The sequence below is a fragment of the Carcharhinus amblyrhynchos genome, chromosome 22, assembly GCF_965287045.1.
Source record: "Carcharhinus amblyrhynchos chromosome 22, sCarAmb.v2.hapA, whole genome shotgun sequence".
Lineage (NCBI taxonomy): Eukaryota > Metazoa > Chordata > Chondrichthyes > Carcharhiniformes > Carcharhinidae > Carcharhinus > Carcharhinus amblyrhynchos.
Genome location: NC_137345.1, coordinates 5,541,520 through 5,811,365, shown reverse-complemented (window position 1 = coordinate 5,811,365; position 269,846 = coordinate 5,541,520). Strand labels below are relative to the sequence as shown.

The 269,846-nt window shown below is 45.9% G+C and overlaps 1 protein-coding gene across 2 annotated transcripts; it reads left to right on the top strand.

The window, feature by feature from the left end:
• The first annotated feature begins 108,064 nt into the window (after positions 1-108,064).
• LOC145356827 (cyclin-dependent kinase 18-like) lies at positions 108,065-215,691 on the top strand. Of its 2 annotated transcripts, none has more exons than XM_080209736.1 (16): positions 108,065-108,175; positions 153,647-153,793; positions 164,183-164,307; positions 166,647-166,772; positions 172,146-172,202; positions 175,450-175,564; positions 185,532-185,626; positions 186,780-186,842; positions 194,964-195,087; positions 199,416-199,536; positions 201,433-201,530; positions 203,458-203,563; positions 206,326-206,368; positions 208,018-208,108; positions 209,780-209,857; positions 210,745-215,691. In XM_080209736.1, exons 2-16 carry the CDS (start codon positions 153,676-153,678, stop codon positions 210,780-210,782), a joined length of 1,398 nt encoding a protein of 465 aa, XP_080065862.1. In that variant the 5' UTR covers positions 108,065-108,175; positions 153,647-153,675; the 3' UTR covers positions 210,783-215,691. The 2 variants fall into 2 exon arrangements, with proteins under 2 accessions (XP_080065862.1, XP_080065863.1); XM_080209737.1 differs by lacking the exon at positions 108,065-108,175 and adding an exon at positions 108,223-108,272.
• Positions 215,692-269,846: the final 54,155 nt, after the last annotated feature.

Here is a 269,846-nt window from a genome sequence, read left to right as displayed (position 1 = left end):
ATTGGTGAGGCCGCAGCTGGAGTACTGTGTGCAGTTTTGGGCGCCGCACCTGTGCAAGGATATTTTGGCCCTGGAGGGAGTGCAGAGGAGGTTTACTAGGCTGATACCGGAGTTGAGGGGGTTGAGCTATGAGGAGAGGCTGAATAAACTAGGCTTGTACTCGCTAGAGTTTAGAAGAATGAGGGGAGATCTCATTGAGACGTATAAGATGATGAATGGGATGGATAGGATAGAGGTGGAGAGACTCTTCCCGCTCAAAAAAGACAGTAGGACTAGGGGGCACAGCCTCAAGATAAAGGGGAGGCGGTTTAGAACGGAGTTGAGGAGGAACTTCTTCACTCAAAGGGTGGTGAATCTCTGGAATTCTCTGCCCGTTGAAGTGGTGGAGGCTGCCTCGCTAAATATTTTTAAGAAGCGGGTTGATGGGTTTTTGATAAGAGAGGGGATTAAGGGTTATGGGGAGAGGGCGGGAAAGTGGAACTGAGCCACAACAGATCAGCCATGATCTTATTGAATGGCGGGGCAGGCTCGAAGGGCTAGATGGCCTACTCCTGCTCCTATTTCTTATGTTCTTATGTTCTTATATGGGGTTATGGGGATAGGGTCTGAGTGAGATTGTGGTCAGTGCAGACTCGATGGGCCGAATGGCCTCCTTCTGCACTATAGGGATTCTATGATTCTATGACCTGGCCTCCACAGCCTTCTGTGACAATAAATCCCAGAAAGTCACCACCCTCTGGCTGAAGAAATTCCTTCTCATCTTGGTTCTAAAGAGTGATTCCTTTGCTCTGAGGCTGTGCCCTTGAATCCTGGTGTAGGCGGGGACACTGTAATAAGGTTGGGACTGCAACACCTTATTGTCACACAGCATCAATGGAAACCCCCTGCGCCTGGGAGGGCTTCATTGATCAGGGACAGCTCAGAGGTTGGGACTGCAACACCTTATTGTCACACAGTATCAGTGGAAACCCCCTGCACCTGGGAGGGCTTCATTGATCAGGGACAGCTCAGAGGTTGGGAATTCTGCCATGGAATCAACTCCTGCCTCCTCAGAGCCTGTCCACCTTTGGAAAAGCATGGGTCATAAGTGTTTCGCCATTACTCGCTGGAGTTTAGAAGGCTGAGGGGAGATCTTATAGAGACATATAAGATAATGAAGGGGCTAGACAGGGTAAAGGCAGAGAGATTATTTCCACTTAGAATGGAAACCAGAACTGGAGGGCACAGCCTCAAAATAAGGGGGAGTCAATTTAGAACAGAGTTGAGGAGGAACTTCTCCCAGAGGATAGTGAATCTTTGGAATTCTCTGCCGGTTGAAGCAGTGGAGGCTACCTTGTTAAATGCGTTTAAGTCACAGATAGATAGATTTTTGACCAATAAGGGAATTAAGGGATATGGGGAGCAGGCGGGTAAGTGGAACTGAATAACTATCAGATCAGCCGTGATCTTATTGAATGGCGGGGCAGGCTCGAGGGGCTAGATGGCCTACTCCTGTTCCTATTTCTTATGTTCTTATGTGATGGAATGCTCTCCCCTTGTTTGGATGGGTGCAGCTCCAACAACACTCCAGGACAAGGCAGTCCTCTTGATTGGCACCCATCTACCATCTTAAAAAATAATCCACTCCTCCACCAACAGTGCAGCAATGCATCTCATTTACAAGATGCATCAACAAAGCTCCTTCCACAGCACTTTCTGAACCTACAGTCTCTATTATCAAGAAGGACTGTCTTCATGCCCTACTTCAAGTCACACACCATTCTGACTTGGAAATATATCGCCACTCCTTCAGTGTCGGTGGGTGAAAATCCTGGAACTCTCTCCCTAACAGCACTGTGGGTGTGCCTACATCACAGGGACTGCAGCGGTTCAAGTGCTTCATCTTCTCTCGGGTGTTTGGGTATAGTTAACAAATGATGTCCACATTCCACGAACAAACTTAAAGGCTGGAATTTTATTGCCTTGCCTGCCCCAAAATCGGGGCGGCTGAGACTCGCAGAACAGAATTCTCTGTTGGCCTCAGGCCAGCTTTTACGCCCAAGCGAGGTTGCAAAAGCCCACCCAAAATCTCTGTCCGGCACACTGTTACACCTGACTTAGGAATGCCTGGTGCTGACACTGGGTCCTAAAATGAAAAGCTCCCCATTTCAAAGCACAAACATCCCTGACTAGTTAGCACTAGTTTGTGGTTAGCACTGCTGCTTCACAGCACCAAGGACATGGGTTCGATTCCCGGCTTGGGTCACTGTTTGTGTGGAGTTTCTCCCCGTGTCTATGTGGGTTTCCTCCAGATGCTCCAGTTTCCTCCCACAGTCTGAAAGACGTGCTGGTTAGGTGCATTGGCCATGCTAAATTCTCCCTCAGTGTGCCCGAACAGGTGCAAGAGTGTGGCGACTAGGGGATTTTCACAGTAACTTCATTGCAGTGTTAATGTAAGCCTAATTGTGAAACTAATAAATATACTTTAAACTTATACTTCACGAGCAGAGGGAAATAAATATTGACTGGCATCAACCTTACTCCTTTTAGCAAATGACCCCGAGAATAACTCTAATTATACAAATGATGCTGATAGTAGTTTAATTTGTTGAGGGATCAATAATATTTCTCTCAGGTTTAACATTGTCAACAAATGGGTCAATTTTTATTTCTGCTCTTTAATGGGATGAGTTTGGGTGTTCCACTATAGGAAACCACTTCTGCAAAATAGAATATTTTCCCATCTTACTGTCTCCCTCTGATGCCAAGTAAGAATGGGTCACTGAAAAGCTGTTTCAGACAGGCTTCACAGAATGTGAGCTGACAGCTGCAACCAAAGAAAATATATCATTATGTTACAAAAGTGCACATCTTGTGTTAATATCAAGAGTAGTGATTCAGGTGCTGAATCTCACTAACAAGGAATTTGGGCATCTCCCACCATTGTAATTGTGCTTTCCGAGAGCGTCTGGAACAACTATATATTTGCTGTCTGTGTTTCCATTATATTTAGGTGATGTCTTTTACCAGTATTGCTGTAATGAGCGGGAACTCTGCGCCAGCAGAGACATTCTCCGTGTAGAATGATCTGAGGAAGTTCTTTTCAGGGACACGGAGACAGATTCTAAAAGTTCACTTCTGCTGTGGGGAGGGAGAATCTCCCAAAAGTGCTGAATTGGTGGGAAAACTGTTTTAGATCACGACTGTTTCTTCAGTGCAGTTTCTCGCTCTGTGCATTTCAGAGAGTCGTGAATATCATTAAAAACCCAGGGAGGCGGGGCCTATTCATACCGGAATCTGATGGTTCTGGAACTCTGCACACGCACAGTGGTCCCGATCTGTCAGACTCCCCGTTTGCTGGCCAGCTCGATCGCGGGCCAGCCCGGGAACCCCGCAGTCCTGCCCCTCCAGTACCACCTACGGCCTGATTGCGGCCCTCACAGCAATTCCCAGGCCAGCACTGACCCCCCCCCCTCCCATCCCCATCCTGGAGTGCCCCGATGTCCAGCCCATGCCGCCCCAGTAGAGGCGATACTCCCAACCATCTCACCCTGGCAGATACACCTGCCCTCCGCCTTGGAGGCACCCCCTGCACCTCCCCCCCCCCGACCCCCCCACCGACAGACCACCTTCCCACTCCCCCCAGCCTGTCCCAATCACTGGCTTTTCTCCAGCCCAGACCGATCCCCATGCAGAGTGGCAGCAGGACCTCCCCCACCCCCACCAATTGCCTCTAGGCCTCACCCACAATAGGCCCCATCCCCTGGGCACTGCCTGCTGCTCGATGGGCAGTGCCAAGGTGCTTCCTGGGCATAGACACTTTGCCCCTCAGGCAGTGCCGGGGGCACAGGTTGGCACTGCCAGGATCCCCATGCCCAGGGGCACCAACCTCTGCTGCCCAACCCCCTCAGGGGCCCCTGATTTCCCTCCTTTATTCCAGCAGGGTCTTCCGCTAGTTCCCAGAACGTGGGGAGCTACTCTAAACCCTGCCGGAATGAAGTACTCCTGGCGGGAGATGCTTTCGGGTCTGGCGAGTTACGTGCGGGAACTGATAATCACATGCAAAATATATTCAAAATACATTAAAAAAAAGATTCAAATGACTTACCTCTCTTCCTGTCAGTTTCCAACGTGGTCCCAACTCCGAATGTTGTCCGACACTGGGAGATGCGCATGCGTTCTCGGCACATGCGCGAATCCCGCTAAATGGCCAAGACATGATTCTCCTGATTGGACCCACCAAAAACGTTGCGGGTCACGATGGGAGAATTGGGCTCTATTACTATTCCAGAAGAGTGGAAGTGAGGCACTGAATTACTCTTATATCTCACCTGTATAACTTCCCACTTTACAATAAATACAACAACACTGAAGTTCCATTGGCCAGGCTTGAGTTTTCTAAGGCTGCCATGTAAATAGGCAAATGTTGTGAGGCCAATGGGTGCCCTTTGGGTACATTTCTAGAACCCAACAACTCCACCCAGCTGGAAATTGAGGGGTGCCAAGCTCTTCCTGAAGTTGAATTCCTCCTCAAGATCCCTGGAAGAAAAAGATCTAATTTTCTTTTATAAAACTTACCTTTGGAGTCCCGAGCTGCTACTTTGACCTGGACATGCCACTTAATGCCCCCAACAGGTGAGGCCCACTTGAACCCATCCAAAGGTTTCCTCTGTCCCAGAATACCAGCCTTCCATTGTACATTGAGTTCTCGGCTGCAAACTCTGGGAGTCAACACAGGATGAATTTTTTATTCGTTCAGGGGAAGTGGGCGTTGCTGGTTGGGCCAACATTTACTGCCAATCTCTAATTGCCCTTTAACTGAATGGTTTGCTGGGCCACTTCGGTTGGTGCTTTGCTGTGGGTCTGGAGTCACTGTGGGCCAGGCTGGCAGATTTCTTTCCCAAAAGGACATTAGTGAACCAGGTGGGTTTTTATGACAATCGACAATGGTTTCGTGGTCATGGTCATAATTCCCAGCTTGGGTCACTGTCTGTGAGGAGTTTGCACGTTCTCCCCGTGTCTGCGTGGGTTTCCTCCAGGTGCTCCGGTTTCCTCCCACAGTATGAAAGGCGTGCTGGTTAGACGCACTGGCCATGCTAAATTCTCCCTCAGTGTACCCAAAAAGGCGCTGGTGTGTGACCACTAAGGGATTTTTACAGTAACTTCATTGCAGTGTTAATGTAAGCCAACTTGTGACAAATAAATAAAGTAGCGTGATTTCTTAAATCATGCCTGAGTGTAATGCCAGCATGCTGCATTTGTTCAAACCTAACTCGTGGTTAGTAAAATTACTTAGTTTTCATTAAAACTCCTACTCCTCTTCCTTCCTACTTTGAGTGAGGGCAGCAGAGCAGCAAAGGTGATTGGCCGTTGCAGGTAAAGTGCAGCCACTGCAACCAGAAGGTGGGTTTATGGGAAATACTTCCTACTTCGAGTGAAGGCAAGTGTCCAGGTGAGGGCAGCAGAGCAGCGAAGGTGATTGGCCGTTGCAGGGTGGTAATAGTTGGAGATTTTAACTTTCCCAACATTGACTGGGACAGCCATAGTATTTAGAAGGTTGGATGGAGAGAATTTTGTTGAGCATACCCAGGAGGAAATTCTCAATCAGTATGTGGGTGGCCCAACTAGAGATGGGGCAAAACTTGACCTCCTCTTGGGAAATAAGGAAGGGCAGGTGACAGTTGTGTTAGTGAGGGATCACTTTGGGACCAGTGACCGCAATTTTATTAGTTTTAAGATAGCTATGGAGAATGATAGGCCTGGCCCATAAGTTAAAATTCTAAATTGGGGCAAGGCCAATTTTGATGGTATCAAATTGATCAAGATCCCATTGCAATTGGAGATAATTTTCTTCACTTTCCACAATGCCACCCATCTTAGTGTCATCCGCAAGCTAACTAACCATGCCTCCTATATTCTCATCCAAATCATTAATATGAATGACAAATAACAATGGACCCAGCATAGATCCCTGAGGCACACTGCTTGTCACAGGCCTCCATTTTGAAAACAATTCTCTACAACCACCCTCTGGCTCCTGTCCAGAGGGTGGAACTTTCAGAAGTTAATTGGGGGAGACTGTGGGATGTCTGGTAAGTGGCATGCTTTCAAAAGTGTGTTAACCAGGGTTCAGGGTAAACATGTTCCTCTTAGAGTGAAGGGCAAGGCTGGCAGAAATAGGGAACCCTGAACGGCTCAGGATATTGAGCCCCCGCTCAAGAAGAAGAAAGAGACACATGAAATACATAGGCAGCTGGGATCAAGCCAATCCCTGGAAGAGTATAGAGGGTGTAGGAGTAGAGTTAAGAGAGAAATCAGGAGGGCAAAAAACGGAAACAAAATTGTTTTGGCAGATAAGGCAAAGTAGAATCCAAAGAGCTTCTACAAATACATAAAGGGCAAAAGAATAACAAAGAAGAGAGTAGAGTCTCTTAAGGATCAAAAAGGTCATCTATGTGCGGATCCACAAGAGATGGGTGAGACCCTAAATGAATATTTCTCATCAGTATTTACTATTGAGAAAAACATTAATGTTAAGGAGCTTGGGGAAATAAATAGGGTTGTCTTGAAGAGTGTACATATTACAGAGAAGGGGGTGCTGGAAGTCTTAAAGCACATCAAGGTAGATCAATCTCCGGGGCCTGGTGAAGTGCATCTCAGGACATTGTGGGAGGCTAGGGAGGAAATTGTATGTCACCTAACCAAAATACTTGAATCATTGATAGTCACGGATGAGGTGCCTGAAGGTTGGAGAGTGGCAAATGTTGTGCCTTTGCTTAAAAAGGGCTGCAGGAAAAAGCCTGAGAACGACACGCCAGTGAGCATCACATCTGTGGTGGGTAAATTGTTGGAAGGTATTTTGAGAGACAGGATCTAAATACATTTAGAGATGCAAGGACTGACTAGGGATAGTCAACATGGCTTTGTGAGTGGAAAATCATATCTCACAAGTTTGACTGAGTTTTTTGAAGGGACAGCCAAGAAGATAGATGAGGGCAGTACAGTTGATGTTGTCTACATGGACTTTAGCAAGGCCTTTGACAAGGTACGGCATGGTACGTTGTTGCATAAGGTTAGACCTCACGGGATCCAAGGTGAGGTATCTAATTTGATACAAAATTGGCTTCTAGACAGGAGCCAGAGGGTGGTTAAGAACATAAGAACATAAGAACCCTTCGAGCCTGCCCTGCCATTCAATAAGATCATGGCTGATCTGTCGTGTCTCAGTTCCACATTCCCGCCCTCTCCCCATAACCCTTAATCCCCTCTCTTATCAAAAACCCATCAACCCGCGTCTTAAAAATATTTAGCGAGGCAGCCTCCACCACTTCAACGGGCAGAGAATTCCAGAGATTCACCACCCTTTGAGTGAAGAAGTTCCTCCTCAACTCCGTTCTAAACCGCCCCCCCTTTATCTTGAGGCTGTGCCCCCTAGTCCTACTGTCCTTCCTGAGCGGGAAGAGTCTCTCCACCTCTATCCTATCCATCCCATTCATCATCTTGTACGTCTCAATGAGATCTCCCCTCATTCTTCTAAACTCTAATGAGTACAAGCCTAGTTTAATGGGCCAGGAACTGGCAAATGGAATTTAATGTTGGCAAGTGCGAGGTGGTCCACTTTGGTAGGAATAATGGTAGGAAGGATTATTACTTACGTGGCGAAAAACTGCAGCAGGCGACGGTGCAGAGGGACCTCGGGGTCCTTGTGCATGAGTCGCAAAAACCCAGCCTGCAGGTGCAGCAGGTGGTCAGGAAGGCTAATGGGATGCTGGCCTTCATTGCGAGGGGGATTGAATATAAAAGTAGGGAGGTCTTGCTGCGGCTGTATAGGGCATTGGTGAGGCCGCAGCTGGAGTACTGTGTGCAGTTTTGGGCGCTGTACTTACGCAAGGATATTTTGGCCTTGGAGGGAGTGCAGAGGAGGTTTACTAGGCTGATGCCTAGTAAAGAGTTGAGGGGGTTGAACTATGGTTGTAGAGAATTGTTTTCAAAATGGAGGCCTGTGACAAGCAATGTGCCTCAGGGACCTATGCTGGGTTCATTGTTATTTGTCATGCATATTAATGATTTGGATGAGAATATAGGAGGCATCGTTAGTTAGTTTGCGGATGACACTAAGATTGGTGGCATTGTGGAAAGTGAAGAAAATTATCTCCAATTGCAATGGGATCTTGATCAATTGGGCCTGTGGGCTGACAAATGGCAGATAGAGCTTAATTTAGACAGATGCGACGTGATGCATTTTGGTAGACTGAACCAGGGCAGGACTTACTCGGTTGATGATAGGGCACTGGGGAGAGTTACAGAACAAAGAGATCTAGGGGTACATGTTCATAGCTCCTTGAAAGTGAAGTTACAGGTGGACAGAGTGGTGAAGAAGGCATCGGCGTGCTTGGTTTCATTCAACATTGAATACAGGAGTCGGAATGTATTATTGAAGTTATATAAGACATTGGTAAGGCCACACTTGGAACACTGTGTGCAATTCTGGTCACCCTATTACAGAAAGGAGATTATTAAACTAGAAAGAGTGCAGAAAAGATTTACTAGGATACAACTAGGATTAGGGACTAATGGATTGAGATATAAGGTGTGGCTGGATAGACTGGGACTTCTTTTCTCTGGAGTGCAGGAGGCTGAGGGGTGATCTTATAGAGGTCTATAAAATAATGAGGGGCACAGATCAGCTAGATAGTCAATATATTTTCTCAAAGGTAGGGGAGTCTAAAACTAGAGGGCATAGGTTTAAGATGAGAGGGGAGAGATACAAAAGTTTCCAGAAGGGCAGTTTTTTCACACAGAGGGTGGTGAGTGTCTGGAACAAGCTGCCAGGGGTAGTAGTAGAGGCAGGTACAATTTTGACTTTTAAAAAGCATTTAGATAGTTACATGGGTAAAATGGGTATAGAGGGATATGTGCCAAATGCGGGCAATTGGGATTAGCTTAAGAGTTAAAAAAAAAAGTTTGGCCGAAGGGCCTGTTTCCATGCTGTAAACCTCTATGACTCTAAAACTCAGATAAATTCCCTGTCACATCAAAGTTCTCGTCTAATGTGGCAAAGAAAACTTTACATAAGCCTGTCATAAAAAATAAATACTACATGTCTAGTAATAACCCAGGTTTTGTTTCAGCATTCAATCAAAACACTTAAGCTTGGCTTTCCTGGTTTATGAATATTACCTGAACTCTTTATATTACATTAGTCATTTATAATTTACTGCAAGCAATTATCTTCCATTCACATGGCTGAATGAATATAGCATTGACAACTTGTGTTTGTGTGTGTATATATTCTCTGAGTTATGATTTATTTAATAACAGTTTTTAATGCATTAAAGAGGTCCCATTTGTACCAGCATCTCTGTAATTGCTGAGCATATGCTGGAGACAATATTGTCCTTGACGTGCTGTTCTGATGCCCATTCAACTGCTGTAAATAGAAGTGTCCTGATGTCCGTCCCTTTGCCCTCCCACTCCCATTGCCCAGATGTATCTGACAATATTGATTTGGCATTTATTTTTTTCATAATCCTGCAAATATCTCACAGACCTCTTTAAAAGTTCCATCTGAGACATCTCTCTCTTTTTACTTAAGGGGATGGCGCAGTGGTTCACATTGCTGCCTCACAGCACCAGGGATCTGGGTTCAAATCGCAGCTCGGGTCACCATCTGTGTGGAGTTTGCACTTTGTCCCTGTGTGGGTGGGTTTCCTCCGCCAGTTCCGGTTTCCTCTCACAATCCAAAAGACGTACTAATTAGAGGCATTGGCCATGCGAAATTCTCCCCCAGTGTACCTGAATAGGTGCCAGACTGTGGCAACTAGGGATTTTCACAGTAACTTCATTGCAGTGTTAATTTAAGTCTACTTGTGACCAATAAATAAACTTTAATTTATGGGATGTGGGTGTTGTTGGCCGGTCTAGGGTTATTGTCCATCCCTAATTGTCCTTAGTGGTGCTGAGCCACCATCTTGAACCACTCAGGGCCGCATGGTGTAGGTATATCCACAGTGCTGTTAGGGAGGGAGTTGCAAGCTTTATACCTCGTGCCAGTGAAGGAACAGCAATATCTTTGCAAATCAGGATGGTGAGTAACTTGGAGGGGAACTTGCAGGTGATGGTTTTCCATGTGTCTGCTGCCCTTGTCTCTCTAGATGGTAGCAATTGTGGGTTTGAAAGGTCCTGTCTAAGGACCCTTGCTGAGTTCCTACTGTGCTCCTTTTCAAGTGGTTCCTGGTAGATGAACCATTTATCACTAATGCCAACTCATTACGTTGCCTTAGCCAGCACCTTCCAAACTCATGACCACAACCATCAACGAGGATCAGGGCAGCAAATAAACAAAGAACAACACAGCACGGGAAACAGGCCCTTTGGCTCAACGAATGCTTGGGAACACAATGACCTGGAAGTTCCCTTCCATGCTACTCACCATCCTGATTTGGAAGTATATCACCGTTCCTTCATTAGGTCAAAATCCTGGAATTCCCTCCTCAACAGCACTGTTGCTGTTTCTACACCACAGGGACTATGGTGGTTCAAGAAGGTGGTTCACCACCACCCTCTCAAGGGCAATCACTGATGGGCAATAAGCCAGCGACACCATCATCCCACAAGTGAATATTAAAAACAAGCCCTGCCTCCAAGATCTGGGCTGCTTCCTTGTATTGTGGCAAACAAAACTGCATGTAATATTTCAGATGTGACCTGACCATAATAACTCTGAGATTTGAGCAGATTCCATTGCCATGTGCCCCAAGCCCTCGCAAAGATTTTTGATCAGAAAACTGTGCATTGCATGCTGGATTTCCCATCCATAACCTGTAAAAGAGTAGCCATCAAAGTTCAGCAGAAGTTCCTCCACAACTTGTCCCATCTATCATGTGGGTTAGACCACAGTGAAATTAGACACTGGGACTCCTAGACATACATAGAATCATAGAATCCCTATGCTGCAGAAGAAGGCCATTTGGCCCATCAAGTCTGCACTGAACACAATCCCACAAAGGCCATATCCCCTTAACCCCATATATTTACCCTACCTCATCCTCCTTAAAATATGGGCAAGTTACCATGGCCAATCAATCTAACCTGCACATCTTTAGACTGTGGGAGGAAACCAAAGTACTTGGAGGAAACCCACGCAGACATGGGGAGAACATGCAGACTCTGCACAGACAATGACCTGAGGCAAGAATTGAACTCGGGTCTCTGGTGGTGTGAGGCAGCAGTGCTAACCACTGTGCCACTGTGCCAAACACTTACTGACTGGGATATATATTGTTCATTCCTTCATTGTTATACAAACAATGAAATAAAGTGGAACACACTGCCTGATAGCATTGTGGGAGTACCTTTGCCACAAGGCAAAACCACCTTCTTGAACCACCATAGTCCCTGTGGTGTAGAAACAGCAACAGTGCTGTTGAGGAGGGAATTCCAGGATTTTGACCCAATGAAGGAACGGTGATATACTTCCAAATCAGGATGGTGAGTAGCATGGAAGGGAACTTCCAGGTCATTGTGTTCCCAAGCATTCGTTGAACCGTAGGGCCTGTTTCCCGTGCTGTGTTGTTCTTTGTTCATTTGCTGCCCTGATCCACCAGCGTCTTCTCAATAAATGGCCGCCTTGCCAGCGACATCTGCATCTCGAGAATGGTTAAAATAAAAATCAGGCCTGTGATTTTCCAAACAACACTCGAGAAAGCTCTGCTCTTTGCTTAGGGAATCAGTCCTCAACTCACCTGTCAGCATGGCCTCTCCTTTTGTTTATTTACACCTCATACAGGTTGGTCAAATCAACTGACACCCACACACTTTTCAACTTTCCCAGGATAAATTCGATCCCATCCATGCAACCATCCTGATTGACACTCAGCGGATTTATGGCATCCTATCCCCCAGACTGCAAAACTGCAGAGCACCAACCCACCCCCACTGCTTGCAATATTCTTTTAAACTCCAAAGATATTCCATCATTGGTATCGAAAATTTCCATTTTCACTTGTCTTGCCTTCTATGTTATACCAGCTGCCACTGAGATTCCCAACAATACTGTGGTCACATCAAGATTCAATCAGGTGGCATAATGGTTAGCACTGCTGTCTCACAGCACCAGGGACCTGGGTTTGATTCCCAGCTTAGGCCACTGTCTGTGTGGACTCTGCACTTCCTCCCCCGCACCCCCCCCCCCCCCCCCCCCCCACCCCCCCGCCCCGCCGTGTCTGTGTGGGTTTCCTTCCACAGTCCGAAAGATGTGTGGGTTAGGTGCATTGGCCATGCTAAATTCTCCCTCAGCATACCCGAACAGGCGATGGAGTGTGGTGACTAAGGGATTTTCACAATAACTGCACTGCAGTGTTAATGTAAGCCTACTAATGAATAAAATTAATTTTAAACAATCTCTCCAACTCACTCCTTGATACCTCTCCAGCTCCATTGGAAATAAACTTGAACTTCTTCAAAACTGTGCTATCCACTACCTAATTTACCACCTACCAGACTGTCTTTAAGATCCTTATTGTGAGCTATGAGCTCCGCAGTGGCATTTCTTCAGCTTACTTTTGCAACCTCCTGAAGTTCTACACACCGTCTGTACCTTTGGCCCTTCTCATTCTAGATCCTTTTCTTATTTCCTAGATTTAGCGTCCTTGCTTTTTGCCATTATAGCCCTTGTTCTTTCAAACTCCTGTCACTAAGGGAAGTGATAAGGCCTGGTTTTATTATTGTTAGACTATTAATCCAGAAACTCAGTTAATGTTCTGGGGAACCCGGGTTTGAATCCTGCCAGGGCAGATGGTGGAATCTGAATTCAATAAAAATAATCTGGAGTTAAGAATCTACTGATGACCATCAAATCATTGTCGGTTGTTGGAAAAATCCATCTGGTTCACTAATGTCCTTTAGAGGAGGGAATCTGCTGTCCTTACCTGGTCTGGCCTACATGTGACTCCAGGGCCACAGCAATATGGTTGACTCTCAACTGCCCTCAGACAACTAAAGATGGGCAATAAATTTTGGACCAGCCAGTGGCGTCCATGTCCCACAAATAAATAAAAAGAAACAATTGTCAATTGTTGGAAAAACCCATCTAGTTCACTAACGTCCTTGCCTGATCTGGTTTATATGCGTCTCCAGAACCACAGCAACGTGGTTGACTCTCAACTGCCCTCCGAAAAGGCCTAGCAAGCCACTCAGTTCAAGGACAATTAGGGATGGCGATAAATGCTGTCCCATGAATGAATAAAAAAAGACTTCTCACCGTTTCATGTCACCCTTAACTCTACTCTCAAGCCTGGCTCAGTGTTCAGTTCTCCTATCTTGTGAAATGCTTTCAAACATTCTGCTGTGTTAAAGGGGCTGTATTTTTACCCCAGTATGTCATTGCATTGAACTTTTATTTGCCTTTAATCATGGCAGATGAAGCTTTGCCAGGCCTTTATTAGAAGATCTTGGCAGTGGCGTTTTGAGTTCCATTCCTAGGGATTTAAGTGCCTTGTGTTGAGACTGAACTCCCTGTTTATTTATAAATATTTGGAATAGGAGGCAGAACAGTACCTAGACACTCAATTTTCCCACTACTCCAGTCTTCTGTCTGAATCTCGTTTCCATCCTTCCCTACAGCCAGTAATCCGCGTCCATGTTTTACCTTTACGCTTTAGTTTGTAAAGGAGTTTCTCATGTGTACTTTATCAAAGGGTCTTTTAGAAGTCTCGGTACATTACACCATGTGGCTTTGATTTGGGGTGTCACTTCTTCAAAAGGGAACAATGGCCTTGAAATTAGACCGTGAGATCCTAGTGTAATGTACTTGCTTGATGTTCGTCTCTTCATTCTTGTAGCAGCCACGTTCAAAATAAATGGGTCAGCATCTTTGTACAAATAGTGCAGGGAGGGATTTCAGAAAGATGTGTTAAACGTTACAAGGCCAAAGATTATTTCAATGCCTCTGTGATTAGCCAAGCAAGAGCTACCTCTCCCTAAGACCTGTTTTCTTAGATTATTTTCATCTGGGTGCTTTTTGAATATGGGGACCAGGTGAAGGCTTCCAGCTATTCTTCCTGAATGTGTAAGTGCCATTTCAGTATTCCATTGGAACTTTGTCAGTGGCCTGATTAAAGAGGTTCAGGTGATGCCATTTGAGAATAAAAAGGAGAAAAAAAAATTTGCATTTGTCTAGCACCTTTCGCAGTCACCAGGCACCCCCGAAGCACTTTACAGCCAAGGACATATGTTTGAAGTGTAGTCATTGTCGTAACATAGGAAATGTGGTAGCCAATTCGCACACAGCAAGATCCCACAAACAACAAAGAGATAACTGTCTGATCATTTTTTTTTGTGATGTTGGTGGAGGGATAAATAATTGCCAGGATACTGTGGATAACTCCCTTTCCCCTCACTGTGTCATCTTTTTAATAATATATAAATATCTGCAGATACTAGTGGATGATAAAATTCCTACTGCAAAATTTCACTGAAAAACGAGGAATTTTCCAGTGACAATATCAAACTCCTTTGTTAACCAATAACACTAATTAATTAATCCTTCATAGGGCGAATAATAGAAACCCTACAGCACAGAAAGAGGCCATTCGGCCCATCAAGTCTGCACCGAACACAATTCCACCCATGCCCTACTCTCATATCCTTACATATTTTCCCCACTAAACCCTCTAACCTACACATCTCAGGACACTAAGGGGCAATTCTAGCAGGACCAATCAACCTAACCCACACATCTTTGGACTGTAGGAGGAAACCAGCACAGACACAAATATGCAAACTCCACACAGACAGTGACCCGAGCTAGGAATCGAACCCAGGTCCCTGGCTCTGGTGAATCAGCAGTGTTAATCGTTGTGCCACTGTGCCACCCTTTGGAGTGTGCGAGGGAACCGTAGTACCTGGAGGAAACCCACGCAGACACGGGGAGAACATGCAAACCGTGCACAGACAGTGACCCAAGGCTGGAGCTAAACCGGGGCCCCTGGCGCTGTGAGGTAGCATTGCCGACTACTTGCCACCATGCTAACCCTGTTGATTGGATCTTGCTGTGTGCAAATTGCTTTCTCTGCTTTCCTACAAAACAGCAGCGACTACGCTTGCAAGTAACTTGGGCGGTGCACCTTGTTTCTGAGAATTGCGATAAGATGCTGAGTGAATGCAAATCTTATTAACTCGCCAGAACGTGCCTTTATAATGTGGTGAAGCTGTGGAAACCTGTATCAGGCATTCTGCACGAACCACAATCGACCCTCTACCTACTTAAGTTTCCCCTGGAAGGATTCTCCAATATCTCTCAGAGATTCTTGTTTCCAATATTCAACTTGGGTGGTTCCTTACTCAGATGTCACACGTGATCCCCAGTAGGACAAGAGGCAAAGTGTTCTGTCGAGTATTTTCGATAGAAATGTGCGCAGTTCTTTTCAGTCGAGCTGTTTGGCGATTGTGTCACATGTGAGGTAATAGATAGGCTGAAGTGCACTGCAGGGTTGTAGCACAATTGAGAGATTCTAATGAAGTTGTAAACTGTCAAAAGTTTAACTCGAGTTCAGTCAGATATGGCTCAAGCGTACAGTGTGGGAATTAGTAATCTAACACTTGCAGTCAGAAATGCCCTATGGAGTGCGAGGAAAGGGCTTGTTGTCAGAGTAATAGAGAGGTGCCGTGAACTGTGTCTGACCCAAATTATACAAAAGAGCCTTTCTTTGCTAAATTGATCAATTTTTCTCGAATCTTTCCTGCCCTATGGATATTCTCGTTAACAAGACCAAGATGACTCACCTTCATTTGAATGCTTGATTATCCTAAAGATCAGCTCCAAGAGCTGTTTGCTGATCTCGCATCCTTAAAATGCTGAGGTACTGACATTGTCGGAAAAAATTAATAAAATTGTACTTTCGCAAAGGTTAGCCGGTTTTATAACTCACTATAAAGATGATGCACGTTGTCAGTTTGGCTCAGAGTCCCAGCTGTATGATATAGTATCTGGCCTCGGAGAGACTGGTGCTGACACTGAGTGCAGAATTGCATTGCCTCAGCAATATCGAGGAAGCTCTCAACTGCAGTGATGAGTAACATAGGAAAAGCTGAGCTTTGATTGCTCCTGACCTGTGTTGAGTACGAGCTGACCTGGGAGAGCTTGGTACAGTCATTGGCTTTGATGAGAAAGTTTAATTACCTCGGTACTTCAGTGAAAGTTCGCGTTGAAGATAAAGGAAGGCACAGAGGCAGTAAAGGTCTGGAGATAGTAATTTGGGCTCGCTGGTTCAGTGAGCTACAGAGCAGATGAATTTTAACTCAACCATAAGGCACTCTTTTCCCGATTTATTCACAGTCCAAAGAATTTGTTCAGTTTTGTTATAATTGCTACAATCTGGAAACAGGTGCTTGGATTTATTGTGTATGAAATGGATAATTCACTACCCTCAATAAAAATATAGGGGCCGGATCTCTACCCCCTCGCCCGCCACAGAATTGACACGGGTGGGTCTCCAACAATGGAAATCTCCGTTGGCCTCAGGCGGGATTTTTTCGAGCGAGGCCGTAAAAATGCCATCCAATTAATTTTTAAAATTTTTAAATCACTCACTCCAGATAGACAAATATGAGATTACAATCAGAAACTGTATAAAGTTTGTAAAACATATGAAAGGATCTGTTTATAATTAGACAAGACTTATTATGGACTGTTAGACTGTGGGGTGGCACAGTGGTTAGCATTGCTACCTCACACGCCAAGGACTCTGAGTCTCTCTCCTCAGAACCTACCAAATCTGCTGAGTCTTCCCAGCATCTTCTGGTTTGATTTCAGTCATTCCTTTGAATAGCGTGGGTTATTTTCTTGGCACTGATTTACATTTCGCATTCTCACTGTTGCTTTCACTCTTTATGGCTTCTCTGTTATCATACCTGCCGTTGCTAGGTTCCACTCTTAGTCACCAGGTTAATGTTATGAGTTGTTGTTATAAGAACATAAGAAAATAAGAAATAGGAGCAGGAGTAGGCCATCTAGCCCTTCGAGCCTGCCCTGCCATTCAATAAGATCATGGCTGATCTGTCGTGGCTCAGTTCCACATTCCCGCCCTCTCCCCATAACCCTTAATCCCCTCGCTTATCAAAAACCCATCAACCCGCGTCTTAAAAATATTTAGCGAGGCAGCCTCCACCACTTCAACGGGCAGAGAATTCCAGAGATTCACCATCCTTTGAGTGAAGAAGTTCCTCCTCAACTCCGTTCTAAACCGCTCCCCCTTTATCTTGAGGCTGTGCCCCCTAGTCCTACTGTCCTTTCTGAGCGGGAAGAGTCTCTCCACCTCTACCCTATCCATCCCATTCATCATCTTATATGTCTCAATGAGATCTCCCCTCATTCTTCTAAACTCTAATTCATTCCATGTTCTAAGTACTTTTTCCAAAATCATTGTTACTCCTCATACTGTTGCTGGAACCTTTCCAGAAACAGGCTGTAATACACGTACAGTATCACACATACAAGTAATCAGAACAAAGAACAGTATTGCACAAGAACAGGCCCTTTGGCCCATCAAGTCTGCGCTGATTCCTAATCCTTATTTAGACTTATTGCCCATTCGTGGTTTCTATCTCTCTGTTCACCTCCCGTTCATGTTTCTATCAAGATACGCCTTGAGCATTGATCACGTGCCTGCTTCCACCACCACCACTGGCAGTGTATTCCAGGCTCCCATCACCCCCTGCTTGAAAAACTTTCCCCGCATGTCTCCCCTAAACTTACCACATCTCACCTTAAACCTGTGCCCGCTTGTTGACCCTTCCACTCTGGGAAAAAGCCTCCGACAATCCACCCTATCTATGCTTCTCATAATTTTATAGACCTCTATCAGGTCTATTAGGAAGAGTCTCTGTCTTTTCTGTGAAAACAATCTGAGTTTATCCAGTCAGTAGTCTCACGATATCAGGTTAAAGTCCAACAGGTTTATTTGGTATCACCAGTTCCATTCTAAACAGCCATCTCATGATTGGTAACAGAATGTCAAAGGCCTTTTTATTCATGTGCTAAACTTTAATGAGGTTTGCATTCCATTTCAAAAACAAGTCTGCAGGAGATCTACTAGGCCCTGCCCCATCAGAGTGACATTGCAAATCTCACTCATTCATTTCCCTAGAGAAGCTTAAATTCTGGCAAAGCTGCCAAAAGGAAATAGTCGCAGTCCCATCACTTCAAATCTTCAAGATCCATCTTTAGATTATTTCCATTTAAAAGCTTTAGTTAATACAGACCGCCATCTCAGTAGCTCATGCCTGATTAACACGTTACCCAGATCAATGTTTGTAAACTATGAATGTTAGTCTGTGACACTGACACAACTGGAGCAGCAAACAGGGGTTAACAATCTTTCCCTCTCACCTCCTCCAACTCTGGCCAATAAAGACTGCCTAAAGATGGCTCTTCCAGCCTCTTCCCACATCTCTTTCCAATGTCCCTGTTACAGCCCCTCTCCACATCTCCCCCCAAAGCCCCTGTTGCAGGCCCTCTCCACATCTCCTTCCAATGTCCCTGTAACAGCCCTTCTCCACATCTCCCTCCAAAATACATGTTGGATGTCGACCCAGGTGTAACAGCGAAGGAGAAGTGGTTTTACCTACCACATGTTGCAATATTTAATTGAAACAGTTGAAGGTGTCTTTCTGATCTTGCCTATTCTGATCTTGGCTATGTGTCCGATTTTAGTCAGTTGTCTACATATACCAAGATCTATATTGTGCCTTTAATGTGGTAAATTGTTCCAAGATATTTCACTGCAGCATTACTAGACAAAATTGAGAAGTTGAGTGGGCTCATTTGGGACAACACCTGTCTCAGAGGTGGAGGTGTCAGTTCAATTCCTACTCCAGGCCATGGAAAGGCCATTCATTATGTACTTAATGGGTTGTTGTTCAGGAATCATCATTACATTCATGTCCCACCCACTGACTCTGTCTACACTTCTTGCTGCCTTGGAAAAGCTGCCAGCATAATCAAGGACCCCAGACATTCTCTCTTCCACCTTCTTCCGTTGGGAGAAAGATACAAAAGCCTGAGGTCACATACCAACCAACTCAAGAAGAGCTTCTTCCCTATTGCTGTCAGACTTTTGAATGGACTTGCCTTGCATTAAGTTGATCTTTCTCTACACCCTAGCTATGACTGTAACACTGCACTCAGCATGTTCTCCTTTCCTTCTGCTCTGCGTATTCTATGAATGGTATGCTTTGTCTGTACAGCACGTAAGAAGTAATGCTTTTCACTGTATCCCAGTACATGCGGCAATAATAAATTAAAATCTAATATAAGGTTAGGGCAGTTTGGCTGAAGGGGTTCTCTACATTACAAGGGAAACATTTGCTGGGGGAAAGTTGGAGGAGTGGTTCTAATTAAATAGCTCTTTCAGAGGGGCTAGTAGAGACACAATGGGCCGACCATCCTCCTCCTGTGCTGTACGAGTCTATTTAGACTTTGTTGCTCACAATTCCAGTCTGTGTTTGAACATTACAAAGATGATGAATGTAGGTGGGGGGAAGATACTTATTAAGAATGGAAGAAAAAGTAAGCAGAAAATAAATTCAGGTACACAAAGCGCCGTTAAACTATAACGAACTAGGTTGGTATGTTTTAGTGATGAGGTCAGTCCTTCTAGGTCCCATTACTCACTTTCTCTCTGGCTCACATTGAATTGGTGCCAGTCTATAATGACCCTTATCTCTGTATTTAATCTCCCACACTCTGGCTAGTTTGAGTAAATGAGCTGGACAAATGCCAATCTATTATGCAGCCTGCCTCAATAGACGCTGTCTACACTTAAGAGTTTGAAGACAGGAGCTGGGAAAGTGGCAGTCCGTAAATGAAACCAATCTCTGTTGGCCTCATCCACTCTCTCCTTCGCACACATGAGTTGCAGTAAATGAGTTGGAAGCCGTGTTCCTATTTCTGTGGGTCTAGTTATTTATTTCCTCCTGCTGCTGCTTAGAGAAAAGTTGAAGGTAACTGTTTCCCAGGGAGCTGCTTGTACTCTTCCACAACGGAAATCGTGGAAAGTGTATGATACATAAGGTGACCGTTCAGGATATCTGAGCCATTGGCCGATATTTTGTGACCTCGTATGGTAAATCTTGTAAGATCCTGCCGCAGGTCAATGGAGAATTCCGTTCTGCGAGCCTCATCCACCCCGATTCTGGGGCAAGCATGGCGGTAAAGTTCCAGCCATTGTATCCGAGAACGTTTTTCCAGCTTGGGTCACTGTCTGTGCGGAACATTTTCCTCGTGTCTGAGTGGGTTTCCTCAGGGTGCTCCGGTTTCCTCCCACAGTCCAAAGATGTGCCGGGTTAGGTGGATTGGCCGTGCTAAATTGCCCCTTAGTGTCCTGGGATGTGTAGCTTAGAGAGATTAGTAGGGTAAATATGTGGGGTTACGGGGATAGGGCCTAGGCGGGACTGTTGTCAGTGCAGACTCGATGGGCTGAATGGCCTCTTTCTGGGGATTCTATGTTTCTTTCAAACCACAAAGCGCAGACAGTGCTTCTGAAAGGAGTAAAGACCCGTCAACCTTTCAGGTGTGGGCCTCAGTGTTTGGCAAGTCTCCTGAAAATCCCACCCACTGAGACACAATGACATGGAAGGAGGAGATTTGGCCCATTGAGTCAATGCCAGCTCTCTGTACAACAATCCAGCCAGTTCCATCCCCACCCCCCCGCTCTATCCCTGCAAGTTTATCCGCCCTGAGTATCCATCCAGCTTCCTTCTGAAATCACCAATTGTCTCCACTTCCCTTCTGAGCTGCGAGTTCCAGATCATTACCATTGGCTGCATTGAAAACTTCTTCCTCACACCTCCGCCATTTCTCCTGACCAATACGCTAGGCTGCATTTTACGATTCCAACCCCCCTCTGCTGTGTGTGGTTTCAGTGAAGGGGGGGGGGAGGTGGGGTGGGGTAGGGCATGTAATATAAAGTGGATCTCTATCCCTTTTGACTGGGATTAAGTTGATCTTTCTCTACACCTCAGCTATGACTGTAACGCTACATTCTGCACTCTCTCCTTTCCTCCTCTATGAACGGTATGCTTTGCCTGTATAGTGCGCAAAAAACAATACTTTTCACTGTATGTTAGCACATGGGACAATAATGAATCAAATAATTTCTCCTCATCTCTCTTTTAAATCTCATCCAAAAACGATGACTTCTTGTTCTGTAGAAAGATAATTAGCGCCAGTAAAACGGCCGACTGAAGTCTAAATGCCCCAGGAATGCCTTGTCCTGTCGTGCAAAGCGAAGCTTTAATTTCCCAGTACTGTCACTTGTCATTATGAAGAGCACAAACACACAAAGCGAGGAAAAAAAACGGTTACGGGGCGAGAATTTTTTAATTTGCAACCACTGACTGCCGGAACATTGTTCTATGAGATATTGCATTCGCTTGGGATGAACCAGTTTAACCCAAGTTGACCTGCTGTCCATTGGTGCATGAAGCATCAGTGGACGGAGAAGAGTTTAACGCGAACGTTTAGAGTCTTACCCTCATCCCAGGGCACTTCCCGTCCCACCAATTAATGTCTTCCGGGTGAGAAAAATGGCCGCTGATTTGCGCACAGCAAGATCCCAAGTCGGCAAGCAGTCAATCCGCTTTCGTGCCATGGAGTTGGTGGTGGGAGTAGTTGGGGGAAGGGGGGTGGGTGGGAGAAACCGTGGGGAGGGGGGTGGGAGGGTGGATGGATGGGGGGGAGGGATATCGGGGGGGGGGGAATGGACGGATGGTGGGGGGGTGGTGGGGGGCACGTAGATATTGATTAGGACAGTTATATTAACCACTAGTTACATCTCCCTAATTTGGTGCTTTATTGTGTATTTGGCTGGTAAACAAAAAAACGAATCTTAAGACAGGGTGACACGGTGGTGCCACACTCTGGCGCCTGTTTGGGGACACTGAAGGAGAATTTACCATGGTCCAATCCACCTAACCAGTATGTCTTTCGGGACTGTGGGAGGAAATCAGAGTTCCCAGAGGAAACCCATGCAGACACGGGGAGAATGTGCAGATTTCACATAGACTGTGACCCAAGCTGGTAATCGAACCCAACTCCCTGGCGCTGTGAGGCAGCAGTGCTAACCACTGATAGGGGGTCCTTGTACGTATCACAGAGGGTCCCGGGAGCGTGTTCACTCTGTGCAGGGGTCCCGGGAGTGTGTCACTCTGTGCAGGGGGTCCCACGAATGTGTCGTTCTGCACAGGGGGTCCCAGGAGTGTGTCACTCTGTGCAAGGGGGCCCACCAAACAGGAAAGTATGAATCCCAGTGAGCAGGTAGCCTTCTGACTGGTGAGCAGGAGGGAAGACTCCTAACACATGGGAGACGGGATGCGCGTGTGGAGGGGAGGTTATGCAGAAGTGGGTGAGGGGGTTATGCAGGAGTGGGGGGTTATTGAGGGGTGAGAGATGGGGAGATGGGAGAGTTTGGGGAGATGGGTGGATATGGGGGGGTTATGCAGAGGGGTGAGGAGTGTTGCGGGGTTGGGGCTTTATGCGGGGGTGTGGTGAGGAGGGTTACGGGGTGAGGGAATTATGTGGGGGTGGGGTGAGGAGGGCTGCCAGGGCGGGGTGGTTATGCGGAGGTGGGGTGAGGGGGTTGCAGTGGTGGGGAGGTTATGTGGGGATGGGGTGAGGAGGGCTGTGGGGTGGGGCTGGTTATGCAGGGGTGGGATAAGGGGGTTTGCAGGGTTGGGGGGGGATGATCCGGGGTTGGGTGAGGGGGTGATTGCAGGAGTGGGAGGGTTTATGCGGGGATGGGGGAAGGGAGGATGGTGGAGTACGCGGAGGCGGGTGGGGTGGATGTTCAAACCAGCTTCCCAACAAATCAGAATGAGTCCAGTGTCAGACCCCCTAAACAAACCCGAGAAGACACACAGCTTTTGTCCTGGGCCCTCGCCCTCCTCTGGTCCTCCACCTCCCCTCAACCTCGCCCCACTCCGTCACCCTGCCCCCCCATCACCTCCTCCTTACTCCACCTCCCCAGACCCTCCACTCCCTCTCCCTGCATATCCTTCCCACTTCATCCTTCCTCCTCCTCCCTCCTCCTCTCTGTCTATCTCTTCACCTCCGTCCTTTTCCTCACTCCACATCCTCCCCTATCTCCCACCTCCACCTTCCCTTCCTCTGCCTCCTCCCTGCTACTTTCTCTCCCCGCCTCCACCCCACCAAGCCCTCTGCCCCACCCACCCCGTGCCCCCATTCCAAATGCGGCCTGCGGTCTGGCAGCTGTACACTGAGCTGTATAAACACACACAGCCACTCTGGTGCCAGGGTGAAGCTTTGATCACCCCGTCTTGTTGCCAGGCAACAGAGGATGCCAGCTGTGTGTGTGTTTGATGTCAGCATACCTGTTTCTCCTCGATTGGTGTCTGTGTGATTGGAATATCAATCTCCGCAGAGGTCACCTGCGATGAACCCACAGAGCAGAAGCCAATAGACATCTGTGTTTAACAACCCACAGACACCAGCTTCCATGTGGCTTTCCCCCGGCTCCTACACACTCCCTCACCTCATCCAGGCAAACTGGAGCCCAAAACCCCTGATGCATGTGTGTATGTTGTGCATGTGCACACATGTGTGTGCTTATGTGCATGCAAGTGTGTGTGTGTGCATGTGTCTGTGCGCATGTGTGTGTATGTGTGTCCATGTGTGTGCGCGTGTGTGTTTGTGCACGTGTGTGCACATGCATGTGTGTGCACATGTGTATGTATGTGCACACATAACTGTGTGTATATGTGTGTGCACATATGTGTGTATGTGTGTCTATGTGTGTATGTGTGTGAGCATATGTGTGTACATGTGTGTACAATGTGTGTACGTGTGTGTATATGTGTGTGTTGTATGTGTTTGTGTGTCTGTGTGTGAATATGTGTGTGTGCGTGCACGTGTGTGTGTATGTGTGAGCGTGTATGTGTCTGTGTATCTGTGCGTGTGTCTGTGTGCATGTGTGTGCCCTGGAATTAAAAACTAAAGATAACTGACTGGGAGAAATCTGCAGTGCAGAACACCTGAATCACAGGAGACCTGCAAACAAACTCAAAAGAAAATTCTCATGGGCAATAAAAGAAATTGTGTCTATTTTTAAAATGTTGAACACTTTGGTTATTGGTAATGAGCATCTGGGGTGGGAAAATGACTGCTGGTTGGCAGTCAATACACATTGAAGAAGTAATCAGATATTCACCTGCGCTGCCGTAATGTTCAGGGCTGCAGGCCCTGCATTAGAAAATGAGATTAGTGCAGTCTGATCTTTGTTGGCCAGTGTAGATACAATGGACTGACTGGCCTCCTTCAGCACTTGAACATCTATAAACCTATGAATCTACATCCAATCAGCTAATGAAGATTCTATTTACATAGATGCATAGAATAAAAACAGGCCACTCAGCCCATTTAGTCCATGAAGGTGTTAATGCTGTTCACAAGACTCTTGCAACTTCTTTTCGTCTCACCCTGGCTAGCTCCTCCATCAATCTATCTATGTTATTCACCTCAACCACTCCTTGTGGGAGCAAGTTCCATAAGAACATAAGAACATAAGAAATAGGAGCAGGAGTAGGCCAACTAGCCCTTCGAGCCTGCCCCGCCATTCAATAAGATCATGGCTGATCTGTCGTGGCTCAGTTCCACATTCCCGCCCTCTCCCCATAACCCTTAATCCCCTCTCCTATCAAAAACCCATCAACCCGCAACTTAAAAATATTTAGCGAGGTAGCCTCCACCACCTCAACGGGCAGAGAATTCCAGAGATTCACCACCCTTTGAGTGAAGAAGTTCCTCCTCAACTCCGTTCTAAACCGCCCCCCCTTTATCTTGAGGCTGTGCCCCCTAGTCCTACTATCCTTTCTGAGTGGGAAGAGTCTCTCCACCTCTATCCTATCCATCCCATTCATCATCTTATACGTCTCAATGAGATCTCCCCTCATTCTTCTAAACTCTAACGAGTACAAGCCTAATTTATTCAGCCTCTCCTCATAGCTCAACCTCCTCAACTCCGGCATCAGCCTAGTAAACCTCCTCTGCACTCCCTCCAAGGCCAAAATATCCTTGCGTAAGTACGGTGCCCAAAACTGCACACAGTACTCCAGCTGCGGCCTCACCAATGCCCTATACAGCCGCAGCAAGACCTCCCTACTTTTATATTCAATCCCCCTCGCTATGAAGGCCAGCATCCCATTCGCCTTCCTGACCACCTGCTGCACCTGCAAGCTGGGTTTTTGCGACTCATGCACAAGGACCCCGAGGTCCCTCTGCACCGTCGCCTGCTGCAGTTTTTTGCCACGTAAGTAATAATCCTTCCTACCATTATTCCTACCAAAGTGGACCACCTCGCACTTGCCGACATTAAATTCCATTTGCCATTTCCTGGCCCATTCGCCCAGCCTATCTAGATCCTTCTGTAGACTCTCCACACCCTCCGCACAATTTGCCTTTCCACCAATTTTGGTGTCATCAGCAAATTTCGACACCCTACACTCGGTTCCCTCCTCCAGATCATCTATATAAATGGTAAATAGCTGAGGCCCCAGCACCGACCCCTGGGGCACTCCACTAGTCACCATCCGCCAATCCGAATAGCACCCATTGACCCCCACTCTCTGCCTCCTATTTGACAACCAGTCCTCTATCCACGCTAACACCCTACTCCCAACTCCATGCCCCCTGACCTTCTGCAATAACCTCTTGTGAGGTACCTTATCAAACGCCTTCTGAAAATCAAGAAAGACCACATCCACCGGCTCTCCTCTATCCACCGCCCTAGACACATCCTCATAGAACTCCAGTAAATTTGTCAGACACGACTTCCCTTTAACGAAACCGTGCTGCGTCTGCTCTATCAAGCTCCATATTCTATCAAGTTCCATATTTTCACCATCTCTGGGTAAAGACATTTCTCACGAATATCCTTCTGGATATTAGTGCCTCTCTTGGTGGTACCTTGAGCCCCACGTTCGCCATCTGTGAAATTGCCAGTGGGGACTCAGTATCCAGAAGTTGCAGTTCTATCCAGCGGGAAAGCGATTTCAGATCTTCTCTGTACGGGTGTCAACCTGCCTTCATGTAGTTCCATCCATGTTAATATTTTTAACCTGCCCCCTTGCCAGATATTGACACCCCCCCAACCCCGCACCCTCCCCTCACCTCCACCATTCAGTCAAACCTTTTACAACAGGTTCACGGAGACGTGAGCCTGCGATGGGGGGGGTCTCTCCCCAGGTATCTAAAGCTAAGTACAACCCCTGGGCAAGAGGGACATGGTGACCAGGTCTGACAATGGCCTCTGGCACTGCCCCATGGCACAGATTGGCATTGCCAAGTTGGCACCGGGCCCATGCCGACTTGACAGTGCCCACTGGCAATGCCAACCTGTGCTAAGGAGCAAGCCCCAGTGGGGGCCTTGATGCATGGGAGGGAGGGGAGGCAAGATTCATTAAGATTTAGTTGTGGGCCGGCGGTGGACAGAGGAGCAGGGATGCCGACAGTGCCCGTTGAGAGGGTGGGGATGCCAGCTTTGCCAGTGTGGTGGCGGGGGGAGGTTGGGGGTATGACCAATGATCAGGAGTGAGGAGGGTGGATGCCAATGATCGGGTGGGGTGGGGGGCAGTAGGTAGAGAGGTGCCAACTCTGACTGAGGGTGGGGAGGGGGCACTAAGATGTCTGGGGCTAAGGTTCTGACCCTGGCGCAGTTTAAAGATGGTGCCCTGTTCTCAGTGCAGCCGGGTTTTTTGCTGGAATGTTTAGGTCCCTCCCCCACCCCCACCACCCCCTGCCTATATGACAGTATAGGCCCCTTTGATTTTTGTTTGGCAGCGCTGTCCTCCCCGCATTTTCCGGTGGTCTGGGAAACTACGATATATCGTCCATATGGACACATCAGAAGAATTGTGGCTTGGTCAATCAGGAGAACAAACCCTGCTGTACTTTATCATCTGCTTTAAATTTGGAGGCAGATCAATTCCTGAACTTTCACTGTTGACCTGAACGAGACCATCTAACAAGACACAGAACACTCAGAGCCCGAGGACATTGTGATCTCGACATCTCACACAATCTGGTGAAAAGCGAGGGTGAGTCACTGCTTCCTACATAAGGCAATGATCAGAATAACTAATGACGCTACCGCTGCTCTTGAGCACCTCCTACTGACTGTCAGAAGAATGACATTCACAGAAGGCTGTGAATCAGTTACCTGGCTTCCCTCACAATGCTAAGTAACACAGTGGCACAGTGGTTCGCATTGCTGTCTCACAGTGCCATGGACCCGTGTTCAATTCCCGACTTGGGTGACTATTTGTGCAGAGTCTGCACATTCTCCCCGTTTCTGTGTGGGCTTCCTCTGGATGCTCCCGTTTCCCCCCACAGTCTGAAGGATGTGCATTGGCCATGCTAAATTCTCCCTCAATGTACCCAAACAGGCGTTGGAGTGTGGGGGATGTTCATAGTAACTTCATTGCAGTGTTAATACAAGGTTACTTGTGACACTAATAAATGAACTTTAAAGTTAATGATGTGGAGATGCCGGCGTTGGACTGGGGTGGGCACAATAAGAAGTCTCACAACGCCAGGTTAAAGTCCAACAGGTTTATTTGGAATCACGAGCTTTCGGAGCGCTGCTCCTCCTTCAGGTGAGCGGAGAGATAACTTAAAGTTAACTTAAAGAGGGAGGAACAAAAAAGTGGAGAGGGAACCCCCTAGGAAAAGACAAAGATTTCTTTTATCCATAAAGCAGCTTGTGTCCCAGAAGGGACTGAAAAGATTATAGATTGGAGCACCGCCTTGGCATTTTGACTGACAGTCACAAAATACTCGAGTGTTCTCACAAAATATCACCTACCTCGTGTGATTGGTTTACCTCCCTCCCGGAAAGTTCAAAGACAAGAGTGAATTCAGAACTTTGCCATTGTGATTTAATCTGATAGCTTCACTCACTGAGGTGAACATCACACTGTGCAGGGATGATGCAGATACCTGCCTCTCTCTTCATGGCCAAACTCGCTGTCCACCTCTAATGATGAACACCGTATTTGGGCATCTTGCTGTTGTTTCCATAGCAATGTGTTGCTCTGGTTTAGAAAGCTGCAATTGGCTGCAATGGCTTATGACATCACTTATCTAAATTTCAATGGCATAATTTTCAAGATCAGAGTTTTATCTCTTATCACATCCTAGATACTTGCAGGGAGCTCTTGTGGAACTGCAGGAAGCGTCCCTGCCTCTGGGCCAGGAGCTCTGGGCTCAAGTCTCATTCCTGTCCTTGGTGGCCAAATAGTTCATTCTAATTTTCTTTCCATACCTAGTGGTTTGAACTAATAGATTCATGATCCACAGAATCCTACAGTGCAGAAGGAGGCCATTCAGCCCATCGAGTCTGCACCAATCACAATTCCACCCAGGACCTGTGCCCACAACACCAGACATTTACCCTAGCTAGTCCCCCTGACACTCAGGGACAATCGTGCATGGCCAATGCACCCATCTTTGGAGAGGAAACTGGAGCACCCGGAGGAAACCCACGCAGACACAGGGAGAATGTGCAGACTCCACACAGACAGTGACCCAAGCCGGGAATCGAACCCAGATCTGGCGCTGTGAGGCAGCAGTGCTGATCACTGTGCTATCATGCCACTGTTTGAAGTTTATTTATTAGTGTTACAAGTAGGCTTACATTAAGACTGCATTGAAGTTACTGTGAAAACCCCTGAGATAAAACTACAGATGGAGAGAATGTAACCTCACCAGCAGGCTGGCAATGTATATTGTTGTTTGTGGGAGCTAGCAATGTGCGAAATTGGCTTCACATTTCCTACTCTTCAACAATGACCACAATTCAAAAGACTTTCATTGGCTAGAAAGGACTTTGTTTTTATTCATTCATAGGGCCTGGGTGTCGCTGGCTGGGCAAGCATTTATTGCCCAACCCTAGTTGCCAAAGGGCAGTTGCGAGTCAACCACATTGCTGTGGCTCCGGAGTCACATGTAGGCCAGACCAGGTAAGGACAGCAGATTTCCTTCCTTAAAGGACATTAGCAACCCAGATGCTTTTTTTCTGACAATCAACAATAATTTCATGGTCATCAGGAGATCCTTAATTCCAGATTTGTTTTTAAACCAAAATCAATTCCACCAACTGCCGTGGCAGGATTGGAACCAGGATCCCCACAACATTAGCTCATCTTTTGGATTAATAGGGCACAATACCACTGGGACATCACCTCCCTTTGGGAATGTTTGTGAAAGTCGCTACATAAATACATGATCTCCTGTGACTCCAAGACAATCAATTAGGGGAATAAAGTCTGGAAAATATCTCGATGATCTCTTGCTCTGTGGGAAGGAGACTTCTGAGAAAAATGTAACTCGTTTGAAAGAAATTCCTGAAATGCAGTTTATTGTACACCAAAAGCAAATAATATTTTTCTGGTGCATTGGTGACTTCAAGCTCACAATAACGGAGAAACTAAGAAATGGTACCACATCTGGAAGTCACAGAACATCTCACAATGTCTCAGGGTTCTCTAATGTCCAAGCAGTGGTGACTGGGAGGGCTGATCACTTGGGGAATGAATCATTGGTCTGACCTGGACAATTAAGCATTGGTCCGATGATTGATCAGAGCGTTTCTGTCATAGAAACTAGAAGCAGGAGGAGGCCATTTGGCCCTTCGAGCCTGCTCCACCATTCATTATTTATTAGTCACAAGTAAGGCTTTCGTTAACGCTGCAGTGAAGTCACTGCGAAAATCCCCTAGTCACCATATTCTGGCACCTGCTCGGGTACATTGAGGGTGAATTTAGCATGGCCAATTCACCTAACTAGCACGCCGTTCACACTGTGGGAGGAAACTGGAGGAAACCCGCTCAGACATGAGGAGATCATGCAGACTCCACATAGATAGTGACTCAAGCCAGGAATCGAACCCCAGCCCCTGGCGCCGTGAGGCAGCAGTGCTAACCCACTGTGCCACCCACATGGTTACGATCATGACTGATCATCAGATTCAATAGTCTGATTCCCCCCTTCCTCCCATTTCCCTTGATCCCTTTTGCCACAAGAGCCAAATCTAATTTCTTCCCAAAATCACACAATGGCAGATGATCAGTCTGGAGCTGGATTCCGGGCTGTGGGCTTGTGATCCACCCACAGACTGATGGCCAGATGACCATCCCCATGGGAACCATACATCCCAGTTGCCAATCGCCCAATAGCCCATTATTCTGCAAACCCTGGCTGACGGGGTCTTGATCTGGGAGTGGGTGGTCAGTGTGAGGTGGAGAATGAGGCCAGGAGAGCGAAGCAATCTCACTTTTTTTAACTTGAGACTGAATCTCTCCTCTTGCTTAACACTACTGTGTTAAGTTCAGCCTCTGGTGAGAGTCTTGCTGGGACAATGGAAAATCAGAAATGGGGCTGGGAGCAAGTCCAATTTGAATGACATATCTGCTATTAGCAGAATATGACGGCACTTCAAATGCCAACGCATCTACCCACATCAATAAGGCAGACAGCAAGCCAACTTACAATCATAGAATCCCTATAGTACAAAAGGAGGTCATTCAGCCCATCAAGCCTGCACAGACAACAATCACACCCAGGCCCTATCCCCATTACCACACATACTGTGTCACCCCAACTCGTGTGATCCCTGCCAGTCCTACTGAAGTTTGGGATTTGAACCCGGGTCCCCACGGGGTGGTACAGTGGCACAGTGGTTAGCACTGCTGCCTCACAGTGCCTGGGACCCAGGTTCAATTCCAGCCTCAGGTCACTGTCTGTGTGGACTTTGCACATTTTCCCCGTGTCTGCATGGGTTTCCTCCGGGTGCTCTGGTTTCCTCTCACAGTCCAGAGATGTGCAGGTTTGGTGGATTGGCTGTGCTAAATTGCCTTTCGGTGTCATGAGACTAGTTAGGATAAAACAGGCAGCATGGTATCGGTTAATTTTTATCCCATTACACTTGGTCCAAATTTTCCAATAGCCAGGTACACAAACTCAGGCACGGGTTAGGTTGATTGGCCATGCTAAAACTTGCCCTTAGTGTCCTGAGATGCGTAGGTTAGAGGGATTAGTGGGTAAAATATGTAGAGATATGAGAGTAGGTCTGGGTGGGATTGTGGTCGGTTCAAGGCTCGATGGGCCGAATGGCCTCTTTCTGTACTGTAGGGTTTCTACAATTCTATAAAAACCTGGGGTTATGGGGATGGGGTCTGGGTGGGATTGTGGTCGGTGCAAACTAAATGGACTGAAATGCACTGTAGGGATTTTATGATTCTTTAAGTAGTTGAGCACCCAGAAAAGTAGGCCGTGGCTGGCTAAATTTCCCAGGTGCAATAAACCGGCCTTCCCCCTCCTCCAATACACGGCACCCACCCTGTGTCTGCCGACACAGACCGGCGAAAGGAGAAATGTTTTAGCTGGATGGAAAAGCCCAGGATATTGTGTGGAATTGTCCACCCAGCGAGGAGCATTACACCTTCAGAAGAGCAGGAAGAAGGATAGGAGAGAACATTGGGAGATGCTGCATTCCTGCACCTCAGTCACACAATCACTGTTAGAGAAACAAAGAACTCAAGAGTTTGCACATCTTACATATCACTGCGAGCTACACAAACATTATTGTAAATCATTAGTGCTGCATGAATTCACTTGGACTCTGTGCACCTGTGACAACACCTCACTGAAATAGCCGAGGATCAGAAAAGGGCAAAGAAGGGGCTTGGAGGAAGTGTCATGGCAGTGCTGCCTTTTTGATGGAGCGACGCAATTAATCCCCCTCCCTGCCCTTTCCACATGGACACGTGCATTTTCTTCCCTTCAGGGTGGCAGAGTGGCACAGTGGTTAGCACTGATGCCTCACAGCGCCAGCGACCCAGCTTCAATTCCGGCCTCGGGTCGCTGTCTGTGGGGAGTTTGCACATTCCCCCTGTGTCTGGATGGGTTTACTCCGGTTTCCTCCCACCCTCCAAAGATGTGCAGGTTAGGTGGATTGGCCATTCTAAATTGCCCCTTAGTGTCCCAAGATGTGTAGGTTAGCTGGATGGTAAATGTGTAAGGTTACAGGGATAGGGTGGGAGAGAGGGCCTAGGTAAGATACTCCACCGGAGAATTGGTGTAGACTCGATGGGCTGAATGGCCTCCTTCTACACCGTAGGGATTCTTTGAAACTCACTGTGTCTCCCCTCAGCCAATGCCTTAACCCTTTGTCTTTCGGTTACTGACCTTCCTGATGTTTTTTTTAAATTTACTCTATCAAGAGCCCTTACAGTAACTTCATTGCAGTGCTAATGTAAGCCTACTTGTCGCACCAATAAAATTAAAAAAAACTAAAACCTCACGATGTTGACACTCTCTACTCAAACTCCTCTGAACCTTTCCTGCTGTCAGGAGGACAGTTCTTGCTTCTCCAGGCTGTCTATATAACTGATGTTCCTCATCCCAGATAACATTCTAGTAAATCTCTTCAGCACCCTCTCCAAGGCCTTGGTGTTCTTCCGAGAGTGTGATGCCCTGTACTGAACATAATGCTTCAACTGGGGCTGAAGCTGTGTTTTATAATAGTTCCGTATGTTTTTGTAATTCACCAGTAAAGGCCATAAGACCAAAATGTGTAGAAACAGGTGTAGGCCATTTGGCCCCTCGAGCCCACTCCACCATTCAATAGGATCATGGCTGATCCAACATTCCTCTCATTCACTTCCTTGCCCTTTCGCCGTAACCCTCCATTCCCTCACTGTTCAAAAATCGATCTATCCCAGCCCTAAATATTCACAAGGATTCTGCCCCCACAGCTCCCTGTAGCAAGGAGTTCCAAAGACTCTCAAAACCTTCTGAGAGAAGAAATTCCTCCTCGTCTCCATCTTAAATTGGTGTCCCTTTATTCTGAGATGATGTCCTCTGGTCCTACACTCTCCTCTCAGCATTTACCCTGTCAAACCTTTTAAGGACCCTATATGCTTCAATAAAATCACCTCTCATTCCTCTAAATACCAATGAGTCCCATCCTGTTTAACCTTTCCTCATAAGGCAATCCCTCCACACCAGGGATCATCCCAGTGAACCTTCTCTGAACTGCCTCCAATAAAATAATATCTTTCCTTAAATAAAGGGACCAAAATTGCTCACGGTTCCAGATGTGGTCCCTCCAGCACTTTGTACAATTGCAGCAAGACTTCCCTTCTCTTATACTCCAATCTCCTTTAAATGAGGGTCATCATTCCATTAGCCTTCCTGATTACCTGCTGCCCCTCTGTGCTAGCTTTCTGTGTTTTGTGAACAAGTTCCTCCAAGTCTCTTTGTGCTGCAGCTTTCTGCAATTTTTCTCCATTTAAATAATTCTCTGTTCTTTGCCCATTGAAGTGGTGGAGGCTACCTCATTGAATATGTTTAAGTCACGGGTAGATAGATTTCTGGTCGATAAGGGAATTAAGGGTTATGGGGAGCAAGCGGGTAAGTGGAACTGATCCACTTCAGATCAGCCATGATCTTATTGAATGGCAGGGCAGGCTCGAAGGGCTAGATGGCCTACTCCTGCTCCAATTTCTTATGTTCTTATGTTCTCCTTTCCAAAATGAAAAACTTCACATTTTCCCGCATTATACGCCATTTGCCAACTTTTTGCTCACATATTTAACCTATCAACATCTCTTTGCAAACTGTTTGTATCCCCCTTGCAACTTACCTTTCCACTCAAAGCCAAGGATCCTGATGTACTTTGTGCCATTTTTCTAATTTCTCCTCCCAGCTTCAGAGATTTGTTGACAAACATTTCTGATTTTCTGGGTTCCTGAAACCGCTCCCCCCGTCTTAAAATTGTACCATCTAATTCACTCGCTCTGCCATGGATACAGATGAAAGGAAGAAGGATTTGCAATTCTATAGCACCTCTCACAATAGCATTATATCCTAAAACACTGTAAAGCCAATTACATGCTTCTGAAATGCCGTCTGTCACTGTTCCACTGTAGAAATCACAGCAGCTTTGTACACAGCAAGCTCCCACAAACAGTGATGTGACAATGATCAGATAATCTGCTTTAGTTTAAAGTTTATTTATCGGTGTCACAAACAGGCTTATATTAACACTGCAATGAAGTCATTGAGAAAATCCCGCAGTTGCCACACTCCAGCACCTATTTGGCTACACTGAGGGAGAAGTTAACATGGCCAATGCACTTAACCAGCACGTCTTTTCGACTGTGAGAGGAAACCCAAGCAGAAATGGGGAGAATGTGCAGACTGTTCATAGACTGTGACCCAAAGTGAGAATTGAACCTGGGTCCCTGGTGCTGTGAGGCAGCAGTGGCTATGCAATGGACAAGGCGCAATGGATAATTCCATTGCTCTTCCTCATTTGGCTGAGAGGGTAGACGATTTTAGCATTTCATCTGTAAGACCACCAGCAATCCCTCTAAGACAAGGACATTTCGACCCAGTTTTTATGCTCAAATCTCTGGGTGGGAGTCAAATCCGCCAACTCTGTCTTAGAGGTGAGAATGGTAACCACTACTGTCACATTGCAATCTCCAATTCTAACTCATGCTTTCCAATCCTCAGAACTTCGGAACTCCTTACCTCCTTCACTCTTTGCTATTGATAACCATCAGGCTTTCATAGTTTAGGCTTGACATCAACTGAGGGAAGCATCTACTTCTCCTTCTCTTCCTTCCCCCTTCAATCTTGATGGTTTCTTGTATCTGTATTGTTGATAATTCCAAAACACAATGCTCTATTGACCAGAAAAAAAGAAAGTAGAGAGAGAGAATTGGTCAGTAGATAGCCAATACAACACACAGTCTAATTCAGGGACATATGGACACAGTCTGTTTTGTTCAACTCATTGTGGAAAATTGCATATATTCTGGATGGCAAAACCTCCAAGGTAGCATTGTGGCACAGTGGTTAGCACTGCTGCCTCACAGCGCCAGGGACCCAGGTTCGTTTTCGGCGTCGGGTGATCGTCTGTGCAGAGTTTGCACATTCTTCCTGTGTTTGTGTGTGTTTCCTCAGGATGCTCTGGTTCTCTCCCACAGTCCTAAGATTTGGTGGATTGGCCATGCTAAATTCCTCCTTAGTGTCAGGGGATTGGCAGGGTAAATAGGTGGGGTTACAGGGATAGAATCTGGGTGGGTGTACAGTCCATTCATTCCTTTCAATAGACGAAGGCGGCACTGGCAGTATGGATTTCCTTTATTGAACAGAACTTAAAATTAAATCATTACAAAAGCAAACAGAAAGAGAGAAAGAAATTAAAGCGAGAGATAGAGAGAGAGAGAGAGAGACTGGCTTCTTCTGCCAGTCCTGTATTGATCAAAACAGACTGAATTATGCAAGGCTGAACTCTGCACACGGAGCTGAACCAACAATATGCGTAATTTGTTATCTTGTTATCAAAATTGTTTGGCACATGCAGTTTCTAACTTGGAGAAACAGGCCCCACAGATGTTGTTTATGAAAAGCTTTGATTTGATTTGATTTGATTTATTATTGTCACATGTATTAACATACAGTGAAAATTATTGTTTCTCGCGCGCTATACAGACAAAGCATACCGTTCATAGAGAAGGAAGCGAGAGAGTGCAGAATGTAGTGTTACAGTCATAGCTAGGGTGTAGAGAAAGATCAACTTAATGCAAGGTAAGTCCATTCAAAAGTCTGACAGCAGCAGGGAAGAAGCTGTTTTTGAGTCGGTTGGTATGTGACCTCAGACTTTTTTATCTTTTTCTTGATGGAAGAAGATAGAGGAGAGAATGTTCGGGGTGTGTGGCTGCTTTGCCGAGGCAGCGGGAAGTGTTGACAGAGTCAATGGATGGGAGGCTGGTTTATGTGATGGACTGGGCTACATTCACGACCTTTTGTAGTTCGTTGCGGTCTTGCGCAGAGCAGGAGCCCATACCGAGCTGTGATACAACCAGAGAGAATGCTTTCTATGGTGCATCTGTAAAAGTTGGTGAGAGTCGTAGCTGACATGCCAAATTTCCTTAGTCTTCTGAGAAACTTATGAAAAGCTTGTTTTGCTGGCATTGTAATTTTTAAAAATGCAGTCAATTTTCTAGCTAACCCAGCATGCCTTCTGAATTTTAAAATGTGGTCAAGTTAAAGCTGGGTCAGTTAATTTTTTAAGCTTAAGCATTTAATCAGCAGAAATATCTTAAAATGAAGACTTTGCATAAATGAAGCAAGCCATTCACAGGCTCTGTAGTGGGATTGTGATCAGTGCAGGCTCGATGGGCTGAATGGCCTCCTTCCGCACTATAGAGATTCTTTGACTCTATTCCACTCGAAGATTTTCCTGGAGTCTTCAAGAATTGAAGATTCATTCCCAAGATTCTGCGGTGAGCAAACATCATCAGGCCATTAAAAATGTTTTCTTTTCATTTTCTGTGAGCACTTCTGACAGTTAATTATAAAAAAAATTGGAGATGGTTAATGCAATAAAAAGAAAGGGCTCATGTTTATATAGTGGTTTCCTTGACTACCGCATGTCTGAAAGCCAGTGAAGTATTTCAAAATGTAATCACGCAGTAATTTCGGATTTGTGCATCGCAAACACCCGTACATCTATTTTTGTGATGTTGATTGAGGCTACATATTTATCAGAAACCCAGGAAAACTCCCCCATTTCTCTTTGAAATCCTGTCATGGGGTTTTTCACATTCACTGATGCAACATCTCCTCCTCCAAAGAGCAGCACTCCCTCAGTACCGCACTGGAGTGTCAGCCCTGACTTTTGAGCTCGGTTCCTGGAATGGGACTTGAACCCATAGACCTGCGATTGACAGAGTGCCACCACACTGCTGACACAATTGGCTAACAAAGGCTCTGTTCACTTTCCAATTGGTTGGGAAATAAAGTGTGTTTGGAAGATGGACCACTAGCAGAAAGATGGAATAATTCAAGGAAAAAGTCCATGTAATGAAACCTCCAGGATCTTGCGATAGTGTCTGGTACAAGGCATTGGTGGGATCTCATGCTCTAAGATCATGGAATCCCTATAGTGCAGAAAAGGCCATTCAGCCCATTGAGTCTGCACCTACTCTCTATCAGGGTATCTCCCCTACCCTACCCTCATGACCCGACACATTAATCCCCCTAACCTGCACATCTTGGCACACAAACAGGCAATTTAGCATGGCCAATCCACCTAACCCGCAGATCTTTGGACACTAAGGGGCAATTTAGTATGGCCAATCCACATAACCCACACATCTTTGGACACTAAATGACAATTTAGCATGGCCAATCCACCTAATCTGCACAGCTTTGGACACCAAGGGGCAATTTAGCATGGCCAATCCACCTAACCTGCACATCTTTGGACACTAAGGGGCTATTTAGCATGGCCAATCCATCTAACCTGGACTTTGGACACTAAAGGCCAATTTAGCATGGCCAATCCACCTAACCCGCATATCTTTGGACTGTGGGAGGAAACCAAAGCACCCAGAGAAAACCCATGCAGACACAAAAAAGAAAGTGCAAACTCTGCACAGTCACCCTAGGCCGGAATCAAACCTGGGTCTCTGTGCTGTGGAGCAGCAGTGCTAACCACTGTGCCACCGTGCCACCCCACCCTGTCCCACACGCAGAAGAAAAGCTGATTCTTGGTAACATGTTTAGTCTCTTACCTCTATGATCCTGTTAAAGTTTAACTGAAGGTAGCCGACCAGATCAAACCATACTCTGTCAAGACAGAAATCCTCTAAACTCTGAGAACTGCCACCCCACACACGGTGAGCAATCACTGCAAAAGCAATGACTAGATTTCTGCCGAGACCTCATCTTAATGTCTGACTCACAATCTAGCAGGTTGTGTCAGAGGATTGAGAGCAGTAGAAAGTTAACCATTTGTGTCCTGTGTCCTCATCTTACGCCTTTCTTTACTTTTATTGAACCTTCTCCATTTCGCTCCCCTCAGATTTTGAGGGACTGAGTGACTGCGGCACAAGTTCCACGCGAGCTGGTGAGACTTGGTCATCTCAGCCCAGTGATTGTAACACTCTGTGCGAGCCCACAGATAGTGAGTGAACTATTCTACAGACAGGGCATGGCAGGCAATCCAGTGACCAACTGGAGTCATCAGATAATGATCATGGGCAGGAAGTTCGCTCTGATGAATTCTATAAAATTTGAGGATTGGAAAACCCACAAAGCTTGGCGACATAAATAAATCATAGAAACTCTACAGTACAAAAGGAGGCCATTCAGCCCATTGAGCCTGCACTGATCACAATCCCATTCACCTGACGAAGGGGCTAACCCGAAAGCTAGTGAATTTGCTATCAAATAAATCGGTTGGACTGAAACTTGGTGTTGTCAGACTTTTTACTGTGTTTACGCCAGTCCAACGCCGGCATCTCCACATCACAATCCCACCCAGCCCCTATCCCTTTAACCCCATGTATTTACCCTGCTAATCCCCCTGACACTAAGGGATAATTTAGCGTGGCCAATCCACCTAACCCGCACATCTTTGGACTGTGGGAGGAAACAGGAGCACCCGGAGGAAACCCAACAGTCACCCAAGGCCAGGAATTGAATCTGGGTTCCTGGCACTGTGAGGCAGCAGTGCTAATTACAGTGTCACCGCGCCACCCCAAATCTTTCAGGATTATGAAGCAAATTGGTCGAAGCAAGTTGGTCTCACCAGCGAAAGTTATAATTATCAATGAATGTCAATGAATAATATCCATTTCTAAAGAGAGAACAGGCTGAGGGTCAGAGAACAGGTAGTTGGGTTGATGCATTGAGAAGGGATGATTGGCTTTTAAGTCCTTTTCTTGTTCCTAACTGTCTTTAAGGAAAGAAATCTGCTGTCCTTACCTGATCTGGCCTACACGTGACTCCAATGGTCTGGGGTCACTGTCTGTGTGAAGTTTGCACATTCTGCCCATATCTATGTGGGTTTCTTCCAGTGCTCCAGTTTCCTCCCATGCTCCAAAGATGTGCAGGTAAGGTTGATTGGCCATGCTAAATTGTTCCTAGTGTCAGGGGCACTAGCAGGGTAAATGTATGGGGTTACGGGAATAGGGCCTAGATGGGATTGTGATCGGTACAGAGCCACATGGCCTCCTTCTGTATTGTAGGGATTCTATGATTCTATGAGAAGATTATTGAATCAAGTCTTCTAAATAGACTCTGTCCACTGTTTGTTGGAGGACATTGCTTAATAGACTGTTGTTTCTTGGATGTAATTTCACTAATGCTCTTCAGGGAAGGAAATCTGGCATCCTGACCTGGTCTGGCCTACGTACTGACTCTAGACCCACAGCAGTGTGGTTGACTCTCAACTGCCCTCTGAAATGCCCCAGCAAACCATTCAGTTCTAGGGCGACTAGAGATGGGGAATGAATGCTGGCCAGCCCCTCACCTCCAACTCATTTGTGGACACAATGATATTAATAAGCACTTGACATTTTAATGAAGGAATTGCTGTTATTCCCTGTTGCTGAACTGTTAAAGGAACTAATCACTGATTTTAAATGTACAGTAGCTTGCCTTAGACATGGGGAGACACCGCAGGAGGTATACTCACTGTGACTTTAGAAATTGTAATATCTCAATATTTTCACTTCCATCTAAATAGACTGAATTGAAAATAATTTACTTTGAAGTTGCTGAAATTTAATTATTTGGAGGCAACAAACCATTTTCGACCCTGACATTGGTCACCATGGGTTATGAGGAATTATTAGATGTCAATTGAAACTCTCTGAGATGGGGCCCGAAACTCAGAAATTATACAGTAAATGGCAGAACCCTTAGGAGCATTGATTTACAGAGGGATCTGGGCGTACAGGTCCAAGAATCCCTGAAAGTGGCAACACAGGTGGAAAAGGTAGTCAAGAAAGCATGCTTGCCTTCATCGGCTGGGGAATCGAGCATAAAAGCTGAAAAGTTATGTTACAACCGCATAAAACTTTAGTTAGGCCACATTTGGAGTATTGCATGCAGTTCTGGTTGCGACACTACCAGAAGGACGTGAATGCTTTGAGGAGGGTGCAAAGAACATTTACCAGGATGTTGCCCGGTCTGGAGGGTTTTAGGTGTGAGGAGAAATGGAGACTGAGGGGTGACCTGATAGAGGTCTACAAAATAATGAGAGGCATAGATAGAGGAAAGAGGTTCATGTGGAACATGTTGGGCTGAATGGTCTGTTTCTGTGCTGTTCATGTTTTGTAATGTAATTTTTTTTATTCATCCATGGGACATGGGCATTGCTGGCTGGCCAGCATTTATTGCCCATCCCTAGTTAAGCAGTTTAACCACATCGTTAAAGTTATTAGTCACAAGTAAGGCTTACATTAACACTGCAATGAAGTTATATTGAAATTCCCCTAGTTGCCACAATCCGGTGCCTGTTTGGGTCAATGCACCTAAACCAGCATGTCTTTCAGAATGTGGGAGGAAACTGGAGCACTCAGAGGAAACCCATGCAGACACAGGGAGAACGTGCAAACTCCACACAAGCAGTGACCCAAGCCAGGAATTGAACCCAGATCCGGGCACTGTGAGGCAGCAGTGCTAACCTCTGTGCCGCTGGAGTCACACGTAGGCCAGACCAAGTGAGGGTGGCAGATTTCCTTCCCTCAAAGACATTTGTGAACCAGCTGGGTTTTTCCGACAATCGACAATGGTTTCATGGTCATCATTAGATTCTTAATTCCAGATTTGTTTTTAGTGAATTCAAATTTCATCATCTGATGTGGCGGGATTTGAACCCGGGTCCTCAGAACATTAGCTGAGTTTCTGGATTAATAATCTAGCGATAATACCATGAGGCCATCACCTCCCCATGTAAGACCCAATATGAAAAACCCTATCAAATCCTCCTTGCCTAATTCCCAATATTGAGATGCTTCAGAGCACAAGGCAAGAGCTGTAAACAATTGCTGAATTTGTCATTTGTTAAATTCGATTTGCATGACTACATTCAGAATAACAAAATCAGAGGCCTCACATCTGCAGCTTCCCGAGCCCCCATTCTCATAAGTACAGTGTTGACAATCCCTATCTATATCTATATCTCTTCATTAGGGGGTTGAAATATTGCTGACTGCAAAAGAAAAGGGAGCACAGCTATTGCAGAAATGAGCCGGTGTCACAGTGCCCGGTGATAACTCCCTTCCATTGGTGCAGCCTGGGGAGCAGTATGGAGAGAGGGGCAGCTGTAATCTATCTCCATTACCATCGCTGAAATAGGATCTGTCACTTTAACGTCTAGAGATAATCAATATTTCTGGCTGACCCTAAGGATCACCAGGCATGTTAATGCTTCCCAACTGAAATTTCAGCAAGCAACTTGTCACAGTCTTAAAGGGAGAATTTGCATCTGAAAGTAATCTTCCAAAAAGAAGACGCAGGAGCTTAAAGATTCAATAATTCCTTTCTTCCTTCTATTTCTTTATCTCTTTCTTTCTTTCTCCATCGTGTCGCTCTCTTTTAGCCAGTGTAATGTTGGACTGCGTACGGGGACAGGGAATCTAAAAGCCTGACATGATAGTGCTGGAGACGCATCTGTTTATTTTTCTCTATTTGAGTCACCCCGAGGATGGTGATTGCCATGGCAGCTAGGATAAAAATCCACAAATGCCTCTGACAAAGGGCTCCCAACCACTCTCCTCACACAAAAGTGATACTCTGCGCGATGGAGAATAATAATCAAATTCATTTCCAACTGCAATAATAATGCCCACAACTAACCTGACACTGGCTTCCACCCAGGAGGGGAAAGATACATACAAACATCGGAAAATTGGAATTAGGAGCGGATATCGACCTCAATAGGGAGGTTGGGGTGGGGGGGTGGGGGGGGGGGGGAGGAGGGAATCACCCCACACAATTTCTAAGTGTTTGCAGGACACCCGGAATAATCCATGCTGTTTTTTTTCAGTGGGGGCTCACACTACAATCTCCCACACTCTGTATAATGCAGAGGACACCAGCATAGTTATCATTCGATTTCATGGAGGGGGGGTCTATTCCTGCCTGGAAAGATGAAACTAGCAGGACTCTGCTTATATGCAGTGGCCCCGAACTGTCAGCCTCCTGTTTGTTGGCCATCTCGATCGCTGGCCAGCCCGGGACCCCCGTAGTGCTGTCCCCCTCCTGCCCAGCCCCTCCACAGCCCAATTGCAACACACCCGCCCATTCCCTGGTCAGACTCGACCACCTTTCCCCTAAATCCTGTCCCGATCTTCGGTCCCCACCCCCCCCTTCAGGCAGAATCGCACCTCCCCCTCAACGGCCACCGGCAGTCCCAAACCCCTCGGTCCCCGACCCACCCCCAGTGGCTGATCTCCCCAGCCCGCCCCGATCTCTGGCCTTCCTCCTGTCCCCATCGACCCCAATGGCAGAGTGGCAGCGGGACCACCCACCCACCCCCACTGATCGCCTCCATCAGCTCCCACCCTTGGCCAAGCCCACCTAGGCCCCTCCCCTTGGCACTGATCCATTTAGCGCAGAGGGTTGAGAGAATCACGGCCATCATTTCTATGTAAGGAGACCAAAGCTGCACACAGTATCCCAGATGTGGCCTCACCAATACTCTGTACAACTGTAACAAAACCTCTCTGTTTTGATATTCCATTCCCTGTACAATAAGCAACAACGTTCCATTTGACTTCCGAATCACTTGTTATACCTGCATGTGAACTGCCAAAGAGATCTACCTCCAATAAGGCCAATTCCAGCTCTCAGAATCATAGAATGGTTACAATGCTGAAGCAGGCCGTTCAGCCCATCTTTCCAATGCTGGCTCTCTACAACACCAACTCATAGAATCCCTAATGTGCAGAAAGAGGCCATTCAGCCCCTCAAGCCTGCGCCAACAACAATCCCACCAGGCCCTATCCCTGCAACTCGTGTATTTACCCTACTTCTCCTCACCCCCTAAGGGGCAATTTAGTATGGCCAATCCACCTAACCCACATATCTTTGGACTATGGAAGAAACCCAGCAGACATGGGGAGAAAGTACAAACTCCACACAGATAGTGACCCCAAGGCCAGAATTGAACCTGGGTCCCTGGTGTTGTGAGGCAGCAGTGCTAACCACTGTGCCACCTTCAGTGGGATTTCCACACCTTTTCCCAGTAGCCGTCAGAAATCAACAAGCCACAAACAAAAACAATCAGAAAAGGTTGAGGCATGATCTTTTTAAAAAGTGATTTCACGAGGTAAACATGTCTGTCGTGTTAAGGGGAGAGGAGAAGTAGGGTAAATACATGAATTGCAGGAATGGGGCCTGGCGGGTTTGTTGTTGGCGCAGGCACGATGGGCTGAATGGCTTCTTTCAGCACGTTAGGGATTCTATGAGTTGGTCTTGTAGACAGCCAGCACTAGCTAGATGGGCTGAATGGCCTGCTTCAGTGTTGTATCCATTCTATGATTCTGAGAGCTGGAACTGGCCTTATTGGAGGTAGATCTCTCTGGCAACGTATATCTCCAGCTTTGGGAAATAAAAGAGACATTAATGCATCCTGGAGGAATTGTCAAATCTGGTTTTCTAAACAATTTCTTTGACCCTTAACAGTTGGATTGCTTATAAGAACTGATGACTTGAGGATGATCATTCCTTTGGATTCTGGAGTAGGTTGAATGCTGTTATTTTTTCACAGTGGGTCCTACTTTCCTCCTTATTATTTACGGCCTAATCTTTTGCATTAAGAACTCACCACATGTCTGAGCAATATCAATCACTGGATTACGGTTGGATAATTGGACTAAGATCTTTAAAAATTGAACCTTACAATGTTCTTCTAATGGATCTACTTGGTTTATGTTTATTATTAATTTATTCATTTGTGGGACATGGGTGTCACTGGCTGGGCCAGCATTTATTGCCCGTCCCTAGTTGCCTGAAGGCAGTTGAGAGTCAAGCACATTGCTGTGGGTCTGGAGTCACATGTAGGCCAGACTGGATAAAGATGGCAGATTTCCTTCCTTAAAGGACATTAGTGGAGCAGATGGGTTTTTCTGATAATCGGCAATGGTTTCATGGTCATCAGTAGTTTCTTAATTCCAGATTTTTTATTTATTGAATTCGAATTCCACCAGCTGTTGTGGTGGGATTCGAACCTGGGTCCTCAGGACTTTAGCTGAATATCTGGATTCATAGTCTCCTGATAATACCAGAAGGCCATCACCAGCCCTTAACTGACACAAACTCACAATAAGCCACTTGCTGGGGAAAATGAAGGGTCCCCACCAGTGTCACTGAACCAATGTGAAATGTCCTAGATCCATAATTGTTAAAGTTTATTAGTCACAAGTAGGCTTACATTAACAGTGCAGTTACTGTGAAAATCCCCTAGTCAACACATTCCAGCGCCTGATTGTGTACACCAAGGGAGAATTTAACATAGCTAATGCACCTGACCAGCACGCCTTTCTGGGAGGAAACCAGAGCACCCAGAGGAAACCCAAGCAGACACAGGGAGAATGTGCAGACTCCACATAGACAGTGACCCAAGCCAGGAATTGAACACAGATCCCTCGCGCTGTGAGGCAGCAGTGCTAATCACTGTGCCACTGTGCTGCCCGACTACCAGCTCCTTGATCACTGAATTGTTTGACATACAGATGCCTGTCCATAGAGTTTCTGTTCACTGATCTTGATTGGTAGAAGACCAGTGAGCATGAGATGGTCTCTAAATTATCAGGATGTCCTTACTCTCATGTGAAAGCAGTTTCTTTGTAGTCTTTTTAAACTAACAGCAACTAATGCATTAATGGATGAAACTGACCTTCCACTAAATGGCAACACCATTGACTAGTCACATAAGCAGGGCCGGAGAGTAAAGCACGGTTCTTGGTGCTTTTCCTGGCTCTGAGCCCCTTATTCCACTCCCTCCACCCCCAACTTCAATCATGCATGATATTTCTTCCCCTGTTCAAGATTCACCAATCAATTCAGCAAACAATCACGGAGTAAAATGATCACGCCCATTGTTGCTATCTGCTTACAAGGAGCATCCGATATATATTCAGCATGGTTCATTAACATTAAGAGTAGCAACACTATGATGAAATGTTAGTCTGTGCGCCCTCAGTCCGACTATTAAACAAAGAGAAGAAATTTTACTTGTGCAACACTATGCAATATTGCTAATTTGACAGGAAAATATCCTTCAGACGATAAAGCTGGTTCGCAGTGACTGCCTCAGCTCTCATTAACACGGTCTGCACATTGCACCAGACAGACACAGTTACAGTAAACTCATATATGGGGAAAGATTCAATAATTGCAACCCAGATAAACATATTTTTCTTCAAGTTTATTTATTAGTGTCACAAATAAAGCTTACGTCAACACTGGAATGAAGTTACCTTGGGCAAATGCACATAACCAGCACGTCTTTCAGACTGTGGAGGGAAACCGGAGCACCCAGAGGAAACCCTTGCAGACATGGGGAGAACGTGCAAACTCTGCACAGAGAGTGGTGACCCAAACTGTGAGACAGCAGTGCTAACCACCGGGCCACCCATTCTGTTTCCCGGTCTCTAGAAGCAGAAGAGGGTTCTTTTGCCTGAGTGCATGATCATTTTTATTAATTTGCGAAATGAGGGCATTGCTGGCTAAGCTCCCCCCTCCCCCCGTCTTTAATCCTGTCTGCCATCCCACCCTATCATAGAATCATAGAATCCTGGCAGTGCAGAAGGAGGCCATTCAGCCCATCGAGCCTGCACCAAAAACAATCTTACCCTGGGCTATAGCCCTGTCACTATACATATTTACTCTAGCTAATCCCCTTCACACTAAGGGGCAATTTAGCATGGCCAATTCACCTAAACCTGCACATCTTTGGAGTGGGGGAGGAAACCAGAGCACCCGGAGGAAACTCACACATGGAGCTATCACGGACCTTTTGTTTGGTTCCTTTCTCCCTTCCCTTTTCTTGACCCTTATATTTGCTTAAAGCATGTTACATTTCTAAATATTTCCAGTTTTCATGGAAGGTTGACCCTAAAAGTTACTCCTGTTCCTCTCTTTCTACAGATGTTGCCTGACTTGCTGAATCTTTCCAGTATTTCCTGCTTTCATTCCTTTCCATGTCTGTTCACTCAGGTGACCTGGCAAGAGAGACGACTAGTATTTGTCATCTCCAATACTCCTGTGAAGCTCACTTCACTGTCGCCATTGGATATATTCATTGCGAGGAATACCTCAGGGTGTCAGCATATGGAATATGTCTTGCCTCCTTTTAAAGGCAATTGTAATTTGATTAATCCTAGATCAAGGTTTATGAGACCCCAGGGACAAATTAAATATCCCTGGGCAGTCATGCAGCTTCTTAGGATAACGCTATATATTTACTCCATATCACACTCTATATTTATCTATTGAATCCAGTAGAATATAATTATAGAAATTACAGAAACCCTACAGCACAGAAAGAGGCCACTCAGCCCATTGAGTCTGCACTGACCACAATCCCACCCAGGCCCCATACCTCTACATATTTACTCACCAAGCCTTCTAACCTACACATCTCAGGACACTAAGGCAATTGTAGCATGGCCAATCAACCCAACCTGCACATTTTTGGACTGTGGGAGGAAACCGGAGCACCTAGAGGAAACCCACGCAGACATGAGGAGAATGTGCAAACTCCACACACACACAGTGACCCAAGCCAGGGATCGAACCCAGGTCCCTGGAGCTGTGAAGCAGCAGTGCTAACCACTGTGCTACCGTGCCACCCATGGCCTGTGGCCTTTGACAGTGTATTTATTATAGATTGCCCATTGCACTATATTTTGTTCAACTCTTTTTTTTAATTCCTGAGACATGAGCATCACTGGCTGGCCAGCATTTATTGCCCATTTCTAGTTGCTCAAGGGCAGTTGAGAGTCAACCACATTGCTCTGGAGTCCCATGCAGGCCAGACCAGGAAGGGAACACAGATTATCTGTGCCATAAGCATAGATAAGGGTCATGGGTGGAGGGGGGACTGGTAATGTTAAAATGGTGGCGCGGGCTCATTGGGCCGAAGTGCCTGTTTCCTGGGCTGTTTTTGTTCTTTGTTCTTTATTTCCTTCCATAAAAGACATTAATGAACCAGATGGGTTTTTCTTATAACCAACAGTGATTTCACAGTCATCTGTAGATTCTTAATTATAAATATTTTATTTATTGAATTCAAATTCCACCATCTTCTGTGGTGGGATTCGAACCCAGGTCCCCAGAACATCAGCTGAGTTTCTGGTTTAATAGTTTAACGACAATACCACCAGGCCATCGCCTAGGTATTATTCATTATGACACATTGCATCTCTTTATTACACCTACTATTTTTTTCACTATTTTGTCTGGAGATTATCCAATATGATATATGTTCTTTACCTCCATTATATTTATAGTCTACTGTCGCACATGGAATTGGAGGTCTTTTGCCTCAGCCACATAAATATATTTACTACAGAATCTATTAATTCAATATAATACAATCACAGAGTGCAGAAGGAGACCATTTGGCCCACTGAGTTTGCAGCAACCACATCCCACCCAGGCCCTATTCACATAACCCCATACGTTTACCCTCGCTAGTCTCCCTGACCCTAAGGGGCGATTTAGCATGGCCAATCCACCTAACCTTTGGACTGTGGGAGAAAACCGGAGCACCCGGAGGAAACCCATGCAGACACGGGGAGAATGTGCAGACTCCACACAGACAGTGACACAAATTGGGAATCGAACCTGGGTCCCAGACACTGTGAGGCATGATGTGGAGATGCCAGCGTTGGACTAGGGTAAGGACAGTAAGAAGTCTCACAGCACCAGGTTAATGTTAAGGTTGCTGTGAGGCAGCAGTGCTAATCACTGTGCTGCCCCATGTACTCAGTATTATTTCCCACCCGACACTGCACTTACAATGAACCACACATCTGAATTACAGATCACTCTTTTGCAGTCCTAATGCTGCTGTATCAAGGAAATGGCTATAACTGCAATATAATAGATATTTACAGCACTGGCATATCCACCAGGGCACAGATTATGTTAAATTTGAGGATGTGCTCCATTATAAGGATGGGAAAATGATACAGTGTGAATGATAAAGGAGATGAAATTGGCCTTTGTCAACTGCGCAGCCTGAGCACTGGGGAAATGGGTTGCTGATTTTCCATCCTGTTCAATGTTCTTTCCATCGGAGTTCGTTCACTTCCTCGCCCCATTGTCATTTTAACTCGGCTTTAAAATTAAGAATCTCGGCGACATTTTCAAGCCCATGGAAAATGAAAAAAAACTGATGCAATGAAAAATCAGCTGCCAGTTCCCCATTGTCACAGTTTTATAATAAGGGGCAGCAAATTTAAAACAGGGTTGAGGAGAAACTACTTCTCCCAAAGGGTTGCGAATCTGTGCAATTCACTACCCCAAAGTGCGGTGGATACTGCGACAGTGAGTAAATTTAAGGAGGAGTTAGACAGATTTTTAAATGGGTAAGGGGTTGAAGGATTAAGGGGAGAAGGCAGGAAAATGGCCTTGAGGAGCATATCAGCCTTGATCGAATGGCGGAGCGGACTCGATGGGCTGAATGGCCTAATTCTGCTCCTATATGTTATGACCTTATGAGCTCAGCTTATGAAGCTGGTGAAGATGACTTTCCACCATGTTGAATATTTTTGCGGCTGGAATGTAGGTGCACATCCCTTTAAAACTGAAACATTACAATTGCTTAGCTCACTAACATGCCCTGGAACTAATTAAACTGATTCCTGGAATGGCAGGGCCGACATATAAAGAGAGGTGGGATCGACTGGGCTTGTACTCACTGGAATTGAGAAGAATGAAAAGGAATCTCATGGAAATGTATAAAATCCTGATGGGACTAGATGCGGGAAGAATGTTCCCGATGTTGGGGAAGTCCAGAACTAGGGGTCACAGTCTAAGAATAAGGGGTAAACCATTCAGGCCTAAGATGAGGAAGAACTTCTTCACTCAGAGAGTTGTGAACCTGTGGAATCCTCTACCACAGAAAACTGTTGGGGCCAGTTCGTTGTAGAAGGAGCTGAACGTGACTCTTTTGGCTAAAGAGATCAAGGGGTATGGAGAGAAAGTCGAAGTGGGATACTGAAAGAGCACAATCAGCCATAATCACATAGAATGGTGGTGCAGGCTTAAAGAGCTGAATGCCATACTCCTGTACCTATTTTCTAAGCTTCTGTGTTTAAACCCTGGCTTTAAGAGGTTGCAGATAGTCTGGCTGTGATATATAATGTGAAATAACAATTTGCATAGTGCCTGAAGTGTGACACCTGGAGTGTTGGCCATGGATTTTAATATACTTTAGCTTCCCTTCCCACACCCAACCCTGTGGTGTTTGTTGTTTATAGATAAATGGAAAAAAGATTCTTCATTACAGAGTCGCCCCTTTAGCCTCTCGAACCTGCTCCAATATTTCAGAATATTAGCCATCTATCAAGCCATTCCTCAGCCTTCCATTTTCTAGGGGAAGGAATCTCAGCCCCTTTAGTCTTTCCAAATACTTGCTTTCCCTTGTCAACTCCAATTCCCAAACTTTCTTTCCAACTCTTACAAAGTTAGGAAGAGAATTAATAAGCAGACCCTTGAGGGCAGTAATCTCAGGATTACTCCAGGTGCCACGTGCTAGCGAGTTTCTATTTTTCTCAGAATAGGAAGGTTGATGGCTCAGTGCATGGCTGGAGGATTGGGAATATAAAGGAGAGCTTTAGGTTTCTGAGGCATCGGGATCAGTTCTGAGGCAGGTAGGACCTGTACAAGAGCACATTACACCATAGTAGAGTGGGACTAATGTCGTCATGACGAGGATTTTCTACTGCTGTTGGGGAGGGTTTAAGTGAGATTGGCAGGGATGGCAATCTGAGGGGAAATTTAGAGTAGAGGGCAAAACAAAACGGCAATGGAAAGCAGAGAGGTATTAACTGATAAGGAGGATACATCAGAGAGTAGCATCGAGGTAAGTAGAATACTTGGAAAGTTTGATAGAATTAGAGCAGGCAGTAGTCAGGCATTAGATGAAAACAGGACAAGTAGGAAAGTGAAAAGCCTACCCCAGATCAGGTAAATGCCATCACAGCAACCCCTGGCCATTTGGTGTGAGCAAGAGCATTACTAAGAACACATGTTCCCTAAGTATTCCTATACTGTCACATAATGGGAGAAAGGGTGGCACGGTGGCACAGTGCTGCCTCACGGCGCCAGGGACCCGGGTTTGATTCCCAGCTTGGGTCACTGTCTGTGCAGAGTCTGCACGTTGTCCCCATGTCTGCACCAGTTTCCTCCAGGTGCCCCGGTTTTCTCCCACACTCCGAAAGACATGCTGGCTAGGTGCATTGGCCATGCTAAATTCTCCCTCAGTGTACCCAAACAGGCACCAGAGTGTGGTGACTGGGGGATTTTCACAGTAACTTCATTGCAGTGTTAATGTAAGCCTGCTTGTGATGAATAAATAAAAATGGAGATTTTTCCTGATTGGTTATCTGGTGGATGCTGAAGTAAAGGCCCAAAGAACAAAAGCAAGGAGGTTATAATCAACTCCCATAAAACTCTGCTTTGGTGCCCAATTCTGGGCGCCACACTATAGGAAGGACGTGAACGCGTTGGAAAGGGGGCAGAAGAGGTTTACAAGAATGGTTCCAGAGATGAAAAACTTCAGTTATGAGGATCGATTGGAGAGCATGGGACCGTTCTCCTTGGAAAGAAGGAGGCTGAGGGGACAGCTGATAGAAATGTTCAAAATCATGAAGGGGCTGGACAGAGTGCGTAGGGAGAAACTGTTTCATGCATATGGCCAAAAATGATTGACACTGGGCGATTATCAGAAATGTTACCTGTTGCTTCTGCAAACCAACTCCTTGTGATTCTTGCACAAGGACACCGAGGTCTCTCTGCACAGTAGCATGCTGCAATTTTTTACCATTTAAATAATAGTCCATTTTGCTGTTATTCCTACCTCATAATTAAAACATTGTACTCCATCTGCCAGAACCTCGCCCACTCACTTAGACTATCTATATCCCTTTGTAGGCTTTCAGCATTCTCTGCACTTTGCTCTGCCACTCATCTTAGTGTCATCCGTGAATTTTGACACACTGTACTTGGTCCCCAACTCCAAATCATCTATGTAAATCGTGAACAATTGCGGTCCCAACACCGATCCCTGAGACACAGTGACTACTAGTCACTGATCGCCAACCAGAAAAACACTCGTTTACCCCCACTGTTTGCTTTCTGTTAGTTAACCAATCCTCTATCCATGTGAATACATTACACGTAACACCATGCACCTATCTCTTATGTAGCAGTCTTTGGTATGGCATCTTGTCAAATACCTTCTGGAAATCCAGATACATCACATCCACAGGTTCCCCATTGTCCACTGCACATGTAATGTCCTATGTAGATCTTCAGCACCATCTCTGATGGTTCTTAGGGAATGTGATTGAGTTTCTCATTGGAGATAGCCTCTGTGACACTCAATATTTCCAAAATTCTTTGGACTCTGGAATGGTTCCTACAGATTAGAGGGTAGCTAATGTAAGCTCACTATTCAAAAAGGGAAGTAGAGAGAAAACAGGGAACTATAGACTAGTGAGCCTAACTGGGGAGTTGCTAGAATCTATTATAAAGGATTTCATAACTTGGCATTTGGAAGGCAGTGCTATAATCAGACAAAATCAGCATGGATTTATGAAAGGGAAATAATGCTTGACAAATGAATTGGAATTCTTTGAGGATGTAATTAGTAGAGTTGACCGAGGAGAACCAGTGGATGTGGTTTATTTAGACTTTCAGAAGGCTTTCAATAAGGTCTCACGTAACAGACTACTATATAAAGTTAAAGTACCTGGGATTGCAGGTAAGGTCTCGAGATGGATAGAAAGCTGGTTAGCTGATAGGGAACCAAGAGTTGGCATAAATGTGTCTTTTTCTGATTGGCAGGCAGTGTCTAGTGGGGTTCCGCATGGTTCTACATGAGGACCTCAACTGTTCACATTATATATTAATGATTTGGAAGAGGGAACTGGATGTATTATCTCCAAATTTGCAATTCATACGAAATTGAGTGGGAGGGTGAGCAGTGAGGAGGATGTGGAGATGCTTCAGTGTGATTTGAACAGGTTGAGTGTGTGGGCAGCTGCGTGGCAGATGCAGTAAAATGTGGATAAATGTGAGGTTATCCACTTTGGTAGCAATAATAGGAAGACAGATTGTTACTTGAATGGGTGTAAATTGAGAGAGATGTATACTCAACGAGACCTTGGAGTCCTCATGCATCAGTCACTGAACGTAAGCGCACAGGTAGAGCAGGCAGTAAAGAAGGCGAATGGTATGTTGGCCTTCATAGCGAGAGAATTTGAGTACAGTTATAGGGGGGATATTTTGCTGAAGTTGTATAGGGCGTTGGTGAGGCCACACCTGGAGTGTGCAATTTTGGTGTCCTTATCTAAGGAAGGATGTCTTTGCTATAGAGAGAGTACAGCGAAGGTTTACCAGGCTGATTCCTGGGATGGCAGGTCTGTCATAAGAGAAGAGACTAAGTTGGTTAGGATTGTGTTCACTGGAGTTTAGAAGAGTGAGGGGGGATCTCATAGAAATTTATAAAATTCTAACAGGGTTAGACAGGGCAAATTCAGAAAGAATGTTCCCAATGGCAGGGTCCAGAACCAGGGGTCGCAGTTTGAGGATAAGGGGTAAACCTTTTAAAACTGAGGTGAGGAGAAATTTCTTCACTCAGAGGGTGGTAAATGTGTGGAATTCACTGCCACAGGAAGTAGTTGAGGCCAAAACATTGTCTAATTTCAAGAAGAAATTAGATATAGCTCTTGGGACTAAAGGGATCATGGGATATGGGAGGAATGGGAATCAGGATATTGAATTCAATGATCAGCCATGATCAAAATGAATGGTGGAGCAGGCTCGAAGGGCCGAATGGCCTATTCCTGCTTCTAGTTTCTATGTTTCTATGAGTGCCTCAAACACGTTCCCATTGATCAGGGTCCTTATCTGCTGTATGCAATTGGTCCTGTCTTTAATGTTTCAATCGCTGTGCCCTCCCATTGAACCAGGCAACTGACACTGATGGTCTCAGCTCCCATTACCAACCTCAGTGCCTCCAGGACTGAGCATGACCACAACTGGCAAGGAGGACAAATCAAACACATAGCGCAGCAAAGTCTGAGCTGTGACAGTTCATTAGGTTCCCAGTAACCTGGCTTAATGATAAACACTTGAATATCTTTGTAATGAGATGAACATCAATATCGAATTACAACTCATTAAATAAACAGAACAATTACAGGCCTGAGTAGAGGACATTTGAAAGATTGACTATACAACAACTAATAGCGAACACTGATTATTACCCTGCACTGCTTCAGATTTTCACTGATGGTAATTGTGTGTCACTGTGCTTGAAAATCAAATCCATCTTGGTCCTGAACAAATAGGATTTGCGACATTTAATTCAGCAAAGGTTCTGCAACAAATGCAGTCAAAATAATCTCACAAGTTTGCTGCAGACTGCAGTTTCAAGTAGTTAACATATTTTAAAGTAAAGTTTATTTATTAGACACAAATAGCCTTACGTCAACACAGCATAAAGTTACTGTGAAAATCCACTAGTCGCCACACTCCGGCGCCTGTTCGGGTACACTGAGGGAGAATTTAGCACAGCCAATCCACCTAACCCACATACCTTTCAGACTGTGGGAGGAAACTGGAGCACCTGGAGGATACCCATGCAGACACGGGGAGAATGTGCAAACTCCACACAGACAGTTGTGATTTTTTTAAGGCTTGCTAGGTTTGGGATCACATTCAGAAGGGTGCTAGAATTAACTGCTGTGTTAGTGATCCAGCAACCTTCCCTCTGTGATACCACCCTCGCTAACCATAAACTCTGTGGTGTACACTCTAAAAAGTGTGCTGTTTGTAGACAAGGCTTTGCTCTGGAGCAGGTTATAACTCAACTCTCTCAAGGACATTATTCCTTGGAACGTAGGGGAATGAGGGATGAGCTTATTGAGGGGCATCGATGGGGGGGGAGGAGGATTTTCCTGTCTCACCCACCACAGGAATCATAGTGGGCGAGGGGCAAAGCTTGGGGCGAGTGCAGCCGGGAAGTCCCACCCATAGTCTTTTCCCAGGGAAGGGGAATTGAAAACTAGAGGACATAGGTTTAAAGTGAGAGGGGAAAGATTTAAAAGGGACCTGAGGGGCAACTTCTTCATGCAGAGGGTGGTACGTAGATGGAATGAGTTGCCAAAGAAAGTGGTTGAGGCAGTCACAAAGCATTTGGATAAGTGCATGGATGGGAAAGGATTAGAGGGAAATAGGCCAAATAGGCAATTGAGACTAGCTAGGAAGTCACCATGGTTGGCATGAACTAATGGGCCGAAGGGCCTGTCTCTGTGTTGTATTGTTCTATGATTCTATTTGAGATTCTTGGCCCGCTTACTCAGTAGACCAGCTGATATGATTTCCCATTGCCTTCTTCACGATTTTGCCTTTGGAGTTCCTTGTCTTAGTTGTGCCACAATGGGTTAAGGGGCCTTTAATGACAAGGACAGTGGCCATAAGTATCACCCTGGAGTATTTATATTAATGGCATTTGGAGTAGAGATGCTAATTACTGGACATTGGTTCTATCAAATCTGATTAACCTTACCAACAAGAACTGCCCAGGGCTTACCTGCATTAATACTCGTTTTGTGCCTCTCAGATGTCTTGGCAGCCACACAACCAGTTCAGAAACTATTAATGGATCCCATGAAAATGAGTAAGTATAGGTAATTAAGCAGAGAATCAAATTTGTCCCAATGAACCCATTGGTTGACACCACCATTTCTAGATTTTGAAAGTCTGAGTGATACAATAAAACTGCTTAAAAAGGTGAACATTAAACTGTCAAATTGTCCTAAATCCTTGAGGGAAGAAAACCATTCTTACTGACTGACCTGACATGTGACTCCAGTCCCACACAAACTTGATGAATTATCCTCTGAAGGATTAATCACTCTCACCTTCGCAGGCAACTGGGAGGACCAATAATTTCCCATAATGCCTGTGAGGTTCACAACACAAATTCAATATAAACGACTTAGGAATTTTGAAATCAGAAGCAAACAGTAAAGCACATGTCAAGTTGATTTCAAAATTATTTATTCAAATTCATATCTTGATTAGTTCTTTATATTTCTAATTTGTTTTCAAATGTCTGAACTTCGAGATTTGAAGTTTCCAATCAGGGTGAATAAATATTCAGTAATTTACAGCTTTTCAATAATTTACTGAGTGGTTTCACCCAATCTCGTGACTTCTGCTACTTTCAATGTTCACCCTTATCATCAGAATCATAAAACAGTAGAAAATACTTCCATAGCATCACTTACCTTGAATCTGCCCTGGATTCAGACCTTCCCCAAGGGGTATTGGTACAGCAGCTTCATTGCTTGGTTGTTAAGCTAGTGGAGTAGTTAACCTGGATGTCAGAGGAACCAATCTATTCCTTTTTTCCATTGATTTCAGTATCTTTTCACAAGCTGGTTGATCAGCCTTTCCCGAAATATCATTTCTAACTGTATCAGAACATCAAAAAATGTAATTCATTGACATCAAGAACTTTGAGATGCCTTGCTGATGCGACAAAGTTTTTTTAATGTATACAAATTCTTCCTAATCCCCTCCATCCCTCCCTTCCTCCTTCCCTCATTCCTCCTCCAGTCCGCTTTTCCTTCCCTTTCTCCCTCCCTCCATTCCTTCACCCTTCTTTCCTCCCTCCATTCCTTCCTTCTTCCCTCTCTCCCGCCATCCTTTCCTCCTCCCTCCCTCCTTCCCTCGCTCCACCCTTCCCTCCCTTCCGGTCATCCCTCCCTCCCTTCTTCCTCCATCCTTCTTCCTTTCCATGCTTCATCCCTCTTTTTCTTCTTCCCTCCCTCCTGCCTTTGTTCTATCTATCCATCGCCCAGTTTCCTCTCCAGTCTTTTCGCATTGGCTGCTGTTTAGCAAACCCTGTCTTATCGCCTTTCTATTTTTTACTATATAACTCCACATTAACACTGCTGTTCTTTCATTCATTGTGTGGCAATGATGAGCTTTCAGTGTATGCCAGAATGACAGCTATATCTAAAAATATCTCTCACACCTTTCCCCTTTCTTTCAACACAGCCTAGGTTTCATTATAGATTAATAATTATTAAAGCACAGGCTGCTTGGTTGCCATGGTTATGATTGAGACAGTCCCTTTCATCATCAAGATTTGCTGTCTTTTATGTCAGAAGCAAATATTTTAATAAAAAGCCTGATTACGAGAAATAGCAAGGAAGTCAACTCCCATCCCCATTTATTTTACAAATATTAGGTTGAAGCTCACATCGGTACAACACAATAGCACAGACCCCCTCATCTCAGCTCCCCCCTGACTGCTCAAACACTGTGCTGCTAGTGTGGGGATGCTTTCTGCGGCTTATTCCCCAGTAGAGCAACTGCAGGATATGGAGTTAGTTTTAATAAACCGTTATTGAGGCAGACAGTACAGACGAGACCTTCCGGCCTTGTGTCAGATGCCATTTTCATGGAATCGTAGAATCCCTACAGTGCAGAAGGACGCTGCTCGGCCCATCGAGACTGCACCATCAACAATCCCATCCAGGCCCTATCCTTGAAATCCCAAACATTCACTCCGCATGTCCTTCCAGCCATTTTGTTTCAGACAGATTTTTTTCCTACGTGTAGAGGAATCGAACTTTCAAAAATTGGGGGTATTTTTAACTTAACCCACCGAGGTGGAGAATGTCAGGTGCTGGAAATCGAAATAAGAATGGAACAGCTGGCAACTGTGGCACAGTGGTTAGCACTGCTGCCTCACAGCGCCAAGGACATAGGTTCCATTCCCAACTTGGGTATTGTCTGTGCAGAGTTTGCACATTCTCCCCATATCTGTGTGGGTTTCCTCTGAGTGCTCCGGTTTTCTCCCACAGTCAGAAAGATGTGCTGGTTAGACGCATTGGCTGTGCTAAATTCTCCCTCAGTGTACTCGAACAGGCGCTGGAGTGTGGCAACTAGGGGATTTTCGGAGTAACTTCATTACAGTCTTAATGTAAGCCTCCTTGTGACACTAATAAATAAACTTTAAACTTTAACACTGCTGCCTCACAGCTCCAGGGACCCAGGTTCAATTCCCAGCATGGATCATTGTCTGTGCAGAGTTTGCATGTTCTCCCCGTGTCTGCATGGGTTTCGTCAGGGTGCTCTGGTTTCTTCCCACACTCCAAAGATGTGCAGGTTAGATGAATTGGCCATGGTAAAATTGCCTCTTAATGTGCCAAGATATGTAGGTTAGATTAGCCATGGTAAATGTGTAGGATTATGGCATAGGGTTGGGGAGAGGACCTGGGTAAGATACTCTTGTAGAGACTCAGTGCAGACTTGATGTGCCAAATGTCTTCCTTCTGCACTGTAGGGATTCCATGATGACTGGGAATAATGGGGTTACTCGTTGAAAGGGTCAGCACAGAATGAATGGGCTGAATGGTACCTTTGTGTGCCGTGATTCTATGAATATTTTATCATTTAATGCATAGAGTTGACATTAAAATAGCCATAAATTTAATCAAGTGAAGCCCCATATAACCAGGTACTGTTCTAACTGTTGCCCTCTCTCCGTAGTGTACAGTCCCAGGGTATTAACCCTCTCCGGCCCTGGAATCTCAGAGTTCAGACATGATACATGTTGCTATGCTCATCACAATTCAAGTGTCACATTTGTACGCCGTAGACTGAAATTTGATATTCAGAAAACAGCTATTGCTAACCCTGTTGTGAAGCACACTGGAATGCTTAACTTTGTTAACGGTGCTATATAAATTCAAGCAGTTAATGCTGAATCAAAGAATTCAGCAATTCAGGGACGGGGTGAGGGGAGGGGGAGGGGGGAGGGGAAAGGAGGAGAGGGGAGGGGGAGGGGGAGGGGAAGGGAGAGGAGGGGAGGGGGGAACGGGTGAGGGGGGAAGGGGGCTGCAGAAAGGACTAAACTCATGCCATGAATTCCTTTTTTTAAGTCTGAAAAATCAAACTTTCAAGTCATCTAACCATCATTCAGGCATATTAGGCACAGCAGGTAAGAGTATGTGATTGTGGAAGCTTTTGCATTGTTAATGTGAATCCACTGATGCCATAAAAATACATTTCAGGGAAACAGGGAGTATTTATCAGTGAAGGAAAATTTTAAGGATGTCAGTTGAGAAAACTGGAAAAGCAGCAAATTCTGAATATAATTTTCCACCCAGTTTGTACCAGTGTGTGATAACAGGGTATTTGTGTGCACAACGTTTTAATCTCATGGGTGGGGAGCCATTGTAGCCAAGATCCGTTTGGGGGCACACATTAACAGACAGGGATACTGGGGCGACACGGTGGCACAGTGGTTCGCACTGCTGCCTCACAGAGGCGGAGACCTGGATTCGATTCCTGGCTTGGGTCAGTGTGTGGAGTTTGCACGTTCTCCCCGTGTCTGCGTGGGCTTCCTCTGGGTGCTGCAATTTCCTCCCACAATCGAAAGATGTATTGGTTAGGTGGATTGGCCATGCTAAATTGCCCCTTAGTGTCAGGGGGACTAACTAGGGTAAATGCATGGGGTTACGGGGATGGGTTTGGGTGGGATTGTTTTCGGTGCAGACTCGATGGGCTGAATGGCTCCCTTCTGCACTGTAGGATTCTATGACATGTGTAAGGAAATTTGGGGATAACATAAGAAGGTGTGTGACACACTTGCACCGACAAATCCTCTGCAAGTTGGCAATTTGCTCTGCACCTTGATTAAACTCATCTCACTTGTCCATCTCCTTTATTATCTCCTGTTTCTCAAATACAATTTATTCATGTTCTGAAAGCCTAACTATCTGGTCGTGCTCTGCATTGCCTGCCTGATGCTAATAACAAATGGAAGTGAAGATGTTTTGCAAATGAGGTGGTATGAAGCTAACCTCCTGCATGGGGGGAATGGATGGACAAGAAGAGCAGTGACAGCTCTGATTATCTGCCAGCCCATCTGACTAATGCACTGTCTCATCACATAACATGTGTACTGAAAATCCCTGGCAATGATCAGGGCCACAGGGAGCAGTCCACTTACAAAAAGTCTTTCTGCAACATTAGTTCAGTAACTCTGCAGAATCCTAGGCTTTCCAGGGGCCTTGTACAACAAAGTTGTTTGCCCATATTTTTACTTGGGTTTTTATTTCCCATCTACTCCCATTCATCTGCCTCCCCAGTCCGAATTGAATCATAGAGTCCCTATAGTGCAGAAGGAGGCCATTTGGCCCACCGAGTTTGTACTGACTCTCTGACACAGCACCTTACCCAGGTCCTATCCTCATGACCTCAAGTACTTGCTCTACGAATTTCCCTAACCTATACATCTTGGGACACAAAGGGGCCACTGAGCATGGCCAATCCCCCTAACCTACACATCTAGGGACACTAAGGGCCAATTTAGCATGGCCAATCCACCTAACCTGCACATCTTTGATCTGTGGGAGGAAACACAGGGAGAAAGTGCAAACTCTACACAGACAGTGACCCAAGGCCAGAACCTGGGTAGCTGGCACTGTGAAGCGGCAATGCTAACCACTGTGCCACCTCAATAGAGGCTTCTCTTCAAATCTCCTTGGCTATTACTGGGATGCAGTTTAATTCATTGTTCATTATGTGTGCAATTAGATATTAGGGATAAGTAACTGACCTTGCTGGATGTGCAATCCTACAGTCAAGAGGAATGCTAGTTTTCCATTACTGGCCAACACTAATCTCTCTTTATTAACTATTGTTATATACGTTGGATGGGGATTTTACAAGATTGTTTTAAATGTCTCTTGCAATTCAAGATAAAATGGAGTGATGGGAAGGGCCATGTGATTTCCTACTAACTTTGCCTGGCAACAGGTCAGGTGATCTGGTTACCTCGAGGACAGGGGGCCCAGGACAAGACTTACTGAGGGCAAGGTACAAAAGTTTCAGATCTGAAACTAAGGTAAAACCAGCTGTAAGTAAAATTTCAGACTCAGAGATTTTGCCAGTGAGAGAGAAAGGAAGGTCTCAGAGAAACAGCAGCTGCTCCAGTCAACAGAAGGAAAGAATGGTTAAGCTGTTAGCTACCAGGCAGAATGCTGGAGAAAGCTAATCCACTGGTCTAAGAGAAAGAATTGAGGACACTGGAAAATTTATCCTGGTGAGGCAAAGATAAGAAATTATCAGAGTGGGCTTTACAGCTGAAAGTTGGTCTGTGAATTCTAAGAGGACGGAGGGAGGTAAACCTTGACAACTGCAGGACATTACAATGTGGGAGAAGTAAAATTATTGGAAGCTGGAAGTGAGTGTAGACTCTTTCCTGAAAAAACTGTGATGTGAAAATGTGCTATAAAGTATAAATGCTACATGGAGTAATTAGTCATGTTAAAGTTAATATATTCTGTAAGATATCTCACAACACCAGGTTAAAGTCCAACAGGTTCATTTGGTATAAGGAGCTTTCGGAGCACTGCTCCTTCACCTGAATTCTTACTGTGCCCACCCCAGTCCAATGCCGGCATCTCCACATCAAGCTATTCTGTAGTTGAGCATTTTCATTTCCCACAAAGTAATATGTCATCATGTTGATTTTAACGTGTTTGTTACAGTAAAACTCTTAAAACTTGACATCTTGTCATGTGATTACTTTGAGTCAGTCACTGGGAACGCAAATTTCACTTTAAAAGTTATTAGTCTCTGTGGGGGTTGTAACAATAAAATAAGGCTACTGAGCAAGTGCTGGAAAATAGAATTAGAATAGATCGGTGCTTGATGGCTGGAGCAGACATGATGGGCCGAAGGGCCTCCTCCTGTGCTGTAAAACTCTATAGGTGAGGTTTTCTGCCTGTGCTCTCCCCAAGGCCACAAAATCCCACCCAAGCTCAATGAACCTTTGCAAATCTTTATCTCTGAGACCTCCTGCAGTCCCAGATGCCTTTGAGATCTCTGAGTTTCTCCAGTTATGACACCTTCTACCTTCTCGATTTTAATCCCTTCACGATTGTCGTTTGTGCTTTCAGCTGCTTTGACTCTAATCTCTGGAATTGCCTTAACTTCTGTCTTCTTTGAGGTTCTCCTTAAAGCTCACCTCTTTGACCAAGCTTTTGGTTACTGTCCTAATTTCCTTCTGTGGCTCCCCTGGCTAATTTTCAATGACACTGTGAAGCACCCTGGAACTCTTTTGTGTATTAAAGGTGCTCGGTAAATGCAAGTTTACGTTGTAACAGGGAGTCAAACCAAAGGTCCTTTCAGAGACCAATGGAATTCTATACCAAAATGGTAGGTTTGGTTAAAAAAAAACTTGTGAGCTCCACATTCCGGTAAGCACGTTCACAGTGGCACAGTGATTAGCACTGCTGCCTCAGAGCACCAGGGATCCAGGTTCAATTCCGGCCTTGGGTGACTGTGTGGAGTTTGCATGTTCTCCCTGTGTCTACATGGGTTTCTTCCGGGTGCTCTAGTTTCTTCCCACAGTCCAAAGATGTGCAGGTTAGGTGGATTGGCCATGCTAAATTGTGTCTGAAGATCTGTAGGTTAGATGGAAACGTGTGGGGTTACAGGGATAGGAGGGGCAGAGGGTCTAGTTAAGTTACTCTGCCTGAGAGTTGGTGAAGACTCGATGGGTTGAATGGCCTCTTCTACACTGCAGGGAAAGTCATGGTAATTTATTTAGTGTTACAAGTAGGCAGACATTAACACTGTAATGAAGTTACTGTGAAAATCCCCTAGTCACCACATTCTGGCAACTGTTCGGGTAGAGAGTGAGGGAGACTTTAGCTTGGCCAATGCACCTAACCTGCACATCTTTTAGACTGTTCAAGGTAATCGGAACGCCTGGAGGAAATCCACGCAGGCACGCAAGAATGTGCAGGCTCCGCATAGACAAGCCGGGAATCGAACCTGGGCCCCTGGGGCTGTGAGGCAGCAATGCTAACCACTGCGACACCATTTGATTTTAATAATGTTGGTAAATGCTTACCTGGCTGAGGAAGCAGAATGATTGAAGCACATCCGTCACTGAGAGGTGACTGTCTGTTATATTAGTCATGTAAGCCCCCATTAGCAGTAATTGTTGCAACACCAGTCACAGCTCAGTGTGTTTGTTGGGGCCAATAGAGAGAAATGTGGTTCTCAAGGGGAGAAGTGGGGGTACGTAATTACAGCACAATCAATAAAATCCCACACAGAGAATTAGCCTTTGAATCACATCTTCAGAGCAAGTTACACAATCAAAGTGAGTAACAATGAGGTTCTTTTCAAAACTGAGTAACAAAAACGAGACACATTATTAAACAATGTTGAAAAATAATAAAAGGAAAAAGGATGCATCTCAAATCATTCAAAATCTCTCACAAGTTGGAACATAATTCTCAGGGCAAATGATTTGTCAAGGCAAGAGTGGCTTCTCAGTTTGTTGAGACTGCTTCCAGCATGTTATCTTGGGTTGCTGACACTCCAGGACTGCCCGAGGGTCGCTGGCAACTAACGACTGACTCCCAGCTGAGTGCGACCCTGGAGAAAAATTATCAGGACGCTAAAAAAGATAGTTTAGAAAACAAAACTACTTTGGACCTCTTTCATCCTGCCATCCAATGGGTTTGTGTTGTGGAGATGCCGGCGTTGGACTGGGGTAGGCACAATAAGGAGTCTCACAACACCAGGTTAAAGCCCAACAGATTTATTGTTTTCGGAGCACTGCCCCTTCATCAGGTGAGTGGAGAATTGGATTCACAAACAGGGAATATATAGACACAGCCTCACAGCTCCAGAGTCCTGGGTGCTATTCCTGGCTCAGGTCACTGTCTGTGTGGAGTTTGCACATTCTCCTCGTGACTGCGAGGGTTTCGTCTGGGTGCTCCGGTTTCCTCCCACAGTCCAAAGATGTGCGGGTTAGGTTGATTGGCCATGCTAAGAAATTGCCCCTTCGTGTCCAGGGATGCGTAGGTTAGAGGGATTAGTGGGTATAATATGTAGGGATATGAGGGTAGGGCCTGGTGGGGGATTGTGTTCGGTGCAGACTCGATGGGCCAAAGGGCCTCTTTCTGCACTGTAGGATTCTACGATTCTGATTCTACAAGACAATAGTTGGAATGCGAGTCTTAACAGGTAATCAAATCTTTACAGGTACAGACAATGCAAGTGGAGAGAGGGTTAAGCACAGGTTAAAGAGGTGTGTATTGTTTCCAGCCAGGACAATTAGTGAGATTTTGCAAGCCTACGCAAGTTGTGGGGTTACAGATAGTGACATGAACCCAACATCCCGGTTGAGGCCATCCTCATTTGTGCAGAACTTGGCTATCAGTTTCTACCCAGCGATTCTGCGTTGTCGTGTATCGTGAAGGCCGCCTTGGAGAACAAGATCAGAGGCTGAATGCCCGTGACTGCTGAAGTGCTGAATGGGTTTATCATAGGGCTCAGACACGCAGGATGCGCGGTGCCAGCCCCACCCACGTCGGGGGCCCCTGGTGTTAGCATCCATCTTACAGTTGAGGTGGGCAGCACCTTGACGGTCCATGGCCTCGTGATCGCTAGGGAACGCTGTTAGATGTGAAACAGGTGGGTTTGGATGGAATAGTTCACCCTATTATGGATGGGGGTTGGGAGATGGGCTCCGGAGTGGGGGGTGGGGGAAGTATGCCAGCAACAGAGCCTCCTGACTGTGTTGCCATTCTCACACTCCACAGGGATGAGGTGCCAGGTGAGTGCGGTGGCTCCACCAAACTTGGTGGCATGAACAGACAGAGTGGAGACTCTGTGTAATGCTAAACATTCAAACTAAAATGCTGACCTACCTACACTGGTGCCAATAATCACCCAGGTCCACTAAGTGCCCATGGTTTCCTAATCTCCCTCACACTTCCACGATGTCTAGGTGTGTCCCCAGGATCCAGGTGAGGTGGCCTGCTGACTTCCGCATCCTTTGGCCTGAGATGACCTTAGTGGGTGTCACCGAGGGGATCACTTGAGGGTCCTGTCCTGCTTCTGGGCAGCATGGGTCTTTGACTGTTTCCCTCCTCGGTGCCAGGGGCTGGGGGTGTGTCACTCATGGGGAGGAGGTGTTTGATGGGCTGGAGACGCTCAGGGTCCCTTGGCTGGAGGGGCCTGCGTAATACCCCTCCTGATCCTCTTCCCTTCAGGTCCCTGGGGGCCCCTGTGCTCCTTCATGGCTTGGAGAGGCAGCTGGAGTGAGACCCAGAAGTCCTGTGATCCTCTGGTGCTCACACTCGTAGATTCTCAGCAGTTCCTGAACCACACAGCGAAACCTGCACCATGGTCCGGACATCTCCTGGTCTGGAGTGCACGTCTCCACTGCGGACACCGCCCTCGCAGTGTTGGCCTCGATGCACCATCTCATTGGGTAACTGGGGCTCCTCCAATTGGTCTTGCATTCGGGGGAGATCCCTCCCTGATACTCCTGACTCTGCCTTGGCAGCTCCAGCAGCTGTGGGACCACTGGGCCCAGGGGCATATCATTGGCAAGGCACTCGGCAGCGACCTGGGCTCTGGCATCCCTCCAAGTGCCGGTTCCCTGGGATCTCCCTGCCTCAGCCTGCTGTGGATCTCCAGCTGTGACGAGCTCACCAGGGAGTGACACAGAAGCCTGTCTACTTAGTAAGCCCACCAAGGTTTGAGTAGATGCGCTGTGCCGGGGGCGGGTGACAGTGTGACGCCTCGTCAGTGGTGAGATTGGAAACGTCCCTCTCTGAGCTGCTGGAGTCTGGTGGGTCGGGGAGACGCGAGGATGGTCCGACCTGTTCTGCTGGTTGGTCTGCAAGAGAAGGGAGATGGCATCAGGGGATACAGGGTCACATTGCTCTTGCACTGACCGTGCTGCATCCCAGGCAGGGGGTGGTGACCCTGCTGGTGCAGGGGTGCCCTGCCTCTGCTTCACTCCCTCCAGCGTCGCGGTGACACTTGGGGAATCTCAGTGTGCGGGTTAAGGATTCTCATGTCTCTCTGCTGCTCCCACTTTGCCAGCTACACAGGCTCACTGTTCCTCCTCCCCAGTCAGCTCGAGGTCTCACTCCTCGAATGGTGTGAGGGTTTAGGGTTTGGGCTTGACTCCAGCTGGCAGCGCCCGCTCACGCCCCATTGTGGTTGAGTTTCTCCTGCAATGCCACAGGGAGGTAGGTGGGAGTGTTGACATTGAAGATGGTGATGGGGTGTGGCAGGCAGGGGGTTTGGGTGGGAGCTGGAAAGTGAGGAGCACAGCAGCTTTGGGGGGGAACATGGTGATTGTGGGAGGGAGTTGGGGGGGGGGGGGGGGATCCTGGTGCCTGGTGCTGGCAAAGGCCAAGGTGTCTGAATGAGAGAAAGGGTTGGGGCTGCCAGGGATGTGCGAAGGGGTCCGGTGCGAGACTGGGTGTGGTCACTTCATCTTCCTCCGACACTGCTGCCCTGTACTAATCTTCGGGAGTGCGTTTGCATTGACCAGAGCTGCTGCTGCATTCCAGACGGTGGGTGGTGACCCTGGAAGGACATCTCTTGGAGCAGGGTAGAGTGTGTCTGACCTCTGCTCCACTCCATCCAGCTCCCTCTGGAAAGCGCTGTGCTGCCTTCTTGCTTGCCACTCCCTGCAGTCATTGTGGATCAAGTGCTGGGGAGCCACACAGAATCATTGAATTCCTACATTGCAGATGGAGACCATTTGGACCATTGAGTCTGCACCAACCACAATCCTACCCAGGCTCTATCCCCGCAACCCTACATATTTCCCCTGCTAATTCCCGTGACACCAAGGGGCAATTTTGTGATTGCCAGTTAACCTAACCCGCACATCTTTGGACTTTCCTCATGAAACCTTCCTCACAACAGTCCAAAGATGTGAAGATAAGGTGCGTTGGCTATAAATTGCCCTTTAGTGTCCCAGGATACATAGGTTAGAGGGATTAGTGGAGTAAATATATGGGGATAGGGCCTGGGTGGGATTGTTGTTGGTGCTGAATTGATGGGCTGAATGGGCTCCTTCTGCACTGTAGGATTCTATGATTTCTATAACTCTTCATCTCAGGAACCAGTCCAGCGTACATTCTCCGAGCTGCCTCAAATGCAATCTTGTCCATTTTTAGTTAGGCACCCTTAAGAATTAAGTTCCCTGAGACGCAAGGTAATAATTATGAGTTAGAAGGAAAGTCATGTGAATCAGTTTCAGCTGAAGAGCGGAAACCAGTGCATAATAAAAATGTGTTTGAGGGAAGCAGTGAGAGGGTGGCTCAGTAGGACTGGATCTGCCAAAAAGGATGAAATTATTGAGCCTCATTCTTTATTTGTATTCTGAATAATTCCAAAAGCCGTGATATGGAATTTAAAAATTCCAAAATTCATTAATGTGCACCTATTTTGCCCTCTCATTCCAATTAAAATGTCACCTATGTCAGCACAATAATGCTATATTTATATAATACGTTTAGCATAATAAAATGTCATAGTCATAGAGTCATAAGGACTACAGCACAGAAAAGACCCTTTGGCCCATTGGTCATCAGTCAAAGACAAACCATCTAACCAGGGGCAATGATGGCCAAGTGGTATTATCGCTAAGGTATTAATAGAGAAACTCAGTTAATGAGGACATGGGTTCAAATCCTGTCATGGTAGATGATGGAATTTGGAATTAACTTTAAAAAATCCAGAATTAAGAATCGACTGATGACCATGACACCGTTGTTGGAAAAACCCATCTAGTTCACTAATGTCCTTTAGGAAAGGAAATCTGCTGTCCTTACCTGGTCTGGCCTACATGTGACTCTAGTACCACAGTAATGTGGTTGACTCTCAACTGCCCTCTGAAATGGCTTAGCACTCGCTTGATTCCAGAGATGAGGAGTTTGTCGTATGAAGAGAGATTGAACAGTTTAGGCCGATACTCTCAGGAATTTAGAAGAACAAGGGGAGATCAAATTGGGCTACACAAGATGATAAGAGGTCTGGATAAAGTAGACGTGGAGCGGATGCTTCCTCTTGTGGGGCATTCTAGGACGAGGGGTCATAGTCTTAGGATAAGAGGTAGCAAGTTTAAAACAGAGTTGAGGAGAAATTACTTCGCTCAAAGAGTTGTGAATCTGTGGAATTTGCTATCCCAAAATGTAGTGGGTGCTGGGACAGTGAGTAAATTTAAGGAGGAGCTAAACAGATTTTTAATTGGTAAGGAGTTGAAGGGTTATGGGGAGAAAGGGAGAAGAACGGGGATGAGGAACATATCAGCCATGATTAAATGACGGAGTGGACTTGATGGGGCAAATGGTCTAATTCCACTTCTACATCTTATGAACTTACGAGACAGGGCCAATAGAATTTTGGATGACTTCAAACATAAAAATAAATCATTTTGGCATCTTCACAGAAAGCTGGCTGCTGGGATTTGGTTAATTAGCAATGCCATTACCCAGTTCAGTGAAATAGGAGACAGCACTCTATCTATCTGTCTATCTATTGCTCTCTCTCTCACTCCCACATGTGCTAAGAATACCAACCAAATTACTCACCCCTTCCAACAGCCATACTCGATTTTTACGACCACATAATGGGCCATATTATGCCTTAGTCAGAGAAGCCACTTTGCTTAAATGACTAGAACTTTCTTTCTATGTATTATTCAGTATTACATGAGCCATGTAGAACAGTTCCTCCACTGCAGGGGATAGTATTATGGAACATTAATGGGATAAAACCAATTGGGGTAATAATACCCGGGATAAATATGCGAATTTTAATCATGCACAGCTTCCTTCATGTTGTCAGCCACTTCAGGTCTTGAACAGCAGGTTAGGTGTAAGGATTCGCATTCTAATCAGTAATCTCTAAACTGTCTGTGCTTTATATGCTCTGTCTGAGGCCAGAACTCTCCATTCACCTGACGAAAGGACTAATCCGAAAGCTTGTGAGTATATTATCAAATAAATCGGTTGGACTAAAACCTGGTGTTAGACTTTTTACGATCTTCTCTTTGCCAGTAAACATGCTACAAGATATCAGAGCTAGATTAATGTGCACTGAGTCATTAAGGCAGCCTTGAATTGTGTATTTAGGTTGTTTATATTTCTACTAATCATTTCCCTGACTGAAATATTCACCATTTATGTGTTTGATCAAGTTGGTTCCTTTCCTTTGACATGCTTGCGTTGGTTGAGAGACTTGAGCATTTGAGTCAAGGAATGCTTATCGAAATGTCCTGTGGCTATTATACAAAACTCTGTTAAAACATTTATAAATCACTAGCTAAACCTCAGCAGCATTATCGTGCCCAGTTTCAGAGGAGGTGGCAGGGGTAAGTTTTTCACTCAGAGGGTGGTGGGTGCGTGGAATGGGCTGCCAGCGGTGGTGGTGGAGGCGGATTCGATGGGGTCTTTCAAGAGACTTCTGGATGAGTACATGGGACTTAGTAATATTGAGGGTTATAGGTAAGCCTAGTAGGTAGAGAGATGTTCGACGCAACTTGTGTTTTTCTATGTTCTATGTTCTAAGTGTGTCCAGGTGTTGGAAGTACTGCTCCCAGGGTTGAGGAACTCCAGTTAATGCTGAAACAGAGATCTTTAATAGCAATAACCTGCATTTATACAGCAATTTTTAAATTTATTCATTCATGAGACATGGCTGTCACTGACTGGGCCTACATTTATTACCCATCCCTAATTGCCCTTGAACTGAATTTGAGATGGCAGTGGAGACATTGCTGTGGGTCACATGTAGGCCAGACCAGGTAAGCAAAACAGATTTCCTTCCCAAAGCGACATTAGTGAACCAGATGGGTTTTTCCAAAAATCAACAATGGTCAACAGTAGATTCATTATTCCAGACTTTTTTTATTGAATTCAAATTCCACCATCTGCTGTGGCAGGATTTGAACCCGGGCCCCTGGAACATTAGCTGAGTTTACTGGGTTAGACGTCAGTGATAATACCACAAGGCCATCGCCTCTCCTAAACAGAGTAAAATTCTTTCTAACAGCACTGTGAATGCCTCAGGGACTGCAATGGTTCAAAAGACTGCTCACCACCACCTTCTCAAGGGCAATTAGGGAGATGTTTCTTCCTGCTTTCAGACTGGGAATCTTGCGCGCGTGAGGCGGACGTGGTAACCACTCCACTACAGAAACGTGTAAGGGCAATTAGGAATGGGCAACAAATGGCCACGTCCCATGAAAGAACAAAAAAATTGTTCTTCAAAGCACAGAAGGTTTGGAGACAATTAATAGTCACAATAATGAAGATTCTGATAAAATAGTGAAGCGGAAGGACTTACTCCTAGGGGGAGGGTCAGTAAGCAGAGGACTCAGAATTATGACTGGCAAAAGAAGCCATGAGCAGATGAGGAGAATTTGTTTCACTCCATGAATTGATATAATCAAGCATACACTGCCTGAAAATGGGGTAGATGCAGGATAGCAAATAACTTTCAAAAGGGAAACTTGCAGGGCTATGGAGGAAACCGGCAGGGCTATGGAGGAAACCGGCAGGGCTATGGAGGAAACCGGCAGGGCTATGGAGGAAACCGGCAGGGCTATGGGGGAGACTTGCAGGGCTATGGGGCAGACCTGCAGGGCTATGGGGCAGACCTGCAGGGCTACGGAAGAAAGAGCAGCTGAGTGGAGCTAATTGGATTTGATGGCTCTCTCAAAGAACTGGCACAGGCATGATGGGCTGAATGGACCCCTTCTGTGCTATAAGATTCTATAACTAAAGACCAGAAGGAGGATCTACAACTTGCCATGTTTATACAACTATGGTGTATTAGTTTATTTATTAGTGTCACAAATAGATTTACATTAACACTGCAATGAAGTCACTGTGACGATCCCCTACTCGCCATACTCTGGCGCCTGTTTGGGTACACTGAGGGAGAATGTAGCATGGCCAATGCACCTAACCAGCACATATTTCAGATTGTGGGAGAAAACCGGAGCACCTGGAGGAAACCCACACAGATATGGGGAGAATGTGCAAACTCCACACAGACAGTGACCCGAGCCAGGAATTGAACCTAGGTCCCTGGCACTCTGAGGCAGCAGTGTTTAAAGTTTATTTATGAGTTACAAGTAAGACCTGCATTAACACTGCAATGAAGTTATTGTGAAATTCACCACACTCTGGCAATTGTTTGGATCAATGCACCTAACCAGCACGTCTTTCAGACTGCGGGAGGAAACTGGAGTACCCAGAGGAAACCCACAGAGACATGGGGAGAACGTGCAGATTCCGCACGTTCAGTGACCCAAGCCAGAAATCGAACCTGGTACCTGACACCGTGAGGCAGCAGTGCTAATCACTGTACCACCCACCATACAAATATGGATGTAGGAATTTCTAATGGAATAAATGTCTGCAGGCGGACAATTGTTATTAAGTAATAACTGTCCTGAGAGAAAGTCCTGAGAGAAATAGCAAATAATATTAATGCAGCCTTGCTGGGTGAAGCAAGAACCTGTTCATAGTTTGTGAGACACTGAATGTAAAATAGCACTGCGGAAATAAACTGTGGGGATGCTGGAAATCTGAATTTAAAATAGAAAATGCTGGGAGAACTCAGCAGGTCTGTCAGCACCTGTGAGGAGAGAGAAAAACACAGTTAACGTTCTGAGTTCAATACGACTCTCCATCGGAACTGAGCTCTGAAGAAGAGTAATATGGATGCAAAACACTGCCTCTATTTCTCTCTCCAAGATGCTGCCAGGCCTGCTGAGTTCTTCCAGCATCTTCTCTTCTAGTTTCACAAATCAACCTGTTTCTAAAGCCAATTACTAGCCTTCACCCTGTCACCTCCCGACTGTGTGCGTATTACGCACAGCTCAATTGGTACCTGATAATGTTTTCGCATCATTGTGAGAGCCGGGGATTGTCACAAACAGCCTCACGTCATTTTACTTTAGAGGGAACTGGAGCTTCAATTTCCTTTAAAAATGAGAAGCTCAATCCGCTCTGGATTTCCGCAGGAAGAAGTGGACAGCCGAATTGGAGAAACCAACATGATTAGCCTCGCAATCAATTCCACTCAAGCTCTCGTAATTGCCAGGGCGAACTGAGAATCTTCGGCTTGATTAAACTAGTCCTGCCGCAGAGCTGAAGCAATTCTGAACAAGTGTGTTGTGTGATTGGATTGTGAATTATCAATGTGCTGTGAAGTAAGCTGGAGGGCTGATTGAAATATTAAGTTCACGCAGGCTGAGGCACTTGCTGCCTCTGTGTTTCATTATCACCTGTTGAAGTGTCCCTTCCACACACCTCCATCAGATTATGCTTTTTTTTAATTCATTCGTGGGACACAGGCGTCCTTGGCTGGACCACCATTTATTGGTCATCCCTAGTTGCCCTTGACTTTGTAGCTACCTTATATAACTGAGTGGCTTGCTAGGCCATCTCAGAGGGCAGTTGAGTCAACAGCATTGCTGTGGCCCTAGAGTTGTATGTAGGCCAGACCAAGTAAGGATGGCAGATTTCCTTCCCTAGTGAACCAGATGGATTTTTCGGACAATGGTTTTACAGTCATCAGTAGATTCTTAATTCCAGATTTTTTTGTATTCAATTCAAATTCCAACCATGTTGCTATGGCAGGATTCGAACCTCAATCCCCAGAACGTTAGTTGAGTTTCTTGATTAATAGTCTAGTGATGATACTTCTCGGTCATCACCTTCCCAATTGTGGAACAATCCTGTTCAATGCCACATCTTGCAAACCAACCTCTTAGTAAGACACAGAAGATCCTTTGGGCAGCAGCTCCAGAGAATATGAACCTACTATCCTGTCCCTCTATGGTAAGTAGTCTGACAACACCAGGTTAAAGTCCAACAGATTTATTTGGTGATTCAACTGATGAAGGAGCGATGCTCCGAAAGTGTGTGCTACCAAATAAACCTGTTGGACTTTAACCTGGTGTTGTCAGACTACTTACTGTACCACCCCAGTGCAATGTCGGCCACTCCACATCCTATCTGTGTGTGGTAATGTTAGTGATCCTTCTGATACGGAGAGATTACTTCAGTCAAAGAGCTGTGAACCTTTGGAATCTACCCCAGAAGGTGTGGATGTTCCATTGTTGAAGGCTGGCATCTTTGCACTCTCAGGGAATTATGGGATATGGGGAACGGGCACAAAAATGGGACTAAAGTCAAAGAGTAGCCATTGAATGGTGGAGCAGGCTCGATGGGCCATATGGCCTACTCCTGTACCTATTTTGTCTGTTCCTATCTCTTTTCTGTTTCACTCCAATTAGGTTTACAACAGCTCCCCACGAACAGGGAACTAGTGGCCCGGCCCACTGGTATGAAGGGGGCCAGTGATAAAAGAGGGTGCTCCCTGAGCACCCTGAAGGTGCCTGGACCCTGGCACTGCCCATGGGGCAAAGTGGCAATGCCCCAAGAGGCACCTTGGCACTGCCCATCCCAGACATCAGGCAGTGCCAAGGGGGTAGAGCCTAATGGGAAGTGTGGCCTATAATGACAAGGCCCCTGGAGGCGAGATCGGTGGAGTGGGGGGTGGGGTCCCACAGTTACTCTGCACTTGACGATGACAGAGAGAGGGAGAGAGGCCAGCAATTGGGGCTGGCCATTGGTTACAGAGGGCTTTGTCCTGCTGTGGGGCGGGGGAGGGAGTGGGGCTATGGTGGTGGGGTGTGGTGGGGATTGGGAGAATGGCATCAGGAATGCTGGTTTAGGTGGGGATGGGGGGGGGGGTTGGAATTGGGACTGCCAGGGTTGGGAGAGGGGAGATCAAGGTGGGGGGGGGGCGTTACGTCAAGGCTGGCCTGGGTATGTCCATGAACCCAGTGATCAGGGGCGTGGGGGTTTCAGAGGGGCAGTCTTGTGGGGTTATAGGCCTGACCAGTAATCAGGAAGCTGGCAGTGTGGGGCCATTGCGGTGCACCTATTTCGACACTTGACAGGTTGGCGCATGCGCAATGGCCCTCTCAGCACTATACTGCCAGCCTCTCCAGTGGGAATAGACCCTGCCCACTCATTTTTAACAAGAGTCCTGCTGGTGGCCTCTGCAGTGCACAGAGTATGGGAGATTCTCTTTGAAAATCCCATTGAAAAAACAATCGGGATTTATCCCAGTTTTTATGCAAATTCAACACTTAGAATTTTTTTTAGGAGAATCCCACCCATAGCATCTGGAGCAATCCATGCGCAAGGTTATGATTGGGCTATTTTGTGTGCTTAAGAAGTCTCACACAGCCAAATGCTGCCCCCACTCAATCTAATCTACCCGATCAAACCATTTAATAATCTTACAGATCACTTTCATGCTACCTCCAGCTTTCTCTTTAATGGAGAACGGAATCCTAGCTTGCTCACCAATTCCTAATGAGCACACCTTCTCAGATTTTGATATTCTATGAGTCACCAATGAGAAAATAGTGAGATAATCTTCTGACTGCAATTAACCTTGAAACTGCAGTATCTGGAGCTGGGTGATGCTGCAAGTCTGCTGTCAGGCACACGGCAAGTTTTGCTCCCCCATTACTGCCTCCCTGTAGCTCTGGCACGTAGACTAAATGAGGTCGTGTCACATCTAAGGTCATCTTCTGTTCATTCTTCCCTGAGAGTTCAAAAGTGTGGAACTCTTTACCCCTGACTGTACCACCCACCACCAGCCTCCCCCTCACCCCGCACAACCACCCAATGCCCCCCCCCCCAATCAAACCCCGTGTCAATTCCTCCATCAGTCTCTTCGTCATAGAATCATAGAACCCTACAGTGCAGAAAGAGGCCCTTCAGCCCATCGAGTCTGCACCGAACACAATCCCACCCAGACCCTACGCCCATATCCCTACATATTATACCCACTAGTCCCTCCAACCAGGACACTAAGGGGCAATTTCTTAGCATGGCCAATCAATCTAACCCACACATCTTTGGACTGTGGGAGGAAACTGGAGGACCTGGAGGAAACCCACGCAGACATATGGAGAATGTGCGAACTCCACACAGACAGTGACCCGAGCCGGGAATCGAACCCAGGACCCTGGAGCTGTGAAGCAACAGTGTTAACCACTGTGCTACCGTGCCACGCCATCAGCCTCTCTGTCATTCTCTCCGTCAGTCCCTCCGTCAGCCCTTCATTCATCTTACGACCTACAGGGTTTTAAAGCTTGAGTCATCTTGATTTGCCTCATCAGAAGTGACAGCCACCCCTCAGTGGGTAGCACTTTAATCTCTGAGTCAGATTGTTGTGGGTGCAAGTCCCACTGCAGGTACTTCAGCACAGAAATCTAGGTCAACACCCCGGTGCATTGCTGACGGAGTGCGATAGTGTAGGTGGAGCAGTATTTCTGATGAGACATTAAACCAAGGCCTCACCAGCTTTCTCAGGTGGATGTAAAGGATCTCACAAACATTATTTCAAAAGATAGGGGAGGGAATTCTCCTTGGTCAAAAGCGAAATACTGTGGAATCTGAGACAAAGACAGAAAACGCTGGAAAATTTCAGGTCTCACAGCATGTGTGGAGGGAGAATAGAGCCAATTGATTTGATCTGATTTGGTTTATTATTGTCACACGTATTAACATACTGCGAAAAGTATTGTTTCTTGCACGCTAGACAGACAAAGCATACCATTCATAGAGAAGGAAACAAGAGAGTGCAGAATGTAGTGTTACAGTCATAGAGAGGCTGTAGAGAAAGATCAACTTAAAGCGAGGTAGGTCCATTCAAAAGTCTGACAGCAGCAGGGAAGAGGCTGTTCTTGAGTCGGTTGGTACGTGACCTCAGACTTTTGTATCTTTTTCTCAAAGGAAGATGGTGGAAGAGAGAATGTGCCTGGGGTTCCTTAGTTATGCTGGCTGCTTTGCTGAGGCAGCGGGAAGTGTAGACAGAGTCAATGGATGGGAGGCTGGTTTCGAGTCTGGGCGACTCATCCTCCACTCTGACGAGGGGTCATCCAGACTCGAAACACTGACCCTATTCTCTCCCCACAGATGCTGTCAGACCTGCTGAGATTTTTCCAGCATTTTAGGATTCTTCTCGGCGTCCTGGTCAATATTTATCCCTCAGGTAGCACCATTAAAAATGCGGTTTGTCCCAGATCATCACATTACTGCTTTTGGGAACCATTCTGTCAGCTGCGTTATTTAAATTACTTCAGATGTTGGCTGCGAGATGTTCCGAGGCCACGAAAGGCGCTACACGAATGCAGGTGTTTGTTTTCCTCCCTTTGTATTCTCGGATTCGTCCGAAGCAGCCACGATCACCTCTGAAAGCAAGTCACATTTCTGCCCACCCCCCCCCCCCCCCCCCCCCCCCCCCACAACCCGCTGACCCCTCCGTCACTTCCCCAGTGAGGAACAAAGGATCTCTTAGCTACAGTTTAAAGTATTTTTATTGACCTACGCTGTTTCAGGAAAGCGGTATCTGCCCGGAGGTATTGGATTCCTGTTCGACACTCACTCAGGCAGCTGCAATTAGTGGGGGTCGCTATAGCAACTTGGAATTTGCTCTCCTAACTTGCACCTTCGAAGTTATTGCCATTCGGAAAGGACCTCACATGCCGCGCTGCACAAAAAAATCCATAAAGGTGGCCAGAGTAACCGTTGCCGGGGAAACCACTCATCGGGTTAAAGGGCACTGATAGACCTGGCGTCAAGGGATACTGGAGGTTGTGGGGGGGGCAGCGGTAAAGCTGGGGGTCGTTAGAAGAAGCTTGCCTGAAAACCGATTAACGCGCAATTTAATCTTTGAATCTTTGAAGGAGGGAAAAGTCTGACAGCTGATAGGTACCAATCCTTTGCCCAGTTAATCAATAATTGCAGAGAATCCTCTGACTTCATGAAGAATTGGTCACAGTCCCTTGGTACGGTGGGGGTGGGGGGTGGGGAGGCATTGTTGTTATTCTTGGGATAAAGGTCAACACTCTGAGATCAGTTGCATTTGCCGTAATGGGGTGGGTGTCTCAGTGTATCGTAGGGGCACTAATGAAACCTTGCTGAGTTTTATACATGGTTGACGGAATCCTCCTAATTTAGAGACGGTCAAATTTTTGCGCTTCACAAGTCTCCAGAGGCCCATCTGCATCGTTCGCCGAGTCTTATCTGATTCCCGGCTCGGGTCGCTGTCTGTGTGGCGTTTGCACGTTCTCCCCGTGCCTGCGTGGGTTTCCTTCGGAGGCTCCGGTTTCGTCCCACATTCCAAAGATGTGCATTGGTCAGGCTAAATTGCTCCTGAGTGTCAGGGGGACTAGCTAGGGTAAATGCAAGGGGTTAGGGGGATAGGGCCTAGATGGGATTGTTTTTGGTGCAGACTCAATGGGCAGAATGGCCTCCTTCTGCACTGTAGGACTCTATGATTAGTATGGCTGACAGTCCCAAATCGAATCCACTATAGAATCAAATACTACAATTCCAGCATGCCGGAATGCTGCTTAAGATTAATCTCTTCCTTGACTGCAGAAAATTAAGGGGCTGATCCAACTCAGCGGGTTTAAGCTGTTTTAAGGAGTCAATGGAATAGAGACAGAGAGAGGACATTTTTTGAGTGAGTAAGAAGCCCAAGACAAGGTGGCGTGAGCTTAAAATGAAAGGTGAATTGTTCATGGGTGATGTCAGAAATTACTTCTTCACACAATGAGATTTTTGGCACGCTCTCTCCCTGAGCCCGGGGGAGGGGGAGCGGGAAATGTCAGAACTGAGATTGATAAACTTTTGTGAGCTGGGCAAGGATGGACGCTTAATATACAGATGATCTAATCGAACGACAGAATAGGAGGCTAAATGGCATCCTCCTGTTCCTATGACAAACAGAGAACAAGCTTGAATTCAGCATCAAGTGAAACTGAGACAGTCCAATTCCAGGTCAGTTATAGTCCGCACTGAGATATATTAGGGGACTGAGTGTAGACAATCTTTGTCTCTCCTGGGCTAGTGAGAAATACAGAAACATCGTCATGTTTCTTTTTGCTACCCGGTGTCTCCTATTATCAGCTCCTCTGGTCAGAATGTTAACAACACATCATAGGTCGCACTGCACAGAGCAAAAACAAGGCGTCACCCTGCATGGTGAATGACAGGACCATGGAGCAGAGTTTTACAGAGAAACAAGTTGCAGGAGTAGGCCATTCAGCCCTTCGAACCTGTACCACCATTCATTGTGACCATAGCCGATCATCTTGACTACTTCCGAGAACATGATTGGGCCCGCTGTCCCATTCTGTTCGCTTCCTCTCTGCCTCTCTGAAATGCTAGCCCAATCAGAGGGCCAACACCTTGGCAGCCAGTGGGGATGATTCCTCCAGAGGCTGAGGGAGAAGGAAGGGGAGGGTTTCCATGTTGTGGCGCATTTAAAGGGGTGGTGAGGACATTTTTATTTTTATGAGAGCAGGCGATCAGGCCTTGGTGTTTGGAGGAGTTGTTTGGAGGAGGGCGAACCCTCCAGCAAGGGCATTGGTGCCATAGAGGCGCACATTGCTAGCAGAAAGGGTGCCTCCTTGGTTATCAAGCATGACTAAAAGAAGCCCACACCCTCACGAAGCCACGAGGGGACCATCTCAATGTGGTCTCCCCACACGGCGGGTTGGGAGTTGGGAAAGGGGGAGTATTCCGATGTTAGTGAAATGATAGCAGAGATGGCTGCTCACTAAAATACCTTGTGGTAAGTGGGAAGATGTACGTGGAGGAAACCCACACAGACACAGGGAGAATATGCAAACTCCACACAGACAGTCACCTGAGATAGGAATTGAACCTGGGTCCCTGGCGCTGTGAGGCAGCAGTGCTAACCACCGTGCCGCCACCGGCCTGTGAGTATGAACTACCTGATGAGTCTTACCTCCTTGTGAACCTGCTCCTGGGCCTAGCGATGCACGCCATGAACAGGTCCAGGCAGTGGGCGATTGATGGGGTCATCCACGCTGACTGTCTATCTCTCTACCGCAGCTATATCCCTGGCAGGCGGCCCTCCAGAGGAAGCATGTGGTGTCCATGGGCACAACTGATGCCTTCCGTGCCTGTTGGGCACCGCAGGGGCTGAGGTGCATTATCAACCCTGACAATCACATTTTGATTTGATGTTTTAAGCTTCCTTTGTCATTTGATTTTTGGTTCAGGCTGTTCTCCCTCCTTTTGGGGAGCTGCCCCTTTTAATTTGTCCCAAAGTTAATTTGAGTTGGTTTTACTCATTTGGCCCACGAAAAGAAATACTTGATGAGTCTTAATTGATGGTTAAATCAGGGAGCCTCACACTCCCTATTTAAAGCTCGTGTGTCAGCCTCCAAGTCTGCATTCAGCAGGGAGCAACTGGAGAGCTGGCTGTGTACAGATGTATGGTGTAAATAAAGTAACTTGGTGATGGAACTTTTGCCTCTGTGGAGTTACTACAAATTTAAAAAAAAATGAAAAGTTTTATTTCACAATAAATCAATCATTCTGAATTTATTGAAAGGGAGTAACATATTAGCATGACTAAAGGATTGGTTAGCTGCTAGAAGCAGAGAGTAGGGATGATTGGGGTTTTTTTTTTGGGGTTTGTGAGCTGTAACACAGGGATCAGTGCTTAGGTGTCTGCTTTTTACAATCTGTATCAATAGATAAAAGACCAAATGCATGGGAGCTAAATTTGCCAATATCACCAAAATGTGCAGGGAAGTAAATTGACAATAAATTGACAATTTATTGAACCCCCTGGTTCAAGTCCATTTAATTTTGGTTCTGGTAATAGCAGAAGGAAATAATTGGCCATTTTGGGGAGTGAATAAAACATTTGTACTTGAGGTTTATCCTGTGGAGCAGTGGGACCAGGAAAACACACTCCTCCCATTCTGATCATTACACTTGGATCAAGTCTCATTCATCTGTCACACCCTGTATTAGCTGGTCTGAATTAGCTTCTGCCCTGAAAATGTCTTATTTTATTTTTAATTATCTTTGTGCTTCAATGCCTTCATGACCTCACCTCTCCTTATTTATGTAACCTCCTTCCCCCTAACATGATTGTTCTGTAAGTTTATTAACTTCTTCTGCCATTTGCCCTCTTTGATATTAACTAGACAGCCAAACTGTAAATTTACATTAATAGCAATTAGTCATCAGTTTTAACAGAGACTAAAATATAACACACACACAGACACACAACAAAAGCATAAAATACTGGAAAATGTCAGTTCTGACAAACGGTCATTCAGACTCAAAACGTTGGCTCTATTCTCTCTTCACAGATACAGTCGGACCTGCTGAGATTTTCCAGCATTTTCTGTTTTTGATTCAGATTCCAGCATCTGCAGTATTTTGCTTTTATCTTAGAGCCAAAAATATAGTCGGTTTAAATCATGGACACGCCATGGAGTTGCCCTGAGAAAAATTGGGTCTTTTTTTGAGTATGAATTCCAGACATTATTGGGGCACACTTAATGAGAGTTGAACTCTGCATGTGGGTGATGTCAGTTCTGGGAGGGAGTGTTTGATGCTGGTGTCAGAGGTGACATCCTTCTTTCATCGGTAACGATTTCTCGCACAATGATCAGCGTGTAATCTGCCCCTCTCTCCTCTACTCAAAGGAGGAACTTAAAACTCGAGCACATTGTGGGACCATCAGACCAGATGCAATAAAACCCAGCCGCAAACCTGTAGCAGAAGGTGGGTTGTGTGATGTCCTGCCAGGCGATGTCCTTTCACAGCGCCAGGCGTACAACAAAAGCTCACAATGCAAACCTGTACAATGGCTTGAACTAAATCCAGGCCCCAGATTCAAACCAGAAAGGACAATTCATAACGCGAGGTCTCCGCATTCTGCACTGAACGCCTGCCAGATCTGACGGGCCGGTTAAAACAAAAGCCACTTATCTGAAAACTCTCCGACTGGCGAGGAAACTGAGCGAGCGGGAAACCCGACGAAGCGAAACAAGACGGAGTCAGAGAGAAAAGAATGAGTTGAAGAATGGACGAGTAAGTTAATGACTTGAGAAGGCGCAACACTTGCAAATTCATTCTCCTGCCTAAGCATAACCCCTCCACACTTACCCAGCATTTTAAAATGATGTTAAAATCGTCTGCCCTCGCAGGTGGAGGTTCCATGTCGAAGAGCATCAGTGGCGTGAAGCCAAGAATTACAGAGCCATCCTGTGCAAATTGACTCAACACAAAATAGGAATGAATAATAATTGGGGCTGGGTCCATTCAGTCGATAGATACTCAACAATCTCTCGCTCATGCAACTAAAGAGAGAATGTGCATTTCTATGGCACCCTTAACAACCTCTAGACCTTAAGGGCCAATTAAATACATCTGAACTATACCGATTGTTGTAATGCAGGAAATGCAGCAGCCAATTTGCACACAGCAAGCTCCCACAGACATGATCATGACCAGATCATCCTGTTTAGCTTTGACAAAGGGTCATCTGGACTCGAAACGTCGGCTCTTTTCCCTCCTTACAGATGCTGCCAGACCTGCCAAGATTTTCCAGAGTTTTCTCTTTTGATTTGAAGTTTATTTAAATAAACTGGGCGAGGAAGCCAATGACTTGAGAAGGCACAACACTTAGAAATTCATTCCCCTGCCTAAGCGTCACCCCTCATACTTACCCGGCATTTTAAAATGATGTTAAAATCGTCTGCCCTCACAAGTGGAGGCTCCATGTTGAAGAGCGTCAATGGCGTGATGCCAAGAATTACAGAGCCATCCTGAGCAAATTGACTCAACATAAGGGTAAGGCTTACATTAACACTGCAATGAAATTACTGTGAAATTCCCCAAGTCGCCACTCTTGGGCATCTGTTCAGGTCAATGCACCCTAACCACCATATCTTTCAGACTGTGGGAGGAAACAGGAGCACCCAGAGGAAACCCATGTAGACATGGGTAGAATGTGCAAACTCCACACAGACAGTGACCCAAGCCGGGAATCGAACCCAGGTCCTTGGCGTTGGGAGGCAGCAGTGCTAACCACTGTGCCACCGTGTCTAGTGGTGTTGATTATGTGGGATAAATATTGTTCAGGGTACTGGAGCTGCTGTTTCTTAAATAGGGCGGCATGGTGGCACAGTGGTTAGCACTGCTGCCTCACAACGCCCCATGTTCAATTCCCGGCTTGGATGACTGTCTGTGTGGAGTTTGCACATTCTCCCCATGTCTGCATGGGTTTCCTGAAGGGGGCTTCCAGTTTCCTCCCACAATCTGAAAAACGTGCTGGTTAAGGGTGCGTTGATCCGAACAGGTTCTGGAGTGTAGGGGAATTTCACAATAACTTCATTGCAATGTTAATGTAAGCCTTACTTGTGACTAACAAATAAACTTTAATATGTTGGGATCCTTTAGGTCCACCTAAGTGGCTGGTGGGGGCCTCCGTTTAACATTTCAAAGGAAAGCTTACAGTTCTGACAACTCTGCAGTCCCCCTTTGTGTGGTGTTAGAGCAGAATGTGTGAAGTGTCTAGTGCCAACCCCCAATTGTCTGACTCAGTGGCGGGAATGCCATCCACTGTTGTCACTTATAAAGTGTGGTCACTGTTACACTCAGAGGCCCGGCCTGACCGAGTGACCGGATGATGTGTCGGTTGGGCGTTGTTTGGGATAAATATTGAGCAGGACACAGGGGGAGAGCTCTCTAGCTCCAGGGTGGAATAATGCCAAGGGATGTGTAACATGAACATGTGAGGGCACGAACCTGGAGGTGAATGTGGCATCTCATCCAACTGGCGATCAATATTTAAAAAAACCTGTTTCCGTTTTACCTCTTTTATATTTTACAAGGGAACTACAAACTCCACATCCTTAAACCCAGACAAAACAGCGTGTCTAAAACTCGAACCTGATGAAGGGGAATTTAAAGCTACATTGTCCTCTGTTGGTCGCAGGTGGGAATGACAAATGATATTTTTTGAGAATCGCAGCGAGATGTTTGCCTGGGGTATATACAGGGTTTTCCAGACAACCCGTCGAGTGCTTCAGGTTGGCAGAGATGGCCTTCCCATTAGCCAGCCATGGGATCTTCAAGCTCCCGCCATTATCAACAGGGTTTCCTGTTGAACGTACCCCTCACCGCTGGTAAACCTGTGGTCGGGGGGCACTGCCGATGGGACTGGAAGAGATTGCCAGTGTGAATGGCTGGGAAATTCTGGCTATAGCCTGTTACATGTGTTAGTATAGACTTGGTGGGCCTAATGGCCTCTTTCTGTGCTGTAATGACTCAATCCATAAAACCCGTACAGTGCAGAAGGAGACCATTCGGCCCATTGGGTCTGCGCCGAACACAATCCCACCCGGACCTTATTCCCATAACCCCTCATAGATACCTTCAATGGGTGGGATTTTATAGCCACGCTCGCCCCAAAACTGGAAAATCCCACCAGAGATCAAATCCGCCCACTACGATTCCCCTGGCGGGCGGGACAGGAAAACTGCCCCCAATTATTTAGCTCAGTTCATATCTAGATTTGTATTTCCTCAGACTTCAATACTTCAGCACATGGCAGGGAGATGGTCCCGTTTCTTTGAGATGTTGGAAGTGGTGATTTTGGAGATGCTCCCCCTCACCCCTCTTACCTTACCCAGTGCTCATAGATGTGTGCACCTGAGTGGAAGTGAGATCTGGAGCGAAATTTTCCCTTCCAACTCACCACGGGAACAGTAGAGAACGGAGCACTGGCTATGGAAAGATGCGTTGACCTCAGGCTGGATTTTCCAGCATTGGTGTCAGCGCGACTGGAAAACCCCACCCATTGTTGGAAAAACCCACCGACATATCGTCCAATCCCCCGTAATGAGACAGCGGTTAAAATAAGATTTGACCTCCAAGGGTAAGAGTTCCTAACTAGTTTAAAGGTTAAGGAACGGTGTGCCCTGTTTTCTGGGTGTGCGGGAGTTACGACCTACGACCTGTGCCAATTCCAGTCGAGATGGCAGCACAGAGATTTGGAGCTGCCACCTCATTTGCATTTATCATTGGGCCAAGAGTTTCCCCCACTGGTAACTGCCCCTGCACTCAGCACAGGGCTCACGATGGTTGTCCTGTTCTTCTTCACTCAACACTCTTTTCTTCGCTCAACGCAAACTGGAGGAACAGCATCTCATCTTCCAGCTCGGCACGTTACAGCCTTCTGGTCTCAAATCCAATTCAACAACTTCAGATGATTTGCTCTACCCTATCTCGACCTGCTTTGTTTTCAATCTATTTTGTTTAATTTTTTTTACTGTTCTCAACCTTTTATTTCTTTATTGTCTTTCTTCATTTTTCTTCCCACTCTTTCCCCCCTACTTTATGCCCCTTCCCTTACCTTTTCTCCCGCTTTGTTTCTCCTCTTCTAAATCTTACCTCTGTCCCATCCATTTCACCCCCCCCAACCATCACCCCCACCCCCACCTCCACCACCCCCTCCCCCCAACAAAACCCCCCCACCCCACCCCCCAACCCCTTCCCCAACATCTTCATTTCACCTTCTCTGCCGTTTGGCCATTCACAGCCTTTACTCTCTCTGCGGACAGCTATTAGCTGGTTTCCCTGGTACCTGTGGCTATGATTCATCTCTCATTCCCTCCTCCTGCAGTATAAACATCTCCCACTCTCTCTGCCTTTTAGCTTTGACAAAGGGTCACCTGGACACGAAACATCAGCTCTTTTCTCTCCTTACAGATGCTGCCAGACCTGCTGAGATTTTCCAGCATTTTCTCTTTTGGTTGTTGTGCTGCTGCTGCCTCCCTTCCATTCTTAAAGACAGTCTGCCCCTCTTAAAGGGAAGCTGCACAGCATTAATTCTGTAGTTGCCGTCTCAACAAGGAAAATGGAACACAAGCGCAGAGAGAGGGCGCCAGCGTCACAAAAATGAAACTGGCAGCCTTATGGGAACAAGGAGGAGAGATACTCAGGGGTGTTTCCCCATCAATGCCTCCCCCAACTCCCCAGGTGTTTTCTGCCTGTGGCTGCCAACAGAATTCGGCCCAACTTGTACATGCCTCCATTCGGCCCTTCTTGTTCATGCTGACCCAAAGATATCCAGGTGCCCTTTCTAATCTCATCTTCCCATACACGCCTCATAGTCCTGTAGCTTACAGCACTTAGGGTGCAGATCCAGGGATTTTTTTAAAAAGCGTAGGGTCTCTGTCTCCACCACAACTTGGACAGCACATTCCAGACACCCAACACCCTCTGCGTAAAAAATGTTTCCCTCATCTTGCCTCTAATCCTTCTGCCACCTGGCTTGAATCTATGACCCCTGGTTTTTGAACTCACTGTCAAAGGAAATAGGTTCCTCCTGTCTAAGCTCTTCTTACCACTCACAATTTTGTACACATCAATCATGTCACCCCTTAGCCTTCTCTGTTCCAAGGAAAACATCTCCAATCTTTCCAATCTTTCCTCAGTTATAATTCTCCAGCCCTGGCAACAATTTACTCAGTCTTCTCTGCACTCTCGTCATGCCAATTACGCCCTTCCAGTCCTGCCGATATCTACAGTGTTTTCCATGGCACACCCATCCCATCACTGAGGAACCTACCATGGGGGTTCACCTGCAGCGAGACTGGAAAATCCTGCTGGCGGAAAGGGCCAGAAAATCCCACGTAGAGATACTAGGGGTGAAAAGTAGGGGAAAGGGATAGTGCTGGCAGAAGGTCATCAAGGGCCATCGATGGAAGGGATTAAGAAGAGGTGGCCGATGAGGTCAACTCCTGATGCCTGGTCCCTGACGATTTGGCAGGGTCACAAGAAATCTACCGATCTGGGGTGGCACGGTGGCACAGTGGTTAGCACTGCTGCCTCACAGCACTAGGGATCTGGGTTTAATTCCAGCCTTGGGTCACTGTCTGTGTGGAGTTTGCATGTTCTCTCCATGTCTGTGTGGGTTTCCTCTTGGTGCTCCAGTTTCCTTCCACAGTCCAAAGATGTGTGGCTTAAGTTGATTGGCCATGCTAAATTGACACTAGTATCAGGGGGACTAGGAGGGTAAATGTGTGGGGTTATAGGACTAGGACCTGGGTGGGATTGTGATTGGTGCAAACTCGATGGGCTGAATGGCATCCTTCTGCACTTTTGGGATTCTATGATCTCACATAGGTCTGTGAATGCATCTTCACAGGAGATCTCCTACCCTTCGCATCATCAGCCTCTCATGGTATTTGATGCACTGTTGCCCCATCGCTTATTCAGCTGGGGGAACCGTTGGCCTAGTGGTATTATTGCTAGACTATTAAACCAAAAATTCAGCTCATGTTCTGGGGACCCAGGTTCGAATCCCGCAGAGGGTGGAATTTGAATTCAATAAAAAATATCTGGAACTAAGAATCTACTGATGAGCATGAAACCATTCTTGGAAAAACCCATCTGGTTCACTAATGTCCTTTGGGGAAGGAAATCTGCCGTCCTTACCTGGTCTGGCCCACATGTGACTCCAGAGCCACAACAATTGGTTGACTCTCAACTGCCCTTGGACAACTACGGATGGGTAATAAACGCTGGCCCAGCCAGCGACACTGATGTCCCATGAATGTATAAAAAAACTCTCTGACACTCCTGATTCATACTTAACATCCAGATGATGCATCACATCTTCACACACCTGCCAGTCTCACACAATGTATCGCTGCCTCAAAGTTTCTCCAGCTACAGGGCGGCATGGTAGCACAGTGGTTAGCACTGCTGCTTCACAGCTCCAGGGACCTGGGTTCGATTCCCAGCTTGGGTCACTGTCTGTGTGGAGTTTGCACATTCTCCTCGTGTTTGCGTGGGTTTTCTCCGGGTGCTCCGGTTTCCTCCCACAGTCCACAAATGTGCGGGTTAGGTTGATTGGCCATGCTAAAAATTACCCTTAGTGTCCTGAAATGCATATATTAGAGGGATTAGTGGGTAAATTTGTAGGGATATGGGGGTAGGGCCTGGGTGGGATTGTGGTCAGTGCAGACTCAATGGGCCAAGTGGCCTCTTTCTGTACTGTAGGGGTTCTATGTTTCTATATTTCTATTATGCTGCAGTAGGTACATGACCCATAAAGAGCACTGACATTCTGCCCCTCTCTCAAAAGAGAAGTTGGTCTGCATTAGGAAAGAGCAGAATTTGTGGGAGATAAGGACTCCTGAGTCAAACAGAGGAGATGGCTGCCCATGTTATGGGACTGTCTGCAACAGAGCCTGTGGTATCCAGCATCACTGAGAACATCCTGGATGTTGGTAAGTTCCTGCATCATTGCCCCTTCTCGACTCTAGTTCACCTTCACCCTGTTATCTGGCATGATGAGGGAGTTGTTAATGGTTTGACCAGAAGCCTCCAGCTTTCCACCTCACTTGTCCAATCCCTCACTCCAATCTTCACCTTCTGATTTCCTGTTTTCAGACATCCAAGAACATTCCCTTTGCCCTGCCGAGCGACTTGGCAACAGGGGTGGGATAGCCTGTGTGTCATCTCCCTAGAGGGAGAGATCCCAGATGTTTCTTCAGAAGGAACTCTTCAAAATGCAGCTAATGAAAATACAACAAAACTTTTAAATTAAAGAAACAGTTTAATAAAGAAACATCATTACTCCAAACTCGGGGCCTCACTCTGGGCCACTCCAAGCTCTCCAGAATCCTACATCATTCCTTATTTAGAGTGAATCAGCTGGTCAGCTGACTATTACATCACTCTGTAATTGATTCCATGGTTTCCATCTTGCTCCCATTGGTCACATTACATCCAATGCAAAGTTGTCACCGGTTACATTCTAACACCAGAGAATCTCTCTTCTAAGGACACAGATGAGGATCTCAATGGGGGAATATACAGGGAAGTGTTGATGGGTATGACACCGGGATGCTGCGTGCATTGGTTGGCCTGACAGTGCCAAGCAGTCTCCTCTCACTGTCTTGGAGTCCAGTTCCAATTTGGCAGAGGGCTTTCCTTCTCTGCATCCTCTGCTCCAGCTCCCTGCTGCTCTGAAGAGCCAGAGGCACAGTAACTGCAGCTGCCAGACCTTCTACAGCCTTTGTGTGGCAGGTCACCAGATCCTCTGCCCTCCGTGTGAGAATGTGGCTGGAATTTTACCAACATGCCCACACCCGGAATTGGGGTGGGCCAGGTTGGCAGAATGGCATTCTTCATTGACCTTGGGCAGGAACTTTGGGCGGCGAGGTGGTAAAATTCCAGTATCCATGCTAAATCCAGCAACTCAGCACAACTCCAATGCCACAGTCACTCAGGGCACATTGTGATTTCAGAATCTCCTTACCTGCAAGTTAGCTGCCTGGCTCTGTCATCATTCAGATGTTGGGTTCCCCTTACAGTTAAATCCCTCAACATTTTGGGTGACTTGTGGTTGGAAATCGTCCTTGGGCGTTGAGTGGTATGCCCACCCGTAGGCTAGAGTGGCGTCAGGTTGGTGCTCGCTCCACTGCCTTGGGAACACACAGAGGATGCCCACTCAAGATAACACAAAGCACAGGCTATGTCAGAACACTGCTCCTTCATCAGGTGACCCGCCTAATGAAGGGGCAGTGCTCCGAAAGCTTGTGGCTTGTGCTACCAAATAAACCTGTTGGACTTTAACCTGGTGTTGTGAGACTTCTTACTGTGCCTAACCCAGCCCAACGCCGGCATCTCCACATTATGTCAGAACACGTATCCGTGCCAGGGGGGACATTGGCCTCCAGTGGTGCTGTGCTGATGAAATTCTATATTTTCAAAGGAGATTTTCTCCTGCCATTAGACTAATTGTCACACAACATGTTCTGCACTGGTATCCTGTAAAAGATCACAGAGACACTGCTGTATAACTGGGTCACGTCTCTGTATCCCTTCTGATTTATCTCCCTGTTTGCAGCGGTTCTGTTCTTCGTCCTCTCTCTCTTTTGCTTTAAAGTGTCTGTTACTGATTCCAATTTGTTTCCCTCCTTCTGTACCTCATCAGCCGCTTGCAAACACGTCACAGTTTCAATTGGGCTCCATCTCTCTCTCTCACTCTCTCACTCTCATTAATTTAGCAACCCTTTTGTTTTGTTGGTGTGCCCATTCTGGATCCAGTGAGCAGTCAGACTGAGGGACTTGCTGCTGCAAACAGTGGTTTTAGACGAATGGGGTAGTGGCTTTGAGGAGGATACTGTATAAGCGCAAGTGGGAGAAAGGAATAGAAGGTTTTGCTGAGAGGGTTAGATTTGGAGAGTGGCGGGGGGAGGCTGTATGGAGCAGAGAACTGACTTAATGGCTTGTAAAATTCAATGTAATTCCAAGCCTTTCTCCCACTCATTCTTTCTTTCTCGCATTCGCCTCTCCCTTTCTCTCTGTCTCTCAGTTGCGCTGCTTTGCTGGATTGTACCAGACAAAAAAAAACAAGCAGGAATGTGGCAAAACGAGCAACTTGCCCAGTCAAGAGCAGTAGCGGGATAGGCTCAGACTGGGAGCGGGGAGCGGGGAGAACAGGGAGTGATAAAGTTGTTTGTGTGTGTGCGTGCGTATTTTTTATATATGTAGGGAAAAAAAAACACCTTTCTCAAGCTCAGGAAGGCACAAAACATCTCGTGAAGTACTTTTAAATTGTGCTCATTCTTGTAATGTAGGAAACATGGTATTCAATTATGCACAGCAAGATCCCACATTCTGCAACACAATAAGGGGTGGGACTATTGGATAGAAGTATCGCCAGTGGCGTCCACATCCAGTGAAAGAATTTTTAAAAAGGTGATCTGATTTTATTTATTATTGTCACATATATTGTTTAGACAGTGAAAATTATTGTTTCTTGCTCATCGTACAGACAAAGCATACCATACATAGAGTACATAGGGGAGAAGGAAAGGAGAGAGTGCAGAATGTAGTGTCATAATCATTACTAGAGTGCAGAGAAAGGTCAACTTAGTGCAAGATAGGTTCATTCAAAAGTCTGACAGTAGCAGGGAAGAAGATGCTCTTGAGTCAGTTGGTACGTGGAGCGGCACGGTAGCACAGTAGTTAGCACTGCTGCTTCACAGCTCCAGGGTCCTGGCTTTGATTCCTGGCTCAGGTCACTGTCTGTGTGGAGTTTGCACATTCTCCTCGTGTCTGTGTGGGTTTCCTCCAGGTACTCCGGTTTCCTCCTACAGTCCAAAGATGTGTAGGTTAGGTTGATTGGCCATGCTAAGAAATTACCCCTTAGTGTCCAGGGATGTGTAGGTTAGAGGGATTAGTGGGTATAATATACGGGGATAGGGCCTGGATGGGATTGTGTTTGGTGCAGACCCGATGGGCCGAAGAGCCTCTTTCTGCACTGTAGGGTTCTATGATTCAATGCATACCATTCATAGAGAAGGAAAGGAGAGAGGGCAGAATGTAGTGTTATAGTCATAGCTAGGGTGCAGAGAAAGATCAACTTAATACAAGGTAGGTCCATTCAAAGGTCTGACAGCAGCAGGGAAAAAGCTGCTCTTGAGTCAGATGGTACATGACCTTAGACTTTTGTATCTTTTTTGTATCTAGGACGCATGGGGTCCTTGATTATGCTGCCTGCTTTTCCGAGGCAGCGGGAAATGTAGACACAATCTGTGGATGAGGGGCTGGTTTGTGTGATGGGCTGGGCTATGTTCAAACACTTTATTGTTTCTTGGGCAGAGCAGGAGCCATACCAAGCTGTGATACAACCAGAAAGAATGCTTTCTACGGTGCATCTGTAAAAGTTGGTCAGAGCTGTAGTGGACATGCCAAATTTCCTTAGCTTCCTGAGTAAGTAAAGGCATTGGTGGGCTTTCTTAGCTATAGAGTCAGCGTGGAGGGATCAGGATAGGTTGTTGGTGATCTGGACACCTAGAAACCTGATGTTGGTAATGTGAGTTGACGGACGCTGAGATTACCTTCCCTACTCTTTGCTGATCTTTTAGTCCATCTGAGAGAGTAGATGAGATCTTTGCATTTAACCTTGTGCAGGTTAGGAGGCATAATTAAGGACCCCATGCACCCAGGACATTCTCTCTTCCACCTTCTTCCATTGGTGAAAAGATATAAAAATCTGAGGTCACGTACCAACTTACTCAAGAACATCTTCTTCCCTGCTGCTATCAGACTTTTGAATGAACCTACCTCGCATTAAGTTGATCTTTCTCTGCACCCTGGTTATGACTGTGACACTGTATTCTGCACTCTCTCCTTTCCTTCTCCCCATATGCATGGTATGCTTTGTCTGTATGATGTGCAAGAAAAAATACCTTTAGGTCTGGATGAGGGGCAGTGATAAGGGAGGTTGGGAGTGATTGCCTTTCTTTGAAATCAAACCGTGGAAAATCATCACTGGCAACGAGGACATTTTTCAAAGCCGCACCTGACCCTGGTTGCTGTTCCCATCAGGTAGCCACCACTGCATCCCAGTTTAGGCCTTGGGCTAAGATAGCAGATCAGGTTCCAATGACATCAGTCTGATTTGAACAGGGTGAAAAGCCCCTCAGTTTAATTTAACTCCTGTCTATCATCCCCCTGTTGAGGGGCTTGGCATCTATGGGCACAAGTTCAGGCTGACCCCACTGTTAGCCAGAGCTCAGTGGGTAGCTCTCTCACTCTCGAATCAGAATCTTCTTCAGGATGGCACAGTGGTACTGTGGTTAGCACTGCTGTCTCACAGCACCAGGGACCCGGGTTCGATTCCCAGCTTGGGTCACTCACTATCTGTGTGAAGTCTGCACATTCTTCCTGTCTCTGTGTGGGTTTCCTCTGAGTACTCCGCTTTCCTCCCACACTCTGAAGATTTGCAGGTTAGGTGGATTGGCCATGCTGAATTACCCCTTAGTGTACCTGAACAGGCACCTGAGTGCAGGTTAGGTGGATTGGCCATGCTAAATTCTTTCTTAGTGTGCCAAGATGGGGGGATTAGTGGGGTGAATGTGTGGGGTTAGGGGGATAGGACAGATTGTGGGCAGGGTGCATTGCTCTTTTGGAGATACGGTGCAGACCCGATGGGCCGAATGGCCTCCTTCTGCACCATAGCGATTGTATGAATAGATGACCTGGCTTTTATCACACTCCTGTAGTGTGTAATTTGACTTTCTACTTTGCAAAAATGACTACGCTTAAAAATTACTTAATGGACCGTGAAGCCCTTGGGACATCCTGAGGTCAGAAAAGGTGCTATATAAATGTACATCATCTTTCTCATTCCTGTGTTATCTTGTTCCAACAACGTGAGTGCCACCTAGTGCCTGACTGAGGAACCATCTACTGACCTTGGTTGCCCTTTACCCTGAGGGCAGTGCTCTCTATGCTGTCACTTTATAGATGTCCCACTGTCTCTTATATCACATTGTGCATCTCCCTTCATTTCTGAAACCCTTGTCCCCTTCAGGATGTTCCTGAACTTAAATTAATCCCCATTTTTCCACATGTCTAAAAATTATATATTTTTTGTAGTATTTTCAGATTTATTTTCCAGGTTGTAATTTAATAACCGCTTTACCTGAAAAAATAAGTTTGGGCATTCAAAAATTTGAAATGAGTATATGTAAAATCATTTGCAGGCAGGGCGTAAGGCTTGCTCCACTAGAGGGAATCATAAGGTTGCAATTTCTTGTGTGTAGTCTGTGGTAAAATGGGGATTAATTTAAATTCACATTCTCGAATGGAACATTGTTCCCCTGCCCCCCTCCTTCTCTGAATCTTTAGACTTGCTGATTGGTTTTTCATCATCTAATCCCTCATGGGCCAATCAGATATGTATCATAGTGTTAAGGTGGCCATTAGGACCATATTGGAAGACATGCCCCTGTCTACATCAACAGGGATGAAATGGAAATGGTTGATAGTCTCATGTTTTTTAGGTTTCCAGATCACCAACAATCTGTGCTGGTCTCTTCACACCAATCCTACAGTTCAGAAAGCCTACCAATGCCTTTACTTTCTAAGGAGGCTAAGGAAATTTGACATGTCAGCCACAACTCTCACCAACTTCTACAGATGCACCCTAGAAAGCATTCTTTCTGGTTGTATCACAGCTCCTGCTCTGCCCAAGACTGCAAGGAACTACAAAAGGCCATGAATGTAGCCCAATCCATCATGCAAACCAGCCTCCCCCATCCATTGACTCTGTCTACACTTCCCGCTGACTTGGCAAAGCAGCCAGTATAATTGGAGACGTCACACACCCCAGACATTCTCTATTCCACCTTCTTCCGTCAGGAAAAAGAGGTCACGCACCAACCAACTCAAGAACAGTTTCTTCCCTGCTGTTGGACTTTTGAATAGACTTACCTTATCTTTCTCTGCACCCCTGCTATGACTGTAATACTACATTCTGCACTCTCCCCTTTCCTCCTCTATGAATGGTATGCTTTGCCTGTATAGCGCACAAGAAACAATACGTTTCACTGCATCGTGATACATGATAATAATAAATCAAATCATATTTTTCTATTTTAATTTTTAGCATTGTTTGCTGCTGCTTCGAGTTTTGTTCTCTTCTGGTATTTGGTATATTTCGATACTGCACCAGTCTGTCAGAGTGATGCATTATTGGAACGTAACAAGGCTTAGAAACTTAAAGTTCCTCATTACCCTTCTCTAAGTGTGATGCTCATCATAGAATCCTACAATGCAGAAAGAGGCTCTTCGGCTCATCTAGTCTGCACTGAACACAATCCCACCCAGGCCCTACCCCCATATCCCTACGCATTATAACCACTAATCCCTCTAACCTACACATTCCTGGACACTAAGGGGCAACTTCTTAGTATGGCCAACCAACCTAATCCACACATCTTTGGACTGTGGGAGGAAACCACGCTACCCGGAGGAAACCCACGCAGACACGAGGAGAATGTGCAAACTCCACACAGACAGTGACCCGAACTGGGAATTGAACCCAGGACCCTGGAGCTGTAAAGCAGCAGTGCTGACCACTGTGCTACCGTGCTACCCGATAAGGTTGTCAGACCCTTTGTCTTGCCAAATCCAATCTGATCTTTGACACTACCTCACTCCCTTTCTACAACAGCAACAATAGCTGAGCATGGGATCAAGCCTGAGATCAGGTACAATGCCTGTCCACTCGGATTTAGTAAGTCTCTTCTGTGGGGATCATGAATTGTGTCATGGTCAAGATGTAACAGAAAAAGAAGTATATATATTACATTCATCACTTGGACTATTTTATGAAGTCATTTTGTTTTGGTGTCCTTATCTGAGGAAGGATGTTCTTGTTATAGAGGCAGTATAGTGGAGGTTTACCAGGCTGATTCCTGGGATGGCAGGTCTGAGATATGAGGAGAGACTTGGATTATAATCACTGGAGTTTAGATGAGTGAGGGGGATCACATAGAAACCTGATTTGATTTGATTTATTATTGTCACATGTATTAACATACAGTGAAAGGTATTGTTTCTTGTGTGCTATATAGACAAAGCATACCATTCATAGAGAAGGGAAGGAGAGAGTGCAGAATGTAGTGTTACAGTCATAGCTAGGGTATAGAGAAAGATCAACTTGATGCAAGGTAAGTCCATTCAAAAGTCTGACAGCAGCAGAGAAGAAGCTGTTCTTGAGTTGGCTGGTATGTGACCTCAGACTTTTGTATCTTTTTTTCGGCGGACGAAGGTGGAAGACAGAATGTCTGGGGTGTGTGGGGTCCTTAATTATTCTGGCTGCTTTGCCAAGGCAGCGGGAAGTATAGACAGAGTCAATGGCTGGAAGGCTGGTTTGCCTGATGGATTGGACTTCATTCACAACCTTTTGTAGTTCATAATAAAATTCTAACAGGCTCCGACAGGGTAGATTCAGAAAGAATTTTCCCAATGTTGGGGGAGTCCAGAACTGGGGGTCATAGTTTGAAGGTAAGGGACTTTTAGAACTGAGATGAGGAGAAATTTCTTCACCCAGAGGCTGGTGGATGTGTAGAATTCACTACCACAGAATGTAGTTAAGCCAAAATGTTGTGTGATTTCAAGAAGAAATTGGATATAACTCTTGGGACTAAAGGGATCAAGGGATACGGGGGCGTGAGGGGGAAATCAGGATATTTAATTGGATATCAGCCATGATCAAAATGAATGGCAGAACAGGCTCGAAGGGCCAAATGGCCTCCTCCTGCTTCTAGTTTCTATGTTTTCTGTGCACCAGGAGAGAGTTGGTGAGCTAACAACACATCTCCACCTGATGCTCTGCAGCAGTACGAAGGTACCAGTGGCCAGTCAAGTGGTGAATCTGTTCCAGCTAGCTCCGAACAAAGGAAAACCCTTACATGTCTTAACTCTCTGACAATGGAGCTAATGGTCGAAGCATTAGCAGTCCCAATAGAACGATTTTGACAAAGAGAGCATCAGTTAATTAACCCAACACCAGTGTCTACGAAAACAAAAGAAATGCCAATTAAATTTCAGGATTCTAGTCATCCTATATCCACCACTGTGGAAGTATGTCACATGATCTCCCCAAGCTGCATTGTGATATTGATTGTTGGAACTGAATTCCAGCAGTTACTGTTTTGACCTCAACTGTGAACAGAGTTCCAGGCAATACCCCGTGCTGCCTGCGATCAAGCCGGTGGCAGCTGAAAACAAATCCCTGATGCTCTTCGGACCTGCCAATTGCTGGGGACCTTGGACTTTGCGCCTCCAAATTACAACCGGAAGGAAATAGTAAAAGTCTCACAACACCAGGTTACTGTGCCCTCCCTAGTCCAACACTGGCATCCCCACATTGGAAGGACAGATCACTCTCCAAGCAGCAAACTTCCCTCTGGGAAAAAAACATTCCAGTTGATTTCTTGTTCCAGACTTTGGACACATGTAACATGCACATTTCCATGAGAGAGAGTGTGTATGTGCGTGAGTGCATGTGAGTGTGTGAGTGTGTGTGTGTGTGTGTGTGTGAGTGAGTGTGTGTGTGTGTGAGTATGTGTAAGTTTGTGTGTGAGTGTATGTGTGTGAGTGTATTTGCATGTGTGTGTCTGTGTGTGTGTGTCGGTGAATGTGCAGGTGAATGTTTGAGTGTGTGCGTGCGCGCGCGAGTATGTGTGTGTGAGTGAGTGTGTGTGTGTGCATGTGCGTGTGTGTGTGAGTGTGTATGAGTGTACATGCGTGTGCATGTGTGAGTGCACATGCGCATGTGTGCGTATGTGGGTGCAAGTGTGTATGTGTGTGTGTCTATGAGAGTGTGTGTGTGTGTATGTGTGTGTGTCTATGAGAGTGTGTGTGTGTGTGTGTGTGTGTCTATGAGAGTGTGTGTGTGTGTATGTGTGTGTGTCTATGAGAGTGTGTGTGTGTGTGTGTGTGTGTCTATGAGAGTGTGTGTGTGTGTGTGTGTGCATCCCAAGGCAGGCGCCATTTTCAAGCACAATCTCACAAAAAGCCATATAAGGGCATCTGAGGTCTGGTGCCCAAAAGCTAAGTCACAGAGAAGAATAGAGAGAGAGAGAGAGAGAGAAAAGCTGAAAGTTGTAGGGAGGGATTCCTAGAATTTGAGGTCTAAGCAGCTGGAGGTATGGCTGCCAGGAGTGGATTGGTTAAAACTGTGGGTGTTCAAGAGGCCAGGTTTGTTTGGAGGAATGTAAATATCTTGAAGAAACAACTGAGAAGGCAAATGCTTTGTTAGACAATGCTACTACTGGGCTGGTGTAGAAGAATAAAGTCATCTCCCTGCAATTATAAAGAGCTCTGGTAAGGTCATGTCTGAAGTGTTGTGCAGGGTTGGTCTCCTTAACTTAAGAAAAGTTGTAAAGTTTATTTATTATTGTCAAAAGTAGGCTTGTATTAACACTGCAATGAGGTTACTGTGAAAATCTCCATGTTGCCACACTCTGGTGCCTGTTAGGGTACACTGAGGGAGAATTTAGCATGGCCAATCCACATAACCAGCACGCCTTTCAGAGTAAACCGCAGCATCTGGAGGAAACGCACACAGACACTGGGAGAACACTGACAGTGACCCAAGCCAGGAATCAAATCCGGGTCCCTGGCGCTGTGAGGCAGCAGTGCTAACCAACGTGCCACCCGAGGAATATACTTGCCTTATAGGGGAGCACAGCAATGAGTTGTTAGGCTGATCCCTGACAAAATTATCCTGAGGAGTGATTGGGTGGAATGGGCCTGTACATTCTGAAATTTAGAAAGATGATAAGTGATTTCATTGAAATGTATGAAATTCTTCCAGGAGTTGGCAGGATAGATGTTGCGAGAATGTTTCCCTTGGCTGGAGTGTCTGGAATTAGGGGTCATCGTCTCAGCTTAAGGGATTGGTTTGAGGTGATAAGGAGTTTTTCCCTCAGAAGATTTCAGTTATCAATCTTTGGAATTCTCCATCCCAGACGGCTGTGGACAGTCATTGAATATGTTTGAGACTGAGTTTGCCAGATTGTTGGATACTCAGGGAATTGAGGGGGTTGGGGAGGGGACAGCAAGGTTGCTGTAGAAATTGAGACATGATTGTGTAGAACAGAGGGGCAGCTTTAAAGGACTGTCTGGCTGTCTCCAGCTTCTGTTTCTTATGCTCTAATCTTCATTGCAAGCCAACTGATTGTCAACGTATCATTACTCTTCCAGTGTTGTGCTTTTGAAGAGTCTTTGTTCCCATGGCAACATGATGATGCTCGCACTTGGACACTGGTCTGATCATTTTATTGACACAGGGGAAACGCGGTGCATGAATGGCTGGAAGGAGATTTTAAGCAACTCACAAAGTGATAAAATGGGGAGGAATAAACGTGGGAGGAAATAGTCACTTCCTGTTATTGCTGTGCATCAAGTGGTAAGGTGCCTGTCAGGGTCACCGGAACCATCCAAAGGCCAAAAACCTCTCCCTGCACCAGCTGGGGTTTCGCTACTCGAGGACGACACAGCCATCAATCAATGCTGGAGAGAACTTTCTCTGCAACTCCTCAACTGTGAATGCAGAGAGACGTCTGATAGTCTCCAGACTATCTCCCAGTACTCTCTGTTGGAGAGTTCAGGTGGAAATCACCATCAATGGGAGAGCGGCAACTAATAATCAAACAGATGAAAAAAAATTACAAAGCTGTGGAGTTGCCGCTGTTGGGCAACAGTAAGTAGTCTCACAACACCAGGTTAAAGTCCAACAGGTTAATGATGAAGGAGCAGTGCTCCGAAAGCTCGTGCTACCAAACAAGCCTCTTAAAAATTACAAATCCTGTGGCCCTGTTGATATTCCAGCCGAGGTCTTCAATGCTGACAGCTGACATCAAGCTTTCATTACCTCACCCTATGGAATTTGGAAGGGAAAAGGAATGGCGGCAGCACAGTGGTTAGCACTGTTGCTTCACGGAATCCAGGTTCAATTCCGGCCTCGGGTCACCGTCTGTGTGGAGTTTGCACATTCTCCCCGTGTCTGCGTGGGTTTCCTCCGGGTGCTCCGGTTTCCTCCTGAATGATGTGCCGGTTAGATAAATTGGCCATGCTAAATTGCCCCTTAGTGTCAGGGGGATTAGTGGGGTAAACATATGAGGTTATGGAGTTAGGGTCTCAGAGGAATTGTTGCAGGCTTGATGGGCTGTTAGCCTCCTTCTGCACTGTGGAAATTCTATGATTCTATAAAAAGGACCTCCAAAACTAAACTAATTAACATAGCACAGAGGAGATTCATTAGGTTGATTCCAGACTTGAGAGGGTTGGCTTATGAGGAGAGATTGAGTAGACTTGGGCTATACTCAGTGGATTTCAGAAGAGTGAAGGGGGATCTTATAAAAACACATAAGCTTATGAAGGGAATAGTTAAGATAGAAGCAGGGAAGTTGTTTCCACTGGCGGGTGAAACTAGAACTAGGGGCCACAGCCTCAAAGTAAGGGGGAGCAGATTTAGGACTGAGTTGAGGAGGAACTTCTTCACACAAAGGGTTGTGAATCTGTGGAATTCCCTGCCCAGTGAAGCAGTTGAGGCTACCTCATTGAATGTTTTTAAGACAAAGATAGATAGATTTTTGAACAGTAAAGGAATTAAGGGTTATGGTGAGCGGGCGGGCAAGTGGAGCTGAGTCCACGAAAAGATCAACCATGATCTTATTGGATGGTGGAGCAGACTCGAGGGGCCAGATGGCTGACTCCTGCTCTTAGTTCTTATGTTCGTATGTAGACATACACGATACACAGTTTACAGATCACCACAGTGTCACTACCCACTCTGCACCAGATTTGCAAACTGCTCTCAAACCTCTTCAGTTCTGCGTACGGATGACATGGGGCTGGGTTTTATGACCTCGCTCGTCCTGAAACCATTAAATCCCACTGGACGTCAACGGATCTTCCCATGTTCTGCCCCTCGCCTGCTCTGATTCCCATGGTGGGCGGGATGGTAAAATTCACCTCATAGTCTGCCCTTCAATGTTGCCAAAGCAAGACTCACATGTTGTCTTGCAATGAAGACTAAAGCATAGGAAACAGGAGCTGGAATCAGCCAGACAGTCCTTTAAACCTGCTCCACTATTCAACAGTAAGAAGTCTCACAGCACCAGGTTAAAGTCCAACAGGTTTATTTGGTAACACGAGCTTTCCGAGCATCGCTCCTTCATCAGGTGAGTGAAGGTATGAAGAAAACTCATCTTCACTCACCTGATGAAGGGACAGTGTTTGAAAGCTCGTGATATCAAATAAACCTGTTGGACTTTAACCTGGCGTTGTGAGACTTCTTACTGTGCCCACCCCAGTCCAACGCCTGCAGGTCCACATCATCCAATATTCAGCACAACCATGTCTGAAATTCTATGGCAACTTTCCTGCCTTGTCCCCAGTTCTTGAATTCCCTTAGTATCCAAAAATCTAGGTCAGACACATTTTCCAGCTCTCATATATGTTAAAGAAGAGATTCTAGAATGTGTCGAGTGTTTCCCGTACCTTGGCAGCCGTCTCGCTCAGAAGATCACTGTTGACGGGATGATCTGACATCAGATCAGCTGCTCCTGCTCAACCTTCTAGAGCTATCACAATATTTGGTAACAAAGACCTCCACAACTCAACCAGAGCCTTCGGGTACAGATCATTTGTCATCACCTGTACGCCCCTGTCACCTGGATTGTGTATCAATGACAGGTAAGAGCACTGGAGAAAATCCATCAGCAACTCCCCCACCATATCCTCTGAATTCAATGGAAGCGCCGTTGAATAAGTGCTTGTTTCATTTTTGAAGCCAGCTCTCATAGAATCCTACAGTGTAGGAGGAGGCCATTTGGCCCATTGAGTCCGCACTGACCACAATCCCACCCAGGCCCCTATCCCCGTAGCCCCATGCATTTCCCCTAGCTGGACCTCCCGACACTAAGGGGCAATTTTAGCATGGCCAATCCACCTAACCCACACATCTTTGGAGTGTGGGAGGAAACCAGAGCACCCGGAGGAAACTCACGTGGACACGGGGAGAATGTGCAAATTCTACATAGACAGTGACCCAAGCCGGAAATCGAACCCGGGTCCCTGGCACTGTGAGGCAGCAGTGCTAACTACTGTGCCACCGTGCTGCCCCTTGTGTCACTACGCAGCCCCTACAAGCAATCAGACAAAACTTCTGCAAACTCAATTTCAATGGACTGCACCCTGAGTCTCAGTGGGTGAACTCCATCTCTGCTGCTACAATCCACTTCCCCATCTCTCTAATGGCTGGTGTTCCAGGGAGAGACAAAGAAAATACTTTAAAGACACTCTGAGGTCTCCTTGAAGCATGGTCACATTTTTAAATTTGGCCATATGATGCGGGCGTTGTAGGCTGGGTCAGCATTTATTGCCCATCCCTAGTTACCCTTGAGAAGGTGGTGGTGAGCTGCCTTTTTCAACCGCAGCAATCCATGTGGTGTAGGTACACCCACGGTGCTGTTAGGGAGGGAGTTCCAGGATTTTGATCCAGCCACAGTGACATTAATGAGTGGGAGGAACTTGCTACCAATCATTCAGTAAGTTGACAGTTCTCTATCTAGCTAGTTCACATTGTGAGTCACAACATCTTACTGATATGGCAGATGTCCAGAGAGTAGGAAAGAAAATCAGGCAAATCCTGTATTCTGGATTCTGCTACCTCATGGGACATTTTGGGCCATCTGCTCAAAGATCTGAGGGTTGGGAATCGACCTGTTTGAGTAACATGAAGACCCCGGCAGAAACCCTGAATAGCTGTCCTCCCCAAACTGGGGGAGAGCTGACGATGGCAGGAGGAGATTTAAGCAGGGATGATTGACCAAGTAGGTTTGATGTGAAGAAATAACCACTTACTGTTGTGTGTTGAAGGATCAGACACTGAATTTCCCTTCAAGCACATCCGTTCCTGAGGGAGAGTGTAGCCTTGTGTTCCCGGGACTGTGCCACTGAAATCAGTTGTTGCGAAGGATGGGAAGGCTCTGGGATGATCAGCTGATGTTCGCTGTCCTCCTTCGAGAGAGGCTGCCAGCCTCTGTGTGATATTGTGAGTCTAAGAATCACAGATGTGGAGATCATTCCCAGAGCTCCAGCTGCAGAGAATTTGGCGCAATGACGCACTGTGTCAACGGGCAAAGGGTTTCATTGGCACACTGTCAGAGGCACTGGCTTTTTGGATGAGAGGTTAAATTGGGATCACATCTGCCTTCTCATGTGGTTGGCATCATTCCAAGACAGCAAAAGAGCTCTCTTGATGTCCTGGTCAGTATTTAATACATCAAACAGATGATTTTAACGCTATTTGTGGGGTTTACTGTGAGAAAATTAATATTCACATTTTCTAAGTGACGATTGAAAAGTAGTGCATTGGCGCTAAAGTGGGATATCCTGAGGGATATCCTGAGGCCTTGAAAGGCACTAAAGCAAAATCCAAGACTGTTATTTCTTTCATTTCTTTTTGTCCCCGGTACTTTGTCCATTGTCCACAGGCAAGGTCAGACAGTCAATGGCAGCACACAATTGAATTTAGATATCTCCTTTCTCCTCCTTCTTCTTCGGTTCCTTGCCTGAAAGCAGGAGTGACCCATCATGGCCTCCGTCATGTGTAGCTCATGGAGGCAGTTCCTGAATCTGGAATGGGGATTGAACCCTGTGCCCTTGACACCAGTCTGATCCAAATCCACCTTCCAGCCACACTGCCACCCACCCCCTGTACACCAACAACACCCCCCCCTTTCCCACCCCTCCCCCGCCACCCTGACAAGAAGTCCAAGTTGCTATGGTAATGTTTACCAGCATGTTGTAGCCGTGGAGACCCCAACTTCCTTTTCACCACCTGGTTGACCAGGGATCTCTCCTGCCTTTGACGTAGGTTGGAAGGATTTACCGGGGGGATACTCAGCCTGTTTGGCCCAGCGATGGACACACCTTTTTTGGACATCCCCATAACTGTTTGACCTCCCTAATGCATTACCTTACACTTCTCTATGTTAAAATCCACCTGCCACCTTACCGCCCAATGCACCAACCCATCGATATCATTTTGTACATTATAGCAATCCTCTACACTCTCCACTACTCAGCCAATCATTGTGTCATCTGCAAATTCACCAATCGTGCTCCCCACATTCACTATTGATATATAACACAAACTGAATGGGTCCCAACACCGAACCCCGTGGAACATCATTTGAAATAACTTCCCATTCACAAGGGCATCAAGTGACCAATACTCTCTCCTTCCTGTTAATAAGTCAGCTTTTGATCCAGTTTGCCACATTGCTCTATGTCAAAGAACAAAGAACAAAGGAAATTATAGCACAGGAACAGGCCCTTCGGCCCTCTGAACCTGCGCCCATCATGATTCTTGCCTAAACGAAAACCGTATGCACTTACGGAGTCCATATCCTTCTATTCCCGACCTATTCATGTGTTTGTCTAGTTGCCTCTCAAATGTCACTATTGTACCTGCTCCCACCACCTCCCCAGCAGTACATTCCAGATATTCACCACCCTCTGTATAAAAGCCTGCCTTGTAAATCACGAAACTTTTCCCCACGCTCTTTAAATCTATGCCCAACAATACTTGACTTTTCTGTCCTAGCAAAGAGCTTCTGACTATCCACTCTGTCCATGCCACTCATAATCTTGTAAACCTCTATCACGTCACCCCTCAACCTCTGTTGTTCCAGTGAGAACAAACCGAGTTTATCCAACCTCTCCTCATAGCTAATACACTCCAGACCAGGCAACATCCTGGTAAACCTCTTCTGTACCCTCTCCAAAGCCTCCACATCCTTCTGGTACTGTGACAACCAGAAATGTACACAATATTCTAAATGAGGCCTAATGAGTGTCCCATAGGCTTGTACTTCTTTGACCATCTGCTGTGTGGGCCCTTGACAAATGCCTTTTTAAAATCCATGTACACAACATCTACTGCACTACCTTCATCAACTCTTCTTGTCACTCCCTCAAATAATTCAATCAGGTTTGTGAGGTGAGATCTTCCTTTAACACATCATCATCCAACTGGTTCTGAATTTATTTTTCAACATAACTTTTACAGCACACAGCCAGGCCCTTGGCCCCAATGTTGGTGTTTGTGTTCCACACAAGCCTCGTCCCAACCTACATCGTGAAGCTTATCGACACATCCTCCTGTTCCTTTATTCCTTGTGTTTATTTCGCATCTCCTCAAATGGGTGGGATTCTTCACATGACATGTTCTGTGGAGATGGAGGTGGCCCACCATTGACCTTAGAATCACAGAATCCTTACAATGCAGAAGAAGGCCATTCAGCCCATTGAGTCTGCACCGACCATAGTTCCACCCTGAAGAGAAAACGCTGGAAAATCTCAGCAGGTCTGGCAGCACCTGTAAGGAGAGAAAAGAGCTGACGTTTCGAGTCCAGATGACCCTTTGTCAAAGTTCAATCCCATCCAGACCTTATTCCCATAACTCCACATATTTACCCTGCTAATCCCCCTGTCACTAGGATCAATTTAGCATAGCCAATCAACCCAAACTGCACACCTTCTAGTCCCCCCATAGTCAATCAGTTTTCCTGTTGTTCTCACTCTCCACCTCCAGGGAACCTATGGCGTGGCGTCTCTCTTGATGAGACTAGAAGATCCCGCTGACGGGATCCAGTAACAACCAGGAAATTTCAGCCATTGGTCTCGACTCCTCTTTGTAGCAACGAGCTCCACATTCACACCTCTCTCTGGATAAATAAGGTTCTTCTGAATTCCCTCTGGAATTTATTGGTGATTATCTGAAATTTCTGGTGCCTATAAAGAAGAAAGAAAATTACAGAACAGGAACAGACCCTCCAAGCCTGTACTAACCACGCAAATAATTCAAAAAGTGCATCTAGAATCACATGTGGGCTAGACAAGCTAAGGATGTCTTTTCTAAAGGGCATTAATGAACTAGATTAGTTTTTCTTACCATCAATAACTGTTTCATGGTCATTAGACTTCTAATTCCAGATTTTCTAAAGACTGAATTCAAATTTCACCATCTGCCATGGTGGGATCCGAACCCAGGTCTCCAAAATAGATCCAGAAGCTTCCATACAAGCATGGTCTGTTTTTAAGTTATGAGTATCATGCCTCTCCTGGGCATGACAAGCTACTGAGCAGCAAGCTGCCACCTTAAACTACAAGAGATCAACCAATGCTGCACCATTCTTTAATGTTTCAGGATCAGCAAGCTGCTCTCACCTGTCACTGGTCAAATACTTTTCCTTTCTGTTTAATTTTGCATCATATCTACTTGTTTCTTTAAAAATTTAATAAACTACCTTGAAATCATTTTCATCTGTGACTCCCAAAATTTAAAACCTTACAAAAAGGGGAGGTGTTGGCCTAGTGGTATTAACACTGGACTATTAATCCAGAGGATGCGGCGGCGCGGGCTCGTTGGGCCGAAGGGCCTGTTTCCCATGCTGGGTTGTTCTTTGTTCTTTGATTTGTACCTGGGTCCCCAGAACATTAGCCTGGGTCATCTGCCCAGTGACCATACCACCACGCCACTACCTTCCAATGAAGCTTTGGACTCTCCCACAACAGGATTATCTTTCAACATTCCATGTGTCTTGTCTGGCTATTCAGTATCAAGAGCGACTATTCTATTGTCTAATCGTATATGGTGATGAATCAAAATTAGTTGAGGGGTTTCCTGTTAGGATTTGTTCGCTGATGTTGTAAGTTTCTGACAATCTGCATGAAATTTATGGGCATCATATTTGAAGAGAGGAATGTAACAATTAACAAGAGTTAATTACAGGTCATGTCATAGAGATCAGATAAATACAATGCAAACATTTCCTGTTTAACTGAACTCTATTGCTGAGATCCATCCTCAGGGTTACAGAGAACAAAATATTTCTGTTTGGGCTCCGGTTGTAATAGAGACTCGTGTAATTTAACTTTTACCCCTTACCTGGGGGAGTTGGGCCCACACCTCGTCCAGACAGCTGGAATGAAAGGAAAATCCTGCAGATGCTGGAAAGCTGAAACAAAAATAGAAAGTGCTGGAAATTCTCTCTTTTGTTTTCTTTTTGCTATTTATTTGTGTCACAGGTAAGGCTTACATTAACACTGCAATGAAGTTACTGTGAAAATCTCCTAGCTGCCACACTCTGGCATCTGTTTGGGTACACTGAGGGAGAATTTAGCCAATTCACCTAACTACATGTCTTTCAGACTGTGGGAGCGAATCGGAGCACCCAGAGGAAAGCCATGTAGGGAGAACTTGCAGGGTCCACACAGATGGTGACCAAAGACGGAAATCGATCCTGGGTCCCTGGTGCTGTGAGGTAGCAGTGCTAACCACTGTGCCACCGTGCCACCCATCTGGGTCCCTGGTGCTGTATGGCAACAGTGCCAACCACCATCTGGCAGCACATCTGGCAGCATCTGTGGAGAGAAACAGAGTAAACGGGTGGGATCTTCTCCCATTGTGACACTGGAATTTCCCGCCCAAAGCCAACGGATCTCTTGCTGGTCTGTCAAATTTTCCATCATGCCCTCAACGATTCCCGTTTCGGACAGGATGGGGAAAATCTGGCCAATGATTTTCCGTCGGAACATTTGAGATGCAGATGGGAGATTCCCGTCCAGAAATGTAAACCTTGAACCTTGATGCAATTATACAGGGCCATGTCTGGAATATTGTGTGCAGTTTTGATCTCCTTGTGTGAGAAAGGGTGTTCTTGCTCTAGAAGGGGTACAAAAAGGTTTACCAGATTGATTTCTGGGATGGTGGGACTGATGTATGAGGAGAGATTGAATTGTTTAGGATCGTATTCATTGGGGAATGTGAAACTAGAGAGCATGGGTTTAAGGTGAGAGGGGAGAGATACAATTTTTTCACACAGAGGGTGGTGAGTGTCTGGAACAAACTGCCAATTGTAGAGGCATGTACAATTTTGTCTTTTAAAAAACATTTAGTCAGTTACAAGGGTAAGATGGGCTTGGAAGGATATGGGCCAAATGCAGGCAATTGGGATTAATTTAGGATCAGCTTTTAAAAAAAGGCAGCATGGACAAGTTGTGCCGAAGGGCCTATTTCCATGTTGTAAACCTCTATGATTCTATGACTCCATGAGTTGAGAAGATTGAGGGGGAATCTCTTAGAAACCAATAAAATTCTAACAGGACTTGACAGGGTAGATACAAGAAAGATGTTCCCGATTGTAGGGGTGTCCAGAACCAGGGGTCAAGTGTGAGGATGCAGGATAGACAGTTTAGGATTGAGATAAGGAGAGGTTTCCTCACTCAGTGAGTGGTCAGCTAATGGCATTTGTACCACGGAAAGTCGTTGAGGCTAAAACATTGTGGGCGGAAGTTTTCTGTCCCGCTCACCATGGGAATTGTAGCAGTCAGGGGCAGGATTTTTCAGTTTTGTGGCGAACGCAGTCAGAAAATCCGACCCTGTATGTTTTCAGGAAGCAGTTAGAAATAGCACATAAGGAGAAGGGGATCAAAGGATGTGGGGGGTGGGGCGGAGAGTGGCGTCAGGTTATTGAGTTAGATAAAATCCATAGAATCGTAGAATCCATATAGTACAGAAAGAGGGTATTCAGCTAATCAAGTCTGCACTAACTCTCCGACAGAGCATCTTACCCAGGCCCACCCCCTGTGCTATTCCCAAAACCTCACGCATTGACCATGGCTAATCCACCTAACCTTTGGATACTAACGGGAAATTTAGCACGGCCAATCCACTTGACCTGCATGTTTTTGGGCTGGGAGGAAACCGGAGCACCTGAAGGAAACCCACACAGACACAGGGAGAACGTGCAGAGTCTTCACAGACAGTGACCCAAGCTGGGAATCGAACTCAGATCCCTGGAGAGCCATCGTGCTGCCCGTAGATGATCAGCCATGATCATAATGAATGGTGGAGCAGGGCTGAAGGACCGAATGGTCTCCTCCTGCTCTATTTCTGAGGAAGATTTAGGTGTTCAGGTCTGTTTGTGATGGATACCTGTTATTAGTATTGAGTTTAATGAGCTCAAGTAGGCAAATGTAGTGAAGGTCCACAGATCATCCGTGATCAAATTGAATGATGGGACGTGGTTGAAGGCTGAATGGCCTGCACCCTTCTCCCTCAATTCAACCAAAGCTGGGACCAAACAAGACTTTGCAACTCTTAAACAAGCGAATCATGCTCTGTTGGAAGTAACAAACTCACGTTTTCTGTGGAATTGCTGTGCAGACTGCCTGATCAAAATGTTCTGCTTTTATGGGTGACACGGTGGCACAGTGGTTAGCACTGCTGCCTCACGGCGCCAGAGACCCGGGTTTGATTCATGGTTTGGGTCACTGTCTGTGCAGAGTCTGCACATTCTCCTTGTGTCTGCGTGGGTTTTCTCCGGGTCTTCCGTTTTCCTCCCACAGCCTAAAAGTTGCGATTAGGTGGATTGGTCATGCTAAATTGCCCCTACCTTCAGGGGGATTACCAGGGTAAACCAGAGCCCTGGGTGGGATTGTGGTTGGTGCAGGCTTGATGGGCCGAATAGCCCCCTTCTATACTGTAGGTATTTTATGAAAATAAACACTGGATTCAGAATAACAACGTATTTGTATATAACTCGGTATATATATACCTTGGTGCGGCTCCAGCTGTGCCCAAGACCACAATAAACTATAAAAGGTTGTGAATATAGTCCAATCCATCACACAAACCAGCCTTTCATCCATTGACTCTGTCTATACTTCCCACTGCCTCAGGAAAGCCACAAGCATAATTAAGGGCCCCACGCACCCCGGACCTTCTCTTTTCCATCTTCTTCCGTCGGGAAAAAGATATAAAAGTCTGAGGTCACGTACCAACCGACTCAAGAACAGCTTCTTCCCTGCTGCTGTCAGACTTTTGAATGGGCCTACCTTGCATTAAGTTTATCTTTCTCTACATCCTAGCTATGACAGTAACACTACATTCTGCACTCTCTCATTTCCTTCTCTATGAATGGTATTCTTTGTCTGTACAGCGTGCAAGAAACAATACTTTTCACTGTATGCTAATACATGTGACAAGAATAAATCAAATCTGGTTGTTTGGTAGAAATCATAAAATCATTACAGTGCAGAAGGAGGCCATTTAGCCCATCGAATCTGTACCAACTCTTGGACAGAGCGTCATGCTCAGGCCCACCACCTTGCTCTGTCCCCGTTTTAAAATTGAGGAGGTGCAGGGGTTCAGCGAACACAGGGGTTATGGGTGCATGGGATTTGGTGCAAGTTAGAACATGGGTGAGCAGAGTTTGGAACGAATGTATATATGCACCTGGGGCACAGACACTGGAAGGGCGAACAAGCTGAGACTGGAGCCTCGCTCATTAGTCCAATATCCCATCTACATGTTTCCCCCACATGGCACAGGGTGCTGGGACATTAATCCTTCTGTCTGCTGTGCTGCTTGTCTATGGGTGTCCCCCTCCACATATTGATCAATAAACAGATTGTTTCTCTCTCAATGAGAGTCAGCAGGCAGCCTGTAGCTCAGGCTATTGAGGCACTGCAGACATTTTGCGAAAGATTTCATTGAGTTAAAATGTGAGGGATGGTTAGGGGAGGACAGTTGTAGGGGGGAGGGAGTTTAGGGGAAGGGGTTGAGGGGTGGTGGTAGAAATAAAAATAAGCCCAAAGGAACAGTACACAGGATTGGTGAGGGAACAGGAACAGGCAGCTCTAGAGAGTGACAGGAGGCTGGATCAGACAGTCTGGGGGACGTGGGGAGTCCGAGGGAGAGGCGGAGTTAGGGCTAATATCAATGCTTGGTGTTGATGTGATCTGTGCCTCCATCAGACCATGAAGAATGTGTGCGTATGATGCTCTCTGAGGGTGGCTTTCAGACAGCTGAAACCCAGTGTTACTGGACCACAACTAGCTGAAATCTAGTCTCTTCTTGTTGAAGTCTGTAAGTGGCTGTTGTTTTTTTTTCTCTCTCAAACATTTCTTCCTGGAATATTCTAGAAGTAATTTTGCAACTCTTGCTTTGATCCTGTGGCACTGCTGTAAGTATCTGATGATTTACAGAGATCGCTGTAATGAGCAAAACCCGCAACGTGACTGCTTTTAAACGCCAAGTATTTCTAAAATGATTGTTACAGCAGCAGCTCTTGCCCATGGTGCAGGGAGAATGCGTATTTTATACAAGGAGGTTAGTCAGCGAGGTTTAAGTATGTTGCAAGCACACATTCGGTCAGCCCTCCCTCTGGGATTAATGCACACAGCGGGGCATGAAGGGAGAGGTTGTGAGTTTTTACTGCTGAATAAGGGACTGTAGACAATGGCTCGAAGTCTGGGGGATGCGGTATCTCGCAGAGTGCTGAGGGCTGGCGGCTGGAGGATTTCAGCAGTGACTGCACAGTACACTGTTGATTTTTTTTTGCCTCAGCAGCAGAAATCTGAAACTCTCTCTCCCACAGAAAGCTGCCGAGGGCAGGGTGCGAGAGATAATTTCACAGCTGAGATGGACAGATTCCTACTGGGCAAGTGTGTTGAGGGTTTGGGAACCCAGGTGGGCAGGTGGGGGTGTTGAGACACATCAGTCAGGACCTCATCGAGGGGACTCGAGGGGCCGAATGGTGGATCCCAGTTCCTGTGTTCCTATAATGTTTTGGTGTTCCTATCTCCTCTTCAGAGTCTGAACATTCTCCCCGTGTCAGCGTGGGTTTTCTCTGGAGTGCCCCTGTTTCCTCTCACTCTCCAAAGATGTGCACGTTAGGTGGTACGGCCATGTTAAATTGCCCCTTAGTGTCGGGGGGGTTGGGGGGGGGAGTTAGCAGGGTACGTTTGTGGGGTTATGGGATTATTGTTGGTGCAGGATCAATGGGCTGAATGGCTTCCTTCTGCATTGTAAGGAGTCGCTGAGGTTCGATTCCCAGCTTGGGTCACTGTCTGTGTGGAGTTTGCACACATTCTCCCTGTACCTGCTTGGGTTTCCTCCGGGTGCTCCGGTTTCCTCCCACACTCCAAAGATGTGTTTGGCAGGTGGATTGGCCACGCTAAATTGCCCCTTATTGTCAGGGGGACCAGCTCAAGTAAGTGCATGGGGTTATGGGGATAGGGAATAGGTGTAATCTGATGGGCCGAATGGCTTCCTTCTGCATTGTAGGATTCTACGATTCTAAGGGGTGAATATTACCATCCTGCCTGCCACGGGAAGTGGAGGGGGCGAGGGGCAGACCATGGAAAGATCCATTGACCTCAGGTGGGATTTTCCCATTTCAGGGTGAGAACTGCCGGAAAATCCCGCCCTTTGATTCCATGATTCTATCCATGATTCTGGCACCATGTACAAGATGAACTCAGTATGAGGTGATTGGCATCATTAATCTGACCCTGCAGCTAGTCCACTGACCATGCAGGTTTAGACTGGTGGCTTAAGAAAGATGATGAGAAGAGACCAGATGAAGGGACGGAGTGTGTGAAGAGGGTGGGGGTAGGAAGGGGATGGCGGTGGGGGAGTGGGGGCGGCAGGGGATGGGGTTGGAGTACAAATGCTCAAGGGGCTCACTATTTTGGAACTGCCAACCCTGAAAGAGGTGTAGCTCGAGTTGCTCATATGGGTGAATAGGTGCATCAGCTGAAGGAGACAACACAGTGGCACAGTGGTTAGCACTGTTGCCCCACAGCGCTAGGGACCCTGGTTTGATTCCCAGCTTGGGTCACTGTTTGCGTGGAGTTTGCACATTCTCCCCATGTCTGTGTGGGTTTCCTCTCACAGTCAAAAGATGTGTGGGTTAGGTTGATTGGCCATGCAAAATTGACCTGGAGTGCCAGCGGGCTTAGCAAGGTAAATATGTGGGGCTCTGGGGACGGGGCCTGGGTGGGAGTGTGGTCGGTGCAGACTTGATGGACCGAATGGCCTCCTTTTGCACTGTAGGATTCCAAGAGACGTTACTGAGAAGCACGGTCAAGATCACTGACTGGAAGGTAAATGTTATAACTGCAGGGGAAGATTGAAAGGGCTAGATAAGGGAAGGCTGATAGGCGACCAATTCAAGGTCCTTCAGATGATGACATAGTTTGATGTGGTGGGTGCGGACAAACCAAAGCTTGAAGTCAGAAAGGTCAGATAACCCAACACAGAATTCAAGAGGCAATTTCCCCAGAGAGCAGGGAGAACGTGGAATACGTGACAAGGACTAGTTGAGGCGAAGAGTTTAGTCATTTCTAAGAGGAAATGGGCTAAACAGATAAATAGAATGTGCTGGGAGAGTAGATGACGAGGGCTGTGAGGTGGCTCGTGTGGAGTATAAATACTAGCAAGGACCAGTTGGGCTATGGGGAGGTGGTGGCAGAGTGTTATTGTTATTGTCACTATTAATCCAGAGACCCAGGGTAATGCTCTGGGGACACGGTTTCGAATCTCACCATAGCAGATGGTGAAATTTGAATCCAGGAAAAGCCTATTGATGATCATGAAAGCTGTTGTTAAAAACCCATCTGGTTCACCAATGTCCTTTAGGGAAGGAAATCTGCCATCCTTACCTGATCTTGCCTACATGTGACTCTGGATCAATAGTGGGTTGGAGGGGTGGGCACATGTGACCCTCTGGGTTCCGAGGTTTTTGATAAGAGAGGGGATTAAGGGTTATGGGGAGAAAGCAGGAAAGTGGAACTGAGCAGCGACAGATCAGCCATGATCTTATTGAATGGCGGGGCAGGCTCGAAGGGCTAGATGGCCTACTCCTGCTCCTATTTCTTATGTTCTTATGAGACATTTTGTTGACTGTTGCCCATGCGTGGGGTTGCCACCTTCCGCTGATTTCTATCTGTGTAGTCTTTTTTCGAACCAGTCTGACTGAAATGATTCACGTGTAAAGCAAGGGCAAGAGAAGTGAGGGTGCGGGCTGTTTGCTCACAACATTGACTGTGAGAGCCGTGCATTCCCCTCTGTGTCCAAAGTGGTTTGATTTGATTTATTATTGTCACTTGTATTAGTATATAGTGAAAAGTATTGTTTCTTGTGTGCTATACAGACAAAGCATACCATTCATAGAGAAGGAAACGAGAGAGCGCGGAACATTGTGTTACAGTTCTAGCTAGGGTGTAGAGAAAGATCAACTTAATGCAAGGTAGGTCCATTCAAAAGTCTGACAGCAGCAGGGAAGAAGCTGTTCTCGAGTCAGTTGGTACGTGACCTCAGACTTTTGTATCTTTTTCCCAACGGAAGAAGGTGGAAGAGAGAATGTCCGGGGTCCTTGATTATGTTGGCTGCTTTCCTGAGGCAGCGGGAAGTGTAGACAGAGTCAATGGATGGGAGGCTGGTTTGCCTGATGGACTGGGCTACACTCATTGCTTTGACCATTTGAAGTTGATGAGAGTTTTATAATATATAAATGTTTAAGCATTTTCTGTGTTGGAAAGACTGTGAGTGGAATTTTCCAGACCCACCCCACACGGCAGGGGCAATTCCCCGAGCTGTAGGCGGGAGACATCAGCGTAGGCCGTATAGCAGGCTTCCCACTGGGTCTCATGGCCTCCATGTGTCTCCGCTTGCTGCCTTTCCAGCACCATCAGTTCCACAGCAGAAATCAAGGAGGAATTGTATATGTTAAGCTAATGTGTATTAGCATAGCATTAGCGGGCGCGGGACTGAAATCGCTAGGCCCCCTAACCTCTCCCCCTGACACACCTCCCCCCCCCACCCCAACCAGGTGTGTTTCACTCCAGTGGGGTGTACAAAGGGTCCCCACCAGTGGGGAACTAGCGGCCAAACCAAATGCTGTAGTGAATGGAGGCCACAGGAGGTCAGGGCTTAAGACGGGTGCCCCCGGGCATTACCAATTTGGCAGTACCAACCTGGCCCCCTGGCACTGCACAGGGGGTAAAGGGACAATGCCCAAAGTGCTCCCAAGCAGTACCCACCAGGCACGGGGCAGTGCCAAGAGGAGCCAGGCTCTAGTGGGCGGGGGCCTAATGAGGCCTCTGGAGATGCAGGGGGAGATCGGTGGATTGGGGAAAATCCCTACAGCGGGAATGGTCAGAAAGTTCCGATCTGTGTGATTCTGTGCATGGATAGACTTTTTTGCCCCCCTATTCTTCCCCATGTTTTCTGGAGCTCCTGCCCCCTTCTGGGGCATGTGTCATAGTTCACAGGCACTCCTTGGTGCAATGGGCAATTGTCTCCCATATGAATCCAGGCGGAATATGTTGGCTGCCATTTGACTGTGTGCAACATCGCCGCCTGATCCTCTCTGACCATCAGTGCTCACTCGAGGTGCCCTGGAGCAGGGGCTGAGTTTCTTACCCCATGCAAGGGCAAGTGCTGCTGCAATACCCCAGCTATTTACCATTTATATAGATGATCTGGAGGAGGGAACCGAGTGTAGGGTGTCGAAATTTGCTGATGACACCAAGATTGGGGGAAAGGCAAATTGTGCGGAGGGTGTGGAGAGTCTGCAGAAGGATCTAGATAGGCTGGGCGAATGGGCCAGGAAATGGCAAATGGAATTTAATGTTGGCAAGTGTGAGGTGGTCCACTTTGGTAGGAAGAATGGTAGGAAGGACTATTACTTACGTGGCGAAAAACTGCAGCAGGCGACGGTGCAGAGGGACCTCGGGGTCCTTGTGCATGAGTCGCAAAAACCCAGCCTGCAGGTGCAGCAGGTGGTCAGGAAGGCGAATGGGATGCTGGCCTTCATAGCGAGGGGGATTGAATATAAAAGTAGGGAGGTCTTGCTGCAGCTGTATAGGGCATTGGTGAGGCCGCAGCTGGAGTACTGTGTGCAGTTTTGGGCGCCGCACCTGCGCAAGGATATTTTGGCCTTGGAGGGAGTGCAGAGGAGGTTTACTAGGCTGATACCGGAGTTGAGGGGGTTGAGCTATGAGGAGAGGCTGAATAAACTAGGCTTGTACTCGTTAGAGTTTAGAAGAATGAGGGGAGATCTCATTGAGACGTATAAGATGATGAATGGGATGGATAGGATAGAGGTGGAAAGACTCTTCCCGCTCAAAAAAGACAGTAGGACTAGGGGGCACAGCCTCAAGATAAAGGGGGGGCAGTTCAGAACGGAGTTGAGGAGGAACTTCTTCACTCAAAGGGTGGTGAATCTCTGGAATTCTCTGCCCATTGAAGTGGTGGAGGCTGCCTCGCTAAATATTTTTAAGAAGCGGGTTGATGGGTTTTTGATAAGAGAGGGGATTAAGGGTTATGGGGAGAGGGCGGGAAAGTGGAACTGAGCCACGACAGATCAGCCATGATCTTATTGAATGGCGGGGCAGGCTCGAAGGGCCAGATGGCCTACTCCTGCTCCTATTTCTTATGTTCTTATGTTCTTATGTTCCCAAAGAAAGTCAAAGAACCTTCTGTCTATTGGGTTCAGTGGGATAACCCTCTCCCCCTTTGATGGCAGGATGGCACAATGGTTTGCGCTGCTGCCTCACAGCGCCAGGGAGCCGTGTTCAATTCCCGTCGTGGGTGACCGTCTGTGCGAAGTTTGCATGTTCTCCCCATGTCTGCCCGGGTTTCCTCCGGGCTCTCCGGTTTCCTCCCCATACTCCCAAGATGTGCAGGTTAGATGGATTGGCCATGCTAAATTGCCCCTTAGTGTCCCAAGATGTGTAGGTTAGATGGATTAGCCACGGTAAATGTGTGAGGTTACAAGGATAGGCCTGGAGAGAGGGCCTGGGTAAGATCTGTAAGCGAGTCAGCTCAGACTCAATGGACCGAATGGTCCTTTCTACACTGTAGAAATTCTATGATTCTGTGAAATCTCACTCCAGACATTTGAGAGTGTAGCCAGTGCAATCGCGAGGGAGTGCTGCATTGTCAGAGGTGCCATTTTTTTGGATGATACATTAAACTGAGGCCCTATCTGCACTGTCTTCTGGGTGAAGAACATCCCAAGGCATTGAGCAGAAGAATTTCTGTGTTGTTCTGGCCAATATTTATTCCTAACCGATGTTACTAACCCAGATGATCTGGTCATTATCACACTGCTGTTTGTGGGAGCTTGCTGTGCACAAATTGGTTGCTGTATTTTTGCCACTGCAACACAGGCTATACTTTGAAAGTGCTTCGCTAGCTGTAAAGAGATGTCCTGAGGTCATGTACAGAAATAGGTGCTATATTAAGGCAAAACCTACACACTTTCCTTTATCCTCTCATGTCTGAGTATCATAGAATTCCTACAGTGCAGTGGGAGGCCATTTGGCCCATCAAGTCTGCATCAAGCACAATCCCACCCGGGCCCTATTCCCTATAAAATCATACGTTTACCTTAGCTGGTCCTCCTGACACTGAGGGGCAATTTAGCATGGCAGGGCCACCTAACCTGCACATCTTTGGAGGAAACTGGAGTACCCGGAAGAAACCCGCACAGACATGGGGAGAATGTGCAAACCCCGCACAGACAGTGACCCAAGCCGGGAATCGAACCCAGGTTCCTGGCGCTGTGAGGCAGCAGTGCTAATTATTGGGCCACTGTGCCATCTGCTTCTCTCCAGGCCTCAGGGTTGGCTTGGGAGGAACCTTCAAAAAAGCAATAGATCTTTGATAAGTTAAGAGGAATCAAGCCTAAAGAAATCAGGGGAAGGAAGTGGGAATGTAGGTCCACCAAAGATCCAGAGAAGGTTCATGAGAATGATCCCTGGAATGAAGAGCTTGTTGCATGAGGAATGGTTGAGGGCTCTGGGCCTGTACTCGTTGGAGTTTAGAAGGATGAGGGGGAATCATATTGAAACTTACAGGATACTGCGAGGTCTGGATAGGTGGACGTGGAGAGGATGTTTCCACTCGTAGGAAAAATTAGAGCCAGAGGGCACAACCTCAGGCTAAAGGGACGATCCTTTAAACCAGAGATAAGGAGGAAATTCTTCAGCCAGAGAGTGGTGAATCTGTGGAACTCTTTGCCGCAGAAGGCTGTGGAGGCCAGGTCATTGAGTGTCTTTAAGACAGGGTTAGATAGGTTCTTGATTAATAAGGGGATCAGGGTTATGGGGAAAAGGCAGGAGAATGGGGACGAGAAAAATATCAGCCATGATTGAATGGCGGAGCAGACTCGATGGGCCGAGCGGCCTAATTCTGCTCCTGTGTCTTATGGTCTTATTACCTATTGGGATGGCAGGAACAGGCCTGAGGGGCTGAATGGACTACATTTTTTTCGAACTGAGGAGGGAGTGGGGCCGGGAGCCTGGTCAGCCATTTCCATGGGACTCGACACCATCCCCACACCCACAGAGAGACAAAGCCCAGCGATGGACAGCACAGAGCCACAATCAACAGTAGGGAATCTTGCTGTGTAATCTGATTTGATGTCCACGTGAATGAAGTTTCACTTCACTTTGCATTGCACAGCGTCCCACTCTCTCGTACATCATCCTTAAATGCTTTTCCCTATTACTGCCTGACACACAAATTCTGCAAAACTAAAAGCTAGGCCGACACTACGAGAAACAGTCATTCTTTTCCAAACTCTGCGTTTATGTAACCAATGGCAACGGATTTACTGCTTAGCAACCGATTGACAAATTACGATTGGGGAAAGCTGTCTTTGATGGCCCATGTGATAAATACACGCACTGTGTGGCATAGGAGCAACTTGCGGACTCCCTTCCCGATCCCTGTTGAGACCCCGGTTGGCCGATTGGGCGCAGACAGGAGGATTAACCGCTTGTGAGAAAAGCTGGTTTCAACCCATCAGATTCTGGGTCCTGTTCAGACGGGCTGAGAATTCAATAGCCTCCCAGCAGCACCCCACCCTCTCTAGGGATGGCTTTGTGCAGTGGCACTGCTGCCCCACAGCGCCAGGGACCCAGGTTCGATTTCAAACTTGGGTCACTGTGTGCACGGAGCTTGCACGTTCTCCCTGTGTCTGTGTGGGTTTCCTCTGGGTGCTTCGGTTTCCTCCCACAGTCTGGAAGATGTGCTGGTTAAATGCATTGGCCACGCTAAATTCTCCCTCAGTGTAAGCAAACTGGCGCCGTAGTGTGGCGACTAGAGGGTTTTCACAGTAACTTCATTGCAGTGTTAATGTAAGCCTACTTAAGACACTAACAAATAAAATTTTAAACTTGAGACTTTATTTTAAATATTGATGGGCTGAGTGGCTTCCTTCTGCACTGTAAGGATTTCTATTTCTATCTTAATGATGCTGGTGACCACTGGTTTAACCTTTCCAAAATGTGGCCGTCTAGATGCCTCAGTCCTTCAGAGGTTCAGCAGATAGAGTGGAGCGAGGAGAGTGTTGTTAAGAAGATGAGGGCCTTTACAGCACGGCTTGTGGGCCAAGGGGAGTTGCAATGCTTCTCTCTCATGGTTGGGGTAGTAAGGGCGTGGAATGTCCTGCCTGCAGCAGTTGTGGACTCGCCAACTTTAAGGGCGTTCAAATGGTGAGTGGATAGGCATATGGATAACATTGGAATAATTTAGGTTAGAGGGTCATTAGATTGGTTCCGCTGGTCAGCGCAACATCGAGGGCCGAAGGGCCTGTACTGCGCTGTAATGTTCTATGTTCTATGGGTCTGGACTCGTCATTTGTGATTGGATCTATCCAGCCCAACAACCTCCTTCAGATTCTCCCAGCTGACAGGAAGATAAGGGGGAAACCTATCAGCGATGAAAGACCGATGTTACAAAGTTAAACCACCACAGCCTGTGGGGTAACGCAAAGTTCCAGATTCCTGTTCGATTATTGGGCTCCCCATCCCCAAATTAAAACTCCCCCCAAAAATACAGATCTGGTCATGATAGAATAATGGAATTAATTTGCCTGATGATTCAATTGTAAGTCACTTGTGACATGCTTTGGCACAGTAAAGCTGCTACATAAATGCAGGTTGTTGTTGTAAGGCAAGCGGCTTCCAGGTTAGTTGGAACAACCCTGGGCTTAAAGTTTAAAGTTTTTTAGAAGTTTATTTATTAGTATCACAAGTAGGTTTACATTAACACTGCAATGAAGTTACTGTGAAAGTCCCCTTGTCACCACACTCCAGTGTTTGTTCGGGTACACTGAGGGAGAATTTAGCAAGGCCAATGCACCTAAACAGCATGTCTTTTGGACAATGGGAGGAAACCGGAGAACCCAGAGTAAGCCCATGCAGACACAGGGAGAATGTGCAAACTCTGCACAGTGACCCAAGCTGGAATCAAGTTCAGGTCCCTAGCGCTGTGAGGCAGCATTGCTAATCACTGTGCCACCATGCCATGCTTATGAGGGGAAAAGATCCCTTTTGAACATTGTATGTGTGGTTGCCGGGTGAGGGGGTGGGGGGATTTTAGCTGTGTGAGTCAGAGGGTCATTTGGAACTGAATGAATGACGCCATTTGACCCAGTATTGTGACAGCCCTACAGCTTTCTCCATTTAAAGTTTTTGTCCAATTCCCTTTTGCGGAGTTACTATTGAATCTGTCTCCGTCGCCCTCTCAGTCAGCGCATTCCAGATCGTAACACACTCTGCAAAAAAAAATCCTCCTTATCCCTCCCCTATTGACCCTCACTGCCCAGTGGAATGTGTGTTTATTGGCTGGGGACAGGGCCAGGCTGGGCCACCGTACTCACAATATCTTCCGGACAGATATTACGCAGGGTCTGCAAACGATGGTGGGCAATTGGGCGCGTTACCAAGAAGGCATTAGTGCCCGATGCAACTATATATATCCCTGTAACTACAGGGGAGATGGTAGGGAATTTTATTTTATTCATTTGTGAGACATAAGTGTTGCTGGCTGGCCAGCATTTATTGCCCATCTCTAGTTGCCCTTGAACTAAATGGCTTGCTTGGGCATTTCAGAGGGCAGTTGAGAGTCAACCACATTGCTGTGGCTCTGGAGTCACATAGAATCCATTGAAATCTGACAGTACAGAAGGCCATTTGGCCCATTGAGCCTGCACTGACAACAATCCCATCTAGGCCCTATCCTCATAACTCCAGGCATTAACCTACTAATCCTCCTGACACTGAGGGGCAATTTAGTATGGCCACGCACCTAACACGCACACCTTTAGACTGTGGGAGGAAACCGGAGCCTGCGGAGGAAACCCACACAAACATGGGGAGAATGTGCAAACTCCACGCAGGTCAGGTGCAGACTCGATGGCCCGAAGAATCTCTTCTGCATTGTAGTGTTCTATGACTCTAAATTGACCCTAATGTCAGGGTGTTTAGCAGGATAAATGAGGGTTATGGGAATAGGACCTGGATGAGATGGTCAGTACTCTTTCTGTACTGTAGAGATTCTATGAACTTAATATGGCCAATCCAACTAACCAGCACATCCTTGGAAACTGGGGCATCCAAGGGAAACCCACGCAGACACGGGGAGAATGTGCAGACTCCACATAGACAATGACCTGAGGCTGGAATCGAACCTGGGTCCCTGGCATTGTGAGGCAGCAGTGTTAACCACTGTGCCACCATGCTGTCCTGTTTTGTTGGTTTAGGAGTTGAATTAGCAAGCTTTGTTTCCACACTTAGTTCAATGCCACAGTTTGCAGTACCCATATTTATTAATACTCCGCAACAATTTGCAGGATCGAATCATTTTTGTCATCACCCCATTGCAATGAATGATTTAATTGCATAATTACGCAATGGAATTGTAGCTGTGCTGTGGCAGAGACACAGATTGCCATGCCAGCCACGATTCAATGGGAAGCACTCACACATCTGAGTCAACAACAACTTTCATTAGCACCTTTAACTCTGTAAACTGCTCCAAGATGTTTCACAGGAGACACAATCTGCCCAAGAGCCAAAAATTGGACCATCAGGACAGGTACAGTATCACATCGAATCATAGTATCTCACAGTGCTGAAGAGGCCCTTCGGCCCATCGAGTCTGCACCGACACATGTGTGAAACACCTGCCTTCCCACCTAATCCCGTTTACCAGCACTTGGCTCATGGCCAGTGTTACTGGGTTTGAAATCTGGAGGCTGTGGCTAATAATGCAGGGACATGAGTTCAAATCCCACTGTGGGGAAATTAAATTTAATTAAATTAACTCTGGAAGGGAAAATTTGTCATATTAATGGTGACTATAAAACTATTGGATTGTTGTAAAGACCCATCTGGTTCATTAATGACTTCTAGGAAAGCAAATCTGCCCAGTTCCAAAGGGGAATCATTTGATTTGATTTATTATTGTCACATGTATTGGTATGCAGTGAAAAGTACTGCTTCCTGCGTGCTGTACGGACAAAGCATACCATTCACAGAGAAGGAAAGGAGTGCAGAATGTAGTGTTACAGTCATAGCTAGGGTGTAGAGAAAGATCAACTTAATGCAAGGTAAGTCTATTCAAAAATCTGTTGGCAGCAGGGAAGAAGCTGTTTTTGAGTCAATTGGTACGTGACCTCAGGCTTGTTTTTTCCCAATGGAAGAAGGTGGAAGAGAATGGCTGGAATTTTCCTGCCCTGCCACTGCAGTAATTGGATCGGGTGAGGGGCGGACAGTGGACAGGTTCATTGACCAGGGATGGAATTTCACGGTTTTGGAATGAGCGAGGCAGTAAAATTCTGTCCAGTATGTCCGGGTTGCAAGGGATCCTTGATTATGCTGGTTGCTTTTCCTCGGCAGTGGGAAGTGTAGGCAGAGTCAATGGATGGGAGGCTGGTTTGAGTGATGGACTGGGCTTCATTCATGACCCTTTGTAGTTTCTTGTGGTGTTGGGTAGAGCAGAAGCCATACCAAGCTGTGGGACTACCAGAGAGAATGCTTTCTATGGTGTATCTGTAAAAGTTGGTGCGAGTTGTAGTGGGCATGCTGATTTTCCATTTTCTCCTGAGAAAGTAGAGGCGTTGGTGGGCTTTCTTTACTATAGTGTCGGCATGGGCGGATGAGGATAGGTTCTCCCCATGTCCGTGTGGGTTTCCTCCAGGTGCTCCAGCTTCCTCCCACAATCTGAAAGACATGCTGGTTAGGGTGCATTGGCCGTGCTAAATTCTCCCTCAGTGTACCCAAAACAGGCGCCGGAGTGTGGCGACTGCGAGATTTTCACTGTAACTTCATCGCAGTGTTAATGTAAGCCTACTTGTGACACTAATAAGTAAACATAAAAACTCAGCAGCTGAATGTCTGGGTACCATTGATGGGGATAAGGATGAAGGAGACGCACAGGAGGTCAGAGATGGGAGGGGTGATGGAGAGGAACAGGGTGGGGAGGTGCCGGGGGGGGGGGGTGGGGAATGGAAGGTCCAGAGGGCTGTAGCCTGGAGGAGATTACAGACACAGGTGGAATTTTCCCAACCCACACAGGCGGCACAGGAAGTTTGGTGGTAAGTACAAAGGTCTGTTGACATTGGATGGGAATTTCCGGTCTTGTGGCAAGTGCAGATGTAGGTCCCTGCCCGGGGAAAGGTGAAGTCAGTGAGGGATTTCAGTACGGGGTGTGAATGTTACATGTAGGTAGTGTGGAAGTCAAGTTAGCCCAGCTATCACAGGGGTGACTTACTACGACAATGGGTGGTACACTTGCCCACCCAGCCCACAGTGGCGCACAGAGACACGATAGTTTAGTCACGGAATAAGATGTCAGCTTACCCCCTTGACATGGCTCGCAGATCAGTCACCCATTTCACTATATTTCTGATGCATGTTATTTTATCTTCCCCGTTTGCGCAACTAACTGATAGCTCCTGATATGAACCTTTGTCTGGAAACGGTTCCCAGGACAATAAAAATCGAAGGAATGGGACTCGGAAGGCTGACAGGAATACAATCCTTTGACAAGGCCCCGGTATATTTCTCTTTGATCAACTCCACAATCACAGCAGTTGAAAAATGTTATGCCATCCACCAATCTTGATTAATCACTCCAGAGTCTAAAGTTCAGGAACTGCCTTCTGTGAGCACTTGTTTCTGCTCCAATACTTGCACCTGCTACACAACCAGTCTCACCCAAACCTGCGCAATCGTGGAGTTCTTAGAATAATTTGCTAACAACAGTTGTGACACAGTGGTTAGCACTGCCTCAAAGAGCCAATGACCGTGTTCGATTCCAGCCTTGGGTGACTGTGTGGAGTCTGTATGTTCTCCCCATATCTGGGCATGTTTCCTCTGGGTGCTCCTGTTTCCTCCCTCAGGACAAATGACGTGCTAGTTAGGTGCATTGGCCCTAATAGTCCCTTAGTGTCACAAGATGTCTAGTGACAAATGTGTGAGGCAATGGGGATAGGGTGGGGGAAAGGACATGGGTAGGATGTTGTGTCTTTTTGCCATTGTGCTGCCCCGCTATTGATAATGGGCTGGAGCTCACTGGAGCAGGGTATGTCATGGTGCGCACCATTATTAGGCTTTGTTCAAGATCCTATTCAACAATTTTCTTTGCCCTGCACATTTCTCTGGGAGTATAAGCCGATAACAGTGCATCGAGGGTACTCCAGACATCTGTGACCTCAGCGAACCTCTTAGCCAGAAGCCTTTCACATTAACCAATGAGAAGTGAAGATTCAGAAAGAGCCAGAAAAGGACGGAGGAGATTAAAACCAAATCAAGTCCAGAAAGAGAAATGAAGAGGCTGAAAGAAAGATTGGATTAGGGAGAGAAAAGGAAAAGAAAATTAAAATAGCTAGAATTTTCACTTCTTAAAAGTGTGCACCAACTTACAGCCTAAAGGAATGAGAGTCCACCATTTTAATTATCACTTTCTGGGCTAGAGAGGTTGTGTGGCAGTCATTAAAATTTTCACCTTATTAAAAGGGTAGTCATGCTGTTAATTCTAAATTTATGTGGTGAGTTTGATAGCTAATTTATGCACAATTGCGTCAATTTCTGGAAATTCTCTGGAAAGTTCAGGTCAACATGCCATTTTTGTGAAACTAATGGAGATGGGATATAATTGGCAATAAAGTGGGTATTGTTTCCTAACCTCAGGTTTCTGATCGATTGAGAATTATTTAACATTGTTCACTATTTGGACACCATTATAGTTTGCAGCAAACCTTGAAGGATGGCCTTCAACGAGAGTTGAATGATTTACTTTTGTGACATTAGAGTACCTTTAAGAAAGCTTTTTTTTAAATTATGATCTCTGCAGCTCTCACAGTCACAGTGTTTTCTCAGCTCCAGCCTCAGCTCATGTCATTCGTAACTGGCTTGTCTGGAGATGTCCTTTTATGGCTACGTCAATAACTTAAATGGGGATTGCTTATATTTATTCTAGAATTGGTTCTATGACCCTGCATTGTTAGGAGGAAGGCCATGGGTTCTGTTCAGGTTTTTTCTCCCCCTTCCTGGGGAATTCAAGGTTTTATTTTCTGTCCTTGGCTGGCAGTTTGAGTTTTAGTTTTTAGAGAGGAGTGTTCATCAGACTGAAAGCAATGTCTCTGTCTCTCTCTCCCTGGTTTTGGGGAATTTTGCTGTTTAGTTGAAAGCCTTTCCAGAGTAGAAAATCTGTTGTAAGTGGCTTGCCTCAGGCCTTTGGTGGAAACTGTTCTGACTTCAAACTGTTCTGAGTCTAACCAGAGAACTGTGAACTTCATCCAAAGGCCTCAAGTCCAGTATCATGTGAGCATTAGTCTTTGCTGTATTAAACCTGTGGAAAGGGCCTTTTGTCTAATGGATTGGTTTAATTGGAACACATTAGATACATTTGTTAAGGGTTATATATTACAGTGGTTGTTCTGTTTCTTATTTGCAATGGATAAAAGTTCTTGTTAATTTTCTTACAACGCATGTTAGCTATATTTTTAAATAAACATTGTATGATAAAAGCTCCCTAGTGGGTCATTCGAAACATACTGAATCATGCTTTTTCCAGCCAAATTCAAGAGGCAAACTTATGAGCCAGGCAGGCTCCATAAAATACCCGAACACTTTTAACTCTTGTCTTCATTCCCAGTGTAAATAGAAACTGAAATCTATTTGTGAAGAACACCAGTCATTAGAACTAGGATGAAGTGAGGCTGTAAGTGGAGTGAGAGTTTAAACTTTCATATTTAATGATTTGTGAGGGCTAATCTCGATGCAGTTGCTGATTATGTAAAGAGAGCCTGTGTTAATGCGATACCGTTCATAACCTCAGGATGTCCCAAGGCACTTTATTACCACTGAAGTATATTTTGATATGTACTCGCTGTTGTCATAAAGGGAAATGACAGCAAAACGCAACACAGCAACCTTCCACAAGTAGCAGTGAGTTAAATAATACTCGATTTTGGTGGTGGCTGAGAACAGGATTGGATTTTGCTAGAATAACCTCACTGTGTCAGGGTGGCACAGTGTTAGCACTGCTGCCTCACAGCGCCAGGGATCCAGGTTCTATTCCCGACTTGGGTTGTTGTCTGTGTGGAGTTTGCACGTTCTCCCCGTATCTGCGTGGGTTTCCTCTGGGTGATCCGGTTTTCCTCCCACATCTGAAAGACATGCTGTTTAGGGTGCTTTGGCTGTGCTAAGTTCTCCCTCAGTGTACCCGCACAGGCACTGGAGTGTGGCAACTAGGGGATTTTCACAGTAACTTCATTTCAGTGTTAATGTAAACCTACTTGTGACTAATAAATCAACTTCACACTTAAAAACCTTTCATACACAATTCTTCGTCTCACAAATAAAAAATGGCAACTTACGAAAGGTAGGGCAGCCATTAGAAACATAAAATCCCTCATACAATCTCTACAGTGCAGAAGGAGGCCATTTGGCCCATCTGGTCTGTACCAACTCTGACAGAATATTTTCCCAGGCTCTCTTTCCCGCCCTATCCCCATAATCCCACATTTACCATGGCGAGTCCATTTAACCCACATTCTTGGGATATAAAGGGACAATTTTACTATGTCAAATCCACCTAACCTGCACATCTTTGGACTGTGGGAGGAAACCGGAGGAAACTCATGCAGACACGAGGAGAATGTGCAAACTCCAAGTTATCCAAGGCCGGAATTGAACCTGGATCTCTGGTGTTGTGAGGCAGCAGTGCCATCATGCCTACCATTAGGAGCGTGACCTCTGGCTGTTTTTTTCTTGCTGTGCAGTCTACAGACATTGAGGTCAAATGGAGCTACCCTGGCTGAGCAAATTATCTGGGGTTTGAGGCCCCAAGTAATTATATAATGAAGGGGTGGCACGATAGCACAGTGGTCAGCACCGCTGCCTCACAGTGCCAGGGACACGGGTTCAAGTACGGCCAAGGGTGACTGTCTGTGTGGAGTTTACACGTTCTCCCTGTGTCTCCCTGGGTTTCCTCCAGGTGCTCCGGTTTCCTCCCACAGTTCGAAAGCTTAGGTTAGGTGGATTGGCCATGCTAAATTTCCTCCTAGTGTCCAAAGATGTGTAAGTTTGGGGTTCAGTGGGGTAAATACTTGGGTTTCATGGGAAATAGGTCTGGGTGTGATTTCCCCTTAGTGCCAGGGGGATTACGTGGGGTTACAAGGATAGGGTCTGGGTGGGATTATTGTTAGAGCAGATGGGCTGAGTGGCCTCCTTCTGCACTGTAGGGTTTCTATGATTCTATGAATTGGGAGCCAGTGGGTAGCACACAACAACACTATGTGATCAATACCCCAGTGTTGGAGGGTATGGCAACTCCGGCAGCTGTACTGGATGGAAATCTACATTTTACAGCTAAAGGGATCTCCTACTGTCTGACTTTCACCTCCATCAAATCTCCCTCCAAACCTCACCCAGCAGCTGCTGATACCTTGAACCATGCATTTGTCATCTCCACTTTGGCCATGTCAATACTGGTCTCCCAACTTTCAGCCAATCCCACCCTTCAAAGGTAAAAATTAAGCTCATCCACACATCACTGCCCTTGGTGAAACTCATTAACACATTGCTGTTTGTGGGAGCTTGCTATGCATATATATTCCAGTAGAACAGTAACTACACTCCAATGGTTCTAACATGCTTTGGGATGTGCTGCACCCATATTTTACTTTCTTATTTAAAATCCCACCATTTATGTTTGTGATTGGCACCCCATCTATGTGATTTTCTAACTTGGTCTCTGTAGTCATAGAATCATCGGATCCCTACAGTGCAGAAGGAGGCCACTTGGCCCATCGAGTCTGCACCAACAACAATCCCACCCAGGCCCTATCCCCACATATTTGTCCTTCCAATCCCTTTAAACTCTACATCCCATGACACTAAGGGGCAATTTAGCATGGCCAATGTGCCTAACCTGCACATCATTGGACTGTGGGAGGAAACCGGAGCACCCGGAGGAAACCCACGCAGATACGGGGAGAACATGTAGGCTCCACACAGATAGCGACCCAAGCCGAGAATTGAACTCGGGTCTCTGGAGCTGTGAGGCAGCAGTGCTAATCACTGTGTTACCGTGCCGCCCTTTTCATTCCACCTCAATGAAGAACCTTGCGGAGCTTATTTTTTAACTTAGTGACATTCTCTAAGTAAAAGTCATTATGTTCGTAGCGAGCAACTCAAACCTCATTATCCCCTCCCTTTTTCCAGTTACTTCTCTTTCCAATAGTTTCTAATCCCTTTAATGACTTCTGCCTCAGTAGCCATGTGTGGTAAGACATTCCATGTTCCACTGATCGGACATTTTCTTTATTTAGTTCATTTATTCATTAGTCATAAGTAGGCTGACGTTAACAGTGTAATGAAGTTACTGTGAAAATCCTCTAGTTGCCACACTCCGGCTCCTGTTCAGGTCCACTGAGGGAGGATTTAGTATGGCCAATGCACTTAACCAGATCATCTTTCGGACTGTGGGAGGAAACCGGAGCACCTGAAGGAAGCCCATGCAAACATGTGTAAAAAGAACAAGTTCTTCTGACATGTCCCCTTTGAATATGTGTCTGGAAGAGCTTGATATTTCAAGTTGCTAAACGGGTCACGTTGATCTTATCTCTCAGTGGGATTGGTTGCCAGCCTACGGTTAATTGTCTGGAGTTCACAGCTCAAGTGTGTTTAGTAAGTAGCCTCACAACACCAGGTTGAAGTCCAACAGGTTTATTTGGTAGTACGAGCTTTTGTGAGTGCCTGACTTGGTGAAGGAGTAGCGCTCCGAAAGCTCGTGCTACCAAATAAACCTGTTGGACTTCAACCTGGTGTTGTGAGACTACTTACTGTGCCCACCCAGTCCAACGCCAGCATCTCCACATCAACTATGTTTAATGAGGGGATATTTCCCCACAATTACACTGTGGAGCGTGCCAAGGACTGGGGAGCCGATACATTTACTAATTATTTTTCCATTTGTGAGGGGTGGGTGAGGGAGAAGAAGAAAGATTCCTGCTTGACTGTCATTAGGGAAAACATCATTTATTAAATGACCAGCAGAGAACCACTTTAGATGGTAGTACAACTGTTTATAGGAGATTGATTGACTTGGGTCGGTACACTCTGCAATGCTGCTGTGATAAATTTCTTTCTAGTATTTCCCCCTCCCCCTCTTCTCCCCTCGGTTGTTTCCCTGTTCACAAACTCGAATAGATGCTTCGTTTTGACAACCTTCACTTGCTTGAGTCAGTGACCAGCGCAATTGTTTCCCGATTAATTCATTAGGGCGACAGATTAGTGGTTTATGTCAATTGCTCTGAAGCCTGCCTTCGGCGCAGGTTGTGGTCAGAACCTGTGAACGTCCGTTGAGCTTAGATGCCGACTGTGCATTTCTGTTCACAGTGGGAAACGTTGGGATAATCCACTCAATTCCGAGTCTAGGAGCCACAGGTGGGGAGGACCTGTCCTGGTGGAAATTGACCAGTGCCAAATCACTGCAGGTGCAATTGTCCCCTTCACCTGGAGATGAAGGAAAGACCACAAACTTAAAGGGAACGAGTGCTTGGATTTGCTGCCACCGAATTTTGCTTGAAGTTTTGACATCCACTGTTCAAAGCACACTTCTTAATACCATCATTAGAGAAGGAAAGCGATTTGTATCTAACTTTAAAAAAAGTTATTAATACTATTAGTAATTTTTTTACAAGCTGGATGCGCTGTGAAATAGAAACATAGAAAATAAAAGCAGGAGTAGACCATTCGGCCCTTCCAGCTTGCTCTGCCCCCCATGTCTCAGTGGGTTTCTCCAGCTTCCCCCCATAGTCTGAAAGATGCAATGGTTAGGCGCATTCGCCGTGCTAAATTCTCCCTCAGTGAACCCGTACAGGTGCCGGAGTGTGGCGACTTGGGGATTTTCACACTAACTTCATTGCAGTGTTGATGTAAGTCTACTTATGACATTAATAAACTTTGATCATGGCTGATCATCAAATTCAATATTCTGATTTCCCCCTTCTCCCCATATCCCTTGATCCCTTTAGCCCCGAGAGCTACATCTAATTTCTTGAAATCATATGTTTTTTTGGCCTTAATTACTTTCTATTGTAATTCTTCACTGTTTGGTGAAGAAATTTCTCCTGACCTCAGTTCTAAAAGGTTTACAACCTATCCTCAAACTGTGACCTTTTGTTCTGAATTCCCCCATCCCTGGGAACATTCTTTCTGAATCTACCCTGCCTGACTTGTTAGAATTTTATAAATTTCTATCAGATCTCCTCTCACTCTTCTAAACTCCAGTGAATGTAATCTTGACTTAATGTCTCCTCATATGACAGACCCGCCATCCCAGGAATCAGCCCGGCAAACCTTCACTGTACTCCCTCAATAGCAAGGACATCCTTCCTCAGATAAAGACACCAAACAATACTCCAGGTGTGGCCTGACCAACACCCTACATAATTGCAACAAAACATCCCTATCCCTATACTCAAATCTTCTCGCTATGAAGGATAACATACAATTTGACTTCTTTACTACCTGCTGTACCTGCACGCTTATTTTCAATGACTGATGTACGAAGTCACCAAGGTCTCGCTGAGTATCCACCTCTCCCAATTTAAGTTTATTTATTAGTGTCACAAGCAGGCTTACGTTAACACTGCAATGAAATTACTGTAAAAATCCATGAGTTGCCACACTCCGGTGCCTGTTTGGGTACACTGAGGAAGAATTTAGCATGGCCAGTGCACCTAACCAGCACGTCTTTCGAAGGAAACCGGAGCACCCAGAGGAAACCTACGGAGGCACAGGGAGAACATGCAGACTCTGCACGGACAATGACCCAAGCTGGGAATCGAACCCGGGTCCCTGGCGCTGTGAGGCAGCAGTGCTAACTGTGCCACTGTGCCATTGCATCGCCCTCCCCCATACCCCCCTGACCCTCTTCACCAATGCAGAAACTCAGAGAATTCCATAAATCAGGCTACTCAGAAATAACTTCCAATTTCCCAGCTGTGAATATTTGTGAAATATGTACATTTAAAATTGCAACAACTGCATTTATATATAACGTCTTTAACCTCGTAAAGTGTCCCAGGATGCTTCACAGCAGCATTCTCAAACAAAAGATGACACAGAGACATGCAGGAATATATTAGACCCGTGATCAATGGTTTGGTCAATTTAGTTTGGGAGGGAACTCTGGAGTTTTAGGCCCAAACAGCTGAAGGCGTGTCCGGTAACGGAAGAGTGATTAAAACTGGCGATGTTCGAGGGGCCAGAATTGGAGGGGTGCAAACCTGGAGAGTTAGAGGAGGTTACAGTGAGTGGCGGGGAGGGGAGGGGGTGGTGGGGGGACGGGGGGTATTTGGGGGGTGGGGGGGAAAGAGATCATAAAGGAAGGTGAAGACAAGATTGATAAATGCTGAAATGGAAACATTGAGAGACCAGGAGCCAGTGCAGGTCAGTGAGCACTGGGGAGACCGGGGATTTCTGGATGATCCCAATAAAGTGAACTGAATTACTTCTAGAATCCCCACAGTGCAGAAGGAGGCCATTTGGCCCATTAAGTCTGCACCGACCACAATCCCACCTAGGCCCTATTCCTGTAACCCCACATATTTATCCTGCCAGTCCCCCTGACACTAAAGAGCAATTTAGTATGGATATTCCACCTAATCTGCACATCTTTGGAGTGTGGAAGGAAACCGGAGAACCCGGAGGAACCCCACGCAGACATGGGGAGAATGTGCAAACTCTGCACAGACAGTGACCTGAGGTCAGGAATTGAACCTGGGTCCCTGTGAGGCAGCAGCGCTAACCATGTTGTGCACTAAGGGTGCGATGACTGTCAACAATTTAAATTTTCTTTTGTTTCTGAAAATAAATTGGTTTCTCAAATGAGTTCAACAAGGAAATGTACCCGGACTGGCTACTTATCCCCAGGTTTTGCAATAATGTTTGAACACCACTCAGGAATACAGAGGATCACGGGTGTGCAGAGCTCAAGCATTCCACACATAACGCTTCACCCTGAAAGAGTACCCTGGGGACTGTTTACAGGCTGCCAAGGAACAAGAGAAAGCTTGTACGGCCATCCTAAATACACTGTCAAGAATACCATTTCAAGAGACATCGATAGCAAAAGTTGTTACAGTTTGGAATTAACCCACCAAAAGCTTGAGATGATTAGATTAGCTTCTGTGCTCAGCTTCCAGTTACCTTGGCCTGATAACCTTGGGCGGCACGGTAGCACAGTGGTTAGTATTGCTGCTTCACAGCTCCAGGGTCCTGGGTTCGACTCCTGGCTCAGATCACTGTCTGTGTGGAGTTTGCACATTCTCCTCGTGTCTGTGTGGGTTTCTTCCAGGTGCTCTGGTTTCCTCCCACAGTCCAAAGATGTGCGGGTTAGGTTGATTGGCCATGCTAAGAAATTGCCCCTTAGTGTCCAGGGATGTGTAGGTTAGAGGGATTAGTGGGTATAATATGTAGGGATATGGGGGTTGGGCCTGGGTGGGATTGTGTCTGGTGCAGACTCAATGGGCTGAAGGGCCTCTTTCTGCACTGTGAAGTTCTATGATTCAATCTGTGATTCTACGATAATGTGCGGCATAATATTCTGTCCTGCTTTCTGATGAGTGTGTGTGTCATCTTGTATGTAAGTCTTGTAAGGGTGGCATGGTGGCACAATGATTAGCACTGCTGCCTCACAGCGCCAGGGTCCCAGGTTCAATTCTTGGGTAACTGTCTGTGTGGAGTTTGCTCTTTCTCTCCATGTCTGTATGGGTTTCCTCCGGGTGCCCCAATTTCCTTCCATGCTCCAAAGATGTGCAGGTTTGGTTGTTTGGCCATGCTAAATTCACCCTAATGTTGGGGGATGAGCAGGGTAAATGCGTGGGGTTAGGGGAATAAGGCCTGGGTGGGATTGTTGTCGGTGCAGACTCATTGGGCCAAATGGCCTCCTTCTGTACTTATAGGGATTGTACGTCTAGAGAGTGGCTTAGCCTGTAGAACTGAGTTGAAAGAATAATTTATTTTTCATTTAAAGACTCGGACGAATGGATGTTTGTTGGTTAAGGGGCTGTAGGAGGTATTGTGCTGCAGAGGATAGTGACCCTACCTCTGGGCCACGAGCTCTGGGTTCGAGTGCCACTCCAGGACCTGATGGCCATGGAAGGTGTGTTCATAACATGGCCAAACACATTGATTATCAGCCCGTAAATCCTTCCAATAAAGCTGATGGCAGGCAGTAAGAGTTTCCTGTTCAGTAGCACTGCAGAAGGCAACGGCAAAACCACTGCCGTACTTTGCCATGCATAATCATGGACCAATCCAATGGAAGTCATGGTTCCAATGCTCTCTTAGGGTTTGGTACCTGGTATCATAGAAACATAGAAACTAGAAGCCGGAGGCCATTTGGCCCTTCGAGCCTGCTCCACCATTCATTATGAAAGAGCTGATCATCGAATTCAATATCCTGGTTCCTCCCCCCTTCCCCCCATATCCCTTGATCCCTTTAGCCCCAAGAGCTATATCTAATTTCTCCTTGAAGTCAGACAATGTTTTGGCCTCAACTACTTTCTGTGGGAGTGAACTCCAGACATTCACCACTCCCTGGGTGAAGAAATTTTCCCTCACCTCAGTTCTAAAAGGTTTACCCCTTATCCTCAAATTATGACTCCACATTCTGGATTCCCCCACCACTGGGAACATTCTTTGTGAATCTACCCTCTCTAACCCTGTTAGAATTTTATGAGTTTCTATGAGATCCCCTCTCACTCTTCTAAACTCCAGTGAATATAATCTCAACCGACTTAGTCTCTCCTCACATGATAGTCTTGCCATCCTAGGAATCAGCCTGGTAAACCTTCGCTGTATTCCCTCTATAGCAAGGTTATCCTTCCTCAGGTAAAGACACCAAAACTGCACGTAATACTCCAGGTATGGCCTCACCAATTATATAACTGCAGCCACACATCCCTGTCCCTATACTCAAATCCTCTTGCTATGAAATCCAACATACCATTTGCCTTCTTTACTGCCTGCTGTACCTGAACACTTACTTTTAGCAATTGATGTGGGGGGACACCAAGATCTCGCTGAGTACCCACCTTTCCCAATTTATACCCATTCAAGTAATAATCTGCCTTCCCATTGCTACCAAAGCAGATAACCTCACATTTATCTACATTATACTGCATGTGCCATGCAGATGTCCACACACTCTGGGTGTTATGGTGGCACAATGGTTAGCACTGCTGCCTCACAGTGCCAGGGAACCTGGTTCGATTCATGGCTTGGGTCACTGTCTGTGTGAAGTTTGCGTGCTGTCCCTGCATCTGCGTGGGTTTCCTCCGGATGCCCCGGTTTCCTCCCGTACTGCAAAGACGTGCTGGTTAGGTGCTTGGCTATGCTAAATTCCCCCTCAGTGTACCGGAACAGGCACCGGAGTGTGGCGACTGGGAGATTTTCACAGTAACTTCATCACAGTGTTAATGTAAGCCTACGTGCGACTAATAATTTAAGGGGCAGCATGGTGGCACAGTGGTTAGCATTGAAGACTCACAGCTCCAGGAACCTGTGTTCGATTTCTGTCTGAGTGGAGTCTGCACATTCTCCCCGTGTCTGCGTGGGTTTCCTCCGGGTGCTCTGGTTTCCTCCCACAGTCCAAAGATGTGTGGGTTAGGTTGATTGGCCATGTTAAATTGCCCCTTAGTGTCCAGGGATGTTTAGGTCAGAGGGATTAGCGGGGTAAATGTGTGGGGATAGAGCCTGAGGTGGGATTGTGGTGGGTGCAGACTCGATGGGCCGAATGGCCTCCTTCTGCACTGTAGGGATGCCATAGTTTCTATCCTCCTCATAGCTCATCCTCCCACCCAACTTTGTATCAGGCATACTAAGAGATAGGGAACCAAAGCAGGCAATTAGCTGGTGTTTTCCATGGACCATGCCCTGATTGAATGGTGGAATATCCTTTGGGGATGAATAAACTTCTCCTATTCCTATCACTACCTTTGCTTTCCACCTTCCGAACTCATGGAAGATGCCGGAGGCATGGTTTGCATTCTTTATTAAGCGCATTAAGCAATTTATCATGATTAAAGCTAATTATTGGAACGGAGCTACACTTGCTTAATATAGCAGTGAAAAGCAGCAAGTAGCAGCTTGTCAATGAGATAATTTTACTAAAACTGGCGAGCTGTTTAAATGACAACACAAGTGTTGGGAAACGTGTTGATTGAATGTGGAAGCAGCCTGCACAAAGAATTCTTGAGGCAAAGAGCAAGGATTCATTGCAGGGGAAACTGAAGAAGCACGTGTGGGAGAAAGGGATAGACATTGATGATGATCAGACAAGGGGTTGGATCTAATGGAGGCAGGGGTGAGGCAAACTGCTCCCCACTGCCACCCACCAGGAAGGGACAGTAAGAAGTCCTGGGCCATGATATGGAGATGCCGGCTTTGGACTGGGGTGGGCACAATAAGAAGTCTTACAACACCAGGTTAAAGTCAAAGAGGTTTATTTGGAATCATGAGCTTTCGGAGCACTGCTCCTTCATCAGGTGAGTGGAGGAAGTCATATTGGCCACCAAATGTGAGTGTCATCCACTCACCAATGAATGAGCAGCATTCCGAAAGCTTGTAATTCTAAATAAACCCATTGGGCTTTAACCTGGTGTTGTGAGACTTCTTACTGTGCCCACCCCAGTCCAACACCGGCATCTCCACATCATGGCCCAGGGAGCAATGTGGCTCCTAAGCTAACAGAAAAGCTTGCCCTACAAGGATAATATGCTGGGGGAGGAATGAACAAGCTGAGGGTCAGACTTCTGCCCCTCACTGGACAGGAGGTCCTAACTTTTGGAGCTGCTAGCCAATAGGATTGACTGACAGTTCCCGCAGCACCAGCAGCACTCAGTAGTGGGTGCTGCAAGAGGGCCAACTCATGGAAACCATTGTTGGCATCTGGACTGTGTTTTGAGGACAAGAAAGGATGTCCTAGGAAAGGGGTGAGGTCAGTGGGAGCAACATTCTGGAAGCTAGGTAGGGAGGAACAGAGTGTGGGGGTAACATCCTGGGGATTCATAAAATCCTTACAATGCACAAAGATGCCATTTGGCCCATCAAGTCTGCACTGACTTCCCAAAGAGAGTCCAAAGTGGACCCAGGCTCACCTCTCCATGGCTAATCCATTGAACCTACACATCTTCGGGCTGTGGGAGGAAACCTGAGTCCTCGGAGGAAACCCACGTAGACGCAGGGAGAATGTGCAAACTCCATACAGACAGTGACCCAAGGCCAGAATCAAACCTGGGCCCTTGGCGCTGTGAGGCAGCAATGTTACCCATTGTGCCTCACAGCCTCCAATGTGCACAGGGCACTCCCTAAATAATGCATCCCTCTTCCTTCCCATCCTTTACATAAAATTGTCAAAGCTTTTCCATTCTTGTCCACCTGACATTGCCCAGTGTATGATGACAGTGGAGATGGTTTGAGGACCTTAATTAAATAGAGAACAATTGGCCAATTCAAGATCTCAATACACCCAAGCGTTGGTGAGCTTGGAGGTGCCTTACCCATCACTCATATTATGGGAAGTCAGGGATAGACAGGAACGCCGTGGGCTAGCGACTCATCATATTTTACATGCGACCCTCACCCACCCCACCCCATTGTACCAAAGGTATGTCTGACAGTGGTTGTTACAGTCTAGCTCATTGAGTTACATCAGGTCTGCAGCACAGAAATGAGCCATTTAGCCCAACTGGCCATAACATTAATGCACAACAGGAAAGAGGAGACTGATGGGTGAACTGTTCTGACCTCCAATAACCTTTCAGATCAAGTCAGAGTTTGCTGGGGTAAACAGAGAGAAAATGTCTGCATTCATGGGACAGACCAGAGCCAGAGGATATAAATATAAATCACTAAAACATTCAGGAGGGAATTCAAGATAAATGCATTTAATGGAAAGCTCATAAACACATGTGCTGTGTTATGTTAACAAAACATGAAAGAAATCCAAACTTCATTCTTTTCCTGCTTTTTTTAATGGACTTTTGCTGAACAACTGGATGGCTGCTACAAGTCACATGACTCAAGCATGGCCATCTGTTCTGGAAGAATCCAACAAAGATTACAAAAATAAAGGTTCCTCTCTCACCTTTGTGGAACCTCACACCTTGTCGTAAGACCATTCAATCACAAAACTGACTGACAAAAGATAAGCTGACTGCAGTCTGGATAGTAACAATAAAGTTACTATCCAGGCCACCTGATGAAGGGCCAAACACCAAAAGCTAATGGTGTTTACTACCAAATAAACCTGTTGGACTTTAACCTGGTGTTGTGAGTCTTCTTACTGTGCTTACCCCAATCCAACGCCGGCATCTCCACATCATAGTAACAACAAAGTCAGAGTTATTGAAACTCGTTATGCCTGAAGATGTATTAATGCCCACCATTTTACTCCCAAGGAACACAGTGGATATTACCTAGATGCTTGCGAGGCTGTGATTAACTCATTAATGGTCCATGTCACATGATTCCAAGTCTCAAACCTTTTAGCTTATTTCAAAATTACATTTCTAGCATTTGCAGCTGCTTTAACAGTAACCAGAAAGATCTGTCAACCCGTCTCCAAGCTGACCAGGTAGCTGGCTGTAATAAATCCTCGGAAGCTGAAGCCCCTTCACCAGTATTCCTTTATTTACAAAGTTGGCTGTTTGGATCATCGATTTGGCCCTTAATCCAGGGGCATTTTTCGGGGTCCTTAATCAGGGGGCCCTTAAATTTGGACATTTTTTTGTTGCCCAACCAAATAACCAAATTAACTTAGGGACAACTCAAAAAGGGGCAACTCCCTAACAGGAAGGGAACCGCCCGAAACAATAGACAAAGCGGAAAGGAAACTTAAAACATCAGTTTAAAATGTGATTAAAGGGGTCAATAATACACACCTGTCCCTGCGGTGCCCAGCGGGCATGGAAGGCATTAATGATACTCTCGGACACTGCATGTTCCCTCTCCAGGGACATCTGTACCCTTGATCAGGGAGTTTATATATAAGCAGGCTAACCTCAATTGCCTGATTAAACCGTTACACATCCCTCAGAGCCTGTTTCATTTTAAAACTCTCTGATAACAAACTGCCAGGTGATCCATGCACAGGAATCACATCACACTGTGTCAGCAATCAAACTTTTGCATTGCTGTTTCCAATCTGAAACTCATCTAGATGGACTCTGCCATAAAGGAAGCATCCTCTGGACTTTGAGTTCTCAAACTCAACAACACGGGAACTAATATTCGTTGCTGTATTTCTTTTATTGTTTTATTCACAATTGTAAAAGTTCCCTCTTTTCTGTCCCTCCTTGCTGTATATATATGTGTGACCTTTCAGATCATGAAAGGATTTGATAGGATAGTCAGGGAGAAAATGTTTCCATTTATGTGCGTGCACACCTGTTTATGTGTGTGTACACGCACACATGTTTTTCTGTGTGTGTGTGCATGTGCACCCCTGTGTACACGAATGCATGTGTGCACGCGTGCACCTGTGCACATGTTTATGCACGCACACACATGTGTACATAAAATTTTAAAGTTTATTTATTAGTCACGTGTAAGGCTTACATTAACACTGCAATGAAGTTACTGTGAAATTCCCCAAGTCGCCACATTTCGGCACCTGTTCGGGTACATTGAGGGAGAATTTATCATGGCCAATGCACCTAATCAGCACGTCTTTCGGACTGTAGGAGGAAATCGGAGCACCAGGAGGAAACCCACACAGACACGGGGAGAACTTGCAGTCTCCACACAGGCAGTGACCCGAGCCGTGAATCGAACCTGAGTCCCTGAGGCCGCAGTGTTAACTACTGTGCAGCCCTAGACAGAGAGGCAGAGGGTAAATAAGTTCAATTTTCCTCTCTCCTGTCCATAACAGCCATAATTTTGTGGAGAAAAGCTAAACGATAGCAGGACACATCCCACTTCGCTCGTCCAGAGATTGTAGATACCAGTCTGAAAGGACCTAACCTCAGGGAGCCTCCAATACTTGTGGTTACCCAGGTTCACCGGACAGGACATGCAATGCCAGAAAGGATGGTGGCAGCAGGTCTGACAGCAACTTTAAAAGGGAGTTGGATAAATTCTTGTGAACAAAATAAAATGCAAAGCCACTGAGGGGGAGCAGGAGAGTGTGACTGATTGATAACACTAATAGACCTTCTGCCTGTTCTAGCTATGACTAACATACCCAGAGGGGCACAGGGTTTACAGTGTTACCTGAAGCTTCCAGTAAGCCTGGAGTATTATAGTTCAATGCCAGCAATCTGATCCATCAGAAAGGATCATCTCAACCTCAAGACTGACTGAAATGAACTTGGCGAATGATATCCCTTCCCTGATATACCCAGCCCAGCTTCCAATAAAAGAGACCATCCATTCATTGGATACAATCACAGTTTATTCATGGTGGTCATGTCTGGTATTTATGGATGGAGAGGTGCACTGTCAAAGGTACAATTGAATTAAAAGTTTGTTGGCATCTCGTTGGGGAGTGCCCAGAAGTGTTCATGGTATCTTACCAGTCATTCAGTCCATTGTTTCTGTGCTAGCTATCTGGAGGAGCTACCAATTAGACCCGCTTCCCTCTTCTCTCCCCATAGCCCTGTAATTTTCTTCCCGTACCAAATAGCTAACCAGTGTTCCGACCAAGCATGCTTGGTTTCATTGGTCAGAACATTGAATAGATCTTGTTGAAGTTGTACAAGACATTGGTAAGGCCACACTTGGAATACTGTGTACAGTTCTGGTCATCTTATTGTAGAAAGGATATTATTAAACTAGAAAGAGTGCAGGATGCTACCGGGACTTGATGGTTTGTGTTATAAGGAGATGTTGGACAGACTGGGATTTTTTTCTCTGGAGCATAGGAGGCTTAGGGTTGATCTTATAGAGATCTATAAAATAATGAGGGGCACAGATCAGCTAGATGATTAATATCTTTTCCCAAAGGTAGGGGAGTAAAATTGAGGGCATAGGTTTAAGATGAGAGGGGCGAGATACCAAAAGGTCCAGAGGGGCAATTTTTTCACGCAGAGGGTGGTGAGTGTCTGGAACGAGCTGCCAGGGGCAGTAGTAGAGGCGGATACAACTTTGTCTTTTAAAAAGTGTTTGGGGTAAGATGGGGATAGAGGGATATGGACCAGAAGTGGTCAATTGGGACTAGCTTAAGGGTTTAAAAAAAAAGGGCGGCATGGACAAGTTGGGCCGAAGGGCCTGTTTCCATTCTGTAAACCTCTATGACTCTAAGTCTCTTTTTAAAGTTACTGGTGTCACAGCCCCACTGGACAGCACATCCCAGCTCACAGCAACCTGCTATGTAAACTAACAGATTCCTTATCAGCTCTTTGATTCTTTTGCTAATTATCTCATATTGTTTGGGCATCCAGCGAATGTATGGCTAATGTAGGGAGGTCTATGCAGTTTAGTGAGTGCTGTTTATATCGGCTGCAGATTGAACCTTTGCAGTTTTTTTATATTCACTCACGGGGATGTGAGTGTCGCTGGCAAGGCTAGCGTTTATCGCACATCCCAAATTGTGCTTGAGCATGTGGTGATATGTCACCTTGGATACAGCTGAGTGCCATACGCGGTCTTTCCAGGGGGCAGTTAAGTATCAACAATATCACCATGACTCTGGAGTCACATAGGCCTAGATTCTCGTGAAGTCATGGAGACTTCCAGAACCTTTATAAATGGTGAGCTGGACACAGATCAGGGAGTTTAATCCCCATTTCCGACAGATCCTATTTCAATGCAGGGTGTGCTGAGTAAGAACGCTTCTCATCTCTACTGAACTCGGAAAGGTCGCTATGGGCCCTGAAATTCTTCAAGGCCATTTTGAGACGGGCAGAATGGCTTAGCTAATTATCCCAACATCTGTAGGCCAAAATGTAATTCTCAGGCCCCCATGAATGAATTAATGGTAACCTCACAATTCCACCCATACTCAGCTGATGAATGAGTTCCATTTTGGGTCTTGTAATTAAGTTCAGGGAATCAGGAGAACACCCCGAGGGGAGCTGATTATGGCAGGATGTGGCCTTCAGAAGTATTGTGGAGCTGGGAGAAGGAAAGCTCTCAACTTCCCAAAATAATTAAAGTTTTATTTTTCGCTGGAGGGTTGGTTTCTATGCAGCATTCTTGAGTTAAGTCAGTCTGACCAGGGGAAACCATTTTGACATGTGGTCCTTCAATCGGCTAGTCTCCCTAACCTGCACATCTTTGGACACTGAGGGATAATTTAGCATGGTCAATCCAACCAACCTGCACATCTTTGGACACTGAGGGACAGTTTAGCATGGCCAATCCATCTAACCTGCACATCTTTGGACACTGAGGGACAACTTAGCATGGCCAATCCATCTAACCTGCACATCTTTGGATGCTGAGGGATAATTTAGCATGGTCAATCCACCTAACTTGTACATCTTTGGACACTGAGGGACAATTTAGCATGGTCAATCCATCTAACCTGCATATCGTTCGACACTGAGGGACAATTTAGCATGGCCAATCCACCTAACCTGCACATTTTTGGACACTGAGGGACAATTTAGCATGGCCAATCTACCTAACCTGCACATCTTTGGACAGCAAGGGACAATTTAGCATGGCCAATCCACCTAACCTCCATACCTTTGGACAGCAAGGGATAATTTAGCATGGCCAATCCACCTAACCTGCACATCTTTGGCGTGTGGGAGGAAACTGGAGCACCCAGAGGAAACCCATACAGACATAGGGAGATTGATACAAAGTCTACACAGAGAGTCATCCGAGTTCAGAATTGAACTTGGGTCCCTGGCACTGTGAGGCAGCAGTGCTAACCATTGGTGCAGTGAGGGAATTCCAGAGTTCTGGACTTCAACAACGGAAGGCACAGCCATCAATTTGAGAGGAAATAAAGTCAGAGATGCTTGAAGGGTCAGAATTGGAAGAATGCAGAGACTTTGAAGGAGATGTGACTGGAGGAGGTCACAGGGATCATTATCAAGAGAGCATAACACCTGATTTTGAAGATTACCCTGGAATTGGACATGACCCATCTGATGGATCTCTTGCGCAGATTGGGCCCAGGCTCCCCACTGTTAGAGTAGTCAATGTCAGACCATCTGTTCTGCATCTACAGGCATCCTGTTCAGCTCAGAAATAAGTGTAAACACTGGGCTATTATTTTTTTAATTAAAATGTAGCAATGCTAATTATGTCTTTGTACCTTTGTCTATTTCACCGCAATATGTCACCACAATCAGGCAGTAGCTTTGCGAGAAGAAAGCAGAACAGAAGTAGAATGTGTGAGGACAATAAATTCACAGTGTAGGGACATGACGTGTTTAGCAAGTTGAAGGTTGTGCACGTGATGCTTGAAAGTTTAAAATGATTAAGCGAATTTGGGGATTTACATCAATCCAACTAAAGTAGGATTAGAGAGAATGATTAAAGGCCTATTTTCCACTTTAGCTGTCAGTTTTGAGCTAATAATATAAATATTCTAATATCTTTAAAAAGAAAAATTGTGGTTAAACTCCCTTAATTATCCAGATAATTCAGAAGGCTTTCACAACTCCTCACATAACAGATGACTACGTAAAGTTAAAGCACGTGGGATTGCAGTAATGTCTTGAGATGGATAGAAAGCTGGTTAGCAGATAGGAAGCAAGGGCTGGCATAAATGTTTTTTTTTCTGATTGGGGCAGTCAGTGAGCAGTGGGATCCCGCAGGGATCTGTGTTTGGACCCCAACTGTTCACATTATATATATTTAATGATTTGGAAGACTGGATGACTGAATGTATTATCTCTAAATTTGCAGATGATACAAAGTTGGGTAGGAGGGTGAGCTGTGAGGAGGCTGCAGAGATGCTTCAGCGTGATTTGGACAGGTTGAGTGTATGGGCATCTGTGTGGCAGATACAGTATAATGTGGATAAATGTGAGGTTATCCACTTTCGTAGTAATAATAGGAAGACAGATTATTACTTGAATGGGTGTGAATTGAGAGAGGTGGACACGCAGTGAGAACTTGGTGTCCTTGTGCATCAGTTATTGAAGGTAAGCACGCAGGTACAGCAGGTAGTAAAGAAGGCAAATGGTATGTTGGCCTTCATAGCAAGAGGATTTGAGTATAGGCATAGGGATATTTTACCGCAATTGTACAGGGCACACCTGGAATATTGTGCGCAGTTTTGGTGTCCTTATCTGAGGAAGGATGCCCTTGCTATAGAGGGAGTACGTTGAAGGTTTACCAGGCTGATTCCTGGGATGGCGGGTACGTCATAGGAGGAAAGACTAAGTCGATTAGGATTATATTCACTCGAATTTAGAGGAGTGAGAGGGGATCTCATAGAAACTTATAAAATTTTAACAGGGTTAGACAGGGCAGAGTCAGTAAGAAATTTCCCAATGGTGGGGGAATCCAGAACTAGGGGTCATAGTTTGAGGATAAAGGGTAAACCTTTTAGAACTGAAGTGAGAAGAAATTTCTTCATCCAGAGGGTAGTGAATTTGTGGAATTCACTACCACAGAATGTAGTTGAAGCCAAAACGTTGTGTGATTTCAAGAAAAAAATTAGATAGAGTTCTTGGGATCAAGGGTTATGGGGAGAAGTGGGGAAATCAGAATTTTGAATTTGATGATCAGCCATGATCAAAATGAATGACGGAGCAGGCTCGAAGGGCCAAATGGCCTACTCCTGCTTCCAGTCTTGATGTCCCTATAATCCAGTTGAGCACTAACTGATAATGGAACCTGAGGTTCTCTGGTTCAGTTTTGATTGGTGGTCACACTGGCCACAATTCACCCGTTTGGAATCTAAGTGCCCCCTCCAGCGGGTAAACTGGGATCTTCCCAAAGGCTGTGAGGTGGGATTCAGACTGACCCGAGATCAGGGTGTCCTGATCTCCATGCTGATAGACAAGGCCCCCCTCCCCCCACCGTGGAATTGCTGAACCCTCCACTGACTAGAGGAGCATCATCCACCCCTCATCACAGAGGGGCACTCTCCACCCCACCACGCAGAGGATGGGTACTCCTGCCCCCTCCCCCTCACCCCACCATAGCACGCAGGCATGAGGATGACCCAACAACTCCTCCCAGCCAGTGACCTCAATGGCCTCCTCCCACAAGGAGGCACTACCAGATTAACCCTCTTCAGAATCCCCCTCACAACCCTCAATGCCAATGTTGCCCTGGCACCCTGGCAGGGACACCCTGACCAGGCACCTTGTACTCCAAGGGTGCCAAGGAGGTAGGTGCAGCGCCCATGTGCTCCTACTGCCAGGCTGTAGAAGGAGGGTTCCCCAAGGGTCTTGGGGATTGGGTGGTCTTGGGCTGGGAGCAAGGGTTTGGCCTTGGCACTAACCCTGGCACAGGGATTTTTTTTGGCTAGACTGCCCCACCCAGCCCTGGGAAACCTGAATTCACTCCCAGAATGGTGACTTCAGGCATCACTCTGATCAAAGTCTTCACTCTGGTTTGTGAACTGTGGAAAATTTGAAGTGAGCTGGTCACTTTAATCCACTGGCAGACATCCAAATCCCAGCAGCACTCAGTCCTGAAGAAAGAATTCCCCTTTCTCTCTCTCGGAAGCTGGAGAGATGTGAGGAGACAGCCTTTCAAGTCCTCTGACTGACAGGAGAAGTCACTTTCACTGGGACAGGGAGAGCAGGGAGAGTTGAGGGTGGGGGGGGGAGGTGGAATTCGATTCTACCTCAACTCCTCACTCAACCCCATTTTTTAACATTGCATTCATTCTTCATCTCTGAGCCTTCTTAGAAAGCTCAAATCCTTGGAAATCCTTTGAAGTTCTTTGTTTTCCTTTGAAAACCTTTGCTGTCACTCAATGTCATGGTGCAGCCTAACACACCTTTGATTGACAGTCTAATGGTTTTTACACAGTATGTAGGGTGTATATTTCTCTTCCACGTTTGAATGCAATTGAATTACTCCCACCCCTGCACCCCCAACCCCCATCACCACCCATTAATTTGATTTGATTTGATTTTTATTGTCACATTTATTAACACACAGTGAAAAGTATTGTTTCTTGCATGCTATACAGACAAAACATACCGTTCATAGAGAAGGAAAGGAGAGGGTGCAGAATGTAGTGTTACAGATATAGCTAGGGTGCAGAGAAAGATCAACTTAATGTGAGGTAAGTCCATTCAAAAGTCTGACAGCAGCAGGAAAGAAGCTGTTCTTGAGTCGGTTGGTATGTGTCCTTAGGCTTTTGTATCTTTTCCCATCGGAAGAAGGTGGAAGAGAGAGGTGCATGGGGTTCTTAATTATGCTGGCTACTTTGCTGAGGCAGCGGGAAGTGTAGACAAAGTCAATGGATGGGAGGCTGGTTTGCGTGAAAGATTGGGCTACATTCATGACCTTTTGTAGTTCCTTGCGGTCTTGGGCAGAGCAGGAGCCCATACCAAGCTGTGATACAACCAGAAAGAATGCTTTCTATGGTGCATCTCTCAAAGTGGGTGAGAGTCACAGCAGACATACCAAATTTCCTTAGTCTTCTGAGAAAGTAGAGGCATTGGTGGGCTTTCTTAACTATTGTTCCAAAATGCAATGTTTATTCAAAAGAGGACCTGAGAGTATTTAGCTGCTTTCAGGTTGCCTGCAGCTATGAACCAGAAACATTCAAATTGGCTTAACCAACCTATTCATACCAGGTTTGGGTGGGAACCTGATCAGGGTTGTCAGGGTGGACTGGGTGAATGATAACGGGAATCCCGCTTTGCCCCGATGCCCTATTCAGCGGGACGTTGGGATTCTCGCCAGTGGTGAACTGGGCCTCCATTTACCATCCTCTAGTCATTAAAAGTGGAGCGAATGGTGAAGGCTTCATTGCAGATCAGCCATGATTTTATAGGATGGTGGAACAGTCTTGAGGAGCCAAGTGACCTCCTCTTTCTCCTCCTTGTTTACTGACCTCCCTATGCCTGACTTCACCTCAGGGTAAAACAAATCACATTAAGGTGAGTCATGTGATCCAAGAACCTGTATCATCCCAAGACTGAGGGTTGGAATTCTCCGACCTCACCCCAGCTAAGGTTTCTCCAGTCCCGCTACAGTCAACGGGGATTTGACTGAGCGTCATATTCTCCATTCTCACTGGCAGTGGCAGCAGGGTGTTAACGGCCGGAGAACTTGGAAAGAAAATGATTCATTCTCAGAGTGTGAGATCACTGGCAAGGCTGACATTTGTAGTCCATCCTAAGTTATCCCAAGAAGGCGGCAGTAACCCTCTCCCTGAAGCACTGGTGATGACTGGATACAGTTGGGTGGGAGTGAGGAGAGGGATGAGACCGATGTTCTTTTTACTATTCCAGCAGCAAGGCTGTGTAGATTTTCAAAATGATGGCACATGTGTAGAAGGTGGATATATCCGACAAGATTGTGCATCAGGCCTCGATTGGGTTAAAACCAAAGTGAAAATCAGGCCAAATGCAGCTCAGACAATTTACAGGTTGTTCTGACAGGAATCAGGACTTACTAAGTGTCCATTCTTACTGGTTCAGTAGGCATTGGCAACCCTCCAATAGAACATACATGGTGATTATTCTTCAACTGGTAACACTCACATCTCTGAATCTGAAGCTCAGCCTCAGGCCCACTCCAGCCTCAGACCCTACTCCAGATTCAGGCCTTACTCCAGATTCAGGCCCTATTCCAGATTCAGGCTGTATTCCAGGCTCTATTCCTGAATCTGGAGTAAGGCCCTGTTCTAGATTCCGGCCCTGTTCTAGATTCCGGCCCTGTTCTAGATTCAGGACCTGCTCCAGATTCAGGCCCTACTCCAGATTCAGGCCCTACTCCAGATTCAGGCCCTATTCCAGATTCAGGCCTTACTCCAGATTCAGGCCCTACTCCAGATTCAGGCCCCATTCCAGATTCAGGCCTCACTCCAGATTCAGGCCTCACTCCAGATTCAGGCCCTGTTCTAGATTCAGGCCCTACTAAGATTCAGGCCTTACTCCAGATTCAAACCCTGCTCCAGATTCAGGCCATACTCCAGATTCTGGCCTTACTCCAGATTCAGGCTTTACTCCATATTCAGGCCGTACTCCAGGACTTGAGCATAGACTCAAAACTGATGCTCCAATGGAGTGCTGCATTGTCAGAGTTTCTAGCTTTGGCTTTGAAACATTGCTCAGGTAGATATAGAAGTTCCTCTCACCACGAGACAATAGCTGACATGTCCTCAGGATGATCCAAAGCACTCCATGGCTAAACGACTAGGTTTTGAAGTGTTAACCTTATTATCTGTGGGCAACGTCCAGTTTGTACAGCACTAGGCCCCACAGCAAAGCGGTAAATGAATTATCAACCTGTTATGGTGCCGTCCATGGAGGGATAAATGTCACCTGGTACACCAGGACCGTTCTTCTACCTTTCTTCAAATATTGGCACGTAGATGTTATTCACTGTGCGCTGGTAGTGGAAGGAGTGAATGTTTAAGGTGGTGGAGGAGGTGCAGATCATGGAGGAGAGAAATGGATGAGTTTAGGGAAGGAATTCTGAAGCGCTGAGGCCCAGAGAACTGAAAACACTGTCACCAATGCTGAGGCAAAGAGCAGAGATTGAAACTGTTCCAAAATGAAAGCAGAAAATGTTTGGAGCCCAAATCAGCATCTGAAAAGAGAAAAAGCAGTCCAGTGTTTCAAGTAGAAACACTACATCAACTTGTGTTGGCTCTCATGATGGAGATCAAAGGCGTTCTGGAGGCCTGTTCTCTTGAATAACAGCTGTTTAGAAGATGCAAAAATATTTCCTGCAAATTGATTCAACTAACAGCTCTACAAAGTGCCTTCCCTTTGCCTTTAATGAGAACAGTCACGACTGTTTGATCTTGCGTCTGATCAACAAGTGAGTGCTCTGTCTCTCTCACTCTCTCTCCCTCTCATTGACCACCAAGCCCTTGGCAACGAGCACTTCCTCAAGCACCACGTCGCATCCAGCAGCAAGCCGGGAAAATAATGACCAGCGTGAAAAATTAATCTGGGAAATCTATAAATATTACGCGTGGAAGCCCAGATCCAAAGAAACCCGACGTTATTCAGGGTTGTTTCATTTCAATGTCACATCTGGGGTGGCACAGTGGTAGTCATGATGAGGAGATGCCAGCGTTGGGCTGAGGTAAACACAAAAAAAAGTCTCACAGCGTCAGGTTAAAGTCCAAAGGTTTATTTGGTAGCAAACACCACTAGCTTTCGGGGCTTTGTTTCTTTGTCAGGTGAGTGGAGAGTTCTGACCACAAACAAGGCATATAAAGGCACACACTCAGTTTACAGAATACTGGTTAGATACTAATCAATACTAATACTAATCAGTAACCTGAGTGTGTGCCTCTATGTGTCCTGTTTGTGATCAGAATCCCCCATTCACCTGACGAAGGGGAAAAGCCCCAAAGGCTAGTGGCGTTTGCTACCAAATAAATCTTTGGACTATAACCTGGTGTTGTGAGACTTCTTACTGTGGCACAGTGGTTAGCACTGCTGCCTCACAGCATCAGGGACCTGGGTTCAGTTCCCAGCCTGGGCAGGAGTTCACACACTCTCCCCATGTCTGTGTGGGTTTCCTCCATGTGCTCCGGTTTTCTCCCATATCTAAGGAAGGATGTGCTGGTCTTGGAGAGGGTCCAGGAGAGGTTCACAAGAATGATCCCACAAATGAAGAGCTTGTTGTTATGGCAACGGTTGAGGACTCTGGGTCTGTACTCATTGGAGTTTAGAAGGATGGGGGGGGTTCTTATTAAAACTTACAGGATACTGCGAGGCCTGGATAAAGTGGACGTGGAGAGGATGTTTCCAATTGTAGGAAAAACTAGAACCAGAGGGCACAACCTCAGGCTAAAGGGACGATCCTTTAAAACAGAAATGAGGAGGAATTTCTTCAGCCAGAGAGTGGTGAATCTGTGGAACTCTTTGCTGCAGAAGGCTGTGGAGGCCGGGTCATTGAGTGTCTTTAAGACAGAGATAGATAGGTTCTTGATTAATAAGAGGATCAGGGGTTATGGGGAAAAAGCAGGAGAATGGGGATGAGAAAATTATCAGCCATGATTGAATGGCAGAGCAGACTCGATGGGCCGAGTGGCCTAATTCTGCTCCTATGGTCTTATGGTTTTCTGGTCTCCCACAGTCCAAAAGACCATAAGGCACAGGAGCAGAATTAGGCCACTCGGCCCATCGAGTCTGCTCCGCCCTCAATCATGGCTGATATTTTTCTCATCTCCATTCTCCTGCCTTTTCCCCATAACCCCTGATCCCCTTATTAATCAAGAACCTATCTATCTCTGTCTTAAAGACACTCAATGACGTGCTGGTTAGATGGATTGGCCATGCTAAATTCTCCCTCAATGTCTCCGAGCAGGCGCCGGAGTGTGGCCACTGGGGGACTTTCACAATTACTTCATTGCAGTGTTAATGTAAGCCTACTTGTGACTCTAATAAAAATAAACTTAATAAAAACAGTATATTGACTGATTTTATAAGTTAGAAACTCCAGACGAACAAATTTTTTTTTGTGGAACATCATTTCTTCTCTTCAACCAGAATATTATTTTTTAAGTAATTATGCCACTGCTAGGTTCTTAATTGGTAAGGAGGTCAAAGGTTACAGGGAAAAGGCAGCAGGATTGACAAACTTATCAGCTGCGATTGGATGGTGGAGCAGATCCTATGGGCTGAATGGCCTAATTCTGCCCCTCTATCTTATGGTCTTATGGCCCCAAGGTGTGAGAATTAGATAGATTGGCCATGATAAATTGTCCATTAGTGTCAGGGAGATTAGCAGGGAAAATATATGGGGTTACAGGGATAAGTTCTGGGTAGGATTGTTGACGGTGCAGACTCAATGGGCCGAATGGCCTTCTTCTGCACTGTTGGGATTCTATGATGATTCTATAATGGTGCTATCTGAATTGCCACTAAAAAGTTTAAAGTTTATTTATTAGTGTCATAAATAGGCTTACATTTTGCTGAATAATATTAGCTAAACTTTAGCTTAATATAGTTAGGAATATACAATCCATCTAACTAGTTTCCCTCTCTTGGAAATATCGTAACCACCTGTGTGAAGCACCTCAGGACAATGAAAGGTTATATAAATGCAGGTTGTTGTTGCTGACGTTCACTGGCCATGCCGGTTTAATAGAGGACTGCAGGTGCCGGCAGCTGACATACCACCACCAACATCACAAAAACGAACTTGTTAACCATCACGATGGCATTACTGCTTTTGTGGGAGCTTGCTGTGCACAAACTAGCGGTTTTGCTTCCTACGTTGTAACAGAGATTATCCTTCAAAAGGTATTCCACTTGCTATAAAATCACTGGGGACAGTGAAAGCACTGTATAAACACGCTCTCTATGGTGAGGACAGAGACTTGGGAAAAATAACCAAAAACAGCAACCGACGATTGCGATGATCTGAAGGAAAATTCTGTAGAAAATTCACACGGAGCTGAAACGTTAACTGTGTCTCACTGTCCACAGATGTTGCCAGATCTGCTGAGTTTATCCAGCATTTTCTGTTTTCATTAAAGGAAAGTTATGTTTGATTAATTGTGACCCATCTCTTTTGAGAAGACATTCGCTGGTGTTGTTAAACTTATCTTCATCTTAGAGTCACCAGTAGGCTTACATTAACACTGCAATGAAGTTACTGTGAAAAATCCCCTCGTCGCCACACTCTGGTGCCTGTTCGGGTACACAAGGTCAATGCACCTAACCAGCACGGTGGGAGGAAACCGGGGCACCCCGGAGGAAACCCTCGCAGACACAGGGAGAACATGCTTACTTTGCACAGACGGTGACCCAAGCCAGAGATTGAACCCAGGTCCCTGGCACTGTCAGACAGCAGTGCTAACCACTGTGCTGCCCTTTTATAGACAAGTTTCAGCAATGGAGAATGATCTGGTTTTGTCCTCTGGTTTTGTCCCCTTCTGTGTTTGAGTTGCTAACTTTGCTCAGGTATGGGTTTCCCAGAAACTGATGGACCTGCTAGTTACTGGATATTTACATTTTTTTTATCATTCATTCACGGGATGTGGGCACCGCTGACTGAACCTGCATTAATCACCCAGCCCTGCTGTCCTTGAGAAGGTGGCGGTGAGCTGCCTTCTTGAATAGAACTGAATGGCTGCTCAGTCACTTCAGAGGGAACAGTCAACCAAATTGCTGTGAATCTGGAGTCACATGTGGACCAGACCAGCTAAAGATGGCAGATTTCCTCCCCTAAAGGACATTTGTGAACCAGATGGATTTTTACAACAACTGACACCAGTTTCATGGTCACCACAGGCAAACAAGAGGTGCAGGTTAGGTTGATTGGCCATGCTAAATTGACCCTGGTATCAGGGGATTAGCAGGGTAAATACATGCAGTTACGGGAATAGGGCCTGGGTGGGATCATGGTCGGTGTAGACTCGATGGGATAATGGCCTCCTTTTGCACTGTAGGGATTCTATGATTACTGAGCTTAGAAGCTAATTTTTCACTCCTACCATTTGTGGGAATCGTTGTGGGTAAGACAGACGATTTGAAGGGCAATTTTAAGGTCCGATGACCTTGGGTAGAGTTTCCAGTCTCAAGGTGGGCACAATTGGAAAATCCTGCCCAAGATTTCAATCCCAGATTTATTAATAAAATTTGAATTCCCCTGGCTGCCATGGTGGGATTTTGATTTGATATTTATTATTGTCACATGTATAACATACAGTGAAAGCACCGTTTCTTGTATGCTATATAGACAAAGCATACCATTCATAGAGAAGGAAATGAGAGTGCAGAATGTAGTGTTACAGTCATAGCTAGGGTGCAGACAAAGACCAACTTAATGCAAGGTTTTGCCACTCAAAAGTCTGACAGCAGCAGGCAAGAAGCTGTTTTTGAGTTAGTTGGTACGTGACCTCAGACTTTTGTATCTTTTTCCTGAAGGAAGAAGGTGGAAGGGAGAATGTCCGGGTTGCATGGGGTCCTTAATTATGCTGGCTGCTTTGCCGAGGCAGTGGGAAGTGTAGACAGAGTCAACGGATGGGAGACTGGTTTGTGTGATAGATTGGGCTACATTCACAACCTTTTGTAGTTCCTTGCGGTCTTGGGCAGAGCAGGAGCCATATCAAGCTGTGATACAACCAGGAAGAATGAATTCTATGGTGCATCTGTAAAAGACATACCAAACTTCCTTAGTCTTCTGAGAAAATAGAGGTGTTGGTGAACTTTCTTAACTGTAGTGTCAGCATGGGGGACCAGGAAGGTTGTTCGTGATCTGGACACCTAAAAACTTGAAGATATTGATCCTTTCTACTTTGTCCCCATTGATGTAGACAGGGTCATGTTCTCCTTTATGCTTCCTGAAGTCGATGACAATCTCCTTCATTGTGTTGTCATTGAGAGAGAATCCATTTGAACCCCTGTCCCAAAGTATTTGCCTTGGCTTTTAGTTACTCACCAGGATTATTGCTACTATCTGCCCATGGTAGTCGCTGGACATTTACATTTTTTTGTTATTCAATCATCTTGATAACATCCATCTACCCATTGCTTTGCCTGTACACTCTCAATATTTTCCCTACACCATTGGGCGGGGTGTGTCTTCAGTAACCTTGGGTTTGCACTCCAGAATACTTCTCCTTTCAATATCCCATCTAATCCTTGCAAACTATCTTCAAACCCACTTCAGCTCAATTAATCTTTGTATGTTCTACACGTTAGAATCATAGATAGAATCATAGAATGCCTACAGTGCAGAAGGGAGCCATTCAGCCCATTGAGTCTGCACTGACCACAATCCCACCCAGACCCTATCCCCAAATCCTATGCATTTACCCTAGCTAGTTCCCCTGATCCTAAGGAACAATTTATCATGGCCAAACCACCTAACCCGTACATCTTTGAGCAGTGGGAGGAAACCAGAGCACCCGGACGAAACCCACACAGACATGGGGAGAACATGCAAACTCCACACAGACAGGTGCCCAAGCCGGGACCATTTTTCCTGACTCACCTCGGAATCACTTTGGACCATTCTCTACGTTGAAGGTTTGTCGTTGTCTGTTGAGGTGTTTTTTTAGATGCCCCGGTTCATAGAATAAGGCCATTTGGCCCATCAAGATGACACCGACTCTCCGACAGAGCAGTTTGCCCTGGTCCACTTACCTACCCTATCCCTGTAACCCCATGCATTACCCTATCCCTGTAACCCCATGCACTTACCATGGCCAATCCACCGAACCTACACATCTTTGGACACTAAGGGGCAATTTAGCATGGCCAATCCACCTAACCTACACAACTTGTGATAGTAAGGGGCAATTTAGCATGGTCAACCCACCTAACCTGCTCATATTTGGAGTGTGGGAGGGAACCAGAGCACTGGGGGGAAACCCACGCAGACACAGGGAGAACATGCAGACTCCACACAGTCACCCAAGGCCGGAATCAAACCTGGGTCCCTGACGCTGTGAGGCTGTAGAGCTAACCGGTCCTTTTAAGTATATCTCCACAACTAGTTTGCTTTTTCTATCTGGATAACAAATGTTGTGATTGTGTTCATCACTGAGGCAGTGTTAAACTCTGCAGGGATCACATGCTAACAATCTGACACTTTGACTATGAAAGCCCATAATTGTAAATCTAAATCTTGTCACAGCAGCTGTGATTTGGAAAGTTACTGATTTACTCTCCCTGCCCTTTATATCAGCAGGGTATAATTTAAAACAAGAACCTTCCTGATTAAGGAAAGAAAGACTTTCATTTATATAGCACCTTTCATGGCCTCAGGACGTGGCAAAGTGTTTTACAGCCAATAAAGGAGCTTTGAAATATGGCGATTGTTGTATTGCAGGGATTGCGGCTGCCAACCGGCATTCAGCAAGCTCCCACAAACAGCAATGCGATGATAACCAAGCTATTTTTGTAATATCGGTTGTGGGGTTATAGTTGACCCAATTCTCTTTGAATAGCGCCGTGGGATCTTTCACATCCACCTGGGAGAGCAAACTGTTTGAAATCTCATTTGAAAGCTGGCACCTTTAATGACCTTAACAAGGCCCATGAGGTGGGCTTCTTGGATGATGAGCTCCCTGATTGAGATGGTATATGGGCACCATTAATTTCTTCCGTGCTCGCTGGGCACCGCAGGGACTAGGGTGTATTATTGACCTCTTTAGTCACATTTTAATTTGATGTTTTACGTTTCCTTTCCTGCTTTGTTTTTTGTCTCGGGCGGTTCCCCTCCTTTTGGGAGCCACCCCTTTTGAGTTGTCCCTAAGTTAATTTGATTTAGTTGACTTGGTTAGGCATCCAGAGGTGTCCCTGACTGAGGGAGTGATTGCCTGTCTAATCAGGGAGCTTTGCCTATAATAAGGAGTTGTCAGGACTACTGATACTCTAGTTCTGAGGTTGTATCTGAAACACACAGGAGAGTCTATAAATAAAGGGAATCTGGTGAAGGGACACCAGCCTCTGATGGGTCATTTCAGCACCTCTGACAGTGCAGCCTTCCTTCAGTACTAACTTGGAGTATTCGCCTAGATTATGTGTTCAGAGTACTGGGGTGGGCCTCTTGACTTTCTGACTCAGAAGTTAGAACATTATCCAGTTATCTTACGCTGACACTTTATGTTGTATGTTATTTCTGTGGCTACAGGAGCAGGTCAGAGGTTAGGAATCCTGCATTGAGTAACTAGCCTCCTGATTTCTCTAAGTCTGCCCACAAGACACGAAGGATGGAATGGTCACCACTTGCCTGGATGGGCGCAGCTCCAATAAAAATCAAGAAGCTTGACACCATCCAAGACAAAGCAGCACCCCAACCACAAACATTCGCTCCCTCCACCATCGCCGCTCAGTAGTAGTGGCGTGTACCATCTACAAGATACACTGCACCAAGACCCCTTAGACAGCACCTTCCAAACCCACATCCATCTAGAAAGAGGCAGGCAGCAGACATATGGGAGTACCGCCACCTGCAAGTGCCCACCCAAGCCACTCGCCATCCTGACTTGGAAATATATCAGTGTTCCTTCACTGGCTGGGTCAAAATCCTGGAAATCCCTGCCTAACAGCACTATGGGTCTACCTACACCTCAGGCAGTGCATCAATTCAGGAAGGCAGCTCATCATCACCTTATCAAGGGCAATTAGGATGGGCAATAAGTGCTGGCCTAACCAGCGAGGCCCACATCCCATAAATGAATTTAAAAACGTATTTCAATCCCAGGTCTCTGTTCATTCACTCCATCATCTTCCAACGAGTATAGGCTCCCCTTTCTTGTTTCCCTCCCAAATTATATTGCTTTAAAATCATAGAATCCCTACATTGAAGAAGAGGCCATTCGGCCCTTCAAGTCTGCACCAATACCCTGACAGAGAATCTTACCCAGGTCTCCTCCCCATCCCTGCAACCACACATATTCACCAAGGCTAATCCATCTAACCTACACATCTTGGGACGCCAAGAGGCAATTTAGCACGGCCAATCCATCTAACCTGCACACCCTGGGACACTAAGGAGCAATTTAGCATGGCCAATCCTCCCAATCTGCACATCTTTGGACTGTGGGAGGAAACTGGAGTACCCGGAGGAAACCCACACTGACACGGGGAGAATGCGCAAACGCTGCATAGACAGCGACCCGAGGTTGAATTGAACCCGGGTCCCTGGTGCTAATGAGGCAGCAGTGCTAACCACTGTGCCACCGTGCTGCCCCTCAGTTATTAAACAGCATCTGCCACCTTTCTGCCCACTTAACTAACCTGCTCACATTCACTTGACACTGAGAGAACTCAGATCCCCCTGTCGCACTGAGGTCAATACAGTCTCACCTCACATCTTAGACTTGAATTCAATCCAACCCAGGTCATGGGGCGAGGAGTGGTGGTGGGGGGGGGGCGCGAGGAGTGGTGGTGGGGGGGGGAGGGGGGAATGGAATGAAATTACCTTCTCGTGTTCCTACAGTTCTCTTTCCTGTTTGACAATTACTTTTATACGCTGAAGGCGTAATGAAAATCTATTACGGAATCTCGTTTGGTTTTCATCTGTGGCCTTTCAGAATCCTCTTCAGCGTAATTACATTGGAATAATTTAGAGTGGAAATGGAATTGTATTGCCATGAGATTTCTTGGTGATGGGGAAATGTTTCTGCAGCTCACGCACTCCCACTTCTTTCTTGCAGCTTCAACATTTGGAGCTAGAATAATTGAAATGAAGAAGTTTAAGCGCCGTTTCTCGCTGTCAGCTCACCGGACAGAGACTATTGAAGAGTCTCTGGCAGAGTTTCAGGAACAGATCACAAACCAGATAAAGAACAGGAGGAATGACGGTGAGTTACAGAGAATCCTGTGAACCTGGCCACCAAGTATCCCAGTTAGGTTACTGACTAATCCATATCCTGTGGATTACTGACTGACCACTCAGTGCCTTCTTAGATGACTGACTGACCAATCAGCATCCAGTAGATTATTGAGTGACCAATTGGTATCCTGTAGATTACTGACAGCCCAATCAGTATCTTGTTAGATTACTAACTGACCAATAGGTATCCTGTTAGACTACTGACTAACCACTCAGCATCTGATTAGATTAGTGAGTGACCAGTTGGTATTCTGTAGATTACTAATTAATTGGCCATTATCATGTAGATTATTAAGTGACCAGTCATTTTCCTGAAGATTAGTAACTGACCATTCATTATCCTGTTAAATTACTGGCTGACTGGTCAGTATCCTGTAGATTATTGGTCAGTCAGCAGCCTGTAGATAATTGATTGACCAATCGGTTTTCTGCACATTATTGACAGACTAATTGGTATCCTGTTAGGTTACTGATTGACTGACCGATATCTGTTTAGATTACTGACTCACCAATCTGTTTCCTGTAGATTGCTGGCTGACGAGTCAGTATTATGGATGCATAGGAACTAGAAGCAGGAGAAGGCTATTCAGCCTGCTCCACCATACATTTTGATCATGGCTGATCACTAAATTCAATATCCTGATTCCACCCTTCCCCCATATCCCTTGATCCCTTTAGCCCCAAGAGCTACATCTAATTTCTTCTTAAAATCAGGCAATGTTTTGGCCTCAACTACGTTTTGAGGTAGTGAATTCCACACATTCACCACCCTCTGGTTGAAGAAATTTCCCCTCACCTCAGTTCTAAAAGGTTACTCCTTATCCTCAAACTATGACCCCTAGTTCTGCACTCCCCCACCATCGGGAACATTCTTTCTGAATCTATCCTGTCTAACCCTGTTAGAATTTTGTAAGTTCCTATGAGGCCCCCTCTCGCTCTTCTAAACAATGAATATAATCTGAACCGACTTAGTCTCTCCTCATAAGACAGACCCGCCATCCCAGAAATCAGTCGCATAAACCTTCGCTGTACTCACTGGATAGCAAGGACATCCTTCCTCAGATAAGGACACCAAAACTGCACACAACACTTCAGGTGTGGCCTCACCAATGCCCTATACAACTGCAGCAAAACATCCTTATCCCTATATTCAAATCCTCTCACTATGAAGACCACAATACCATTTGCCTTCTTTACTCCCTGCTGTACCTGTGCACTTGCTTTCAGTGACTGATGCACGAGGATACCAAGACCTCGCTGAGTATCCACCTCTCTCAAGTTACACCCATTCAAGTAATAATCTGTCTTCCTATTATTGCTACCAAAATGGATAACCTCACATGTATCCACATTATACTGCATCTGCCACGCAGATGCCCACACACTCAACCTGTCCAAACCACGCTGAAGCATCTCTGCATCATCCTCACAGCTCACCCTCCCACCCAACTTTGTATCTTGTGCAAATTTGGAGACAATACATTCAGTTCCCGCTTCCAAATCATTAATATATAATGTGAGCAGTTGGGGTCCTAGCACAGATCCCTGCGAAACCCCACTTGTCACTGAATGCCAATCAACTCTTTGCTTCCTATCTGCTAACCAATTTTCTATCCATCTCAATACATTACCTGCAATCCCACGTGCTTTAACTTTACAGTGTAGTCTCTTATGTGAGACCCTGTCAAAAGCCTTCTGAAAGTCTAAACAAACCACATGCAATGGTTCTCCTGGTCAACTCTACTAGTTACATCCTCAAAACATTCTAATAGATACATCAGGCATGATTTTCCTTTTGTAAATCCCTGCTGACTTTGTCTGATATTATAACTGCCTTCTAAATGCCGAGTTATGAAATCCTTGATAATGGATTCTAACAACCTCCCCAGTACCGACGTTAGGCTCAAAGTCTAGAGTTCCCTGTTTACTCTCCATCTTCTTTTTTGTAGTGCGGGCTTATATTAGCTACGTTAAAGTGATGGCAGATGGGATTAGGTAGGAATTCAGCTGTTTTTAATGTGTCAGTGTGGACACACTGGGCAAAAGGGCCTCTTCTGAGCTGTTTTCTATGATTCTATGATTCCAATCTATTAATGTTCAGTTACTGACCAGATTCAAGACTGATCCTGGGCACTAATAGAATAGTGCTGAAAAGCGGACCTGATCCATGATCATATTGAATGGCATAGAAGCCTTGAAGGGTCGAATGGCCTACTCCGATACTTATTTTGTATACTGCCTTAAGTTGGGACAAAAAAAAACCAAGATATCCATTGGAAAGTGTTTGCCTGGATGTAAGGGCAGCTAATATCAAGGTTGTTAGGGATAATCCCTCCCCAAACCTCAACCCCCATGGTCCCCCTATCCTCAACCCCATCCAACAACACATTAGCTACCTGACAGTCATGATTGAAACTCAGGCAAGGGAACTGGATCCATTGGACAGTCTACTAGAGAGAGGAACTCAACACCTGTTTTATCAGTGCCTTTAGGAGGGGAGCAAATTAGGAATCGGAGGAGGCCATTCAGCCCCTTTGGTCTTGCTTGACCATTCAATTAGATCTTGGGTTCCATTCACCCATCTTTGCACAATACTCTTTGACGCCCTCACCCAACAAAGAATCTCCTCATCTCGGTCTTCAAAGCTCTCTAAACTTTTTGAGATAGAATTTTCCAAGTTTCCTCCGTGTGAAGAAGTACCTCCTCGGATATGCTCCGGAATCTTGTTTTCAGGTGATGATATTAGAAAATTAGAGGGAGAATGCATACTGTGCTAATCTAAAAGAGTTACTACTGACTAATTTGTGTTCCTACTGTGCCAGATAGTAAACACAAACAGATATCATTGACGCTATCCCTTGTGCTTGGCCTGTATTCACAAAGTATTTATTTATTTTTGTCTTCTACTTTTCCAACAAATGCCTGGAAAAAAAAGGCTGACTTAACCCTCCTAATTCTACAAAAGCTGTTACTCGAGATTCACCCTCAAGGCGGCTTTTACCACCGTCTCAATCTTTATGTGCTTTCATCAAGTGTACTTAAACAATTCAAATTGTAGACCATCGAATTAAACCCTAGGGAAGCGAAGAATGAAGAGAGGAGAATTAATGAAGGGCTCATTAATGAGACAGGAGCTGGAAGCTCTGACAGAGCTGGCCATTACTTTACCCGTGTCTTCACTTTTATGCCACATCATTATGACATGATCGAGACTCTGTGGGCGGAATCTTCTGGAAGTTAATGATCTCATGATGACAATGCAAAGAGGAACAGGGAAAATCTCTCTGGTGTCCAGGCTAATATTTATCCTCAGCCAAAATCATAACACATTATCTGATCCATGTCTTATTGCTGTGTGTATGAGATGGTGTGTGAAAGTTAAGTTGCCACACTTTGTACATTACAATTGGGGTTATACTTTTAAAAGGAAGTTCATTTGTAAGCCCAGCCCTACCCTGGCCACCCAGGGGGCTTCAATGCTCTCCAGGCCCACTGGCAAAGCCATCACGTCAGATCCCCGCTCGTGGGGACCATATGTGATCCTTGCCAGTGGTAAATATTGAAATCACCTTCATGCCCTTTTTGGGCACAAAGCTGATTTTTCGCTTCTCACCCAATCGTACCAACTCACCACGCCAATGGATGGATGGGCGAGCCTATAGGCTCACTCCCAGGATGTACCATTTACAAGATGCACTGCAGCAACTTACCAAATCGTTCAACAGCGCCTTCCAAATCCTGCCATCCAGAAGGACAAGGGCAGCAGATGCACAGGAACACCACCACCTGAAAGTTCTTATCCAGGTTACTCACAGTCCCAACTTAGAACCACCTCAACTTGTTCAACTGTCAAAGTCCTGGAACATCCTCTCAAACAGCACTGTGGGTGTACCTATGCAGTAAGAAGTCTCACAACACCAGGCTAAAGTCCAACAGGTTTATTTGGTAGCAAATGCCACTAGCTTTCAGAACGCTGCCCCTTCATCAGCTGAGGAGATCTGTTCACAAACAGGGCATATAAAGACACAAACTCAATTTACAGAATAATGGTTGAAATGTGAGCCTTTACAGCTAATCAAGCCTTAAAGGTACAGACAGTGTGAGTGAAGAGAGCATTAGGCACAGGTTAAAGAGATGCGTATTGTCTCCAGACAGGGCAGTTAGTGAGATTTTGCAACTCCAGTCAAGTCGGGGGGGTTTACAGATATTGTGACGTGAACCCAAGATCCCAGTTGAAGCAGTCCTCATGTGTGCGGAACTTGGCTATCAGTCTCTGCTCAGCGACTCTGCCCTGTTGTGTGTTGTGAAGGCCACCTTGGAGAACGCGAACAGATGTACCTACACCACGGGGGGGCGGGGTACTATTTCTGTTCACCATCATCATCTCGAGGACAATTAGGGATCGGTAATAAATGCTGGCCTGACCAGTGATGTCCACATTCTATGAATGAAAAAAAGATCTGCCGGTCTTCCTTTCATCTATAACCACAGACGCTTGACCACGTTTGGCTTTGTTTAACTCCTTGATTCCTCTCATCTCCTCTCCCACTCTCCCCAGCCTCGGGGCTGTGCTCCTCACTCTGGATCTCAGCCTCTTGTCTACATTTCACCATTGAAAAAAATGTTGTTTGCTGACACTACATGGGTTAACGTTTCGGGCTCTGTGTGGTACAAGTGTTAATCGTCACGATCAAAGGGACGTGGGCAGAGAGAATACTCTTTGAATTGTAAAAGCTTTTTGGCAGCAATTGTGAGCAGTCCCGCATCCATTCCCTTTGATATCCCAATTCCTATTATTCTGCTTGACAAAAATAAGCATTAATAAACAGCAGCCAGACAATTAAAATAAATCATGCATGCATCCCATACAGTGATGAATTGACAATCATTAGCATTCTTCACCTGCTAACTGTGAACAATCTCTTGGAAGGTTCATTGCTGTTAAATTTTGCCTTCCTCTGTGTCCATCATCGCCAGTTCCCTTTCATTACTTAAAGAGCTGCCTTTCTCTGTGTCAGATCTCGACTTTCCCATTTATAGAATCACTACACCACAGGAGGAGGCCACTCGGCCCATCAAGTCTGCGCGGTCTCTCTGACAGACCATTCTTATCCAGATCCTATTTACTCCACATATTTTGATTTTGATTTGATTTGATTTATTATTGTCGCTTGTATTAACAAACAGTGAAAAGTATTGATTCTTGTGCATTATATAGAGAAAGCATTCCGTTCATAGAGAAGGAAAGGAGAGAGTGCAGAACGTAGTGTTACAGTCATAGCTATGGTGTGGAGAAAGATCAGCTTAATGCAAGATAAGGCCATTCAAAAGTCTGACAGCAGAAGGGAAGAAGCTGTTTTTGAGCTGGTTGGTACGTGACCTCAGACTTCTGTATCTTTTTCCTGATGGAAGAAGGTGGAAGAGAGAATGTCCAGGGTGTGTGGGGTCCTTAATTATGCTGGCTGCTTAGCCGAGGCAGCGGGAAGTGTAGACAGAGTCAATGGATAAGAGGCTGGTTTGCGTGATGGATTGGGCTACATTCACGACCTTTTGTAGTTGCTTGTGGTTTTGGGCTAATTACTCCACTAATCCCTCTAATTTGCACATCTTGGGACATTAAGGGACAATTTAGCCAACCCACCTAATCTACATACCTTTGGACTGTGGGAGGAAACCAGAGCACCCGGAAGAAACCCAGCACTGTGGCACAGTGGTTAGCACTGCTGCCTCACAGCACCAGGTACCCGGCGTTATATTCTGGCCTTGGGTGACTGTGTGGAGCCTGCATGTTCTCCCCGTGTCTGCGTGGGTTTCCTCCAGGTGCTCCAATTTCCTCCCACATTCCAAAGACATGCGGGTTAGGTGGATTGGCCATGATAAATTGTCCCTTAGTGTCAGGGGGTTGAGCAGGGTAAATACACGGGGTTATGGGATAGGACCTGGTTGGGATTGTTGTCGTTGCAGGCTCGATGGGCTGAATTGCCTTCTTCTGCACTGTTGGGCTTCTATTCTAACCCACAAAGAATTGGGTGGAGAATGTGCAAACTTCACACAGTCACCCAAGACTGGAATGGAACTCAGATCCCTGGCGCTGTGAGGCAGCAGCGCGAACCACTGTGCCACCATGCTACCCGTTACTGCTCTTCAGTCTCTGATTCTGTTCCCTTTGCTTCTTCTCCCTTCCCCAGGGATATCGAACCAGAATAACCCACTGGCCACTGTGTTTTTCCCTCTCTTCATTGTATTGGGTGGGGGATCAACCAATATTTTCCCCAGCTGACACTATTGGCAGACAAGAAACCATTCAAACTGATGACTATTTGCAAAACTTACCCCTAAAGTAACACTAAAAATCTTCAACGAGAGAAAGATGACTCTAATATCATGTGAAGTGACCTTTCATCTGATCAACAATAGTTACAGTCAGAAAACATTTGATCCAAAACTAACATCATCCCATTACTGACCAAACATTGAACTGACGGGTAAACTGAAAACCAAACACATTTCTAGAAGGGGGATATACAAACTGGTCAGGCGTCATATAATACCTTTTAATTTTCAGGTTCTTACTCGTCAAACTGTCTTCGGACTTGCAGAAGTCTTAAGCTAAGGTCAGGCTCGAGGGTGCGCAGGAGCAATTCAACCCCATTTTAAAGCCATCTTCCTTTGTCCATCCTTGTAATGGGAAGCAGCTGCGTAAACTTTTAATACTGTATTTTTTTCATTCATTCATGGGATGTTAATATCGCTGGCAATGCCAGTTAAGAGAAACTGCTCCCAATGGGCAGCACAGTGACACAGTGGTTAGCACTGCTGCCTCAGAACTTCACAGACCTGGGTTCGATTCCCGGCTTGGGTCACTGTCTGTGTGGATGTTCTCCCCGTGTCTGCGTGGGTTTCCTCCAGGTGCTCTGGTTTCCTCCCACAGTCCAAAGGTGTGAGGGTTAGGTTGATTGGCTATGCCACATTCACACTTAGTGTCCTGGGATGTGTAGATTAGAGGGATTAGTGGGGTAAATATGTGGGGTTACAGAGAAAGGGCTGTTACCAGTGCAGACGCAATGGGTCAAATGGCCTCCTTCTGGACTACAGGATTTCTATGGTTTCTATTTGTTGCCCATCCCTAATTGCCACCACACCTGTGAGGCACTGCAGGAGGGTGAAGTGCTGTAAGTGGACGTATTTGTTCTGGATTAATTGTGGCTTGTAATGACTTCAACAAGGCCCGTTATTCATTTGTTTTATTCATCTGTGGGACATGGGTATCACTGACTGGCCAGCATTTATTGCCCATCCTTAATTGCCCAAGGGCAGTTGAGAGTCAACCACGTTGCTGTGGCTCTGAACACACACGTAGACCAGGTAAGGACGGCAGATTTCCTTCCCTAAAGGACATTTTTGAACCAGATGGGTCCTCTGATGAGTTATGTCATTGAACAAAGAACAAAGAACAACACAGCACAGGAAACAGGCCCTTCGGCCCAACAAGCCCCTGCCGCCATTTTAACATTGTGAGTGCCCTCTTCTACCTCTGACCTTTGTCTACGCCTATTGGACTCCACAATAAAGGAACCATAACCAGATTGAGGGACACCTAATTTAGGGATAATTTGTTAACACCAATCAGCCTGAGAGCACGTTTTTGGGGTATGGGAGGAAACCAGAGCACCCGGAGAAAACCCACGCAAACATGGGGAGAACGTGCAAACTCCCACAGACACCAGCCCAAATCCATGTATCTGCACAGCAAACAGTGATAGTCGCTGAGCTGTCATGTTGTAAGATCAAATCTTGGTAAGTGGTTGGTCCGACCCGACTGGTTTTTCATAATCATGTCCTTAAAGCTGATTCTCTTTGGCTACGTACCAACCCCTCCACAAGGAATACCTGCATCAGTCACCATCCAGGCTTCACTCTCTCTCCTTCTTCTATATCGTTAATGTAAAAGGAGCGGCAGCCAGACAGATGTGCCACTTTTCTCTGATTGAAACATCATTTGCCCACCAGGCACACCATGTGATTTCTAGCAGAGATGGAAACTAATCACATCTGGCGAGGTCTATAGTCTATTAATAGCGATCCGCACTGCCATCCTTGTGGGATTCCTCTTGTGTCTGAGAAACCCAAAGTCATTTCTGACACTCAGGAATTGGATGCATTTCTAAAATGTTTTGCACAGTGTGAACATTGTACAGAGCAAATATTGACACTGGTGTATCAGGTAATCGGATGGAGATGGGGGAGCAAGTCTGGTGTTTTTAATTTACAAACTGTTCAAACTCCGGACCGAAATGTTTCTTAATTCCAGAACTGCAGGAAGTAGCGTTTCCAAATAACAGCCGGAGTGAGTGGAGATAGTCACTTAATCCAAATCATCCATAAAAAACTAATCATAACCATTTAACGCAGCGCAATCTCCAGGCATGATTGATGGGAAATTAGTCACTTATTTCCATTCTGCCCTAGACTTGTAGCAGCACAGTGGTTAGCACGGCTGCCTCATAATGCCAGGCACCCGGGTTCAATTCCCCGCCTAGGTCACGGTCTGTGTGGAGTTTGCATGTTCTCCCCGTGTCTGCGTGGGTTTCCTCCGGGTGCTCCGGTTTCCTCCCACAGTCTAAAGATCTGCAGGTTAGGTGGATTGGCCATACTAAATTGCCCATTAGTGTCCAAAGATGCGTAGGTTAGGTAGTGGGTTATAACCAGTTAGTGCTGTAAACTGTTCATTTACTTCAAAGATATAAGGGATTTGGAAGTTAAAATTAACTAATTAGTTCCATTTGGATGCTAGGATAATGTGTTTCATGGTGCCATGGAGAAGAGGATAGAGAAAGTCATTTCTGAGATCAGGTAACAGGCTTCCCTATAAGTGAATCAATATCACAGGCAGGCGGTGACATGAAGTGGTCAGAAAAACTATTTGGCTTTGGAGGCTATTACAGTCAGATGCAGGAGGGAGAGAGTCTCCAGTCAAATAGTTGAATCTTGCAGCTGTCTTAAGGCTTCCAGGAGATTTGTCCTTGCATGGCTGGAGAAGAAGAATGATTGGAACAAGCTTTACTGCTGTTGGTGGAAGAAACTGATTGAGATCTGAGAAAACTATCTGGAGACAGTCACTCAAAGTTACTACTCGGTGAAGCAGACGTACAGAAACCCACTGAAACCTGGGAACAACTCTGGGCTGTTTGCTAAAAGGACTGTAGTTCAGGGGAGAGGGTGATGGGTGATTAGTATAAAAAGGAACATAATTTTATGTAGTTCGAAGTATAAGTTACCAACAAAAGGAAAATAGTGCTTAGCTGATAGTATTGCAGTCACTGGGTAGTGTGTCCTGAGGAGGGAATCATTGCCAATCTAATTGTTGGACATTTCTTGGGGATGAGTGACCATAACATGATAGAATTTTTTATCAAGCTGGAGAGTGAAGTAATTGATTTGGAGACTAGGAGGTTGAATCTTAATGGAGGAAATATGAGGATATGAGGTGTGAGATGGCCTTGACAGATTGGGGAGAGTTAGTTGAAGGGATGATAGTGGATAGGCAATGGCAAACATTCAAGGAAAACATGGGGGAACTGCAGCAACTGTTTATTCCTGTCTGGAAAATGGGTAAGAGATGGAGGTGGGATATTTCTTCACCCAAAGAGTGGTGAGCCTGTGGAATTCATTACCACAGGAAGTAGTTGATGCCAAAACATTGAATGTATTCAAGAGGCAGCTAGATAAAGCACGTGGGGCAAATGGGATCAAAGATTATAGAAATCATAGAAACCCTATAGTACAGAAAAAGGCCATTCGGCCCATTGAGTCTGCACTGACCACAATCCCACCAGGCCCTACCCCCATATCCCTACATATTTTACCCACTAATCCTCTAACCAATGCATCTACGGTCAATCAATCTAACCCGCATATCTTTGGACTGTGGGAGGAAACCCACACAGACATGGGGAGAATGTGCAGACTCCACACAGACATCACGGGGAGAAAGCAGGTCAGCGACCATAGGGATGATGGGGGAACAGGGCTCGGTGTGAGTTGGAATACAGCAGGAGTGTTTTGGATGAGGCGAAGCTGATGGAAGATGGAAGCCATGTTAAATGATCAGCATCGATCGTGATGAATGGCGGAGCAGGCTCGAAGGGCCCAATGGCCTTTTCCTGCTCCTACATTCTGTGTTTCATTTGTTATAGTAAATGTTTTAAAATCTTGTCATGACAATTCTTTCAGCCAGTAACTGGAACTTCTTAAGTTACTGATCTCCATGGAGATTATAATAAGTAAATCCTAAAAAGTGAATCCTCATGAATGTATTCTGAGTCCTGGTTAATTGTTATTTATTTCCTTTACTCAGATATTGCACATGAGAATCTTCCACTGACCTTGAATGTTCATACGGACCGGGTGACATCAGAAGATGGCCATTCTCCGAATCCCCTGCGTTATAGGAATCACCGACAGCGCAGGTTCTCAATGGAGGTACAAAATAATCACTCACCTCAAACCAGCGTGTTCATCAGTGGCTGGACACATGGTGGTGTAGCTGGTCTCAAATATTTGAATGGTCTCCTGGCTAGCCTCCACCTTCCATCGTCTAAAACATTCCTGCCATATCCCAACTCATGTTCACCCATCACCACAATGCTGGCTGGCCTGCGATATATTCCTGATCCAGCGATGCCTTGATTTTAAAATTCAGACTCTGAAACCCCTCTATTATTACCACTCCCTATCTCTTCCAGCCACACAACCCTGCGAGACCTCTGCATTCCTCATAATTTGGCCTCTTGCGTCTCACCTATTTTAGTCGCTGCACCACTGGCTTCTGCTACCTGGGCGCCAATCCTGGAGTTCTCTCCCAGAACTGCTGCCTTCCGCTCTTCTCATTCAAGCCGCTCATTTAAAGCTACATTTGATCATCTGTCCTAATATCTCCCTACTTAACCCAGTGACCAGATCAGAAACTCTAAGGTATTTTGTGAAGTTAGCCTAGACCCTAACTTTTACATTTGGTTTAGACATTAGGGTGAACATATGGTGTTTCACTCCAGGTATGATTATTTGACACACTAAGGAGCTTTCATCAAAACAACCTTTATTTAAGAACACAGTTAGAATATAACAAAAAGAATTAGCATAATTTTTATCAATTTAAGTATTTAAATATGACAAAGTATAATTCTTAACAGCTAGTTATCTCTATTGTTCGAATTTAGCTGTTTTCCCCAAAGACATAATTCCCTTCTTCCAAATCAGTTAGCACCAAAAGCAGAAATGCTTACATGGATATATGGCCTTTTAACCCCTCTGGACAGAGGTCCAGACAGACAATGTCTTCTGACTCTCAAACAGCAACCTCCAAGAAAGGGTACATCCTCAAGTAGCAGAACTTCAGAAAATAAACTTGGTCTCTGACAGAACCCGGTCTCCAGATCTCAGAGGCTCAAAGCTACTTCTTCTTTCCACAGTTCCCAAAAAGCAACTGAGTTGATTTTTTTGTGTAAGCCTAGCTCCACCCAGTCACCTGATATCGCTGTAAGTCAACCCAATCAAGCCCTGCTCTGCAAAATCCCAGGGGAACACTAAGAACAACAGAACAGCATTAGCCCAGATTAAAACAAACAGTCTAGCAATTATGCTGCTGCAGTAACAGTATAGGGCTACCAGGTATAGATCCAGTGGTACCGATAAAATGGAAGGTTCTGCTAAAAACATCCTATACGGAAATATGACAAATACATTTCTGAAAGGCACAGTATCATCACACAGAATACTCTTAAGAATTACTTTGGGATGATTTACCAGGTTACAGGTGAGATATTAATGTCATCTATGTTGAGAATCACTCTTGAAATTTGGATTAGGGTTGCCACAGGACAATTGCACAGAATTAACAGCATAGAACAGGCCATTCAACCAAACTGGTCTATGTTGGCTTTTCTGCTCCAGCCTCTTTATCTAATCCTATTATCATATCCTTTCTTCCCCATGTGTTCTTCCAGCTTCCCCTTAAAGAATCTCCACCATTTGCCTCAGCTACTCCAAGCGGGGGTGAAATTAAATGGATAGAAGGCGCAACAGAAAAATAGGCCATTTGGCCCAACCACTTCATACTGGTGTTTATGCAACACTTGAACCAAATGGGAGGTATTGTGATGTAGAGGTATTGTCGCTGGATTAGTAACCCAGAGACCTAGTGGAATGCCCAAGGAATCCAGGTTCAAATCCCACCACAGCAGATGGTGAAATCTGAATGCAATGAAGAAACTGGAATTAAAATTCATGAAGCCATTGTCAAATATCGTAATAATCCACCTGGTTCACATATCATAGAAATCATAGAACCCTGCAGTGCAGAAAGAGGCCCTTCGGCCCATCGAGTCTGCACCAAACACAATCCCACTCAGGCCCTACCCCCATATCCCTACATATTATACCCACTAATCCCTCTAACCTACGCATCCCTGGACACTAAGGGGCAATTTCTTAGCATGGCCAATCAACTTAACCCGCACATCTTTGGACTCTATGTGCATTAGGGAAGGAAATCTGCCATCCTTATGTGGCATGGCCTACATGTGATACCAGAGCCACAGCAATGTGGCTGATTCTTAAAGTAGGAACATGGGAATTAGGAGCAGAAGTCGGCAAGTTCGAGCCTTCATGGCTGATCTCTCCCTGGACTCAAATCCACATCCCCGCCCGTTTCCCAGATCCTTGCCACTCAGTTCAGCTGGTGACCTTGCCCCAGTGATGTGCACACCTTAATAAACTGTGTTCTCTCTTTCCCCTCTAACCCCCCCCACTCCAATCCCCAGGACTTCAGCAAGAGGCTGTCACTGCCAATGGATATTCGACTGCCGGAGGAATTCCTACAGAAGCTGCAGCTGGATAGCCCGCCCCTTCCCAAGACGTTGAGCAGGACATCCCGGAGAGCCTCGCTGGTGAGTCAGTGGGAGGCTCCTGCCTTTCATTACACGGTGGCTGGAGCCTATTCAGCCTGAGGCATATCACAGCAACAGGTGGAACCTGTACACATAGAACATCAGACATCAACTCAGACAAAGACAACTGCAGATACTGAAAATGTGAAACGTAAATAGAAAATGCTGGAACTATGCAGCAGTTCAGGCAGCATTCAGTGAAAGGTCACGGATTGGAGGCAGTTTCTATCCCCACACGTGCTGCCTGACCTGCTGATAGTTTCCAATATTTCCTGTTTTTATTCCACCTGCCAACTAGTCTCGTGAGTCTAGATGATTAAGGGGTGATCTTATTCAAGTGCGTAAGACAATAGGCGGAGTGTATAAGGCCTTGCTGAGGTTTATACATGGTTTATGGGACCCTTCTGACAAAAAGTAATTAAAATTTCCCTGCCCCATGCGTGGCAAGATTCCCAGGTCTGTCATCGTGGAATCAAACATCAGTGCATCGAGGGTGACACAGTGACTCAGTGGTTGGCGCTGCTGCCTCACAGCATCAGGGACCCTGGTTCAAATCCGGCCTTGGGTCACTATCTGTGTGGAGTTTGCATGTTCTCCCCGTGTCTGCGTGGGTTTCCTCCGAGTGCTCCAGTTTGCTCCCACACTCCAAAGATGTGTGGGTTAGGTGGATTGGCCATGGTAAGTTGACCCTTAGTGTCAAGGGGATTAGCAGGGTAAATCTGTGGGGTTAGGGGGATAGGGGCTGGGCGGGATTGTGTTCGGTGCAGACTTGATGGGCCGAATGGCCTCCTTCTGCACTGTAGAGATTCTATGATTTTGATTTTTTTTGCGCTGGTGAACAAAATAGATGAAGGTATTGCAGTGCCCACTTTCCTGAGCATGATGGGAGATACACTGTTTACTCTGCGACCTGATAAAGCCAGCCACTAAAACGTAAAGCAAATTGTGGAACTGTTGCAAGCAGATTTTTCACCTAAACCCTTGGTGATTATTGGGCGCTTTAGATTCCATCAAAGAAACCCAGAGGAGGGAGAGTCAGTCACGCAATTTGTTGCCGTGCCAAAAAGGCTTGCGGAACATTGTGAATTTGGAGATGTACCTGATGATACCATTCGTGACAGAGTGGTTTGTGGTCAAGCCTCATGGGGGTCACTGAGGAGTTATACGCAGGAAGGAAGTAGCAAGAAGTTATTTCTGGTGACCCGGACTTGATGCAGAGACTGGAGAAAAAGTTAGAACACGCGCAAAGTTCAGGAACTTGTCATCCTTGGCCCTGCTGCACCCATGGGAGTGGCCTGAAGAGGCTTGGCAATGTGGGCATATAGATTTTGAAGTAACTGTCACATCAAATGGCCAGAGGTTCTTGTGATGACATCTACTTCAGTTGAGAAGATGGTTGAGAAGCTGGGGGAAGTGTTTAGTCTCTTTTGTGAACAGCTGGCGAGCGATAATGGACCTTAATTTCTCAGGCATGAATTTGAGAACTTCAGACAAGAAAGCACCATTCAACACATTATATCCACACCATATCAAACCGCCACTAATGGGTTAGCAGAATGCTCTGGGCAGCACGGTAACACAGTGGTTAGCACTGCTGCTTCACAGCTCCAGGGACCTGGGTTCGATTCCCGGCTCGGGTCACTGTCTGTGTGGAATTTGCACATTCTCCTCGTGTCTGCGTGGGTTTCCTCCAGATGCTCCGGTTTCCTCCCACAGTCCAAAGATGTGCAGATTAGGTTGATTGGCCATGCTAAATTGCCCTTAATGTCCTGAAATGCGTAGGTTAGAGGGGTTAGTGGGTATAATATGTAGGGATATGGAGGTAGGGCCTGGCTGGGATCGTGGTCGGTGCAGACTCGATAGGCTGAATGGCCTCTTTCTGCACTGTAGGGTTTCTATGATTCCAACCATGAAACATACTTTGAAATCAACCAATGAACAAGGTTCGCTTATTCAACGAGTTCCTCCTGGTCTATTGGGATACCACAGAGGTCACAAACAAGACCTCTCCTGCATTACTTGATAAAAAGCCAGCTGCATCTGATCTTCTAAAACCTCCAAAACCAAGGAGATTGTGTGACAACAACCACAAACACAAGGAACAAGGCAAAGCACACACTCTAGATCACCAACAACCTGTCCTGGTCCCCTCATGCTGACACTATCGTTAAGAAAGCTCACCAATGTCTCTACTTTCTCAGAAGACTAAGGAAATTTGGCATGTCTGCTACGACTCTCGCTAACTTTTACAGATGTACCATAGAAAGCATTCTTCCTGGTTGTATCGCAGCTTGGTATGGCCTCCTGCTCTGTTCAAGAAACTATAAAAGGTCGTGAATGTAGCCTAATCATTCATGGACTTTAACCTGGTGTTGTGAGACTTCTGACTGTGTTTACCCCAGTCCAACGCCAGCATCTCCACGTCATAAACTCCACACAGACAGTGACCCAAACCAGGAATCGAACCTGGGTCCCTGGGGCTGTGATGCAGCAGTGCTAACCACCGTGCCACCCATTCATTGCAAACCAGTCTCCCATCGATTGACTCTGTCTCCACTTCCCACTGCCTCGGCAAAGCAGCCAGCATAATTAAGGACCCCACGCACCCTGGACATTCTCTCTTCCACCTTCCTCCATCGAGAAAAAGATACAAAAGTCTGACTGAAAAATAAACTTTTAAACTTTAAAATACACAACAGGTGGATTTTTATTTATAGAATCCCTACAGTACGGAAGGAGGCCATTTGGCCCATCGAGTCTGTACTGACCACAATCCCACCCAGACCCTATTCCCATAACACATTTGCCCTGCTAATCCCCCTGACACTAAGGAGCAATTTAACATGGCCCATCCACCTAAGCTGCACCTCTTTGGATTGTTATTGGTTTGAGAGTTACAGAACTGAAGTGGGTAAGATAGGGTTAGCTGCAGATCAGCCTTGTAATTGAATACTAGTATGGGCCTAGAGGGCTGAATGGCCTCCTCCTGTCCCTATGTAACCCCCCCAGGCTCTATTAGGTTTTATTCAGTAGGAGCACTCTTGCCTCTTTGTCAATTGTAGCAGCCTTTCAATCTAAGTTAACCTCGGTATTGTTTCATGTTGATTTCAAGTCAATGGTGCACATTGCCACCAAGTGGTGATTTCCATTCATTACATGGAATCACAGGCAGCCTGGATAGTAACCGCTCCTTACCCAGAGGGAGTGACGCCCGGTAGGGGAGAAGAGGGTTTGAAGATCTCATCTACTTACTGACCGAGTACACGTCCCTGTCACCGACGTTTGGAGCCTCTTCCCTGTCTCGCAGAAAGTCCCAATCATCCCAAACCAACACAAAATTCCTAAAATTCAGGCAGCTGGAGTCGGAACTGCTGACGGTGAGCCTCTGGTGTTTTCATCTTCACACTGACAAGAATCTCTGGTGCTTCCTCCTGCCTGACATGGGTGGCACGGTGGTTAGCACTGCTGCCTCACGGCGCCAGGGATCCGGGTTCAATTCCGGCTTCGGGTCACTGTCTGTGTGAAGTTTGCACATTCTCCCCGTGTCTGTGTGGGTTTCCTCCGGGTGCTCCGGTTTCCTCCCACAGTCCAGAGATGTGTGGGTTAGGTTGATTGGCCATGCTAAAATTGCCCCTCGTGTCAGGGGGATTAGCAGGGAAAATATGAGGGTTTACGAGAATAGGTCCTAGGTGGGATTATGGTCGGTGCAGACTCAATGGGCAGAATGGCCTCCCTCTGCACTGTGGGGATTCTATGATTTTATGAATCTAAACTAGGGTAGAGACCTACCTGTTGTGTCTTGTCCATTTTCTTGTTTATTTTGTACATTTTAGTTCTTCGGTGCTATGGAAAGATGACACTGGTTTCTAAACGTGCAACAGGTTTATAAGAACATAAGAACATAAGAAATAGGAGCAGGAGTAGGCCATCTGGCCCTTCGAGCCTGCCCCGCCATTCAATAAGATCATGGCTGATCTGTCGTGGCTCAGTTCCACTTTCCCGCCCTCTCCCCATAACCCTTAATCCCCTCTCTTATCAAAAACCCATCAACCCGCTTCTTAAAAATATTTAGCGAGGCAGCCTCCACCACTTCAACGGGCAGAGAATTCCAGAGATTCACCACCCTTTGAGTGAAGAAGTTCCTCCTCAACTCCGTTCTGAACCGCCCCCCCTTTATCTTGAGGCTGTGCCCCCTAGTCCTACTGTCTTTTTTGAGCGGGAAGAGTCTTTCCACCTCTATCCTATCCATCCCATTCATCATCTTATACGTCCCAATGAGATCTCCCCTCATTCTTCTAAACTCTAACGAGTACAAGTCTGAAAATATCTCTGCAATCATAAAATGTCTGCACCCATGTTTCTCCCAGCTCAGTTTCTCAGTCTGTCTGCAGTGCCTGTTCATTTCAGTTCTGAGTCAACGTCCAGGCTCAATCAATCCACTACAATGATCATAGATCCAGTACCAGACAACATAATTGAACACAGAACAATTAAACTATTGTCAGAAGCTCTACCTCTATCCTCTCAGCACTTGCTGTCAGGTTTGGCTCAATGAATAGCATTTTCAGCCCTGGATACCAGAAGATTGAGGGTTTCAGTCTGACTGGAGCACACATTCACACAATCCCTACAGTGCAGAAGGAAGTCATTCAGCCCACCGGCTCTCTGACAGAGTATCTTACCCAGGCCCTCCCCCCCACCCTATCCCCATAACCCCACACATTTACTGTGGCTGATCCATCTAATCTAAACATCTTGGAACACAATAGGCCAATTTTAGCATGGCCAATCCATTTAACTTGCACAACTTAGCTCTTGGGGCCAAAGGGGTATGGGGGGGGAATCAGGATATTGAATTTGATGGCGGCACTGTGGCACAGTGGTTAGTACTGCTCCCTCCAGGATGTGGGGATGCCGGCGTTGGACTTGATTGAGCACAATAAGTCTCACAACACCAGGTTGAAGTCCGACATCTGATGAAGGAGCAGCATTCCAAATCCTCATGACTCCAAATAAACCTGTTGTTGTGAGACATCTTACTGCGTTCACGGCGCCAGGGTCCCGTGTTCAACTCCAGCCTTGACTGACTGTCTGTGTCTGTGTGGGTTTCCTTCGGGTGCTCTGGTTTCCTCCCACAGTCCAAAGGTGTGTAGGTTAGGTTGATTGGCCGTGCTAAATTGCCTGACCCAAGGCCAGGAATTGAACCCGGGTCCCTGGCGCTGTGAGGTAGCAGTGCTAACCACTGTGCCACCGTGTCGCCTTGTGTTCTGTTGCAAGGTTTGGCCGTCACATCACCACTGGCGCCCACAAAACTGAAATGTTACATTTTTTCAGTGAAGTGATTTGAATTGACTTGAGTTTCCTTTCTTGCAGTCTGACATTGGATTTGGGAAGTTGGAGACTTACGTTAAGCTGGACAAGCTGGGAGAGGTGAGTTGGACCCATCACTGAACTGAATAAATGTCTTCATTCACTTTCCATTTTCAGGTTCATAGAATCACAGAATCACACAGCGCAGAAGAGGTCCTTCGGCCCATCAAGTCCGCACTAACACGTTAGAAATACCTGAATTCCCACCTAATCCCATCAGCCAACACTTGGCCCATAGCTCTGAATGTTACGGTGCGCGAAGTGCTCATCCAGATACTTTATAAAGGCTGTGAGGCATCCTGTCTCCACCACCTTCCCAGGCAGCGCATTCCAGACTGTCACCACCCTTTGGGTAAAAAACATTTCCTCACATCCCCTCTAAACTTCCTGCCCCTCACCTTGAACCTATGTCCCCTCATGACAGACTCTTCAATGAAGGGGAACGGCTGCTCCTTACCCACTGTCCATGCCCCTCATAATCTTGTACACCTCGATCAGATCACCCTCTCTGCTCCAACGAAAACAACCCAAGCCTGTCCAACCTCTCTTCATAATTTAAGTATTCCATCCAGGCAGCATCCTGATAAATCTCCTCTGCGCCCCCTCCAGCACAATCACACCCTTCCCATAATGTGGTGACCAGGACTGCACACAGTACTCCAGCTGTGGCCTCATGAAATATCTGTACAACTCCAACATGACTTCCCTGCTTTTGTAATCTATTCCTCGTCTGATAAAATGTCCTTTTTCACCACCCTACAAACATGCCTTTCTGCCTTCAGAGATCTGTGGACAAACGCGCCAAGGTCCCTTGGTTCCACGGAAAGTCATGATGTGGAGATGCCGGCGTTGGACTGGGGTAAACACAGTAAGAAGTCTCACAACACCGGCTTAAAGTCCAACCGGTTTATTTGATAGTAAACCCACAAGCTTTTGGGGTTTTCCCCTTCGTCAGGTGAGTGGAGAGTTCTGCTCTCAAACAGAGCATATGAAAGGCACACACAGTTTACAGAATACTGATTAGAATGCGAGTCTTTACAGCTAACCTGCTATTCAAGTCTTAAAGATGCAGACAGTGCCTGCTTCTGTTTGAGACCAGAACTCTCTGCTCACCTGACGAAGGGGCAAACCCCGAAAGCTTGTGGGATTACTATTAAATAAACTGGACTTTAACCTGGTGTTGTGAGATTTCTTACTGTGCCCACAGAAAGTCCCAGCATCATGCAGTCCATTGAACACTTCCTTGGGAAATCTGTAAGAAATGGATAAATATCCATTTATTTTTAGATTATTTTCTGGTTTTTTTTCTGCTGTATGTTTCAATGATCTGTGGGAATTAAAATCAAGTAAAAAGTCTGACAACACCAGGTTTTAGTCCAACCGATTTATTTGATAATTTATTTGATAATTTTAGAATCAAGCCAGACTTTTAGTGATTAACATCGAGCAACAACTATCATTGTCCCAATCCTATCGATATTGCAATGGGAACCCCTGGGGATAAACTCTTCCAAGGATGTATCTACACACAAGCGCCCGTGGGAAAGCCTTGAGTCACGGTAACCGTCCTGAACTGAATGACTTGATTGACAGTTCAGTTGAACCCTTGGGGAATGATTCTTGCTAAAACTGGGAACTGATTGCTGGGAATAACCATCGGAATTCTCACAAAGCCAGAATGAAAGGTTTGGGAACAGACTCTGCAAATCCTAGAGCACCATTCCCCTGGATCTCAAAGCCTGTGTCACTATGAATTTTGCAGCAACTACGCATGTGTAATTGTTAATATTAATAGTTAGCAGTGTGAGTGGCACAGTGGTGAGCACTGCTGCTTCACAGTGCCAGGGATCTACCTGGGTTTGATTCCCGGCTTGGGTCACTGTCTGTGTGGAGTTTGCACATTCTCCCCATGTCTGCATGGGTTTCCTCCGGGTGCTCCGGTTTCCTCCCACAGTCTGAAAGATGTGCTGGTTAGGGTGCATTGATCCGAACAGGTGCTGGACTGTGGCACCTAGGGGAATTTCACAGTCACTTCATTGCAGTGTTAATGTAAGCCTTACTTGTGACGCATAAATAAGCTTTAAACTTTTTTAGTGTACTGTATACTGATTTTGTATTGATGACTGGAGGCACAGAGTTAAAACGTTTGAGAGAGAGTGGGTGGTGACATGATGAGACCTTGGGTGGAATTTTACAGGCACGTCCACCCGAGATTCATACAATCCCACTTGAGGCCAACGGAGAATTCCATTCTCCGAGCTTCACCTGCCCACGGAATCGGGGCGGGCGTTTTGGTAAAATTCCAGCCATTGTCTTTACACAGGAATCTGCTGTAATCTGGAATGGCTGCCCTGGAATAGTGATTGAAGCAGATTCAATAGTGATCTTGAAAGAAGGGAAAAGTTTACAGGGCTATGGGGACAGAGCAGGGGAGGGAGATTATTTCAATAGCTCTATCAAACAGATATATGATGGGCCAAATGGCCTTCTTTGCCCTCTAGCATTCTGTAAAAGTCAATAAATGCCTTCAAGTTTCTTCATAGAATCATAGAATCCCTACAGTGCAGAAGGAGGCCATTTGGCCCATCAGGTCTACACTGACCGCAATCCCATCCAGGGCCTATCCCCATAACTCCATGCATTTACACTAGCTAGCGCCCCCAACACTAAAGACCAATTTAGCATGGCTGATCCACCTAACCCACATCTTTGGACTGTGGGAGGAAACCGGAGCACCTGGAGGAAACCCATGCAGACACAGGGAGAACGTGCAAACTCCGCAGTGACCCGAGCCAGGAATCGAATCCGGGGTCTTGGCACTGAGAGGCAGCAGTGCTAACCACTGTGCCACCATGCTCACTTCTTCTCTTGAAAAATTACATATCAACTTGCAAGAGCATCTAGATCACTCTCCTAACCAGTGAAAGCATTATTCATCCGATATATCCTTAGGAATTTTACTGGTCTTTCTGGGTTTGTGACACTCGGGCTATCACCCCTCACCATAAGCTCCTACATCTATGGGATCGGACCTGGGGAACTTGCATGTAGTGATGTCCCCACCTGTTTGCTGCCCTTGTCCTTCTAGGTAGTAGAGGTGGCAGGTTTGCGAGGTGTAGTTCAACTTTGTAAGTTGTTGATGTGTACCTTGTAGATGGTACGGTTGGATCTCCGACAATCACAAAATAAGACTATTCGACACATTGTTGGCTCTTTGGAGCCAATTAGTCTCATTGTCCCTGCTCTATAGAAAAAAAATACAGTTTCTCCCCATCTTCTCCTTCAGCATTTCTAATTGCTTTTTCAGGGAACTTACGCCACAGTTTTTAAGGGCAGAAGCAAGTTAACGGAAAACCTGGTGGCACTGAAGGAAATTCGCTTGGAACATGAAGAAGGGGCTCCGTGCACCGCGATCCGAGAAGGTACAGTCTAATCCTTAATGCCACCCCACATCTTAGCAATGCCAACCTTGCTGGGTGACCGTGCATCCAGATTTCACCCAACACTGGGACAGTCCTCGACTGTATGATGCTTATTCTATTTTTGGAAGATCTAATTCAGGTGTGAAATATACAGTAGATGGCAGAATCCATAGGAGCATTGACGTACAGAGGGATCTGGGCGTACAGGTTCACTGATCGCTGAAACTGGCAACGCAGGTGGATAAGGTGGTCAAGAAGGCACACAGCAGCTTGCCTTCATTGGCTGGGGTACCGAGTATAAATGTTGCCAATTATGTTACAGCTGTATAAAACTGTAGTTAGGCCACATTTGGAGTATTGCGTGCAGTTCTAGTGGTCGCAATACCAGAAGGACGTGGATTCTTTGGAGAGAATGCAAAGATGGTTTACCAGAATGTTGCCTGGTCTGGAGGGTTTAGGGATGAGGAGAAACTCAAATTGTTTTGACTGGAAAGACGGAGACTGAGGGGATGACCTGATAGAAGAGAACAAAATTTTGAGAGGTGTAGAGAGGGTGGATAGTCAGAGACTTTTTCCCAGGGTGGAAAAGTCAACCACATGAAGACACGGGTTTAAGGTGGGAAGGGGAGACGTGCGGGGGGAGGTTTTCATACAGAGGGTTGTGGGTGCCTGGAACGCATGGCCATTGGAGGTGGTGGAAACAGGCACATTAGAAACGTTCAAGGTGTATCTTGATAGACACATGAACGGGTGACAAGCAAAGGGATAGAAACCCCAATTGGTGCAGGCTTTGTGGGCCGAAGGGCCTGTTTCTGTGCTACATTGTTCTTCATTCTTTATAGGGTATGGGATTCACTGGCAAGGCCAGCGCTTATTGTCTGTCCCTAATTGCCCTTGAGAAGGTGGCGATGAGTTGCCTTCTTGAACCGCTGCAGTCCCTATGGCATAGGTACACCCACAGTGTTGTTAGGGACGGAGTTCCAGGATTTTGACCCAGCGACAGTGAAGGAGTAGCGATCTATTTCCAAGTCAGGATGTTGAGTGACTTGAAGGTTGTGACTCAGTGGGTAGCACTCTTGCCCCTGAGCCCTAAGGGCATGACCAGACACAAAAGTGGAACATCAAGGTTGGCATCCCCAGTGCGGGGCTGAGGGTATGCTACACTGTTGAAGGTGCTAGCCTTTAGGTGAGGTGCTAAACTATGGGCACAATGGTGGCACAGTGATTAACACTGCTGCCTCGCAGTGCCAGGGACTCGGGCTCATTTCCCAGCTTGGGTAACTGTCCGCGGGGAGTTTGCATGTTCTCCCCATGTCTGCATGGGTTTCGTCCCACAGCCCAAGGATGTGTTGGTTAGGGTGCATTGGCCATGCTAAATTCTCCCTCAGTGTACCCAAACAAGTGCCAGAGTGTGGCGACCAGGGGATTTTCACAGTAACTTCATTGCAGCGTTAATGTAAGCCTTACTTGTGACAAATAAATAAAATGAATTAAGGCCTTGGCTGGAATTCTCCAGCCATTCATCCCCTTTTCCTGCTGCAGTGAGGATGGAAAATCTCTGTTCATTGCAGCGGGACTGGAAAATCCCAGCTGCGGGCCAGATCGGAGAATCCAGCCCTTTGTCTGTTCTCTAGGTTGGACTTAAGTGATCCTGTGGCAGTGTCTTAATGAAGAGTGGGTGTGCCCTGGCCAATATTTACCTTTCTGTCAACACCATTAAAGCAGACAATCGGGTCGGTATCACGTGCTTGTTTGTGGGATCTTGCTGTGCACAATCTGGTTGCCCCAATTTCTACGTTACAGCAAGTGACTACTGCAATTCAATCAGCAATTTACCCTCGCAAGACCCAGATGTGGTGCATGTGGTATCTGGGGGGGGGATGCGTGATACCTGAAGAGTGGGCAGCTGGCTATTGCGTCATGAAGGGCATCACAGCTGAGGGCCAATTCTGCTCTTATCTGGGGACACTGAGCTGCGGCCAGGAATGAGGACCTCAGCTGATATTTTTTCCCTCCTTCTGGACTAGGAAGCCCTTTAGCCAAATCTTTCCCAAACCCTTTAGCACAGACTCTGTGATCAGCCCTGGGGGCTTCCCTGCTCTCTCTGACTCGGCACAATGAACTTGCATCTTGTGTGTCGGTGCCAAAGGAATTTTGTCGCATGTCTAGCCGTCAGTAGGTGGCAGTGTTGCACCACAATCAATCACTAACACGCAGCAATAATAACTTACATCTATAAAAAGCTTCTTTAACACAGCAAAAGTTTCCATAAATCCCCTTGGGAAGGAGATTCCCAGCCAAGGGAAAAGAGCAGGAGGAGCATGAAGCTTCACTTCAGGGCCCATGTTAAGGAGCGATTTGACGAAGAAACAGATAAAATAAAGTTTATTTATTAGTCACAAGTCGGCTTACATTAACACTGCAATGAAGTTACCGTGAAAATCCCCGAGTCACCACAGCCTGACGTCTATTCGGGTCCACGCACCTAATTAGCACATCTTTCAGATTGTGGGGGGAAACCGGAGCGCCCGGAGGAAACTCACGCAGACACTGGGAGAACGTGCAAACTCCACACAGACAGTGAGCCAAGCCGGGAATCGAACCCGGGCCCCTGGCGCTGTGAGCCAGCAGTGTTAATCATAGAAAGAGGTGATTTTGGGAAGAATGTTCCAGGATTTGGAGGGCGAGGGCACGGATGGTAAAGTCGCAGGATGTGTGGGATCAGCCAGTGTTAGAGAAATGGGGAACTGGGAGAGAATGGCAGATTGGGATAAATTCATGTCGGAATTAAATCGCAAAGGGTGAGGACCTTAACCAGCCTCCATCCACTGACTCTGTCTACACTTCCTGCTGCCTCAGAAAAGCAGCCAGTGTGATTAAGGACCTCCCATGCACCCCAGACATTCTCTCTTCCACCTTCTTCCATCGGGAAAAAGATACCAAAGTCTGAGGTCACGTACCAAATGACTCAAGAACAGCTTCTTCCCTGTTGCTGTCAGACTTTTGAATGGGCCCGCTTTGTGTTAAGTTGATCTTTCTCTACACCCTGAGTGTGTGTGAGTGTAATGTGGATATATATATCTGTACGTCTTTAATTCCCTGTGTTTTATGAGAGATTGTATGTGAAGGAGAAAGACCAGTGTGTTTTTGTGTGTTACATCCATGAGAGATTCTAATTTGCTCCAAATGCAGTTACTGACAGAGTTAGAATAGGGCCCTGTGCGTGTGAATGCATTTGCAGAGATGTGCGACAGTGTCAGGAAAGGGGGTTAACACTCAAAGCTCTGTGTTTGATGTAAATATTTCCTGGAGTTCGTTCTGAGTACTGATAAAACACTGGAAGTATGTCAGAGCAGGAAATATGCACCTTGTCCTGACAGAGTGAGAAAATACCGGATTAATACCAGCCTATTGGCTATCACAGGCTGATGGTGTTTTAGTGTCAGATATCCACTCTAGAAGCTGTGACCTATTCTCGAACACGGCAAACAATCACTTTCTCGTTCACTTGTGATTCACTGGAGGTTTCTGCTCCCAAATTATTTTCTGTTGATTTCTCTCCTGCTCTGCCGACAGTACCCCGATCTACAATTCCCAGTGCACTTCACAGCTCCAGGGTCCTGGGTTCGATTCCCGGCTCAGGTCACTGTCTGTGTGGAGTTTGCACATTCTCCTCATGTCTGCATGGGTTTCCTCCGGGTGATCCAGTTTCCTCCCACAGTCTAAAGATGTGCGGGTTAGGTTGATTGGCCCTGCTAAGAAATTGTCCCTTAGTGTCCAAGGATGCATAGGTTAGAAGGATTAGTGGGTATAATGTGTAGGGATATGGGGGTAGGGCCTGGGTGGGATTGTGTTTGATGCAGACTCGATGGGCCAAAGGATCTATGATTCTATGATTCTAAAATCCAGCAATCCTCCTCAGTGGCCTCCACTTCTGAGTGAGATGAGATAAAAGCTGATTCAACCACAGAAGGAACCTTAGCCAGGTCGAATATTGTCTTCACCCAATGGCCTCATACCTGAGCAGGATATTACGTGACCAATAATCCAGAGGGGTATGAGTTCAAATCCCACCATTGGTACTCTGGGATTTGGAATTCAGTTTACACAACAAAAGTAAAAATGAAAAGCCGGAAATGTCATGTCTGGAATCGGGAAGAAGGAACTGGGAAAACTGTCAGGAAAAGCCAGCTTGCTCAGGAAGATAAAGTCTGCGGTTCTTATGGAACCCGGCCTATATGTGTCTCCTGTCTCACAGCTTTCTTTCTGGTTGCAAAGCATCTTGGTATGGGCTCCTGCTCTGCCCAAGACCACGAGGAACTACAAAAGGTCGTGAATGTAGCCAATCCATCAGGCAAACCAGCCTCCCATCCGTTGACTCTGTCTACACTTCCCGCTGCCTTGGCAAAGCAGCCAGCATAATTAAGGACCCCACGCACCCCGGACATTCTCTCTTCCACCTTCTTCAGTCAGGAAAAAGATACAAAAGTCTGAGGTCACGTACAAACCGACTCAAGAATAGCTTCTTCCCTGCTGCCATCAGACTTTTGAATGGGCCTACCCTGCATTAAGTTGATTTATTTCTACACTCTAGCTATGACAGTAACACTACATTCTACACTGTCTCGTTTCCTTCTCAATAAACGAAATGCTTTGTCTGTATAGCGCGCAAGAGACAATACTTTTCACTGTATGTTAACACATGTGACAAAAATAAATCAAATCAAATCTCTCACTATCTTGTTCTCTTTCACCCTCTCCAATTTACACACTTCCTCTGCCCCCCCTCTCACATGGTCCACCTTTCCCTCTCCCTGTCTCTCTCACGCCCACTTTCTCTTGTTCTCCCACAGTACACACAGGGACAAACCACAGACCCTAGCAGCAAAGCAATGCCCAATTTTAACCCCAGGATCCCCAGCATACTCATGTTGGCACATTTTAATGGCCTGTTAATGATTGGTCAATCTTTCCAGGTGACACATCACCTGACCTCTGTTACGTGCTTTCCCCAAGCCGACCTTTTTAGTGTTTAAGTAATTGTGAAACTCAGGAGGAAATCTTTAATAGTTACAAACAATTACCGAGAGTCGACTCAAAAGCTGAGAGGAGCATGTTTCATACATGGGTGGTGTACTGGAGTGACGATTACCTCGACTTGCTATTTATATGTTATTGAGCCTGTAAAGACCCAGTGCAGCTTTGTGTTCAGTGGGCAGCTAATCAGAGTCCAGTAGATTGAGGAACGTTACATTTAGTCCATCGAACTGGCAGAGAAAGCCTCGTCAGATCAAATAGTGGTAATAAGGCCATAAGACAGAGGAGCAGAATTAGACCACTCAGCCCATCGAGTCTGCTCCGCCATTCAATCATGGCTGATAATTTTCTCATCCCCATTCTCCTGCCTTTCTTCCATAACCCTTGACCCCCTTATTAATCAAGAATCTATCTATCCCTGTCTTAAAGACACTCAATGACCTGCCCTCCACAGCCTTCTGTGGCAAAGAGTTCCACAGCTTCACCACTCTCTGGCTGAAGAAATTCCTCCTCATCTCAGTTTTAAAGGACCGTCCCTTTAGCCTGAGGTTGTGTTCTCTAGATGTTTCCTACTGGTGGAAACATCCTCTCCACGTCCACTCTATCTAGACCTCACAGTTTCAATAAGATCCCCCCTCATCCTTCTAAACTCCAACGAATACAGACTCAGAGTCTTCAACCGTTACTCATACGACAAGCTCTTCATTTCAAGGATCATTCTTGTGAACATCCTCTGGATCCTTTCCAAGGCCAGCACATCCTTCCTTAGATATGGAGCCCAAAACTGCTCACAATCCTCCAAATGGAGTCTACCCAGAGCCCTATACAGCCTCAGAAATACGTCCCTGCTCTTGTATTCTAGCCCTCTCGACATGAATGCTAACGTTGCATTTGCCTTCCTAACATTACTGGGCGAATAATCCAGGGGTCCCAGATTGGTGCACATCCCTCCATAACAGCAAAGGAATTTAAATCCAATTAATTTTTTTTTATTCATACGCGGGACATGGGCGTCGCTGGCTGGCCAGCATTTATTGCTCATCCCTAGTTTTGCTAGGGCAGTTGAGAGTCATCTACATTGCTGTGGCTCTGGGGTCACATGTAGAGCAGACTGGGTAAGGATGGCAGATTTCCTTCCCTAAAGGGTAGATGGGTCTTTACGACAACCAGCAATGGTTTCATGGTCATCAGTAGATTCGTAATTCCCGATATTTTTTGTTCAAATTCCTCAATCTGCTGTGGCGGGATTCGAACCCGGGATCCCAGAACATTAGCTGAGTTTTTGGATTCACAGTCTAGTAATAATACCACTAGGCCATCGCCCACCCCCCCTAAAATTAATTAATAAATATCTAAACTTATAATTACATTGGAAGCAGGTTGCAAATTGTTCTGAGTGCTGGAATGAAGAGGGGTTTTTTTGAGGAAAGGCTGGGGATTTGGATTTGTACTCACTGGAGTGTAGAATGTAAAAGTTTATTTTTTTTACTTATCACAAGTACAGCTTACACTATCACTGCAATCAAGTTACTGTGAAATTTCCCTAGCACCATACTCCGGCACCTGTTTGGGTAAATGTACCCTGCCTGCACGTCTTTAAGACTGTGGGAGGAAACCAGAGCATCGCCCTGCAGATAACTTGCAAACTCCACACAGGCACTGATCCAAGGCCAGGAATTGAACCTGGGTCCCTGGTGCTGTGAGGCAGCAGTGCTAACCACTGTGCCACCGTGCCACCCGTAAAATGAGAGGTAGTCTTATTGAAACATATAAGATTCTGAGGGGGCTTGAGAGGGTAGAGAATGTTGCCTGTTCTTGGAGGAATCTAGAATCGGAGGGCACACTTTCAGGAAAAGGGGTCTTTCATTTCAGATGATGATGAAGGGGAAACTGCTTTTTTCAGAGGGTGGTTGGTCTTTTTATTCTCTTCCCCAGTGAGCTGCGGACACTGGGTCACTGAGCATGTCCAAGGCTGAGTTCTACAGATTATTGATTAACAAAGGATGGGCGAGGAAGTGGGGTTAAAACCACAATCAACCACAACAGGGTGGCACAGTGGGTTAGCACTGCTGCCTCACAGCGCCAGAGACCCGGCTTCAATTTTCGGCTTGGGCCACTCTCTGTGTATAATCCTCTCAACCTACATATTTTGGGACACTTAAGGGGCAATTTGACATGGCCAATTCACCTAACCTGCACATCTTTGGAGTATGGGAAGGAACAGGAGCTCCTCTCAGCATCGTGTCTGCAGGTTCTCCCTGTGTCTGCTCCGGTTTCCTCCCACAGTCTGAAAGACGTGCTGGTTAGACGCATTGGCCGTGCTAAATTCTCCCTCAGCGTACCTGAATAGGCACTGGAATGTGAGACTAGGGGATTTTCACAGTAACTTCATTGCAGTGTTAATGAAGCCTACTTGTGACACTAATAAACAAACTTAAACAATTTGTGCAGCCATGATCTTATTGGATGGTGGATTAGACTCAATGAGAGAAATAGCCTATTCCAGCTTTAATTTCTTCTGATATTATTAAAATGAAAAGTCAGTCTCAGTAATGATGCTCACTAAAATCCTGGATAGTCACAAGACAGAAACCTGTTGTCCTTACTTTAATCTGATTTGATTTATTATTGTCACATGCATTAACATACAGTGAAAAGTATTTTTTCTCACGCGCTATAGAAACAAAGCATGCCGTTCATAGAGAAGGGAAGGAGAGAGTGCAGAATGTAGTGTTACAGTCATAGCTAGAGTGTAGAGAAAGATCAACTTAATGCAAAGTAAGTCCATTCAAAAGTCTGACAGCAGCAGGGAAGAAGCTGTTCTTGAGTCGGTTGGCACGTAACCTCAGACTTTTGTATTTTTTCCCTGTCGGAAGAAGGTGGAAGAGAGAATGTCTGGGGTGCGTGGGGTCCTTAATGATGCTGGCTGCTTTGCTGAGGCAACGGGAAGTGTAGACAGAATCAATGAATGGGAGTCTGGTTTGAGTAGTTAGGGAAGGGCAGTAGATTCTCACCTTGTCTGCAATGCCTGCATCAGAAAAACAATTTTTTTAAAAAGTTCATCGCTAGTCAGTGGCCAGGTGGATTACTTCTCAGGATACGGACAAGGACAGCATCTATGGGTGACACGGTGGCACAGTGGTTAGCATTGATGCCTCACAGCATCAGAGACCAGGGTTCAATTCTGGCTTTGGGTCACTGCCTGTGTGGAGTTTGCACATTCTCCCCATATCTGCGTGGGTTTCCTCCAGGTACTCAGGTTTTCTCCCACTGCCCAAGGATGTGTGGGTTAGATGGATTGGGCATGCTAAGTTGTCCCTGAGTGTCCCAAGATATGTAGGTTCAGTGGATTAGCCATGGTGAATGAATGGGGTTACAGGGATAGGATGGGAGTTGGGCCTGTGTAAAATGTTCTTCCGGAGAATCAGTGCAGACCTGATGGGCCAAATGGCCTCCTCCTGCACCGTGGTGATTCTGGGAAAGATAGTATGTGAGAAAATATGTGGCAGGTTTTTCTATGGAGGAGGGGGTGAGCTATTGGCTGCTGGCAAGGCCTTCTGGTCTTGCCAAAGGCTATGCATTTTTGCATGGCTTACCCGCCACCCCAGTGGGGAACCCCCTGCGCAGGGAGTGGGGTGGTTGATTTGGGTAGGACAGGATGAAGCTGCTGGCTGGAGGAACTGGAAAACCCCAGCCAGTGTTTCACACAGTGAGAAAAATGAAGAAAATGAGAATGTGCAGGAATCAGTCACTCACCGCCGTGCTATCATAGAACATAGAACATTACAGCGCAGTACAGGCCTTCAGCCCTATCATTCAGTAAGACCATGGCTGATCTTTTACCTCACCTCTGCTTTCTAGCCACAGCTCAATATTACATTCCTCTAGGGTAGAAAACTCACCACCATCTGTGTGAATAAGAGTCTCCTTATCTCAGCCCTAAATGGCCAACTAGTTATCCTGAGGTATGCCCTCTAGTTCTGGACTCTCCAGCCTAGGGAAACCGCCTCTCAGTGTCTATCTGTATCAGTGGGGGTAACTTTATCTCGGGGTGATTAATATAATCCTATTCTGGTGGAAGTGACCCCAGTATGTATGAGGGAGGCCACAGAGTTGCAAGGGTTTACAGCGTGGAAACAGTCCCTTCAGCCCAAATTGTCCATGCTGCCTTTTCAACCATTCATTCCAATTGCCCGTGTTTGGCCCATGTCCCTCTATACCCATCTTACCCATGTAACTGTCTAAATGCTTTTTAAAAGACAAAATTGTACCTGCCTCGAGTACAACCTTTGGCAGCTTGTTCTAGACACTCACCACTCTCTGCATGAAAGAATTGCCCCTCTGGACCCTTTTGTATCTCTCCCCTTTCACCTTAAACCTATGCTTTCTAGTTTTAGACTCCCTTACCTTTAGGGAAAGACGTTGATTATCACTTTATCTGTGCCCCTTATTATTTTATGAGCCTCTATAAGATCAACTCTAAGCCTTCTACGCTCCAGGGAAAAAAGTCCCAGTCTATCCAATTTCTCCTTATAACTCAAATCATCAAGTCCTGGTAGCATCCTAGTAAATCTCTTCTGCACTCTTTCTAGTTTAATACTATCTTTTCAATAATAGAGTGACCAGGACTGTACACAGTACTCCAATGTATGAGAGGTGGATGATGTATTGTGTGTGAGGCTGAACAGGTTTGTCAGAAAGGGAGAAAGGTTATGAGAGATGGATAGAGTGTGGAAGAGACAGAAGGAAATCAGATCAGAGTATAAGGAGTTGGTGAAAGGTTGTGTGTTAGTGTGGGAGAGAGCCAGTGATTGATAACAGCATTTTTAACAGAAGCTGACTCCCCTGTGCTAAAATGGGCAATCTGTAAGTCAGGCTGCTGTTGACGTGTGGAGGTTTAAATCAATTAATGACTGTTTTCTTTCCACAGTCTCTCTGCTCAAGAATCTGAAACATGCAAACATCGTCACTTTGCATGACATCATCCACACAGACCGCTCACTCACCCTTGTCTTTGAATACCTGGTAAGACGTCAGACTGGGACGACTCACTCACAATCTTTATTTTCATTCAAAAATAAGACTTTTTCCAGCTCTTTTCTCAATACAGTGTTAACTTTGCACCCAGCACCTTATCAGACATTCCCAGGACAGGGACAACACAGGAGTTAGATACAGAGTAAAGCTCCCTCTACACTTTCCCCATCAAACACTCCCAGGACAGATAAAGCATGAGCTCAGGTACAGAGTACAGTTCCCTCTGCACTGACCCATCAAACACTCCCTGGACAGGTAGAGCATGGAGTTAAATACAGAGTAAAGCTCTCTATACACTGTCCTCATCAAATATTCCCAAGATAGGTGCAGCACAGTGTTAGATACAAAATAAAGCTCCTTCTACACTATCTGGTCCCAGGACAGGTACAGCACAGTGTTAGATACAGAGTAAAGCTCCCTCCACACTGTCCCCATCAAACACTCCCAGGACAGGCACAGCACAGGGTTAGATACAGAGTAAAGCTCCCTCCACATGGCCAGCCTTGTTTCAGTGAGTGGCACTCTTTCCTCTGAGTTAGGAATTTATAGATTTAAGCCTGATTATAGATACTTGAGCATACGTCTAAGCAGCTAGTCCTGTGGGAGTGCTGCCCTGTTGGAAGTGCCAACTTTCAGATGAAATGTTAAGCCAGAGTTACTCCCACGTGAGTGTAAAAGACCCCAAGCTACCATTTAGCAGAAGAACAGGAGATTTATCCCTTGGCCAATATCTTTAAAATCGTCTGATCATTATCACCCAATTGTTTGTAGGAGTTTGCTGCGTGCAAATCCACTGCCAGTCTTCCTCCATTATAACAGGAACCACACTTCAAAAAGTACTTCATTGGTTGGAAAGCATTTCAAGACTTTCTGGGGCTTTGAGAAATGCTGTAGGAATTGTAGGCTGGAATTTTACCGTTATTCACACCTACGGGATTTTCCCTTCCCACCACGGTGAATGGAGATTTGGCTGGCTGCCAAATTCTCTGTCTTGGCTGCAGTGGGAATGTGGGATGAACGGCAGGTAAGATCGCGCCCAAAGTCTTTGAACGCACCTTCCAAAAATGAAGTTCTGGGGCGTGTGAGAGTTGCGTAACTGACCTCCCAACACCTGATGTCACTGTATACACCTGTTTTATAGGACAGTGACCTGAAACAGTACATGGACAACTGTGGGAACATCATGAGCATGTACAACGTCAAGGTGAGCAAAAAAAATCCCAGTTCTTTGCTTGAACTTCTGTAAAGTGTTCAAAATAGAGAGAGCAGCTCAAGAGGGCGAGGAGATAGAGTGGACAGGATAAAGTGGTTTCCCTCGGCGGAGAATTCTAGAACCAGGGGACATAGATTCAAGATAAATGGCAGTTGGTGTAGAGGGGGCATGAGGAAGGAGGTTTTACGCAGTGATGGGTGTCTGGAATTCACTGCCTGAGTTGATGGTGGAGGCAGAGACTCTAAACTCTTTTAAAAAATACCTGGATCTGTACCTTAAGTGCTGTGAGCTACAGGACTATGGGCCAGCTGCAGAAAGGTGGGATTGGAAAGGGCACCTGGGTCCTTGGGCTGGCATGGACAAGGTTAGCCGAATGGCCTCCTTCTGTGCTGTAACTTTTCTATGGTTATAAGATTCCGTTCAGAAGGATTTACCTGTAGGCTGTCGAGTTGCTGATTCTGGAGCACTAGGCCCCCACTTGCACCATTGGTCAATTCTTTGCACATTCCCAATCCATTTGGAAAAAGGAACAGACCCCATTACCTAACTGGATTACTCTTGATTGTCGGTGAATATTCTGATCATGATTTTTTTTTATTCTTTCATGGGATACCAGAATTTGTTGCCTATCCCTAACTGATTGGCTTGCCAAGCTATTTCAGAGGGCAGTTTCACATGTTTCACATGTGTCTGAAGTCACATGTAGGCCAGACCAGGTCAGGATGGCAGATTTCCTCGCCAAAGATCATTAATGAAACAGCAGGGCTTTCCTGACAATCGATGATATTTGCACGGTCACCGTTACTGATACTGGTTTTCAATTCCATAATTATTAACTAATTAGGCAGCACAGTGGCGCAGTGGTTAGGACTGCTGTCTCACAGACCAGGGACCAGGGTTCAATTCCGGCCTTGGGTCACTGCCTGGGTGGACTGTGGATGTTCTCCCTGGCTCTGCATGGGTTTCCTCCGGGGTGCTCCGGTTTCCTCCCATAGTCCAAAGATGTGTGGGTTAGTAGATTGCCCAGACTAAAGTGCCCCTTAGTGTCACAAGATTAGGGGGATTAACAGGGTAAATACGTGGGGTTACAGGGACAGGGCCTGGGTAAGATGCTTTGTCAGCGAGCCAGTACAGACTCGATGGGCTGAATGGCTTCCTTCTGTAGTGTAGGGATTCTAGAAGTCTATGACTTTCTGCCACCATTGTCCCTGCAACAAATGAGAGTGTTCGAAGGAGATTAGATGAACATAATTTTCTATAAAGCAACAACGTCCTGGACATTAACTTCAATTTGCGGAGAGTATGGGACAATTCTAGTTGAACCCAAGCGCCCATTCTTGAGCTGAAACAGCTCAGTTACTGAACAATCTGTCTTGGAAATTTCCAAAATGTTCACAGGGTGTCAAAGATCCAGTTGCTTTGAAGTAGTAGTTTTTTTTCCACTTGTGTTGTGCCTTGTGACCTGGCAGCAATAATTGGCATTAATGTTTAGTGAGATTTCATCTTCAGTGATGCACATATCCGAAAGTCAAAGCCTCACCCTGCCCCACCCCCCAGTCCTGTCTTTATCTCACTCTCTGTAATGAGATGACGTGATGTCTTGTAAACGCTGTTCGAAAGTATTCCAGGATTGTTACATTCTGTTGAGCTAAGACATGACACGGACGGCACTGCTGCCTCACAGCGCCAGGGACCTGGGTTCGATTCCCGGCTTTGGTCTCTGTCTATGTGGAGTTTCCTTTGGGTGCTTTTGTTTCCTCCCACACTCCAAAAATGTGCAGGTTAGGTGGATTGGCCATGCTAAATTGCCCCTTAGTGTCAAGGGGGATTAGTAGGGTAGAGCTGGCATGGTGGCACAGTGGCTAGCACTGCTGCCTCACAGAGCCAGGCACCTGGGTTCAATTCCAGCCTTGGGTCACTGTCTTTGTGCAGTTTGCATGTCCTCCCTGTGTCTGTATGGGTTTCCTCTGGGTGCTCCGGTTTCCTCCCACACTCCAAAGATGTTCAGGTTAGGTGGATTGGCCATGCTAAATTGCCCCTTAGTGATAGGGGGATTGGCAGGGCAGGGGCAGCACTGCGGCTGGTTTTCAATTCCATAATTATTAACTAATTGGGCAGCATGGTGGCACAGTGGTTAGGACTGCTGTCTCACAGACCGGGGACCAGTGTTCAATTCCGGCCTTGGGTCACTGTCTGTGTGGAGTTTGGATGTTCTCCCTGGCTCTGCATGTGTTTCCTCCGGGATGCTCCGGTTTCCTCCCACAGTCCAAAGATGTGTGGGTTAGTAGATTGCCCAGACTAAAGTGCCCATTAGTGGTTAGCACTGCTGCTTCATAGCGACGGGGAACCCGGTTCGATTTCTGGCTTGGGTCACTGTCTTATGGAGTTTGCAAATTCTCCCTGCGTTTGTGTGAGTTTCCTTCGGATGATCCGATTTCCTCCCATCGTCCAAAGATGTACAGGTTGGGTTGATTGGCCATGCTAGGTTGAACTTTAGTGTCCAAAGATGGTCGCATTAATTTCAAAAGGACTAGAATACAAAAGCAGGGATGTGTTGCCGAAGCTTTATAGGGTTGTGGTGAGACCATATTTGGAGTATTGTGAGCTTTTTTGGGCACTGTATCCAAGGAAGGGTGTGCTGGTCTTGGAGAGGGTCCAGAGGAGGTTCACAAGAATAATCCCAGGAATTAAAATCTTGATGTATGAGGAGCGTTTGAGGACTCTGGGTCTGTACTCGATGGAGTTTAGAAGGATGAGGGAGGGATCTCATTGAAACTTACAGAATAGTGAAAGGCCTTGGATTGAGTGGATGTAGGGAAGGTATTTCAATTAGTTGGAGAGGCTAGGATCCAAGGGCACATCCTCAGGGTAAAGGGATGACCCTTTGGAACTGAGACGAGGAGGAATTTCTTCACCCAGAGGGTAGTGAATCTGTGGAATTCATTGGCTTAGAAGGCTGTGGAGGCCAGGTCACTGAGTGTCTTTAAGTCAGAGATAGATAAGTTTTTGATTGGTAAGGGATCAAAGGTTATGGGGGAAAGGCAGGACAATGGGGTTGAGAAAAATATCAACTATGATTGAATGGTGGATCAGACTCGATGGGCTGAATGGCCTAATTCTGGTCTTATATTTTATGGTCTAATGATTAGGGAGGTTAGCTGTGGTTAATGTATGGGACTAGGGGGATCGGGTGAAGGGGTGGGCCTGGGAGTGATTCTTGCTCAGAGGGTCGGTGCAGATTCGATGGGCTGAATGGCCTCTTTCTCCAATGTAGCGATTCTACGACTTGTAATCGACATGTGCTTAAATAATTAATTGGTGAGATCGAGTTGAAATCCATTCTGCAGTTTGTGAAGGAAAAATGTAAGGAAAAGATATTCTGTAACTTGTAGCTTTAACACGGTGTTATTATTGTTCTGTTTCTGTAAGTCCACCTGTGCTAAACCCTGCTCACTCTTCACTCCTCTGCTCACTGACCTGCTCTGACCCAGGTCCAATATGGCCCAGATTTCACCTTGTTTTCAAACCCCAATGAAACATAATGCACCAGATCACAACTCCTCCAAAACGGAATAAAAGCAGAAAATGCTGGAGATACTCATGTGTTCTGATGAAAAATCATCATTGACCTGAAACATTTTTAACTCTTACCTCTCTCCCCAGAAGCTGCCTGGCCTGCTGAGTTTTCCCGGCATTTTCAGTTTTTATTTCAGATCTGCAGGAGTTTATCATAGGCTCCCGACAGTGCAGGAGGAGGCCATTCAGCCCATCGAGTCTGCACCAACTCTCAGAAAGAGTATCCTGCCAAGGCCCATCACCCCACCCTATCCCCGTAACCCCATACATTTACCATGGCTAATCCATCTGTACGACACATCTTTACCTTTGTACAGTCCAAATGATAGGTTAGTCATGGTATGCGGTTGGATTTCCCAATTTTTTACATTTCCATCCTTGCACTCACGTTCCTGCTTGACCTTACCGGTGCCGAACTCTGTAACCTCCACCAGCCGCACAACCCTTCGAGCTCACCCGGTTTTCCATCGCTCCGACATTGGTACCTTTAGCTGCCTGGAGCCCGAACCTTGGAATTTCCTCTGTACACCTCCCCACCTTTTTCATATCCTTTAGGACAATCCCTCAAACCTACCTCTTGGACCAAGCTTTTGATCAGTTGTCCTAATATCTCCTCATGTTAATCCGTGTCAGATTTAGTTTGATTGTTCCTGTAAAGCACCATGGGACATTATAATAAAGACGCTTCAGAAATCCAGATGGTTGTAATAGATTCACAGGCACATTACAATGGAGGGAAGATGCTAGGAGGGGCTTCTAATTGCAGAAGATGAATCTGATCGTGGTTTTAAACATAGAAACTAGAAGCAGGAGTAGGCCATTCAGCCCTTCGAGCCTGTTCTACCATTCATTATGATCATGGCTGATCAGCCAACTCAATAGCCTGACCCTCCCTTCCTCCCATATCCTTTGATCCTCTTTGCACCAAGTGCTATATCTAACTGCTTCTTCAAAACATTCTGCACCAACCACAATCTCACCCAGGCCCTATTCCCGTAACCCCACATATTTACCCTGCTAATCCCCTGACACTAAGAGGATTTAGAATGGTTAATGCACCTAACCTGCACACCTTTGGAGTGTGGGAGGAAGGTGGAGCACCTGGAGGAAACCCACGCAGTCATGGGGAGAACGTGCAAACTCCACACACACTGGAATCCTGGAATTGAACACGGGTCCCTGGTGCTGTGAGGCAGCAGTGCTAACCACAGTGCCGTCCCTCCTGTCCTCACTTTGAAAATTCCAGCACGTCCCAGAGGCTGACATTCCATCCCAGAGCTCTATCTTCAAACCACACCTACTCCTCTGGGCCAAGTGACACCCCAGCCAGGATCACACAGGTCAAAGCTGCCCTTTGCCACTGACCCTGTGTTAGCTGGACCTTGGGGGACGTTGCAGTTGATAGTGACTCTTTCCAGCTACTGAAAGAAAACTTTAAGGACCACTTTCCCCACTGCCTCCCTGACCGGGGAATGATGTCAACACCTGAGCATCCCCCCCCCACCCCTCAGTAGAAGGAATCTGACCTCTGACCTCACTGATCCAAATGTCTCTTTTAGAAGTGGCCTCCGATCTTTCTGAGGGAAAGAAGCATCTCCACCTCTTCCCTCATCTGAGATTTTCATGGAGGAAACATCAGAGTGGCAAAGTGGTTAGCACTGCTGTCTCACAGTGCCAGCGACCCGGGTCCAATTCTGGCCTCAGGTGTATGTGTGGAGTTTGCATGTTCTCCCCGTGTCTGTGTGGGTTTCTTCAGGGTGCTCCGGCTTCCTCCCACACTCCAAAAATGTGTGGGTTAGGTGGATTGGCCATGCCAAATGGACCCTCAGTGCCAGGGGGGTTAGTAAGATAAAAATGCAGGGTTACATGGATAGGGTCTGGGTGGGCCTCTTGTTGGTGCAGTTTTGATGGGCTGAATGGCCTCTTACTGGACCGTCAGTGTTCTATGATTCTATGATTGATTATTAGAAACAACTAGACAATCTTTTAGAAAGCATACAAGGAAAAGATGAAGACATGTGGGGAGTGCCCTACAGAGGGGTGACACAGTGGTTAGCACTGCTTCCTGTTCTCCTTGTGTCTGTATGGATTTCTTCTGGGTGCTCCGGTTTCCTCCCACAGTCCAACAATATGTGGGTTTAGGTGGATTAGCCATGCTAAATTGCCCCTTAGCGTCAGGAGGATTGGTGGGTTAATGCCTGGAGTTATGTGATTTTCGGGGCAGGCTCGAAGGGCTAGATGGCCTACTCCTGCTCAAGAAATAGTTCTTATGTTCTTATGTGGATAGGGCCAGGTGGGATTGTGTTGTTGCAGGCTTGATGGGCAGAAAGGCCTCCTTCTGCACTGTAGGGCTCCAATTTCCTCCTGGTGCTCCAGTTTCCTCCCACAGCCCGAACATGTGTGGGTTAGGAGGATTGACCATGCTAAATTGCCCCTTAGTGTCAGGGAGACTAGCTAGGTTAAATGCATGGGGTTATGGGAATAGGGATTGTGGTTGGTGCGGATACGATGGGCCAAATGGCCTCTTTCTGCAGTGTAGGGGTTCTATTCTAATCTAAGGGCAGTGGTCACATATTGCTTTGTGACAAAATGAAACTAGATTGCGAGGTTTGGAGAGGGGCAAAGTGGGGGCGGAGTGGGGAGAGGGAGTCCAATAGAAAGGCCACGAATCTAAGTTAAATGCAGTAAGATATTCAGGAAGCAATCTTCTTACCCGGAGAGTAGTGAGAATGTGGGTGTCACCACAACCAGGTCAGCAAAAAGCAGAGACAGATTTGTAAGGGAAGCTAGATGCTGGAGAAAGGGACAGAAGGATATGTTGCCAGGGTGAGATGATGGGGAGAAGACCCATGGGAAGCATAAACATCAGTATGGAACAGGTGGGCAGAATGTCCTGTTTCTGTGCTGTAATCTGTGATCTGATTCTCCTATGTAAAAACTGAGGGAGGTTTAAATCCAGTTTAATATTCATACAACGCAGCTGCTATTCAATGGGTGTTCAAAACGCCTGGGTCCTCTTAAATAACATAGAAACTGTGAGCCTGCGATGTAAGTAGGGTGTTGATTATTAGTTTGGGTAGGAGGTGGTTTGGAACCTACCCCTAATGCACTCTGAGAAATTGCACAATGCCAAGATCTTGAAGGGTATGATTTTATTTAAATTTATTTTAATTCAAATGTCATATTTTTACTTTGGGGCCTCAGGGAAGCCACTCACGCTGAAAATAATCAGGCGACATGCAACTCTGTGCTCTGCCCTCCGCCCCCCCAGCTGTTTATTTTACACATCACTCCAATACAGCTGTGACCAATCTTGAGCCTTCAATGTAGGTGAGATAGGATCACAGAATCTCTACAGTACAGCAGGAGGCCATTCTGTCCATCGAATCTGCACCGACCAATAATCCCACCCAGGCCCTATTCCCATAACCCCACACAATTACCCTACTAATCCCCCGACACAAAGGGTCAATTTAGCATTGCCAGTCAACACAACCCACCCATGGGAAGAAACCGAAGCCCCTGGAGGAAACCCATGCAGAAATGGGGAGAACATACACAGACAGTGACCCAAGCCAGGAATCGAACCGGGTCCCTGCTGCTGTGAGGCAGCAATGCTAACCGCTATGCCACCATTCCACCCATGCGGACCATGGACCATGATCACCTGCTTAGTTCATTGATCGGATAGCTCAATTGGGTGGATGGCTAGTTAGTGATGCGGAGTGGCGCCCGTAGCGTGAGTTCAGTTCCCGTACCAGCTGAGGTTATTCATGAGGACTGCGCCGTCTCAACCTTGCCCCTCGACTGAGGTGTGGAGACCCTCAGATTAAATTCCCACCGGTCAGCTCTTTCCCTCAGAGGGGAGAGCAGCCGATGGTCATCTGGGACTGTAGTGATTTTATCTTCACCTCGTTCACTCCAGCTTATCTGACCAGGTTTCACACTGAGGTCAAAGTCATGGGAGTTATAATGGCTTCTCTTCCCAGGGTGCAGTGCACAATGGTGATGTCACTGGGTGAGTAATCCAGTGACGTGAGTTCAAGTCCCACCACCAGGATTCGATGAATTAAATAAAAGGCTTGTCTCAGTAATAGCGATAATGAAATTATTGGGCTGTCGGGTAAACACGTATGATTTACTGATATCCTTGAGCGAAGGAAATCTGCCCTTCCTACCTCGTCTGGCGTATATGTGCCACAGTGATTAACTCTGAACTGCCCTCTGCAAGATCTTAACACTGCAAGGGCAATTAGGGATGGGCAATAAATTCTGGCCTTGCCAGGGACCCCCAGGTTCCCCAATCCCTGAGTGTTTTTAAAAAATGTGGAATGTGTGTGTTGGGGGGGGGGGGGGTGGGGGGGGAGCGGTCAGACATCACCCTCCCCCACTCCTTCCCTTCGCCACCCTCATTAGCCAATAGTCACCACTGACCCCACAGAGGTAAAGGGCGGTGAGAGTGGGAAATGATATGAGCACGGATATAAAATGAAGGAGAGTGGTTTGATTGTTGACGCGACGCTTCCGCTAATACAGATATTCATGTTCCAACTGTTGAGAGGATTGGCCTATTGTCACAAGAGGAAAGTTCTGCATCGAGACTTGAAACCTCAAAACCTTCTCATTAACGAACGTGGGGAATTAAAACTAGCTGACTTTGGTAAGTCTTCTTTTCTTCCCCCATCTTCTTTCGAGATAATATTGTCTTTTTACATTTCGTCCACATCATTAAACCAGGAAACTATGACAAAGGGCGAGCGTACGACATGGGTTGGCACGGTGACTCAAGCCGGGTCCTTGGCGCTGTGAGGCACAGTGCTAATCAATTCCCAGCTTGGGTCACTGTCTGTGCAGAGTCTGCACGTTCTCCCCATGTCTGCATGGGTTTCCTCCGATGTTCTGGTTTTTCCCACAATCCAAAGAGGCATGGGTTAGGTTGATTGGCCATACTAAATTGCCCCTTAGTGTGCCAAGATGTATAGGTCAAGGGGGGAATAGCGGAGTAAATCCTTGGGGTTACGGTGAACAGGTCTGGGTGGGATTGTCCCTTAGTGTCAGGGGGATTACATATGCCACCGTACTGCCCCATGGCATGTGCCTGCCCTTTGTCTTAGTCTCTTGGTTTACCTATCAGTAAATTAGCTGGTAACAGTGACTGTAGCTGGGTATCACACAGACAAATATTCAGTATTGTCTACCTCCACTGGCAATGTACTCAGTGATGTCCTGCTACCTCACATCATCGGGGACCCGGGTTCGATTCCTGGTTTGGGTCAGTGCCTGTGGAGAGTGCATGTCCTCCCCATGTCTGTATGAGTTTCCACCCACAGAGCAAAGATGTGCAGGTTAGGGTGCATTGGTCATGATAAATTGTCCCTCAGTGCTCCTGAACAGTTGCTGGAGTGCAGTGACTCGGGGATTTTCACAGTAACTTCATTGCAGTGTTAATGTAAGCCTACTTGTGACACTAATAAATAAATTAACTTTAAAACTTCATAGGATTAGACTAACAAGGATGTTTTCTTCTTGAGTGCCCGGCCGGAGGGCAGGTACTTGACGGTTATTTGGTAAACTACGGCCAAGCACCATGACCGTTTACCACAGGCGGGTGAGGAGGCAGGCCCTGAGCCCACCTCACCTGGAACAGTTGACAAAGAAGGGAACCAAGGGTTATCGGTGAGTGGGTGGAATTGAGGCAAATAAGCCATGATCTTATTGACTGATGGAGCAAACTCGAGGGGCTAAACACTAATACCCAGCCTCCCTGCCAAAATACTTACAAATATCAGTAATCTGCTCCCTTGCAGATAAATCAATTTGTACAAACACTGTTCCTGGAAGTTTGGAACTGCACCTTTTCTGTCATTTACTCAGAGGAGTACGTTTCCATGTGTGCGAATGACCGATCCCACCCCCAGTTAACCTTGCAAGTCACTCCCATGTCCCTAAACACACATTTTTTAAACTGTTAATATTACACCTGTGACAAAGGTTGGTAAAACATCTCTCCCTCATTTGATTGAACCTTCTTCAACCTTGCAACCATCCCCCACATCCTGGGTTGGTGGATAGTTTATTAATGTTTTCTTGGACAACATCCTGGTTTATAAGTGTCATCAGATCAGTGAGTGAGTTTTCCCCAAAGTTAACCGTTTTTAGGATGAGCATTTCCGGAAGGATTTGGGTGTCCACCCAGCCTCACTGAAACCCACAGCTCATTAGCTTGTAAGTGTTATTTGTAGTTCTACATTTAACCACGGGAGTTCAACGGTCAAAATAAGTCACTTATTCTTGGACAGAAGCAACCCAGTGTGCGGTTTGATTGCATGCGCCATCCCTTGACCAGTATATTCATATTCATGGGGTGGCACAGTGGTTAGCATTGCTGTCTCAGAGCACCAGGGACCCAGGTTCGATTCCTGGCTTGGGTCACTGTCTGTGTGGAGTTTGCACATTCTCCCAATGTCTGCATGGGTTTCCTCCCGGTGCCCCAGTTTCTTCCCACAGTCTGAAAAGCATGTTGGTTAGATACATTGGCCATGTTAAATGCTCCCTCAGTTTACCCAAACAGGCACCACAGCGTGGCGATTAGGGAATTTTCACAGTAACTTCATTGCAATGATAATGTAACCCTACTTGTGACACTAATAAATAAACTTAAACTTAAGAGTTGCTTCATTTTTCTGTGTTTTATTTCAAGCATTTTGTTTTAATCTGGTTCCAAAGTCTCATGGTATGCTGGGGTGTGAAATTCGGCCAGTTTCTGGTCATTGTCCATTGCATCTTGTTTTTCCCTTTTTCAGCAACACCACTTGAATATTAGATATTGGATTCCTTTTAGTTGACTGCATTCTTGCTGACGGATTGGATACGCAGGGTTCAAATTCCTTGCTGTTAGTGATTTTTTTATTCATTCATGGGGCACAGGCATCGCTTTATTGCCCATCCCTTGTTAAGAACATAAGAACATAAGAAATAGGAGCAGGAGTAGGCCAACTAGCCCTTCGAGCCTGCCCCGCCATTCAATAAGATCATGGCTGATCTGTCGTGGCTCAGTTCCACATTCCCGCCCTCTCCCCATAACCCTTAATCCCCTCTCTTATCAAAAACCCATCAACCCGCGTCTTAAAAATATTTAGCGAGGTAGCCTCCACCACTTCAACGGGCAGAGAATTCCAGAGATTCACCACCCTTTGAGTGAAGAAGTTCCTCCTCAACTCTGTTCTAAACCGCCCCCCCTTTATCTTGAGGCTGTGCCCCCTAGTCCTACTGTCCTTTCTGAGCGGGAAGAGCCTCTTCCACCTCTATCCTATCCATCCCATTCATCATCTTATACGTCTCAATGAGATCTCCCCTCATTCTTCTAAACTCTAACGAGTACAAGCCTAATTTATTCAGCCTCTCCTCATAGCTCAACCCCCTCAACTCCGGCATCAGCCTAGTAAACCTCCTCTGCACTCCCTCCAAGGCCAAAATATCCTTGCGTAAGTACGGCGCCCAAAACTGCACATAGTACTCCAGCTGCGGCCTCACCAATGCCCTATACAGCCGCAGCAAGACCTCCCTACTTTTATATTCAATCCCCCTCGCTATGAAGGCCAGCATCCCATTTGCCTTCCTGACCACCTGCTGCACCTGCAAGCTGGGTTTTTGCGACTCATGCACAAGGACCCTGAGGTCCCTCTGCACCGTCGCCTGCTGCAGTTTTTCTCCACGTAAGTAATAATCCTTCCTACCATTATTCCTACCAAAGTGGACTACCTCGCACTTGCCAACATTAAATTCCATTTGCCATTTCCTGGCCCATTCGCCCAGCCTATCTAGATCCTTCTGTAGACTCTCACCACCCTCCGCACAATTTGCCTTTCCACCAATTTTGGTGTCATCAGCAAATTTCGACACCCTACACTCGGTTCCCTCCTCCAGATCATCTATATAAATGGTAAATAGCTGAGGCCCCAGCACCGACCCCTGGGGCACTCCACTAGTCACCCACCGCCAATCCAAATAGCACCCATTGACCCCCACTCTATGCCTCCTATTTGACAACGAGTCCTCTATCCACGCTAACACCCTACCCCCAACTCCATGCCCCCTGAACTTGTGCAATAACCTCTTGTGAGGTACCTTGCCAAACGCCTTCTGAAGATCAAGAAAGACCACATCCACCGGCTCTCCTCTATCCACCGCCCTAGACACATCCTCATAGAACTCCAGTAAATTTGTCAGACACGACTTCCCTTTAACGAAACCGTGCTGCGTCTGCTCTATTAAGCAGTTCCCCTCAAGATGCCTTGCTATTTCCTCCTTGATGACGGATTCTAACATTTTACCTACAACAGACGTTAAACTAACAGGCCTATAGTTCCCCGCCTTTTGCCTGGCACCCTTCTTAAACAACATTGCCCCTTGAACTGAATGGCTTGCTAGACCATTTCAGAGGGCAGTTGAGAGTCAACCACATTGTTGTGGCTCTGGAGTCACATGTAGGCCAGACCAGATAAGGACGGCAGATTTCCTTCCTGAGGGCATTCGTGAACCAGATGGGTTTTTCCGACAATGGTTTCGTGGTCATCAGTAGATTCTTAATTCCAGATATTTTTTATTGGATTCAAATTCCACATCTGTCGTGGCGGGATTCGAACCCGTGTTTCCAGAACATTTTTTGGATTAATAGTCTAGTGATAATAGCACCAAGCCATCGCCACCCCATATGAAATTTGGCCAGTTTCTGACCATTGTCTATTGCACTCAGCCTTTTTTCAATAGTGCAACTTGAACTTAGGATGTTGGATTCATTTTAGTTTATGCATTCTTGCTGAAGGATTTCAGGGCAGTGGGGTCAAATCCCTTGCAGTTAATGCTGAGGTGAGCAGAATGTTTATAACCAATCCACGTTTAAGAAAGGAAAAGAAACTATATATAGTAGCTGGACTGTGAGATTCAGTAACAAGTCTAATTACAATATTCAAACCATTTCCCTTCCAGGTCTGGCAAGAGCAAAATCTGTTCCCACAAAAACCTACTCAAACGAGGTAGTAACATTATGGTACCGACCCCCTGATGTCCTCATGGGCTCCACGGAATACTCGACGCAGATCGACATGTGGTGAGCAATTAGTGAAAAATAAAAATACTTACGTCTTTCCAAACCGTCACATTTTACTGACGAGATGATTTTCAGTAATCATTGCGATAAAACCAATACTCAGGCAAAAAGCAGAGTTAATTCAATCCTTTCCTACTCACATTTACACCTTTCATCATATCCCAAAGCACTTTTTTTTCCCTGAAAGTGGAGCCAGTGGGGGAATTTTACCAAAATTGGCAGAATGTTGAGGCAAACAGCAGGCATGATTTTACCGGATTGCCACGCCGACTGACTGGCATGGACAGCCGGTAAGATCAGGCGAGAGGCGGAAAATCAGGTTCGCGCCCGGTTCCTCGCCTCTCACGAACTTGCCAGCCCCATTCTACAGTTCACAAATTCTGACCTGCTCTCGTAGCCACAATAATTGTACAGCTGGTCCAGTTCAGTTTCTGATCAATGGTAGATTCTAGGATGTTGATTGTAGGAATTCACCAGTGGTGTTCCATTGTACATCAAGGGGAGATGGTTAGATTCTTTCTTGTTGGAGATGGTTGCTTCTGGTACTTGTGTGGCATAAGTGTGACTTGTCACTGAAAGCTGTGCAGTTCTTGCTGTATATAGACATTGACTCACGAATGGCACTGAATATTGTCATCTGCAAATGCCCCCACTTCTGACCTTATGATGGAAGGAAGATCATTGATAATACAACTGAAGACGATTGGACCTCAAACACCACCCGGAGGAACTCGGCACTCTCCAGCCTTCGAGCCTCAACACTGAGTTCAACAATTCTAAATCATAATCTCTGCTTCCAATTTATTTTGTGTTTTTTTTACTAGTTTGTTTTCTTCTTATTTCTCTTTTTTTTCCTTCATTTTGCATTTGGACAGCTGCCACCCAGCCTTTCAACCCTCATCCGAACACATCTTTATTCCCTTATCTGCCCCACTACCACTCCTTTTGGCTCTTCACTGTAAAACCTTTTATCATTTAATCTCTTCTTTCTGTCCTTCAGCCTATCACACACCTTACCTTTTGTCCCCCCTTTTCTCTTTCACTCGCTCAAAGATTATTACACTTTATCTCTCCTCAGTTCTGATGAAGGGTCATTGACCTGAAACTCTTCCTCTCCGTTGCTGCTGCTTGGCTTGCTGAGATTTTCTAGCATTTTCTGTCTGTGTTTCAGACTCCAGCATCTGCAGTATTTTGCTTTTACCTGCTTGCAGGTTTTAGATTTGATTTATTATTGTCACATGTATTGGGATGCAGTGAAAAGTATTGTTTCTTGTGTGCTACACAGACAAAGCATACCATTCATAGAGTGTGAAGAGCATGGCTGGCTGTTCTCCAAAGAGTTAGCTTTGCCATGACAATTAGCCACTGTGAAGCTTACAACACCTTGGATGTTTGCTTTATATAGTGAGGCACAACACTACAATTCTGACATTCTGAACTTTTCTAAGTTATCTTATGCAATTACAATGATGCAGGGAACACAATTTCTTGGATATTATCAACACCGTAACATTGCATAGTGTCATATAGGTAAGCCTGGTAGGTAGGGACATGTTCAGCGCAACTTGTGGGCCGAAGGGCCCATTTGTGCTGTGGTTTTTCTATGTTCTATGTTCCAAACCCATTCAATGTTAAACTGCTATAATCTAAACCTGTAGCAATGAATTGATTTAGGCTAATTGGGTTACAGCTAAATGTTCTGATTTAGACTGAACTTGTCAAAGTCTGTAGATTATCTCCAGAGTGAGACTGTTCCAATGAATACCTCTGGAGTAGACAGGCATTGGACCTACTCCAGATCAAGGCTATTACAATGCATAGCTCAATTGCAGATTCAGACCATTTCACTGTGTGTGAGATAATCTCAATATTACTTTCTGTGCTCAATATTTGCAGGGGAGTTGGTTGTATTCTATACGAAATGGCTGCTGGAAGGCCTTTGTTCCCTGGCTCCACAGTGAAGGAAGAATTGCACTTAATTTTCAGGCTTCTAGGTGAGTTGGGTATGGGTGTACTGAGATTGACACCAAACCCCTGATCCTGATGTTTAGCAAGCCGAGAGTTTAACAGTCAGTGTTAACAGAGTGGTTAGCACTGTTGCCTCACAGTGCAAGGGACACAGGTTCGATTCCCAGCTTTGGTCACTGTCTGTGCGGAATCTGCACAGTCTCCCTGTATCTGTGTGGGTTTCCTCTGGGTGCTCTGGTTTCCTCCCACAGTCCAAAAGATACGCTGCTTATGTGGATTGGCCATGCTAAATTCTCCATCATTGCACCCAAACAGCGCCAGAATGTGGTGACTAGAGGATTTTCACAGTAACTTCATTGCCATGTTAATGTAAGCCTATTTGTGATATGAACAAATAAACTTTAAACCTGTTACAATGAGGTTAGTTAAGACGAAGAGTTTCACTAGGAAATTAAGTAAAACTGAAATCTCATTACAAAATTTAACAACAATAGCTTATATTTATATAGCACTGTTAACATAGTGGCTGCAATTCTCCAGCTGCTCACGCCTGTTGCTACAAGAGAGAGGATGGAGAATTTGGAGCTCAGCCAAATCTCCGCTTGCAGCAGTGGGACCAGATCTGTGTATCTTAGAAATGGAGATTACGGGCATGATGTTCTGGTTCTTCACACCAGTGGGACCTTCTGGCCCAGCCAACAGTGCGTCCGCACCATGCGTTTCCCAGTCGAAAGGGTGGAATCAATGGGAAATCCCATTGACAGTTCCGGATCCAGAAGGTCCCACTGCCAGCTCACAGCAACTGTTTCCCACTATCAGGAGAAATGCCACGGCAAGGCCAGAGAATCCCAGTAAAATTGATAGCGATCTTTAGGGAGGAAATTCCAAAGCTTTGGGCGGATGGAGCTGTAGACATGGCTGCCAATGGTGGAGCAATGAGAAAACACATGAGAATAATGAGAATTCGGGGAATGCTAATTGGATTTCTCAGCTGCGCACATTCCAAGACTGGGAATTTCCACCCGAGCTCAACGGATCTTTGAATGGTCTGCCAAATTTTGTGTCCTGCTCGCTACAAGTCCCGGGCAATTCGGGATAATCCCAGCTGTTATCTTAGAGGGATGCGGAGATTGCAGGCATAGGGAGGACAAGGGTGGCTCGGTGGCACTGTGGTTAGCACTGCTGCCTCACAGTGCTGGTGATTCGGGTTCAATTCCGGCCTAGGATCACTGCCTGCGTGGAGTTTGCATGTTCTCCCCGTGTCTGCGTGGGTTTCCTCCGGGTGCTCCAATTTCTTCCCACAGTCCAAAGATGTGGGAGTTAAGTTGATTGGCCATGCTAAATTGACCCTAGTGTCAGGGGATTAGCAGAGTAAATGTGTGGGGTTACAGGGATAAGGCTTGGGTGGGGTTGTGGTTGGTACAGACTCGATGGGTCAAATGGCCTCCTTCTGTGCTGGAGGATTCTATGATCCTATGGAATATTTGAAGTCAATGGAGGGGTTTGAAAAGGAGGATATTAATGTCAAGATTGGGAGCCAGTATAAGTTAGTGAGAACAAGATTATTATGAGTTTTAGGTGATCTTAGATTTATGGAGAGTAGAATATTAGGAAACCCTGTTGGAATGGTCAACTCTAGAGTGAATGAATGGCATGAGTGAGGGTTTCGGCAGCTGATGAGCTGATACGGGACTGAAGTCCTGTGGCATTATAGAGGTAGGGAGATTGAGGTTGTTTTAATGATGGCATGAATATGTGTTGGAAAGTCCTCAGGTACAGATATAACTCCGAGTTTATGAATGGACTGTTTTAGAATCAGACATTTGCCAGGGAGAGAGAGCTTGGGCTGACTTTAACCTAGAATCCAGCCTCTGTAGATAAATAAGGAATGGATAACACAGCACATTCAATAATGAAGTTTTGTGTAGTTTATTATCTTTATTATTGTTCCAGGTACTCCAACAGAAGACACGTGGCCAGGAATAACAAGCAACGAAGAATTCAAGGCTTATAATTTCCCTTATTATCGACCCCAACCAATGATACACCATGTTCCCAGGTACACTGGAAAACTATTCTCCTTACTTTCCCAATTTTGGGAATCATATTACATAAGAATTTTTTTTTATTCATTTGTGGGACATGGGCATCGCTGGTTGGCCAGCATTTATTGCCCTTCCCTGGTTGCCCTTGGTTAGGCTATTTCAGAGGAGCAGGTGCAAGTCAACCACATTGCTGTGGCTCTGGAATCACATATAGGCCAGACCGGGTAAGGACAGCAGATTTCCTTCTCTGTAGGACATTAATGAACCAGATGGGTTTTTCCAACGTGCGACACTGTTTTATGATCATCAGTAGATTGTTAATTCCAGATATTTGTTATTGAATTCAAATTCCACTGTCAGTCGTGGTGGGATTTGAACCTGAGTCCCGAGAGCATTAGTTAAGTTTCTGGATTAATAGTCTAGCGATAATACCACTAGGCCGTCACCTCCCCATAATCTCAGCGATAGGCCATTCTGCCCAACAGCTCTTGAACAATTCTTTATATTCTACAAGTGCACTTTCCCACTCCCTTTCCTTCATCTCAACCAAGCAATTCACCTTTCTATTCTTTTCTCCCCTGTGTTTATCCCGCTTCCCTTTCAATACAATTCAGCTCACCTACTCCGTGTGATAGCATTCTCACCACTCTCTGAACAATTCTGTATTCGATTCATTCGTGGCTACCTTACACTTGGCTGGAATTCTCCGGTCTCGTCTGCCCCGCTGCTACTGCCAGCGAGAACGGACAATTTGGCGCTCAGCCAAGTCTCCGTTCACAGCAGCGGGACAGGAGAATCTTAGTCCCGGGCGAGGTTGGAGAATTTCAGCCTACATTTATAGCTTCCTCGTGTGGAAGTATTTTCTTTACACTTTACCCTGTCGAACCCCTTCATAATTATAAACAGCCCCGTTAAACCACTCCTCAAATTGCCCTTTTCCAGAGAAAAGACCCCCATTTATGATTGCCCTCTCTCAATTCCCCCAAAGTGTCATCTGGACTCGAAACGTCAGCACTTTTCTCTCCTTGCAGATATGGCCAGACCTGCTGAGATTTTCCAGCATTTTCTGTTCTGGTTTTTGCCCCCAGTTGCACTATTTACTAGTGCCCCCCCCCCCACCCCGCTGCCCCCCCCCATCTACCCACAAACCTCGTCCTTCCCCCAGTTCCTGATGCTGTCCCTTTTCCACCTTAAGCCTCATGCTGAGTTCTGGCAGCTCACCAGTGTTGGCCAGCAATGCCAGCCAAGACTGGAGGATCTTTAACGATGGGCAAAATCATTCTCAGGCCCAACCCTGACCCTCCAATGCGAGTCTCACGTTTGTGGATGTTCTCCTCTCACTATTTAGTTTGGCCCTGTGCTGCCGCTGACTTTATTAACTTCAAACTGAGCACACCAGAGGAAGGAATAGTGACACCAGTGGCATTTTGTTTAGACTTGACAGCAGGGTGGGCAGGGGTGGTGGGGGGTGGGGTTAGCGGGGTTGGTGGGGAACGGGTGGTGGAATTAGTTCACTCAGCCGTGCATGATAGTGAAGTATATGTATACAATGCTTATTGTATGTATTATATGCACGGGGTGACACAGCGGCACAGTGGTTAGCACTGCTGCCTCACAGCACCAGGGCTCCAGGTTCAATTCGTGACTTGGGTCACTGCTTGTGCAGACTCTGCACTTTCTCCCTGTGTCTGCGTGGGTTTCCTCCAAGTCCTCCCACAGTCTGAAAGATGTGCTGGTTAGGTGGATTGGCCGTGCCAAGTTCTCCCTCAGTGCACCCAAACAGGCATCGGAGAATGGCGACTAGAGGATTTTCACAGTAACTTCATTACAGTGTTAATGTAAGTCTTACTTTATAAACTTAAACTTATTACAATATTCAGTGGGGTATTAGCTGTCAGCAGGTTGTGTCTGAGTCAAGAGTTGTGAGTTCAAGACCCTCTCCTGAGACCTGAGCACACAAGTCTAGACTGGCAACTCAGTGCAGTAATTGAGGAAGTGCTGCACTGTTGGAGATACTTTCAGACAAGACTTCAAACTGCTACTCCACCTGCCCTTTCAGCTGGATACAGTTCTTTGTCAAACAGATGTTTATATGACATTTTCCTGCCTGCTATTTCAACAAAGCAATGACAGGTTCATTTTAGATATTGTTGACACTGGCACTAAAATCTGGACTGAGGAATTTGAGATCTATCTGTTGGTATTGGCAGCAATTACTAGGCGCAGTGGCACCATGATTAGCATTGCTGCCTCACGACTCCAGGGACCCTTGTTCAATTCCAGCCTTGGGTCACTGTGTGGAGTTTGCGCATTCTCCCCGTGTCTGCATGGGTTTTCTCTGGGTGCTCCAGTTTCCTCCCATAGTCCAATGATGTAGGGGTTAAGTTGATTGGCCATGCTAAATTGCCCCGTAGTGTCTGGGATGCGTAGGTTCGAGCAGTAAATATGTGGGGTTATGGGGATAGGGCTTGTGTGGGATTGTTGTCGGTGCAAACTCGATGGGCCAACTGGCCTCCTTTTGCACTGCAGGGATTCTATGATTTAAATGATTATCGGGTGACATGATTTTGAACTCCTCAGCCAGGACACCACAGCCTCTCCCACCTGGTGGGATATTACTGTCCCACCCAACTGAATGGAGATTTCAATGCCTCACCACCTCTGTAGCACTGCGAGGGGGAGGGGGGGGAGGGGGGGGGGGAGGGTGGGGGGGCTACAAAAACCTGGCCCCTGACTAACTGAAAATGTTTTCATTTCTGTGATTTTTTTACTCTAGGCTGGACGCTGAAGGACTAGATCTTTTTGCCAACCTTTTATTGGTAAGCATCTACATAATTGCATTAATGACAAGATGATGTCTTTTAAAGAAAGCATTGCCATAGCGATGTGTTTTATAAGTTGTTATCTCTCTATACAGGTGATTTGTAACCATACTGATAATTGTTATCTTTATTAATTTATGGAATGTGGACGTCGCTGGCTAGGCCAGCATTTATTGCCCATCCCTAATTGCCCCTTGAGACGGTGGTGGTGAGCTGCCTTCTTGAATCACTGCAGTCCATGTGGTGTAGTTACATCCACAATGGCGTTAGGGAGGGAGTTCCATGATTTTGAGCCAGCAACAGTGAAGGAACGGCGATATATTTCCAAGTCAGGATGGTGAGTGGCTTGGAGGGGAACGTGCAAGTGGTGGTGGTGTTCCAATACGCCTGCTGCCCTTGTTCTTTTTAGGTAGGAGAGTGTTGGAAAGTGCTGTCTAAGAACCTTGGCGAGTTGCAGCAGTGCATCTTACAGATTGCTCTACAGAGGAACGACCCTGCTTTCTCTCATCTCTCCACATAACATCTTTCTCATTGACACTGAGGTCAAAATGTTGTGGTTGAGTTGTAGGTGGCAAATTAGGCCACACGCTCTGAAGGGGATTGCTGACCCCACTTTGGAAATTTCAGTATTCAGAGGCAAGGGAAGAAACACCGAGAGATGGTGGCTGGAAAATGCTGAACGTACAGAGAAATTCCCTCCGGTAACACTTCTGAACCACAATATTGGCACTGCTGGCAAGTGCAGCCAAGTGTCAGATATTCTGCTGCACTTTGAGGTTACAGTTGCTGTTGATGGTGACTCAATTTCTTACAAGGCTGCAGAGAAGTCAAGAACATTCTAGAATGAGAATCCTTACAGTGCAGAAGGAGGCCATTTGGCCCATTGAGCCTGAACTGCTAACAATCTCACTCAGGCCCTATCCCGTAACCCCTGTTAATCCCCCCAAGACACTAAGGGGCAATTTAGCATGGCCAATCAACTTAAGTTGCACATCTTTGTGGCACAGTTGTTAGCACTGCTGTCTCACAATGCCGGGGACCCAGGTTCGATCCCCAGTTTGGGTCACTGTCTGTGTGGAGTTTGCACATTCTCCCCTTGTCTGCGTGGGTTTTCTCCGGGTGCTCCCGTTCTTTCCCACAGTCCAAAGGATGTGCGGGTTAGGTGCATTGGTCATGCTAAATTGCTCCTTAGTGTCATGGGGACTAGTTAGGGTAAATGCATGAGGTTATGGGATAGGGCCTGGGTGGGATTGTGGTCGGTGCAGACTCGATGGGCCGAATGGCCTCCTTCTGCACTGCAGGATTCTACGATTCTTTACTGCTCAATGGGTCCAATGATTTTTCTGATTCTGGAAGGACTCAAACGAAACCAACACAGACGTGGGGAGAACGTGCAAATTCCACAGACAGTGACCCAGGGCCGGAATTGAACCCGGTTCCCTGGCGCTGTGAGGCAGCACTGTGCCACTGTGCTGCCCATGGAAGTGAGTTTATGTTTGAGGCCTGATTAGGAACAGACTTAGTTCATGGAAAGCATGTCTTTTTCTTTTGAACCATCTTGTTTTGACTTAAGTTGTGGTGAGTTATAATGCCGGCTTTACCCTGGTGGAACCTGGCTGACATTTCAATTGATTTCCCTGTGTCAGTACGAGGCCAGGAAGAGGATTTCAGCTGAGGATGCCCTCCAGCACCTTTATTTCAAGAACCTGGGAGAAAGAGTGCACTTTCTACCAGACAGTGAGTAACTTCTCAATAATTTGGTTTGATTTGATTTATTATTGTCACACGTATTAGTGAAAAGTATTGTTTCTTGCGCGCTACACAGACAAAGCATACCGTTCATAGAGAAGGAGAGCGTGCAGAATGTAATGTTGCTGTCATAGCTAGGGTGTAGAGAAAGAGCAACTTAATGCAAGGTACATCCATTCAAAAGTCTGATGGCAGCAGGGAAGAAGCTGTTCTTGAGTTGATCTTTTCCCTGGTATGTGTCCAGCCCTCGTGTTTTTGCTGCTAAGTTGCCTTTGGTGCTTTCAGTGTTCAGCTGTTGTTCCTGACGTCTTGGAAAATTCCATCCTGCTTGAGCACAAGGTACTAATATTAAGATGTTAGCAGCACGGTAGCGCAGTGGTTAGCACTGCTGTCTCACAGCACCAGGGACCTGGGTTCGATTCCTGGCCTCGGGTCACTGTCTGCGTGATGTTTGCACATTCTTCCCGTGTCTGCGTGGGTTTCCTCCGGGTGCTCTGGTTTCCACCCACAGTCCAAAAGATGTGCTGGTTAGGTGCATTGGCCGTGCTAAATTCTCCCTCAGTGTACCCGAACAGGCACCAGAGTGTGGTGACTAGGGGATTTTCACAGTAACTTCACTGCATTGTGAATGTAAGCCTACTTGTGACACAAGAAAACAAACTTTAATTTTAACTTTTTCCCACACTCTAAAGATGTGCAGATTAGGTGGATTAGCCATGCTAAATTGACCCTCTGGGTGGAATTTTACCGGCGCATCTGTCCAGGTTTTGTACGATCCAGACTGAGGCCAACAGAGAAAGCCGTTCTCAGAGCCTCGCCCACCCCCGGAATCAGGGCAAGCATGCCAGTAAAATCCCGGCCTTGGTGTCAGGGGGATTAGCAGGGTAAATACGTGAGACAACAGGGATAGGGCCTGGGTGGGATTGTTGTCAGTGCAGACTCGATGGGCCGAATGGCCTCCTTCGGCACTGTAGGAATTTTATGATTCGATGACTCAATGAAGCTGTCCTTGTAATTGTCCCCTTTTAACCCCACTATCATTATCTCAGTAATCATATGGGGGCGAGGGGGCGTTCCTCTTGCTGCTTGTTTGCCCTCCTTCCCTGAGGATTCTAGACCCCCTCCCCATGAGGTTACACATGAAAGGCTCAGAACCTGTGCCCCCATTTCCCCCACAGACCCATCCACCCCCACAACCACTTCAAGGAAAATTCTATATTATGTAATTCATTCTGAAGTTTAAAAACAATTACATACAAAAATCTGCTTTACCTACAGCACCAAACAGACAGACTGTCCTGTACACACTGTGCAATGAGGCCCACAGTTACAAACCTCTGCTTAATGTCACTAAACCGCTTAAATCAGCACTCAATTCATAGCTTTTACTCAGTGTCCCATCTCCTCATTTCAGCATGATTTCTATCGGTGTGGACCTCATTCTGCCCTGCTGTTGGTGTTCTCTGTTCGAGTCACATAAATGCATCAAATGTGGCCCGCCAAACTGTTTAAAATGATTTGAGATGCACTCTAGGATGTCCAAGTGCTCTGCAGCAGCCAGAGGAATCGATGCGATGACTATGATAATGCACAGCAAACCTTAATCACATATCGCTGAATCACGTCCTCACGTTAGCTTTGATCTCCTCCTCTCTGTAGATATCAGTATTTTCACTTTGAAAGAAATCCAAATGCAGAAAGATCCAGGTTACCGAGGCTCGTCCTATCCCCAATCCGGTGAGTTTTATGTGGGTTACCAGGCCGATGAAATGGTCCAAATTCAGCAAAACATGTATCAATGATTCATGAAAGAAGGTTCGGTTTGAATGAAGCGACGATGTGGAGATGCCAGCACTGGACAGGGGTGGGCACAGTAAGAAGTCTCACAACCCCAGGTTACGGACGGCACGGTGGCACAGTGGTTAGCACTGCTGTCTCTCGGCGCCAGGAACACCAGTTCATTTCCCGCCTCGGGTCACTGTCTGTGTGGAGTTTGCATATTCTCCCCGTGTCATTGTGGGTTTCCTCCGGGTGTCCGGTTTCCTCCCACTGTCTGAAAGATGTGCTGGTTAGGTGCATTGACCCGAACAGGCACCGTAGTGTGGTGACTCGGGGAATTTCACAGTGACTTCATTGCAGTGTTAATGTAAGCCTTACTTACGACTAATAAATAAACTTTAAAGTTAAGGTTAAATTCCAGCAGGTTATTTGGAATCACGAGCTTTCGGAGTGCTGCTCCTTCATCGCATAATCTTTTTCATCACCTGATGAAGGGGCAGCGCTCCAAATGCTCGTGATTCCAAATAAAACCTGTTGGACTTTAACCTGGTGTTGTGAGAGTTCTGACTGAATAAAGCGAGGTACCATTGCAAAACTTATTCCCTGAGTAACTGGGATCAGGGCACTGGCATTCTTTGAATAACTGGCAGCATAGAATAATTGAAATGAATGGTACGGATGTGTTTAAATTAAAAATACATAAGCAGATGATGGAGGGTTTTGCTGATAGGATTAGATGAACAAAGAGGCTGAAGTGGATCAGAAATGTCTGCGGGACCTGGTTGGTCCAAATGTTTCTTCGCTGTTTATACTCCGTTAGTAACCACTGTCTTTCCATCTTGCAGCCCGGGGAAAGAATCGAAGGCAGAGTGTTTTATTCTAGACGAGTTTGTGCTTCCACCTTTTCCCCACGTTACAGAGGAACAGCAGTTCATGGCCGTTCCATGGTGGCAGCTCCTCATTCTCGCAATGTGTAACGGGTACAGGTGAGGCTCTGCCAGCAAACAAGACAATGGCTGCATGAGATTAGCATCTTCACAATGTGATGACATACCATCAGGCAAAATTACTTGGAACGGAAGGACACCAGTCTGCCCCTTGAACATGTTCTGCCAGTCAATTCGGCTGTTCTGCATCCAATCTCCACTCACCCACTTTGATGCCGCAACGCTGAATTTCCAGGGAAGATATTTGGATTCAATCCTAATTTGTCCCAAATGCCACAAACTGGCTTAATGATCAGAGTGTCCTGTTCTAGCAATGTCAGTGATGGTCAGATGTCTGCACGAGGCTCCTGTAGATAGGAGATGAGCTTTTGCTTTGCCGTTGTGTTCTCACCACCTTAGGACCAGCCGGCATTGCCACAACTAACGATTTCCTCTTCCCCAGAGACAAAGTGATGGCTGCTGACTGTTTTTTCCCTGAGAATTTCTCGCGGTGGAAGCATTTCTTCCGTTTTCTTCAGTTCACTAATTCAGGGCAGGTCTAGTGGGCACGGGAAGGAAAGTCTCATAACAGGCTGAATGGGGATGGGAAGGGAAGGTTCATAACAGGCAGAATGGGTGTGGGAAGGGAAGGTTCATAACAGGCTCAATGGGTGTGGGAAGGGAAGGTTCATAACAGGCAGAATGGGTATGGGTTGATAGGATAATTTGGGTATGGGGTTACCATGGGCCCAGAGTCAAAGCAGACTGAAAGGACACAGTTTTATAACAGGCCCAGAGGGCACTGCGGGGATACATGACATGGGATTAGAGTGGACATGGGGCCTTCTTTTTCCTTCTTTCTTCCTCCTTTCCTTTCTTTTTTCCATTCCTTCCATTCTTCTTCCTTTTGCCCCTTCCTTCCCCCCTCTCATCAGTGGATAGCATCAGCTAGAGCTTACTCCCTGATGAGATCCTCATGTCTTCCCTGTGAAGAGATGGAAGTGGCCACACAAGCCAGCATGATCTCCAACAAGGGTGACTCCTGCGAGTGGGACACAGGCATGTGGGACAGTGGCGGGGGCCAAATCCAGGGCACTGGAGTAGGCAAGCTTGAGGAGAAAGATAGCAATGAAGGAGTGAAATCAAGGGAAATAATTTCAGGACAAACATTCCCAATTGGACAAACTACTTGTGTGTCATTTTTCAATGAGTACAGATGGTTATAGAAGGATATGGGCCAAATGTGGGCAATTGAGACTGGCTTAGTGGTAAAAACTGGGCGGCATAGACAAGTTGGGCTGAAGGGCCTATTTCCATTCTGTAAACCTCTATGATTCTATAAGACTCAAATTGTGATTCATCTGACTTTGAACTGAGAAATACAAATATTAAGAAAACCAAAAAACAATGAGATTAATATGGAAGGGAGTTGTGGGTACCTCACTGAACATTAATCACTTAGCAATGTGCCAAGTACCAGTCTTAGATGTAGGAAATACTATAAGATTTTGTCAGCAATAAGTTTGTAATGGGAGATGTATTTTTCAAAGTCTATTCGATGTTCCAGTCTAATGTTGTCTGGAGCAATTAACTCTCTCTCCTGGTAAAGTGAGCCCCCGACACCTCCTGATTGAAAATGTCCTATTGGATTCCTGTTTTCTGAATGTGTTCCTGGAAAAATGTAGGAGAGAATTGGAATGTCAATCAACAATGGTTAAATGTCATGCAAGTGGCATTGTAAACTAAAGGCAGAGGATTCACAAGAGAAGTGTGATGTCTGAATAAAACAGTTGCTTCTCTACATTATTTATAACCCGGCCTTCCTAAAATCATAGAATCCCTGCAGTGCTGAAGGAGGCCATTCGGTCCATCGAGTCTGCACCGATCATAATCCCACCCTATTCCGTGACCTTACATATTTACCCTGCTAATCCCCCTGACACTAGGGTGAATTTAGCATGGCCAGTCAACCTTACCTGCACATCTTCGGACTGTGGGAGGAAACCGGTGCACCCAGAGGAAACCCCACGCAGACACGGGGAGAACGTGCAGACTCCGCACAGACCTGAGGCCGGAATCGAACCCGGATCCCTGGCAGCAGTGCTAACCACTGTGCCACCCTGGGCCTCGCTTTTACCTGAGACATAAAACCGAGGCCCCTTCTGTTCTCTCAGGTGGATATGAAAAAAACCCCAGAAGAGCTGAGGAGTTCTCCTGGGTGTCCTGGAGCCAATGCCTATCCCTCAACTAACATCATTTTTTTTTATATTAAAAAAAAGGCAAATTGGGTCATTATTTGCTGTTTGTGAGATGTGTGGAAATTTGGCTGCTGCAATTCCCCAAACTAGAACTGTGACTCAAAGCAATATTTAATGAGCTGTAAAATGCCTCGGGGATGCCCTGAGGCTGTGAAATGCGCTGTAGAAATGCAAACACTACCCCCCCACTCCCCCCCCCACCAACCTTCTCCCCTTCACCAAACCCTGATTGCCACCCGATGACTCTGGCAGACGTTGTGTAGTCGCTATGCTAAACGTCTACATGTTTTATTCAACTATTGTAATACAAGTGTCACTTTATCAGGAAACTCTGAGCTCCGACCAATTTCTATTTAATATATAAATCATTCCCACAATACCTGGAACCTGTCAGTAGCTCATTTTTAGAACAGTTTTTGGAGAATTGGAAAGTTTCAAGGTGATGATTTACCCAAATCCGAAGAGAGGAGTGACTATTTTGGATGTTTTTTTAAAATATTGGAGTGCTTCGACCATCTGAGCTCGATGTCACAGTTCTTGCTGCCTTGTCTTAATCTTTCATGAAGTGCGAGCGTCGCTGGTATGGACAGGGTTTGTCACTCATCACTACTTTGCCCTTGAACCAAACAGGGACAATTAAGAGTCAATTAAACTTCTGTAGATCTGGAGTCACACATGGGCCAAACCAGGTGAGGATGGATATCAGTGAACCAAATGAGGTTTTACAACGATTAGTGACAGTTGTTACGGTCGCCATCACTGACACTAGAGCTGGAATTAACCAGCTGTTCAGACCACACCATCGCTGTAAGCGAGGACGGAGAATTTGGTGCTCAGCCATATCTCCGTTCATTGCAGCGGGACTGGAGAATCCACCCTGAGGCTGGATTATAGAACCCTTACAGTACAGAAGGAGGCCTTTCAGTCCATCGAGTCTGCACCGATAGCAATCCACCCAGGCTATACCCCTATAACCCCAAGTATTTACCTTGTTAATCCCCCAACACGAAGGGGCAATTTAGCATGGCCAATCAACCTAACCTGCATATCTTTGGAGTGTGGGAGGAATCCAGAGCACCTGGAGGAAACTTACGCAGGCACGGGGAAAAATTGTCAACTCCACACACACAGTGACCCGAGGCCAGAATCGAACGTGGGTCTCTGGCACAGTGAGACAACAGTGTTAACCACTGTGCCATCATTCCCCGACATCACCCTTCATCCAGGATTTTCCTGTCCCGCCACAGTGAATGGAGACTTGGCTGAGCGCCAAATTGTCCATTCTCGCCAACATGGCATCAGGGCATGAGTGGCCAGAGAATTCCAGCCTTGCTTTGTATTCCAGAATGATTTATTTTAATAACTGAATCTAAATTCCACCTGCTGGTGTGGGGGTTTTGAATAGTTTTTCCAGGGCATTAGTTAGCACTGCTGCCTCAGGGAGCCTGGGACCCGGGTTCAATTAGTATTCATGTTACACATCAGATTTAAAACAATGTTGGTGTGCAAATCAGGCACAATCACTTTTTGGGTGATATCTGCACCTGAGTAGGGAAACCCAAGACCCCCCTGAAATTGAGGCTTTAGCCATTAAGTTAGCTGGCAAAGTCTCAACAAAGAATGGACCACTAATGATTTGGTTAAGTAATGACGAGAATTGGAGGTCAGAAAGGAAGACACTTTGCTGGGGTTTAACAAGCAGCAGCGGACGATGGGGTCGAGAAATGCAGGAAAGCTCCTCCCAGCTCCACACTCGAGTAATGATTGTTTCCCCTGATCCCAATTCTTTTTGTCCTTTCCAGTAAAGTGGTAGATGACGCACTTTTAGTTGAAATGTGTGCCTTATGTCACCATATTCCAGGTGGGCTAGCAGCAGAATGTTTGAGCAATTTATAGGTATAGGTCATTAGAAAGTTCAAATATAATGGGTGCTACTGAGTGAAAAAAAAGGTAGGAGTAAAATTGGAGAGTTCAGGAGGTAGATTTTTATCTGAAGGTTAAAGAGTTGGAGAATAAATTACCAGTGACGATATTGAAGCTGTTGGTATAAAGGGATTTATGAGGCAACTGAATGTATTTGTGGAGAGTAAAGTGAGTAGATGGGGTTTGTCTATGGGGTTGGGTAGGGATTGGTCTATGAGTTTGAGTCGGGGTTTCATCTATGGGGTTGGGTAGATGGGGTTGGTCTATGGGTTTGAGTAGGGGGTCGGTCTATAGGGTTGCATAGGGTGTTGGTCTATGACATCGAGTAAGGTGTTAGTTTACAGGGTTGAGCAGGGGGTTGGTCTATGGAGTTGAGTTGGTGGGGGGTTGGTCTATGGGATTGAGTAGCAGGTTGGTCTATGGGGTTGGGAAGGAGGTTGTTCTATGGCGTTGAGTAGAGGGGGTTCGTCTATTTGGTTGAGTAGTTGGGGTTGGTTTATGGGGTTGAGTGGATGGGGTTGGTCTATCCGGTTGAGTGGGAGTTGTTGGTCTATGGGATCAGGTAGGTGGGGTTATTCTAAAGGTGGGGAAGTGGGTTGGTTTTGAAGCAGGGTAGATGGGATTGGGTAGAGGTTGGTCTATGCGTTTAGATAAGGGGTTGGTCTATGGGCTTGAGTAGGTGGTGTTGGTCTATGGGATTGGGTAGGTGGGGTTATTATAAAGGTGGGGAAGTGGGTTGGTTTTGAAGCAGGGTGGATAGGGTTGGGTAGCGGGTTGGCCTATGGGGTTGGGTAGGGGGGTGGGTCTATGGAGTTGGGTAAGGCATTGGTCTATGGGGCTGGGTAGGTGAGGTTGGTCTATGGAGTTGAATATGTGGGGTTGGTCTAGAAGTTGGGGAAGTGGCTTGGTTTTGAAGCTGGGTAAATGGGGTTGGGTAGGGGATTGGTCTATGGGGTTGGGTAGGTGGGGTTGGTCTAGAGGTTGGGGAAGGGGGTTAGTTTTGAAGCTGGGTAGATGGGGTTGGGTAGGGGATTGGTCTATGGGGTTGAGTAGGTGGGGTTGGTCTATGGAGTTGAATATGTGGGGTTGGTCTAGAAGTTGGGGAAGTGAATTGGTTTTGAAGCTGGGTAAATGGGTTTGGGTAGGGGGTTGGTCTATGCGTTGGGTAGGGGGTTGGTCTGTGGGGTTGGGTAGGTGGTGTTGATCTATGGGGTTGGGTAGGGGATTGGTCTATGGGGTTGAGTAGGTGGGGTTGGTCTAGAGGTTGGGGAAGTGGGTTGGTTTTGAAACTGGGTAGATGGGGTTGACTTCCCGCTGTGACACCTAATGCCTCTACAATCTCTCATTTAAACAAAGTCCAGTTTTTTTCATTGAAGCACACCGTGTGAAGGAGGCATGAATAAGGCAGTGTGGGAAAAACAGTTCTTCACAATGCAAATTGTAAAGGATAAAAAATAGTGACCCTGTGGAACTGTTCTGTATATCACTGCAGAATCTGATACAGCCAGGCTGACCTCTGAGTCTAAATCATATCCAAACATAAAATAGAGGACTGCATAGTGCAATGGGACAGGAAACTGGCTTCCATTTCTCAGAAGTGGGTTCATTGTAAGATCAGGAGTAACACACCTGCTGTGGGGGCACTTGGTATTGACGTGGGAATCTAGAAGTGGAAAATATTCCATTTCCAAATATTAACATTTTATATCCTCACGGGCACAACATTCACAAATGTATCATGACACCTTGGGTATTTTAACTCGGAGCCTATCATCAGCATTTGGCCTCAAAAGGATACTTCTGACATTCCAATCCATGAGAGCATAAGGCATTGAGCAAAATTAGGCCACTCAGCCCATCAACTCTGCTCCGTCATTCAACCATGGCTGATATTTTTCTCATCTCCATTCTCCTGCCTTTTCCCCATAACCACTGATCCTCTTATCAATCAAGAACCTATCTATCTCGGTCTTAAAGACACTCAATGACCTGGCCTCCACAGTGTCCTGTGGCAGAGTTCCACAAATTCACCACTCTCTGGCTGAAGAAATTCCTCCTCATCTCTGTTTTAAAGGATCATCCCTTTGGCCTGAGGTTGTGCTCTCTGGTTCTAGTTTTTCTAACTAGTGGAAACATCCTCCCCATATCCACTCTATTCCGGCCTCACAGCATCCTGTAAGTTTCAATAAGATTCCCCTTCATCCTTCTAATCTCCAACGAGTACAGACCCAGAGTCCTCAACCGTTCTTCATATGGCAAGCTCTTCATTCCAGGGATCGTTAATGAAAATTAAGATTGTTTTAAGTGTGTAGAAGCACCACTTTGAAAATTGCTTTGACTCTTGATATTGGGAAAATAGGAGGAGTGAGTGTTCCCGATATTAAATTGAAGTTCTCTGGAGCTCAGAGCTTCCTTTAACTTTATTGTGTGCTTTCTAGATGAATGTTTGACAGCACATTCTGTACGATAACTGTACCATAAATTATAGAGAAAGAAGGAAATATAAAATGGTTTCATTCCTGAAGTTTATTAAATGTTTATTAAAATTTACTTTAAAAGAATATATCTTGGGTGCATTCTTCCTGTAGTTCACTTGTTGCGTACCTGAACTGCAAACTTGTCTGTTCCTCTCAGATGACAGTCAGTTCCTGTTCTGAGGACACTGTCTAATTAGGTCTCGTCGTGAATCTGAGTTGAATTATAACTCTCTGAGTTAAAATGGCTTGGGTTCAAACCTCATGACAATGGAGTTCATGACCTAGGCTGACAGTTCAGTACAGTACTGTGGAAGTGTTGGGAGTACAGGACGGAATGCTCCAACCTCACCCACAGCTGGGATTTTCCAGTCCTGCCACAGTGAATGGAGTTTCAGCTGAGCGCCAAATTCTCCATCCTGGCTGGCAGCTATGACGGGGCGAATGAGATCGCAGAATCCCGCCCACAGACTTTTGGAGAATATTTGAAGAAGAGCAGGGAAGCTCTCCCAGTATCTTGGTCCATATTTACCCTTCAGCTAACTTCACCAAGAAACACATGATCTGATCATTACCATATTGCTGTTTACTGTGTGAAAATTGGCTGTCATGTTGCCTCCATTACAACAGTAACGACACTTCATTGAGATCCCCCTAGGCCATGAATAAATAAAGTCTATCTTCCTGAGAACTGCTCTGCCCAATATCAAACTCGCAACATCAGGCTGATATTATCCTTCCACTCTGAGTGGTTGCATCTATCATTGACAGCAGAAATGCCTGGATTTGCACAACATTTTATTAATTTTTGTGATGGAGTGACCAGCATTTATTGCTCACTCCTAATTGCCCTCAAGAAGATAGTGGAGAGGTGCCTCCTGGAATGGCTGACATCCATGTGATGCAGATACATCCAGACTTGATTTTCTGTTGTGGTTTGATACAACTGAATAGTTTGCTCAGGCATTTCAAGAAAATGTTAAGAGTCAACCGCATGGCGATGTGTCTGGAGAGATGTGGTGACCAGACCAGGTGAGTGCCACCTCACTCGTGACCTCGAGGTGTGTGTGTGTGTGTGTGTGCGTGTGTGCACAGCATTGACCTACCTGGCACTGTGTGGTACTCACAGCTGCTCCCACTCCATCCACCTTTAATTTCGTCCCACCTTGCCCTTGGCTCTCCATTTACTGCACTGTAACCTGTTGACAAACAAGGTCACAGTGGTCCCCCAATAACAGCTCTTCCATTACTCTGTTCACTTTCTCGTTTCTGCCCAAGGCTGCATGGAACTACAAAAGGTCGTGAATGTCGCCCAATCCATCACACCAACCAGCCTCCCATCCACTGACTCTGTCTACACCTCCTGCTTCCTCAGCAAAGCAGCCAGCATAATTAAGGACCTCCACACACACTGGACATTCTTCTGAATGGACCTACCTCGCGTTAAGTTGATCTTTCTCTACACCCTAGCTATGATGGTAACACTACATTCTGCATTCTCTTGTTTCCTTCTCTATGAACAGTATGCTTTGTCTGCATAGCGTGCAAGAAACAATACTTTTCTCTGTATGTTAATACATGTGACAATAATAAATCAAATCAAATTACATCATCATGGTCTAATGACTCGAATCTTTGATAATAAAGAGTACATAGCATGTGTATTGGAGCTTTGCTCAGATCCCTTTTGAAGGCCGCACACTTTCATTCCAACAGTCAGACATGTGCACCCTCAAACCAGTCACAGAAAGCAATGGCAAAGCATTGTAAGTAGCACAGAACCATGTGGAGTGGGAGCTGGCAGAGGGTTCCTGTCACAAGAGGCTAGTCAGATCTTCAAGCCCAGTGCAGCATTCTCTCGTTTCCGAGCCGGGCACCAGGGGCTTTCACACACAATTCCTGCATCAACACGGGTTTAACCATCGAGCTGGAATCACTAAAGTCAACATGTGTCAGTGAGGCTCATGGTTCTATATGAAGGAGGTGGGAATGTAGGGGTGATGGTCAGATGTATACATGAACATTGGACAATGCAGCAGGCAAACAGGAACTCGTGAGAGATCTGGGTTTTGGTTGATCACAGTAAAAAGTCTGACAACACCAGGTTTTAGTCCAACCTATTTATTTGATAATATACTCACAAGCTTTCGAGGGGACTGCCTCTTCGTCAGGTGAATGGAGAGTTCTGGCCTCAGACAGAGCATATAAAGCACAGACAGTTTAGAGATTACTGATTAAAATTTTAATCAGTAATCTCTAAACTGACTGTGCTTTATATGCTCTGTCTGAGGCCAGAACTCTCCATTCACCTGACGAAGAGGCAGTCCCCTCGAAAGCTTGTGAGTATATTATCAAATAAATAGGTTGGACTAAAACCTGGTGTTGTCAGACTTTTTACTGTGTTTACGCCAGTCCAACGCCGGCATACCCACATCATGACTACTATCGATTTTGGTTGATCTGCAGGGCACACTCAGGGCTGACAGAAAGTACACGGAGACCAATGAAAGATGCACTGAATCCAAGCCCATCACCTTTCATTCCTGTAAGATCCACAGTGAGCACAGGACAATACAAAAACATCAGGATTAAAGCAACCTTCAGGTTCTATACTCATGAGATGACATTACCTGAAGTGAAGCAGACAGCAGAGAGATTTTGTCCAATGACCAAATAAGTCCTGCCCTGGTTCGATCTACCAAAATGTATCACCTCACATTTATTTAATTTAAACTCCATCTGCCATTCATCAGCCCACTGGCCCAATGATCAAGATCCTATGGTAATCCTAGATGACCTTCTTCCCTATCCCATCAATCCTGATGTCATCTGCAAACTTATTAATCATATCTCCTCTATTCTCATCCAAATCATTAACATAAATGACAAATAACAGTGGACCCAGCACTGATCCCTGAGGCATCCTGCTGGTCACTGGCCTCCAGTTTGAAAAACAACCCTCTACAACCACCCTCTGGTTTTTGTCATCAAGCCAATTTGGTATCCAATTGGCTACCTCACCCTGGATCCCATGAGATTTAACCTAATGCAACAACCTACCATGCGGTACCTTGTCAAAGGACTTGCTAAAGTTCATGTAGACAACTCAACTGCACTGCCCCATCTACTTTCTTGTTACCCTTCAAAAAGCTCAATCAAATTTGTGAGACATGATTTTCCACTCACAAAGCCATGCTGACTGTCCCTAATCAGTTCTTGCCTCTTTAAGTGACCGTAGATTCTTTCTCTTAGAATACCTTCTAACGACTTAACCACCACAGGTGTTAGGCTCACCGACCAATAGTTCCCAGGCTTTTCCCAGTGGCCCTTATTAAACAAAGGCACAACATTTGCCACCCTCCAATCTTCAGGCACCTCACCTGTGGCTGTCGATGATTCAAATATGTCGGCTAGGGGACCCGCAATTTCTTCCCCAGCCTCCCACAATGTCCTGGGATACACTCCACCAGGTCCTGGGGATTTATCTACCTTGATGCGCTTTAAGACTTCCAGCACCTCCTTCTCTGTAATGTGTACACTCATCAAGAGTGTGTATTGTCTATTTCCCAGAGTTCCCTAACATCCATGGCTTTCTCAACAGTAAATACCAATGAAAAATATTCATTTAAGGGTGTGTGTGTGATTGCGTGTGAGTGTGTATGTGTGTGTGTGTGTGTGTGTGTGTGTTTGTATGTGTGTGTGGAAGTGTGTGTGTGCATCTGTGTGTATGTGGGAGTGTGTGAGCGTGTGTGTGTGTATGAGTGTTTGTGTGTCTGTGTGCGAGTGTGTGTGTGTGTGCGTGCATGTGGGAGTGTGTGTGTGTATGTGGGAGTGTGTGTGTGTATGTGGGAGTGTGCATGCGTATGTGTGTGTGTGTGTGTGTGTGTGTGTGGGGGGGGGGGTGGTAGTGTGTGTGTGTGCATGTGTCTATGTGTGTGTCTGTACGTGCGTGTGTGTTTATGCACGTGTTATCTTCCAGTCTTGCCACTGTCAACAGAGTTTTTCATTATTTGGACCCTCTGCTCTTGGGGAACCCTTGGAAGGGTGGGGGGAATCACTGTCAGTGGGATCGGCCAGAAAATCCCACCCAAAAAGCGAATCTCAGTAATGGCAACCACGAAACTCCTGTATTATCCTTTTACAAAAATGCAATTCACTATTTCCCTTTGGGGGTGTAACCTGCTGCCTTAACCCTGTCCGACTTACAGGAGACTCCAGATACACAGCGACATGGTTGACTCTTGTTTGGCTTCCGAAATGACCGAGCAAGCCACTCAATTGTTAAGGACATCTAGGGATGGACAATTAATGGTGGCCATGCCAGCAAGAGCCACGCCCTGTCATTGAATCTTGGAAAGAAAGAGCAACAGGAATGCAAGTCTTTCTTCTTTTCGTACACAATGATATGTGGGGAATGAACAGGATTCAGGACATTGCCCCGTTGGGAAACAACTCTTCAGTTGTAGCTTGCTGCGTTTGTTACACAAGCGCCTGTTGCTGTAGTCAGCATGAACCTATGGAACGTTTGTCATCATACAGGAACACTCAGTCCTATAGTGACACATTATATTTCCTATACCAATCCTGAGCTATTATGTATAACAGGAATTGACTGACTGTGTATTTAGAGGAATTGGTGGAATATTAAATAGCCGTTCTGTCAAAAGCTGGTTAGCCATTTCCATTCATTATTGTTTGCGGTACACAGTACACCGTGTTCTAGTTAGCGTTTAGACAATTGGTTAAAGGACGAAGGGGTCCTCACAACCCTTCAGGAATACAGTTATAATGAAAGACAACTAAACAAGGGGTTCCTCTACACTGTTGTTAAAGTGATATTTGCAAATCCTCTTGCACCAGAGCTGAATGGCTCTGAAACAGACAGCGTGCAGTACCGTGCGTCTCCAGTAGCAGCTGTGGGCTTAACAATTAATGGCTCCACTGATCCATTCAAGTGGTTTGTTGAAGTATTCTGGTGAAAGGTTAGGTCCTTTTAGATGACTTCATGCAATATTTTATCATTGGCAGCTCTGTTTTTAGCTATCTACTTGCTGAGGTATGGAATTGCCTTCCAAAATCTCTCCGTCATTCTTCTTCTTGAAATAACTCCTCAGAGACCAGGATCCCTTCACCAGATTCCTTTTATTTACAAAGCCAGCGTAATCAAGGATCCCACGCACCCCGGGCATTCTCCTTCCCAACTTCTTCTGTTGGAAAAAAGATATGAAAGAGGAGTTATTTTGAGAAGAAGAATGACGGAGAGATTTTGGAAGGCAATTCCATACCTCAGCAAGTAGATAGCTAAAAACAGAGCTGCCAATGATAAAATATTGCATGAAATCATCTAAAAAGACCTAACCTTTCACCAGAATACTTCAACGAACCACTTGTACTAACAGACTCAAGAACAGCTTCTTCCCTGCTGCTGTCAGGCTTTTGAATGGACCTACCTCGCATTAAGATGATTTTCGCTATATCCTAGCTATTCCTGTAACACTGCATTCCCCACTCTCTCCTTTCCTTCTCCATGAATGGTATGCTTTGTCTGTAAAACACGTAAGAAACAATACTTTTCACTGCATACTAATACATATATCAATAATAAATCAAATCAAAATCAAATCAAGTCAAACTCAAGTTCACTCGTAAGAGTGCTTCAGTACAGAATCAGAATCAGGAGTGCCAGTGGACTATTTATAAGCAGGTGAGGCTCCTTGTTTGGGCGAGAGATTATGAGTTCAATCAGGGAGCTCATATTCTAAGAGGTCAACCTCATGAGCCTCATTGAAGTCATTGCACCTCCCTCCCCCTCAAGATGCAATTTTAAACTTCCCCTTTGACCAAGCTTTTGGTCATCAGCCCACCATTTACAGTGAATTCCTAGGACATTTAGATTCTCTCAAGGGATTCCTGGGAGTTGTGTTAATGTTTGGCAAGAAGAATCCCAAGATATTTCACATGAGCCAAATTTTTTTTATTCATTCATGGCATCTATGGTTAGCCAGAAATTTTTGTCCATCCTTAGTTGCCCGGGAACAGTTGAGAGTCAACCACATTGCTGTGGCTCTGGAGTCACATGTAGGCCAGAGCAGTAGGGATGGCAGATTTCCTTCCCGAAAGGACATTAGTAACCTGCATGTCTTTTGAACTGTAGGAGGAAACTGGAGAACCCAGAGCAAACTCCACACAGTGACCAAAGCTGGGAATTGAACGTAGATCCCTGGCACTGTGAGGCAGCAGTGCTAACCACTGTGTCACTGTGCTGCCCCAGTTTAGCCATTGTTAACGAACAGAGGGTTGAAAATGGTGAGAGCTCACAAGAAAGTGGACAGAAATAAACTGTTCCCATTGGCTGACGTGTTGAGAATCAGAGGACACTGATATAAGGACAAAGAAACCAAGGGTCACATGAGGAAAAACCTTTTCTATGCAAGGATTGGCTGATAAAAAGGAATGTGTAGGGGCTACAGGTTAGGGAAATCAGACCAGCTGAATTGTTATTGCAAAGAGCTGGTCTGGGCACAGTGGGCAGAATGGTCACCCCTGTCTGTAATTATTCCATGGCTCTGTTTGAAACCTGGCCTCACCAATAACCATAGCACCATAGAAAGCATTATTTCTGGTTGTATCACAGCTCCTATCACAAAACCCACCTGGTTCACTAATGTCCTTTAGGGAAGGAAATCTGCTGTCCTTACCTGGTCTGGCCTACATGTGACTCCAGAGCCACAGCAATGTGGTTGACCCTCAATTGCCCTCAGGCAAGTTGGGATGGGCAATAAATGCTGGCCAGCCAGCAACATCTATGTCTCGTAAATGAATACAAAAATTGTTTATCCAGCTTCATCTTAAAAATATTTATGCCATCCATCATAATCATTTGCAGCAGTGAACTCCACATTCTCACCACCCCCTGGGTAAATATGTTTCTTCTTAATTCACAATTCCATTTATTAATGATTATCTTATAGTTGTGGTAACTTCTCTTTGGAATTCCTACGATTGATTTGATTTATTATTGGCACATGTATTACTATATAGTGAAAAGTATAGTTTCTTTTGCGCTATACAGACAAAGCGTACCATTCATAGAGAAAGAAAGGAGTGAGTGCAGAACATAGCTATAGTTATAGCTATGGTATAGAGAAAGATCGACTTAATGAGAATTGGTCCATTCAAAAGTCTGACAGCAGTAGGGGAGAAGCTGTTTTTGAGTTAATTGGTACGTGACCGCAGACTTTTGTATCTTTTTCCCGACAGAAGAAGGCGGAAAAAAGAATGTCCGGAGTGTGTGGGGTGCTTAATTATGCTGGCTGCTTTTCCGAGGCAGTGGAAAGTGTAGATAGTGTCAATGGGTGGCATTGTCAGAAAGGAGGGGTATGAGAATTTGGGGTAGCTGTGCCCCAGGGTTCAGGGGTATAGTGCAGAGGCATAGGTTTATCCGTGTTGGAATATATTGGAGGTGGCACACAACCAGGACCTGTAAACCAGATACACTGGCAATAATAACATGATCTAATTTACAAATGACCTTGAGTCCTATCCTGGTATTTGGTTAACATTGTGATAACAGTGTTATGCTAACTGAAAGCTTCAACGAATAATTGGCTAACACATCAAAATATTTGTCATTTTCCACCTGAGTTCAAAGGATACCTTTAAACTGTGCTCTCTTTTCTAAATGACATGATATTATTTGTTGCTGTTGCTCATTAGGCTGTGCCTGCTGGGTCCATCTGTTTCATTCCTAAAATTTATTTATCAGTATCACAAGTTGGCTTACATTAACACTGCAATGAAGTTACTGTAAAAATCCCCTAGTTCCCACACTCCAGCACCTGTTCGGGTAAGCTGAGGGATAACTTAGCACGGCCAATGCATCTATCCAGCATGTACTTTGGACTGTGGGAGGAAACCGGAGCACCCAGAGGAAACCCACACAGACACAGGGGGGACGTGCAGACTCTGCACAGACAGTGACCCAAGCCAGGAATCGAACCCGGGTCCCTGGCGCTGTGAGGCAGCAGTGCTAACCACTGTGCCACCGCATTTGTAACCTCTCATTCACAGCTTTTCGCTTGCCTCTGATCAGCAATGTCGCCCTGGCGGGATGCAGGAAGGGGGTGGGGTGGGGGGGCTGGGGAGCAGGGTGGTGGTGGTGGTGATGGGGGGACATTAATTTGGCAGGAGGCAAAAAATCTGATTCCCAATAGTGGGATAAATTGTAGAACTTTTGTTCTCCTGACTTTCAAGGTGCGTTATAGGCAGATCAAGCTTCCTTCTCAATTTGCATTCACTTGCACCTCATGGACATAGCAACATCGGAAATAGGAACAGAAGGGGGCACATTCAGCCCTTTGAGCCTGGTGGGGGGGAACCTTTGAGACTTTGAAGCCTGAGTTGATGATGTTGACATTGGAGGTGGGGTCTGGGGGACTTGGTGGAGAGAGGTGGGGGGACGGGGGGGTTTGGGGGGAAGGGGGGTATGTGGTAAATTCAGGACACTGGTGATCATTCTGGATAGTCACAGTCAGAGCAGGGAGTAGGATACAGTAAGGGACAGGTCCAGGGTAAGATTTTGGTAGGTGAAGGTCTTATTGAAACGTCGAAACTAGAAGCAGGAATAGGCCATTCGGCCCTACAAACCTGGGGTGCAACACCATTCATTTTGATCATGGCTGATCATCAAATTCAACATCCCATTCCCACCTCCACCCCCCACCCCCCATCCCTACAGGGTCCATTCATTCCTTTGAATGGACAAAGACAGCACTGGTATGAAGTTGAATTTCTTTTATTGAACAGAACTTAAAATTAAATCATTACAGAAAGCAAACAGAAAGAGAAAAACTGGAGAGAGAGAGGGACTGGCATCTGCCAGTCCTGTGCTGATTAAAGCAGAACTCCAAAACCAGACTCTGGACTGAATTAACTGTGACTACAATATATGTGATTCGTTATCTCTGTTATTGAAATTGTTTGGCACACGCTGTCTCTAACTAAGAGAAACAACTTGCAGATGTTGTTATGAAAAACTTTGTTTGGCTTATGAGAAAGCCTGTTTTTGTTGACATCATACTTTCAAAAATGCAGTCAATTTTCCAGCTATCCCAGCATGCCTTCTGAGTCTTAAAATGTGGTCAAGTTAAAGCTGTTAGTTTTTTTTTAAGCTTAAGCATTTAAATATAATTGCATCGGCAGAAACATCTTAAAATGAAGTCTTTGCATTTACTGAAGCAAGACATACACAGACTCTATACCTCTGTATCCTTTCATCCCTTTAGCCCCAAGAGTTATGTCTGATTTTTTCTTGAAATCACACAATGCTTTGGCCTCAGCTACTTTCTGTGGACTCCAGACATTCACCACCCTCTGGGTGAAGAAACTTCTCTTCACCACAGTTCTATAAAGTTTACCCCAATATCCTCAAACTATGACCCCTAGTTTTGGTTGGGTTATTGGATGGGTTACAGAGGGGGGGGGGAGGGAACAGGACAGGTGGCTCAGATAACGAGAGGAGGGAGGGTTAGGGTGGGCACGGACATGATAGTGGGTGTCAGCTCTGAGGGGAGGGAAAGTTTGTGGAGATGGATCATGATAGGGTCCGGGGAAATGAGAGGTGGTACATGGGTGGCAGAGGGGAAAGGATTGGGTGGGTTAAGGCTGATGGGGGAAGTTGGTGGATGGCAGGGAAAGGGGAGAAGGTGATGGAGTGAGTTTGAAAGATGACACGTACCATTTCCCAGGCAGCTGGGTGTGAACCGTATTTGGTTTTGTTCTCCTTCTGGTGCTCAGACTCACACAGCAGCAGCTCTGTTCCTGGCTCTCAGGATACAGAGATCCCAGCGAGCTCTGGAGCTGCTGTCCATTCTCTGTCATTTGTCATCTGCTGCCGTTGGAGGCAGGAATTGGGGGAGAGGGGCAGATGGGTATCTCCTCGGGGCACAGCTGGTGGAGGGAAGCCAACTCGTAACTCTAAAACTCCATCCTCCCGGGTGAATGGTCAAGGCTGAGGAAGGCTCATGTGGTTAGTCTCTCGATGTTGCCAAGGTGATGGTCCTGCTATGGAATCTCGATGGTGGTGGAGGCAGAGGGAATAGTGTCTGAGGGAGGTCTCTCACACATTATTCTCATCACTCTGGTCACAGAGCAATGTCTCTGTGTGCAGCCACGTATAAACAGGAGGAACTTCCATCTCCTCCAGGGTGTCGTTCAGTTGAACGGCCTGGGGAGGGGCTAAGAAAAAGGATTAGCCCTGGCCTGCTGGCTGTGAGATGGAGAGAAACCTGTGGAAAACAAGGTCACTAAATGTATCCCATCAATTCATTCATGGTCAAGAGCTTCAAGTTTTTAGGTGTCCAGATCAGCAATCATGTCCTGGTCATCCCCATGCCAACATTATAGTTAAGAAAGCCCACCTCTACTTTCTCAGAAGACTAAGGAAATTTGGCATGTCAGCTACGACTCTCACCAACTTCTACAGATGCACCATAGAAAGCATTCTTTCTGGTTGTATCACAGCTCGGTATGGCTCCTGCTCTGCCCAAGAGCTTAAGAAACTACAAAGTGTCATGAATGTAGCCCAATCCATCACGCAAACCAGCCTCCCATCCACTGACTCTGTCTATACTTCCTGCTGCCTCAGCAAAGCAGCCAGCATAATTAAGGACCCCCATGCACCCCGGATATTCTCCCTTCCACCTTCTTCCGTTGGGAAAAAGATAGAAAAGTTTGAGGTCACATACCAACTGACTCAAAAACAGCTTCTTTCCTGCTGCCATCAGACTTTTGAATGGACCTACCTTGCATTAAGTTGATCTTTCTCCACACCCTAGCTATGACCATAAGACTACATTCTGCACTGTCTCATTTCCTTCACTATGAACAGTATGCTTTGTATAGCGTGCAAGAAACAATACTTTTCACTGTGTTAATACATGTGACAATAATAAATCAAATCAAATCAAATCACAGATCCATTGTGGTGTTGAAGACGTCTGCAGCCCTGCCTTGGTAATGGAGTCATAGAGTCATAGAGATTTACAGCATGGAAACAGGCCCTTCAACCCAAGCTGCCCTGGTCCATACCACCCTTTTTTTTAATCTCTAAGCTAGTCCCAATTGCCCGCATTTGGCCCATATCCATCTATTCCCATGTAACTGTCTAAATGCTTTTTAAAAGATAAGATTGTACTCGTCTCTACTACTACCTCTGGCAGCTTGTTCCAGACACTCCCTCACCTTCTGCGTAAAAAAATTGCCCCTCTGGACATTTTTGTATCTCTCCCCTCTCATCTTAAACCGATGCCCTCTAGTTTTTTCACCTTTGTGAAAAAATATTGACTATCCAGCTGATCTGTGCCCCTCATTAATTTATAGACCTCTACAAGGTCACCCCTCAACCTCCTACGCTCCTGAGAAAAAAGTCCCAATCTATCCAGCCTCTCCTTATAGCTCAAACCATCAAGTACCCAGTAGCATCCTAGCAAATCTTTTCTGCCCTCTTTCTAGTTTAATAATATTCGTTCTATTATAAGGTGATCAGGAGAAGGAGGGCCCCTGGCAGGCTGGTACAGGGCCAGGAGGAGCAAGGATCTGAGCAGCCAGAGGCAGCTCAACCTCAAGAAGATCAAGATGCTGGTGGACAGGGTCCATTACAGCAGTGAGCACTGGCCTGACCATGACCGTATTGCGGGCAGTGTTCTTATAGCAATGAGTGAAAGCTAATGCCAGAGGCACCTTCATACATCCCAGATCAGATTCCCCAGTATGAGCTGCAGCAGCAAGGACTCTGGAGGAGTAACGAGGACCTCCCCCCTGGCCAGCATTGAGTGACTGGCTGATTACTGATCAGTGAATAATTTCCCTTGACTGATTCCCACGCTGGTAGTTTCTGTTAGCAGGTTATCCCCATTAGCTAGTCCCACTTAAACAGCTTTAGAAATCTCATAGTCCATCATTGGGGCGGTTTGGAGGGGGGGGGGGCACTCGACAAGGGGAGCACCCTGCAACCACCAGATACAAGTTTCTCACTGGACGTTAGCACAGAATTTGGAATGAGGTCTCGAGCTTCTACTCACCAAGTGTGCCCAGAGTAGAATTCAATCCTTATTTAGAGACTGGGATTTTAATTAGCCAGTCAGAATTATTGTCTCTGTCTGAGCAGGAGCAGACTATTCAGGCTGTCACGTCTGTTCCACCACTTCATTAGCTCATGGTTGTTCAGTATCTTAGCCCCATCACCCAATTTTTGATTTGATTTGATTTATTATTGTCACATGTATTAGCATACGGTGAAAAGTATTGTTTTTGCGCACCGTACAGACAAAGCATACTGTTCATAGAGAAGGAAAGGAGAGAGTGCAGAATGCAGTGTTACAGTCACAGCTAGGGTGTAGAGAGAGATCAGCTTAATGAAAGGTAAGTCCATTCAAAAGTCTGACAGCAGCAGGGAAGAAGCTGTTCTTGAGTCTGTCGGTACGTGACCTCAGACCTTTGTATCTTTTTCCCGACGGAAGAAGTCAGAAGGGAGAACGTCCGGGGTGCGTGGGGTCCTTAATTATGCTGGCTGCTTTGCCGAGGCAGTGGGAAGTGTATGTCAATGGGTGGGAGGCTGGTTTGTGTGATGGATTGCGCTACATTCACAACCTGGTTCCAAAACCTTTAATACCTCAGCCTAATGAAAATCCATCTGTCAGCTTTGAGATTTGAGATTTTTAGCTGACTCGCACCAATTTCCACACCTTTTCAGGGAGAGAACTTCAGATTTCCACCAATTCTTTTTTGTCAAAAAGTGCTCACTGACATCAGACCCAACATGATTCTAATTGTCAGTAAAACAGATCAAGGTAAGAATAGCTGTGGGGGAGGTGATGGCCGAGTGGTCCAGGGCCTGGTGGAAACTCAGCTAATGTTCTGGAGACCTGGGTTCGAATACTGTCACAACAGATGGTGGAATTTGAACTTAATTTTAAAAAATCTGGAATTAAGAATCTCCTGATGACCATGAAAACCATTGTCAATGTTGGAAAAACCCATCTGGTTCACCTATGTCCTTTAGAGAAAGAAATCTGCTGTCCTTACCTGGTCTGGCCCACATGTGACTCCAGAGCCACAGCAATGTTGTTGACTCTCACTTGCCCTCTGAAATGACCTAGCAAGCCACTCAATTCAAGGATGACTAGGAATGGGCAATAAATGCTGGCCAGCCAGCCACGCCCATGCCCCACAAATGAATAAAAAAGAAATCCCCTACACCCTGAAAACTGAGGGGATGCATTTTGGAAGGGCTAACAAGGCAAGCGAATATACAATGAACGGTAGGATGCTATGAAGTACAAAGGACCAGAGGGACCTTGACGTGCATGTCCAAAGATCCCTGAAGACAGGAGGACAGATAAATAAGGTGGTTAGTCTCAGTAACTGTGAAACTATCATTGATTGTTGCAAAAAAGAACATTTAGGGAAGGAAACCCACCGTATTTATCCCATCTGGTGTACATGTAACTCCAGCCCCACAGCAATGTAGTTGACTCTTAACTGCCCTAAGTGATGGCACTCAGTTCGGGGGCAGTTAGGGATGGAAAACCCTAATGTTCTTGCTACTGATGTCCACATCCCATGAAAGAATTAAGATAAGGAAGCAGGGAGAACATTCCCAATGGTGGGGGAGTCCAGTACAGAGGATACGGGGTAAACCATTTAGAACGGAGGTGAGGAGACATTTCTTCACCCAAAGAGTGGTGAGTTTGTGGAATTCATTATCACAGGAAGTAGTTAATGCCAAACCATTGAATGTATTCAAAAGGCAGCTGGATATAGCACTTGGGGCGAATGTGGTCACAGGTTATGGGGAGAAAGCAGGATTAGGCTATTGAGTTGGATGATCAGCCATGATTGTGTGATGAATGGTGGAGCAGGCTCGAAGGGCAGAATGGCCTCTTCCTGCTCTGATTTTCTATGCTCCTATATTTCTTTGTATAAACAAGGTGAGAGTCCTACCAACTGAGCCATGGCTGATGCAATTGAATGCAGCTGCCAGCTGTGAATAAATGCAGCTGCCAGCTGTGAATAGGTTGGAGCCATTAAATCATCCCTTCAGCTGGAATAATCTCTTACATGTCCTGACTTCCCACCTGTTCTGATTCACCAGGAGCTTATTAATTTCCCCATCCTCGAGCCTCCCTCAGCTCTCAGTTCCACGGGGTGCTCCTTGGCCAGCTGGTCAGGGCAGTTTGGACGATGGACTTTAGGGTCGTGAAATTATCCTGGTTCAGCACACAGCGCTAATTATTTGTAAACTATTTATGTTGGAGCATGAACTTCTCTGCAAAGTTCCGGTTGGTTTTAGCAGAAACCTCAAGTCAGCAACATTCAGTGGGATTAGTTCCGCTCTGTGACTTATTGTGCAACCGTGGAGGTGTTACTGACAAAACATCTCCCAGTGAAGACACACACACACACACACACACACACACACACACACACACACACACACACACACACACACACACACACACACACACTCTCACACACACACATACTCGCACACACACACGGCTGGCAAATGGAGGACACACAAGAGGCTGGAATTGGAGGGGCACAGAGTTGATAGCGGGTCGCAAGGTTGGAGGCGATTCCAGACATAGGCAATGGAGAAATTTGGAAACAGGGATGGGGATTTGAGGAGTTAAGCCAATGCCTGCACACGTTGAGTTGTTGGGTGAGCAGGGCATGAGTTACAGATAGCAGAGGGTGCACGGTGGGAGTGTATTGAAATAATGGAATCAGGAGAGAAAAAGGGGTTTGGAGTTTCGGTGACAGATGGGTCGAAGTGGGACAAAAACAGGCAATATCGGGATTGGAGAGAATCGTCTTGGTGATGCAGAGGATATGGAGAGAAAAGTTTGAATCAGTGTTAGTTAGAATAACAAAGTTACAAAGAGAATTGTTCACTGTGGCCAGGGCAGAGGGTGGAGTGTGTGTGTCGAGGAACTGGGTTTATAGCAGGGTCTCGTGGCTTCACTCTTTCCAATGTTCAAAGTTGAAGGGAAGGTAATTTCTGCTGATCTGATCCTGGATGTCAGACAAAGAACATTGCCCAGTCAAAGGCAGTGGAAGATGTGAAGGGGCAGAGGGGAGGGGGGGTTCTGAGGTGGAACTCAGAGCTGTCAGCAGCCATGTGAAATCGGACACTTTTTTTGGATAATGTCCATGAGGGGAATATTTAAATAAAAAATAAAATTCAGCCAAGGAATTTCATACACACACATTTATACACACACACACACACACACACACACACACACACATTCACACACACAAGACTCACACACACACACACTCACACTCACACACACACACACACGCACTCACACACACACACAAACACACACACACATAAACAAACACACACACACACACACACACATTCACACTCACACACATAAGACTCACACACACACACACACTCACACACTCACACACACACACACACGCACTCACACACACACACAAACGCACACACACATAAACAAACACACACACACACACACACACACACACACACACACACACACACACACACAGACACACACTCACACAGAGTGAGTGTATGGTTCTCACAGTCAAACACCTCACTTCACTTGCCCTTGCTTTATGTGTGAATAACTTCAGGCATAAAAGCAGGAAAATAACTACGTGGACAGTAATCAGCAGAACGTGGCAACCCTGTATGTGGGCAACAGTCAGTAAAATGTTCCATGGGCCCCACTCAGAACCCAGCTGTGTGCTTGGGGCTGCAAGTTTCCCACCACTGACCCGGTGGTTAATAGTAAATGTCAGGTGTGACTGATACAGATCAATCTTCGATCCCAAATTCAATTTCTCCTCTGGGTTTAGTTCACCATTCTCAGTTGAGTGGGTGATTTAGAGTGTTACAGTTAGTCTTACTGTGTCTGGGATGTCTGTGTGTCTATGCATGTGCATGTGTGTGTACATATGCTTGTGTGTGTGTCTGTGTGCATGTGCATGTGTGCTTGTGCATGTGTTGTGTATGTGCGTTTTTGTGTATGCATATGTGTGAGTGTGCCTGTGCGTGTGTATGTGTTTGTGTGCATGCTTGTGCGTTTGTTTGTGTGTGTGTGTGTGTACGTGTGATTGTTCATGCCAGTGCATATGCATATGTGTGCACGTGTGTGTGTGTGCATGTGTTTGTCAGTGCGTGTGAGTGTGCGTGTGCGTGTGTGTGTGTGCGTGTGTGTGTTTGTCAGTACGTGTGCGTGTGTATGGGTGTGTGCCTTTGTGTGTGTATGTGTTTGTGTGCATATGCGTGCATGCTTGTGCATGTTTGCCTGTGTGTGTGAACTTGTGATTGTGTATGCCAGTGCATATGCATGTATGTGTGTGTGTTTGTCTGTCTGTCTGTGCCAGTGCATGTGCGTATGTGTGTGGGAGAGGTTTACGGGTGCATTGCTATAATATGATAATCCTCTCTGGACTGGACACCAAAGGACGGATGTCATGAACACCTCAACAAACTTTTTTTAGAAGGTAAACTTGGTCTGGTTAAAATGTTACAAGTTTCATCGTGATATTAATCAGACCCAGTTAATCGTGATGAAAAATTGACAAACACTGTTGGATGCTTGTTCCACACCCTGTTGAATCCAAATGCTATGTTAATGTCAATCAGTAACTCAGTTACTGAGAACAAAGAACAAAGAACAAAAACAGCCCGGGAAACAAGCCCTTCGGCCCAACGAGCCCACGCCGCCATCTCAACACCACCAGTCCCCCTCTCCACCCTTGTCTAATGTTTTATGGCCATCCACATTGAGGGAAACTGATTTAGGGACAATTTATTACTGCCAATCAGCCTAACAGCACATCTTTGGGGTGTGGGAGGAAACCGGAGCACCCGGAGAAAACCCACGCAAGCACAGGGAGAATGTGCAAACTCCCACAGACACCGGCCCAAATCCATGTGTCTGCACAGCAATCAGCGATAGTCACTGAGCTGTCGCCTTGCCCAGTATCTAGTCCAGTTTAGGCACACACTAACGACATGAAGCACTAGGCCAATCTCGAACAACCAAGAGCAGCCCAAGTACGACCCATCACGTGTATGCCCCTCGTTGGACACAAGACAGGCCAACTTAAAACCTGTGAACGAAAAGGAAAAGAAATTATTATTGTACCATATCCATTTACCTTACCAGGGACGCCCCAATGCTAATGACCCTTATTTAAAACAATCTCCTATATCCACCCATCTCCAACCCAGTCATGTGCCTGTCTAAGTTACTCTTAAATGACTCTAGCGTGTTTGCCTCCACCACCTTACCTGGCAGAGCATTCCATACCCCCACTACCCTCTGTGTGAAAAACCTCCCTCTAATTTCTGTGTTATACCTCTCCCCCCCATCTTAAGTCCATGGCCCCTTGTCCTATGTGTCTCTATCATAGGAAATAGCTTACCTCTGTTTACTCTATCTATACCCTTCATAATCTTATATACTTCTATTAGATCCCCCCTCAGTCGCCGTCTTTCAAGGGAATAGAGCCCCAGTTTCTTCAATCTTTCCTCACACCCCAGTCCTTCCATACCAGGCAACATCCTGGTAAACCTCCTCTGCACTCTCTCCAGAGTCTCCACGTCCTTCCGGTAGTAAGACGACCAGAACTGGACACAGTACTCTAAATGCGGCCTAACCAACGTTCTGTACAACTGCACCATTAGACCCCAGCTCTTATATTCTATACCCCTTCCGATAAAGGCTAACATACCATAGGCTTTCTTCACCACACTCTCCACTTGCACTGCCACCTTCAAAGACTTGTGCACTTGCACCCCCTGATCTCGCTGCGACTCTATACTCCTTATGGGCTTACCCTTTACCATATAACTCCCCCCTACATTATTCCGGCCAAAATGCACCACCTCACATTTATCCGGATTAAACTCCATTTGCCATGTATCTGCCCAATCAACCAGCATATCAATATCCCGTTGTATTGCCAGTCACTGCTCCTCACTGCCCGCCAATCCAGCCATCTTGGTGTCATCAGCAAATTTGCCGATCACACCACCTACTCCCTCTTCCAAATCATTTATGTACACTACAAAGAGAAGAGGTCCCAGTACTGAGCCCTGCGGCACACCATCAGTGACAGACCTCAAGCTAGAAAAGGACCCCTCCACTACTACTCTCTGACTCCTCTTTGCAAGCCAGTTCTCTACCCATCTAGATACCTGGCCACGTATCCCATGAGCTTTAATCTTCTCTACCAACCTACCATGAGGGACTTTGTCAAATGCATGAAATCCATATAGACGACATCAACAGCTCGTCCTTCGTTGATCGTTTTTGTCACCTCCTCAAAGAATTCTACCAGATTCGCAAGGCAAGACTTCCCCTTTACAAAGCCGTGCTGTGTATCCTTAATCAGATCGCAACGCTCTCAGTGCTCATACATCCTATCCCTAAGAATCCTGTCCATCAACTTGCCTACCACTGACGTTAAACTCACCGGCCTATAGTTACCCGGGCTATCCCTCCTACCCTTTTTAAACAACGGTACTACGTTCGCTATCCTCCAGTCCTCTGGCACCTCACCTGTGTCCAAAGAAGAGACAAAGATTTGCGTCAGAGGCCCAGCAATCTCATCACTCACCTCCCTAAGCAGCCTAGGATAAATGCCATCGGGCCCCGGAGATTTATCGGTTTTAATGCTACCTAAAAGCCCTAACACTTCTTCCCTCGTAATCGATAGATCTTTCAATTGGTCTACCGCTCCCTCAATGACCGTACCAGACATCAAGCCCCTCTCCTTCGTGAATACCGACGCAAAGTATTCATTCAGGATCTCCCCCATTCCCTTTGCATCTAAGCACAATTCCCCACGTCTGTCCCCGAGGGGACCGATTTTACCCCTAGCCACCCTTTTGCTCTTAAGATAGGAGTAAAACGCCTTTGGATTCTCCTTAACCCTACCTGCCAAAGCCATCTCATGCCCCCTCTTTGCTCTCCTAACTCCCCTTTTGAGATCCCTCCTACTCTCTCTGTATTCCTCCAACGCTCTCTCCATTCCCAGCTGCTTAGACCTGACATACGCCTCTCATTTCTTCCTAACCAGGTCTTCTTTATCTCTAGTAATCCACGGCTCTCTAATCCTACCTTTCCCATCCTTTCTCCCAACCGGCACATGCCTTTCCTGCACCCATTGCAGTTTTCCCTTGAAAGACTCCCACATGCCTAATGTGGTCTTGCCTTCCAACAGCCTATCCCAGTCTGTATCCCTAAGCTCCTGCCTAATCCGGCTGTATCTAGCCTTCCCCCAATTTAGCACCCTTCCCTTAAGGACAGCTCTCATCTTTTTCCATTCGTATCCTAAAGTAGACAGAGTTGTGGTCACTATTAGCCACATGTTCGCCTACCGCAACCTCAACCACCTGACCTGGCTCATTTCCCAGAACTAAATCCAGTATAGCCCCCTCTCTAGTCAGGCTATCTACATACTGTTGCAAGGATCCTTCCAATACACATCTTACGAATTCCTCCCCGCCCAACCCCCCCCAGCTCTAGGCACCTTCCAATCCACCCCAGGGAGATTAAAATCTCCCACTACAACAACCCTGTTTTTCCTACACTTGTCCAAAATGTCCCTACATATAGCCTCTTCCACTGACCGTGGGCTGAGGGGTGGCCTATAGTACACTCCTAGCATAGTAATGGCCCCCTTCCTATTCCTCAACTCCACCCACAGAGACTCAATTCCCAATCCCCCCATGTTATCCCCCCTCTGCACCGCTGTGATCTGCTCCCTAACTAAGAGCGCCACTCCCCCTCCTCTTTTCAACCCTCCCCTATCACACCTAAAACACTTATACCCTGGAATATTTAGCTGCCAGTCCTGCCCCTCCTTTAACCACGTCTCTGTCACTGCCACCACATCTAAATTCCTCGTGAACATCAAGGCCCTAAGTTCATCCGTCTTACCCGTCACACTCCTGACATTAAAACAGATGCACTGAAGACCCTCAGACCCACTCGGGTCCTCCTTCTCCTGGGAGATTTTCCTATCATCTAGACTTACCCTGACCTCCAACTCACTCCCACTCCCAGTACCTGAGCTGTCTCTCTCCTTCCCACCCCCCCCTCCATATTAGTTTAAATCCTGCCGAAACACTCCAGCCAACCTCCCAGCTAAAATATGTGTGCCCTTCCCATTTAAATGCTCCTTATCCCTCATATACAAGTGCCCTTCCTTTACTGTTTTTTAAAATTTCTATTGTCCAAATTTTGGATTTCGTCCAAGGTTCTGCTACATCAAATAAACAATGCTTTCAAGAACAGGGTGACCCCCCCCCCCCCCCACCAATTTATCCAGTGATTTGAGTATTATTGTCGTAGCGTCAGCTTAAAAATAAATAATTAGCATTTAACTAGTGCCTTTCATGGCTAGAGGATGACACAAAGAACAGTGAAGTACTTTTAGTACAGTACTTCCAACAGTACACTGTTATACTGAAGATTTGATTTGATTTATTATTGTCACATGTATTCAGATACAATGAAAAGTATTGTTTCTTGCGCGCTATACAGACAAAGCATACAGTTCATAGAGCACACAGGGGAGAAGGAAAAGAGGGAGTGCAAAAAGTGGTGTTACACTGGGTTTTTCTGACAATGGTTTCATGGTCATCAGCAGATTCTTAATTCCAAATACTTTTATTGAATTCAAATTACACCGTCTGCTGTGGCAGGATTCAAACCCAAGTCCCCAAACCATGTGCTGAGTCTCTGGATCAGTAGTCTAGTAGCAATACCACTAGGCCATCATCTCCCCTTAATGTAAGGTAAGTCCATTCAAAAGTCTGATGGCAGAAGGAAAGAAGCTGTTCTTAAGTCGGTTGATGCGATATCTCAGGCCTTTGTATCTTTTTCCTGACGGAAGGAGGTGGAAGAGAGAATGTCCGGGGGCGCAGGATCCTTGATTAGAAGCACTACAGTCAATTTGTACACAGCAAGCTCCTATAAACGGCAATGCGAAACGATCAGATAATCTATTTTACTAATGTTGGTTGAGGAACAAATGTTGGTCACACTCATTGGAAAATTCCACTCTGAAACAGTGCAGTGAGAGCTCTCTCATTCACCTGAGAAGGCAAGTGGAGTCTTGGTTTAAGATAATGTCTCATCCAAAAGATGTTACCTCTGACAATGTCGCATTCCCTCAGTACTCTCAGGAGCGTCAGCCTACATGATGTGCTTTTGGGAACCACATTTTAGGAGGGAAGACGAGCCCTAGAGGAAGTGTTGACAGGCTTTACTAAGATAGCACCAGGATGGAAGATTTAATTAGAAGCAACAGTGGGGCGTGTGTTCTCCTTTGGGGTGGCACAGCGGTTTACACTACTGCCTCACAGCACCTGGGATCTGGGTTCGATTCCTGGCTCAGATCATTGTCTGTGTGGAGTCTGCATGTTCGTCCCATGTCTGCATGGGTTTCCTCTGGGTGCTCCAGTTTCCCCCCATAGTCTGAAAGATGTTCTGGTTAGGTGCATTGGCCATGCTAAATTCTCCCTCAGTGCGCCCGAACAGGTGGCGACGAGGGGATTTTCACAGTAACTTCAATGCAGTGTTAATGTAAGCCTACTTGTGACACTAACAAATAAAGTTTGAAACTTCTGACTTGGGCAGGTTAAGAGGGGATTTAATAAAGATTAACAAAATGATGAAGGGTTCTGTTCAGAGTAAACGAGGGAAACTCTGTGGCTGGTGAATCAGTATCCAAAAGACATGTGTTTTAGATAATTAGCAGAAGAATTAGAGGGGAGGTGAATAGAATTACATTTTTACACAACAAGATATTGTGATCAGGAACACAGGTCATTCGGCCCATCGAATACCATCCAACTCTCCGAAAGAACGTCTTAGCCAGACCCTATCCCTAACCCATACCTAATCCACCGAGCCTACATGTCTTTGGACTCTAAGCGAAAATTTATCACGACCGATCATCTAACCTAAGTGGAGCTGTGTCCACAAAAAGATCAGCCATGATCTTATTGAATGATAAGATCCAAAGATGTGCAGGTTAGATTGATTGGCCATGCTAAGAAATTGCCCCTTGGTGTCCTGGGATTGTAGGTCAGAGGGTTTAATGTGCATGATATGTAGGGATATGGGGGTAGGGCCTGGGTGGGATTGTGTTCGGTGCAGACTTGATGGGCCGAAGGGCTTCTTTCTGCACTGTAGGGTTCTATGACTTCTATGGTCGAGCAGGCTCAAGGGGCCAGATGGCCCTACTCCTGCTCCTAGTTCTTATATTCTTATTAACCCCCATACCTTTGGACCGTGGGAAGAAACTGGAGCACCCGGAGGAAACCCATGCTGACACGGGGGGAACATGCAGACTCTTCACAGGCACTCACTCAAGGCTAGAATTGAACCTGGTGCTGGGAGGCAGCAGTGCTAACCACTGTGCCACCATGTCAGAATGGTGGAATCCTATTCGATAGTAACTTTCAAAACAGGATTGACTACAGGAATAAAGACACGCAGGGTTATGGAGAAAGAATGGGACTTTTAAAGAGCCAGACACAATGGGCTGAATGGCCTCCTCTTGTGCATTTTGTGATTGGATGAGCAGCCCCCATCTAGATCAAGCCTGCCAGTCATAACTAGAAGACTTCTAAAACAGGGTGGAGGCTTGGCAATTAGGGATGCAGAGCCTTTCTCAGCACCCCCTCTTTAATCTCCCCTTCTTAGCCCTGGCCTAGTGATGGATTAGGTCTGGCAAATGAATGGGGATAGGGTCTGGCTAAGATGCTTCTACAGAGAGTTGGTACAGACTCAATGGGCTGAATGGCCTGTGTTCCCGATCACAATATCCTGTTGTGTAAAAATGTAATTCTCTTCACCTCCCCTCTAATTCTTTTGCTAATTATCTAAAACACGTACCTTCTGGATACTGACTCACCAGCCCAGGTTTACCTCTCATGCCTGTTGCACAGCAATAGCCCCAACCACCCACCTGTGCTGGGACGGTCCTGGACTGCGCTGGCAGAAGAGTCCCTGGGTGCGTGCGGTGAGAATAGGCACCATGCAAATGCAGTGCGGCTCAGACCTGAGGAACAGGGCATTTGTAATGCAAACATAAACCGGCTGCTTTGTTTTCTAGTTCTTGACAATGAGTTATTCCCAAAACATTCCGCTCCGAGCTCAGTGTTGATGAATGTTCCGAGGCCTTGACTTTCATCCTAAAACCCAGAAATGGACACAATGTTTCCTGGTCGAAACCAAACCAGTGATTCATAAAAGCTTCGCAGAATGTCCGTGTTCCTGTGTGAATCAGGCATTCGAGAGGGTGCAGAGTAGATGCCTGGGAATGAGTGCGGAGATGGAAAACCTCATTTAAGGATAGATTGTAGAAGCTGGGATTGTTTTCCAGGATGGAAATTGATGTTGTTGTGAATATCCCTGAGGTGAAAACTCAAGTTACGTCTCTGTCAATCTGGGTGGGAGTGAGTTTGGGCTTATAAGAACATAGGAACTAGGAGCAGGAGTTGGCCATCTGGCTCCTCAAGCCTGCTCCACCATTCAGTAAGATCATGGCTGATCTTTTCGTGGGCTCAGTTCCACTTACCTGCCTGCTCACCATAACCCTTAATTCCTTTACTGTTCAAAAATCTGCCTGTCTTAAAAACATTCAATGAGGTAGCCTCAACTGCTTCACTGGGTTGGGAGTTCCACAGATTCACAACCCTTTGGGTGAATTTGGATTGGAAATTGGATTCGGGTGAATTTAAGTAAAACCCTGTTGTGGGTGGCACGATGGCACAATGATTAGCACTGCTGCCTCACAGCACCAGAGACCCAGGTTCTATTCCCAGCTTGGGTCACTGTCTGTGCAGAGTCTGCACATTCTCCCCGTGTCTGCGTGGGTTTCCTCCAGGTGCTTCGGTTTCCTCCCACGGTGAGAAAGGCATGCTGGTTAGGTGCATTGGCCATGCTAAATTCTCCCTCAGTGTATTCAGATAGGGGCCAGAGTGTGGCAACAAGGGGAATTTCACTGTAACTTCATTGCAGTGTTATTGTAAACTCTCTTGTGGCACTAATAAATAAACTTTAAACTAATAAATAAACTTGAAACTAATAAATAAACTTGAAGAAGTCCCTCCTCAACTCAGTCCTAAATCTGCTCCCCCTTAATTTGAGGCCATGCCCCCTAGTTCTATGTTGACCCGCCTGTGGAAACAACTTCCCTGCTTCTATCTTATCTCTTCCCTTTACGTTGTTGTAAGTGTGAGTGGCTGGATTTATCCATGAATGTGAATGTTTGTTTGTGTGTGTCAGAATATTTGTGCTTTTTTTTAATGTGTCACGTGTGTATCCGTGGGCTTAAAATTCTATCCCATTCTCGGGGTTACGAAATCAATGCACAGAATGGACATGGCGAGCCCCGAATCCACCTCCTCCCAAAAAATAATTCAAATTCAGATTGAATCCCATTCATGGCCCCCATAAAAGACACCTGCTGACTCCAAACTGACAAGAAGAGGCATTACACCTAACCTCAAACTTGATCCTACACTTAGCCAAAAGGCCAAAATACAATGCATATCTGTGTGTTTGTCTGTGTGTCTGTCTGTCTATCTGTGTGACTGCCTGTGTGTGTGTCTCTCTATATATTTGTGTGACTATAGGTGTGTTGGTCTGAAGTCTGATTCTGTCTCCATCTGCAGTCCAGCTCTGTGTCTGTCTGCAGTCTGGCTCTGTGTCTGTCTGCAGTCTGGCTCTGTGTCAGTCTGCAGTCTGGCTCTGTGTCTGTCTGCAGTCTGGCTCTGTGTCAGTCTGCAGTCTGGCTCTGTGTCAGTCTGCAGTCTGGCTCTGTGTCTGTCTGCAGTCTGGCTCTGTGTCAGTCTGCAGTCTGGTTCTGTGTCTGTCTGCAGTCTGGCTCTGTGTCTGTCTGCAGTCTGGCTCTGTGTCAGTCTGCAGTCTGGCTCTGTGTCTGACTGTGTCTGTTTACATTTGGTAATCAGTAGGTTTATTTTTCCGGGCAGTTTACCACGCTTGGGTAACCGATAGTGCGACTGCCAGTATCTCTCTCTCTCTCCTCCAATTGTCCAATTAGGGATGGCTGGCAGGCTGAGGAGGTGGGAGAGTGAATCAGTGGGCAGAATCTTGTGGGTGCTGGAAATGTTACCAGCCAACCCTGCCATCTACCCCATTGAACACTCAGACTGCAGGTTGCACTGCTCTGACCAGCTGTGCACCCACCTCCTGTGAGCTGCAGGATATTGTGGGGTGGGGGTGGGGGTGGGGGTGGGGAGGGGGGGGGGGGGGGCCAGGTGGCGGGGGGGTGGGGACTGATAAAATTGCATTGTTCCAACAAAATAGTAATTGACTAATTAACTATTTAAATTGGCTTCCAACTTCAAACCCACTTCCAAGGGTTTGTGTGCTTGTGTATATGTTTGTGTACATGTCAATGCATCAGTATGACTGTCCGCGTGTGAGTGTGTGTTTATGCATATGTGTGTCCGTCATCAAGGAGGAAATAGCGAGGCATCTTGAGGGGAATCGCTTGTTAGAGCAGACGCAGCACGGTTTCGTTAAGGGGAAGTCGTGTCTGACAAATTTATTGGAGTTCTATGAGGATGTGTCTAGGGCGGTGGATAGAGGAGAGCCAGTGGATGTGGCCTTTCTTGATTTTCAGAAGGCGTTTGACAAGGTACCTCACAAGAGGTTATTGCAGAAGGTAAGGGGACATGGAGTTGGGGGTAGGGTGTTAGCGTGGATAGAGGATTGGTTGTCAAATAGGAGACAGAGAGTGGGGGTTAATGGGTGCTATTCGGATTGGCGGTTGGTGACTAGTGGAGTGCCCCAGGGGTCGGTGCTGGGGCCTCAGCTATTTATCATTTATATAGATGATCTGGAGGAGGGAACCGAGTGTATGGTGTCGAAATTTGCTGATGACACCAAGATTGGTGGAACGGCAAATTGCGCAGAGGGTGTGGAGAGTCTGCAGAAGGATCTAGATAGGCTGGGCGAATGGGCCAGGAAATGGCAAATGGAATTTAATGTTGGCAAGTGTGAGGTGGTCCACTTTGGTAGGAATAATGGTAGGAAGGACTATTACTTACGTGGAGAAAAACTGCAGCAGGCGACGGTGCAGAGGGACCTCGGGGTCCTTGTGCATGAGTCGCAAAAACCCAGCCTGCAGGTGCAGCAGGTGGTCAGGAAGGCGAATGGGATGCTGGCCTTCATAGCGAGGGGGATTGAATATAAAAGTAGGGAGGTCTTGCTGCGGCTGTATAGGGCATTGGTGAGGCCGCAGCTGGAGTACTGTGTGCAGTTTTGGTCGCCGTACTTACGCAAGGATATTTTGGCCTTGGAGGGACTGCAGAGGAGGTTTACTAGGCTGATACCGGAGTTGAGGGGGTTGAGCTATGAGGAGAGGCTGAATAAACTAGGTTTGTACTCGTTAGAGTTTAGAAGAATGAGGGGAGATCTCATTGAGACGTATAAGATGATGAATGGGATGGATAGGATAGAGGTGGAGAGGCTCTTCCCACTCAGAAAGGACAGTAGGACTAGGGGACACAGCCTCAAGATAAAGGGGGTGCGGTTTAGAACGGAGTTGAGGAGGAACTTCTTCACTCAAAGGGTGGTGAATCTCTGGAATTCTCTGCCCGTTGAGGTGGTGGAGGCTGCCTCGCTAAATATTTTTAAGATGCGGGTTGATGGGTTTTTGATAAGAGAGGGGATTAAGGGTTATGGGGAGAGGGCGGGAATGTGGAACTGAGACACGACAGATCAGCCATGATCTTATTGAATGGCGGGGCAGGCTCGAAGGGCTGGATGACCTACTCCTGCTCCTATTTCTTATGTTCTTATGTTCCTATGTTCTTATGTGTCTGTATGCCTGCATGTGTACCTGTGCATCTGCTGTGTATGTCTGTTTATGATGGTATGTTTGGTTATGTATGTGAATCTGCATGTCTGTATGTGTATGTGTCCATGTGAGGAGCAGCGCTCCGAAAGCTAGTGGCGTTTGTAACCAAATAAACCTGTTGGACTTTAACCTGGTATTGTGAGACTTCTTTCTGTGTGTGTATACATGTGCCTATGTATCTGTGTTTGTTTGTCTGTCTATGGGTGTTTGTGTAACTGTATGTGCGTATATACATGTGTGTGCATCTGTGCATGTGTGTGTCTGTATGTGTGTGTATGTCTGTATGTATACATGTATTTGTGTATCTGTGTGTGTGTGTCTATATGTGTGGGTGTCTGAGTGTAAACATGAACAAAGGACAAAGGGGACAAAGAAAATTACAGCACAGGAACAGGTCCTTCAGCCCTCCAAGACTGTGCTGATCATGATGCCCTAATTAAACTAAAAAAAAACCTGCCATAACTCAGTCCATATCCCTCCATTCCTTCCCTATTCATATACCCATCCAGGTGCCTCTTATATGATGTTAAAGTCTCTGCTTCCACCACCTCCTCTGGCAGCGCGTTCCAGACACTACCACTCTCTGTGTTAAAAACTTTCCCTGCACAGTTCCCCTAAACTTTCTCCCTCTCACCTTGAACCTGTGCCCCCTTTGTAATTGACACTTCCAACAACTTATGCCTCTTATAATTTTGTAAACCTCTATCAGATTTCTCTTCATCCTCTGTCTTTCCAGTGAAAACAATCCTGGTTTATTCAACCTCTCCTCATAGCCATCACTCTTGAGACCTGGCAACATCCCAGTGAAGCTTCTTTGCACTCTCTCCAAAGTTTCCACGTCCTTCTGATAATGTGGCGACCAGAACTGCACGCAATACTCCAAATGTTGGCCTAATCAAGGTTTTATATCGATGCAACACGATTTTCCAACTCCTGGACTCAGTGCTCAGCTGCTGGAGGCAAGCATGCTATATGCCTTCTTAATCATCTTGGCCACCTGTGTATCCATCTAACCAGCCCATCCCAAATCTCATGGGATGTTCGTTTTTTGTACCTGTGTGCCATGTGGGATCTTGTCAAATGCCTTACTAAACATGTGTGTGTGTGTGTGTGTGTGCGTCTGTGTGTGTGTTATCTGTGGGTGTGTGTGTCTGTGTGTGTGTGTGTTTCCACGTGTATGAGTGTGTAGGTGTGTGTTGTGTGTATCTGTGTGTGTGTGTGAGTGTGTGTGTGGGTGTGGAGGTGTGTGTGTGTGTGTGTGTGTGTGTGGTGTGTGTGTGTGCATTTGTGTGTCTGTGTATCTGTTTGTGTATATATTTATGAGTGTGTGTGTGTGTACCTCTGTGCGTGTATCTGTGTGGAGTGTGTGTGTACCTTTTTGTGTGAGTGAGCGTGTGTGTGTGTGTGTATCTGTGTTTCTGTGTATATGTTATGTTTGTGTGGGGGTGTGTGTGTGTGTATCTTTGTGTGTGTGTGTGTATTTCTATATATGTGTTTATCTGTGTGTGTGTGTATGTATTTCTATATATGTGTGTATCTGTGTGTGTGTGTGTGTGTGTGTGTGTGTATTTCTATATATGTGTGTATCTGTGTGTGTGTGTGTGTGTGTGTATTTCTATATATGTGTGTATCTGTATGCGTGTGTGTGTGTGTGTGTATTTCTATATATGTGTGTATCTGTGTGTGTGTGTGTGTGTGTATATTTCTATATATGTGTGTATCTGTATGCGTGTGTGTGTGTGTGTGTGTGTGTATTTCTATATATGTATGTATCTGTATGCGTGTGTGTGTGTGTGTGTGTATTTCTATATATGTGTGTATCTGTATGCGTGTGTGTGTGTGTGTGTGTATTTCTATATATGTGTGTATCTGTATGCGTGTGTGTGTGTGTGTGTATTTCTATATATGTGTGTATCTGTGTGTGTGTGTGTGTGTATATTTCTATATATGTGTGTATCTGTATGCGTGTGTGTGTGTGTGTGTGTGTGTATTTCTATATATGTGTGTATCTGTATGCGTGTGTGTGTGTGTGTGTATGTATTTCTATATATGTATGTATCTGTGTGTGTGTGTGTGTGTGTGTGTGTGTATTTCTATATATGTGTGTATCTGTATGCGTGTGTGTGTGTGTGTGTGTGTATTTCTATATATGTGTGTATCTGTGTGTGTGTGTGTGTGTGTGTGTGTGTATTTCTATATATGTGTGTATCTGTATGCGTGTGTGTGTGTGTGTGTGTGTGTATTTCTATATATGTGTGTATCTGTATGCGTGTGTGTGTGTGTGTGTGTGTGTGTATTTCTATATATGTGTGTATCTGTATGCGTGTGTGTGTGTGTGTGTGTGTGTGTATGTGTACCTCTTCTGGAGTTTAATAATCTGCACATTTTCATGCAGCAGACAGGAGCTGTACAGATACTGCAAACTCCCACCTCAGTTTTTCGTGCTTCAGATAACAATAACGTGAGTTTATTCACCTGATTAATGCGAATTTAGGTCTCACCCTCGGCACCAAGGCGTGTTCTAACATTTGGGTGTTTATCTGCATCCTCCCTTATCCGAGTGTAATATTTTAACACATTGTCCTTGTTGCTGCACCAGGACCACAGCAACATTCAGCACATCGAGATTCTGTTTTTGTTCTGACCAGTTTGCTGCACAAGTATGAATGCAAATTGGGAAGACATTACACAGGAAGCTAGCACACAGGGATCGATATACTCACTCTCAGAGTTTTGCTATGAACAAGATCCATAACAGGTTTGTGTCCATGCGTAGAAGCATAATTAAGGACGCCACTCACCCCGGACATTCTCTCTTCCACCTTCTTCCGTCGGAAACGAAAAAAGGTATAAAAGATACAAAAGTCTGAGATCACATACCAACTGACTCAAGAACAGCTTCTTCCCTGCTGCTGTCAGGCTTTTGAATGGACCTACCTTGCATTAAATTGATCTTTCTCTGCACCTTAGCTGTGACTGTAATACTACACTGGGGAGGTAATGGACTAGTGATATTATCGCTAGACTATTAATCTAGAAACGCACCTGATGTTCTGGGGAGCGGGGTTCAAATCCACAGCAGATGGTGGTATTTGAATTCAGTAAAAAGTATTTGGAATTAAAAGTCTAACCATGAAACCACTGTCAATTGTTGGAAAAACCCATCTGGTTCACTAATGTCCTTTAGGGAAGGAAATCTGCTGAACTTAGCTGCTCTGGCCTACACGTGACTCCAAACCCACAGCAATGTGATTGACTCTCAACTGGCAACTAGGGATGGGTAATAAATGCTGCCCATGTCCCACGAATGAATTAAAAAAAGAAATTCTGAATTCTCTCCTGTCTTTCTCTATGAACAGTATGCTTTGTCTGTATAGAGCGCAAGAAACAATACTTTTCATTGTATGTTAATACATGTGATAATAACAAATCAAATCAAATCAAAAAACACACTGAACAATCTGCTCTGTTATTATTTGCATTCAATGCTTTCATAAACAAAGCTACAAACTAAATTATAGCTACAGTCAGAATTCCCTCTTGTGTCAGGTCGTACAAAGATTACAGTTCCATTAAATTATGGTTTTAAATTAAGCTTCAAATGATCTTGACCTCAGTTCTATTTACCCACGGGAACTCTGACAAACAAAAATCACTGGATTGGAAGTCCCTCTGTGCTCAATGTTTTGGGGGAGAATGTTCCAGGTTTCCACCATTCTTTATGTGAAGAATGTTTCCTGATTTGTTTCCTGAATGGCCAAGCTCGAGTTATAAGAATACACTCCCTCCTTCTCAATTGTCCATGGAAGGAAGTGGTTTCTCCACGTGCACCCTATTGAATCTTGTTAATATTGAAATACCTCAAACAGATTATCCTACCTCCTCCCACACTCAAACAAATACAGGCCAAGTTTATGAAACCAGTCTTTATAATTTAACCCTCCAAACCACAATGTGGAAAAGTGTTTGATCTCTCGCAGAAGGAGGTGGAGGCTTTGGAGATGGTACAGAAAAGATTTACCGGGATGCTGCCTGGTATGGAGGGCATTAGCTATGAGGAGAGGTTGGAGAAACTTGGTTTGCTCTCACTGGAGCGACGGAGGTTGAGGGGCAACCTGATAGAGTACAAGATTATGAGGGGCATGGACAGAGTGGATAGTCAGAAGCTTTTTACCAGGATGGAAGAGTCAATTACTAGGGGGCATAGATTTAAGGTGAGAGGGGCAAAGGACTTGTATGAGGCAAGCTTTTTATACAGAAGTGGTGGGTGCCTGGAACTCGCTGCCAGGGGAGGTAGTGAAAGCAGATATGATAGTGACTTTTAAGGAGCGTCTTGACAAATATGTGAACAGGATGAGAATGGAGGGATATGGTCCCCATATCCCTCCAGGATAGGGGGGTTTTTAGTTCAGTCAGGCAGCATGGTCAGTGCAGGCTTGGAGGGCCGAAGGGCCTGTTCCTGTGCTGTAATTTCCTTTGTGCTTTGTTCTTTTCCATCTGCAAGAAAAGGGCAGAACAAAAATCCAACCCGGCCAATTACCGGGCCAACAGTCTACTCTCAAACATCAGCAAACTAATGGAAGACATTGTTGACAGCGCTCTCAAATAGCACTTACACATCAATAACAGGGAGGCGATGGCCTAGTGGGATTATCGCTAGGCTATTAATCCAGAAACTCAGCTAATGTTCTGGGGACCTGGGTTCAAATCCCACCGTGGCAGCTGTTGGAATTTGAATTTGATGAAAAAAAAAACCCGGAATTAAGAATCTACTGATGAAATCATTGTGGATTGTTGGGAAAACCCATCTGGTTCACTGATGTCCTTTAGGGAAGGAAATCCTGGCCTGCAAGTGACTCCAGAGCCACAGAAAAGCGATTTGACTCTCAACCACCTTCTGAAATGGCCAAGCGAGCCACTCAGCTCATGGCAACTAGTGATTGGCAATAAGAGCAGTTAAAACTTTAATGATGACCATGAAACCATTGTCAGTTGTCGGAAAATCCTATCTGGTTATTTTGTACCCTTAAGGGAAGGAAATCTGCTGTCCTTACCTGGCCTGGCCTACATGTGACTCCAGACCTATAGGCAATGTGGTTGACTATTAAATGCCATCAGGGATGGGCGGTAAGTGCTGGCCCAGCCCACATTTCATGAACAAATATAAAAACAATATATATATCTGGAGTATGTAGTTCATGTCTCACAGTTTACGCATTTTTTATCTGTCCGTGTGACATGGGCCAGCGTTTATTGCACATCCCTATTTGCCCTTTTAAGAGTCAAACACATTGCTGTGGGTCTGGAGTCATACGTAGGCCAGGCCAGGTAAGGATGGCAGATTTCCTTCCCTAAAGGATATTAGAGAAGCAGATGGGTAATTCCAACAATGGTTTCATGGTCATCAGTAGACTTTCAATTCCAGGTTTTTATCAAATTCAAGTTTCTAACTACTGCTCAATTGTTTGTATGAATCAGCAGAACACTCTGCAATGCTTTGCGCCTTATTGTGTTCTCAAGTAATTAAAAATTTGAGTGCTCATTGTGCTAATCCTCAGCACTCTGCTGTGGTGGGATTTGAACACACATCCTCAAAGCATTACCCTGGGTCTCCAGATTACTAGTCCAGTGATAATACCACCATGCCACTGCCTCCCCTGTATGAAGCACTTGGACAGATTCCAGATGAGATGCACTCGAGTCATTATGCTCTGATGGATGGACATGTACTCTGAAGGCTGATGATAAAATCACTGAGCTGGTCACACTTGCATAATGTAAATGTGGACATTGTCTGCAAGGTAAGCCAAGGGTAATGTTTACGGCCTCTTTGCGGGTGAACCTAAGGAGAGAAAAGAACTACCTGGGGAGTAATCACAAATGGCACTGAGCCCTTGGAAATACAGCAAAATACAAAAGGCAAAAAAGACTGGGCAATCCCAACAAAACCAACCTATATCCTTGTCCGCATTGTGAAAAGCAGTGCAATCACAACAGATCACTACACACACACACACACACACACACACACACACATACAAACCGGCCATCATCAATAACACAGAGAAACCAATGGCAAAAGCAAAATACTGCAGAGACTGGAATCTGCCACAGAAACAGAAAATGCTGGAAAACCTCAGCAGATCTGACAGCATCTGTTGGGAGAGAATCGAGCCAACATTTCAATCTGGATGACCCTTCGTCAGAGCCAGGAATAGACAATGGAACCAACTTAGTTTGACCGACTCAGTAACAGACCAGACAAGGATGTTCACCCATTTTCAGGCTCTAATGAAGGGCCATCCAGACTCGAAACATCGGTTCTATTCTCTCTCCACAGAGGCTGTCAGACCTGCTGAGATTTTCCAGCATTTTCTGTTTTTGTTTCAGAAACCAATGGGAACACTCCTCACCCTATCTTCTCTTTCCATTGGCTGGAGTTTTAGTTGGTGACCAATCCCGCCACCTTGTTATTTTAACCCAAAGAGAGAATTTGGTCAGAGAAAATTTAGATGATCTAAGGGAGAGTTTCAGGGGCTGGAGAAGGTGAACCACGGATATAGTTACCATTCTGCTGTCAGGTAAGTGCTCAGAAGTAAGGACTGGAGGTGTGGCATTGTTTACTAGGAACTGCTCCAGGAACTATAGCTACTTGAAAGTCACATAATCCTTGCGCACACTCAAATACTTTTCTTTGGGTGGAGTTTTGCAATTCTACAATTAAGATGCACAAATATTGTTTCTTTCAACATTGTAATTTCCTCCTCACTCATCCTGGCCGCATCTCCCACAGCAATGCATTAAACAGTCTTCCCCAAGGTCATCGAGAATGCAACTCCGATCCATAACCTCCATAATGTGTACAATGATGTGGGTAGAAATTTGCTCTTTGATCTTCTCTTGCCTTGGGAAGGGCTGTTTGGACTTCATTTGGTGCCTTCCACACTTCACACAGTCAAGGCGGGAGAGTTCAAACTTTCACCATGTCTTTCAGTGTGTGTTCTTTTCCTGAATGGCGAAATGCCCTTGCCTGGTTTCTTACTGAGGAGGAGGCAATGGACTGGTGGTATTGTCGCTGTACTATTGATCTAAAAACTCAGCTAATGTTCTGGGGACCTGGGTTCGAATCCCACCACAGCTCGTGATAGAATTTGAATTCAATCAATCCGGGATTAAGAATCTACTGATGACTATGAAACCATTATCGATCGTTAGGAAAAACCCATTGGTTCATTAATGTCCTTTGGGGAAGGAAATCTGCTGTCCTTACCTGGTCTGGCCTACATGTGACTTCAGAGCCACAGCAATGTGGTTGAATCTTAACCGCCATCAGTTTCAACGGGCAATAAATGCCAGCCAGCTAGTGAAGCTGATTTGCCAAAAAATGAATTAAAAATAATTAAATAATAAAATTTGTTAGGGTCTTTTAAGAGACTTCTGGATGAGTACATGGGACTTAATAGGATTGAGGGTTATAGGTAAACCTAGTAGGTAGGGATATCATCAGCACAACTTGTGGGCCGAAGGGTCTGTTTGTGCTGTAGTTTTTTTATGTTCTATAACAAAGTCAGTCAAACTAAGTTGATGCCATTATCTATTCCTGAACAGTATCTATCAGTGCTGTCTTGGCCAACCTCACACCCATAGTGTAAAGCGTTAACAGATGGAATATGTTAATATATGATGATACAACACTGATACTAGCCAGTTATGCATTAGCCGAGAGAGGGAGAGAGAGAGAGAGAGGATTTGGAATCATGCCTGAAGGCTATGTGTTTACTCTGGTAGCCTGTTGAGAAATGGTACTAATAAACATTTGCTAAGCGGATACCAGAGTGTGTCTATGGAGTGCCTAAGGACCAAGTGCTGAACTTCAAGCCAAGGCAGAAGGATCCAATATCAGAACACCATTATACTTACAGACAATTGAGCGAATGTAAACCTTCATCCCTCTGAATTCTAACCTGCACTAATGTCTGATCTGCATTGGCTCCTGGTCTGATAATGTATCAATTTTAAACTTTTTTATCCTTGTGTACAATCTTCTTGCCTCTTCCCCCCACCATCCCAAACCACCCCCCCCCCCAATCCTAAAAATCTTTCAAGCACTTTGTGATCCTCTAATCTGGTTTCTTGCATCTTCTCACACTCTTCACTGTGCCAAGGCAGTCCCTTCAAGTATCCAGGCCTACGGTCTGGAATTTCCTCCCTAAACTCCCCCATCCCCTCTCTCTCTCTCTCTCTCTCTCTTTGTTCAAGACACACCTTAAACCCATTTATTTGATCAAACCCTTCTGCTTTAATGCCTCCTCCATTAACGTGGTTTCAAATTAACACTCCTGTGAATGTTCTCCTACAGTCATGGCTTTATATATTTTTAGAATTTATTTTTATGGGTGCTACAGGCTAAGCCAATACATTGCCGACTCCTAATTGCCCTTGAGAAGGGGATGGTGAGCTGCCTTCTTAAACCGCTGCAGTCCCTGCAGCGTAGGTACACCTACAGTGCTGTTAGGGAAGGTGTTTCAGGATTTCAGGATTTTTACCCCATGACAGTGAAGGAATGGGGACATATTTCTAATTCAGGATGGTGAGTGACAAGTGGGGGTGTTCCCAGGTACCTGCTGCTCTTTTCTGTCTGAATGGAAGTGGTCATGGGTAAGGAAGGTGCTGCCTAAGGAAGTTTGATGAGTTCCTGCAGTGCATCTTGTAGATAGTACACACTGCAGTTACTGAGTGTTGGTGGTGGAGGGAGTTACTGTTTGTGGATGGAGTGTCAATCAAGTGGGCTGCTTTGTCCTGGATGGTGTCAAGCTTCTTGAGGGTTGTTGGAGCTGCACCCATCCAAGCAAGTGGGGAGTATTCTACCACACTCCTGACTTGTGTACTTGTAAATGGTAAACAGGCTTTGGGGAGTCAGGTTACTCACCACAGAATTCCTAGCCTTTGATCTGTTATGGTAGCCACAATGTATATATATACGGCTAGCCCAGCTCAGTTTTCTGGTCAATGGCAAACCCCAGGATGTTGATAGTGGGGGATTTAGTGATGGTAACGCCTTTGAATATAAATGTTGTTACCGACCTGAGCTTGATTAATTGATCACAGCTTGAGAAGTACACAATAATAGAGAGAGAACTTTCAACCAGAGTTTGTAGAAAATTCCCAGAAATGATGAATATTAATGGATATTGAATAAGCACAAAATTGGCATGGTTCTGAGACCCTACTGGTTTGTATTCTTTGTCGATATTCATTGTCAAGGTAAGGATATTAAGGCCAGAACTCTACATCTCGCCTACCACAAATTAGTTGGGGAAGGGTCCGGAAATGGAAATCTCCATCTACCTCGGGCAAGAATTTCTGGTCTCACCTGGATAAGACCATAGAATCCCACCCTAAATGTATTTAACTTTGGCTGTAAAGCACTTTGAGACATCCTGGGAACCTGTTAAAGTTTATTTATTAGTCATATGTAAGGCTTACATCAACATTGCAATGAAGTTACCGTCAAATTCCCCTAGCCACCACATTCCAGCACCTATTCGGGTCAAAGTACCCAATCAGCACGTCTTTCAGACTGTGAGAGGAAACCGGAATACCCAGAGGAAACCTACGCAGACACGGGGAGAACGTGCAAACTCCACACAGTGGCCCAAGCCAGGAATCGAACCTGTGTCCTTGGCACTGTGAGGCAACAGTGCTAACCACTGTGCCACCGTGCCACCCCAGATATGGAGGCAGCTAAATAAATGCATCTGTTGCTTCCTATTAATTACCAACACAGTGATCTTATAGAGGTCTATAAAATGTGGCTGACTCTCAACTGCCCATAAAGTAATGAAGGGCATAGATCAACTAGATAGTCAACACCTTTTCCCAATGGTAGGCAAGTCTAAAACTAGAAAGCATAGGTTTAAGGTGAGAGGGGAAGATACAAAAGGGTCCAGAGGGACAATTTTTTCACACAGAGGGTGGTGAGTGTCTGGAACAAGCTGCCTGAGATAGTTGTAGAGGCGGGTAAAACTTTGTCTTTTAAAAAGTGTTTAGACAGTTATATGGATAAGATGGGTATAGAGGGATATGGGCCAAATGTGGGTAATTGAGGCTAGCTTAGTCGTAAAAAAGGATGACATGGACATGTTGGGCCGAAGGGCCTGTTTCTATGCTGTAAACCTCTATGATTCAATAACTCCATTTATTTATTGCCTTTTCTAGACATCCAAGGCAACCTGCAACTTAAAATTTGATGCTGAGTTACAGAAGGACATGTGAGAGCTGAACCTTGGTGAATGGATAGGATTGAGAAATGTCTTAAAAAAGCAGACACAGAGAGAGAGGCTAAAAGGTCTTGGTGGGGGGTTGGGGGTTGGCGGGGGTGGGGGGAGAGGGGTGGGAGTGTTTAGGGACGGGGGGTGGACTGGGGATGGGGGGGTGGGGGGGTGGAAGGGTGACTCCAGAGCTTAAGCTCTTAGCAGTTGGCTGAAGACACGGTCGCCAATAGTGATAAAAATTGGGATGCTCAAGGGTCAGAATTGGAAGAACGCAGGGGTTGCTGAGGATTGCTGGACTAAAGAAAGTAATGGAAACATGGAGGGATGAAACTATGTAGGGATTGGAAAACTAAAGACACGGCCAGAATTTGGCAGCCCCCCGCCCCCCCCTTTAGCGGATTTTCCCACAGCGGAATCTTCCGGTTCGGCTGAAGTCAATGGCAATTTGAGAGGCTCAGCCATCCCATCACTGGTGAAGCTTCCATGGGGGGGGGTTTGGCTTTGGTGGGACTGAAATGTCCCACTGCGCAGGAAGGACCAGGAAATTCTATCCGAGAATTTTTAAATTGGGATATTACTGGACCGGGAGACAGTGGTGGCTATCGAGTGGGGGCTGGGCAGGGTGGGACATGGATGGGTGGGTGGTCTGGACTATGTGTGTTAGGAGATAAGGAATTTGAGGTGAGTGGATGTTTACAGAAGCTGCAATGGGAGGGGCCAGCTAGGATAACATTGCACGGGTTAAATCTATAAGTATCAAAGTCATGGATAAGTCAACACCTTCAGGAGATAAGAAACAGGAAGATTAAAAGGTGGAAAAAAACTTGAAGCAGGTCTAGGGATGACACACACGCTTCAGAAAGCAGGCATAAGCCATTCGGCCCCTCGAGTCTGTTCCGCCATTCATTTTGATCACAGCTGATCATTGAATTCAATATCCTGATATCCCTCGATTCCTTTAATCCCAAGAGCTATATCTAATTTCTTCTTGAAATCAGATAATGTTTTGGCCTCAACTACATCCTGTGGGAGCGAATTCCACGCATTCACCATCCTCTGGGTGAAGAAATTTCTCCTCACCTCAGTTCTAAAAGGTTAACCCCTTATCCTCAAACTATACCCCTAATTCTGGGCTATCCCATCATTGGGAACATTCTTTCTGAACCTACCCTGAATAATCCTGTTAGAATTTTATAAGTTTCTATCAGATCCCCTCTCACTCTTTTAAACTCCAGTGAATATAATCCTAACCGACTTAGCCTCTCCACATATGACAGGTCTGCCATCCCAGGAATCAGCCTTTGCTGTACTCCGTCTATAGCAAGGACATCTTTCCTCAGGTAAGGACACCAAAACTGCACACAATGCTTCAGGTGTGGTCTCACCAACACCCTGTACAATCATAGAAACCCTACAGTGCAGAAAGAGGCCATCTGACCCATCGAATCTGCACCGACCACAACCCCACCCAGGCCCTACCCCCCATATCCCTACACATTTACCCAATAACCCCTCTAACCTAAGCATCTCAGGACATTAAGGGGCAATTTTAACATGGCCAATCAATCTAACCCACACGTCTTTGGACTGTGGGAGGATACCGGAGGAAACCTACGCAGACACGAGGGAAATGTGCAATCTCCACACAGATAGTGACCCAAGCCGGGAATTGAACACAGGTTCCCTGGAGCTGTGAAGCAGCAGTGCTAACCACTGTGCCACCGTGCCACCCAACCCTCTTGCTATGAAGCCCAACATACCAATTTCCTTCTTACTTACTTACTTTCAGCGACTGATGCACGAGGACACCAAGATCTCGCTGAGTATCCACCTCTCTCAATTTACACCCGTTCAAATAATGATCTGTCTTCCTATTATTGCTACCAATTAATATCAGTGACCTGGTAACCAAAGGCAGCGAGATTGGGAATCACATACTTTGCTTACTGAATTCTATTTTCACAAAACTGTTGCAGAGATTGTGATTGGCAGACACTCGAGGAGTGAAGCAAAAAAGTTCAGTCACTTGGTTGATCTATTATAAATATTGGCAGGTTCTCAACATTGGCTTTGCAAAACAGTTTAATGTTTCTTCACAACGTCACAGCTAATCTGTCATTCCCTGTGGCTGAGTTCCATGTTGATCAATTTAGCTCTGTCAGCTGGACTGCTGGTTTATGAGGTAGACCCACGCCACCAGTGCAGGTTCCTTCCTGTACTGGTTGAGATTATTCCTCTCCTTCTCAACCCTGCCCCTCACCTGAGGTGTGCTGATCCTTAAGTTCAATCACCGCCAGCCTATGGTCATCTGGGACTAAGGCAATTTTACCTTCTACCCTAAATTGTTGCGTAATTTACTTTCACAACTCACTGATAATGAGAACTAAAGAATTAGAATTTTTAACCTTCAGTTGTGGCTGAATGAAGCGTGTTTGGTTGGGTGTGTGATTCAGGCTGATATCAGCTGATGTCACGTTTGCGGACCTGATCCTGGCCCGGCTTCAATAAAGGAAACCGATTCCAAGCTCAGCATCAAAATAAAAACTTGGCTCCCTCATTGCCCGTGTCAAATTTTAACCCTGGAGCAGCAAACAACAACGAGGCGCATTTATATAACTCCCCAACATGTTCCACAAGAGCAGAACCAGACCAGGATTGACATTGAACCACTTAAGGAAATATTAGGTCAGGTCACCAAAAGCTTGATCGGGGAGGCAGGTTTCAACCAGAGGCTTAAAGGAGCAGAGAGAGGTTAAGAAAGTTTAATTAGGGACGGGATTTGAGAGCTCTTGGCAGCTGAAAGTGAAGTCACCTATTTTGAAATGATTAAAATTGTGGATGTACAATTGACAGAATTGGAAGAACGTACATGTTAGACCATAAGGCATAGGAGCAGAAATAGGCCATTCAGCCCATCTGATAATCCTTGGCTTCACTTTCCTGCCTTATCCCCATAACCCTGGATTTCCTTACTGATTAAAAATGTCTATCTCAGCCTTGAACATACTCAACAACCCAACCTCTACAACCCTCTACAGCAAAGAATTCCACAGACTCATTATCCTCTGAGAGGAGAAGTTCCTCTTCATCTCTGTCTTAAGTGATCTCTTTACTCTGGTTCTGGATTCTCCTGCAAGGGGAAACAATCTCTCAGCAACTACCTTGTGAAGCCTCATGAGAATCCTATACGTCTCAGTAAGGTCACTTCTCATTCTTCTAAACTCCAATGAGTACAGTCCCAACTTACTCAACCTCTCCTCATAAGAAAATCCTTCTATGCCCAGGAGCAGTCTAGTGAACCTTCTCTGGACTGCCTCTGATGCCAGTATATCTTTTAGATAAGAAGTGTTCAGAAGAAAGTGGGAGCAGAGATTGTAGAGGTAGGGAGGAGCTAAGTATGGATTTTAAAGCAAAGATGAAATTTTTAACATCAAGTTGCTGCTGTCATGAACGTGGCTGATGTTCTCTGTGAGGATGTCCCGAACTGGAATATTGGTTTGTAGGAGCGTTTTGCGTTTTGAATGTTCCTGTCATTTGAAACATAGAAACTAGAAGCAGCAGTAGGCCATTCAGCCCTTCGAGCTGCTCCACCATCCATTTTGATCATGGCTGATCGTTGAATTCAATATCCTGATTCTCACCAACTCCTGTACCCCTTGATCCCTGTAGCCCCAAGAGCAATATCTAAGATATATATAATGAGCTGATCTTTCTCTAATCTATCAAGGGGAGGTATACATATGGTAATTTTTTTAGAACCACTGAAGCTAAAGGGGCAGACAGCAAATACGCAGAAAGAACTTTCAAAGGGAAAAATAGTATAATTGCAACCTTACATAGAAGCAAGGAGGCAGTTTCCATGTAGCAGCCTCGCTAGCGTACCAGAAGCAAGAGTGCAGAAACCTTCGTGGAGGCAGTTAAGACCATATCTTCACTGAACCATAAGAGATGTTTCCAAGAATAACTCCTCAATCGTGTGCCGTGGGGTAACTACAAGTTGGTCTTATAGTTTGATCATTTGAAGTAGATGTTGTTTGGGAAGAGGGAAGTGCTGAAAGAGTTCAGATTTTGTAGGTATATTCTGGATCAAAAAAGGGTCATTCCTACATTAGCTATGAGGATGTGTTTAGTAATTCCTATATGTAACTGCCTTAGATCAGTATAGTCTATTGGTGTAGAAGTGTCTTTATTGTGATGAATATTCTTTAATAAATGTTATACTCTGACTAGGCTGGTTACTTTCTTACTATGTCTTCCCTGTGGCTCCTCACACCATTCCCATAATTTGATTTATTATAAACCTTCCTGTCATAAATTTGTGTAACATTTACAGTGGAAACCTGCCACATCTCATGTATTGGGATACAATAAGAAGTATTGTTTCTTGCGTACCATACAGCCAAAACATATCATTCATAGAGCATATAGGGGAGAAGGAAAGGAGAGGGTGCAGGATATAGTGTTGCAATTACAGGTAGGGTGAAGAGTTAAAGTTAATTTATTAGTCACAAATAGGCCTACATTGACACTGCAATGAAGTTACTGCAGGAGGAAACCAGAGCACCCAGAGGAAAGCCATGCAGACATGGGAAGGACATGCAAACTCCACACAGTTAGTGACCCAAGCCGGGAATCGAACCTGGGTCCCTGGCACTGTGAGGCAGCAGTGCTAACCACTGTGCCGCCCACGGCACGTACTCTTCTGGCCTGTTTCTGTGTTTCTAAAAATTGTCATATGGAAATAAAATATAGGACTCTGAAAACAAGACTCAAGAACAGCTTCTTCCCAGCTATTGTCAGGCATTTGAATGATCTTATCACACAGAAACATAGAAACACAGAAACTAGAAGCAGGAATAAGCCATTCAGCCCTTGGAACCTGCTCCACCATTCATTTTCATCATAGCTGATCATTGAATTCAATATCCTGATTCCCACTTCCCCAGTATCCCTTGATCCTTGTAGCTACAAGAGCTATATCAAAGCTATATATATATAAAGCTGATCTTTCTCTTCACCCTACCTGTAACTGCAACATTATATCCTGCACCCTATCATTTCCTTCTTCCTATGTATTCTAAGAATCGTGTACTTTGACTGTATAGCAAGCGAGAAACAATACTTTTTACTCTAATCCTGGAATTTAGGAGAAAGAGGGGCAATCACATTGAGGTATACAGAATGATAAAGGGTACGGATAAAGTAGATGTGGACTGGGTGCTTCCTCTTGTGGGGCTTCTAGGTCACGAGGTCTTAAGATAAATGGTGGCAAATTTATAACAGAGTTGAGAAGAAAAATAATCCTGTCTAATGGCCCAATACATAGGTTTAAAATTAAAGTTCCATTTATTAGTCACAAATAGGCTTATTTTCACACTGCCCTGAAGTTACTGCGAAAATCCCCTACTTGCCACACTCCGGCACCTGTCCGGGGACACTGAGGGAGAATATAGCATGGCCAATGCACCCTAGCCAGCACATCTTTCAGACTGTGGGAGGAAACCGGAGCACCCGGAGGAAACCCACACAGACACGGGGAGAATGTGCAAACTCCACAAAGGCCGTGACCCAAACCAGGAATTGAGCCCAGCTCCCTGGTGCTATGAGGCAGCAGTGCTCACCCCTGTGCAACCATGGATTATTTTTTTCCGACATTTTCAGTCACATCAATTTTTTATTTTTCCACATTTGTTGGCTCCTTTCTCCTCAATTCATGGTTGGAAGGACAGGATACAACAACAACTTACATTCCTCTAGCACCTTTAATGGAGTGAAACGTGCTTTCCCTGGGGGATGGAATGTTGTCAGATAACATTTAACACTGAGTCACATGTGGACTTGTGAGAACTGGTGACCAAAAACCTCAGACCAAGAGATAGGCTTAAAGCATCTCCTTAGGTGGGGGCTAGGATTTGGGTGGGAGGGTCAGGGGTTGGATAAGGAGGCTTTGGCTGGGTAATCAAGAATTTCAGGCCTAGGCAGCTGGGGACGGAGCATATGGTGTTCAGGGGGCGCCATTGAGACCTTCCGTGTCTCTTGGGCACCGCTGGGTTTGGAATGTGTCATTGACCTTTGTAACGACCTTTTGATTTGTTTGTTTAAGGTTCATTTGTGCTTTGTTTCTGTTTTGGGTGGTTCCCCTCTGAAGGAGCTGCCCTTCTTGCTTTGTCTCTCAGTTTGTTTGATTTAGTTTATTTGACTGGCCAATAAGGTTGGCAGCTGAAAGCACATACCTTGTAGATGAGGTAGGGTGGTAGGAGGCTCTTTAGGGCAGTATGACTTCTTTCTCATGCTCCACTAACTCCATGGAGGGCAGCACGGTGGCACTGCGTTAGCACTGGGCCCAGGTTTCTTTCCTAGCTTGGGTGGCTGTCTGTGCAGTGTCTGCACATTCTCCCCATGTCTGCATGGGTTTCCTCCAGGGGCCCCGGTTTCCTCCCACAGTCTGAAACATGTGTTGGCTATTGATTTGATTTGATTTATTATTGTCACATATATTAGTGTGTGGTGAAAAGTGTTTCTTGCGCTTTACAGAAAAAGCGTGCCGTTCATTGAGAAGGAAAGGAGAGGGTGCAGAATGTAGTATTACAACATAGCCAGGGTGCAGCAAATTCCACAGATTCACAACCCTTTGGGAGAAGCCGTCTCTCCTCAACTCTGTTTTAAATTTGCCACTTCTAATCCTAAGACTATGACCTCTCGTCCTAGAATATCCTGGAAGAGGAAGCATCTGCTCCATGTCTGTCTTATCCATACCTTTTATCATCTTTTATACCTCAATTTGATCTCCCCTCATTCTCCAAATTCCAGGGATACAGTATAAAGATCAACTTAGCGCGAGGTAGGTCCATTCGAAAGTCTGATGGCAGCAGGGAAGAAGTTGTTCTTGAGTCATTAGGTGCATTGGCCATGCTAAATTCTCCCTCAATGTACCCAAACAGGCACCGGAGTGTGGTGACTAGAGGATTTTCACAGTAACATCATTGCAGTGTTGATGTAAGCCTAACTGGTGACAAATAAATAAACTTTAAAAACTATATAGCACATGAGAAACAATGCTTTGTACTGTCAGATAACATTTAACACAGAGTCACAAGTAGAGTTGTGAGGACTGGTGACCAAAAACCATGGTCCAAGGGATAGGCTTAAAGCATCGCCTTAGAAGGGGGCAGGGGTGAAGGGTTTGGGTGGGAGGACGGGGTTGGATAGAGATGCATTGGCTGGGAAGTCAAGAATTTTGGCTCAGGCAGCTGAAGAGGGAGCACATGGTGTCCAGGGGACGCCATTGAGGCTTTCTGTGTCTGTTGGGCACCGCTGGGACTGGAATGTACCATTGACCTTTGTAATTACCTTTTGATTTGATGCTTTAAGTTTCACTAATGCTTTGTTTCTGTTTCGGGTTGTTCCATAAGAACATAAGAACATAAGAAATAGGAGCAGGAGTAGGCCAACTAGACCTTCGAGCCTGCCCCGCCATTCAATAAGATCATGGCTGATCTGTCGTGGCTCAGATCCACATTCCCGCCCTCTCCCCATAACCCTTAATCCCCTCTCTTATCAAAAACCCATCAACCCGCGTCTTAAAAATATTTAGTGAGGTAGCCTCCACCACTTCAACGGGCAGAGAATTCCAGAGATTCACCACCCTTTGAGTGAAGAAGTTCCTCCTCAACTCCATTCTAAACCACCCCTCCTTTATCTTGAGGCTGTGCCCCCTAGTCCTACTATCCTTTCTGAGCGGGAAGAGTCTCTCCACTTCTATCCTATCCATCCCATTCATCATCTTATACGTCTCAATGAGATCTCCCCTCATTCTTCTAAACTCTAACGAGTACAAGCCTAATTTATTCAGCCTCTCCTCATAGCTCAACCCCCTCAACTCTGGCATCAGCCTAGTAAACCTCCTCTGCACTCCCTCCAAGGCCAAAATATCCTTGCGTAAGTACGGCGCCCAAAACTGTACACAGTACTCCAGCTGTGGCCTCACCAATGCCCTATACAGCCGCAGCAAGACCTCCCTACTTTTATATTCAATCCCCCTCGCGATGAAGGCCAGCATCCCATTCGCCTTCCTGACCACCTGCTGCACCTGCAAGCTGGGTTTTTGCGACTCATGCACAAGGACCCCGAGGTCCCTCTGCACCGTCGCCTGCTGCAGTTTTTCTCCACGTAAGTAATAATCCTTCCTACCATTATTCGTGCAAAAGTGGACCACCTCGCACTTGCCAACATTAAATTCCATTTGCCATTTCCTGGCCCATTCGCCCAGCCTATCTCCCCTTTGATCTTTATTATTCACAAGTAGGCTTAAATCTTTTTATTGTATCGGTAAAAAAAAGTTGTGAATCTACATAATTTGCTACCCCAAAGTGCGGTGGATGCTGGGATAGTGAGTAAACTTAAGGAGGAGTTAGACAGATTTTTAATTGGGAATAGGTTGAAGGGTTATGGGGAGAAGGCAGGAAAATGGGGATGAAGAACATATCAGCCATGATCGAATGGCGGAGTAGACTCGATGACCAAATGGCCTAATTCTGCTCCTATATTTTATAAACTTATGCGGAGTTTGCACATTCTCCCCATGTCTGCATGGGTTTCCTGGGTGCTCCAATTTTCTCCCACAGTTCAAAAGATGTACTAAATTCTCCCTCAGTGAACCTAAACAGGCGGTGGAGTGCAGAGACTAGGGGATTTTCCTAAAAACTTCACTGCAGTGTTAATGTAAGCCTACTTGTAACTAATAAATAAAACTTTAATTTTTAACCTCTAACATAGTAAAACATGCTTTGCAGGATGGAGTGTCATCAGACAACAGCTAACACTGAGTCTTAGATGTGAGGACTGGTGACCAAAAACTGCGGTCCAAGAGATAGGCTTGAAGCATCTCCTTAGATGGTGGGTTGGAGTGGGAGGGTTTGGGTGGGGGGTAGGGAGCAGATAGAGAGGCATCAGCTGGAAAATCAAGAATTTAGGGCCTTGGCAGCTGGAGAGGGAGTACACGGTGTTCACGGGACGCCATTGAGGCCTTCTGTGCCTGTTGGGCGCTGCTGGGACTGGAATGTGTCATTGACCTTTTGATTTAATGCTTTAAGGTTCATTTGTGCTTTGTGTCTGTTTTGGGTGATTGCCCTCTGAAGGAGCTGTCCTTCTTGCTTTGTTCCTCAGTTTGTTTGATTTAGTTTATTTGACTGGCCAATAAGATTGGCAGCTGAAAGCACATACCTTGTAGATGAGGTAGGACGGTAGGAGGCTCTTTAGGGCAGTATGACTTCTTTCGTATGCTACAATAACCCCACGGAGGGCAGCACGGTGGCGCTGCATTAGCACTAGACCCAGGTTCGATTCCCAACTTGAGTGACTGTTTGTGCGTCTCTGCACGTTCTCCCCGTGTCTGCATGGGTTTCCTGCAGGGGCTCCGGTTTCCTCTGAAAGACGTGCTGGTTATTTGAATTGATTTGATTTATTATTGTCACATGTATTAGTATGCAGTGAAAAGTATTGTTTCTTGCGCACTATACAGATAAAGCATACCGCTTATAGAGAAGGAAAGGAGTGCAGAATGTAATGTTACAGACATAGCTAGGGTGCAGAGAAAGATCAACTTAGTGTGCGGTAGGTCCATTCAAGAGTCTGACAGCAGCAGGGAAGGAGCTGTTCTTGAAGGGGGCACATGACATGCATAGGCAGCTGGGATCAAATGAATCCCTTGCAGAGAATAGAAGGTGCAAGAGTAGAGTTAAAAGAGAAATCAGGAGGGCAAAAAGGGGACATGAGATTGTTTTGGCAGGTAAGGCAAAGGAGAATCCAAAGTGCCTCTGCAAATACATAAAGGCCAAAAGAATAACTAGGGAGGGAATAGGGTCTCTTAAGGATCAACAAGGTAATCTATGTACGGATCCACAAGAGATGGATGAGATCCTAAATGAATATTTCTCGTCAGCAATTACTGTTGAGAAAAGCATGGATGTGAGGGAACTTGGGGAAATAAGAGTGATGTCTTGAGGAGCGTACATTTTACAGAGGGGTGCTGGAAGTCTTAAAGCGCATCAAGGTAGATACATCCCTGGGACCTGATGTAGTGTATCCCAAGACATTGTGGGAGGCTAGGGAGGAATTTGTGGGTCCCCATAACTGAGATATTTGAATCATTGTTAGTCACGGGTGAAGTGCCTGAAGATTGGAGGGTGGCAAATATTGTGCCTCTGTTTAAAAAGGGCTGCAAGGAAAAGCCTGAGAAATACAGGCTGGTGAGCCTCACATCTGTGGAGGGTAAGTTGTTTGAAGGTATTTTGAGAGACAAGATCTATAGGTATTTACAGATGCAAGGACTGATTACAGATAGTCAGCATGGCTTTGCGAGTGGAAATCATGTCTCACAAATTTGATTGAGTTTTTTGAAGGGGTAACCAAGAAAGTAGAGGAGGGCAGTACAGTTGATGTTGTCTACATGGACGTCAGCAAGGCCTTTGACAGAGTACCACATGGTAGGTTGTTGCATAAGGTTAAATCTCACAGGATCCAGAGTGAGATAACTAAAAGGATACAAAATTGGCTTGATGACAGAAACCAGAGGGTGATTGTAGAGAGTTGTTTTTCAAACTGGAGACCTGTGACCAGAGTGTGCCTCAGGTATCAGTGCTGGGTCCACTGTTATTTGTCATTTATATTAATGATTTGGATGAGAATATAGGAGGCATCGTTAGTAAGTTTGCAGATGACATCAAGATTGGTGCTATAATGGACAGTGAAGAATGTTATCTAAGATTGCTACGGGATCTTGATCAATTGGGCCAGTGGGCTGACGATTGGCAGATGGAGTTTCATTTAGATAAATGCAAGGTGGTGCATTTTGGTAGATTGAACCAGGGCAGGACTTACTCAGTTAATAGTAGGACATTGGGGAGGGCTACAGAGCCAAGAGATCTAAGGGTACAGATTCAGAGCTCCTTGAAAGTGAAGTCACAGGTGGACAGAATGGTAAAGAAGGCATTCGGCATGCTTGGCTTCATTGGTCAGAACATTGAAAACAGGAGTTGGGACGTCTTGTTGAAGTTGTACAAGACATTGGTAAGACCGCACTTGGAATACTGTGTGCAATTCTAGTCACCCTATTATAGAAAGGATATTATTAAACTAGAAAGAGTGCAGAAAAGATTTACTAGGATGCTACCGGGACTTGATGGTTTGAGTTATGAGGAGAGGCTGAATAGACTGGGACTTTTTTCTCTGGAGCGTAGGAGGTTGAGGGTTGATTATATTAAGGTCTATAAAATAATGAGGGGCACAGATCATCTAGATAATCAATATCTTTTCCCAAAGGTAGGGGAGTCTAAAACTAGAGGGTACAGGTTTAAGGTGAGAGGGGAGAGATACAAAAAGGTCCAGAGGGGCAATTTTTTCATGTAGAGGGTGGTGAGTGTCTGGAACGAGCTGCCAGAGACAGTACTTAGAGGCGGGTACAATTTTGTCTTTTAAAAAGTGTTTAGACAGTTACATGGGTAAGACGGGTATAGAGGGATATGGGCCAAATGCAGGAAATTGGGACCAGTTTAGGGATTAAAAAAAAGAGCAGCATGGACAATTTGAACCAAAGGTCCTTTTTCCATGCTGTAAACCTCTATGACTCTATGAGTGTTAGGTGAATTGACCATGTTAAATTCTCCCTCGGTGTACCCGAACAGGTGCTGGAGCGTGGCGACTAGGGAATTTTCACAGTAACTTCATTGCAGTATTAATGTAAGCCTACTTGTGACACTAACAAATAAACTTTAAACTTATGTACTTTATCCTGATATATGATCACCTGGGAATACTTCATCTGAATCTCCATCTTTTGAAGAGAGATACCTGCCTCTTATTTTGAATGTGAAGTTTATCTGAGCAAGCCATTTTGTTCAGGCAAGTCAGGAGAAGGGAGTGTTCCAATGTTGTAAAATGATCGCACTGTCCAGCGAACAATGATCTCTGATAAGCAAATGCACAATGGCTGAGTTCCAGCTGACTACCAAGTGGAAGAGAATGACTGAGGCAACCTGGATCCAACCTTCCCATACCAGACAGCAGAGACTCCAGCATTTAACATAAATTCTCTGATTCTTTCTGAAGCTCGAACCTCAGGTATACTTGTTTGTATAACACAACTCTTATGTACCAGTGCACGATCTGTTACATCTTCCTGCTGTAAATTTGTGTGCCCACATTTACGATGGAAACTTGCCACATTACGAGTCGCACTGGAGGACGTTTACTAAGATAACATCAGAACAGGGAGGTCATGACAATGGGGGCAAAGAAAGTATTTGAACAGACTGGGACTCACAAATACAAGATAAGGTAGGTAGGGAGCGGACACGCCAACCTGCTCTCTACTAACCTACTCCTTTTCTGAATAAATTATATAATCAATTATACTTAACCAAATAAACTGAGGAACGAATTAAAGAGGCATCCCCTTAAAGGAATACTGCCTTCAACTAAAAACAAATCACAGGTGAAACTGCAAACCTTGGAGCAAATTATGATTGACAGGGTCGAGAAGGCCCCCATGGTGCCTAGGGGGCATGGACGCCCACAATGGTGTCGGTGGACTCCGTGTGCTCCCTCTCTCAGGGCACCCAGACACAACTGTAGCCACGGTGGAGGGGCAGGCAGTCAGGTTGGATGGCATCCTTGGTCACCCGCTGCCTGATTCTTTTTATGGCAAGTTTAGCCAAGCCCAGGAACTGGTTCACCAGATGGTCCTCCTCCTTCCCTGCCAGTCCCCACACCGGGTGTCCATAGATCAGGAGCATTTATGAAGTGCAAACAAAACTATAACAATTGTTTTATAAGAAACTGAAAAGTGGGTCTACACTAAGCCCCAATCCAATTGAGCAGGGGGGTGCGGTACCATTGGTGGTCTTCCTGTCCTTGGATCTATTGAGGCCCTTAAATGGCTACTCATGGGTGGTATGCTGCCATGGCCATTATAATGTTGATGGCAGGACAGTGGGAGAGGCTCACATCAGCCAGAAAATCCAGCAGTTTTAGTGGTGTCGGACAAAGAGGTGGGGATTTTCCTTTCTCAACCTTTGGTCTCAATGAAGGCAAATTCCAACCCCCCAAATCCTCCCGTGTCACTCCAAGGTGCTGCTGGGCAGCACGGTGGCACAGTGGTTAGCACTGTCACCTCACAGTGCCAGGGACTCGGGTTTCATTCCAACCTCAGGTCATTATGTGTGGAGTTAGCATGTTCTTCCCATATTTCCATGGGTTTCCTCCGGATGCTCCAGCTTCCTCTCACAGTCCAAAAATGTGCAAGTTTGGCGCATTGTACATGCTAAATCATGTCCGGGAATGTGTAGGTTAGAGAGATTAGTGGGTAAATATGTCAAGTTACGGGGATAGGCCTGGGTGGGATTGTTGTCAGTGCTGACCCGATGGCCAAATGGCCTCTGTCTGCATTATAGGGTTTCTATGATCATCTCAATCCTCTCCCAATCTCTTCCTGAACTCATCTCCCCACCCCAACTCACCCTGCTTACCATGGCCCACCCATGCACCTCCAGTGAGACCCCAGGCATGCCTGTCAGGACAGGCTCCTGGGCTTGGTGGATGGCCTGTAGTCCTGGCAGCGGCCACTGCTCCTGGTGGCGCTGCTGGCACTACAGAGCTGCTGTGCACCTGATTGGTCTGCAGCTCTCTAGGGTGGGAACTCCTCATGGGTAGAAGTCCCTCTTCATACTGCATAACGTTGCTCCCAGGATCTGTTGGGGTCGGAGAGGGTTCCCCATCCATGCTCTGCCCCCCTCAGCCCCCTTCCCCCACACCCACCAACTTCTAATTGATTAGCTAAGGAGTTGCGGCACTCAGTTAAATCCAACCCAGAGTTACTAATAAATCTAACAGAGAAATAAAGAGAAGTTTCTTTACACAAGGAGTGGCTAGGATGTGAATTGCTCGTGTGACACAGTAGCACAGTGGTTAACACTGCTGGCTCACAGCACCAGAAACCCAAGTTCAATTCTAGCCACACTGTCTGTGTGGAGTTTGTCTAATCGTAGCTAATCATAGAATCCTACAATGCAGAAGGAGGCCATTCGACCCATTGAGCCTGCACTGACCATAATCCCACCCAGGCCCCATCCCCATGCATTTACCCTGGCTAATCCCCCTGACACTAAGGGGCAACTTAGCATGGCTAACCCACCTAACCCACACACCTTTGCTTAATGCAAGTCAGCAAATTATTTGGCATTCAATGTCCCCTTCAAGTTAGGACACGTGAAATAAAACTTTTTATTTTATCTTAAGTCTTATTACCAAGAATTTAAGGACTAATTCAGTTTTTTTTAAACTGCTGGAAATACCATTTGGTCACCATAGAAAAAAAGTTATGAAATAAGAGAATAAAGTCAGCTAAGTAAGTAAGTCGTCATTAAAGTTAACTAATCATTCAAATAGACAACTGAGAGGCTATTTAAAATTCTTAGCATGAAATGGAGCTTTCCACAAAATATAAAGTAAATTTATTAGTTACAAGTAAGGCTTACATTAACACTGCAATGAAGTTACTACAAAATTCCCCTAGTCGCTACACTCTGGCGCCTGTTCGGGTGCACTGAGGGAGAATTTAGCATGGCCAATGCAACTAACCAACCTTTCAGACTGTGGGAGGAAACTGGAGCACCCGAAGGAAACCCAGGCAGACAATGTGCAAACTCCCTACAGGCAGTGACCCAAGCTGGGAATCAAACCCAAGTCCCCGGCACTGTGAGGCAGAAGTGCTAACCACTGTGCCACCATGATGCCCAAACATAAAGCATTGGGAAGGCACCTGTAAAAACTGGTATTACCGGGTGTAATCATAGAATGAAATTGGGGTTAAAGGGCTAAATAGTAATGACAGACTGCGAGGACCAGGCTTGTATACTGTCAATTGTCAGATTAAAGGATGGTCTAAGTGAGGTATTGAAGGTGACTGAAGGATTTGATAGGGTAGATAGAGAGAAATGATTCCCTCTGGGGGGAAAAGAGACAAAACTAAGATGGAATAACCTAATATTAGAGCTAAGCTCAAAAACAGAAAATGCCGGAAAATCTCAGCAGGTCTGACAGCATCTATGGAGAGAGAATAGAGCCAATGTTTT

What these genes read in the sequence shown, in the direction of transcription:
- LOC145356827 (XM_080209736.1), top strand. Translation starts at nt 153,676, where the DNA reads ATGAAGAAGTTTAAGCGCCGTTTCTCGCTGTCAGCTCACCGGACAGAG. An exon ending in AGCTGGACAAGCTGGGAGAG is followed by an intron (nt 172,203 to 175,449) that starts GTGAGTTGGACC and finishes TTGCTTTTTCAG; the next exon opens with GGAACTTACGCCACAGTTTT. An exon ending in ATTAAAACTAGCTGACTTTG is followed by an intron (nt 195,088 to 199,415) that starts GTAAGTCTTCTT and finishes TTTCCCTTCCAG; the next exon opens with GTCTGGCAAGAGCAAAATCT.